This window comes from Vulpes lagopus, chromosome 8 (assembly GCF_018345385.1).
Source record: "Vulpes lagopus strain Blue_001 chromosome 8, ASM1834538v1, whole genome shotgun sequence".
NCBI lineage: Eukaryota > Metazoa > Chordata > Mammalia > Carnivora > Canidae > Vulpes > Vulpes lagopus.
The window spans coordinates 130,755,153-130,971,947 of NC_054831.1; the positions used below are offsets into that span (position 1 = coordinate 130,755,153).

The following is a 216,795-nucleotide window of genomic DNA, read 5'->3' on the forward strand; positions in this document are numbered from 1 at the left end:
CCCACCCCCTCCCTGGTCCCCCCCCGACCCCGCCCCTCCCCTCCTGCCCCCCCGAGCTGGGCTGACCCCACCCCCTCCCTGGTCCCCCCCCCCGACCCCGCCCCTCCCCTCCTGCCCCCCCGAGCTGGGCTGACCCCACCCCCTCCCTGGTCCCCCCCCGACCCCGCCCCTCCCCTCCTGCCCCCCCCGAGCTGGGCTGACCCCACCCCCCCGGTCCCCCCCCCGCTGACCCCGCCCCCGAGCCCGGGCTGCGGCCACAGGTGCGCGCGGCGGGCGGCGCCGGGGCCGGGGAAGGGGCGGGGCGGCTGCGCGCGGCTCGGGCTCCGGGGCTCGGGGCGAGCGCTCCCCCGGGCCCCCCCGCCCTCCGTGCTGCCCGCGGCTGGCAGGAGCGGGCGCAGCGCGGGAGGCGGCGGCGGCAGGGACGACGAGCGGAGCCCCAGCCCCGGCCCCGGCCCCAGCCCCGGCCCCAGCCCCGGCCCCGGCCCCGGCCCCTGCCCGCCCGCCCGCCCGCCGGCGCCGCGCGTGAGCCCCGCGGAGACATGAGCGCCCCGCGGCCCGACGCACCCGAGGCGCAGCGGCCCGGCCCCGCGGCCCCGTGATGGGCTCCTGCGTGTCGCGAGGTGAGGGGGCGCCGGCCGGCGGGGGCGGGGGCGGGGGCGGGGGGGGACCCGGACCCGGCCTGCCCCGCCCGCACCCCCCCAGCCCCAGGGGACACGGTGCCCCGGGAGGACGGGGGGCAGCGCAGAGGGAGGGCAGGGGGGAGGCGGGGCGGTCGCCGTCTCCAGGCCGGCCTGGAGCCACACCCAGGCAGGTGGCACGGAGCGGGGTCGCTTCCCACCGCCCGAGCGGTCCCACGCCCCCTGCCGCGTGCTCGGGAGAGGAAGGGGGAGGGGGAGGGAGGCTCCCGGTTGCTCCGCGCCTGGCTCCTCGGGAGGGCGGGTTGGCGGCACCGGGAGAGCCAGCCCACTGCCCTTCGCACTCCCCCCAGACCCAGGCCCGACCAGCTCAGCGCCCCCACTCCTGTCCCCCTTACCCCATGCCCTGTCTGCAGAGCCCCTGAACCTCATCGACAGGAGGGGGTTAAAGGAGATGAACAGGTTATAAAAAACGGTGTCCCTTCCCCCACCCTCATCCCTAACTCCTCACCCCACCCCCCCATCCTTGGTCAGGGGACAGGAAGGGATGGAGAAAGCTAATATCTAAGCAACCCCTGGGCCTTTCTTTCTTTCTGCTTCTGAGCTTTAAAAGCTGCCTTGCCCTGGCACCTCTGCTCTCTTCCTGCCCTTCCCAAGGTGGTACCCCAGGAGTTGGAGTGAGACGCCCTGGGGGACTGGCTCCTACTCAGAGCAGGGGGTGGTGCAGGTGACTGAGGCTTTGGCTCCAGCTCTGCAATCCCACCGACCCCATCCACAGGGCCTGGGGGCTGTCATCCCACCTGACACCCCCCAAAACTTAGTTGTAGAGGAATGAATAGACCTTGGGGAAGGGCTGCACAGGCCCTGGGGTGGAGGTGGGGGCTTGTGCTGGGGGATGCTGGGGAAGGAGCATAGCACCCTTCTCTCCATCCTCTGCCCTCTAAGGGGGCACATCAGTCCATGTGGGACATTCAGGTAAGCAGCTTGGGACGTCTCAGGAGGGTGTCAGGGCTGGAATTGTGGGTGGGAGTTAGTTCCTGGAAGGTTCATTCACTTATTCATTCATTAAGCTGATGTTAACACCTCACCTACTGTGTGCATGCTGGGCATCTAGTGAGGACAAGTCCAGCATAGCGTGTGCCCTTGTGAGGCCGACAGCTTGCCAAAGGGGAAAGGAGTTTTAAGAAGGAAGAGTATTTAGGGTTCTTCAGGACTGACAGGCTCTCAATGTGTCTGCAGAAACCCAAAGGCTAAAAAAAAAAAAAAAGAAACCCAAAGGCTCTGGGCAGGCTCTGGGTGTCAGGGATCTGGGATGGGGTGTTTCCTTGGTGACTGTGTCCCTTCCCCATCACTTGGCCATCCAGTGCAGGGGCCCCAGCCCTGTGAGCCGCAGACCCACTGAACAACAGTACAGGGGCCAGGGAGGAAGAGGGGCCTGCCAAGGTCAGGCTGGTCCTCAGGTCCTTGGACACCCCCTCCACGGGGCTGGCACCCTCCGCTGTGCCTGGTTGAGGTCATGCAGACTAAAGATGGACTTTCTTCGTCCGTCCTTCTGTGACTTGGCTGCCCGAGTGCCACCTCCAGATCTAGTTGTGTATTCTAACCTTGTCCCCCTCCTGAGGGGGTGGCACTTACAGTCACAACATGCAGCAGGCAAGTTAGGTAATGGGTAAAGAAGGGACGAGAGCATAGAGCAGAGGACAACCATGGTCTCAGGGACTGAGCCACTAAGTGGAGGTCACACCCCCCCTCTAATGGTCACTAATACTCCCAGAGCGCTTACCAGGTGCTGGTTGGAACATTTTAGGTACAACTAGCTAAATCGGGGTAGGTACTGTCGCGGTGCTCAAATTACAAGTGGGGAAGCAGAGGGGAAGCTGAGTGACCTGAAAAAAAGCTGAGCCTGTGCCCCTAGCCTCTGCACCGCGCCCCCAGCCCGTAGCCGGGCGCCTGACCCCCTCCTCTCCAGCTGCAGGCTTCTAGGCCCGCTCTCCACACCTGCACCCAGTGCTAACAACCCCCCCTTTCTGCAAACGCCCCCTTTTGCCTGGTACGCAGCCCTGAAGCCAAGCCAGGGATTGCGAGCCTCATGCTGATGCCCATACCGAGCCCAGAGCCTGCATGTAGCTGGGGCCGCCCTAGCCAGACCCCAAGCCCCAGCCACAGGCCACACCTGGGAGAGCCTCCCCGTGCCAGCATGGGGCGGCAGTTCGCTGCTCTGTGCCAGGCCTGAGAGGCTAGGGGTGCAGACTCTGGCTCCAGCCAGCCTAGGTTCCCCCCAACCCATTCACTCACTCTGACCTCAGCAAGTTGCTTAACCTTGAATGTATTACAGTGTTCTCATCTGTAAAATGGGACCAATACCGGTATAAATGCCCTAGGGTTGAGGGCAGGGATTAAATGACTTAATTCCTGTAAAGCACTCAGACCGGTACCTGGCACGTCGTAAGCACTCTTAAATGTTAGCTGTTTCTTTCATTTAAAATGTTTTGTTATCACCCTTCTGTGCAGACAGCTAAGCGAGGACTTCTTGGCTGGGAAAGGGGAGGCTCCAGAGGCTTCCAGCCCCATCCTGCCTCATGGGTGCCTCACGGCCCGCACTCGAGCTGCCGAGGGCTTGGGGGAAGTGATGGGACCAGAGTAAGGCAACACGTGCTGTTTCCAGGAGCTATTTTCTGTTCATCATTTACTTTTTTTAAAAAGAGATTTTATTTATTTGAGAGATGAGAGAGAGAGAGCAGGAGGAGGGGCAGAAGGGGAGGGAGAGGGCTCAGCAGGCTCGGTGCTGAGCGCAGAGCCAAGTGCGGGACTCAGTCTCCGGACCCTGAGATCATGACCTGAGTCACCATCAAGAGTCAGCCGCTCACCCGACTGAGCCACCCAGGTGCCCCATTCATCATCTACTTTTAAGCTACTGTTTGTGGGGCGCTTATCCTAAGCCAGGCTGAGCCTTTACTCTCCTGACCTAGTTCGTCCTCATTCAACCCTGGGATGTGGGGCCCAGAGACGCAAGAGTCTTACCTGAGGTCACACAGCCAGGACACAGAGAGGCAGGATTTGAATTCAGGCAAGTCCGTGTTAGCCCAGCGCCTGAGTGGGGAGCCCCTGCCCTTTGCTTTCTGATGTGCCCCGCGTGAGAGAGGCGCTGAGTGCGTGGCCATTGCTTAAAAAAAGCAACCCTCTGAAATAACTCCCGTGGTTGGTATCTGGTCGGGGCTTTGCCGCCACCGCTGGTGACGCTGGTGTACGGAACAAGGGAAGTTAATATCTACACCTGTCTCTCCAGCCCCCGGGGCTCCCGGGGTCCACCCCATGCCCTGGCACTGGAGCCTCTCCTGTGGCCCCCCCCAGACCCGCCTGTCCCAGCCTTGTCCTCCAGCCAACCCACTGGTCTTCTGGCCTCACTGAGGGAGTCTCAGTGCACTGGGCCTCAGGGCTTATGAGGGCAGAAATTGGGGACCAAGGTCTTTCTTCTGCAAGGTCAGATACCTCTTTGCTCTGGGAGAAGCTTCCAGCTCTGAAGGGTCTGGGCAGAGCCTCCCTGCCACCGCCCGATACCCAGGGCCTCTGACCCTGACCCCCTCCCACTCCCCCAGCACTGTCTCACCTTGGCCCCTGCAGAGCCAGTGAGTGACCTGACATGGGCACTAGGGGAGACCAAGGAAAGAGCAGATGGGGCCTTGCCCTCTGGGAGCTCACTGTCTGAGGAGAGAGACACAATCTTGCCCGAGTAGTCTAATGGGGGAGGCAGGACAGGGACGTGGACGCATGCACAGAAAAACAGCCTGAGGAGGTCAGCGCTGGTCAGTGGTTTGAGCACAAGCTTTGGAATTTCAGACTAGTTTAGGTTTGAACCCCATCTCTGCCACTTATTAGCTGGTGACCTTGGAGGAGTGGTTTGATGTCTCTGAGCCTCAGTTTCCCCATCTGTAAAATGGGCATAATGAGACCTACCTTGCAGGGTTTTGGTGAGGGTTAAACGAGAGAAAATGGATGAAAAGGCCTAGGACAGTGCCTGGCACGTAGTAGATATTCAATAAATAGTAGCAGCAGATCATTGCAGGCCAGACTTTGCTCATTCACATTGCTGGTAGCCTAGTACAGCTGAGGCCAATCCGGGCAGGCTGCCTGGAGGAGGTGAGGCGAAAGCAGGATGGGCTCGAGGATAGCTCATCACAGAGACGGAGCCACAGGATGGTGGAGGACATAGAAAGGAGCTGAGGTGTGTGGAAGGTCCTGGGGAAGGGCCCATTGTCTCCCTCTAACCTTGGTTGGGGATAGAAACGGGCCCCCTGGTGCTGCATCAACTCACTGATGAAGTTACCGCTGTGGCCCTGGTGGCCTATAAACAAACGTCCCGGGGACCCGGAGGGTACTTGAGGCTGGGCCTCTGCCCAGCTCAGAGGGACAGCCTGCTGTCATGGCAGTGACTCACCGGGCAGAGAAGCCAAGGGCTCACTCTTGGTGGCCTCCCTCTGCAGAGCCCCCACGGTGAGCTCTAGCCCCAGGGGCGGGACCAGAGGTCAGCAGGGGTGACCACGATCTGTCCCGGAGGTCTAGAAGGAGGAGCGGGTCTAGGGGCGGAGAGGGTCGGAGCAGCTGCGGTTTAGAGTGCCTGCTGTGGCAGGTGCTTCCTCCCGGGCAGCCCTTCCCATCTCCCAGGTGACAGCGCAGGGGCCACAGCGTGTGCCGGGGTCCTGGGTGGCAGTGAAAAGCTGGGATTAGACCCGGGGCAGGGGCTGCAGAGGGAGCACTGGGCCCGCTGTGTTCTCCCCGGAGGCAGGGCCGGGGCCTGGAGCTCTGCGGGCAGGCAGCAGCACACACCAGGGGAGCGGCTGGCTGGCTGGAGGAGGCGGCCAAGGGGTCCTGAGAAGCTTCGAGGGGAGGCCTGCGGCTGTCCAGGGAGGGGCAGGGCGAGGGGTTTGGGCCTGGGCTGCTGCTCTGTTACTCTGTGCCTTCAAGAGGGAGTGTACCCTCTCTGGGCTGCTGGGAAAGGACAGGGTTAACCCTGGGCCCTCTGCCCTCCTGGGGTGCAGAGCCCCGGGGGACACTCTGGGGGCAGACGGCAACCACAGTGACTAACGGGCTGGGACTTGGGCACCAAAGAACAGCTAGAGCCGCAGGCTCATCCTAGGAGCAAGCAGAGGAAACCAGGGTGGGAGCTTTGCAGCGAGAGGGCTGAGGTTAGAGCTCAGGAGGAACCGTCTGGGTGGTTGGACTCTAAGAAAGCAGATTGAGGAGCTGGTGTGAGAAGCAGGGAGCATCCTTGGTAGGCAGAAGAGAGCTCTGCTTGAAGGCAGAGGGACGAGGAGACGTCTGGAGGACGCTCCTCTCCTTGAAGGATCCCGACGGCCCCCTCCAAGTTGCCAGGGCAACCAGAGGCCTGTCACTGCTGTGGCCAGGGGAGGCGGGGGAGGGGGCAGGTCGGAGAAGGGGTCTCAGGCCTCCAGGTCGCTGGAGTAGCATGTGGACTGGGGAGGAAGGAGGCGCCCCAGTAGCAGTGGCCAGGGGTCCCCTCAGGCCGGCCCCAGCCCCCACCCCACATGAAACACTGTGTTTTTCCAGTTGCTGCTGGTGACGTGGCCGCCAGTCCCAGCTGGGCGAAGAGCAGCCTGTGATTTCACCCTGGGCTGCTCCATTACCTGACGTCTCCATGGCAACCAGCCTGTGACATCACGGGGCCCAAGTCCTCAGGGGGAGCAGGCGGCTTTGGCGGAGGCCCCTGCACCCCAACTGAGGCAGGGGGCAGGGCAGGAAAGGCAGAGGGGGGCTCAGAGCCAGGAGTCCCCCGAAGTCCACCTTGGCCAGTGACCTTGTTCAAGTCATGTCCGCTCTGGGCCTTGGCCTGTGACGCCGCCTCCGCGCTGAGCTCCCCTCGCTCCGCGGCCTGCGGGCCTCCGGGGACCCAGGGGCCCTAGAAATATTCCAGCACCTCTCAGGGTTCCTGGGGACAGCCTGTCGCCAGCAGCTCGGCCGGCCCCTGCGTACGCCCGCTGGAATCCGAGGAGGGGTGACTTTCAAACGTTTTTGACTCCAGCCTGTGAGGAATACACGTATTTCGCACCACGACCCAGCACACACTTAGGACACTTACCGCAGATGTGTGTGCACACCCCTGCCGGCACGTGCGTGCCTGCGCCGTCTAAACCTAAGTTTCCTGAAACAACACTTGACCTGACTCCTCTTTAGGTTCTGGTATTTTCTGTTCATTTCTATTGTGTTTTTCGACCATATGACCTCGTAAGTGGCTTGCATGAGCCACTGAAGGAGGCGCCCCCGACCTCAACACCGCCTCTGAGGGACCTGGAACATTCTGGTTTCAGACAGGCTCATCCAGACCTCCTGCACCTGCTGGGCTGTAAGTCTGCAGGCCAGTCTCAGAACTCTCCAGTCCCTTAGGGATCCTGAGTCCGGTCCGATGTGGATGGAGACTTCCACCTCACATCCTGCTGAGTGTTCCCTTCAGGCCTCCCACCAGGACTGGCCACAGTCGGCTTTTTCCCCTGCTGGCCTCCCTCCCCTCTGACATGTTGGGGTCTGGCATGAGGAGCTTGAGAAAAAGTGGCCAAGATTTTTTTTTAAGATTTTATTTGTTTATTTATTAGAGACAGCAAGCAGGTGAGCGTGAGCACAAGCAGGGGGAGAGGCAGAGGGAGAAGCAGGCTCCCCGCTGAGCAGGGAGCCTGATGTGGGGTTCAATCCCAGGACCCTGGGATCCTGACCTGAGCCACCCAGGGACCCCAGCCGAGATATGTTTATTTATCTGGAGCTCTGGTGGTCTCTCTTGGCTGCCATTGGCTCAGTGTTGAGGGAAAATTTAATGAGCGACATGCCAGGCCCCGTGGCAGGTGCTAGGGCTCTGGTGGCAAATAAAGCTGACAAGGACCAGCCCTCAGAGAGCTCATGGTCTAGTGAGAGATGGTGAACAAGGAAACGGACACATAACATGTGCTGACGGGCATTGTAAAGAAGGAATGACACGGCGCCTAGGTGGCTAAGTTGGTTAAGCATCTGCCTTGGGCTCGGGTCATGATCCTGGGGTCCTGGGATCAAGTCTCCTATTGTGCTCTCTGCTCAGTGGGTAGCCTGTTTCCCCTTTTTCCAGTCCTCCTACTTGTGCGCTCCCCCCCACCCTCTCTCTCTCTCTTTCTCTCTCTCTCTGTCAAATAAATAAAATCTTTTTTTTTTAAAGGGATGCAACAAAATCAGGGGGTAGGAAAAGCTGGGTACCATTAGACAAGGTGGCTGGAGGCCTCGAGAAGGTTCTGACATTTGAGCAAAGACCTGAATATGGTGAAGGAGTGAACCTGTGGCTTTGTGGGAGGAGAGAGTTGGAGCTAGAGGACAGTAACAACCAGTGCAAAGGCCCTGAGGCAGGAGTCTGCTGGGTGCATCTGAGTGATTCGTGTGGCTGGAGTGCAAGGCAGGGGGGCACAGGTGCCAGGTTAGTATGTGTGAGTTCTCCTAAGGGGCCATTTGGGGGGCCTGCCCATGGCCGAACCCCTGTCATGGGAGATCTGACCTGCTTCAACCTCTTCTCTCCCCTGCCCAACTCCCATGCCCCCTAAAGTTGCCCACCCTCCAGCCTCTAGCGGCTGGGGTCCCCTTGCCCTGCAGGCGGCCCTTGTAGGAAGCACCTTTCTCAGTGTCCAGTTGACCCTGGAGAAACTCACAGTCCTTGCCGTGCAGGGGGAGGGAGGGCAGGCTGCTCTCAGGGTTCGTGACATCCACCCGGGGCTGGGGGATGCTCGCCCCTCCTTTGCAGACATCCCAGATCTCTGCAGGGGAGTCTCCGAGAGCCCCTCACTTGGCTCATGGGGGACAATCGGTCGAGTCAGAGGGACGGTGGGAGGCTGGGGTAGCAGAGCCTGTGGCAGCCGTCTCTGGGAGGGAGTCTGCTCCCCCCCACCCTCGGCAGTGGGGTGCCCAGTGCCCCTTTTGTTCTGTTCAGGGCCCTGGGAGGCAGGCAGGACCTGGAGAACAAGTATAGGCCACTGCCCACTTCACAGATAAAGAAATGGAGGCTCGGAGCGGTCAGCCAAGGTCCCACAGGAAGTGAAGGGCAGTGGCGTCCGAACGGGGGACCTGGCACCAGAGCCTCCCCCCTTGTCTCGGGAGCAGACCCCGAATTGAGGGTTGGGGTACAACGGGGACGTGAGGGAGGGAACCAAGAGAGGAGCGGAGAGCAGGACAGACGAGGTGGCCTGAGTGGGTTCCAACCCCAAGCCAGGGGTCTGGGGTCCCCCCTCTGGTCTCCGCAGAGGGCAGCGTTCATTCAGCTCTGGCTCCCCTGGAAAGGGCCCCAGGTGCCGCCAGGTGGGAGCGAAGGACTGGGAGGGGGGGCTGTGGGTGCACAGGACACGACAGGGATCCGAGCGCATGGGGCTCAGCGGTGCCCCGTCCTCCCCTCCCGCTGACACCTCCGCAAGACCCCTCGCTGGCGCTTCAGCCCGGCACCCACGGCCCACCCACGAGCGCCCAGCCCTGCCTCGGGGGCTCCTGACACCTGGCCTCAGCCTACAGAGGCTCCCTGGCCTTGGCTTCCTCCTGGTCAGCTTCATCCTGGTCGTTGAAACCAAAGAAGGGTGTTGGGACTGGGACCGGGTCTTGCGGAGGCCTCGCCTCCCTGCTCCTCAGGCCTAGACTCCACGGTTCTGTGACACCCCTCTCCTGGCACCTCCCCCATCACTCCCCTGCCCACAACATCCCTCTCCTTCCCCCCCTCCCACTAGCTTCCCCCCATTAGCTCTCCTGTGCGCCCCAGGAGCCCCCACAGAACTCCTCAAAACTCCTTTTGTGCTTTGGAGGAGAGTGAGCCTCAGCACCAGAATAACTGGGCTCAGACCCTGACTTCCAGCTACTGGCCGTGTGCAGCTGGATGCCTCCAGCTGGTGAATCCCCGTCTGGGCCTCAGTTTCCCATCTAGAAAGCCGAGCCATGAATTCCTTCCTCTTTTTTTTTTAAGGATTTTATTCATTTATTTATGAGAGACACACAGAGAGAGAGAGGCAGAGACACAGGCAGAGGGAGAAGCAGGCTCCACGCAGGGAGCCTGACATGGGACTCGATCCCGGGACCCCAGGATCACGCCCTGGGCCGAAGGTGGCGCTGTGCCACCCGGCTGCCATGGTCTCCGTTCTCATGGCCTCACCTGCACCGTGTGAGGAGGGACTGGCCACGTCAGTACAAAACTGTCAGGGAGCGCTGGCTGCTGTAAAGGAGGCTTGTCGGTGATGGGGAGAGACTGGGGCAGGGAGGGCCTCTCCGAGGAGGGGACCTGGAGCTGAGACCTGAATGACACGGTTCAGGAAGATCTGGGGATGGAAAGGACAAAGAACAATTTGAGGAGCAGCAGGGAGGCCAGAGTGGCAGGCACAGCGGGCAGGCGGGCACAGCGGGCAGGCTGGCGTGCAGGCCCCTGAAGGCCCTGCCTCCAGTGCAATGGAAGGAAGCCAGTGGCAGGTTTTCAGCAAAGATGCAGTCAGACCTGTAGCATCCCTGTGCGGAGGGAGGGTGGAGAGTGGGCCAGGCGAGAGGGTGGTACCCCCACCCCGCCATGGGGAGCCGCGGAGGGGATGGAGAGGGCTGAGCTGGAATGGAGGTTGCGGACAGAGCCAGCAGGACTTTCTGGTGGGGGGAAAGGCAGCAGTGAGAGAAAACTGGATGTTTGGTTGGCGCAGCTGGGTGGGCTGTTGCATCATTTTCTAAAATCGGAGAAGTGGAGGAAGATGGGCCCGGGTTTCCTGGAGAGGCTCTCGGGCATCCTGGCAATTCAGTCAGGGCTGCGGGTATAAACGTGGGCATCGGCTGCACTTGGGTCAGGTGCCCTGGGAGGGACCCCGAGATAATAAGGGGCCAGGCTGGAGCAGAGAAGGGGTGGGGGAGCCCTGAGATGGGCAGGGGCTGGAGGGGGAAGAGCGGGGGAGGTGCAGTGTCCCAGGGATGCTGAGAAGCCAGTGAGGAGACCCGAGAAGTCACCCCTGGGCTTGACCACGTGAGCCAAGGCTGTCTCAGGAAAGGCTGCCCGGAGAGGGTGGAGGAGAAAGCAGAGGTCAGACACGAGTCTCCCTAAGTATAGCCTGGAAGCGGGCAGAGGAGCGGGCACGGACGGAGCTGGGGGTGGGGGGGGAAGCAGGGGCCGGGAGGTCTCTAAAGGATGGGAGATGCTGGGGCTGTTTGGGTGCCGGGCGCTGACCCAGTGGTGGGGGACTCGATGGTGGGTGTCGGGGGAGCAGGGATGCTGGCAAGAGCCCCGACTGGAGAAACACTGTGGCACCTGCCATGCTGGTGGCCAAGAGGGAGACACAGCAGACGGGCAAAGAGAGGAGAGAGAGTGCAGGGCAGTGGTGGGGGGAGGCAGGCCAGGCTGGGGGGCGCCCAGGGTGAGGGGGGGCTGGTCTTGGATGGAGTAGGGACAGTTCTTCCTTTGTCACAGGAGGGAAAGCAGATGGTCTGGGCAAAATGCGGCCAGGGCGATGACTTGAGGTGGGAAAGTGGGGCGAGGCCTGTGGAAGCTTCTGGATCTCAGTGAGGGAGGGAGAGCAGCCAGCAGCAGGTGCAGGCAGGGTGCTGCTCCCCGTCCCCCAGGGGTTAGAGAAGGAGAGCCGCGCGCGCGGGTAGGCAGCCTGGCGGGAAGCAAACAGCGGGGCCTGGAGCCGTCTAGAAGGATCCCCGACCATGTCCCATGTGAGGCCGGCGACATGCAGCCCAGGCTTGGGGCCGGCAGAGGGTGAGACCAGACGGGGCTGGGAGTCGAGGGCATCTGTGGAGGAGAGCTTGGAGGCTGTGCCAGGTGGTCGTGGCTGGCCCAGGGTGGGTGCTAGAATTAAAGAAAATGGAGAACAGGCCGAGGGGGAAGGACTCCCACTGAGGGCACCAGGCAGGGGCAGATCTGGCTGGACGCCTCACGTGCCGTGGGCTTGGGTCTCTTTTCTACACGACGACACCTGTTTCATCAGGTGACAACAAAGTAGGCCCATCCCTCGGGGCTGGCCTGAACAAGCTTCGTAAGGAGGAAAGTATGGGCTTTTTTTTTTTTCTAAGTTCCTCCTGTCGTTGTTTTTCCAGATCTGTTCACAAGTGCCCACAAGGACTGTCCCATGCCCCAGGGCACGGACCCCCTGAACCCGGACTTGCCCTCCGGGCACCACCCTACTATTGCTCCAGACCATGTCACTGGCAAGGTAACTGGTCCCTCTTGCTCCCCACCCTCACCCCTGCCTGGGCCCTGGTTCCTGGGATGTCCCCTACACTGTTCCACGGGGAGCCTAGACTCTTCCAGTTTTCCCTCGTGGGCTACTTGCTGTGGGATTAGAGTCCCTGATGTGTGGTATGCATGTGGATGAAGGTCTGAATCGGGCTGGGCATCCAGGGACTGGACCAGGCTTGTTCAGAAGAATCCTACCTTCGAGGTCTTTTCACCCATATTAACTCAGCTTTGCAGATAACAAGTTCCCTGACCAGCCCACCACCCCTTAGCAGCTTGCCCTGCCCTCTGGAGGGTAAAGGAGTGGCATTCTCTGTCTCTCTTTCTAATATTTATTTATTTTTATTTATTTATTTATTTGTTTGTTTGTTTGTTTGTTTATTTATTTATTTTTATATTTATTTATTTATTTATGAGAGACACAGAGGCAGAGACACAGGCAGAGGGAGAAGCAGGCTCCATGCAGGGAGCCCGATGCAGGACTCGATCCCAGGACTCCAGGATCACACCCTGAGCCAAAGGCAGACAGTCAACCACCGAGCCACCTAGGTGTCCTTTTTTTTTTTAAGTTTATTTATTTAAGTCATTTCTCCACCCAACGTGGGACTCAAACTCACAACCCTAAGATCAAGAGCCATGTGCTCTACCGACTGAGCCCGCCAGGCTCCCCAAGAGTGGCATTTCTTTTTCCAGATGTATCGGGAAGAGCTGGTGAGGGGCCTCATATCTTCCTGGGGTGTGTTGTTTCCACCCCCACCCCCAGAGGTTGTGGCTTGAACCTACTGGTTCATATAATTACTTTTTTTTTTTTTAAGCACATGCCACATGCGAGGTGTTATGCTAGACGCTTTGCCCACGTTATGTCATTTGCTTCACCACAACCCCTGAGATAAATGGGATTTATCATCGTTTTACGGAGGAAGAAATGGATGCTCAGAGCTGCTAAGGCACTAGTGTAAGAATACCCAGGTAGAAAGGGCAGAGTCAAAACTCGAACCCAGATCTAATCTACCCCCATCCCCCCTGCCTTCCTGGCAGAGGCGCCGCGGCCCATCCCCTGCCGCACGTCTTTGTCTGCATGAGAAGGGAGCGCCAGGGCAGGACCGGTGAGAAGACAGACCCGGGGCCTCAGGGAGTAGCAAAGGGCTGGCCCATGCCACCCCCCCGGGGCTCCAAGACGTGTGCCAGCTGCTGGCACTGGGTGCCGGGCCCTGCCTGACCCTCTTTCTCCTCTTGTTTTAGGACAAACAGATGGATTTCTGTTGGGATCCTTGGCAGGTCAGTGCATGTTGCCCACCCCCGTCTAGCCAGCCGCAGCTGACACCATCGCCCGTCGCTCTGCAGTGCCATGGCGGGGGCGGCCCTGGTGGCAGCAGCAGGGGCGGGGGTTGGGCCTGTGGAGTGGGCAGGCCCCCTGGGGAGGGGGCCTCCTGGGGATGGTAGTGGCGGGGAGGTGGCATCTGGCGGGTCTGCTCCACCCTCCTCACCCCTCCTCTCCTGCCCGCAGAGGTGCTTCCAGACCACCAACGGCTACCTGTCCGACTCCAGGTCCTGCTCCAGCAACTACAACGTGGCGGCTCTGGCCACCTCGTCCCTTGTGGGTAGGCTCCACTGCCCCCTCCCGCCTTGGCGTTAGCACGGCCCACCCTCGTCCCTCGCTGTGGGGGCGCAGAGCTGAACTGCAGCCGGAGGCGTGGAGGCTGGCGGCTGCGTGGCTGTCACCTGCCATCAGCTCTCCCGCCCCGCTCCCCCCCTGCCCTGGGCTCTCCAGTGAGGCCGCTCCCCGCAGCTAAGGGCAAGGCTCCGGAGAGGGCTGCAGGCCGGAGGCAGTGGCACCTGCTGGGAGGTGGGCACGCGGGCCAGCAGAGGGGACTCAGGGGCCACCATAGCCTCTGCCCCGGGTCACCCACAGCAACCCCTTCCAGGCCATTCTTGGCCGGCCGGCTCTGCTCACAACCCTGTTGCACGTAACTCAGGCTCACATCTCCCCGGGGAGAGACACTGAAGCATCCCTGACAGCCCTCTGGGTCCGCGTCCCCATCCAGGCGGCCTACCCCCGAGAGCCGCTCAGGCCTGCCTCCCCACTGCCCAGCCCCTGCCTCCTCTCTGGCTGGATCCCTCCAGGGGTGCCTGATGGAGCCCCATCTTCACCCTTGGCCCCATCCCCTCGTAGGATGCTCTTCCTCGACAACAGATCTAACCTGTCACACTCGTGCTCATTACCCTGCCGTGGCTCCCCATTGCTAGAAGGAAAGCTCTGGAGTCCTCAGCTTGGCTCTCTCAGCCCTAAGTGTCACCCCCGAGGGGCTCCCCGGCCTCTTCTGTCACCCCAGTCTTAGCGCCCCCACCCCACCCCACCCCCTGTCTCAGCCCTGGTGGTCCTGGAACCATGCCCGAATCCGCCATGCCTTCCTCCTCGTCTCATCTCTGAAATAGCCTCCAGTCTTGCCTCCATATCTCCAGTGCACCTATAAGCCTACCAACCTACCTGTAAGGCTTAACCCCAGTCCACCTCTTCCAGGAAGCCTTCCCAGTCTGCTGCATCCCGCACAGGTCTCCCCCTCAGGAGAGCTGGCACTGGCCTTGGCACAAGGGGTGCTTCCTCAGCACGTGTTAATTCATGGATAAAGGGAGAGGGCTGGGGGGATCTCGAGTGGATCCTTGAAGGGAACTTCTGGGACAGAAGGGTCTGAACATGGTCAAAGGGAATGAGGGGTGTGACAGGTCTGGGAAGAGGCACCAGGTGGAGAGGACCGTTGCCTGAGGGCAGGATGTTGGGAGGGCATGGGGCTTCCACAGGGGTAGGGAGCCCCTAAGTGAGGTGGGGCCTTGGGGCTCGGGGTGGGTCAAGCCCAAAGTGGGCCCGGGCATCGGTTGGGCAGGAGGACTTGCATAGAGTCAGGGCTCCATAGGTATGAGGCTGTGAGGACACGGGGCACTGGGTGAGTACGAGCGCTGAATGGTTGTGGGGTATAGGCCACGAGATGGGGCTGAGGTACCGGGGGGCCCGGGGCAGGGGAGGTGGGGCCCGAGGCTGGGTTTGGTGTCAGAGCGGTCACTCGCTGCCCTCCATGCTCGCAGGGGTGGTGCAGAGCATCAAGGACCACATCACAAAGCCCACGGCCATGGCGCGTGGCCGCGTGGCCCACCTCATCGAGTGGAAGGGCTGGCGTGCCCAGCGGTCAGGCTGGGAGCTGTCCCCCGCCGACGACGAGCATTACTGCTGCCTGCCGGATGAGCTGCGCGAGGCCCGTTTTGCCGCAGGTCCGCGGGTGGGGGCAGGGGAGCCTGGGGACGGGGACTGGCTGGGACTCTGGTCCTTAGGGGACCGAGGGTCGCCACACGGGCGTTGTCGAGGTAGAGCAAATCAGTGCCGTGGGGTGGCCGGGGCGCTGGGTGGGCCCGGATGGACTGCCCGGCTGAGCACGAGGTGGTCGCGGCCAGCCCGTGGAGGCGCTGAGGGTGCCCCCCGCCCCCTGCTGCATCCCCGCTGAGCTGGGTCTCGCTGTCCCCACCCACCCACCCCCAGGGGTTGCTGAGCAGTTTGCTATCACAGAAGCCACGCTGAGCGCCTGGTCCTCGCTGGACGACGAGGAGCTGCACCCCGAGAACAGCCCTCAGGACATCGTCCAGCTCCAGGGTACCGCCTGGGTGGGCGCCGGGGTGGGGTGGGTGGAACAGAGCAGGGGGCGGGGTGCCAGCAACCGGATGCACCGTGACCTCAGACAAGCCTCCCCCCCGCCCCCCCGCCCTTCAGCCTTGGTTTCTGCATCTGTGGGATGGGCCCGGGGAGCCTTGCCCTGCCCATTGCCCACGGGGCGCCGTAGGCATGATAACAGGTCAGGAACCAAGTGCTCACCATGTTACATGTTTTACACTTGCCGTTTCGCTTCATCCCCCCCACACCTCTAAGAAGTAGGCCCTGTTATGATCTCCATTTTTCAAAAATTTATTTATTCATGAGCAACACAGAGAAAGAGGCAGAGGCGTAGGCAGAGGGAGAAGCAGGTGCCCTGCGGGGACCCCGATTCAGGACTCGATCCCAGGACCCTGGGGTCACGACCTGAGCCAAAGGCAGACGCTCAACCACGGAGCCCCCCAGGCGCCCCTCAGAGCCAGGATCTGAACCTTCATACCAGGCACGACGGACCACCTTTCTGGAGCTCCAGGTTACTCCTGAGGGCTTCACCGGGCCCTCACTCCACCACCCCTGTAGCCCCCAGGGAGAAACAGGCTCAGAGAGGTTCAGCGACTTTTCTGAGGCCACACAGCTCGGCAGTGACACAGCAGGTCTGGGAGGCCTGTCTTCCGCCCCCCACTTTCTCTCACTCACCAGGAGAGGGTGAGGAGCAGGGCCTGGGGCTCCGTGCCTCACACCCCTCTACCCCTCCCTTGGCTTTTCCAGACCTGGAGAGCGTCTACCTTCAGGACAGTCTTCTGAGCGGCCCGTCGCAGGATGACAGTCTTCTGGCCTTCTCTTCCCCTGGCCTCTCCCCCGATGGCTGGCCCTCACCCGACGAGCCCCCCATCACACCAGCTGTGGGCGCCCAGCCCCCCAGCCCCGAACCGCAGCAAGGGCAGCAGCTGCCTCGAGGCCCGGGGCCTGAGGGTGGCGCCCGTCTGCAGGGCTCCCTCCCCTCGGTGGACAGCATCTCCCTCTCCGAGGAGGAGGACGAGGTGTTCTATAACTGAGGAGGGGGCTGTATGCCCCGGAGCCTCTTCATACTGTGACCCTGCCCGGTGGGCAGCCCAGGCGGATCAGGACATTGGGGTCCGGGCTCGGTGTTTCTTGGCCCCTCAGGGCAGGCAGAGGATGGGTGCGGTGGGGACGGGGGCCAGCACTCCTCGCGGACCATTCTGTGCCTCTGGGGACCTGCCCCGGCAGTGGGAGCCATAATCCCCCTTCTTTGTTCACCTGGCCCCAGTAAGCACCTTCCCTGCAGGGTTTCTGTCCTCCCTGAGCTCCAGGACCCTCAGCAGGCACAGGGCAAGCTGCCCGGGGGAGCCCGCAGCGGACAGCCAGCCACAGAAGGACCTGGGAGACCCACTTGGAGTGGGGCCCCGGGGACCCTGCCTTGAGCCCGGGGCCCTGTCCTCCCCTCCCTCCGTGTTTGTGTCTCCCATCAGAGGTGGGACCATCTCTCTGGTAGCTAAGTGTCTGCTCCTCAGCTCCCTTCACGAGGATCTCTGTCTTTGGAGTGTCTGTCCGTCCCTCACTCTCTGCACCTGCTCCCTGGTGCCCCTGCCCCCTTCCTCGCACCCCCCTCCCACCTCCCTGAAGGTTCTCTGCAGACATTAAAGTGGTGGATTCACCTGGATGAACTTGGCCTGGTCTCTGGGGAAAGGTGTGTCCTTGGGCCCCTGGGGTAAGGAGGTTCTAGAGGGACTTGGGGGAGGACCCCTACCCCCCAACACACATAGAGGTGGTCGACCTACTGCCACCCAGCTGGGAGAGTCCCCACAGAAGATGCCCAAGGTTCTGTGGAGCCCCCAGGAGACACCCAGGGATGCTGCTTTATCAGCCTGGCTCGGCCGTCAGGTGAGCTGTTGCTTGGGTGAAGGTCCTTCTTTTTTTTTTTTTTTTTTTTAAAGATTTTATTTATTCATTTTTGAGAGACAGACAGAGAGAGAGGCAGAGACACAGGCAGAGGGAGAAGCAGGCTCCATGCAGGGAGCCCAACAAGGGACTCGATCCCGGGTCTCCAGGATCAGGCCCTGGGCCAAAGGTGGCACTAAACTGCTGAGCCACTGGGGCCCAGAAGGTCCTTCCTATACGTGAGGACAAGCAGCGTAAGACCTGGTGGGGGGCCTGGTCTCCTACCCTGTCTCCCAGCCACGGAGGGGGCACAGGCCAGCCGTGGGAAGCCGGGTCCCAGGCCTGCGATGCCTACGTGGCCACCAGGGGGCCCCAAGAGCTCGCCCAGGGCCCGCACACATCGGTCCACACCCTCAGAGCTGAGAGAGGATCTACAGCTCCGGGAACCAGCTTTATTTTTCTCCGGAGCCTCTGGTTGGGAGTCCCACAGCCCTCACAGGGCATCTGTGCCCACCCTCGGTGACAGCCGTACACCAATGTCTTCACTGTGGACTTGGTGACTCTTCAATGAGCACCCAGTGTCCACTGGCTTTCTCCGGTCTCGCATCCTGCTCGGTCCAGGGTGGGATTTGTCCTTTGCGGGATGGAGCGCTTCGTGCCACCCAGGATGGAGCATGGTGAGCGCTGCCTGCTTCCCCGAGGAGGAGCTGAGCCGGGCTGGAGGGGAGGGGCTGTGGTGATGGGGGAGGAGGCGCAGGGTCCCTGCCCCATCTCCTTCACCAGGGCGGCCGGGCCACCCTGTTTCATCTTGCTGGGCTGGCTCACTTTGGGGCTGGCGGGTTTGTCAGGTTAGAAATTGCTTTCTTCAACTAGAACAGAGAAAGAGGGGTTTGGGCGAGGGAGGGTGTAGGGGAGGCTGAGAGTGGGGATTCCAGCATTGTCTGGCTGCCCTCAGGGTTGATTCGGGGGTAGATGTTAAAGCCAGGGCCTCCCCACTGCACAGATGGGATCATTTAGGCCCAGGGAATGGCGGGGCTGGCCAGGGGGCCACAAAACCACAGCCAGGCACTCTAGGCCAAAAAGTGGGGCTCGTCAGAATCCAAGGAGGCCTCTCTAAATTTGGATGGGAGGATACTGGTGTCCCCCCCAACACGGCCACCCCACCTGCTGAAGGATGGCTCCTCTGCCTGGCTCTGACCCTGGGGCCCTCGTACCTCCACCCAAGACACGGAGCCCACAGCTCTGCCCAGAGACGTCACAGGGAGGGACTGAAGGTTCAACAGCTCAAAGAGGTTGTGTGCCTGGAGGAGGAGTGGTCAGCAAACGTCAGAGGACGAGTGGTGCTCAGTCCACACCCCTGGTTTCAGTATCTCCCACGCCCAGGGCTGTGAGCCGAGGTGGAGGCTCCAGCCAGGGCTCTGTCCCCACGCCCCTGTCTTAGAGCCTGGGAAAGGGGCGGGGTGTAGTAACGGACCTGGGCCCGCAATGTCCTCTGCGGCCACCTGGGGTCTCCAGAGTCCACACGAGGGACCAATGGACAGGACCGGTTTCTTTAGGGAGATCATCGGGCTCCACAGAGGAGCTGAGGCCACCTGCACGGTCCTCAACCTGCTTGTGCCCCTCCCAACCCCATGTGCCAAAGCCCCTGTTGTGCAGGGTAGGGAGGGATCAGCATTCGGAGTGACCAGGTAATCTGCCCACATGGATCACACAGGGAGAATGTAGACCTGAAATTGAGACCCACATGGGCCCTCATATGCAAAAACATATTTTTAACTACTGTCTCTCTCCACCCAAGCTCTCCCTCCTCCCTAGTCTTTGCATCATCCCAAGATCCCTAGGAATGAGGGACAGAGAGGACAAGGACCACTCTGCTCATTCTACAGATGAGGATACAGACCCAGAGAGCCACAGGGTGCCAAGAAAGCTAGACCCTAAATCCCCCTCTTGGGCTCTTCCCCTTTATCCCACTGTCCTTGTCTGCCCGAACCCATTACCTGGTGCAGAGAGGTCTCCGGGGTCAGCTGCAGGGTCACTGGCTCCAGGGGACAGCCCCCTGCCAAGATGTCCTGGAGACACCGCTGGGGGTGGGGGAAGGATTATGGGGCCCTGGGCCAGCCTCTGCCTCCTCCAGGCTGTCCCTCTCAAACCACCCTTCCCCGAGGCGTCCCCCTCACTCCCCTGCTCACCACTCCCCATCCTGACACCCCACACGAGTATTCACCTGGTGTCCTGAAGCCCAGGAAGGTGACTCAGCCTGGAGTGCCTGCACCAAGTGGGCCCTTCCCACCGTGCCCACCAGGATCTGAGACTCTGCACAAGTGGAGAGGGAGAGAGCCACATTAGGAAGAAGACACATTTACTGGGCAGCGACTATGTGCCAAGAACCGTACCAGGCATTCCCATGTCCCTCAGGAACCTACAGCAGCCCTGTGGGTCGGGAGCTATTGCCGCGGATTTTACAGAAGAGGAAGCTGAGGCTCAGAGACACGGGGAGGTTAATCATCCTGCCCAAGGTCACTGAGCTTCTGGTGTGGAGGTGGGGTAATTGAGGGCGGCTGGGTAAGGCTGCCAGGGGGCCGAGAGGTCGCCTGCCCACCCTGATTCCCCATGCGGCAGAGTCTCAAGGCAGGAGCGGGTTTGGGACACTGCATGAAGACATCCATGCGTCAGGCCTGGGCTTTGCCCCTCATTTCCCACAAAAAAATTTCACATGCGTCTCAGCCCGGTGGAAGTGGCCCCGAAGGCCATCACGCTCTGAGGTCCTACTGTGGGCTGAGGGCTTGGCAAGCCTCACTCCGAGCTATCGCCGGAGTCGGCAGGTTTTGAGGGGGCAGCCTGGCATTTTTCCTTCTTGTCAGGTAAAATCAAAACCTCACAGCTAGACGTAGAGATGCTCTCCCGTTAAAAAACAACAACAACAATTTCTTGGTGAGCATCGGGGTCCCATAGCCTGGGCCTGTGCTGGTTGGGGAGCTCTTTGCTTCCTGTGGCTCTAAGGGTAGAAGCAGACTTTGTCTTAGAGGCCAATTTTGTCTTTGTTCCAGGAGGTCAAGCCTCTTGGAGGAGTCATCCATACGCAAATATTTCCAAAATGGCATATTTGGTGTATTCTGTGGGATAATGTTAACGGTATCCCAATCTGAGTGGGGAGAGGGCCTGGCATTTGGGATGAGAACCTCTGACAACTCCATGTTGGTCTCTATTTCCCAAGTGGGGAAACTGCGCTTCAGGGAGCTTACAGGGTTTGCCCACGGTTCTGCTGCTCATAAATGGCTTTATGGCCTCTTGAGGGGGAGGAGGTATGAGGGGTAACCCATACGGTTGGGCAGGTTGCTCACTGAACAAGGTAACTGCTCAAAGGATGAGTAGGACTCAAAATCCAGCTGTTCTATGCCTGCCAAGTGTGTACCTTGCACATGTGGGCTGACAGCGGCCCTGAGTGGACATGGCTGCCTCCCTCCACCCAAATCTTTCTTATTCTTACTGTACTTGTCCCAATGGAGAAATGAGGCTCTCGCTAGATAGTTCCCCGAGATTCAGCTTGTGTGTCCTTTCCACAAAAGCACCCATTCATTTTTCTTTAAAAAGACATTTTTCTCATGGCAACAGGGTTTCAGGAGATGTGAGTTAGCTGAGGAATGCTTGAAGGAGAGGCCCAGGTAAGGAGTCTTTCGACACCTCATGTTCCCATCATTTTACCCCCACTCCCAAGCACACCAGGCCTGGCTTCTAGAATTCCTAAAGCTACCCATGGAGTGCCTTACAAGCCTCCTCTCATCTCTTTTAAACACGTCGACCACCCCAAGTTAGGGAGGTCATTGTCTCCATTTTACCAGTGAGGAAACTGAGGCTCAGAAAGGTGAAATGACCTGCCCACAGGTGCACCGTTGCAGAGATAAGGTTCAGATGCAGGTGACTAGCAGGTCCAGTGCCCTGCTTCCCCCTTCCTGGACCTGACCCTCGAAGGCCAAAGACAAAGGTAGAGGGAATGTCCCCTCCCTACCCGTGCTCCCCCCTTCCTGCTGGGCACCTGTGCTCTCCACCAGGAAGAACTTGGCCATGTCTGTGGAGGTCACGATCCTGGCCACTTCCTCCAGCGGCGTGTCCTTGGCCAGCGTGGTGATGGTACGGTTCATGAAGTGCTCCACAATCACACGGTGGGAGCTGCAGGCAGACGGGTGCTCCCCTCAGGTCCTGGAGCGAGGGGATCTCCGGACCTCAGGATGAGGCAGGGGTACCTGGTGGGGCCAGTTCTTGGGTGTGGGCAGGCACTGAGAGAGTCCTAGGATGAGCAGCTCCTGGAACCCCAAGGTGGGGAGGAACTTGGGGACAGCTCACCCATGGCCTGGCTCTGGATTCCCAACCCCCGAACCCCTATCACCCCCAAGACCAGCTCCACTCCGGTCTGTTTTACTCAGCAGCCTTCCCTGGAGAGTTTTGTTTGAAGAAAAGTTTTATGGCAAAAGAGGAAAAGAAAGCTTTAAAGTTTGAAAATCACTGGATCCGCCACTCCCATTTTACAGATGGAGAAACTAAGGTGTGCACCAAGGTGACGGCTTGCACATGCTTGGAGCTGGGCCTGGGACCTGAGACTCTCAGAGCCTCTTAGTCCTGCTTCTCCTGGAGCAGGCGGCTCTCGTCCTGTCTGGCCAAGTGGGATTCCAGAGCCTGATTCCAGCCCCCAACGTCCCAGCAAGGACAGCAGAGCAGGAGTGGGAGAGAGGAGGGGACCTCCCAGATCTGGTGCTGACTCTGTGACGGGGGGCAAGGCGCGGCACCTCTCTGTGCCCCAGTGTCCAGCAAACAGGCAACAGCTGTCCTGTTGTGTAGACAGACTGATGACCAATGAGACACTGAGGCCCAGGGGGCCAAGCACTTGCCCAGGGGCATGCAGGGAGCTGGAGAGAGTGGAGACGACGTGGCTGTGTGCTGGCCCCTTCCAGGCCCCCCCCATGTCCAAGGTCCACCACAGTGCGGTTTTCTGCGGGGGGCAGGGAGGCCTTCACCCCCATCAGCCAGCACAACGTGGGCTCCTCTCACCTGATTTTTCGGCCTCGGATCCATGGAAGGTACGGCAGCTTCTTGACGATGATGGTGCCGTCGTAGAAGGAGGGCTGGCAGCTCTGGGCGATGGCGTTGGCCGCCAGCACGGCCATCAACACGGGCAGTGCGTGTACGATCTGGCCCGTCAGCTCGAAGGCCAGCAGCGCCGTGGAGATGGTGTGGGTCACGGCCCCCGAGAAGGCCGCAGCCCCTGCCAGGGGCAGAGCCAGGGTGGGTGGCTTAGGCCAGGGGCCAGCCTCACGCGGAGGGCAGGGGGCCTCACGCTGGGGGGACCTGTCCACTGCTGGAGGTGCCCTGGGGCCTGGGCTCGGGGAGGGGGCGCGTGTGAGGGACAGGATGGGAAACCAGGGACAAGACGGGAGCTGGAGGGAATAACGGGGGCTCAGGGGAGGGGGCTCGGGCAGGGGACTCATCGGGAGGCTCAGTGACCTCCCCGTGCTCTGCCCCTCAGCCCCCCAAAGTCTGCCCTCTCCGGGGGGCGGACCCAGCCCACTCACCTGCCAGGGCGTACCCCCCAGGCATGATGGGGTTGGTGACCCCTCCGGCCACGATGCCCTCGGGGAAGGCGAGAGCGAGGGCCTCCCCTATGAGGCGCCCGATGGCAGCTCCTGGCCACAGACAGGGGGAGGTGGGGGAGCCAGGCTGATGCGATCCCCACACCCCTCCGTTCCTGGGGACCAGCGTCAGTACCATCTGATGGGGTGGGGGGGAGGGAGAGAGCCAGGAGCCATGGCCCAGTAACCCTGATCATCGCAGACCCTGGGAACCCCAGACTCACCGAAGATGAATATGGGCATGAAGTACCCAGCGGGCATCGGGATGGTGGTGGCCAGAATCAGCATCCAGAACTGCGGGAGCGGCAGAGGTTAGAGGCAACTGGACGAGAGCGGCCGAGAGGGGGATGGCCAGGGGACGGGGCACTTGCCCAGGGAGGAGGCTGTCCAGGCCGGGCACTGACCCTGACAAAGAGCCTGCTGTGTGCCTGGCACCTCGCCAAGGGCTTTCCTTTCTTGCCTTTCAACCTTCCCTTTGAGGTAGGCACAGCGACTCTCCCATTTGAAAGATGAGGAAACCGAGGCTCGGAACCCCAGCCACTTGGCCCGGTCAGAGCTGGCCGGAGGCAGGTCAGGCAGCCTGGGTGGAAGGCCCGGGCGCCCACGCAATGGGAGGCACGGCTCCCCACCCCGTCCAAGGCCGGCCTCCACTCTGCACAACCCCGGGGGCCCCGGCACCCACCTTCATAACCAGAAAGAAGGCGAGGGTCCCAAAGATGGTGAAGCGCGGGTGGTACCATTCAAACCACAGGTTCTGGGGGTCAAGCTCCTGGGGCCAGGGCGGGGATGAGTTCCTGGTCATCAGCGCCCACGAGTGGTTGTCGAACAGTGAGTCCAGATGCTCTCTCATGGACAGCTGGTGCGGGGGACGGCCGGAACCCTGCAGCCTTCCTGCCACCCCGCACCCCGAGCCCGCCTCAAAGCCTCCTCTGCTACTTCCCTCCTTGGGAAGGGCTCTGACCCTCCGCCCCCTTCCCTCCTCCCCCCTGCCCGGGGCTGCAGTGTCCTCATCTGGAACGTGAGGATGCCCCACAGGCTTCGCCTTACAGATGAAGCGAGATGCCGGGCACAGTGTGGGTAACCGATGGGGGCTCCCCACTCCCGCCGCCCCAGCCCAGCGCCCCTTACCCGAGAGGCCAGGAATCGGCCCACGCCAGGGGGGTAGGTGATGGAGGCCAGAACCAAGGCCGCCAGGGCTGAATACAGAGGTTTGCTGTGGGGCGGGGGGTGGAGGGTAAGCTCCGGACCAGCCCTCTTCTTCCCCCACCCCATGGAGGGGGCACCGGGCAGGAGCAGGCCCCCCAACACCAAGGGCCTCACTGAGGCAGAAACCGGAGGGGGGGGGACACAGGCCAGCCCCCCTCCCTGCCCAGGGGAAGAAGCCTGTGGGGGGTCAGCCCGCCCCCCCCCCAACCCGGCTGATTGGAGAGTTGGGGACGGAGCCCCGGCAGGCCATGGGGAGCCATGCATGGCGGCCTGGGCAGATGCCAATGGCAGGGGGCAGGCAAAGTTTGGGGAGGAGCAGGGCTCGATTAGGGCTGCAGGGTGTGTGGGAGAGTAGGGCTTCGTGCAGGCTGCAAGCCTGCAACGGAGGACTCGGGGATTGGGGAGCACATGGAGGGGCTGGTAGCTCCACAAGCTGGGGGGCAGTGATTGTGGAGTGTTAGGGGGTGTAAGGGCTTCATGAGTGGGGTGTGGACTAGGAAGGCTCAGGGGGCTCCGCAGGAGGATGACAGTGCAGTCAGAGAGTGGGAGCTGTGGGCTCAGGAGGCTGGGGGGGTCGTCCTCCCTGAGAGGTCCCCAGTCCCTGCCCAGAGCCCACCTGGTAGCCAGCAGCTTGGAGGTGACCCGGTTGGTCTTGACAAAACCAAGGAATGTTCTCTGACAGAAGAGGTAAGCGCAGCTCAGGATACCACAGATGGCCCTGCGGAGGGAGGGTGAGTCCAGAGCCCGTCCGAGGAACCAGAGCGGCCCCCAGCTGGGCTTCCAAGGGGCCCAAGGCGCTCACTCACCCCAATGCCACAAAAAAGAAGATCTCTGGCAGGTCAAAGGGGACATCCACCCTGAAATTGGTCTTGTAGAGGGAGGTGATGGTCTCTGGGGAAGGAGGGCAATGGTCAGGGCCCGCGGCCCGACCCCGGCCAAACCCAAGTCCCAGACTTAACAAGCAGGAGTGTGGAGGGGGTGCTAAGTTCTGCCCCGAATACACTTACCTGGCATTCAAGGCCCCAACAACCAGCCCTTGTCGCCTTGTTCCCTTCTGCCCCCCTGTACTCTCGGGGCCCCTGCCCTTCCACGCCCAGTACGGGTCAGGTGGTCTGCGGGGGACGCACCCTGCTCACTGTTGAAGACGGCCAGGAGGCGGAACATGAAGGCCCCGCAGGTGGCAGCGAAGAAGCCCCTCCAGTAATCCCAGACGGAGAAGTGGGAAGACATGACCTCAATGCTGAACAGGACGCCTGAAGGCGATGCGGAGCTTAGACCGAGCCCCACTCCATCCATCCCTGCGCCCTCCCCTCCGGTCCTGTTCCCCTACAGCCCTGCACAGACGGGGCTACCCCCACCCCTTTTTGGGCCTGAGCGGAGTGAGGGAGGGCAGGCAGGAGCCCAGAGAGCACACCTGGATGTGCCCTCCTGGGCCATCTCAATCCCTCCAGCAGCCCCGTGGCGGGGGCCAATTATCCCCATTTCACAGACAAGGAGACGAGGCTCAGAGAGCTGAACTCACTGGGCCAGGGTGACACGGGGGAGCTGGACCTCAACCCCAAGTCTGCCTGATGTAACCCGGAGGCGTCCTGACACCCACCTCCACCCCACCCTGGGGTGGCTGTGCCCTCAAAGGACTTGCAGGAAGAACCGAGACCTGAATTAGCGCCCGCCCCTCCTCCAGGGCTCTCAGCTGGACAAAGGAATGAGTGGGGCGATCCGCAGGCCAGGGGGCAGGAGGGGCGTGGGGGCCCCGCGGTGCAAGGGAGGGGCGGGAGGCAGGGTCTCACCACTGAAGGGTGCTGCAAACACCGTGGCCACGCCCACCGCTGCCGCTGCCACCAGCATCTCGTTCTGCTTACTCTTGTTCTGGGGGGATCCCGAGTCTGGGGCTCAGAGTCAACCCCCACCCTTCCCTCCCTCTCGTTCCTCCAAGGGGGGGCCCTCTGTCCCCATTACCTCAGACTCCCCAATCGTCTTGATGTGCACACGGCCCAGGTAGGCAGCGATCATCACAGACAGGTGCACGAAGGGGCCCTGCCAGGGGAGGTGTGGGCACAGGGCACAGGACTCACCTCTGGTCGGGAGTCAGAGCCCGTGCTCCCCCCTTTGGGGCCCAGGGCTGGGGGGTGTGCAGAGGGATCCTCATCCAGACCTACACGGCTGCTCATGGCTCCCTTGCCCTCCGTCTCCCCAGCTCTCTCGTCACACTCTGGGGACCCAGCCTGCCTCGTCCCCAGGTCTGAACCCCTGAAGGCAGGCACTGGCCTGAGTCTTCCCCAGTGACTCAGCTTCTGTGGGGCCGGGGGAGAAGGCAGAGAGGGCAGGGCGGGGTGGGGGTGCTCTCGCCTCTGCCCATACCACTTTGCCCAGGAAGATGGTGCTGCCCGTGGCCAGGGTGCAGGTGAGGCCCGCCACCTTGGCCCCGAAATTCTTGATATCCAGGTAGTCCTCCAACACCACGCCTGACAGGATAGTCTTCAGCTCTGGGATTCCGGAACCTTGGCAGGGGATGCGCAGGGAGAAGAGCAGGGACAGTGCCTAGATTAAACTCTTAACATTTCACCCTGCCCAAAATGTTTCGCATCATGATCGTGTCAGGCCCTCCAAACCCTGAGTTAGGGTACGTGATCTCATTTGCACATGGGGCAGCTGAGGGTCAGAGAGGGGACAGGAGCTGCCTGTGTCATTCCAGCTGAGCCCATGGTATAGCTGGGGGGCTATGGCACAATGGGGGGAAGCCGGGGTAGGATCTCAGGCCACCCCTGGATGCACCCCTGGAGCTCCCCAGTGCTGGCCTGGAGCTGGAGGCAGAGCTGAGAGGCCTGGGGGAGCTGAGTGCCCCCGGGAACCCCTCCCTGGATAGCCTGTCACCAATGCTCCCTGTCGCGGCCCAGAGGCACCCTCGCAAAGGAAGTAGGGCCAGCAGTGACCCAAGAGTCAAGACCTGGCTTTCTCACGGTGTGACTCTGGGGCAAGCAGCGTGACTCTTCTGAGGCTGGCTTCTCTGACTGTGAAATGGGGTCACTGCTTCCTGCCTCCCCCCAGAAGCCCAGAGGGATATGAAAAGGCTCTGGCACCAGGCACCGCGGTTGGGCACCACGACAAATGGCTCACCTCCGGAGAAGGGTGTGATGCTCTGGGAGAAGCCGGAGGAGAAGGAGACCAGGGCCACAGGGTACACGGTCCAGGAGAGATACCGGAGCAGGTGGCTGTCCCCAATCTCCCGGTATAGCCACTTGTGTGCTGGGGACACCAGGGAGTCAGGGAGCCGTCATAGGCTCTGCGGCCCTCAGGTGTCCACTGACCAGGAAATGGAGGCTCAAAGAGGGGAGGCCCAGGGCCACCCCGCAAGTGGCAGATGCCCAGATGGAGGCAGGAATAGGACCCTGGATCCAGATCCTGCGGCTGCCACTACCTACTGGATGACTTTGCGCATGTGACTTAACCTCTATGAGCCTGTTTCCTCATCTGTCCAATAGGCTAGTGGTGGGACCTCCTCACAGGGTCTTTGTGAGAAAGCCCTCAAATGATGTCCGGGGCATGGTGCGCAGCAGGTCCTCCTGATGGCACCTGAGCAAGTCTACCGGGGGAGTGTTAGAACCTTCCTGCCCCGTGCCCCCCATTCCCGGGAGATCTCAGGGTGGAGAGAGCTCGCTGAAGCATGGGAAAAGGAAGTTCTGTGTCTGGGGGTCTAAGCAAGTGCCCTCCCCCCGAGTTACTGAGCTGAGAGCAAGGAGGGAGGCGGGAGAAGGAACAGGGGCAGCAGGAAGAGGTAGGCACAGAGCTCAGAGGAAGAAGGGCTCTTGGGAACATTCAGGTCTCTCTTGTTCATTGTGCTGATGAGGAAAGGTTCAGGTTCAGGCGCAGGAGCCTCTCCAGGACGACACAGCAAGCCAAGAGCAAAGCCTGGACCAGCCCCAGGCCTCCTCCCTACCCCGAGCCCTCCTCCACCCGCGATGCACCTGGCGGCCCATGTGGCATCCCGAGAGCGTGCGTGAGACTCTGTGTCCAGAGCAGGTGTGCGTGTCAGGGAGGGGTTACCTCGGACCACACGCCCGATAGCGAAGTTCATGGTGTAGCTGATCAGAGCCATGAGCACCCCGAGGGTCATCAGGAAGTACCAGTCCTCCCCAACTCGGAACAGCTTCTGCTTCAGCCACTCCAGGCCACCTGAGGGCAGGGACACTGGGTCACAGCCCAGGGCTGGGGACGGTGCATGGACAGCCCCTTCCCCGGAGGCCTGCTCAGGCCCCAGTGTGGGCCTATGGCCATGGGGTCAGGTCCAGGGCAGCTGAGAAGGGGCTCTGCGCAGGAGGGGCGAAGCAGGAGTCGTGGCAAGTGAAGGTGACTTCACTTCATAGGTTCAGGAACCTATGGGTCCTGCTAGGGGACCTTTGACCTGTGCACCCTCCCCACCCCACTCTGCACTGAAGGCTCATGGAAGATTGAACTGGCCGGCTGGGGAGGGGGAGGGTGTGCTGTGAGCTACAGCTTCCTCCAGCATCTCCGCAGGGCACAGCTTCGAGAACAGGAGTCTAGCAGGACCCCTCCTTGTCTCCAGACCTGTGGGCCTATCCTACAGGCCGTGCTGGTCAGGCCAGGCTGTACCCACTGGGCCCCTGAGCAAGGCCCCTAGCACAGCCATCAGGCTTTGGGGCTACTTTCCCCAAAGGCAGAGAGCAGACATCTAGACCCACAGGCCGATGGACAGGCAGACAGGTCCCTTCCCTCCCTGCCACCCGGAGATGGTGGGCACATGGAGGCAGGGCAGCTCTCGGGTTTCAAGGCGGGTGAGGGAGGTGGGGTCCGGGTAGGGGTGATGTCTTGAGGGGTCTTCCATGGGGAGAGGACCTAGCTCTCACCTCGAATGCTTCGGCGGACGCGGGGACACGGGCCCCATAGCTCCCGAAGACTCACGGGGCTCCCCGAGGAGCCCTCACGCAGCCCCACCAGCTCTTCCATGGGGTCCCTGAGCGGACAGACAGACAGACCCTTGGTAAGCTGCTCCAATGCCCTTAGTCTGCCACATGGCCCTCCCCACACTGCTACTTCCCACATAAACAGAGGTGTTTTCCTGAGTGCAGATGTGTGTGGAGTTATCAGGAGCGGACATAGGTCCGATGCGTCCTCATCACTAAGGGGGTGTCACTGAGTGTGCGCATATGTGTGTTAGGGTGCAGGGTGGGGGCCGGGGTTCCTGTGTCCTCTGTGTCCAGTAGCAGATCGATCAGGACAGGATCCCAAGCCTCAGAACTCACTTCCCCCTGCTGTGGACACCACTTCCTATCCTCCTGGCACACTTGGCTGCTTCCACTGCTCAGAGCAATCCCCTTGCCCCTCAGAGTCCCTCACACTGCAGGGTCCCCATGAACTGCTCTGACTCCCCATTTGCACCCCTGTGCCCCCTCTCCTCTGCTCAGGCCACAGAGGCAGGTGTACAGCAGACCCAGGAGAACAGCCCATGAGGGCTATAACGAGGTGCTGGCTCCCAGCCCCCCCAGCCTCCTGCCCCTGTCCTGCCTGCCCTGGTGCTGGCAGGTTCCACCCAAATCCAGGCCCGGCTCCACACCCGGCAGCCCCTCACCTCTGTCCGTCGGCCCTGCTGTGGCTCCAGCCGGCCCTCCTCTAACAGACGCCTCTGCCAGCAGCCCAGGTGCACCTGAATAGGTATGTGCTCCACCAATCAGCATCCCGGGGGGGCCCCCCTCCCCGCCCTGCCGGGGTTTACCCTGGCCATTAAGAATGTCCTTGACAAACCAACCAGAACTGCCCAGGCCGGTTGAGCCATGCAGGCCAGAACAGCCAAGGGGGACCAGGAGCCGGAGCTCCCCAGAACCCAGGGGAGCCCCGCAGAGGGTGGCACTCAACCACGCCGCAGGGTGGGGACATGGGAGGGAGAGGCTCCTGCACATGGCAGGGGTCATCCACGGGGGCTGAGTATCACGGCCCTGGATTCTCAGAGCTGGACATGGAAGGGGTCTGAAAAAGCAGAAAAGGGAGAGACACACAGAGAGAGGCAGAGACACAGGCAGAGGGAGAAGCAGGCTCCCTGGAGGGAGCCCGATTGGGCCTCGATCCCAGGACCCCGGGATCACGACCTGAACCAAAAGCAGACGCTCAACTACTGAGCTACCCAGGCGTCCCGTTATTATCCCATTTTAAAGAAACTAGAGTCCCCGAAGGGTTTGCCAGACTCCAGAGCCTGCGCACTGCTGCACTGCCCATCTTGCTCAGAGGTGGGGAGGGGACCGATGAGCTGGAGCAGGGGCAGTAATTTGGGGCCTGGGGAGGAACTTGATCTCAACCCTCATGGCCATCCCCCCAAGTCTCAGAGAACTACCTCTCAAACCAGGGCGCTTCTGAGTAAATGCCACAGACAGCCCGCCCCAGCAGAGGGTAGGAGTGAGGGCATGAGGGTGAGGGAGCACGCACAGGTTATGTGCCAGCCACACGCCAGGCCCTTTGTATCTGCAACACAGTTCACCCTCCCACCCCATCCTCCTTGTGAGTCAAGGGTAGGATCACCATTGGGCAGGTGACAGAGGGTCAGAGAGGTATATTGACTGACCTAAAGTCACACAGAAGAGGCTGGACCCATACCTAGACTGTCTGGCTATTCCCCTCCCCAGAGCTCCTACCGGCCCTGTGGCTTTAATCAGTCAGGACAAGGGTTTGGGCACAAAGCAGATGATTTGGGTCTGATGTCACTTTTGGAAAGATTTGGGATAACTGTGCTCTCTCCCTCCCCCCAGACAAAGCTCCTCTCTGAAAATCATGACGGCCCTTCAGTGGCTTGTTAAAATCCTGGGACCCCGAGCCACTCTCTGACCCTCGATGCCCAGCCAGGTCCATCCAAAATAGGCGCATGTGTGTATGCAGTAGGAGGCGGGGCGGGGCCCACTGTCGCCTTGCCACCCCAACCTGGTGACCGTGTACAGTAACAGGATAACTGTTGACATCCCAAACCCCAGCCTCTGGCTCCAGGCAGCTGTAGGCTACAGTCCCACAGCCAGCATCAGCTGGCCGGCTGCTGCTGGATGTCCACACCCTCACTCCCAGCCCTGGGAGCACCAGGGAGTCATGGCTCCTCATCGGTCATTCATCATGACTCCCCCAGAGCCTAGAACGGTGCCCCCCACATAGTAAGTGTTCAGTAAATATCTGCTGAATGATGGGCAGTTTCCAAACACGGGCCTGTGGGCCGGCTGTGTGGGGAGCTGAGGCAAACAGATACTTAGTCCCTTCCCAAGATCCCAAATCAGAATCTTGGGATGCAGAGGGATGAGTCTGCATTTGTTAAAAGATCCCCCAGGTGACTGGGATGCCCTGGCAGGTTTGAGATTCAAGGCAGTGGATCATCCCTGTGATCTGGAGGGAGAGCATGCCCAGAGACAGGGGGATGGCCCTGATGACCTTTGGAGGTCCTTCCTGGCCACTGAGGTCAGTAGATCCAGTACATTTATGGGCGATGCCTCAGGGATAGGAGGAAGGGGAGGAGGAACGGTGGGCGGGGGTGGGTAACGGGATCTGACGTCCAGGAGCAGTGACTCAGGCCCTCAGCACCATGACACTGTGTCTGCATTTAGCCACTGGCTCCTGTTTCCCTGGCGGGCGGGAGGCCTCATGGCCCCCCACCCCGCCCCTACCCTCTTTCCATCTTGCCTCATGCTGGTAACTTCCTGGCAGCCCTACTGGAACCCCTTGGCCAAGATGGGTGACACGGGCCCAGCAAGAACCTCCACCAGAATGACAGACCCCTCTTGCTCCGGTGACCACTCAGCTCCTGCCCCCACCCCACAGTCCACGGGCACCAGTAATTACCCCTAGATGGAGCCCACCCCCCGAGGGTGGTGTTCTGTGGGAGGCAGAGAAAAGAAAAACAGTCCCCACCTTCAGAAGCCTCTAATCTAATGGGGGGATGGGCGGACCCCTACACCAGGGGGAGTCACTCCAATCGGATGGGGGAGTGAGGACATGGCAGAGAAGTCACAGACCCAGGAAGACCATGTCACAGTGCCAGGTGCTGGGGTGGGCATACGGGCTGGAGCCCCTGTGTGGCTGCAGCAATCACGGAGGTCTCCGTGGTGGAAGAGGAATCAGCCGGTCTGGGCAGGAAAGGCAGGATTTGGAGAGAACAAAAACCCCACCGCCCATGGCACCCAGCCTCCGGGAGGGCTTTGAATCAGACCTACGGGGTCCCAATCCCAGCTCCCCCACTTACCCATGTGCAAGCCCCCCCCTCTCGGTGAGGCTCCACTTCCCTGCCTGTAAAATGGGAACAACACCTCTTTTCCCAGAGGTGTGTGGGGACGGGATGGGCCGGGCTGCAAAGCTCACAGCCAGGAGGCGCTCCGGAGGTCGGAGCTGGACTAGCGGCCCGGGGAGATCTCCTTTACCTCTCGCTGAATCCCGTGGCCACAGCCCCTGAGCACCTCCATTGGGCTGGAGGTCACACAGACAGTCCCCAGCAACGTAACCTTCTAGACTTTTAAGGACAATTATCAAATGATCTGCTGTCCTCCCCTGAGTCCTGACCCCACTCCCACCCTGGCCAAGGGCCGCCAGCATCCTCCTCTGGGGCCCCCAAATGTCCTGAGCGTGGGGTGAGGGCGAGCACGGAATCTGGGTCCCCGTGGGAGCGGGCAGGGGGACAGCTGCACATTCTACCCCCCCCCCAGGGTTGTCTCCGTCTTTCCTAAGAGATGGGGGTAAACATTATCTGCCCTGAGGGAAGGAGTCTCTCACCTCACGCAGGGGTCCAAGGGGTGGGGATCCTCCACCCTCCCCTACCTCCTGACCTTGGGTCTCCTGCTGTCCCCCGGGGCCAGGGGCTTGGACCCCCGCCAACCTGACTGCCCGCCACCTAGATTCCCTCTTACCAGGACTGGAACTTTGGGGGAGAGGGGACAGGAAACAGAAAACCCTATCCTCAAGAAGCTTGCAGTCTGATGGGGGAGGCACAGTCCTTAGAGAGCCCCAGGCTGATGGGGGAGGCAGAGGCACCACACACACACACACACACACACACACACACACACACACACACACACACGGGGTCCTGGGGCAGGCACGGGGTCTGAGTGCTGGGGGACAGGCTGCGGAGGCCCCGCGCTGGAGTTATCGGCCTGGAATGCTGGGCTGTGAGCTCAGCCGCCGCGTGTGCTGGACTGTCAGCAGGGCCGCCTCACCGGAGAGGATTTCCAGCCCCCTCCCGGCCCAGGCGAGGCCTAAATTTAGCTAGGAGACAAGGGGCTGGCCCCGAGCCCGGGACGTCGGGCCTTATAAAGCGCCGGCAATCGGGGCCCGGCACGCTCCCCGGAGCCTGCTGCCCACACCCTCTCCTGTCCCCCTGCCCCCTGGCCAGGGCCCGGCCGCCCGCCCGTGGATGAGCCACAGAACCTCCTCCACCTTCAGAGCGGAGAGAAGCTTCCACTCCTCCTCCTCCTCATCCTCGTCCTCATCCTCGTCCTCGTCCTCGTCCTCCTCCGCCTCCCGAGCCCTCCCTGCCCAGGACCCGCCCATGGAGAAAGCCCTGAGCATGTTTTCCGAGGATTTTGGCAGCTTCATGCGGCCCCACTCGGAGCCCCTGGCCTTCCCAGGCAAGTTGTCAGGGCTCTGAGGGGAGACGTACAGGTAGGGGACACCTGCTCCGGGGCCCCCCTGCACGTGGCTGCCCAGCTGCACGACCGTAGCCGTGTGCGGCCACCAGAACAGATGCGGCCACAGAGACAGATGTGGCCACAAGAACAGGCTGGCCTCCAGGGAACGGTTGTGACCCAGGGGGCCAGCTATGATGCCAAAGGCCACACAGGGGCCGTGGCCAGGTCCTCGCTGGAGCCCTGGAGGACTGGATGGGGAGGGAGGCACCCCACCCACCCCACCCCACCCCACCCCACCCCGCCTCCGGGCCTGCATCACTCATCTCACCTGTGCTGGGTCAGGCCCCATCCCTGTCCCCCGTCGCGGGAAAGGTGGGCTGCAGGAGGTGAGGTGAGGGCGAGGGCAGGGCCCCAGAGGAGCCTGAAACCCGGGCTCTAGATGCAGGTCTGCCCAGCGCTGAGCTCAGCCTTCCCCACAGCCCGTCCCGGGGGGCCGGGCAACATCAAGACCCTCGGGGACGCCTATGAGTTTGCAGTGGACGTGAGTGACTTCTCACCTGAAGACATCATTGTCACCACCTCCAACAACCACATCGAGGTGCGGGCTGAGAAGGTGAGCCTGCGCACCCTGCCTGGACCCGGTTCCACCCCGTACCCTCTGCCCACATCCCCACTCCTATGCACCATGCTGAGACCCCAGACCCTGACTCTTGCCCCCCCAACCTCCCAGGGCAATCTGGAGACCTTGCTCCTATTACAGAGGGACACTGTCCCCTTCTCCCTGCCCCACGGCACTGAGATCCTTTCTCCGGGAGCTAAGGGCAGCTGTGGGAGCCTCAGGGAAAGGGAAAGGGGTGGGGGGACGCAGGCAGAGAGCACCTGAGGAGGTGAGGTGAGGTGAGGGGCAGGCTGAGAGGATGGGGATGGAAGCTGAGTGGGGATAGCGTTCCTGGCAGGCATGTGGGTCCATGGGGCGCTCACCTGGAAAGCTGGGGAAAGAGCTCCCCCAAGTTACACCCTTCAAGCCCATCTTCCCTCCTCCACCCAGAGGTTCAGCCCCCATCGTGGGATCCTTGAACCCCACCCGAAGCCAGGCAGGGGCCCTGCGGGCCAAGATCAGACACAGTCCAGACCACACACTCCCTCCACTCACGGGTCTCAGGGTCACTGGGTCACTGGGGTCCCTGAGCACCGACTGCCAGGAGGCCTCTACTGGGGAGGCCTGGCCTGAACAGGGGTGCTGTCCCCAGAGGGCCACGGCCACAGCTGCCCGTCAGGGAGGGTCTGTCCAAGGCTCCCTCCAGACCCTCCCTGGCCTGGCTTTCTCTCCCGAACACGGGAGGCTGGATACCCCCGATACCTCTGCCAGGGAAGCCCAGGACTGTGGGCACCAGAACCAGTGGGCAGCACGTGCCAGCCCTGCAACCCCCGCCAGTGACTCAGCCACCAGGCTCCTCCGGACACCGTGTGCTGCCCAAGCCACAGGGGAGGGGCTGCCCGTCCAGCCCACGCGGTGGACATTGGATGTGCCTGGGCACTCAAGAGGGCACGGCCCTGCTCCATGCTGCCTTCTCTCTGTTGCTCCGGAGCTCCTGATTCTGCCAAGGAGCCCCTCCTTCTCTGAGCAGCCCCACCCAGCCCCCTGCCTACCCCTCAGAAGCACTGGAGCTCCCCCGGGCACTTCTATAGCTGTCCCGGCCGCGGCCACCCTGGCCAGCCCCTCTGCACCTGCACCTAGAACCCCCTGGCCCTGGCATGTAGGGGCCTGGCTGGGGTAAGATTAGGAAGAAAGGGCGGTGGCCTGACAGGAGCTGGACAGGGGTGGGGAGCATCATGCCTTGACCCGTCACCCCTTCCCCAGCTGGCAGCTGACGGCACAGTTATGAACACCTTCGCTCACAAGTGCCAGCTGCCCGAGGACGTGGACCCCACTTCGGTGACCTCTGCCCTGAGGGAGGATGGCAGCCTCACCATCCGGGCCCGGCGCCACCCGCACACGGAGCACGTCCAGCAGACCTTCAGGACAGAGATTAAAATCTGAGGGCCTCCCCCTCCCCGTCCCCTCCCACTCCCCCTAGACTCCCCCACTGGCGTGCCAGAGAAGTTTCCTCACCCTCATGACAGCTTGCAGGACATCTCAGCTCAAATTCCAGGCCCTGAGGTTGGTTATCCCCCTAAACTGAGGCCTCCTGCTCTCCAGGGCAGGCTGGGGATCCTTTTGCCTCACCTGTGGCCCCCAGATTCTAGATTCTCTTTCACTTAATCCTGAATAAAGGGATTGAGATAGGAAAGGGAGTTCCCGGAGAACCCACTTTGGGGAAAGGAACTGGGGCAAGGAAATAATCTGCAGGACAGACAGATGGACAAATCCTCTGTTTTCTGGAGTCTTTGCAGGGCAGGGGCAGAGGGGACAGGGACCTGGGACTCCCTTGGCCAAGGGGAGCAGGGGAGACAGAGGCAGATATTAGGCGCTGATCCAAGCGGGACAGAGAAGTCAGAGAGGACAGCCACGGTGGGAAGTGTCCCCTCTGCCACTCCCCGAGCCCCGGGCCAGCTGCCAGGCCACCTGCCTACCTGGTGCCCCCCCCACCAGCTGTGCCAGGGCAGGGCCACACAACGTCTGTATATAGATGGGGTTTTTCCAATAGAGCTGCTTTGTGATAAATGGTACAACACTCCTGCTCTCTGGTACGTGCTTGTGCCCTTAGGCTAGGCCCAGCCGGGGGTGGGGCCGGTGCCTCCTCACACCCAGACACCTGGGCTCCCGGGCTGCCCCCACTGCAGACAGGTCATCCAGCTGGGGTGGGAGAGACAGCACGGATGGGGCCTTGAGCCTTCAAGCTTGGACCCTAGCTTCTCCTCACCCTTCCCCTGCACCAGTCACCTCTCCCACCCTTCCCCCTCTTTAATCAATGAATCTATAGGCTGGGTGTGTGTATAGTACACAAATGTGCACATTGCCATGTCCTTCAAGTACTGAGGATTACTGTTAGTTGAGGCTGAATTCAGAGTACCCTAAAATTAGATTTTTTTTTTTATTACTGGGGAAACTGAGTCTCTGAGCTGTTGAATGCCAGGCTCACTCATTAAAGGTTGGATTTGAACCCAGGCCTTGAAAGCTGCTCTCAAACTGCCTCCACCCTTCCCAGCACTGGAGAGTAGTTCCCCTCATTCTGCCTCTCATGGCCTGTGCACCCTGCCCCACACCTTCCTGCTGGAGGGTGCCTGGATCATAGGGAGAGCCCCCGACCCAGTTCCCTCCTAGTCTCCAGCCCAGGGCAGGGACCTCAGGTCAGCCTTCATCTGGGGAAACCCCAGATACCCCCGGTGACACTGGCTCCATCTCCAACCTACAGAAGGAGGGGTGGGAGTAGGGGTGGTTCACAGTGGTTGAGGCCCCCTGGGGCAAGAAGCCGGGCCTGCTTCTTCCTTCTGCACCTTTTGGGTCGGTGTTCCATAGGGCGGCCTCTCACCCCTGCCATTCTGGGGCTCTTAGGGGATGGCTGGGGGGTGGAAGGGAACACGGGAGGACCATACCATTGTACGCTGCACACACAATAAACCACGGAATCACAGACCTCGGGAGATCACCTGTCTGAAGTTCTCAACCTTGGGATGGGGCTGGAGGCTGCCAGGGGAAGAAACCCCAGAATAAACTGACCCGCCTTCCTTGAGATCTGGGGCGAGGAGTGGCAGCTCAAGGACCTCACAGAAAGGCGGGTGTCCCCTGGCCTCCTCCTCGGAATCCCGGAGTTATTTCCCTGCAGGATTACTGCACTGGCGGGCCGGGGACAGCAAAGGGGACAGCAAAGGGGGGCCACCTGCACCGCAGCGTCGCCTTCCCTCCTGGAGCCCGCCTTGTGCCAGGTGGCCCCTGGGGACCAGACCGGCTGGGCGGCGGGACCCGGGGCCGGGGCAGGGCTGCTTGGGGGAGTCTGGGTGCTCCCTGGAGGCCCCGCCGCACCCCCCCAGGCGCCGCTGAAACCGGAGTGCCTGGCTCCCCGGTGCAGCTCGGGCCGCGGGGGAGGCGGGAGGAGAAGAGGGGGCGCGGTATTTCCAGCCTCCGTGACTCACTGATTCCACTGCGCTATTTGCAGCCCCGAAACTCCGCGGCCGGGGCTGGGGGTGGAGCCGCGCCTGCCTCCCGCTCCCCCGACCTCCACCCAGGGGCAGGCTCCCCGCGGCTTCACGACCCAGCGAGGCCCCCCCTGGGGCGCGAGGGGGGCTCCCCCGACGGGGCCAGTGACCCCGCTCCCCCCCCAGGCCCCCGCGGCCTCTCCCCAGACCCAGGTTTTGGGAGATGAAGATTCCGCAGGCACAGAGCAGAAGCCCGTCGGGGAGGTGGAGGGCCCTCCCCTCCCAGCAAGGTGACCCTGCGGCAGGGGGGGCGGGGGAGGGGGCCGGCAGCCCTCGGTCATCGGCTCCGCCCCGCCCCCCGGGCGCCTGGGCTGGCCTCCGCGCCTCGTCTCCCCCACCCCCACTCCCCGGCCCCCCACCCTTTCCAGGCTAAATATAGGCCTGGCTGCAGGCCCTGCGCCCCACCCCCACCCCAGGAATAATTTTAGCAGCCCCATTCATTGAGCGCCTAGCGTGTGCCGGGCCTACTGCTCAGCCCGCAGCAATCCGCCAGGTAGGCACCCAGGAGGTTCAGAGAGGTCAAGCAACTGGCCCAAGGTCACCCAGCTTGGAAGTGGCAATGGTTGGGATTTGAATCTTTGTCTATGGCTCTAGAAGTCCTCTGCTGGGTCTAGGAAGCCCAAATCAGTCCCCCCGCACCCCCCCCAACACGCACATGACACCACCCCAGGGTTAAGTCAGCTCCCCTGGCCCTATCCGGGCATCCTGTGCAGGGAAGGCAGACTTGTACATCTTATAGTTTTGGGAGTGGACCTGGTAGGAAGGCAGGAGAGGCTGAAAAGATGCAGCCTTCCAAGGCTGGAGACCTGTGACCTGTGAAAAAGTCCAGGTCGGGTGCTGCCAGAGACCCGGAAGGGCGCCAGGGACCTAGAAGGTTTCCTCACATTCAGGCCCAAACCACCTCCTCCAGAAAGCCTTCTAGACCTGCCAGCTCAGGGGCACAGACAAGTCCAAAGAAGCCTGGGCCCAAACTTGTGCTCAAAAGAAACTGAAGCTCAGATGAAAGGGGTGCTTGCCTGAGGTGAGCCACCCACTTGGTTGGCCAGCCTGTCCTCTTGGTGTGGTGGGGAAACCGAGGCCCAGGGAGGGCTAGGACCTTACCCAGGGTCACACAGAAGTCAGTGGCACAGGTGAGATGGAGACCCGGGCCTCTAGAAGCTCAGGCCGGGGCATTTCTTCCAGGCCAACCCCTTCATGCCCACTGCCACCTTTCCCTGGCCCGGAGGTAACTCCTACCTCCCACCCTGTAGCCCCCTCCCCACACCCCTCTCCCCAGTCTGCATTGGATCCTAGTTCTGCAAGGGCACAAGGTGCCTTATTTTGCCCTCTTGCTCCCAAGCCTGGCATGGAGCCATGCCATAAGTACAAACATAAGTACCTGGTTTTTTGGTTTGTTTTTGTTTTATTTTTTATAAATACATGTTTGTAAGATTTTTTTGAAAAGCTAAAAAGCCTCAGTAAATAGTGGAGGGTCAGCATGGACTCTGGAGCTACACTCCCTGGGTCTGAATCTTGGCTCTGCTGCTTCTGAGCTGTGTGATCCCCTATAAGTAACTTAATCCCTCTGTGCCTCAGTTGTCCTATCTGTAAGCGGTGCTAGTAGAATCCACTCGCTAGGGTTGTTACCCGTAACGCACGCAGTAGCTGACTGGAGCTCAGGTATGCCATGGCCTGGCAATGCCCAGTGGGGCTCAGCTACTGGGACTTCACTTAGATTTGGATCCCGACGTCTCACCCACGCTGCTGTGGCTCCATCGAGACCAAGACTCAGGCCAGAGCCGCAGAGGAGCCCCCCTGGTAGCTGCAGTCTCCTCTCCATGAAAAGCAGGTAAGGGCAGAGCTAAAAGGTCCCCTCGCCGTCTCAGAAGAGCCTGTCTGGGCTCTGGAGGTGGAGGTGGGGGTGGAAAGAAACCTCTGGAAGCTTTAGTTACCTCATCCCATAAACAAAGATCAGACCCCACACTCCCAGGTCTGCTATGAGGAGCCACAGAGAGATGGTGTTTTAGTACAAACTCAGTAAATGCTGAAGTCTCGTTAAAACCGTGCTTGTTTTCCGAACAAGGTTCCGGAGGGGCATGGTGACACGAGTCTGAGGGACTGGTGCCCAGGGCAGGAGCCTCGGGGCAGGGGAGGGAGTGTTATTTACAGTCAGCACAGCTGGGCCACCCCATACCTGGCCTGGGGCTCATGGTGACCAGCCAGCCGGGCCAGTCCCCAGCTCGGAGGCCCTCCAAGGCCCGGACCCGGGGACAATCTCTCATGGGAGTCTGGGGGCTACTAGACTGGGTGTGGGCCCCCTGGGCACAAGGCAGGGCGGCTGGCCCTAGAGAGCCCCGGAGGAGAGGGCAGGATGGCAAATCTGCGCCTTCCTTTCGTCTACCCTCCTCTCCCTCTCCTCTTTCTTCTTTTTTTAAATGTAACTTATTTTTTTTAAGATTTATTCAGGGGCACCTGCATGGCTCAGTCAGTTAAGCATCTGCCATCATCTCAGGTCATGATCCGGGGTCCTGGGATCAAGCCCCACATCAGGCTCCCTGCTCAGTGGTCAGCCTGCTTCTCCCTCTTCCTCTGCCTGCCTCTACCCCTGCTGTGCTCTCTTTCTCTATCTCTCCCTCGGTCAAATTAATAAATAAAAAAATTAAAAAAAATAGATTTATGTATATATCTTAGAGGGGGAGAAAGAATCCCAAGCAGACTCCTGGCTGAGTGCAGAGTCCAGCCCGGGGCTCCCTCCCTCGACCCTGAGATCATGACCTGAGCAGAAACCAAGAGCCAAGGGCTCAACCAACTGCGCCACCCAGTCGCCCATCTCCCCTCCTCGCGCAATTCTCAACCACCACCTATTACATAGAGTCACCTTAAGGTACCAGAGATACAGTCTTTGTTTTTTTAAAGATTTTATTTATCGGCAGCCCGGGTGGCTCAGCCGTTTAGCGTCCCCTTCAGCCCAGGATGTGATCCTGGAGACCCGGGATCGAGTATCTCTCTCTGTGTCTCTCATGGATAAATAAATATTTTTTTTAAAGATTTTTTGAATTTATTTATTCATGAGAGACAGAGAGAAAGAGAGAGAGGCAGAGACACAGGCAGAGGGAGAAGCAGGCTCCATGCAGGGATCCCGACGTGAGACTCGATCCCGGGTCTCCAGGATCAGGCCCTGGGCTGAAGGCAGGCGCCAAACCGCTGAGCCACCCGGGCTGCCCGTGGGGACACAGTCTTGACCAAGCAGGTTGCCAACCTGGAAACACCTTCACTCACTCACACGTTAACCCACTGGTTCAATAAAGTCCTTCACTTGTTTATGGATTCATTCCCTCAACAGAGTACAGTAGGGGTGGTAGGCAAAGCCCTGAGGTCAAACTACCTTCATTTCAACCCTGGCTCTGCCACTTGGAGCTATGTGACCCTGGGCCAGTTGCTTTCCCTACCTGAGCCTCAGTTTCCACATCTGTAAAATGGGATAGTCCCTCACAGGATTGTGGGTGGAGAGACTAACCGAGCTCTCTGTCCACCCCCCCCATCGCCCCCTGGTGTGTTCCATCTCAGTGAGGGCCCTGCTCACCTGTTGAGCCCCACACACCCTCTACATACTGCCAGGCCCTCGGCTGGGTCCTTGTAAAACCATTTGCTCATTGAACAAACGTGAACACAATGACGGCTGCAAAGCTCAGGGTCATGATGCTGTGGCTTACAGGTGTGTAGTCACACTACCTGGGGTTTGGCTTTGAGCTCTGCCTCCTTCCTTACCTGTAGAATGGCGATAAAAGTCATACCTACCTCTCTGGTCTGGTATGAGAGGAACAGAGGTGGTGTGTGGTGCATATAAAAATATACAGAGCCCTGGGTCACCTGGCTGGTTCTGTCAGAGAGCAGGTGACTCTCGACCTCAGGATTATGAGTTTGAGCCCCATGCTGGGTTTAGAGTACTAAAATATAAATAAACTTAAAAAAAATACACACACACACACACACACACACACACACACACATACTCATTATTGGGACAAAAGGGGGTGTTGGTTAGACTGCAGTTTGGCTTCTGGAAACATGGACCCCACTGGGTGGCTGGCCCAGGACTCTGGCCCCGCGCCCAGCCGTTGTCTACCTCCCTGGCCAGGCCAGGACACCGTGCCCTGCAGTCTGATGATAGGGTGACACCTGCTGTTACAAAACTGGACGTGCAGCCACAGGCCCACCCTCTTCCTGGAGAGCTTCTAACTCCCTTTGCAGCTGCGTCTTTGTGGGTTCTTCTAGTCCAGTGATTCTCAGCAGGGGAGGAGGGAGGAGGGACAGATGTCCTCCAGATTACTCTGTCACTGCCTCTCTAGCCCAAGTTGACACTCCGCTTTGCCTGGATTAGGCTCAGCCTCCTAAGCTCCCCCCGCTCCCAAACCCCAGCCCCCCCAACCCCTGCCTTCTGGTCCCAGCACAAGAGCTAGGGAAAGTTTGGGTTTTTTGCTTTTAAGTAAGCTCTACGCCCAACCTGGGGCTTGAACTCAAGACCCTAAGATCAAGAGTCACATGTTCATGGCGCCTGGCTGGCTCAGTGGGAAGAACAAGCAATTCTTGATCTCGGGGTCTTGAGTCCAAGCCCTGTGATGGGTTTAGAGATTACTTAAATAAATAAATAAAGTTTTAAAAAAAAAGTCACATGCTCTATCTCATCTTGGCCTGCAAGGCCTCACGTAGTGAGGTCCCTGCCATTTCTCTGGCCACTGCTGCGTGTACACATGCATGAGTTGTCTTCCCCCAACTAGAGAATAAGCTCCTTCAGGGTGAGGGCTTGTCTGTCTTATCACTGCTCCAGCTGAGGGTCCAGCCCAGAGCCTGGCACACAGTGGGTGCCCAATAAATACTTGGTGAGAGCGAATTAATACTCCAGCCAAACTGAATGACTCTGGTCCTTCTTCCTGGAACACCCCCCCACACACATTGTTCCCTCACCTTTGCATGGCTCACTCACTGGTCAAATCTTGGTCTAGACATCACTTCTTTCAGGAAGCCCTCCCTGAACACCTCTCCCAGAGAGGACTGGACACCCTCCTCCAGCCCCAGCCTTATTCTGTGTGCCCTTAACTTGCACTTACCCGCTTTGGCCATCTTCCTTTCTTGCCTCCGCCATCAGGCTGTGGACTCCCGGAAGACTGAGTCATGGCTGTCCTCTCTGGATCTCCTCTGCCTAGGAGAGATTCTGCTGGGATGAGAGGCCACCTGGGGCTGGGAGCAACATGAGCACCAGGCGTGCTGGGATCTAATTGGAACTGTACCAGTGTGTGGGACCTGAGTGCATCCCTCAGTTCCCTAATCTGTGCTTCCTCATCCTGTCACTGCAAGGATGTCCCTTCCCTGGCACAGGGCAAATGGCTAATACACCTTAGCTACTAGTGTTTGTAGGAAACTAGTAAAATAAGCATTGAATAAATCCGTGAACATTCAGCTTTTTTTTTTTTTAGAGAGGGAGGGGGAAGGGGCAAAGGGAGAAGGAGGGAATCTGAAGTAGACTCCCTGCTGAGCATGGGAGGTAGGGGGCTCAATCTCAGGACCCTGAGATCATGACCTGAGCAGAAATCAAGAGCCAGATGCTTAACCCACTGAGCCACCCAGGTACCCCCCCCGAACATCAGCAATTTTAACGAGAAAGCCTTGAGACATACTCCCTCAGAGGAGTTGATGTAGCATTCCACACAACACTGCATCTTAGGCCCACACACACCCTCACACCCACACCGGTGACCCCACTTCCTGTTGGGTAACCTGACTGCCCGGTGACACAGGAGCCACCCACCCTTGTGTCCCTAGGGATACATGAGCCTGGTACGTATGTAGTAGCTGCTCAGGAAATGGGCTCTTACATTTATCTCTGTTCAAACATGATTCTCTCTACCTTTCTGAGCACCTCCCGTGCCCTTCTAAGGAGTGTCCCTTATTTCCCATTTTGGATTGGCAGGTCCCACCTGGGTCCCTGGATTTCCCCACTTGGCGTCTATGCCTCCCAGTGACCCACACACTTGCCCGGGAGCCGGGATGGCTGCGGACAGCTCACTGCTCCTGCCCATCACACTGGGGCATCCTGGCCCTGGCTCAGGTTGGCCCTTGGATTCCCACAGTGCTGGCTCCTTCTCATCTTTTATTTATTTTTAAGATTTTATTTATCATTTGGCAGAGAGAGAGAGCACAAGTAGGCACAGCAGGAGAGAAGCAGATGCCCCACTGAGCAGGGAGCCCAACGGGGGGCCTCGATCCCAGGACCCTGGGATCATGACCTGAGTCGAAGGCAGATGCTTAACCGACTGAACCACCCAGGTGCCCCTTCTTCTCCTTTTAGACCATACTTTGTTACCCGCCCAGAAGCCTTTCCCACCCAGCTCTTTGGGCCCATCGCCTCCCATCCCGGCACCCCATTTCAGTTCCGACAAAGCACCCATTCCATCACTGTTCAAAATCATCCTTATTTATTTGGTTACTTAACTCTTTCCCTCACCCCACCCACCTCCCCGAGGACAAGCTCCAAGAAAGCTGTGATGTCTCCCCTGGTACTTTGCAGAGCCTGGCGGATAGAAGATGCTCCATTAGGATTTGCCGTATGAGAGAACTGGCTTCTTTCCATGTGCAGGTGCCTTAGCCTGCTCCTGCTGGAGGGTGAATGGAGACAGGGAGGAGGAAGCAGGAGACCCTTGAGTGTGTACTTGGTGGCTGGTTCAGATGTCCTTGATCGATCTAATGCTCTTCGTTGGGCCTGGTGCAAAGATTTCTTTCTGCTTGGCTGAAGAGGGGCTGGGCTCTGGGAACTGCAGCCCCAGCCCCCGAGCTCTGGAGCCTGCTGTGCCAACCCCCTTCTCCATGGCCAGGCTCTCCCAGTTAATCTGCCTGCCCACAGACACAGGAGGAGAGGGCTTTGAGCGAGCCTATGACCGTTCCCCAAGCTGAAGACCTGGAGGGCACAGACTTCAGGGGGCTCCCCTTGGCCTCAGGAGCCTCCTGAGGGACCTGTGGACTGACCGGGGCGGAAGCTGGGGTTATAGTCCCTCTGCAGGGCGGCAGGGTGCCCCTGGTGTGGGCAAGGTGTCCCCCACCCAGAGGGGCCTCCTGAGTCAAGTGGGGCTGGTTTTCTCCACAGAACAAGATGTAGGTCTTCATTGGAGGAGTGACAGGTCCTAGATTAGGACCAGGGGCTCGGGGTGGCACCGGGGGTGCTACTAGGGCGAGCGGTTTGCCACGAGCACAGTCGATAATGAAAGTCAGGTGAGCAGCGGGGATGGCCTTCTGATGGCAGGCCGGCTTCCCACCTGGAAGGAAGGAAAAGCCCAAGGCTTTACGTAGGCACAGGAGAGTGTGGTTTCATTCATTCCCTTCCTCCTTCCCTTCAGGAGAGTTTAACTGCCCAGTAGGGAAGGGGGCGGGTTTCTAAGGGCAGGGGTTTCAGCACCTGGGAGACCCGAGTTGAAATCCTGCTTTCCCCGAAAAGCATTGCCCCAGGCACCCGAGCTTCTGTACTGTGCACACGACCTGCAGGACGGCCTTGCGCAGACTCTGGTGCCTGGAGGAAGTTGGGGGGGGGGGCGCTGAGGTTCCAGATTTTTAATGAGCTCCCAGGGAATGCCAGTGCTGCTGGTCCTCGGACCACACTGTGTAAGTAATGGGGTCCTGGAGCGAGAGGAAGGTCCTGCCACCTTTTACAGACCAGGAAGCTGAGACTCAGCCTGTACAAATAGTGCTACCCACCCCCCCACCTCCACACAACCTTGTCCCCACACACGGTAGTGCCCGGGCTGTCTGTCTGTCCCGGGAATCCCCGCTCTTACTATCGTGCCCTCCCGACCCAGCTCAGGGACAAGCTGCGCACCAAGCTGTCGACTTGTCTGTCAACGAAGCAAGCGCCAGTGCAGCTCCCCGTGAATCCAAAGCCTGTACTCTTAAATGGCGATTTTTAAAAAAAGATTTTATTTATTCATGAGAGACCCACAAAGAGCGAGGCAGAGGCCCAGACAGAGGGAGAAGCAGGCTCCATGCAGGGAGCCCGACGTGGGACTCGATCCCGGGTCTCCAGGATCACGCCCTGGGCTGAAGGCGGCTCTAAACCGCTGCACCACCCGGGCTGCCCAATAGTGAACTTTTTTGAGTTACCCGAATAACAAATAAATCCACTCTTAACCGTGTGCTCTTCATCACAACACAGGCTCGGAAGGAAGCTCACGTTCTGGTAGGTTTGTGGGCACAGGGAATTCAACGAAGCCCATTTGTGGCTTGCAAACCCCTGCAGCTCCCGCGAGGGTGTCTGTCCTCCCCAGCACCCCCTTGGCTGGTGTTTCCGCGGTGCAGAGCACCCCCCGCCCCCTCTTACCTGAGCTGGTCTCCAGGTCTGTCTCAAGGCCCATGACTTTGGGGCTAGCTCTTTGGTCACTGGGGTCTCTTGAGGGCCTCACTTCTGCTGCCACCCCGGAGAACTTCTAGCTCTGGCAGGAGGACAACTTCTCAGCAGCCTCTTCCAGGATGTAGCTCCCCACCCAAGGACCAGACCTTTTATATTTACCGGATCCGGATCTGCTGAGTGAATTCCACCAAGAGCCACAGGAACTGGCCTGGGGCAGCTAGCGGATTGCTTTGATCAATGGGGTTATGTCAACAGGATTGTTGTCGGGTCACCGAGAGGCAGGCCTTCTACCAGACACTATTTCTTTCGACACCAGCAGCTTCCTACATGTCCTTTTGTCTTAGCCTGTCCAGACTTAGACAAGAAACATGTATTTCCCACGGTCCTGGATACTGGAAGTCCAAATCAGGAGGTCCACAGATTCCGAGTTTGGTGAGGACTCACTGATTCATGGATGGCTCTTTCCGGAAGGGTCTTCATGGGGCAGAATGAGCACAGACGCTCTCTGGAGTCTCTTTTATCAGGGCACTAATCTCATCATGAGGGCTCCACCCTCATGATCTAATCACCCCCAAAGGCTCCACCTTCACACCCCATCTCACTGGGGATTTGGTTTCAAAATATGAATTTGTGTAGGACATGGACAGTCTACAGCATCCTTTAAATCAACCGATTGTTTTTATTGAAAAAATGTATATACTCTATTATTATCTTTTTTTTTAAGATTTATTTATTCATGAGGGACAGAGAGAGAGAGAGAGAGAGAGAGAGAGGTAGAGACCCAGGCAGAGGAAGAAGCTGGCTCCTTGCAGGGAGCCCAATAGGGGGGACGTGGACCCAAGACCCCGGGATCATGACCTGAGCCAAAGGCAGACACTCAACCACTGAGCCACCTCAGGTGTCCCTATTATTATCATTTTTAAATGGAAGTATAATTGATATACAATATTATATTAGTTTCAGGTGTATGACATGGACATAATGATTTGACACTTATCCGTGTGAGGAAATGCTCACCATGGTGAGTGTAGTTACCATCTGTCACCACACAAAATTATTACAATAATATCAACTACTGTATCTTTCATCTTTGTGACTTACTCATTTTATTTTAAAATTATTATTATTATTGTAAGATTTTATTTGAGAGTGAGCAAGCATGAGTGGCAGCAGAGGAGCGGAGGGAGGGGGACACGGAGATTCCATGCTGAGCGCAGAGCCTGATTTGGGGCTTGATCCCATGACCCTGAGATCACAACCTTAGCCAAAATCAAGAGTCAGCCCCTCCATTGACTGAGCCACTGAGCCACCCAGGTGCCCCAACTTATCCGTCTTATAACTGCAAGTTTGTACCTCCATTTTTAAAAAAGATTTTATATATTTATTCACAAGAGACACACAGAGGCAGAGACACAGGCAGAGGGAGAAGCAGGCTCCACGCAGGGAGCCCAATGCGGGACTCGATCCCAGGATCCTGGGATCACGACCTGAGCTGAAGGCCGACTCAATCACTGAGCCACCCAGGGGCCCCAGAAATACACTTTAAAAGGAAAATTGGTATTGTTTCATTAACTGTAACAGTATCACTTCTGTACCAGTAACTCTGTGTGGTAAAAGAATAATGGTCCCCCAAAGATATCCATGCCCTGGTCTCCAGAACCTGTGAAAATGTTTCCTGACACAGCGAGGAGGACTTGGCTGTTGTGATGAAGGATATTCCACTTCGAACATCGATTCTGGTGTGTGTGCGTGTGCCTGTATTTCCCACACCAGCAAGCAATTAACTCAGTTCTGCTTGAGTGGCACACAGAAGTCAGAGAAACATTTTACTTGCAAGATGACCAGTTTATTATAAAAGGATACGGCTCGGGACAACCAGATGGAAGAAATGCACAGGGCAAGGGATGGAGAAAGGGGAGGAGCTCCTGCTACTCTCTGAGCTCGCCACTCTTCCTGAATCTTCTCCACCACCTTCACGATTGATTAAATCATTGACCATTAGTGACTGAAGGCAAACTCCCAGCCCCTCTTCCCTCCCTGACACCCGTGGGTGAGGCTGAAAGTTCCAACTCGAATCACTTTTTTGGTTCCTCTGGCCACCAGGCCCAACCGTAGGTGACCGAGGGTCCTTCTAAAAGTCACCTCGCAGAGCACCTGGGTGACTCAGTCGGTTGAGCTTCTGGCTCTTGGTTTTGGCTCAGGTCAGGATCTCCGGGTCCTAAGATTGGACCTGCGTTGGGGATCTGAGCACGGCTTGGAGTCTACTTGTCCCTCTCTCTCTGCTCATCTCCCACCCCACATACTCGCTTTCTCTCTCTCTCTCAAATAAATAAATAAATCTTTAAAAAAATTAAAAAATTAAAATCACTTCATTAGTATAACAAAAGACACCTTCCTTGCTCTCAACACTTGGGCAATTCCAAAGGGTGTTAGGAGCTCTGTGCCAGGAACTGGACAGAGACCAGATATAGATATTTCTTAATATAAATCACAACATCACTGGTATGGACTTTGAGAGGGGGAGATTATCCTAAATTATCCGAGTGAGGACAATTTAATCACACTAGTCCTTAAAATTGGAGAACATTTACCAGTGGAGTTAGAAGCAGATGTGTTGATGGAAAAAGGCCAGAGACAGGATGTGAGACTCACCTGTTATCGCTGGCTTCGAAGATGGTGTAAGGGGGCCATGGGTTGAGGAACCCGAGCGGCTTCTGTAAACTGGAAAAGGCAAGAAAAGGGGATTTTTTTTTCCCTCTAGGACCTGCATGAGGAATTTCCTTGCCAACATCTTAATTTCAGCTCAATGAAACCCGTGTTAGGCGTCTGACTGATAATAAACTTCTGTTGTTGCTTTAAGCTCCTAGATTGTGGTACTTTGTTACAGCAATAGAAAACTGATAGACTGTGCAAAAGTCAAAGAAAATAAAATTAAATTCTAGCTAGATATCGTTGCTTGTGTTCTTTGACAGGGTACATGTGAACACCCTGCACTCCTGAGAACCTGGGATGAGAAGGGCACGTCTCATCTGTGGTCTCCTTCCCCCAAGACACATAGTCCTGGTCTAACCATGAGAAAAAATACCGGGAAAATCTAAACTAAGGGACATTCTGCAAAATACCTGCCTGGTGCTCCTCAAACAGTCAAGATAATGAAAAAGAAGACAGAGAAACCATCACAGAAGGGAGGAGAATAGGAAGACACAGCAATGAAGTGCATTGTGGGATCCTTGATTGGATCCTGGAATCGAGAAAGGATATTAGCAGAAAAACCTGTGACATCCAAAAGAAGCCTGGAGGGCAGCCTCGATGGCACAGTGGTTTAGCACCGCCTGCAGCCCAGGGTGTGATCCTGGAGACCCGGGATTGAGTCCCACGTCAGGCTCCCTGCATGGAGCCTGCTTCTCCCTCTGCCTGTGTCTCTGCCTCTCTCTCTCACTCTGTATCTCTCATGAGTAAATAAAATAAAAATCTTAAAAAAAAAAAAAAAAGCCTGGAGTTTGGTTATTAGTACCGTACCAATGTTGTTTTCTTAGTTGTGACAAATATCCCATGCTTACCTACGAGTTAACAATGGGGGAGACTGGCTGTGGAGTGTACAGGGACTCCGTAATAATATCTTTGCAACTTTTCAATACATCTAAAATTACTCTGGAATTTTAAAATTAATTTACAAAAGGGAGTAAGGAGAACTCTCATTGGACATCAGTGGAAGCAACCAGAACATCTTCTTCTTATTCTGAAAATTGCAGATTAAAAGGAAATTAGGTGCAACTGGGTGGCTCAGTTGGAGGAGCCAGTGACGCTTGATCTCAGGGTCCTAAGTTCAAGCTCCGTGTGGGGATAGATATTACTTAAAAATCTTTAAAAAGGCGGGGGGAGGGGGCCTGGGTAGCACAGTTGGTTAAGTGTCTGCCTTCGATTCAGGTTATGATCCCAGAGTCCTGGGATCAAGTTCCATGTTGGGCTCCCTGCTCAGCGGGGAGCCTGCTTCTCCCTCTGCCTGTGTCTCTGCTTCTCTATGTATCTCATGAATGAATAACTAAAATCTTAAAAAAAAATAGCAAAGGTAAACATATATAGATTTATAATAGCAGAGGTGAAAACAACTCAAATGTGCATCAACTGATGAATGGATAAACCAGATGTGATATAGTCCTACAGTAGAATATTATTCAACAACAAAAGAGTGAAATGCTGACACATGCCATAGCACGGATGAAGCTTGAAAACAAAGTGAACGAAGCCAGTCAATTAAAGACCTCAGGTTGTGTGATTCCATTTCTATCAAATGTTTCAAGTAGGCAAAACCATAGACACAAAGTAGACTCCTTGTTACCAAGGAGTGGAGGGAGGTGGGGAGTGACTAATGTGGCTAATGGCTCTAAGGGTTTCTGTTTGGCACCATGGAAACGTTCTGAAATTAGACAGTAGTGATGGCTGCACGACTGTGAATATAGTAAAACCCACCAGAGTAGATACACACTTGCGAAGGGTGAATTGTATGGCCTGTGAATTATATCTCAATTAAAGCTGTTATTTTTTTTCAAAGGAAATTAGCTCTGTCCTACTTCTCTGAATGAACTGTATTTCCAGGTAACTATTGTCCTAATTGGAGTGCCTGGCTGACTGAGTCAGAAGAGCGAGCTACTCTGGATCTTGGGGTCCTGAGTTCGAGCCTAATGTTGGGGATAGAGGTTATTTAAATAAGCAAGAACTTAAAAGAAGTCCAGCTAATAAGTGTGGTAGGAATTATAGTATCAGAAATGCATCAATTGGGATCCCTGGGTGGCTCAGTGGTTTAGTGTCTGCCTTCAGCTCAGGGCATGATCCTGGAGTCCCGGGATCGAGTCCCACATCGGGCTCCCGGTATGAAGCCTGCTTCTCCCTCTGCCTGTGTCTCTGCCCCTCTCTCTCTCTCTGTGTGTGTCTATCATGAATAAATAAATAAATAAGATCTCTTAAGAAAAGAAAAAAAAAACTTAAAAAAAATAAAAAAAAGAAATGCATCAATTTACAAACTTTAATGAAATCATTGATTCAGGCAAGGATCTTCATTTTTTTTTAAGATTTTATTTATTTATTCATGAGAGACACACAGAGAGAGAGAGAGGCAGAGACACAGGCAGAGGGAGAAGCAGGCTCCACACAGGGAGCCCGATGCAGGACTCGATCCAGGGTCTCCAGGATCATGCCCTGGGCCAAAGGCAACACTAAACCGCTGAGCCACCCGGGCTGCCCTCTTTTTCTTTCTTTCTTTCTTCTTTCTTTCTTTCTTTTCTTTCTTTCCTTTCCAAAGGATTTTATTTATTTATTCATGAGAGAGACAGAGACAGAGGCAGAGGCAGGCTCCCTGTGGGGAGCCCAAGGTGGGACTCGATCCCAGAACCCCAGGATCATGACCTGAACGGAAGACAGACACTCATCACTGAGCCACCCAGGTGCTCCTTTCCTTTTTTATTTTTTTTTTAAGATTTTATTTATTTATTCATGAGAGACAGAGAGAAGCAGGCTCCATGCAGAGAGCCCAACGCGGGACTCGATCCTGGGACTCCAGGATCACACCCCGGGCCAAAGGCAGGCGCCAAACCCCTGAGTCACCCGGGCTGCCCTCCTTTTCTTTTTTAAAGTAAACTCTACACCCAGACTCAAACTCATGACCCTGAGATCAAGAGTCACTCCACTGACTAAGCCAGGCAGGAGCCCCTATTTTATCTAGTACTTTGTAACATTTTCAAAATGGGCTTGAATTTAAAAAGTGTAGGTCAAGGGGATCCCTGGGTGGCGCAGTGGTTTGGCACCTGCCTTTGGCCCAGGGCGCGATCCTGGAGACCCGGGATCGAATCCCACATCAGGCTCCCGGTGCATGGAGCCTGCTTCTCCCTCTGCCTGTGTCTCTGCTTCTCTCTCTCTATGTCTATCATGAATAAATAAATAAAATCTTAAAAAAAAAAAAAAGTGTAGGTCAAGGATGTGTGTGAAGAGTTAAGAAAACCATTTCCGGACAAGCAGAGAAAACATCGCTGCATTTATAATATACTGTTATGTAATTCATGACTTTCAACCTGTGTATAATCAAACTGATAAAAACCCAAATTGTGTAAACAGACATTTGTCAGTTTATCTACAGCTAAACTTTATCAAGTTTATAGCCATAAACTGGCCAACCATTGAAATTCTCTTCACTGGGAGAAGGCTCACGTGTACTTAATAATTGAGCTTCGGGAGGACTTTAGGGTAGAGGGTGGATAAGGTTTTGGCTGGAGACTCAGAGGTTGTGGGGGGGGGGCTGTGTGTCCCTCAGACAGCTAAGGGGTGAGGGCACCGGAGGGGACAAGCCTGGGGGAGGAGGGAGTCTATTAGGAATAGACGGGAGCAACACCCCCGAGTGAGAAGCCAGGCAAGTCTTGATCCTTCACTCATTCCAGCAGCAGAAGTACACTTCGCTCCTGCTCTCAGCCACCTGGCCTGAATTTGTAGATTCTCCTTCTGTCTTGTTCTAAGGAGTTTCTGGCATCTCAGCTTCAGTTAATGAGGACCACTGTTGGGTCTAAATTTTCAATCAACCCACTGCGCTGTTAGAACCATTCTCAGCGGGACACCTGGGTGGCTCAGCGGTTGAGCGGACGGTTGAGCATCTGCCTTCGGCTCAGGGCCTGATCCCAGGATCCAGGATCGAGTCCCACATCGGGCTCCCCGCAGGGAGCCTGCTTCTCCCTCTGCCTATGTCTCTGCTTCTCTCTGTGTGTCTCTCATGAATAAATAAATCTTTAAAAAATAAAAAAAAAACCATTCTCAGTTTGAGCTGGGACATGAAAGTCTCTGCAATGCCCATTTATATTTATAAATTTAGCCAAGCTTAATATTATGTTCCTTCCTCCCTGACTTAACATGTCTACATTACGGGTATATTCTCTAGGTTTCAGCTCATTTATTAGTTAAGGCTTGCTTTTTCTTTCCTTTTCCTTTTCTTTTTCTTTCTTTTGTAAATCACCTCTAAGGTCAGACCATGTGCTTGTTCCCTGGGGCACTCTGGGCTGGGACTCAGATCTAGAGACAAATAAAGGATGACGATCTCTGAGGGGAATCAGCATATCTTTGCAAATAACTTCCTCAGATAAGGTCATTACGTGCTTTCCAGGGAAAGCAGAGTCAGTCTCATTCAGTGGGAGGAGGGGGCTGCATCTATGGCAAGAGTTTCAGTTAATTTTAGATTTGGAGAGTCAGGGAACTTAGTCATCTGCATCCGCCCAAACACCCCTGTCTTGATTTCTAAGTGCCACTTGTTCCCATTCCGTGCACCTGGTCAGCCTGTGACTACAGCTTCTGTTGCAATTATATTACAGTTCAGCAACCCACAGGATCAGGTCGGAATTTTGGCTACATAAGCTCTGTAGCTACATGAGATGAGATTAAAAAAATTTTTTTTGAGATTTTATTTATTTATTCGTGAGGGACACATAGAGAGAAGCAGAGACTTAGGCAGAGGGAGAAGCAGGCTCCCTGCAGGGAGCCCCATCCGGGACTCGGGGACTCGATCCAGGATCCTGGGGTTACACCCTGAGCTGAAGACAGGCACTCAACCCATGAGCCACCCAGGTGTCCTGAGATAAATTTTTTAGAGTAGTCAGGAATGGACCTTGCTTCTCTGGTCCTTTCTTGAGCTGAAAATTTAAACCCTAAATATTTCTTTTTTGAAAGTGTTCAGTGCAGTTATAAATAGCCAGCCTACCTGACAGTCCTTATCGTCCTCATTCCTCCGTAATGGTCAGTTGTGGCAACTACTCCATCTATCAAAGCCTGTCTTTATGAGGCACTTTCCCCGAGGCAACAATACTTATTGTGATAAGTGACAACTTATGTAACTATTTTTTTCTCTGAGCAAAATAGGCTAGATCTGTATCACCTTTGAATCTAATGCCTTGACCCCTCGGGTTCATTTTCTTGCAGAAATAGAAACCTTGTTGGGCTTTCTTTTTAAACTTTTTATTTAAAAAAAAATGTAGGTTCACATGCAATTGTTTTTGTGTTGTTTTTTTTTCCTTAGAGGAAACGAGAGTCAGCGCCAGCGGGGGTGGGAGGCAGAGGGAGAGGGAGAGAATCTGAAGCCAATTCTGCGCCGAGTGCAGAGCCTATGACCCTGAGGTCATGACTCAAGCGGAAATCAAGAATGCTCACCAGACTGAACCACCTATGCGCCCCAGTTCACATGCAATTGTAAGAAATGATACAGAGCAATTCCACTGCCATCCTTCTTTACCCAGTTTTCGCCATGCTAACATCTTGCAAAACTATGGTACCACCGTATCCCATCCAGGATGTATACATCGATATGGTCAAGGTGCGGAACATGTCCATCCTACAAGGATCCCTCATGTTGTCTCCAAACTTCTTTTAAGCAGAAAGAGGTTTGTTTATTTACTTATTTATTTATTTATTTTAATTTTTATTTATTTATGATAGTCACAGGGAGATAGAGAGAGAGGCAGAGACACAGGCAGAGGGAGAAGCAGGCTCCATGCACCGGGAGCCCGATGTGGGATTCGATCCCGGGTCTCCAGGATCGCGCCCTGGGCCAAAGGCAGGCGCCAAACTGCTGCGCCACCCAGGGATCCCTACTTATTTATTTTTAAGATTTTATTTATTTATTAATGAGAAACACACAGAGAGAGAGAGAGAGAGAGGCAGAGACACAGGCAGAGGGAGAAGCAGTCTCCAAGCAGGGAGCCCGGCGCGGGACTTGATCCCAGGTCTCCAGGATCACGCCCAGGGTTGAGGGCGGCGCTAAACCGCTGAGCCACCTGGGCCGCACCCAGAAAGAGGTTTAATACAGAAAATTAAGCGTCTATAACATTATTGGAGGGGCTGAAAGAAGGGTCTCCAGACTGGTCCTCTAGTAATGGCTCCCAGAACACCATAGAACTCACCAACCAGAGGCTACTCTGACATAATCAGAAAGATGAGGAATCAAGGAGCCACCACCACTGAGATCATTGCATTCAACATATCACCAGCAGGAACCTATGGGTCTAGATTTGGGACTAGAAGCTGGTTCCCAGGCACTAGGACCATGGCTATTGCCTCACTTCCATCCAATCTTTCCCACTAGCAGAATCCATCTGTGTGTCTAGAATTCTAACTGCAACTGAATCTGGGAAATAGAATTTTAACTTTCTAGAATCCGGAAGGAATGGTAATGAGTCCCAGCCAACTACATCCAACACGGATGGACACAGAGGTAGATTTGTGTCCTTTGTATTGGGAGGACAAGGTCCTATCAGACTTGCTTTTATTTTCCTGTAAAAGACAGAGTGAAGTCAACTACTGGTAAGCTTTTTAGTTTCCCAAGTGATTGTGAAGGAGGAGTAGTGACTTGGCCAGACCAGCATTTGTTGAAGTTCCTCTTCTGGCTAGTGATCATGAATTTGTAGGGAACAGTCTATCTTTTGGAGTACTTTGTCCAGCTGTGCATGGTTGTTTGGATACAAGAAAAAAGAAGAGGAAGGTTGGATTTACCCAGGGTTGGAAAGCTCACCAAATCCATATGACAAGAGGATGAGGGAGCAAAGAAGTTCAGGGTGGTGGCAAGACTATTGTTAAAACTCATGGGAAACGGGGGTGCCTCAGTGGCTGACTCAGTTAAGTGTCTGCCTTGGGCTCAGGTGTTGATCCCATGGCCCCAGGATGGAGCTCAGGTCATGATCCCAGGGCCCCGGGATGGAGCTCAGGTCATGATCCCAGGGCCCCAGGATGGAGCTCAGGTCATGATCCCAGGGCCCCGGGATGGAGCTCAGGTCATGATCCCAGGGCCCCGGGATGGAGCTCAGGTCATGATCCTTGGGTCCCAGGTTGGAGATCAGGTCATGATCCCTAGGTCATGGAATTCAGCTGGAATCCATTGAGCTCCCTACTCAGCGGGAGCCTGCTTTTCCCTCTCTCTTTGCCCCTCCCTATCCCCCCCCGCCCCCCTTGCTCTAATAGATAAATAAAATCTTAAAATTTTTTAAAAAAGATTTTATTTACTCATTCATGAGACACACACACACAGAGGCAGAGATACAGGCAGAGGGCGAAGCAGCCTCCAGACAGGGAGCCGCCCAATGCGGGACTCGATCCCAGGACTCCAGGATCACACCCTGGAGACGCCCAACCGCAGAGCCACCCAGGTGTCCCAGATAAATAAAATCTTAAAAAAAAAAAATCTCATGGGATATAAACAGAATCAGAGGTGAAGAAAAGAGAAAGCCCGCGTCCTGTGAGGGCGTAGGGAAGTCAGGGGCGCGGAGGTGCTGAAAAGTTGGCAGAGGCCACAAGGGACTGCTCGCGTCTGCAGACACTTTTGCTTCCAGCATCCTCGTTCACACCCAGGCTAATCCTGGATCTGCCCTAAATAGCAAATGGGGCAATGGTTGGCTCGGAAGGGCAGAAAGACACGCGGGGATCTGCAGCCCCGGAGGTGCAACCAGGTCCTGTGCTCCTCCGCCTGGAAGACGTGACAACGGGCGGTTCATTGGCTCTTCCTGAGCCTCCTTTGCCTTCTTCCAAAGGGGAGAAGAGACTCTCCTCCGCTTAGCGAGATTTAATGAGCTCGTGCACGAGAGGTGCTCAGCACAGCGCCGGGCGCACAGGAAGCGCTGAACGCGGGGAAGCTGCGACTGTAATGGTTGGATCAGAAAACCAAGCGAGGGTTACGACGAGGACGATTCGAGGCGCCCAAGTGCCGTACTAGAGAACTCCGGGATGCGGAGGCGCATGCGCCGGGCCGCGGTTCTCCGGCAGCGCGGGCGCTGCGCATGCGCCGGGCCGCGGTTCCCGTCCAGCGCGGGCGCTGCGCATGCGCCGGAAGTTGCAGCCGGGAAGCCGGCGAGGTCGGTTCCGCCCGACTCTGACATGGCGGCGCCCTTTGTCTGCTCTGAAGTGCCGTCCCCGGCCCTCTCGCGGCCGTGATGCACCTCCCTCTACGGTGGGGTCCGGGACATGGCAGGTGAGGGTCAGCAAGCGCCCGGGGCTGGGCAAGTCCCGGGAGCCGGGCGGAGGCGGCGAGGGATGGGGCGCGGCGGGAGGCCGGGGACGGTTGTGTGGGGGAGGGGAGGGGACGGCGGGGACCCCGCGGGGCAGCTGCGGGGGGGCGGGGGGCGAGCGGGCCGGCAGTTCCTGCGGGGGAGCGCGAGTCGGCCCCCGGCTCGGGTGACGCCCCCGCCGCCCGGCTGTCAGCGCCCCTGCACCCCCGCCGCGGCGGGGGCGGCTGTGCGGCCGCAGGGCCGGGGCCGCGGGCCCGGGAGGTGCTGCCCCCTACAAGGTGACTTCATTCATTCATTCCTTCCGCAGACGGTGGCTCGGCACCCGATAGGTTGTGAGGATCGAGCCAGCGCTCGCGGTGCAGTGGTTCAAAGTATGACCCGTGGAGCCAGGCGGCCCTGTGCTCGCCAGCTGCGTCCTGGATGAAGCTCGGGAGGCTCTCGCTCTCTGCCTCAGTTTCCCCCTCCTTAAAGCAGAGACGATCCTACAGGCTGCCCCCTGGGGTTGTCAGGAGGAGCAAATAAGGCAATAGGTGCAGAGCGCGGAGATCCCTAAAGGGCTCTTCGGGGAGTGCAGGCGAGAAAAGCTTTGTATTCTCGGCTGAAGATGGGAGCTTGTGACAAAGCTTAGGAGCTAGTGTGATAGTTAGAGTCTGTGCCCGGAGGACGGAGCTGAAAGGTAAGACGAAAGGTGCCGGCTGCGGCCTGGTCCTCCGGGGCCCTGTGAACCTAGTTAAGGAGTTTTCAGTTTTAGGTTAATGGGAAGCCATCTGAGAACCAGATTCGTGGATGTGAAGGATGCATTAAAGGGAACAGGCCTGGAGGCCAATTAACAGGCCGCTAGAGTAATCCTATCTACAAAGGTTGCGTGGCCTCCAGTCCGGTTAGAGGGAGACGGTGGAGAGGGAGGTTTCGGAGCATTGACCGAACCTGGCGATGAGTTAGATGAGGAAGTTGGAGGTCAGAGACAGGTCAGAACTGACCTCCTAGTCTTGATGGGCAGGTGGCGATAGCATTCTTGATGGGCAGGTGGCGATAGCACTCAGTGTGATCGGGAGCAGGATGGGGAGCAGGTGTGAGGAGGGAAGGTGCATTTAGTTTTGAACACGTTAAAAGCAGGTGCCTGTAAAACATTAAGAGTGGAGCTGTCCAGTGGTGAGCTAGCAGTTGTCATCCACTAAAAAGTCCCTCAGGTTGTGGGAGGGGGTGTGCTCACCGAGGGCAAGGGTGTGAAATGAGAAGCAAGAGCATTTGAGACATCCCTGGGGAAGGCTAACGCTGTAGCATCGCAGGAACCCGGGCACAGTCTTGTGGCTCTTGCTTTACAACATTGTGTTCTAGGTCTTTTTGGTAAGCAGGAATTTCTAAGTGTAGGGAGTGGGAGCGGGGTTACTCATCTTTGTGTCCCAGGCGTCTGGCACAGTGTCTGACGTGCAGCCGGCCGAGGATGATCCAAAGAAACTTGTACCCAGCGTCTCCATTGTGCCAGGCTCCGTGCTCAGGGCTCTGGATTTACCTGTGTTTCTTGGACACGTAAAAGGGCAGCTCTTAGGGAGCTGGTGCCTTTCGGGTTCTCATCAGATTTTCCACTTGGGTGTCTTTGATTCAGGTAATGAGCTGGAGGAGGAGAGCCAAGCTGGAGTTTACGCAGACAAACTGTCAGAAAAGAGTAGCCTGGGCTACTTGGAAATCTGAGGTATGTCTGTAATGCTCAAGGATGAAACAGACCAGGAGGTCAGTTTGTTTGTCCTTCTCTAGGCTCAGCATGACTCCGATCACCCTTTCAAGATAGTTTTTTTTTTTTTCTTCTTTCAAGTTATAAAGTAATGACTACATCTGAGTTTGATTGGGGAATTGTGGCTGTCATTATGTTTGGTTTACCGACAAAGACCACACTGTGTTAGTCACTGGGCAAATGCTCACAACTTTGTTTTAATCACACACAACCTAACATGCGCTAGCAAAGCAATCCTAAAGTACAATGGCTGAAACAAACTCAAAGTATATTCCTCTCCTCTTAAAAACCTGGAAGTAGGCAGTCCAAGAACTGGTAGGTCATCTTGCTCTGTTCCATGAGGTATCTGGGAACAGGGTTCTAGTGACCATGTGGCTCTCCTTGCTCAAAACCAGGCTTCCATCTCACGGTTGAAGCTGGCTGCTGCAGCTCCTGCCATTGTGTATGTACTCCAGCTGGCAGAAGGGGAAAGACAGAGTGGGGAGCACATGTTCATTCCTTTTAAGATTCTAATGTTTAAAGATACATATTTTTGTACAACATGTCCCCAAACATAAGCATCTGGTATACAAACCAAAGAACGAATCATGATTGTTCCAGTGCTGGAGGGAAAGCTGGCTGAGAGAGGCTGCTCCGTCCCTCGGGTGACTGGATTGCTGTCTCTGGGGCTTGGGCTCAGCCTGAGGGGAAGCCCACTGCACTGGTGCAGGAAGGCTGGACATTCTTCCTATGCCTCTGTCTCCCCACGACAGGCTGCTCTGGCTTTGAGTAGGTTGATGTTGCTTGCGCCTGGAGAGTCCAGGCTTATTAATGCATTCAGCATTTTCTGTGCCCAGCACATATGACACTGCGCTAGATGCTGGGGATGTAAGACTGGATCCTGGGAGCAAGGAGCTCTTAGCCATGTGGATGATCACGATACAATGCGAGGAGCACCACGGGGGAGGCGCGCGGGAGAAGGATGACTGATTTCGGAAGGCTCTGCTGAAGTGGGGGAGATTAAGAGTGAACAGCATGTTTGGATTTACATCTGTAGAGGTCTCCTCAGATAGAGACAGCAAGGACCCTGGTGTTGGTTTTGCATCCCTGCTTCCCTGCTTGGTGGCTCTGTGTCTTGAGGGCCAGGTACTTTACCCCTGCGCCTCCCGTTTCCTCATCTGTCATAGAGGAATAATAGTATCAAGCTCACAGAATTGTTTAGAGAATTATGAGAGATCAAGGGTGTACATCACAGGATTGGCCACATAAAGGTGAATTACCTCCTGCTGCGAGGTGAGGGGTGCTTCAAAGCCAGAGAGCCAGTGAGGATTGCAGTAAAGCAGACCCGAATCCATAATGATGCTGGGGTGCATCCTCCCTCAAGGCAGGAATTATCCAGATTGTGCAGAGGGGATCAGCAACTACTCTGAGTTCTACCAAGCTCTCTATTTAAAGGTGTCCATCTGTGGATTCTCAGAGACCGTACTCTGAAAGGTCTGGTGAGGGGTCCTTTGGGAAGAAAAGGATTGCCTCTGCCTGTTTAATTCCTGCAAGCTCAGATGCTTCTGGGAAGCCTTCTCCGGTCCTGCCCAGCCACCCACCCCAGCTAAGTTTGGAGCTCCTCCTCCGTTGATTTCTTAGCATCCTGCACTGATCTCTTGATGCGAGTCATATCTCACATTATAATCGTAGGTTTCTATGTCTCCCTGTTAGCCCACCAGCATCTTGCAGGCAGGGACAGGGGATCGTTTCTCCTGGTAGTCCCACTGCATAGCTCATTTCCTGGCACATAGCCGGTGCTCAGTAACTGTTGTTGGATGGACAGATGGTCAGCCTTGATTAGCTGAAGAGGAACTGGCAGTTAGGCTGGTCAGAACTCCAGTGTGACATGGGGTTGGTGTGCTATTGTTTGAGAGGAGAACCTGATGGTTTATTTGGTATCTGTGCGGTGTATGGATGTAACCATGGTGAACTCCAAGACCTGAACTATGAGAGTTTAGGTCAGAAGGTAGTTTCTCTGTCTGTCTTTTTCCAGTAGAGCCTGGTTTCTCAGCCCGGATGTTCTTGACATTTGGGGCTACATAAACCTTTGTCTTGGGCTGAGCTGTGTACTTTAGGATGGTGATGGCATCCCTGGCTTCCACCCATAGATGACTGTAATTCCCACCCACCTCCAGCTGTGGTAGTGGGGTATGTCTCCAGACATTGCCAAACATCTCCTGGGACCAGATCGTCCACATCTAGAACCCTGCAGTAGAGAGTACAGGTTAGAAACATGAACTTCGGGGCACCTGGGTAGGTCAGTCAGTTAAGTGTCTGCCTTTGGCTCCGGTCATGATCCTGGGGTCAAGCCCCTTTGTCTGCTTCTCTTTCTCTGCCCCTCTCTGTGTCATTCTCTCTCTTTCTCAAATAAGTAAAAATTAAAAAAAAATGTGAATTTATAAATTAGACATACCTGGGCTCATGCTATTCTTATACTTACTAGATGTGTGCCTTTGGGCAAAATACTTGGCCTCTCCAAGCCTCAGTTTTCTCAGTTGTAAAGTGGGGATACTGATGACCTCGCATATAACTTTATTGGCCAGAATTATTGATGAGGTAATGCATATAAAATGCTTTCTCGAGTCCCTGATTCCATCATTGGTAACTGGTGTTATTATATGTTAGGAGAAGAGGACCCTTGAAAGGGTCAAGAAAAAGTGTGCAGAGGAAGAAAAAAAATGTTTGGTAGAGGAATATGCCCAAAGTACACAAATCAGAAGGTTCTAAAGAATGCACCGTGGAGAGGCGCCTCGGTGGCTCCATGGTTGAGTGTCTGTCTGCCTTTGGCTCAGGATGTGACCCCAGGGTCCTGGGATCGAGTCCTGCCTCGGGCTCCTTGAGGGGAGCCTGCTTCTCCCTCTGCTTATGTCTCTGCCTGTCTCTCTCTCTCTCTTTCTCTCTCTCTCTCTGTGTCTCTCATGAATAAATAAATAAAATCTTAAAAAAAAAAAAAAAGCACTATGGAGAGGTGCCTGAGGGATGCAGTTGGTTGAGCATCTGACTCTTGGTTTCAGCTCAGATCGTGATCTCAGTCGTCAGATTGAGTCCTGTGTCAGGTTCCAGGCTCAGTAGACAGAGTCTGCTTGACATTCAGTCTCCCTCTGGCCCTTCCTGCCCCTCCCACTCATACTATCTCTCTTTAAAGTAAATAAATAAATCTTAAAAAACAAAAAGTGGCACCATGGAGTCTTCCGAGCCTGACCCAGTTCCCCTCTCAGATAACTGTTAATAGTATCTGTAGAACTATTCCGTGTGTGTGTGTGTGTGTGTGTGTGTGTGTGTGTGTATGTATCTGTGTGTCTAGGGAGGACCATTTTTCAAGAGTCAAATGATTTGACTTGGTTGCGGGACGTGAGGCCTGTGAGTAGGAGGGCAGCCTCTATGGGCGGAGCTTCCGGGTTTTACTAGTTTGTCACGTAAAAGACCAAGTGGCTCCTTCTTTCCTGGAATTCTTCGAAGGGTGGTGGCTGAGTGGGTGGTGAGGAGGTACCCAGACTCGGTGTCTCGGCAGGGTGGCACCACGAAAAGAAGGGACCCAGCCTGAGAGAAAACGAAGAACTAAGTACATTGTGTGCCCAAAGCATGTTGTCCTGGAGACCATTATCTCCTCCTTTTGCTGGCCACAGTTTCTAGATGATTGAAGTAGTAAAGGTCAAAGAGTAACCATTTCAGCCCTGAGGGATTTCTGCATCGCAGACGTGTGTGTGCTTGCGTGCGTGCGTGCGTGTGTGTGTGTGTGTGTGTGTGTGTGTGGAGGGTCGGTCAGCATGGGGCCCTGGCCCTTGCAGAGGTCCTCACGCTAGCAGTAGCTTGACCACCCAAAGGCCAGTTAAAGTAGACCTCCGTGATGTCCTCGCTGCAGATTCTGCAGGCAACCAGGGCTTGGGCTCGGGGAGTCAAGCCTGTTTGATGGGAATTAGACGAAGCAGGGGGCCTGGTTAGAGTTGAGAGTTGCTCACTCCTGTCTACACAGCGGCAGGCAGAGGCTCACAGGAGGCGGTTCCAGCTGAGGACCGGGTTGGCTGGAAAGCGGGTGTGGTGGGTTAATAGTAACATCAGAAACCTGCTGGACAACTTGCCGACTACAGCTGACACTGTTCTGTGACATCTAGGGGGTTGAGAGAGTAAATCCTTCGAGTCCTCATCACAAGGAAAAAATTGTTTTCCTTTCCTTTCTTGTGTGTCTGTGAGAAGATGAATGTTAGCCAAACCTATTGCGGTCATCATTTCACAACACATGGAAATTCAAACCATCTGCTGTACACCTTAAACTTACACAGTGATGTATGTCAGTTGTTTCTCAGTAAAACTGAAAAAAAAAAAAAAAAAAAGGAAAAAGAAAATGCCAAGCTTCTTAAGAGCTCTGGCAGTAGAACCTGTTGGCCCCACCCCTCCCACACCACTTCCTATGCTGGAACATTTCATCTAAGCAGCCACTTTCCTGTCCCGAATGGGAGGCACTGCCGCCCAGCGGGAAGCTGTGTCTCCAGTGGCTCCGCAGCCTGGTGGGTGAAGCACCTCTCATTTCAGTAGTCTCAGGACTCAGGGGCCCTGTCAGGGACTTTCTTGGTTTACTGTAACTCAGATGCCGGAGTTCATGCTTCCAAACATTGTTTAAAGTCAGAAAGAACATTGTTTAATTTTGTAAGTTGTTTTTGTTAAATATTGAGTAGATACAAAGGAGTATGTACAGTATAAAGACTGGAGATACAAGGAAACCATGTGCCCATCGCTCAGTTTACAAAGAAGAATGTTACCGGTGGGTTTGGAGCGCCCCTCCCTGATCCTGGCCCACCCCACCCCAGCTCATCGGTTTTGCTTTTTAGCATCTTGCTTTTCTATAAAGTTTCACCACGTGTGTTGTATGCTAAACATTGTGTTGTCTCATTCGGCATGCTTTTGAACTTGATAGAATCATGTTTTTTTCGGTGTCTTAAACTGTTGGTTTAAGGTGTGTTCTGGAGAGAAATCCAGTGTTGGCCCATAGTTATACTTCACTGTCTCAGGTGGATATGTTCTATTACAAGAGAATTTATTTATCCTTTGTCTTGCTGACAGACATTTGGGTTGTCTTTGGTATTTTGCTGAGACAGTGCTGCTGTGCACATTTCTGGACACGTGCAAATGTCTGCAGGGTAGAGCCCCAGGAGTGGGGCTGAATCACAGGGTGTGTGAGCTTCAGCTCAACCCAGTAGTACCTGATTGTTTCCAGAACGCTACCCCCCGTTTACAGTTCAACTGACAATTCTGTTTGTTTCACATCCTCCCAACTCTGGTTTTACTAGACTTTAAAATTTTTTAGTAATCTGATGGGAGTTTTTATCATGTGGTTTTGATTTGCATTTTCATGATTATTAGTGAGTTAAGCATCTTTTCATATACTTATTGGTCATTCAGGTTTCAGCTTCTGTGAAACAGCTACTTTAATCTTTTGCTCATTTTTCTATTTATCTCTTTGTTGTATGTAGACTTCTTGCTTGTTACTGGTTTTTATTTTGTATACTAATCCTTTGTCAGATATATGTGTTGTAACTATCCACTTCAGTTTGTGGCTTGTCTTTTAACTAGGTTTTTTTGTTGTTGTTGTTTAAACAAATTCTTAATGTTCATTTTTTTCTTTTACAGTTGGCACTTTTCCTTTTTAAGAATTCCTCCCTACTTAAAGTTTATAAAGATATTCCTCTATATATTGTCTTCCAAACATTTTATGATAAGGCCTTTTATGTTAAGGTCTTCAGCCCATTTAAAATCATTTTTCTGTGTACTGTGAGGTAAGGAGCTGATTTTTTTTTTTTTTAAGTGTACCAAATTATCCTAAGAACTATTTATTGAAAAAATACATCCCTTTTACATGGATCTGTAAATGACACCAGTGGCCATTATAATATGTCAAGTGTCTACAAATGTGTGGATCTGATCCTGAGTGCTTTACTATTTATTCTTTCTCTGTGCCAATATCACGCTGATTTAATGACTAAATTTTTATGTAACAGTTCTTGGTAAGGTCTTGGCCCTTTGCTCTTCCATCTTCATTTTAGATTGTGCTTGTTGAGTTCCATACAAATTGCTGGGATCTTTTATTAGAATTACTTTGAACTTATCAATTTGGATAGAAATGACTTTTTTATGATATTGAGCCTTCCATGAACATGGTTTATCTCTCAGTTTACATAACTTACCAAAGTCTAACTTTAGTCACTGTCTTACACCCTACTCTTGAACAGTTAAGGACCTTAGCACACTTTGATTCCCATCACACCCTCCTTTTATTCTATAGGTGGGTATTTCAGTTCTTTTTTAAATTTTAGAAGACCTCATTCAGTATTGTTTAGATTTGCTCATTTATTATTAACTAGTTGGTCTTCATTCCTTCTTGCATTTAATACTTTAATTCTGGGATCACTTTTTATCTACCGAAGTACATCTTTTACGAATTTGGGCTAATATCTTTTGGGGGGCCCTCTAAGGGTTGCCAGTTCTCTGGGGATTTTACCCTCCTTTTGATGCCAAGATTTGATAGAGGCAGTTTTCTGTACAGTCTTTTTTTCACTGACTTGTAACTCTGTGTGGCCCCAGCTTTATTCTGGCAGGGCCCTCCTGTGAGACCTCCATCCTTGGGAGGGAGTGGGAACTTGAGCTTGCTCAGTTCTACAGATGCCTTTAAAAAAAAAAAAAACTTATTTATTTAAAGATTTTATTTTTTTTTTAATTTTTATTTATTTATTATAGTCACAGAGAGAGAGAGAGAGGCAGAGACATAGGCAGAGGGAGAGAAGCAGGCTCCATGCACCGGGAGCCTGACGTGGGATTCGATCCCGGGTCTCCAGGATCGCGCCCTGGGCCAAAGGCAGGCACCAAACCGCTGCGCCACCCAGGGATCCCTAAAGATTTTATTTAGTTATTCATGAGAGACATGGAGAGAGGCAGAGACACAGGCAGAGGGAGAAGCAGGCTCCATGCAGGGAGCCCGACGTGGGACTCGATCCCGGGTCTCCAGGATTAGGCCCTGGGCTGAAGGCAGCGCTAAACCACTGAGCCACCCGGGCTGCCCTACAGATGTCTTTTTAATACCTACTCTCAAAGCTCCACTTGCTCTCTCTATTCTAGCCTTTGCTTAATTTCATTTGACCTCTCGGTGTCCCTTACCAATTTGCCAGTTTTTTGATGTATTTTAAAAGAGATTTCACAATTTCTCTTCATTTGCAGCTGTTTGTTATGAGAGTTGGCCTGGATACCTGGTGTGCCAGGCTTCCAGAAATCAAGATGTTTCTGAGTCTTTGTGTTTCACCTGGCAGCAGCAAACACCAAAGATTACAATGAAGACTTAGTCATGTTCACTTATGGCTTTTACAAGATGTTTTGTGACCCTCGTTAGTCATTAGGAAAGGGAGTTGGTAAGTGCCAATTAACAACAGAGAATTTGCCTTTTGGGGACAAACTGAGGGTCTGTAGAGCCTAGTATTCCATGTCTATCCATCTGTGGAAGTTTTGTCTTTTTCTGAGGTGGAAAGGTCAATTCTTTTTTTTTTTTTTTAAAGATTTATTTATTTATTTTATTTATGAATGATAGACATAGAGAGAGGCAGAGACACAGGAGGAGGGAGAAGCAGGCTCCATGCCGGGAGCCCGACGTGGGACTGGATCCCGGGACTCCAGGATCATACCTTGTGCCAAAGGCAGGCGCTAAACCTCTGAGCCACCCAGGGATCCCAAGGTCAATTCTTTTAAAGTATGATGGACATGGCCTTGAGTCTGGGTGTGTCAGTGAGACCTGGATCAGCTGACAGCCTCTCTAAGGCTTGATTTGCTTATTTGCAGGATGGGAACAATCATATTAACACCCTTCTTGCAGGATTACTGTGGGGATCGATGAAATAGCATGTATTATGAAGTTCCTTGCAAGCAGGCAGCTACAGCAGCCTTTCCAGTTATTCCCTTTGGTGGCATTCTCTCCATGTGCTGCTGCCCTTTGGAAACAATGAGCCTATGATTTCTGTAACCTCCCAGTTGCTTCACATGGTGGTCCTTATTATATATTAGCAAAGCTGTGTTTTCTCTGTGGGCCACACAGTCCCACCCACAGTCCTTTACCAGGACTCACAATTTTGTTCCAGTTGGGTGAAATCCCCATCAGATTGGGAAAGCATAGCATCTGCACCGTGGGCTCTCTGATCGGTTACTCACCCAAGCATTAGTTTTTACCCGACCAATGAATGCATTAAACATTTACATCCATGTCAACAGGCTGATCCTGCTCTCTGGAACACACCTTGGCCCGCAGTGGAAATTGTCAGTCTCTTAGGTTTTTGCCAGTCTGCTCCTGAAAGTGGATTTTACTTTTCTTTATTTTTATTAGTGAGGCTGAACATCTTTTATTTTCTGTATAGTATTTTTGTGAATTGCCTCTTCATTTCTTTTTCTTTTCTTTTCTTTTTTTTTTAAGTTATTTATTCCTGGAGACACACACACACACACACACACACACACACACACACACACACACACAGGCAGAAAGAGAAGCAGGCTCCTCATGGGGAGCTTGATGTAGGACTTGATCCCAGGGCCCCAGGATCATGCCCTGAGCCCACCCAGATGTCCCAGGAGATTTCTTTTCTTGTTGATTAGTTTTTTGTAACGGTTTTATTGAGGTATTCATGTAGCATCTGATACAGCCATTTAAAACGTACAATTAAATGGCCTGCATTGTATTCTCAGAGTTGTGTGACTATCAGCACTATTTTCAGAACATTGTCATTATCTTGGAAAGAAACCCACCACCCAGTAGTAGTCACTCCCCACTTCCCTGTCCCCATCAGCCCTAGACAGTGTGCTGGTTTGTATCCTTATGGATTTGCCTGTTCCGGGCATTTCATGTAAACGGAATCATGTAACATATGGTCTCTTGGCTAGCTTGATTTAGCATAAAGTTTTCAAGGTTCATTCTTGTACCATTTGTCATTACATTTTCTATTGTCCAATATGCTATTGCATGGACAGACAGACCACATTTTATTTACTCATTCATCAGTTGATGGACATTTAGGTTGTTTCCACCTTTTGACTGTTATGAGTAATGCTGTCATGAACATTTGTGAACAAGGTTTTTTTTTTCTTTTTTAAGGTTTTATTTTTTTAAGTAATCCCAATCCCCAATTTGGGGCTCAGACTCACAACCCCAAGATCAAGGGTTGCATGCTCTACTGAGCCAGCCAGGTGCCCCTGTGAACAAGCTTTTATGAGGACCTACGTTTTCATTGTTGCTTGTATGAGGAGCATTTTGTATAGCAAGACTGTAACCCTTATTTACCATATAGGCTGCAAATATTCACCCCTAATTTACACTTAGGGGTAGGAAGGTGGGAAGAGTAGGGTAATATGAATGAAACAGAACATATAGGGGCACCTGCCTGGCTCAGTCAGTGGAACATGTGACTCTTGATCTTGGGGTTGTGAGTTTGAGCCCCATGTTGGGTATAGAGATAACTTAAAAAAAAGTCTTAAAAAATACAAAGAAACAGAACGTTTAAATTTCTGACCAATCTTTCATACTCCTAAGCATTAAGTTTATGCCATGCCTTCCACAGTAAGTGGGCCCTTGGGGCTGGTCTGCATGCCTTATAGGGCATTGGTGCTATTGCAAACACTCTTTCTGTATCTGTCTGTGTCTGTGTCCATTTGTCTGTCTCTGTCTCTCAGGCTACCTGCATTAGGACTGGGAAATGGGAACCAGGCAGCAGTTGGGGGTACTTTCCGACTTTGTCTCAGAAGCTCACACTTCAGAGTGACTGGCTGAAGAACCACCAGGGTTGCAAGTCATCCGTTAAAAGGCTTCCAGCAGCTTTGCTGATTCACCGCTGTTGCAGGTGGAGGGGATCTGAGGGGCTGGAGGTCAGCCAGCACTGTTTGTTCAAGGGCAAGTGCTGGGGCCCTGAGCTTCCTTAATCCTCCCAGGGCTTGAGTCCAGAGACTGTTCTAGAGCAGCAGTTCAGCGGCTGGAATTGAGGAGCCCAGCAGGTTTAAAAAAATCCTTGGAGATTGAGACGTTGAGTTCTTGACCGCTTTTTATCCAGGCCTAACATGAATTTCTGCACTTCCCCCAAATACTCTTCCAAAACATCTTGGCACTCATTTAATTTTTCTCGGTCAAGTCTCACAAAATATTTTAGTTTAATCCTATTGGGAGTAGTAAGTATACAATTTTTTTTTTTAAGATTTTATTTATTCGAGAGAGAGAGAGGCGCAGAGACACAGGCAGAGGGAGAAGCAGGCTCCATGCAGGGAGCCCAATGTGGGACTCGATCCTGGGACTCCAGGATCATGACCTGGGCCAAAGGCAGGCGCTAAACCGCTGAGCCACCCAGGGATCCCCAGTATACAATTTCATGTTGGCTTCTGTGTCCGTATAGATACAGCCTGTGTAGTTCCTGTTCCTCTCAAGATTTCCAATATAGGGAAGGTTTTATTTTTATTTTTTATTTTTTTTAATTTTTTAAATTTTTATTTATTTTATGATAGAGAGAGAGAGAGAGAGAGAGAGAGAGGCAGGCAGAGACATAGGCAGAGGGAGAAGCAGGCTCCATGCACCAGGAGCCCGACGTGGGATTCGATCCGGGAGAGGAGAGAGAAGAGCAGGAAGGCAGAGACATAGGCAGAGGGAGAGAAGAGCAGGCTCCATGCACAGGAGCCCGACGTGGCGGATTCGATCCGGGTCTCCTCTGATCGAGCCCTGGGCCAAAGGCGGCGCTAAACCGCTGCGCCACCCAGGGATCCCCCTAGGGAAGGTTTTTAAAAGAGGATCTGTTGAACGCTAGGTGAATGTGTCATTTTTTAATGGTCATTGCAGACGGTACTGTTATACTTTAAATGCATGCGTTTGTAATCTGGCAGTCACGTTAAGTGAAATCATTTATTCAACATTTACTTTATCTCCTCACTGGAAGGGACCTCAGCAGTCACCAATCCTAGTGAGGAGAACAAACCTAGACAAAGTCAGCCACGTGAAACTAATGGGCTGCACGAAGTCCAGATACATCCACCTCCAAAACAATTGGTACCCAGCCTCCTGTTTGCTTTTGGCTTGGATCCTTGATCTTAACTAGTTTCATGGAAAAAGCAGTCCTTCCTTGGAATGGTCATGTTCTGTTTGCTCTCTCAATGAAAGCCTCACTATTTCTCTACAATCATCATGCTCTTTGTAGAAAGCAGGTGGCTTTTGCCCTCAAGGATGAGCGCCTCTCTTCTGTTCTGGTTACTGTTGAGCTAGCATTGCCATTTGCAGGGCCTTTACCCAGTCTTACTTCATGTTAACATTTTCTTTGTCATGGGGGCCTGATGAGATTTCACCTCCCATTTTTAGAAGATGGGGCAGGGGGTTCCAACACTCGGTTCCCCTTTTTATATGGTTCACCAGTATCACTAGTGTGGTTTTCTGTGTGACAGCAGGAATGATAGGGGCCAGTGTGGCTGCTTTATGCAGTGGGAACTTGTATCATTGTCTCCATTTACAGGAGGGAAATTGTGCAGAGGGCTGAGTATTTTTGTCCAAGGTGCTCGGCTAGCTTTGGTTTGATGCCAAGGCAGGAGTGGTAACTGGGTCCAGGAGTCCATCAGCAACCTTGGAGCTGCACGCAGAACCATGTGTGAGAGAGAGAGAGAGAGAGAGGGAGGAAGAAAGAGGGAGAAGGCCTCGGCCTCATTCATTATGGTATCAGAGCAGCAAGGCTGGGTCTGGCAAAGCCTTCCATCTGCTCTTCTGGGGATTTTCAGTTTTGTCTCCGTAAGGAATTTCTGCTCATAAAGATTTCTCGGGTGACACATCCTTTGTGCAAATTACCATAATTTTCCGTTTCCCTTCTGAGAAATTTCTTCCTGTTGAGAAGTTTTGAGTCACCAGGTCTTGTAGAAAATGTTGTAAAGTTTTTCTAATAAATAGAGATGAAGCAACTGCAACTTTGTGGATAGTTTCTTTCTTCCTTTTTCTGCTTTTTAAATAGATAACATTTATAAGTGGCAAAAGAAAATGCAGAAATGACATACAGTGAAAAATAGAGACCCTTCCTGCCCTTGCCCTGCTCCTCTGAGGAGCTCCCTTATGCATTTCTTGTATGTCCAGCGATTCGCACTTTTTTTTTTTTTTTGGTTTAATATATGAGCTTAGGATTTCACAGCCTGGTTTTATGGTTTTGGACAAACCACACAGTCCAGCTTCCCCTAGTAAGGGTCAGGTACTCTGTGTTGTTAAGGGACTTAGAACCACTCCAAGAAGAGGTACTTAAGTTTTCAAAGGATATTATAATATCTAGTGGAGAGGCCATTTGCACAGGGTGCTCTGAAAGATCCTCGTGAGCATGTGTTAGATTTGGGAGCCATGAGCTAAAGCCTTCTGGTGCCAGCTGGGGGTGACATTGTCCCATTTTTCACATCCCAGGGGCCCAGCAGTGTGGGACTTTCTAACTTATTTTTCTGCTTCTCACCCTCCCCTTTTCCCACTGTTCTCCATACTGATGCAGCCAGAGTGACTTTTCTGAAATGTAAGCCTAACCGTGGCCCTCTCTTAAAACCCTTGGCCAGACTCCCAACTGTCAGCCAGGGTGAGCACTAGGGCCTGGTGTGGTGGGCGTGGCCCTGCATGTCTGACTCTAGCCTGTCCCTCCCGCTGCGTGTCTCACCACGTTTTCCACTCGTTTCTCTTGTGATGCTGAGGTGTGCTGTCCTGGCCCACATGCCTGCGCACTTTTCTCTCATGCACCCCTCCCCCCATGGCTTCTGCAGTCCTCAATCTGAATCTCCTTCGTGCCTTTATTCACGTGTCTTGTTAGATGTGGCAAGGTACCGTATCCTCCCAGGGGTGGCACCCCTTCAGAACTCCTCCAAAGGTGGTGGCAGAGTCTGGGACTTGCTCCCTGGTGGAAGGCCCTTGAGGGTGGGCCCTTAGACAGGCCTGGCCTTGCTACCTGTGGAGCTGTCCGTTCCCTGCAGGCACCTGCACCAGGCAGTGCTCCGCAGTTGATGTGAAGTATGGGCCTGCTACCCTGTTCCCTAGCCCCCCCAGTGCAAAGATTAGCCCCCCGAATCTATCCATACTTAGCTTGAACGGGCACCTCTCCCAGGCTTTCTGCCCCCGAGTGATTTTATTTTTTTTTTTAATTTTTATTTATTTATTATAGTCACAGAGAGAGAGAGAGAGGCAGAGACATAGGCAGAGGGAGAGAAGCAGGCTCCATGCACCGGGAGCCTGACGTGGGATTCGATCCCGGGTCTCCAGGATCGCGCCCTGGGCCAAAGGCAGGCACCAAACCGCTGCGCCACCCAGGGATCCCTAAAGATTTTATTTAGTTATTCATGAGAGACATGGAGAGAGGCAGAGACACAGGCAGAGGGAGAAGCAGGCTCCATGCAGGGAGCCCGACGTGGGACTCGATCCCGGGTCTCCAGGATTAGGCCCTGGGCTGAAGGCAGCGCTAAACCACTGAGCCACCCGGGCTGCCCTACAGATGTCTTTTTAATACCTACTCTCAAAGCTCCACTTGCTCTCTCTATTCTAGCCTTTGCTTAATTTCATTTGACCTCTCGGTGTCCCTTACCAATTTGCCAGTTTTTTGATGTATTTTAAAAGAGATTTCACAATTTCTCTTCATTTGCAGCTGTTTGTTATGAGAGTTGGCCTGGATACCTGGTGTGCCAGGCTTCCAGAAATCAAGATGTTTCTGAGTCTTTGTGTTTCACCTGGCAGCAGCAAACACCAAAGATTACAATGAAGACTTAGTCATGTTCACTTATGGCTTTTACAAGATGTTTTGTGACCCTCATTAGTCATTAGGAAAGGGAGTTGGTAAGTGCCAATTAACAACAGAGAATTTGCCTTTTGGGGACAAACTGAGGGTCTGTAGAGCCTAGTATTCCATGTCTATCCATCTGTGGAAGTTTTGTCTTTTTCTGAGGTGGAAAGGTCAATTCTTTTTTTTTTTTTTTTAAAGATTTATTTATTTATTTTATTTATGAATGATAGACATAGAGAGAGGCAGAGACACAGGAGGAGGGAGAAGCAGGCTCCATGCCGGGAGCCCGACGTGGGACTGGATCCCGGGACTCCAGGATCATACCTTGTGCCAAAGGCAGGCGCTAAACCTCTGAGCCACCCAGGGATCCCAAGGTCAATTCTTTTAAAGTATGATGGACATGGCCTTGAGTCTGGGTGTGTCAGTGAGACCTGGATCAGCTGACAGCCTCTCTAAGGCTTGATTTGCTTATTTGCAGGATGGGAACAATCATATTAACACCCTTCTTGCAGGATTACTGTGGGGATCGATGAAATAGCATGTATTATGAAGTTCCTTGCAAGCAGGCAGCTACAGCAGCCTTTCCAGTTATTCCCTTTGGTGGCATTCTCTCCATGTGCTGCTGCCCTTTGGAAACAATGAGCCTATGATTTCTGTAACCTCCCAGTTGCTTCACATGGTGGTCCTTATTATATATTAGCAAAGCTGTGTTTTCTCTGTGGGCCACACAGTCCCACCCACAGTCCTTTACCAGGACTCACAATTTTGTTCCAGTTGGGTGAAATCCCCATCAGATTGGGAAAGCATAGCATCTGCACCGTGGGCTCTCTGATCGGTTACTCACCCAAGCATTAGTTTTTACCCGACCAATGAATGCATTAAACATTTACATCCATGTCAACAGGCTGATCCTGCTCTCTGGAACACACCTTGGCCCGCAGTGGAAATTGTCAGTCTCTTAGGTTTTTGCCAGTCTGCTCCTGAAAGTGGATTTTACTTTTCTTTATTTTTATTAGTGAGGCTGAACATCTTTTATTTTCTGTATAGTATTTTTGTGAATTGCCTCTTCATTTCTTTTTCTTTTCTTTTCTTTTTTTTTTTTTTTTTTTAAGTTATTTATTCCTGGAGACACACACACACACACACACACACACACACACACACACACACAGGCAGAAAGAGAAGCAGGCTCCTCATGGGGAGCTTGATGTAGGACTTGATCCCAGGGCCCCAGGATCATGCCCTGAGCCCACCCAGATGTCCCAGGAGATTTCTTTTCTTGTTGATTAGTTTTTTGTAACGGTTTTATTGAGGTATTCATGTAGCATCTGATACAGCCATTTAAAACGTACAATTAAATGGCCTGCATTGTATTCTCAGAGTTGTGTGACTATCAGCACTATTTTCAGAACATTGTCATTATCTTGGAAAGAAACCCACCACCCAGTAGTAGTCACTCCCCACTTCCCTGTCCCCATCAGCCCTAGACAGTGTGCTGGTTTGTATCCTTATGGATTTGCCTGTTCCGGGCATTTCATGTAAACGGAATCATGTAACATATGGTCTCTTGGCTAGCTTGATTTAGCATAAAGTTTTCAAGGTTCATTCTTGTACCATTTGTCATTACATTTTCTATTGTCCAATATGCTATTGCATGGACAGACAGACCACATTTTATTTACTCATTCATCAGTTGATGGACATTTAGGTTGTTTCCACCTTTTGACTGTTATGAGTAATGCTGTCATGAACATTTGTGAACAAGGTTTTTTTTTTCTTTTTTAAGGTTTTATTTTTTTAAGTAATCCCAATCCCCAATTTGGGGCTCAGACTCACAACCCCAAGATCAAGGGTTGCATGCTCTACTGAGCCAGCCAGGTGCCCCTGTGAACAAGCTTTTATGAGGACCTACGTTTTCATTGTTGCTTGTATGAGGAGCATTTTGTATAGCAAGACTGTAACCCTTATTTACCATATAGGCTGCAAATATTCACCCCTAATTTACACTTAGGGGTAGGAAGGTGGGAAGAGTAGGGTAATATGAATGAAACAGAACATATAGGGGCACCTGCCTGGCTCAGTCAGTGGAACATGTGACTCTTGATCTTGGGGTTGTGAGTTTGAGCCCCATGTTGGGTATAGAGATAACTTAAAAAAAAGTCTTAAAAAATACAAAGAAACAGAACGTTTAAATTTCTGACCAATCTTTCATACTCCTAAGCATTAAGTTTATGCCATGCCTTCCACAGTAAGTGGGCCCTTGGGGCTGGTCTGCATGCCTTATAGGGCATTGGTGCTATTGCAAACACTCTTTCTGTATCTGTCTGTGTCTGTGTCCATTTGTCTGTCTCTGTCTCTCAGGCTACCTGCATTAGGACTGGGAAATGGGAACCAGGCAGCAGTTGGGGGTACTTTCCGACTTTGTCTCAGAAGCTCACACTTCAGAGTGACTGGCTGAAGAACCACCAGGGTTGCAAGTCATCCGTTAAAAGGCTTCCAGCAGCTTTGCTGATTCACCGCTGTTGCAGGTGGAGGGGATCTGAGGGGCTGGAGGTCAGCCAGCACTGTTTGTTCAAGGGCAAGTGCTGGGGCCCTGAGCTTCCTTAATCCTCCCAGGGCTTGAGTCCAGAGACTGTTCTAGAGCAGCAGTTCAGCGGCTGGAATTGAGGAGCCCAGCAGGTTTAAAAAAATCCTTGGAGATTGAGACGTTGAGTTCTTGACCGCTTTTTATCCAGGCCTAACATGAATTTCTGCACTTCCCCCAAATACTCTTCCAAAACATCTTGGCACTCATTTAATTTTTCTCGGTCAAGTCTCACAAAATATTTTAGTTTAATCCTATTGGGAGTAGTAAGTATACAATTTTTTTTTTTAAGATTTTATTTATTCGAGAGAGAGAGAGGCGCAGAGACACAGGCAGAGGGAGAAGCAGGCTCCATGCAGGGAGCCCAATGTGGGACTCGATCCTGGGACTCCAGGATCATGACCTGGGCCAAAGGCAGGCGCTAAACCGCTGAGCCACCCAGGGATCCCCAGTATACAATTTCATGTTGGCTTCTGTGTCCGTATAGATACAGCCTGTGTAGTTCCTGTTCCTCTCAAGATTTCCAATATAGGGAAGGTTTTATTTTTATTTTTTATTTTTTTTTAATTTTTTAAATTTTTATTTATTTTATGATAGAGAGAGAGAGAGAGAGAGAGAGAGAGGCAGGCAGAGACATAGGCAGAGGGAGAAGCAGGCTCCATGCACCAGGAGCCCGACGTGGGATTCGATCCGGGTCTCCAGGATCGCGCCCTGGGCCAAAGGCGGCGCTAAACCGCTGCGCCACCCAGGGATCCCCCTAGGGAAGGTTTTAAAAGAGGATCTGTTGAACGCTAGGTGAATGTGTCATTTTTTAATGGTCATGCAGACGGTACCTGTTATACTTTAAATGCATGCGTTTGTAATCTGGCAGTCACGTTAATGAAATCATTTATTCAACATTTACTTTATCTCCTCACTGGAAGGGACCTCAGCAGTCACCAATCCTAGTGAGGAAACAAACCTAGACAAAGTCAGCCACGTGAAACTAATGGGCTGCACGGAAGTCCAGATACATCCACCTCCAAACAATTGGTACCCAGCCTCCTGTTTGCTTTTGGCTTGGATCCTTGATCTTAACTAGTTTCATGGAAAAAGCAGTCCTTCCTTGGAATGGTCATGTTCTGTTTGCTCTCTCAATGAAAGCCTCACTATTTCTCTACAATCATCATGCTCTTTGTAGAAAGCAGGTGGCTTTTGCCCTCAAGGATGAGCGCCTCTCTTCTGTTCTGGTTACTGTTGAGCTAGCATTGCCATTTGCAGGGCCTTTACCCAGTCTTACTTCATGTTAACATTTTCTTTGTCATGGGGGCCTGATGAGATTTCACCTCCCATTTTTAGAAGATGGGGCAGGGGTTCCAACACTCGGTTCCCCTTTTTATATGGTTCACCAGTATCACTAGTGTGGTTTTCTGTGTGACAGCAGGAATGATAGGGGCCAGTGTGGCTGCTTTATGCAGTGGGAACTTGTATCATTGTCTCCATTTACAGGAGGGAAATTGTGCAGAGGGCTGAGTATTTTTGTCCAAGGTGCTCGGCTAGCTTTGGTTTGATGCCAAGGCAGGAGTGGTAACTGGGTCCAGGAGTCCATCAGCAACCTTGGAGCTGCACGCAGAACCATGTGAGAGAGAGAGAGAGAGAGAGAGAGAGAGAGAGAGAGGGAGGAAGAGGGAGAAGGCCTCGGCCTCATTCATTATGGTATCAGAGCAGCAAGGCTGGGTCTGGCAAAGCCTTCCATCTGCTCTTCTGGGGATTTTCAGTTTTGTCTCCGTAAGGAATTTCTGCTCATAAAGATTTCTCGGGTGACACATCCTTTGTGCAAATTACCATAATTTTCCGTTTCCCTTCTGAGAAATTTCTTCCTGTTGAGAAGTTTTGAGTCACCAGGTCTTGTAGAAAATGTTGTAAAGTTTTTCTAATAAATAGAGATGAAGCAACTGCAACTTTGGATAGTTTCTTTCTTCCTTTTTCTGCTTTTTAAATAGATAACATTTATAAGTGGCAAAATAAAATGCAGAAATGACATACAGTGAAAAATAGAGACCCTTCCTGCCCTTGCCCTGCTCCTCTGAGGAGCTCCCTTATGCATTTCTTGTATGTCCAGCGATTCGCACTTTTTTTTTTTTTTTTTTTGGTTTAATATATGAGCTTAGGATTTCACAGCCTGGTTTTATGGTTTTGGACAAACCACACAGTCCAGCTTCCCCTAGTAAGGGTCAGGTACTCTGTGTTGTTAAGGGACTTAGAACCACTCCAAGAAGAGGTACTTAAGTTTTCAAAGGATATTATAATATCTAGTGGAGAGGCCATTTGCACAGGGTGCTCTGAAAGATCCTCGTGAGCATGTGTTAGATTTGGAGCCATGAGCTAAAGCCTTCTGGTGCCAGCTGGGGGTGACATTGTCCCATTTTTCACATCCCAGGGGCCCAGCAGTGTGGGACTTTCTAACTTATTTTTCTGCTTCTCACCCTCCCCTTTTCCCACTGTTCTCCATACTGATGCAGCCAGAGTGACTTTTCTGAAATGTAAGCCTAACCGTGGCCCTCTCTTAAAACCCTTGGCCAGACTCCCAACTGTCAGCCAGGGTGAGCACTAGGGCCTGGTGTGGTGGGCGTGGCCCTGCATGTCTGACTCTAGCCTGTCCCTCCCGCTGCGTGTCTCACCACGTTTTCCACTCGTTTCTCTTGTGATGCTGAGGTGTGCTGTCCTGGCCCACATGCCTGCGCACTTTTCTCTCATGCACCCCTCCCCCCATGGCTTCTGCAGTCCTCAATCTGAATCTCCTTCGTGCCTTTATTCACGTGTCTTGTTAGATGTGGCAAGGTACCGTATCCTCCCAGAGGTGGCACCCCTTCAGAACTCCTCCAAAGGTGGTGGCAGAGTCTGGGACTTGCTCCCTGGTGGAAGGCCCTTGAGGGTGGGCCCTTAGACAGGCCTGGCCTTGCTACCTGTGGAGCTGTCCGTTCCCTGCAGGCACCTGCACCAGGCAGTGCTCCGCAGTTGATGTGAAGTATGGGCCTGCTACCCTGTTCCCTAGCCCCCCCAGTGCAAAGATTAGCCCCCCGAATCTATCCATACTTAGCTTGAACAGGCACCTCTCCCCCAGGCTTTCTGCCCCCGAGTGACACAGTAACAAAGGCCTCACAGTAGAAGTTTGAAGCCAGGTGGGAACAAAGTCCGAGTGCTCTTTTGTCACATTGGACCAGGCCACGGCTCCCTCCTTTTTCTCCACCTGCTGTGGAGAGGAGCCGTGCGCTTCACTGGTAAAGGGGGTTCACTTGGGATAACCTGGTTTGTCTTGATTCGTTTTTTCCCTTTTTGTTCAACTGCTTATCAGTCACAGACTTCTGTTAGAGAATACCTGATTCCACTTTTGCCAGGATTTGTGTGGTACTTCCTGTTATTTTTTTAGTCCTCACAATTATCATGTACATGGCGGTTTTCCTGTTCAATGGGTGAACAGTCTAGAACTCAGAGAAGCTTGCCTGAGGCCACCCTGGTATGACTGGGGCTAGGATTCACATGCATGTCCTTTGATCTGAGTCTGTTGGTGTTCCTCTTTTTTATTTTAGAGAGAATGGAGAGGGGCAGGGGTGGGGGGTGGGAGAGAATCCTAGCAGGCTCCACGCTCAGCACAGAATCTAGCTCAAGGCTCCATCTCTTTTTTTTTTTTTTTTTTTAATTAATTTATTTATTTATGATAGTCACAGAGAGAGAGAGAGGCAGAGACACAGGCAGAGGGAGAAGCAGGCTCCATGCACCGGGAGCCCGACGTGGGATTCGATCCCGGGTCTCCAGGATCGCACCCTGGGCCAAAGGCAGGCGCCAAACCGCTGCGCCACCCAGGGATCCCGAGGCTCCATCTCTTGACCCTGAGATCATGACTGGAGCTGAAATCAAGAGTTGGACACTTAACCGAGCCACCGAGAGCCCCTGTTTCCTTTTCTTTGTCCAGTATTTGCTCCCATAGGGACCCCAGTCCATCCTGTGGCTTATCCACCATCCCTCCCGGAGACCTCTCTGTGTTGTGTTGGCCCAACAGAACTCCTGCTGGGCCTGCCCTCCCTCTGCCTGCTGTCACTCCTCACCTGGGCCAGTGGCACCTGCTCTCGGCCAGTTTCTCAGGTGACCAGTTTCGTGTGGTCCGTGACTCCTCTTTTCACTGCGCACATTTGCCTGATCAGCTAGCTGACTCTTGGTTCTCCGGAACAGCTTCCCAGTCTGGGTCTGACTGCTTCCACTTCTCCACGCAGGGCCTCCATCTCTTGCTCTTCCCCTGTGTTCCTCTGCTCTCTTTGCCCCCTTGTGGTCACTCCTCTGCACCCAGTCTTCTGGGGGACCCCAGCGTACTTAGAAGAAACTCCAGAGCCAGACTTGCCTCTAAGACCCTGGGTGATCTCAGCCTCTGCTGTGCGGGCGTGGGCTTGTCTCATTCTCTCAGGTTCCTCCTCTCCAGGCATGCCAGCCCCTCTGTCAGAGTCCCACCTACCTCAGGGCCTTTGCATTTGCTCTCTGTGTGCCTGTAACAGTTCCTGGGCTTAGGGTGGCATGGCTGGTTCTTGTACTTCATTCGGGTCTTTGCTTTAGTGTCACCTCCTCAGAGAGGTCTTCCTTGACTGTTTTCTTAAATAGCCTCCGCCTCTTGTCTCCACATCTTGTTTCGCTTTTTTCACAGCATCTAGTATGTGAGCTTATCTGTTATACTTATTACCTGTCCTCCCCACAATGCTCATAACTCTAAATAGACCTACAACCAGCACAGGGGAGGCGCTCATCTAGCACTGGTGAAGTGCTTTTGTCTTTTCTGTGTGTCTGTTCCCTGATTTAGAGGCTGCGGTCCCTGAGAGGGGAAGGTGATCATTAGGAGTCGCTGCTCAGCTTAGTCACCCCCATAGACTTTCTGTATATTGAAGGACATTTCTTCTTACTGCTTCTCAAATATGTATAGATGCTGTTGTGATTAGTGGAATGGAAATTCTTTTTTCATAGTGGTTTTTTCCCATTATTTTCTCGGTTAAAAAGTGCCCAAAGTACAACTATTATTTCCTGAGGGTCTGCCGAATATTTGACCTTGAGTTAGTCGTACTCAAAAAAGCCAGGAATCTGGCTTTTTGGACAGGCCTGTTCCTTGACTGGATTTATAACCATGTGGGAGCAAGGTCCTGGGGTAGGTGCTGTCAGCAGCTGTGAGTAAGCAGTCCCACCTGGCAGGGAGCTTATTAAACCTGATAGGGGAGGCAGAGCAACACGTCGGCCTCCTTTCAGGCTGTGTCTGTGTACTGCTGCCCAGGGAGCACTGGGGTGGAGGGCAGGATGTTGGGAGAATGATCGGATGCCACCAAGTCCCCATATTCTGATTTCATCTTTCTGGAAGCAGAGCCCTTAATTTACCCTTTGTCAAGCTTTAAGAGTCCCCAGAGCAAGTACTAGCATGCTGGAGTCCAGACTAGTGTGGGTGCCCCGGGATCCAGGACAGCACTTTCCTCAGGGCCGGCCAGCCTTCCCACTCAGCCATATTCCTGGAGCGTGGGGTCCATTGGGGGTATGTGTGGGGGTCTCATTCCCTCTTCAGAAGTGTGGAATATTAGAGATCACGGAAGCTGTATAATTGGAGAAGCAAAGGCAGCGTTACAACTTAATTTTATATTTAGATATGGTTTTTAGGTCTTTAAAAATCAGTATTTTTTTTGTAATACAAACTTCACAGAAACTACTACTGAGCCTTGGCTGGTAGGATTATGTAGAAAGTAACTGATTTTCAGAGTGAGGCCGTTATCCAGTAGAAGATAAAGTATCAGAATCTGTGGCTGTTGGGAAGGGCTGAGTCAGTGTGTTCATTTACCTAAGGGGAGAATTGATTTTAAAAGTTTGAGAAGCAGGGGCGCCGGGTGGCTCAGTGGTCGAGCAGATATCTGCCTTTGGCTCAGGGCGTGATCCCGGGGTCCTGGGATCGAGTCCCGCATCGGGCTCCCCGCAGGGAGCCTGCTTCTCCGTCTGCTATGTCTCTGCCTCTCTCTCTCTCTCTCTCTCTGTCTCTCTCTCTCATGAATAAATAAATAAAATCTTTAAAAAATTTTGAGAAGCACAAGCTTAGTATGTAAGAGCTGTACCTGCTGGGCCAAGAGGAAAGAGCCAGAAGGGCTGGTTTTGTTGGTATTTGCCTCTCTGGCATGTTGCCCTGAAAAGGGATAGTGTCGCGGGGAGGATGGTGGGTCGGGCAGGTGGGTTTCCCGGCTGCAAGGCTGGCCTGCCGTGAACGTCACTTCCCTGGCCTGAGTTGGTGCGTGCTAAGCTGTAGACGGGAACCACCTGTGTTGCTAGAAAATCCGGAATGCCGAGCAGCTGGAAGGCGAATGGGGCTCCCTCTCACCTGCCCCTGGACGTAAGATGGCTGTGTCATGTCCAGACCCGCAGCCGGGCACAGCGTGTTCTGGGAGCCGGGGCTTGTCGTTTGTCAAAGTCAGCGTCTCGTTGTGTTGGGCTTAATGGCTTCCCTCTGTGTGGCAGTTTGGAAGTCCTGCCTGCAGTGTAGTGCTTGCTAATCACCTGGGTAATATTTCACGTTTGACAGGTGCCCCTTTGACTCGGAGATGGAGCGGTGCTCTGCGGACCCACTTAGAGCTCTGGGCAGGCGCTCCAGCCTTCACCCAGGAGCACCCTCGGGCTTTAACAGAACAGTTGTTCAATATAAAGTGCTTCCCTGACAGAGAAAATTGCTCTGAATGGTTCTTGCCCAGTGCCCCTCCTTTCCCTCTCTCCCTCTCTTCATGTTAATTGGACTCTGGGATTTTTCCAGATTGCTTTTAGAAAGAATAATGGGTTATGATTACAACGTCTTAACAAGGTCAAGTCACTAAATAGTTACCCCAGGTACCCAGCATAAAAGAATATGTAGAAACCATCTGATGCGGTCTTCGGCCTAAAAATAAAACTATGATTTGCATCTGTGCTTCCTGGTAACATTAGCTTGGCGAGTTTACCGTGTGTCGGGCGCTGTTCGGGCTCTCTGCTTACAGGATCTACCTGAAGTCTGTAACACACGTGGGGAGCGGTCCCACTGGCCCCATTTTGCCAAAGGAGGAGCTTTGCTGGAGATGCACCACTGGTGGGGCAGGTGGCCGAACAGGGATCCGGGTCCTACCTGGCCTGACCCCAGAGGCTCTGCTGCCTCTGTACTCAGTGTGGAACTCGACACCCAGGATAGCCATGTTCATAGTATTTAGGTGGTCAGGTGGTGCCACGCGTGCACCGTGTTTCCTGGCATGTTGAAGAGACTCCATCAATACCATTTCGTTGTTCCTGGGGGGAGGGGGTCATGGAGTCTGGGATCCCCCCGAATCTTAAGGATTTCAGCACCCCTGGGGAACTCTTCCTTATGTTATCATCTGCCTGTGGATGTTTTGGAGCTGAAACATGAATGAGATGCATTGTGTTTTCTGTGGCCAAGCCCCCTGCACCGTGCTCGGCTCCTGGGAAACCTGAGACCTGGGTCTTAGCACAGCCCCTGCGAGAGCGGCCACAAGCATAGTTGGAAATAACCCTGTCACTGCTAGATTGAGTGTGGCACCTGTACCTCACGTTCTTCTTACTAAAGTTTTTGTGGACTTTTGAAAAATGTTGCCATACAAAAGTATATGAAATGTATGTTTAACTTAAATAATCTAGGTGTGTCCAAGTAAAGTAATGGAGCACTCCCAGTGTGTCAGAAGACCCCTGCTTGTCCCTCCTCCCATCCAGACAGAACTGTCATCCTGGACGTTTTGTTACTTGTTGCCTTTTCTTTCTTTTTTTCTTTTTTTTTTTTTTTTAAGATTTTTTATTTATTCATGAGAGACACAGAGAGGCAGAGATACAGGCAGAGGGAGAAGCACGCCCCCAGCAGGGAGCCCGATGCGGCACTCGATCCTGGGACCTGGGGCCCTGGGAGCATGACCTGAGCCAAAGGCAGACATTCAACCAGTGAGCCACCCAGGTGTCCCCATTGCCTTTTCTTGATGGTTTTACCGTCCTATCCATTCTCTTGCTGTGAGCAACCACTTCAAAACTTAGTGACCTAAACCATCAGCAGTTTATTACTTCTCCCAATTTTGTGGGTTGACTGGACAGTTTCTTTTGTTCCACGAGTTGTTGGGGTCAGCATTCATGTGACAGCATTCAGCTAGTAGCTGGGCTGGAGGGTCCAGGAAAGCATCTCTCGTACGGCTGTCTGCCGTTCTTCATGTGGGCTGTGCACGCAGCATCTACTCCGGGGCCGCTCTGTGCCTCGTCCCTCTCCAGCAGGAGAGCCTGGACATCCCTGCGATGGGGTGGCTGGATTGCAGGAGAGCCACGTGGAATCCGCAGACCTCTTAAGGGCCAGGCCTGGAACTGGCACAGAGTTACTACATCTTGGTGGTCAGAGCCACCCAAGTCTGGGTGGAATCTCCCAGCAGATGTGGTGGGATGGGGGGATGGTGGCAGCCATCTGTGTCCATGTCGCTTAGTTGGGCCTGTTTAGAATCCCACCGCAGGTCTCCTCTAGGTCCTTCAAGTTTTCATTCCCAAACAAATTCCTTGTGAGGCAGGCCAGGGGTGAGTGTCCAGCTGGGTGGATGGCCATCTGAAGAGCATCCCACTTCTGACACCAGAAGTCAGCCCCATTTATCAGGGACAACCACTGAGCAGCTGGCGGTGGCACAGGGAAGGTACCCGAGTGCAGTGAGGAGTTTCTAGAAGGTCATGCCAGTTTCTTGAGGGGACAAATATGTGCCGGTTTGAGGCTTCATTTTCTGTATCTGACGTGAGAACTTTGGGCTTGGTGGGCTCTGTGGTCTTGTTCTGTTTACATTTTCTTTAGTTCTCACTTTTAGGGTCTTAGAGTAGCTTTAAGGCCCACATTTATCACCCTTAAAGCAAGACAAAGTAAGGCAGAAGGGACCCCCCACACTTGCGCTTGAGTGAAGGCACTGTGTAGCAGGGGTGAGGCTTGGGGAGCCACACTTGATCCCCGGCCTTGGTGATGAGAGGCAGCGGGGCTGTTGATCATACGGTTGTTTCGGATCTCCTTGGATGGCGACGCCTCGGTGCATGTGCCTGGCTGGGGTGGGCAGCTCCCCATGCCCGCGGGACCCACACGTCCAGCTGTGTGGCCCAGGCAGCCCGCTCACCTCTTTCCTGACCCCTCTAAGCTTGGCCCAGTCGTGGTGGGTTCCTGTCACTGTGGAGCATGAAAGGAAACAGGAGACAGTGGGAGGATTGCCGTGATCTTCTAGAGCATTTCACGGAGCTCTGGATGCAGGGTTCTCGCTCAGCCCCCAAGGGGCGGATCAGGCCAGCTGGGCCCTCACCTGCTTACCACCTTGCCTTAGGGAGAAAGGGGCTGGTGGAGCTTTCTAGCAGGCTGTGGGCTGGGGGAGGTGGGTGCTGGAGGCAGCTGGGGGCCTCTGGGATCCACCTGGTGAGGGTTATAACCTGCCTGGAGGGGGGCGGGAGCATTGGGGAGCCCCCGCAGACCACTGGCTCTCCCCCGGGCTGATGGCAGAACCAGCCCCTGATGGCAGAACCAGCCCCGGGAGCCAGTGTTTAGGCGACTCTTCAGCACGTGGCCTCGGCCTTTCTCCACCTTTCTGGTCCTTCCTTCCTCAGGCTCTGCTTCCTCTCTTCCTGGTCTCCCGCGGCTTCCTCTGCTGCTTCCTCTCACCATCTCCCCTTTTCTTGCTTCCTTTTTAGTCTTTGGATTTGTCAAAACAGGCACCCTTTGGGAGTGTTTCTCTGTTGGAACAGCTCTGGGGGACCCTGGGTTGTGCCCCCCACACCCGCATCTGGCGAGGAGCATGGTCAGCATTGGGTGGAAGACCTCCTCCTGGAGGGGTGGGCGCAGGGAGGTGCCCGGCCACCAGCCACCTTCCCCCACCTTTACTCCCCCGAAGCCTCTGAAATGAGAGCCGGGCCTGTGCCCTTTCCCTGGAAGCTGTGGCGGGGTCGCAGCACGAAGGCTCTTGAGGGCTCCTGGCAGGCATGGGCCCCTGGCCTGCCCTGCTGAGCAGCTGCCCTTGGGGCCAGTGTGGTACCCCCACCCCCACCCCGGGGGTGGGCCCAGGAGTCTCTTCTCATGTTTACAGCAAGTCAGGTGGCCTTGCGGCTGGGGTGGGGTCAGCTGCTGCTCCCGGTTGTTTCCAAACTTGGGACACTCCCTCCCTTCCTCCCTGGTCTGTTATGGGTATTGTTGGGTCAGCTGCCGCCAGACGAAGGTGAAGGAGCCAGGCCCCCCCGGGGGGGGGGCTTCTGTACCCGGCTTCTAAGGACATAGGCAGTGGCTAGGGACCGGGACTTGGCTGCCCGCCGCACCCGCCTTCGCCCCCTGCCCGCCCCGTCGGGGGTGCGGTGCCTTCACATCCCAGGCCTGAGTGTCCACGGCCCGGGCTTTTAACCCGGCACCGGACATGGGTCCTTTCCAATGGAGCCCCGCCTTGGTGACATCCTCCAGCTCCCGGACACGTAGCCCTGCCTTTGAAAACCTCCCAGACGCCACTGGGTGGGTGGGCTTCACAGCATTCAAAGCTGATGGGGGGACTGAGCCCCTCTTGGGGGGTGGGGGTGGGCGTGGCTTTCCTTGCGGCTCATTGTGGCCAGACCACCATACATGGTCACGGCTCCTGCGGTGACTCACATGGGGGTGAGGGGGGGTGGCGCTGATGTCCCTGAACCGTGGGAGCCCGTGAGGGGCTGCTGGAACCTGGGGGCTAGGAGCCGCAAAGTGTCCTTCACACCTGCCCAGAAACAGCCTGGGGCAGCTCCGAGAAGACCCAGGCGTCCGATGCCGGGCCAGGGCATGACAGCCTGGCCCTGGTGGGTCTGTGCCAGGGCCTGTGCCAGGGTTGGTGGCCTGTGATCCCAGGAGTGGGGTGCTGACTTTCATTTCGAAATTGGATCTTTCTTGGACCTAGGTGCCTGCTATTTTTCCTATAAAATGCTCATCTGAGATGCACTCTGGTGTGGCGCTGCTGCGGAGGCCCGAGCTGTTTTAGATACTTATTTAGTCCTGGCTTGTGGTAGTTGGTGATTATTCGGCACCAGGCCATGGAATTTTTCTGAGCATATTCACTTGAGACGGTTGTGGGATTTCCAGGCATTAACGAGGTCTTTGACAGAGAAACTGCGGCCAGACCAGCAGCTCTTGGGGCTAGGACCAAGGCTCATTCTTCCGCCAGGGACCGCCCGGAGAGGTTTCTGGAGGCAGAGGACTCCCCAACTTTATGTAGTTCCCTGAGCCTATGAATCAGAGAGAGAGAGAGAGAGAGAGAGAGATCCCTGCCCCCAAGGGCAGGACTTGGGAGGGTCTGCAGGAGAGGGTCCACTCCTGAGATGCTGGCAGATGGAACATCTGTCTTCCTAGACGCACGTCTCACCTGTATATGACAGAATGGGGGAAAAAAACGAAATAAAAAGGTTTTCATAAAGCCAAATGTATCTAGTTGAAAGATCTGTCCTTTCTTCTAAGATTATGTCCTGCATCTTTTTTTTTTTTAAAGATTTTATTTATTCATGAGAGACGCAGAGAGAGAGAGAGGCAGAGACACAGGGAGAGGGAGAAGCAGGCTCCCTGCAGGGAGCCCGATGTGGGACTCGATCCTGGGTCTCCAGGATCAGGCCCTGGGCTGAAGGTGGCGCCAAACCGCTGAGCCACTGGGGCTGCCCAATGTCTTTTTTTAATGCTCTCAGTAATCAGTGTTTCATGTTTGTTTTTTGACTTTTTAATGTCGTTACCTGGCAAGACACAGAGGTGGCTGTTTTGTGTTGGTCCCTCAAAGCTTTTGGTTTTGGGAACTTTGCTAACCAGTAAACCCAGGGATCTAGGAGCCACTGGTCAGCCTTGGCTTGCACAGGGAATCTGGAGCGATTTACCCTTTGTGGATGTAGTTCCCCCCCTCTGCCCCACATTCCTCACCTGGGAGGGTTGGGGTGGACTGGTCAGGCCGGCCGGCGTCCTTCCTCTGTGCTCACGCGAAGGCCCTGTGGCTTCCCAGCCATGGATTTTCCCCAGCACAGCCAGCAGGTCCTGGAGCAGCTGAACCAGCAGCGGCAGCTGGGACTTCTGTGCGACTGCACTTTCGTGGTGGACGGCGTTGACTTCAAGGCCCATAAAGCAGTTCTGGCAGCCTGCAGCGAGTACTTCAAGATGCTCTTCGTGGACCAGAAGGATGTGGTGCACCTGGACATCAGTAACGCGGCAGGTACCCCGTTGGGTCCAGGGCCGAGCTTGTGGCGGGTCAGAGCTGTGGTGGCCCTGTGCTGCGCAAGGCCCTCCTGGGGGCGGCCCTTCAGGCCCTGGGGTGGGCCAGGCCTCCCACGCAGGACTTAGGCCACGAGCATGTGGGCACCTAGTTGCTGCTATGTTTGTGGGGCCTGTTTTGACTGGGAGAGAACTGACAGGAAGGGCTCATGATAAGCTCATCATAGGGAACATAGGCTAGGCTTGTCAGGAGGGACAGAGAACAGGTGGGCTCTGAGCCCCCGACCCCTTCCCTTGGCTGAGTCTGTCCCGAACCCCTATCACAGGGCTGGCCCTGATGGGGATGACCACAGCTGGGGCTGGGAGGGGGTCGGGAAGACCTGGCATTGAGGAGGGAACTGGTCATGGATTTGGCTCCTGACCCAGGATGGCGTGACCTGCCACGAGAAGGTCAGGGCAAAGTGGTGTCCCCCCAGTTTACAGATATGGAAGCTGAGATCCAGAGCGGGCAGGTGACTGGCCTGGAGGTCACCTACTTTGTGGCAGAGCCCTGATGAAGGCCAGTGCTGACACACTCTTGGTGGCGTGTCCTCCAGTGGTGGAGTGTGGTGACTGGGAGAGTACACGGGGGCGGGGGGGGGGGTGTTCACACTGCTGTCCCCTGTGCAGGGTAGGAGTTCACCTGGCCTTTGTGCAGGGTGCTGTTTATACTCAGTCCTCTGTTCACACCCTCTACTGCGCAGAGCAGGTGCTTACACCCCTGTCCTCCATGTAGGGTGGCCGTCACCCCCTCCGCCCTTTAGGGGCCTATTTCATTTCAGAGGCTGTGGTCTGGGCTGAGGGTCCTCGGGTTGCCCACCTGCCCGCCAGTACGGGCCGGGGAGATGGTGGCCTGCCATCCCGCTACCGAGTCGGGCAGCTGAGGAGGCTGCTGGTGCTGGGCCTGGAGGCGGGTCCGTGATGGCTGTGTCCTTGGCAGGCTTGGGGCAGGTGCTGGAGTTCATGTACACGGCCAAGCTGAGCCTGAGCTCTGAGAACGTGGACGATGTGCTGGCCGTAGCCAGCTTCCTGCAGATGCAGGACATCATCACGGCCTGCCATGCCCTCAAGTCACTCGCTGAGCCGGCCGCCAGCCCTGGGGAGAATACGGTGGCCTCGGCCGTGGAAGGTAAGACACTTGGCGGGCTGTTCTGAGCAGGTGGCTTTGGAGGCAGTGCTGCCTCGGACTCTCTGCTTCTCTCTGAGCCCCAGTTTCTTATTTGGCCTTGCCTGCACCGTGGGGTGCTGGTAAGGAGTAAAGCCTCAGGAAGGGTCTCACAGGGGCCCGTCTGCCTACCCCTTCCCCCATTAGCTGCTTTGTGCTCTGCTCCCTTAGGCCTCTGCACTTGGGGGTCGCTACTCCTGCAGCTCTGCTGTCCGGCCCCTGGTGCCGGGTGTGGGCCAGACGCTCATGGTACCCTTTGCAGAGAACCCCGTTCCCCTCCCAAGCACTGACCTCTGACTGGTGGTATTGTCTTGCTTGTGAGGTGTGCTCCCCGACCAGTGTGGGAGCCCCACGGAAGCAGCGGCCGGGACTGCTTATCCCAGGCCCAGGCACAGCCTGGCGTGGAGGAGCTGCCCTGGGAACAGACTGCTAGAAAGTCCTGGTCCACCTCACCCCTCCAGGTGGTGGGCACGTGATGGGAAACGGCAGGTCTGTCCTGTTCCATGTCTAGGAGGAGACAAGAGAGCCAAAGAGGAGAAGGCAGCTGCTACCATGCTGAGTGAGCTGGACCCAGCCGGCAGCAATCCCCCCCCAGGCCCGGGCAGGGAGCCCAAAGAGGAGCGGGGCGGCCAGGCCGAGAGCACAGCCAGCGGTGAGTCGTGGCACCGAGGACCCGGCCGTCCGTCCCATCACCTCCCCAGGGCCCAGAGGTAGGGTGGCACAGGCTATTGTACCCTTTGAGTTCTCGTTCCCCAGAATGACCTGCTGTTGGCTTGGGGGCGCCTGTCCAGCCAGAGCAGAGGCACAAGCAGCTTGAGTTTGGATGTGCTGGGCCCCTGCTCCAGGCCACCGCCGCTACCGGGGACCTGGTCTAGGAGAGCCATCAGGCCCCTGGATGGAGGGTCCTAATCCAGCCTCTGGTGTTTGCACACCACACCCAGGCGCAGAGCAGACGGAGAAGGCCGACGCCCCTCGGGAGCCGCCCCCCGTGGAGCCCAAGCCAGACCCCACGAGCAGCATGGCTGCTGCTGAGGCCGAGGGCGCCTTGTCAGAGAGCTCAGAGCAAGGTACCCAGGGGCCACGTGGAGCCGGCCCGCACCCCCAGGTCCCCCGGGGTCCCTCCCCCTGCCCCACCTCCAGCTGATGCCACTGTGAGTCATGCCTTAGCTTTGGGCCCAAGTCATCTTTCCATTCTGGAAATCTGACCTTTGTTGGTTGCACACCCAGCCTTGCTTCTGTTGGCACAGATGTGTTGCTGGTGCAGCGCCCGCACTTCTGCTGCTTCCCGGTGCTGCGCACCATCGGGGAGCCCGGCCGCCCCCAGCACCCGCTGTGTTAGCGTCCTGGGGAACGAGGCCACCGCCCCTCCCAGCCCCTCCCAGCGGCAGCGGCCCTGCCTGCTTGTCTGGGGAGGCCGCCTCCTTTGCTGGCTGTGAGGTGGCGACCTTTGGAGGCCCCTTCTTGCCCTCCCAGGCATCTCAGTGCCTGCCCTTCTCCCCGCAGAGATGGAGGTGGAGCCAGCCAGGAAAGGGGAAGTGCGAGAGGATGAGGGCGCAGGGGCCGCCGAGGTCAAGGAAGAGGGGCCGCCGCTGGAGAAGGGGGAGGCCCCTGAGGAGAGCGAGGAGTCGGCCAGCACCGACTCGGGCCAGGAGCTGGGCGCTGAGGCCCGGGGCCTGCGCTCGGGCACCTACGGCGACCGCACGGAGTCCAAGGCCTACGGCTCCGTCATCCACAAGTGCGAGGTGCGGCCCTCCCTGCGGCCCCTGCCCGCGGCCCCCGCCCCCCACCCCGCGTCCCTGACGCCTGCTCCCCCGCTGCACCCCGCAGGACTGCGGCAAAGAGTTCACGCACACGGGCAACTTCAAGCGGCACATCCGCATCCACACGGGCGAGAAGCCCTTCTCGTGCCGGGAGTGCAGCAAGGCCTTCTCGGACCCGGCCGCGTGCAAGGCCCACGAGAAGACCCACAGGTAGCCCGCGCGCAGCCGCCCCCCGCCCCCGCCGCGGCCTCTGGGTGCCCCGAGAGCCTCACCCCTCTGTCGCCCTGTGACCACCAGCCCGCTGAAGCCGTACGGCTGCGAGGAGTGCGGCAAGAGCTACCGGCTCATCAGCCTGCTGAACCTGCACAAGAAGCGGCACTCGGGCGAGGCGCGCTACCGCTGCGAGGACTGCGGCAAGCTCTTCACCACGTCGGGCAACCTGAAGCGCCACCAGCTGGTGCACAGCGGCGAGAAGCCCTACCAGTGCGACTACTGTGGCCGCTCCTTCTCCGACCCCACGTCCAAGATGCGCCACCTGGAGACCCACGACACGGACAAGGAGCACAAGTGCCCTCACTGCGACAAGAAGTTCAACCAGGTGTGCCCGCGGGAGGCCTCGCGGGAGGCGAGGGCGAGGACCCGGCAGCCTGTGGGTGGAGGCGGCGGCTGAGGAGGGAGGGCCGCCCGGCTGCCGGGGAAGCTGGGAGGACGGCTCGAGGCTGGGTGCGCTGGGGCCCCGAAGAACTAGGGTGAGCTGGTTTTCCCTTTTTCACCTCTGGGACCTGGAATATTCCACTGGCCTCGAGGAAAGATGGAGCGCTCCAGGGGCCCCCAGGGAGGACTGAGAATCCCTTGTCCCCTGGTGGGAGGGGCCTCCCACACCGTGTTCCGTGGGGTGGCCCTTCTGACCCCTTCCCCGGGTGCAGGTGGGGAATCTGAAGGCCCATCTGAAGATCCACATCGCCGACGGGCCCCTCAAGTGCCGAGAGTGTGGGAAGCAGTTCACCACCTCAGGTAGGGCTGGGGCCGCCCGCTGCCGCCCCCAGCCGCCCGCTGCCCTCACGCCCCTGCACCCCACAGCTGCCTGCTGCCCTCACGCCCCTGCACCCCACAGCTGCCTGCTGCCCTCACGCCCCTGCACCCCCCAGCCGCCCGCTGCCCCTCACACCCCTGCACCCCACAGCCGCCCGCTGCCCCTCACACCCCTGCACCCCACAGCCGCCCGCTGCCCTCACACCCCTGCACCCCACAGCCGCCCGCTGCCCCTCACACCCCTGCACCCCACAGCCGCCCGCTGCCCCTCACGCCCCTGCACCCCGCAGCAGCCCGCTGCCCTCAACGCCCCTGCACCCTGCAGCCGCCCGCTGCCCCTCACGCAGGCGCCCCTTGCGTCTCGCCACAGGGAACCTCAAACGGCACCTTCGGATCCACAGTGGGGAGAAGCCCTACGTGTGCATCCACTGCCAGCGGCAGTTTGCAGACCCCGGTGCCCTGCAGCGGCACGTCCGCATCCACACAGGTGGGCGAGTGGGCCCGGCGCTGCCGGGGGGCGGGGGAGGGGGGCAGCTGGGAGGTGGAGGTGCCCACACTTTCTCCTGCCCCGTCCCCAGGCGAGAAGCCGTGCCAGTGTGTGATGTGCGGCAAGGCCTTTACCCAGGCCAGCTCCCTCATCGCGCACGTGCGCCAGCACACAGGGGAGAAGCCCTACGTCTGCGAGCGCTGCGGCAAGAGGTCCTGCCCTGCCCATCCCTCCCCTGCCCCGGGCCCTGCAGGGGTCCCCGGCAGCCTGCGCGGTGTAGGGGGTCAGGATGCCAACCTAGGGCTCAGTTGGGAACCAGGCCAACCGCTGCTCCAGTCCAGGCGTAGGTCCCCGGGGTCGGCTCCGATCTAGAGGTGGCGGCAGGAGGCCCCAGCTCAGCTCAGCTAACCCAAACCAGGCTCGGGCAGTTGGGTGCCAGCCCATCCCTGTGCGGCCCTGCAGGTTCGTCCAGTCCAGCCAGTTGGCCAATCACATTCGTCACCATGACAACATTCGCCCTCACAAGTGCAGCGTGTGCAGCAAGGCCTTCGTGAACGTGGGGGACCTGTCCAAGCACATCATCATCCACACTGGTGAGCCTGGGCCCACCGCTCACCTGTCCCTGGTTCTTCGCGGGGTGGCGGGCAGGGAGGTCCCTCCAGATCGTGGCCTGGGGTGCTGACCCTAGCTGCAGGTGGCCTTGAAGGAGGCTCAGTTCAAACGGCTTCAGTTCAGAAGCCCCCTCTTCCTAGTTTCCAGAAGGCACAGTGGCCACTGGAGGCTACCCCAGGGCACTTGCTGCTGGAAGAGACAGGGCTTTGGGGCAGCTGGAGGCCACTGAGGTCCTCCCCCCTCCCCCCAGCGGCAGGCGAGAACCTTGCCTTCCCCCCCAGGAGAGAAGCCTTACCTGTGTGACAAGTGTGGCCGTGGCTTCAACCGGGTGGATAACCTGCGTTCCCATGTGAAGACCGTGCACCAGGGCAAGGCGGGCATCAAAATACTGGAGCCCGAGGAGGGTGGCGAGGTCAGCGTGGTCACTGTTGATGACATGGTCACGCTGGCGACCGAGGCACTGGCGGCAACAGCCGTCACTCAGCTCACAGGTGCGGGCTGTGGGCAGCCGGGGGTGGTCGTGGGCAGCTTGCCTCTGGGGTGGCCGCGAAGGGGCAGGGCCCTTTGGCCTCAGGCCCTGCGGACTTGGCCCTTCACCCGCAGTGGTCCCGGTGGGCGCCGCGGTGACCGCCGATGAGACGGAAGTACTCAAGGCTGAGATCAGCAAAGCAGTGAAGCAAGTACAGGAGGAAGGTGAGGGGGTGCCCGGGGGGTGGGGAAGGGTGGTGGAGGCCCGGGCCCTCCCCGCTCTGACCACGGCCCTGCCTCCCACAGACCCCAACACCCACATCCTCTATGCCTGTGACTCCTGTGGGGACAAGTTCCTGGACGCCAACAGCCTTGCCCAGCACGTGCGGATCCACACGGCGCAGGCGCTGGTCATGTTCCAGACGGACGCGGACTTCTACCAGCAGTACGGGCCAGGCAGTGCGTGGCCGGCCGGGCAGGTGCTGCAGGCTGGGGAGCTGGTCTTCCGCCCTCGGGATGGGGCCGACGGCCCGCCCGCTCTGGCAGAGACGCCCCCCACGGCCCCAGAGTGTCCACCGCCCGCTGAGTGACGGGCGGCCCTCCTGTGACTGCTATTTAAGGATGGACGGCGCCCTAGAGGAGAGGGTGGCCCCATTCCCTAGAGAGAATAAATTGGATTATTTTCTAACGCTGCCTATAGCTCCCTGTGGGGGGGGGCGGGAGCTGGCACAGCCGTGGCCGGTGCCCCGGGAGGCCGCTCTAGGGAAAGGCTGGCTTCCTCGCCCTGAGTCGGGGTGCGGGCGGCACGCTCGGGGCCAGAGACCGGGGCTCCCCGCAGCCCGTCCCTCATCCGGTCTCCTCCTCGGGCTTCTCACCTGTTCAGCTTCAGGACCTGAGCTCCCCTCCCCGCCGTGGAGCACAGCCGTGAGCCCGCTCCCCTCTGCCCAGGCGGGTTGGCTTCCCCGGATCCAGGCCGCCCAGAGCGCCCAGCTCAGAAGCCCACTCAGCCCGAGCAGCAAGGTAGGCAGAGAGCCAGGCCCCCAGGCCCCGGGCCGTCTGTCTGGCGTGGGGAAGCCCGAGGCCTCCGCCCTCCCTCGCAGGATCCAGGCCGGGCCAGGGCCAGCTCTGGGGAACGTTCGGTTGCCCTGAGCCGATGGAGTCTATGACCAAGCCGAGGGTCAGAGAGGAGTGGCCGGGAGCTTCGATGGGGGAGGTGGGGACACGGCAAGCAGGGCCACGGAGCCCCCTCGGCAGGGAGCCCTGTTGCTGTCCCTGCCCCTTCCCAGGTTTGCTCCCAGCAGCTGTCCTCCCTCATCAGAGGGCACCACGTCCTCGTTCCGCAGGTGTAGGTTGGGAGGAGCCCTGTGATCATCCCAAGGGAGCCCCTCAACTCTGTGCCCCTCTAGCTTGTTAGGGAGTGGGTCCAGCTGCAGGGCTGCCCCCACCCCAGGCCAGGCTGTGCCGCTGCCGCTGCAGGGCCGCCGCTCCAGACCCGGAGGAGGAAGGGGGGCGAGACACGAGACGCCAAAGCTTGCTTATTATTACGAGGTTTCTGAGTCGGCCCGTGGGTGGGGTTTTTTTCTGTATCCAACTTTGAAGTGCCTTCCACGTTACCCAGGAACACACAAGTTCAGTCTGTGGCAGAAACCTCTTTTGTACAAGACGTGACGCTTGGGAGGGTCAAGTGGCAGGGAAGCAGCTGGTCCCACAGGCAGATGTGGGGAGGGAAGCAGAAGCGGGACGAGGGAAGCCAGGGTCCTCCCACCCGAGTGACAATCACATCCACGCTTGACGTGTTTTGTATTTTTTAATAAAGTTTGTAATCCAATGGACACACAAAACAAAACTGCGCTGAGAAAACCAGTTTCATAAATTAATAAGTGTTAGGAAGTTGGGGGGAGAGGTCAAGGTAACAGGAAGAGGGGAAGCCAGTCTTTTTTGTACAGTCTGTGTGTGTGTGTATGTGACACTTCCAAATCGCGGGGGCAGGGCCCGTGCTATAACGAAGCGCACTTATACAAATGAGTGACAATACAAAGTCTGAGTATGAAAATAAGATTTTTCTCTGAAAACACATTTTTGGCACAGATTAAAAAAAATGTATGTCAGGGGAATTTGATTTTTTTAAGTCAGTATTATATATATTTATATATATTATATATTTATATATACACACATCCCAAGTTCTGCATATCCCACCAGGAAAGAAAATCCTTCTGTTTGCTCTTTTTCGATTGTAAACTGTACATCCGGGTAAATCAGAGATGGTGGTGGCAGGAGAATTAAGAAAGGTGACACATCCAAATGAGCAAGGGGAAGGGCAGGGTGGGGACCAAACAACCCAATGAAATGTTCCTTGACCCCAATGTTTCAGCAGAAGCCTGAAGTCCTGCGCTAGAGTCCTCGATGCGTGTTCAGGTACACCAAGACATCCAGAGTGTCACAGCCTGTCTTCACTGTGCAAAAGTCCAAGTCACTAATTTAGTGCAAAGGCAGTTCTGTTTTGTTTCTTAAAAACAAAAACAACAAAAAATTAATTCCACTGCCCAGTTCCTTTTCTCCAGAGGAGAGAGAAACCCAGCCCTAAGGTGTGTGCAGAGTCCATTGGTTGGTGGTCTGTCCTCGGGCTAAATATCATGTAAACACACAGGTAGCAGCACCACTGCCCAGAGGGGTCGGCCCCCCTGAGCCGGGTGGGCGGGCTCGAGGGCGAGGCTGGCGTCTGGCAGTGGAGCAGATCCCCTTCGGCAGCTGCCTCCTCCACCTGACTGGGTTGTCCTGGGTTAACTTTTTGCTGCAGAGCCTCGGGGAGATACACCGAGTGGTGACCGTTCAGTGGCTCACACGGAGGCAATGACAATCATGAGGTGGGGAGAAATGTTGGAGATGCTGGCAAGGAGGTCGGGAGCCAGACGGGACAGGTGGCTCTCTGAGAACTCGCAGGGCGGGAAGATCTGTAGCACGTAGGCGGGCTGGAGAGGGGGACGAGAGAGAAATGGGATCCCTGGTCTCCACATCAGCCACCCCACCCCACTACCATTTCCAACTGGGGGCTAGGACCTGTGCCCAGCAGGAGGGGCCTACATGTCAGAAAACCAACCGAACTATCCTGGGAGTTGCCTCCGCAGCAGGAAGTAAAAACCCCGCTGTCTCAGCTGACCCTGGGTTAGCTCCAGGGTGGGCAATGGTGGCCTTGTCTATGTCCTCTATCCAAAACACCCTTTTGCCCACATCTGAGCCCCCTCTGGACGACCCTAACGTGGCCCTGGGAGCCCCTGCCGGCAGACTGGACAGCCTGCCCGCCTAGACCAGCCCCCACGTACGTGTCCCAAGGAGGACACCGAGCTGACCTGATTGGAGCCGGGGTTGGGAACGTTGATGATCCCTGCCGCCTGCTTGGCCTGCAGGTAGGTGATGAAGGCCGCCTTGAGGGACTCGGTCTGGCTCACGACGTCCTCTTGGTCACGGCCACAGGGCAGAGCCAGCAGCAGACAGTAATCTGTCTCCACCTGTGACAGAAGCCATCGTCCGATCAGGGGACTCTCGGCCAGACCACAGCCCCATGCCTGTCCAACCCCGGGTTCGGCTCCTAAGTCCACAAAGCCCCACCCCCCCCCCATGCTGAGGTGACCTCAAGAGTCCACCCAACTTGATTAAGGAAAACCCTGTTTCTGAGCCTAGAGGGGTCTTGCACCCCACCGTAGACAGAACAGGCCAGGCGTGCCACTCCCACACCCCAAGGGCAAGCCCGGTCCTCCCTCGTGGGCAGGGCAGCCGCCCGCCTGGGGCCCAAGACTTACCGTCATCCTCCGGGCAACCCCTTCCAGCTGCGAGGCCTCCAGCCGCATCCTCTGGGCAATCCTCAGTGGGGGGCCTCCCTCCGAGAGGGGCAGAGACCGATGCGCCAGGACATTGTTGCCGGAGACGAAGTGGAGCTGCACGGCAGCCGTGTCATTCTTGAGGGCCAGCAGGCCCTGCCACACGATGGGGTACTTCTGCTCTCAGGGAGACAGACAGGAAGTGAGCTCGCAGCTGGAGACCAGAGCCATCCACGCTGGACATGGCTCCAGGCAACAGCTTACTGGCCTAAGTGGGGACCTTAGGACATTTCACCCGGTGCAAAGGTTGGAGGGGAGCGGGGGGGGGCCCTGCCCAGGCTTACCTTCAGAAGCTGGACCATATCCACAGGCCTCTGGGAAGTCAGGTGTGGAGAAGAATCTGGTTTGGGAGCAGGCTGGGCTTCTGTGTGCGTCAGAGCCAGTCCTGGAGGGGTGCTGGGGCTTGAGGTTGTGGGGACAAACAACGGCTGCTTTGGGGCGGCCTGAGCAGGGAGAGGGGCCGGGAGGTCAGGCTTCAGGGAGACAGACACGGGGGAGGGGTAGGAGGTCTGGCTCGTCTCTGCCTGCGCCCTCTGAACCTGCACATGAGGCTCGGCTGGCCGGCTTGCGGGCACGGCGGGGAGGCGCGGCTGCTCTACTCCTGTCTGCGTCCCCTTCGCCTCCTGGGAGACCTGAGGCAGCTTGCCGCTTGGTGGCTGGCCCGGCTGGCTGAGCTGGGAGGGCTGGCAGGGCTGCGTGGGCTGGGCAGGCTGTGTGGACTGCACGGGTTGGGCGGGCTGTGTAGACTGTGCAGGCTGAGCGGGCTGCAAGGGCTCGCCTTCAGGAGCCGGGCCCTGGAGTTCGGCGGGGGAGAGGGACGGAGAGTTACACACAGCACCCTGCCCTCACCCCTTGTCCCCCGCCCCCTTCCACCCAGCCACGGGCTCCGGGGCAGGGTCAGCTGCGGACATCCCCTGGAAGTGAGGCCCAGGGCAGTGATCCTGTGGGCACGCGGGCCTGAGGGTCCCGGGAAGAGGTCACCAGCTCGCTCCCACCACCCGCCCCTGCCTGATCTCCCAGAGAGCTCCTTCCACGTCTCAGCCCTCTGCACGCTGATCGGATTCCCTCTTTAAAACCACGGACAGGGAGACCCATCCCAGGGTCCGTGCCGGCACGCGACCCGCCACAGGGAGGGAGGCTGCCGTGTGGCCCTCACCTGAGCGGGAGCCTTGGTCCGAGGAGGTAGGCCGATGGAGGCGGCAGCAGGAAACTGAGTGTGTGTGAGCTGAGCAGGACCGTGGTAGGTGCGGATGTCTCCGTATCTGTACTCCTGAAACAGCTCCCCACTGGAGTGCACGATCTGCACGCCGTGCGTCACCACCACGGGCGGGGTCAGAGGCAGCCCCTGGAGCTGGTTGCTGGGGGTGACGGTGAGGATGCGGGCCTCACCGTGGGGGGCGGGGGCCGGGGTGGCCTTGGCTTCCGCAGTCTTGGCCACATCTTTCCCGGGCTGCTGAGGGACCTTGCTGGCCGGTGGCACCTTCACCACCCCGTCTGCCGCCCGGGGCTGTTCGCTGACCGCTGTCACATGCGGATGCACCATGATCCTCACGTCCCGGGGCACGGTGTACGGGTGTAGCCGGTACTCCGACTGCATGACCAGCACCTCTGACTGCACAGGGGCGGCAGCTCGAGCAACGGGCAGGTGATAATGCACTTCCTCCTCTGGGGGATGCTGGGGGGCCAGGGCTGGCACCCCCGCTGCGGCTGGCTGGGGCGTGCCCTGCCCGCTGTGGGGCCCTGACCTCTATTTGCTGGGGCTGCAGAGGGGCCCTTGGTGAGTGAAGGGTCTCTGGCCGGATGCTGTAGGTGATGCTGGGCAGCGTGGGCGTGTTCATTCTCACCTCGCCCTGCGACAGGTGGCTGAGGGACACCGTCTGGGTGATGCTGTGGGGCGGCATGATGACAGACTGCTCCGGATGTATGCTAGAGATGAACTGAGGCACAGGAATGCCTGCAGCCAGCATGACCGTGGCATTAGTGGAGAGCGCGGTGGACGTGGTGCTGCTGGGGTGGCACGCTCTCGGGAATGGGGACGGAGCGGGCCCACTGGGTCGAGGAGAATGTGCATCTGGCTTTGTGGCTGCCAGATGGGACACTGTTCGATCTGTCGGGGTGCTGGGCCCCGAGGCGACGTGGTTCACTTCTGCAGGCAGCTTGCTGGGCAGAGCAGGAGGGTGGTGGGGGTTGAGAGCCGACCCCAGATTAGCTGGCTGGAGGACCTTGGTCTCTATTTTGAGGGTGACAGGGTCAGCAAGCTTTTTATTCGTGGTGACTATGCTGGGGGTGAGGACCAGCTGGTTGTGAACCAGCACCGGGGGAGTGTTTATGCCCTGGGTGAGAACCTTCACTGTGCCACCCTGGGTGACAGGTGTGGACACAGAGAGGTGAATGGGCTCGGGCTTCTCCAGGGACGGACGGTCAGCCTTCACAGATGAAATCACAGGAGACGCGTTATACGTCTGGGCCGTCAGTACCAGGGTGGAATGGGTGGCCACGTTCGCATAGCCCGAAGGAGCCTGGGGGCCTTTGGGCGAAGGCTGTGATGGGGCGACAGAGTCGGGCTTGACCTGGGACTTGGCCACTGACTGCTGGAATTCGATGTCCATGGCGCTGGCCGGGGGGATCTGGCTGATTTTGGCACTGATCCGCTGCGGCCCTTCAGTCTTCTGCCCCGAGTAGCTCAAGAGCACCACCCCTTCGGAGGTGTTCACGCGCAGCCCGGCGCCGGCACCCGCGTCTGCTGGACGGTCATCGATCACGGACATAGACCCTGGGTGGAACCGGCTGTTCTCATTTGTGCTCGGTCTGGGTTTGCACTTCGCCGATGGCGTGATCACGGCACCGGCGACAGTCACTGCACCTGTTGTAGTGGCGGTCACGCTGCCGGATGCAGCAGTCACCGCACCTGCCGTGACAGTCACTGCACCCGCATTCATGGCACCCGTGGTGGCGTTCACCGTGCCCACGGTGGCGTTTACGGCGCCCGCGGCAGCGTTCACTGTGCCCACGGCGGCGTTCACTGGAGTGGTGAGAACATTCACTGGCCCCGTCAGGACGTTCACTGGGCCCTTGAGGACGTTCACGGGGCCAGCAGGAGTGTTCACCAGACCTTTCAGGGTGGTCACTGAGCCCTTCACGGGGCCCTTCAGGGCGTTGACCGGGCCAGTCAGGGCGTTCACTGGGACCAACGAGACGTTCACCAGGCCCGTCAGAGCACTCACCAGGCCGGTCAGGGTCTGAGGAGCTGGTTTTGCCAGGGTTATCTTTTGCGAATTCTCCAAATCAATGCTCACAGGCATCCGGCTAATCACAGAAGTAATTTTGGGAGCAATGACGGGAGCCACCTTTTCCTTTTCAGCGGCTGCTGGAACCTCTGGGGCCGGTGTGTCAGAAGTGTTGGGTACCGGAGCTGCTGGTTTATCTTCTAAAAGAGACTTCTTAGGCTCCACCGGAGGGGGGGCTGGTGCCTCGTGCAGGCAAGGGGCAGCACTGACAGGCTCTGCGATGGCAGTTGTCACACTCGTGGAGGTGATGCCAGTGGCAGATACGTATTTGGGGTCCATGAGGATCTTCCTCAGTGTACTGGAGCTGGTGTCGATGTCAGAAGCTTTTGTGTCTGGGGGAAGAGCTGGAGACGGGGTGGACTGAGCCCGAGGCTCCTCCTGCCTCGTGATCCACTCTGTGACCTTAGCAGGGGGACTCTGGTGTGGGACGCCCCCCGAGGTGACAGGGGGTGGGAGCTTTGCTGCAGTCACAGAGGGGATTGTGGGGGTGGGGGTGCTGGAGTCACTGGGTGGGGTCACGGGGTCACTTTCAATGATGGAATGCACCTTGAATCTGGCTTGAGGCTCGTCCTCCACCGGCGCTGGCTGGGAGGGAACAGGGAGGTCTGGGAGTGCGGACGCTCTGGCGGGAGTCTTCTCCTCAATGCTGCTTTCTTGGGACAAATTCTCCACAGATGGAGTCTTGCTTGGGTCCAAAGCGCAGGATTCAGGCGGAGTGGCCTGGGGCTTTTCCCTCTGCTGCTCTTCCTGTGGAGTCTCCGGGGGTGGCACTGCTGTCCCCTCGTCTGTAGTAGGACTCTTGCTTTGAACTGGGTCAGGTTCCGGGACGTGGGTCTCTGCAGTGGCCCCCGTTTTCTTATTTGTATTCCGTTTGCGGCGCGATCGACTTGTCTTCTGGCGCCCTTTCTCTTTCCGAGTAAGAGTGACTTCTGCTTCTTTTGATCCTTTGGCTTCTGGCACTGGGTGGGAGGTTTCGCTGCCGCTCCCCCCAGCGTCCTTAGTATCTGCTGGGCCTGCTGAGGGATCAGTGGCACTGGCTGGTGGCCCAGAAGATTCTGCAGCAGCTGCGGTCTCCAAGATGCCAGACACGGCCTCGTCGGTCTCGGGCTCCATTCCTTCCCCGGGGGGCTGCGGGGCTTGAGAGCGGGGCTGCAGGTCGGTCTGGGCTTCGGCGGGGTAAGGTGCAGCTGCGGGGAAGTTTTCTGCCTCCCCAGAAATGTCATTGATGATGGAGCCGATGGCTGCAGCCAGTTCCGTTTCACTTGCTTGGTGCGCCGGCTTGTCCCCGTCCGTGGTGGAGCCCTCGGGCGCATCTGTGGCCGCCGCTGCCTTGAAGGCCGCAGCCGCCGTCTCAGTGAGCTTTGCAATGTTCTCCACGGCCTGCTCCAGCTCCATCTGCTTGGCTAGCTGATTTGCTTCTGGGGACGGCGTCGAGGCAGACACGTCTTCCTTCTCTTCCGTGTCCTTATCGGCAGGGGCCGGATCGCTGCTCACCTCGGCTGAGAAACCCCCTTCCTTCGGGGGATTCTCGCTCTTCTCGGCGGGCCCGGCCACCACCTCGGCCTCCTTCTCCACTGGCGGTCCCGCGGCGCCCACCGCCACACCGGGACTGACACTGGTGTCCACATTTTTCAGATTTGCAGATTTGTCCACTGCTGACCTAGCGTTTCGGGATCTTCCTCTCTTTGACTTGGAGTTCTTTTCAGGGGCTGTTTTTTTCTCCACCACTTCAACTGCAGGGGCCTCTGGTGCATTTTTGTCTGTGCTAATTTCTTTTCTGTCACGTTTTTGTTCACTTCCTGCTTCTTCTTTATCAGCCTTGGATTTTGTGTTATTTTCCTTCACGTTTAGTTGGGGACTCACCTCAGTGGCCACTTCCTGACGTTCGGCATCAACTTTTGGCTCATTTTTCCCCCTTTTTCCTTGCGGGCCACCAGCTGCTCCTGATTTTTGGGCTCGTGGGGACCTCCATCCTTCAGCTGGTTTGAGTGTCTCAACTGGTTCTTTCGCCTCAGTCTCCTCATCTTCTTCGGCCCGACGGCGTGTTTTGGGAGGCCTCCCCCTCCTTGGGGTCGTGGGGACTGCCGCGGCCTCCTGCAGCTCTCGCTCCAGTCTCTTCCTGGTCACTCGTGGCTGCTCCACGGGCTCCTTGACGGGAGAACGGCTCTCGTGGTCACCCATGGTTGCATAGACACTCCTCACGTTCCGGCGCCTTGTTCGGCTGAGGGGCAGACTTGGTTCAGGGTGTTCCGGGTCTGCTGCTGCGTTTTTAGAGCCAGTCCGTGTAATCTTCTCTGCCTCCAACTTCAACTCTAAAAGCTTCTGGGCTTCTCCCCGAGGAGAATTGGACCGCTTGAGTTTCTCCCGGTCTATGCGCTCGCTCTTCCTCGTGACCGGCTTCTCCACGGTACTTGCTGTGGCAGCCTGAACAGGGGTCTTGGAACGCTTGCTTTTGTTTGTCTTTTTATCTTTCGTGGCAACGGGGGGATCGACCTCAGTGTCTTCAGAAGCTTGAGGCTGAACGTCAGGTACAACTTCAGCTTTCTGATCTGCAGTAGGCTCAACATGAGCAGCTGAGTTTGGCTTTTCCACTTTGGGCTCATCAGCTTCCTCAGGCTTCGGGGTCGGTTTCGGGAGTGCTGGGGTACTATCAGGCTCTGGATCTACAGTGGCCTCTGCCTGGGAAAACGAGGCGCCGGGGGTCGGAGGCTTGGTGTCCATATAAGGCAGCTGATCAGCTGATGAGTTCTCTTCCACAACCAGTGGAGCCCCGGCAGCATCTTTACTGGTGTCCACTCCTGAGGGCAGGTCGACCTGTTCGGTTTGCTGCACAGCCGTGGCAGCCTGCTCCGACACAGGCTTTGCTTCTTCTGAGGCAGAGGCTGGCTCCCTGGGCTTTTCTTCTGTCACCAGAGGCACCTCCCCAGCTTTTTCGCTGGCTGTTGTCTTCTCCAGTGACGATGATGCTGACTCTGGAGCCACAGCTGTCACAGCAGGAGGCCCAGTCGGAGGGGGAGTCTTCAGGTCTGACTCCTTACTCTCTGAAGCAGGTTCCGGGGTCTCAGGATGATCCTCAGTATCCTCCTGCTTCTCAACCTCTTTGGGTTTTTGGTCTTTTTCCTTTTCTTTCTGTTGCATTCGTGTGAGTTCCATAAATCTGCTATGGAAAAGAACTACAGGCTCTTGAATCAAATCAGCTGTGCTGTTTGCTCCATCAGATGTCTGCCGCCCATACAACCTCCCAGAAATGAAGTCTGATTCTTCATCTTTTCTCTCTAGATGCTGCAATCGCTTGGAATCTTGTTCAAAAATTGAGCTGTGTAAAAAACGAGATGCAAATAACTCTTGTCTTTCCTGTTCTTCTTCTTTATGATCATCTTTTTTATCATCCATTTTTCCTTCTGAATCAGTCCGAATTTTCTTCTTTTTCATGTACCAGGATGGAATAGGTCTTGGAGCAGAATCAACCTTTTCTTTATCTTTGTTGTTTCGAAAATTAGCGAAACGGGAGTCCCAATCAAGAAAAGACCAATTTTCTTCTCGAGATGAAGACAGCGATTTAGCTCTTTCAAGCAAAGCCTTAGTGTCTGGTGTGATTGTCTTATCCAATGCAAAAGAATAAAATTTGTTCCTTTCTAAAGAACTGGAGAGTCTTTCATCTCGCTCACGTAATTTGTCTTCTCTGTCCCTCAATAAAAAAGACAGCCGAGAACTCTCATATAAAGCAGAGGCTCTGGGTGAGTGGGACTTGTGTTCACCATCTTCATCAGAATCAGAAGGTACCTCACCAGGTTCCAAGTCACGTACAGACCTCTTTCGAAGGCTGTCTCTCTTAATTATGCTGTTTGGGAAACTCACGTCAAATCTGCTGGCATCTTGTTTCATTTGAGAATCCCACCGATTTAGTTCCTCTTCAGAATTCAAGACAGAGAGCTTTATTTTGGCCATGTCTGCCATCTGTTCTCTCCTGCTAGAATCATACGGATTAAATTTTAAGGACTCTTCTCTGACTGTTATGTTAGAATAGGGGAGACCTTTTTCATCCACTTTAGGAGATCCTTTTACTGATATGAGCCTAGGGGAGCCTACAGGGTCGTCTTCCTCATGGAAGGAACTGTGCCGGATACTGGGAGAGCCGCCAGTCCTTTCGGAGTCTTCACTGATTTGGCGTGAACTTCTGTAATTCCTCTCTCTCTTGGTGCAGATATCAAAATCAACATGGTCCATTCTTTTCTTTTTGCTTGGAGGAGAGTCATCAGTAACGTCTTGGGGGGGTTTGCCTACCTCGTGAACCAGACTCCGTCTTTCATATTCATCTACATCTTTTTTAGGACTGCCAAACTTCTCAGACTTGGCGATTTCCATCTCCATCTGCTGTTTTCTACGACTCTGTTCCATTTGTTTTCGGTAACTCTGCGTGTGATCGATATCAATGCCAATTTTTTCTTCAGTATTTACCGAATGTGGTTTCTCTTGGCTTGATTTACATTCAAGTGTCTCATCACGAAGACTGCAATAGTTTTTCCTAATATCTTCTCTCTCTGGTCCCTGATCATCTAATAACGGCAGCTGTTTGATTTGTGGTTTTGAGGGAATGGGCTTTTTTGACTGGATTTCTTGATTTTCCACAGATTCGCATACTGGTTCTCCCAGCCTTGCTTGCAGGTCTGAGTTGGGCCTTGAGCCAGTCCCAACAGAAACACTGGCAAGCTCCTGACAGTCTTTAGGGCTGGGAACAGCATTAAGTCTGTCTAGTTTGATTTTTTTAGATTCTCGTTTAAGAATTTCTTTCCTCACAGGTTTTCTTTCCGACTCTCCTTCCCTCAGCAGAATGACATCTCTAGATGATAGGTCAGGCTGCTTTTTTAAAAGTACCCGAGCCTCCTCCATCTCTGGACTACTTTTCTTGACTTCTGATTTTTGCCTTTCTGCTTTCAGATTAGAATCTGCAAAACGCCTCTTCCTTGCTTCCAGCTTCTCCAGATCTGCTGCACTGACCCCGTCAGCAGTCTGCTCTGGTTTTAGGTGCTTCCTGGGCTTAGGCCTACCTTCCTTATCAACCACTTCTATGTGGCTTGACAGTCCCTTTTCCTTTGGCACTTTCATTCGAATAGATTCCAGTTTAGACAAGTCAGATTTTGCAGGTTCCGTTTGACAGACCTGAAGTTTCTGATCTAGGACAGAAGACTTGGCAGTGTCATTATCAAGCTTGGCTTTCAGCTTTTCCAAAGGAGTGTGGTCAATAACTTTCCCCTCTTTCTCTTTCACTCGAGTCAAAACCACACAGGGCATGAGCTCTAGACGGTTTTTTGCTATTCCTTCTTTGTCAGCTTTCTCTCTGCTCAGTTTATTAGAACTCCGTGATTTTTCAGGGCTCTGTTCTCGCTCATTTTCTTGGTCTGTCTCTGAAGACTGAGAACTAGGGGAATGAACTTTTCCTTTTCGTTTCTGCTTTTCAGTTTTATCCTTTTCCACTTTTTCCTTCCTTATTAAGCGTCTTTCTCTTTCCACTCTCTCAGGATCAAAAGTCCTTTCTTTATCTGTCTTTTCATTTTTTGTATAGCGTTCCAAACGAGATTTGTCAAGTTTATCATATCTTGGAGGAGAAAGTGAGCTACAGCTCCCACTCCGGTCCGAAGACCGGCTATAAATCCTCCTCTCAGAATCACTTGGCAACCGCTCAGACTGTGAGGGAGATGCTCCAGGACTCTGTGGGCGTCGCAAGTGCACTGGGCTCTGACTGCGCTCAATTGGCCTCCTCTCATGGTCTCTGTCCCGATCAGACTCAAACCTTTCACGTTCTCTCTCTCGTTCCCTTTGCCTGTAACTGTACTCCCGAATATCTTGTTCATAAGGATCGTTTCTGTAATCCCTATATTCCCGAGGATCGTCATAGTATCGTGATTCATAGTAGTCTCCTTGGTAAGTTTCCCATTCTGAATAAAATTCTCTCCCTCGGGCTGGATAGTCCCGTCTGGAGTCCTCAGGATATGTGCCTGGAGTACGAACATTCTCATAATATGTACGATCTTGGCTATAGTCATAAGATCCCCTTCGTTCCTCTCTATCAAATATGAAAAAGAATGTATTAGTTGTTTTGTTTCCTTGTCACTGACACATTAAACCACACACATGAGATTAACGAAGTCCTGCTTCTAAAAATCTTGGGTGTCTGAGTGGCTCGGTCGGTTAAGCATCTGCCTTGGGCTCAGGTCATGATCTCAGGGTCCTGGGACCGAGCAGGGAGCCTACTTCTCCCTCTACCTCTGCCCCTCCCCTGTTCATGCTCTCTGTGTTCCTATGAAATAAATAAATAAAATCTTTAAAAATAAAAGTAAAATAAAACTCTTTGCCATTGTTTACTCATTAGTTAGATGTGGACTGTCCAATACTATCCATAGCCATAACCCACATGTGGCTATTGAGAACTTGAAATTTGAGATGTGAATACAGAATACACACTGGACTTGGTAGATTTAATTTTAAAAAAAGAAATACTTAAATATATTTAGATTGGTTATATGCTGAAATAACATTTTAGACATACTGAGTTAAATAAAATTAATTTTACCTTTTCACTTTTTTACTGTGTCTACTAGGATATTGACTTATTTATTTATTCATTTTTTTTATAATTTATTCATTCGTTCATTCAGAGAGAGAAAGAGACAGAGACACAGGCAGAGGGAGAAGCAGGCTCCATGCAGGGGGCCCGACATGGGACTCGATCCTGGGTCTCCAGGATCATACCCTGGGCTGCAGGCGGCGCTAAACCGCTATGCTACCGGGGCTGCCCTAGGACATTTAAAACCACAAATTTAGTTTGCATTATGTTTCTACTGGACAGCACTTCAGCCCTTCTTTATTCTTTAGGTTGAAGTATCATGACTTATAATGAGCACTAGTATTAAATGGTATCATATCCCCACATTCATGTCTTTCATAATTACTTTTCTGCCAAAAGATTTTTTTACCACAACTTGGGAAACAAATGTATTATTGGGAAAGAGAATAATCTAACTGAAATCCTCCTACCTACATGACCCATATAACATTGGTAACACCTCTATCTCAATTCACAATTAAAAAAAAAAAATGTTGGAAGTCAGTCTCCCTCAGCTGTCTCACTTGTAAAATGGTGGTAAACTTTCCTCATAAGGCTCTTAAGAAGATTAAATAAGGTAACAGTTTTAAGAACTTTCCTGACAAAATGCAAGGCACATACTTGGCCTTTAGTAATGTTACTTTTCCCCAACCACCAACTGAACACAGGCTTTGTGTGAGATTCCTCAATTGTAAAGGAATTCAGCATGGTTTTCTTTGATAGTGACCTATTCAGGGCATTCAAGATAGGATTAAATTTACACACAAGAACATGTATGAGGGGGGATTCCTGGGTGGCTCAGTGGTTTAGCACCTGCCTTTGGCCCAGGGCGTGATCCTGGAGTCCCAGGATGAAGTCCCACATCAGGCTCCCTGCATGGAACCTGCTTCTCCCTCTGCCTGTGTCTCTGCCTCTCTCATTAATAAATAAAAAATATTAAAAAAAAAAAAAACATGTATGAGGGATAAAATGAAATTTACCCGTAACAAAGGCCAATTCTTTCACTCTCATTCATTGTCCATTTTTGTTCCCTCAAGCAGGTCATACATTCTACACAGTACTGCCTTTTTTATTTTTATTTTATTTTTATTGGAGTTCAATTTGCCAAACAGTACTACCTTTAGTGGCTTACTAAAACATAAACAAATCTAGAACTTAAGCCCCTAAAGGAATGAGGTGGTTTGTTGTTTTGTTTTGTTTTGGTCTTCTTGTAACGGTCTCAGAGGAGGCACTCAAGTACCCGTTGAAAGAATGAATCTTAGGAAAATATGTCAGGGGCGCCTGGTGGCTCAGTTAAGTCTCTGCATTCAGGTTAGGTCATGATCTCAGGGTCCTGGGATTCAGCCCCGCATCGGGCTCCATGCTCAGTAGGGAGCTCCTTCTTCCTCTCCCTCTGTCTCCCCCCTGCTCATGCTCTGTCTCTCTCTCTCTCTCTCTCAAATAAATAAATGACAGATTCCTAACTCTGGGAAACGAACAAGGGGTGGTGGAAGGGGAAGTGGGCAGAGGGATGGGTGACTGGGTGACGGGCACTGAGTGGGGCACTTGATGGGATGAGCACTGGGTGTTAAGCTATATGTTGGCAAATCAAACTCCAATAAAAAATATACCAAAAAATTTAATAAATAAATAAGGAAAAGAAAAAGGAAGGAAGGAAGGAAGGAAGAGAAAGAAAGAAAGAAAGAAAGAAAGAAAGAAAGAAGAAGAAAGAAAGAAAGAAAGAAAGAAGAAAGAAAGAAAGAAAGAAAGAAAGAAAGAAAGAAAGAAAGAAAGAGAAGAAAAAGGGAAAGGGAAGGAAAGGAAGAAAAATATGTCAAAGCTACTACTGGGTGATGTTCTAACTCCCTCTCTATAGCAAATGAAGCATCTAAGGTTTCAAACATTCAACACTGGAAGCATCAATAACACACTGTTATATGTATTTATACAGAATTTCTCAGTCTAGAGAGAATATTTTATGAGAGTATCTATATTATTTTGTTTAATTGGATTCAAGATGATCTTTCTAGAGTTCCACAGGAATCAGATTCTTTGCCTAAATAATGGCCAGCCACCTTAAAATAAATGTTTCAAAGCATGGAACTTGGCTAATTCATTGCCACCATAAATACAAATTCCAAGGAAGCAACTTTTCATACATAAAGGTAAACATACTGTATGCTTTCCAATATAAATTAAGACATCTAGAATGGTCACCAGTTCACTTCCCACATTGAAAGCAGGCTTGGGGCAACTGGGTGGCTCAGTTGGTTAAACATCTGCCCTCAGCTCAGGTCATAATCCCAGGATCCTGGGATCGAGTTCCGCATGGGGATGGATCCCTGCTCAGTGGGGAGCCTGCTTCTCCCTCTCCCTTTGCCTGCTGCTCCCTGCTTGTGCTGTCAAATAAATAAAATCTTAAAAAAAAAAATATATATATATATATATATATATTTAACAGTAAGCTTAAAGTCATACTGTAAAAACAGTCAAGGTTATGTTTTAGATTAATCAAACTAAAACTATACCCCAAATATGAAAAAGTTACATAAATCAAAGGTATATGCATAAACATTAGTGCTAGAGCTCTGTTCAGCTTAATAAATATTGATTCTGCACATATTTTGGTGGGCCCTCTGACTACCAAAAGAAATGAGTGCTCCTGTTCCCAAAGAATGCAACTCAAGCAGGATAGACAGTACAACTGCACACTGGTACCATGGACAAAAGGGTCTCCAAAGAACCTAGAAAGGACAAGTTTTGAGATAACTCTATTCACATGACTGCACAATACCTCAACTCCTTGGGACACCTGAGTGGCTCAGCAGTTGAGCTTCAGCCTTCAGCTCAGGGCGTGATCCCAGGATCCAGGATCAAGTCCTGCATTAGGGGCACCTAGGTGGCTCAGCGATTTGGTGCCTTTGGCCCAGAGCATGATCCTGGAGTCCCAGGATCAAGTCCCACATCAAGCTCCCTGCATGGAGCCTGCTTCTCCCTCTGCCTGTGTCTCTGCCTCTCTCTGTGTCTCTCATGAAAAATAAAATCTTTAAAAAAAAAAAAAGTCCTGCATTAGGCTCTCTACAGGGAGCCTGTTTCTCCCTGTGTCTCTTCCCTCTCTATGTCTCTCATGAATTAATGAATAAAATCTTTAAAAACAAAAATCCCACTTCCCCTAAGTAGTTGGGAAATTCATCTAAAGCAGAATGGAATCTTGCAAATTCATCTTGATATCATTTTGGTAGTGTAAACCTCAATGCACTAGCAGGTAGCACTGGGTTTATCTCCTGCCCAACATCTTAACCTGTGACCTTATAGCGAAGTCATCTGATCTTCAGTTCCCACCAAAAGTAACACAAGAGAGTCATGGCCCTACCTCTCTGACACAGTATTTGAGGGAATAAATGAAATGCTACTTTAAAAATGCAGTGCCCTATGCAAATCAGTCACTATTTGCATTTCTGAGCTAAGCTATCATTAAAGCATTTTTTTCATTCATGCATTAACTATTCCTTCCATTCTATGGAAAGGGCAAATATCCTACAGTTCTGCTGCAAGGAATGCATTCCATAAGAACTGCCCTCTGAAACCAAAGGGGGCAACACTGAGTCACCGTTAAGTCCCACATCATCCCACTTCCTACATCAGGAGATAAAAGCCATTCAACAGGGATAAATAACCATGGATAAGAGCCAAAGAACAAAGCCAGAGCTAGATCATCAGTAAAATGAGTGAACTTAAGTGGTAATATACAAAAAGTAACACCCACACAATACTATCCAACCCTCACAAGATAGTATTCTTTGAAAAATATTTAATGGGGATCCCTGGGTGGCGCAGCAGTTTGGCGCCTGCCTTTGGCCCAGGGCGCGATCCTGGAGACCCGGGATCGAATCCCACATCGGGCTTCCGGTGCATGGAGCCTGCTTCTCCCTCTGCCTGTGTCTCTGCCTCTCTCTCTCTCTCCCTGTGTGACTATCATAAATAAATAAAAATTAAAAAAAAAAAAAAAGAAAAATATTTAATGTATGCAGAGAGGATTTTAATGGATGTTTTATGTCTTAGGTGTCACTAGGCCATCAACATACTTTCCACCAGCTTACCGGTAAGAATTCCTATAAGCGCTTAAAATGTTAACAATGATTTCAAACTGCTACTTGGGGAGTCAGGCTGGAGAACGTTTTTCTCTCTCCATAGACACATTAATTCTCCATATGCACATGCACATGCTTTCTCACACATACACGAACTGACACAGGAAAGCCTTGTACTGAAACTGATTTTCTGGCTAGAGGGCTGTGGGTTCCAATCTATTAGTGAAAAACAATCAAATCCTTAGAAGTTCAAGTTTTTGGGGATTTGGCTGTGGGGTACATTTTTTACTTAAAAAAGCTCCCCAGGACCAGCCACGTGGCTGGCTCAGTTGGTAGAGCATGTGACTCTTAATCTGGGGGTTAAAAGTTCAAGCCTACATTTGGGTGTAGACATTGCTTAAAATCTTTAAAAATAAATACATAGGGATCCCTGGGTGGCGCAGCGGTTTGGCGCCTGCCCTTGGCCCAGGGCGCGATCCTGGAGACCCGGGATCGAATCCCACGTCGGGCTCCCGGTGCATGGAGCCTGCTTCTCCCTCTGCCTATGTCTCTGCCTCTCTCTCTCTCTCTCTGTATGACTACATAAAAAAAAAAAAAAAAAAAAAAAAAAAAATTAAAAAAAAAATAAATAAATACATAAATAATAAAAATTAAAAACTTTCCCAGTATTCAATGATTCCTGTACAATGTTCCAAAGAAATGACTCAAAAACAAACAAAAAAACATACCTTCTATGACTTAAAAATAAAGTTGCAAGAACAGGCAGTAAGAAGGGAATGTATTCCCAGGCAGCACAATCAGGATTTGACTCATACTTGTTGAACTAGAGTAACTAAAGGCATTTTCACACACAGCCTTTTGTTTAACACATATGTACAGGGGTGGAGATCCAGTGGTGACATTCCAGGATACTTAATCATAGAGGCATGTCTGGACAAACAGCTTGACCATATGGATGATAGTTTCTACTTTCAAATGTGATTGGGTACTGAAGCACTTGGTGACACGATGTAGATGTTTTAGTATATTCAGTCTAAAAAACTCAATTATCATTTGGGGGACCATTTTAAGCTACAGAGATAGCCTGGTTCAAACTATGAGACTTAAAAATGATTCTGGAACTGCAAGGTTTCCTACAAGCAGCAGAAAAGAATATCAAATACATTACCATGACCAAAAAAAATAACAAGTGGAAATAAGTTTTATTTTTTATATTGCTAAAGTTACCTTACTGATTCACAAATACTTATTTAGAATATTCAAATTTAAAGCAAAAAGAAGGCTCTTGATAACCTTTTCAATTAAAAAAAAAATTTTTTTTTTTAAAGTAGACTCCATACCCAGTGTGGAGCCCAGTGCAGAGCCCAAACTGCTGACCCCGACTAAGATCAAGAGTCAAACATTCAACTTACTAAGCCACCCAGGGGCCCCTCAATTTTTAAAAAATTAATTGTATGAGCACATGCACATTAATAATATGGATGTTGTAATTACTAAATATACAGGCACTTAACAGTTTCCAGTGCCTTTCAACATGTTATGTTTATTTTTTTTAAAAGATTTTATTTATTTATTCATGAGAGACACAGAGAGAGAGGCAGAGACACAGGCAGAGGGAGAAGCAGGCTCCATGCAGAGAGCCCAACGTGGGACTCAATCCCGGGTCTCCAGGATCAGGCCCTGGGCTGAAGGCAACACTAAACCGCTAAGCCACCTGGGCTGCCCCATATTTAATTTAAAACTGTTAGGCAGGATGATTTGTACATAGTTATTATCTAACAAAACAGTAACTCTTTCAAATTATAATACAAGCACTCAGTGAGAAACATATTTAGCTTAACTAAATCCCACGAGCCACATGAAAACTGGATTCATAAAAATAAACCTATGTTTCTATATGAGGGGATAAAAAGGAAAGAAGTTTTTCTGGGATGAGTGTAGAAAGAAGGGGTGAAAAATAAAATTTAATACCATCTAAATTTGATGTATTTAAAAAAAACAAACAAATAAATTTGATGTATTAGAAATTTTAAATTCAAACTATGCTGACAGTTTAAAATGCATACCTTCTTGCTTGGAAAAAAAATACATACCTTCTTTCTGCTAACATTTCATAAAAGTCTCTAATATCTTGACCAGATTTTTCCATACAGTGATAAAATGCCAGCTGACTTTCCCGATTTGCAAAATCCACCTTAAAAAGAAAGAATAGCAGGTGTTTGATTCAAGTTTCAGCAGTTCAAGATGGAAAGCGTTATCAAATTTGAAAACCCTTCCCAACACAGCCCTCTGAATAAATTTCAAGTAAGAGCAATCTGTCTCAAGTAAATCAAACAGTCCTCATAACTGAAACTGTATTTTGTTAACCTAAAATCTCTCTCAAATTCAACACACATCTTTTTTTTTTTTTTTTTTAATTTATTTATGATAGGCACACAGTGAGAGAGAGAGAGGCAGAGACACAGGCAGAGGGAGAAGCAGGCTCCATGCACCGGGAGCCCGACGTGGGATTCGATCCCGGGTCTCCAGGATCGCGCCCTGGGCCAAAGGCAGGCGCTAAACTGCTGCGCCATCCAGGGATCCCTCAACACACATCTTGATGAAGAACTATAATTTAAGGTTCTGGAACAATACTGAGGAGTGGAAAAGGCAAAATGGAAAACTGAAACAATACCTATTGGGATTCTAAGTTGCCAAATAATCAGATCAACTAAACCCAGCAATTTGTGCTGCATGTGAATTTGCTGGAACCACAGTAGAACATAAAATATGGAAGAACAATTAAACTTCACTCACAGCTTGGCCTCAGAGTCATTTAGACCTATGATACCCATCATCTATCAAGATCTTGTTTCGAAACACTTGTTTCCATCTAACCATCACAGGTACTAAGTGCATAAATTCCTTCAAGTCATCATGTTTTTAAACAAAAGATTTTTTTTAAAGATTTTATTTATTTATTCATGAGAGACACACACACACACACAGAGAGAGAGAGGGGGGGGGCAGAGACAAAGGCAGAGGGAGAAGCAGGGAACCCGACATGGGACTTGACCCGGGGTCTCAAGGATCACGCCCTGGGCCTAAGGCGGCGCTAAACTGCTGAGCCACCCAGGCTGCCCTAAACAAAAGTTTTTAAACAAAAACAGCAGATAATAGATAGACTGTTCAGTGGTTACCCACTCTCTAGGAGAGGAGGAAAGAAGAGGAAAAGAGGATCATTCAGGAAGCTAGAATGACTGACCCTTCGAGCTCCTGGGTGTGCAGATGCCCACAGGTGAACCTGGGCCAGAGTGTACTTAGGGTTTGCACTGTAAGCATCATGTGCCTTGGGTGTAAAGCAGCACATTCCCTTGAATGACATGATTTTTAGGGAAGGCTCTGTGGCTAATGACCCTGTGGCCTCAAGTAGCCAAGTATTCAAAAAGTATACAATCCTCTTAAAAACAGGACATATAGTGCATATCCTGCAAACCACTCCCCTTGCTGGCCACCTACAAAATGTGTTACTAAGAGGGTGGGATCTCAATATGATTTTGTTTCACTTCTGTTTAAAGTCATTCTGCACACCTTAATTTTATTCCCACCGATTTTCCTCCCCTTGGTCTCTTTTACAGCTGCTTGTGCATATTCAATTTCATTGTAGAGAACCAGGGCCATGCCTTTTAAGCGGTCAAACACCACCTATAAAAAAGCAAAAACACAAAACAAAAAACAAATAAGAGCCTCAATAGTGGGTATCATGGCTTGAAGTAGATCATGCCTTTATTTTGTTTTTATGTATTTTACTTTATTTTCCATGTTGAGGGAGTCCTATACTATACTCGAGTAAGCATTCTTGTAGTTTTGGCTCAAAAACAACAACAAAAAAACCACCAACACCCTTGAAAGAGAGAAAGCAACGTAGAGCACTGAATCAACAATAAATTTCAGTTAATTTTGGTTATAAGTACTATTATCTTAAAGCTCCTGGATTTTTAATTTACATCAGCAGTCTTTATGACGTGTGTTTCTTCCAACAATCAAAGCTACACTGAAAGAAATGCTGACATTATGTGCCACACCCATCACAGTGGGAATCTGCTCTCAAGGAGTTCAAAGCTCTACTTTCACATAATGGCACGGGGTCCAGAGAACCTCCTACTGCTGTGTGTGTGTACATTGCCAACACGGGTTAGATGTGTATTCTGTTGTATGACTGTCCCTTTAAAGTCATCTTCTTTGTTGTTGTTATTGTATTTTTTTAAAATGAAGTCTAATTACATATTAGTGTGAATGTGAATAACTAGATAAATAGGCTGATTTTAATGAGATAAAATTATAAAAACTCCTAAGAAACATTCTATTTAACAGTATTATGCAAATTAGTTTCAAAATTCATCATCTTGGCTAGTTCAGAATAGTTTTACAAAATACTTCTGCATACCATAAGCTAACAGATGCTGATGCCTTTCTATGACAAATTAGGAGTTATTAAAGAGGAAAACAATACTAAACTTGGGGCTGAAAGGACAGAATACCAAGAACAGAGTCAGAAGCAACCGGACACCAACACCAAAACCTCCCACCTACCTTTACCACAGGCCCGTATCGGCAGAAATGTCGTGTTAAATACTGATCTGACACATTTGAAGAAAGGCCATCTAACCACACGCAGTTTGTAGGCATGCTTTTTCCAAAACCCAGCTAGACAGGAGAAGCAAATTTTCTATTAGTAAAGTCACCAATTATTCAATTACAGAATTCTGAAAAAAAACTATCTTCTGTAGGAATCTTATCAAGCATCATCCCAAGGGGCAACCATCTGGTATAAAATCAAATAGAAATTTACACAAAACTAATTCTGCTAGGGTGAGTATTAATTCATCAGATTTTAGTTTATGGACTCCGGGCACTTAGCCATTTTTTTCCCAGGCAGATTTTCTTTTTTTTAAAGATTTATTTATTTCAGTGGGGGAAGGAAAGAGGGAGAAAGAGTCTCAAGCAGACTTCCGCACCCAGCACAGAACCCAACACAGGGCCCGATCTCACAACCTGAGTCAAAACCAAGTGTCAGACACTTGATTGTGTCCTAAAATCTTTTACATAATCTCTACAACTCATCGTGGGACTCAAACTTACAACCCTGAGATCAAGAGTTGCATGCTCTACAGACTGAGCCAGCCAGGAGCCCCAGCAAGTATTAATTCAGTTTGTAATATAGGAGGATGAGGATGGAAAGAATTATATCACCAATACGATTATCTAACTGTACTGCCATTTTAAACAATCAGATACACACAAAAAAAACTTCTAAATTATAATATCATAATAACTTATGCAAAGTCCTTTACCTTGAGGCGATTATTTCCAAGGTACTCTCCATCCATCTTCTTAATAGCTTTACAAACACTGGCAATATCACAGTATTGCAAGAATGCATACTGAGGGACTCCATTTACTTTCTTAATATCAATATCCTGAAAAAGCCAATGAGTATCACTTAGTGACATGCCAACAGGAAAATAAATCAGAATAAACCAAACCCAAATGAAGTGCATATTTCTCAAAACAGTCATAATTTCCAAAAATCATTTTCTTAGTTAAAATTGTTTATTGTAATGCTGTAAATAGTCTGAAAGACTACACAATACAGCATTTGAAGTCACAACCATGCAAACCTTCCTATGTGAAGCTCTTTGCAGGAAAGAAATTACAACCTCAAAATTTTAAATCCATAATACCTGTATTAAGAGAAATTTATGAATAAAAAAAGGCTGTGCTTGACTCAGTAGTGCATATACTAAAACTGGAACAATACAGAGAAGATTAATAAAGAAAAGGGAGCCTATTTAACAAAAACCTATGAAGTACAGTTGACCTTGAGCAACAATGTGGTGGCAGTGAGAGAGTTAGGGCACCAATCCCCAAGGCAGTTGAAAATCTACATATAACTTCTAACTCACCAAAACTTAACTATTCACAGCCTACTGTTGACCAGAAGCCTTGCAGATAATAGTCCATTAATACATACTTTGTATATATTATTATTACTATACTCTTAAGGTAAGCCGGAGGAAAGAAAATGTTATTAAGAAAATCATAAAGAAAATTGTCCACATATAAGTGGATCCATGCTGTTAAAACCCATGCTGTTCAAGGGTCAACTGTAATTCCCTTCTGCAAAAATTTAAAATCCTTATTAGGGGCAGGCCATTTAAAATGTAATATATGAGAAAAGCACGAATGGTAAAGAAATCAAGTTTTCAAAAAGTTACTTAAAATATGAGATCCTAAATTAGAAGACTCATTCTATCAGTATATCTAATGGAACCAAGCCTGGTGACTGGTATATATGGTAATAATCTCTCATATCCAGAATGAAGAAATATATACTCAACTACTTTGTGAAGATGTATCAGAACACCATCCCTAGATTAAAGAAATACTCTAGGGATCCCTGGGTGGCGCAGCGGTTTGGCGCCGGCCTTTGGCCCAGGGCGCGATCCTGGAGACCCGGGATCGAATCCCACATCGGGTTCCCGGTGCATGGGGCCTGCCTTCTCCCTCTGCCTGTGTCTCTGCCTCTCTCTCTCTCTCTGTGACTATCATAAATAAATAAAATAAAAAAATAAAAAAAAATAAAGAAATACTCTATAAAGTCACAGCCCTATCTCTTTATTTCTTTGTTAAGTTTACTTATTTATTTTTAAGTAGTCTTTACACTCAACATGGATCTTAAACTCACAACCCTGAGATCAAGAGTCACATGGTTTTCCAACTGAGCCAGTCAGACACCCCTAACCCCATCTCTTCAGAATGCTTGAAATCTGTACTCACATCTGACACTCTGGTCCTGCCTGTTTAGACAAGGTGGTGTAAAAATCTTACTTACTTACATATGAAAACGGTCCGGAGAAACCAGACACCAGAATACCAAAACTTCAATAATGACCCATATTGTGATTATCTAAAATATTCTGTGAATCACAATATCTAAAGTATTGTGATGACCTAAGCCTCATTAAGGGTCAGGAGTCAATAAGCAAAAGCTGAAACAGAGCAAAATGAATAATGCATTTAAAGAGCTGTTTAGTGAGACCTTTAAAAAAAGCAGTAATTTATATTCAAAATAGTTCTACTTAAGTAATGGTAAATAGGGGCTGATTTTCACCATAATGTAGAAAGTAACAACTGAGGATAACATTTAAGAGAAATGGTCTCCAGATTCACCACATAGGTTCTTTTAGCTATAGCGTAATTTGTTATCAATAAGCAGCAGACCATTTCCCCAAAGTTTGTGTGTCATTAAAAGTCACCCTCATAACAATTGGAAATGTGATGAAGTGAGGTTTTCAAACAGAATGCTAAGAAGCATTGCTCTTAAAACTCAGTAATCACTCCATTTTCAGCAACTCTCTTCATGAAAATGTATCCATGTGTCCAAATGTAACTTCTTATACTCCCTCAAAATTCAAAGTAGTAGCCATACTCAAATGAAAGTATGTCTGGGGGTACCTGGGTGGCTCAGTTAGTTAAGTGCCTTCAGTTCAGGTCATGATCCCAGGATCCTGGGATCGAGCCCCACATGGGGTTCCCTGCTCAGCAGGTAGTCTGCTTCACCCTCTCACTCTGTCCCTTCCCTCTGCTTGTGCTCTCTCTCTCTCAAATAAATAAAATCTTAAAAAAATATATGCCTGAAAGTTATATTAATTCATAGACTCATAAATGCCAATGAGCAAATTAAATATTAGGTAACTGTAAAAAGAAAAAAAGCTGAAGCCCACATAGGCAAGTGAACTCCAGGTCACTCATCTAAGCAGGCAGCATAGCTGGAATTAGAGGATATGATAAAAGAACTTAAATTAAAATAACTGAAAAAGAAAATGTATGTTTTGCTGTTTCTCTAAATATGTATCTTATTTTTTTCTTAACTTTCTACCAACCACTTCTCTCACCTCTACTCCCTATGAGGTTTAGATCAGCTACAAGCCCAAATGTTTTTTTTTATATATATATAAATTTTTATTTATTTATGATAGTCACACACACACACAGAGAGGCAGAGACACAGGCAGAGGGAGAAGCAGGCTCCATGCACCGGGAGCCCGACGTGGGATTCGATCCTGGGTGTCCAGGATCGCGCCCTGGGCCAAAGGCAGGCGCCAAACCGCTGTGCCACCCAGGGATCTCAAGCCCAAATGTTTTATTCTCTAGATTATGTCATTAAAAAAATAAGGATTTTTGCTTACATCACTGTAAATAAGGATAGCTGGATGTGTGCACAAGTGTGCACACACATCCCTGAAAGATTAACAATTATTATTCCTACCCAGAACATTTTTTTACTCTCCAAAGTTCAAATTTATATAGCAATTTCTTTGCTGTTATTAGAGAGACAGAAATAATTTTCCTACTTTTTCAAATATAAAACAAAGTAGTATATATATCCCAAGGGTACAAAGCTTAACCAAACTATTTTTATTAGAAAGGGACTCCAGTTTTGAGTCATAAGAACAACAACAACAACAACAAAAAAAACCTCCAAATTCCTAAATTTAACAATGACTTGAATATAAAAAGTGATTCTAATTAAAATTTCAAAATAGAGGGATCCCTGGGTGGCGCAGCGGTTTGGCGCCTGCCTTTGGCCCAGGGCGCGATCCTGGAGATCCGGGATCGAATCCCGCATCAGGCTCCCGGTGCATGGAGCCTGCTTCTTCCTCCGCCTGTGTCTCTGCCTCTCTCTCTCTCACTGTGTTCCTATCATAAATAAATTAAAAAAAAAAAATTCAAAATAGAACTGAGCTTCCAGCATGACAGCCACATTCCAGTAATCCCCAAGGTAGTCTGAAGTGCACTATGAGAACACAATATTCATATACTAAAGCTGCAGCTTCTTTCTTACAAACATATTTTCTTCTCTTTATTTCCCTTCCAACTCACAAGACTAGAGACAGCATGGACAAAGAAAAATAAGAAAAATGGATTGAAAGGGATGCGTGATCCTGGAATCCCGGGATCCCTGCATAGAGCCTGCTTCTCTCTCTGCCTGTATTTCTCCGCATGTCTCTCTCTCTCTCTCTCTCTCTCTCTCTCTCTCTCTCTCTCATTCTCCTGAATAAATAAATAAAATCTTGATGCAGCAGCAGTTTAGTACTGTCTTCGGCCCAGGGCCTGATCCTGGAGACCTGAGATTGAGTCACACATAGGGCTCCCTGCATGGAGCCTGCTTCTCCCTCTGCCTGTGTCTCCCCCTCTCTCTCTCTGTGGGTCTCTCATGGATAAATAAATAAATCTTAAAAAAAATAGATAGATAGATAGATAGATAGATAGACAGACAAAATAGAGACCAATACCTATTATATAGTTTCACATACACACATAAAACAGTTCTCCAATGAGTTTTCCTGCATCATCTTTTTAGCTGGAGTTAAAAACACACAGGGCAAAGTATTTATTACACCATGTAAATAACACCTTTCCAAATATAATCTGTACTATGCTTTATGTTTTACAACAAAGATCTAAAACTGTTTTTAGGGGATGCCTGGGTGGCTCCGTGGTTGAGCGTCTGCCTTCCGCCCAGGGCGTGATCCTGGAGAGCCGGGATCGAGTCCCACATCGGGCTCCCTGCGTGGAGCCTGCTTCTCTGTCTGTGTCTGTCTCTCTCTCTCTCCCTGTGTCTCTCATAAATAAATAAATAAAATCTTAAAAAAAATAAAAATAAAAATAAAAATAAAACTGTTTTTACTGTTAAAAAAAAAAAACAACAACATACCACAATTTCTCCAAAGCGCTGGAAGATGTTGCGAAGGTCATGGTAAGTAGTGGTTTTTTCAAGGTTGCCAATAAAGAGAGTTCTTGTTGCTTTGGGGTGAAATTCATCTATCCTTTCATCCAAAGGACGAAATTCATTTTCACTCTCCGTTTCTGTTAAGTGGGATGGGGGCAGGGTAAAAAAGAAAAGAGGTGGTTTTTTTTGTTTTTTTTTTTTTTAAGTAATCTCTACACACCCAATGAGGGGCTGCGAATTCATAATCAAAAGATCAAGAGTTGCATGTTCTACTAACTGAACACCAGCCAGGTGCCCCAAACAAAAGTGTATTTTAATGTGTATTTATATATCATGGGAAAATCTACACTTAAGCTAAGTCTCTAAAATATTGGGCTTGAATATCATACAATCTAAAAAATTAAATATACATTTTCAGAAACAGCTGCCTTTTGCTAACTCCAAAGGCTAAACAAACTTGTCAACAAAACTTAGGGGGAAGGAACACATTCTTTGATCTTTAAAACAGAAAAGTGGACTGAATTTCAGTCTGTAAATTGATTTGTTTTAAAAATAATCACTGACACAGAAATAGATTTTAAACCCCAGCAAAAATAGTAATTACCTTAAGTCTAATCTTAGGTTCCAGAAATTATGCAGCAGGCTCTCAATGGGAAGTATAAAACTACAATCTGAAACACATATAAAACTCAACTGAAAATAGCTACATTACTTAATTCACTTTATAACATTTTAGAAAATAGCATTTTACATTTGTCATGCTAATTAACACAGCTCAAGTGTCTGAATGTAGCAACTGTTAGATACAAGAATAATAACTGTTTGAAAATTGACTGAAGTAGCACTTACAAACTTGCTACTGCAAGGTCCCCAATGACGAACAAGAGGAGACTCAAGGACTCCTATGTTTTCTGTTTCTTATGATCAAAAGCCCTGGTTCAGTGTCTAATTCAACCATGTCTTTTCTCTGAAACTCCATTTCTAAATGTTCATCTCTCATGAACAATTTCTAAGCCTGGTCCACAGCAGATCATTCAATGTTTTGTCAATAAGAACTATATAACACAGCCTATATGTTCTCTCTCTTTTAATGTAAAACAAAGCCATACAAAAAAGTTAGTATTTAATCGACTTGACTGAAACAAAGTGTTTAGGTCCATGCACTGCATATTACTGATGTCAACAACAAAGATATTAAAAAGATTCAACTTCTGAGCTGCTGAGTGAATTCACACAGAACACACCTCACTCCTGATTCCAGTTTCATAGCTCTAATGGTAGCTCAGCTTAATCTTTCTAGCCTCATCAAGGAATATGTACTTCAAAAAAAAAAAAAAAAAAAAGGAATATGTACTTTCATGGAGTCAGGTGGACCCAGAAAACCACCAGGGCTCATGTGCTTGACTCTATCCTGTATTTTCATTGTATTTTTCGGGGAGAGATCTTATTTCAAGATCAGCTAGGTAGGTCTTCTTGAAACTACCTAACAGAGGGCACATATTTAGGAATACTTCATTTAAAAGGGGAGAAAAATAAAAGAAAAAATAACTCAGAAATATCTTTAGCTTTTTATTCCAAAAGGCAGAAAATGCAACCATTCAAATGTATACCTGTTTTATTTACACCATATAGCTCAGTAAACATTTCAAAACCAGAAATTCAGTTTAGCAAAGATTTTTATAAAGTGTATTTTCCACATGTAATCTATTTAATCTTCATGATCAGTTTAAGTCTTAATGCCTATGTATCACTGAAAAAACTCTACTATCCCCAAATTTTCATGTTTACTGGATTGCAATGCTCCACACAGGATTAAGAAAGCATAATCTTAGAAGCCACCAGGGGTCTATCTGCAAAGATGGGCTTCTTATATTTAGATCTTTTTTTTTTTTTTTTAATTCCAAGAGGTCCTTGACCTAAGGAAACAATCACCTCCATACATTTCAATACAAAACATTTATGACTTAACCATCCAACAACATAATTCCAACCATGTCTCCATACTCACATTCCATTGCTTTCAAATATCCCATTCAATAAATGTCTCATGCTGTCCCACTGGGAAAAATACCTTCAAGCTTTCCCAATGTCTGAACCAACCAATCTTCTCAAAATCTTCCATGGTGGGTGTGGTTAAAGCCTAACTTACATCCTGGGTGCTAGTAACTAATTAGGTAAAAAAATTTTTACAGTAAAAATGTCAAGCTAGCCTTATCACTTGGAGATCTGAGGGTCATCTATTAATAATGCCCCAAATTAGATTCCCAGCTACTTAATAACTAACTATACATGGCTCTAAAAACTATATGGATTATACATTCTAAATATTATTCTTCAGGCCAATTGTGACTTGTTCTAAATGTGATAAATAAGAACTCCTGAGTTGCACTCAGTTCAGTATAACTTAGGCCAGTATGTCTCAAACTTGACAGAGGAGAGAATGCAAGGGCATAACCAATAATCCCTTTAAATTCCTGTGTTTATCATAAAATTATGTACATTTTGCAGTCTTCCCTCTAAAAACTCTGTGCCTATTTTAATATATACAAATATCATTTATACATTTTCATCAGGGAAATTCAATTTTTTCCCTTTTATTGTCAAATAAACTAATATTCCAAGAGAATGGGCTATGTTTACCCTATAAATTCCACTCAAGGTTTTAGTCTTTTGTTTGTAAGCTCTACACCCAACATGAGGCTTGAACTCACAACCCTGAAATCAAGGTCTCTATGCTCCACGGATTAAGCCTGCCAGATGCCCCTCAAAGTCTTAATCTTAAAGTCTGTCTCAGCTACATAATGTGACTGCATAATTTAAACATTTGTTTATTCCTCCACAAATTTACTTGTAAGTTGTTATAAATCAGGAGTTCCCCAACTTGAGTATGTGAATTCTGAAAATTATGCTGAGACAGGGTCAAGGAGTCTGCATTTCAAACAAGCACTATAGGTGGTTCTGAAACAGGAGAAACACTGACCCAAACCATGCTTCAGAAGACTTTCTGCCTTACAATAGGTCTTACAGGCAGGTTCAAACTAAAAAAACGGTCCCCTTGAAATTCTCAGTGGGTCACACTCCTCAGACTTAATCCTGATTTTCTTTGTTACTATCTTTCAAGGTCATAGAAACTAGAACAACAGATCCCATTTGTGCTGGGCACAACAGAAGTAAAACTGGTCTAACTAGCCCCTCAAATAAGCGTAACAAGTAGTCTGTTTTCTAATTCAAGGTAATTCTGATGTCATTCTCCAAAGAACTATATCCTTATCTCAATTAGTTCATTCTTTAGGGAAGGCAGGGCTCAACAAGGGCTAAAAACTACACTTTCCAGACTCTTCGATGTCAGCATTTTTCCCTTACAGGATCTTCACCCTCCCTAACCAAAATATAATTTCATTAATTTGACCAAATGTACTCAGTCTTTAAAATAGAAGACTTCGGAAATATGTCAATAAATAAAGCTGGAAGAACACCAAGATTCAGAAGAGGCTGCCTTTTCATAAGTGGAAATACAAATTATACTAAAAATTAGCCTCCTTTTTCTTACCTGGTCCTATCCATGCTGTTACTTCAATCTGCATGCCAAAGAAAAGTTTTCCTTTTGATGCAGTCAGTGCTTTTTCTTGGTCCTCTTGCTGCCGAAAGAACACCAGACCATACCTCTCTTCTGAAGTTCCATGGATCTGCACTGAAGTCACCTTTCCAAATTTCTTAAATTCATGGAAAAGGCCATCTTTAAGGCTTGTATCTAAATCCCCCCCAAAAAACAAGGTGTTTATTTTTCTTTAATTTAGTTACAACTTAATAAGCTACAAAATCTTTAGCTTGATTTTTTTTTAAAGATTTTATTTATTTATTCATTCATGAGAGACACAGAGGGAGAGGGAGAAAGAGGGGGGCGGGCAGAGACACAGGCAGAGGGAGAAGCAGGGTCCATGCAGGGAGCCTGATGTGAGACTCAATCCCGGGACTCCAGGATCATGCCCTGGGCCAAAGGCAGCGCTAAACCGCTGAGCCACCCAGGGATTCCCTAGCTTTATTTTTATTTTTTTTAAAGATTTTATTTATTTATTCGTGAGAGACACAGGGAGAGAGACACAGAGAGAGGCAGAGACACAGGCAGAGGGAGAAGCAGAGGCTCCATGCGGAGAGCCCAACATAGGACTCGATCCCGGGTTCCCCAGGATCATGCCCTGGGCCGAAGGCGGCGCTAAACCGCTGAGCCACCCGGGCTGCCCCCTAGCTTGATTTTTGACTTAAGTTTTGTTAGCATTAAAACATTTCTCTTTCACATAAGGTAACTCTAAAATGGCATGTTAGAGACCTCTGTACAATTCTGAAAATAAACAGAGTATTGGAAAATTATCACACTGGGTATTTGATAAGAATGATATTATGGCTATGAGAAAAAATGCCCTCCTATTTTACAGACAACTACAAAAGTATGTATCTTTAAGTCGGTATGAAACGATAGAACATCAAGGATTCACTTATAAAGAGAAAAGAACAGGAAAGAGATTAAAGCAAGTCTGACAAAATTGATAATTTTTAAATCTGGGGTATGGAGTAAGGGCAGGAAAGAAGGAAAATGGAAAGATTAAAGCAAGTCTGACAAAACTGATAATTTTTAAATCTGGGGTATGGAGTAAGGGGTGTTCATTTTGCTACTACTACTTTTGGTCTTTTGGTTAAGTTTAAAACTTCCATGATAAAAATTTTATATACACATATACATATATACATCTATAAAATTTATTTTTTTATTTTTTATTTATTTATTTATATATTTTTAAGATTTTATTTATTTATTCATAGAGACAGAGAGAGAGGCAGAGACACAGGCAGAGGGAGAAGCAGGCTCCATGCAAGGAGCCTGACGTGGGACTTGATCCAGGGTCTCCAGGATCACACCCTGGGCTGCAGGCGGTGCTAAACCGCTGCGCCACCGGGGCTGCCCCACATCTATAAAATTTTTAAAGACGTGAGAAAGCAAGCTGTATTTCTAGCTTTCCAAGCATCATGTCAATGATAAAATTGTGTGGGAAGCAGCATGTAACATGCTAATAACTTTAAGGTCTTCTACAGATGAATCATACCATCTAGGGAGTCTTGTGTTAATTTGCTTCATTATAAAAATTAAAATTGTAAAGAAAGACAAGCTAATTTTACCCTCATCCACTCCTAAACAACTAAATAATCTAAATCAAAAGCTCATCAATATTTGTCCCTCAGTATCTCCATTCACAAACCTGGTATGTAGGTTTTTAGTGGCTGTTTTAATAAATAATTTAAGTGGGATGCTTGGGTGGCTCAGTGGTTGAGCGTCTGCCTTTGGTTCAGTGTGATCTCAGGGTCCTGGGATCGAGTCCTCTGCCTACATCTCTGCCTCTCTCTCTGCATCTCTCATGAACAATTAAATAAAATCTTATAAATAGGGACATCTGGGTGGCTCAGCAGTTGAGCATCTGCCTTTGGCTCAGGGAGTCAGTGATCCCGGAGTCCCAAGATCAAGTCCCACATCAGGCTTCCTGCATGGAGCCTGCTTCTCCCTCTGCCTGTTTCTCTGCTCTCTGTCTCTCATGAATAAACAACAACAAAAAAAATTTTTTAATCTTATAATTAATTAATTAATCACTGAAATGAGCTTATCTTAGAAATACTAAGTTTGGTATTTGTTAGTTTGACCATCTACTAACAGTTATTTACATGCTCAATATGCCTAATGTAGAAATAACAGTATAGCATGGTCCGTTGTCAAAAATATCAGGAGTAAAGACTTCAGTATAGTTTTATGCTAAACTTTACCATTATTCATTATTTTCCTCATTTAAAATGTTACTATTTTGTTTTGTTTTCAAAGATTTTATTTATTCTTGAGAGACACAGAGACATAGGGAGAGGGAGAGGGAGAGGGAGAGGGAGAGGGAGAGGGAGAGGGAGAGGGAGAGGGAGAGGGAGAGGGGAGAGGGAGAGGGAGAGGGAGAGGGAGAGGGAGAGGCAGGCTCTCTGTGAGGAGCCTGATGTGGGACTCAATCCCAGGACCCCTCAATCACGACCCAAGCAAAGGGCAAGACACTCAACCACTGAACCACTGAGGCCCCTAAAATGTTAGTATTTTGAAGTGGGTTTCCTATCATAATTTTATGTTCAAAGTTTTTTCACAGAACACAGGACTCCAGGATGATATAACAAATTCAACTGAAAATAGTATTTCTGTAATTTCATATCAAATTTCCCTGTATAGGGATTCCTGGGTGGCACAGCGGTTTAGCGCCTGCCTTTGGCCCAGGGCGCGATCCTGGAGACCCGGGATCGAGTCCCATGTCGGGCTCCCAGTGCATGGAGCCTGCTTCTCCCTCTGCCTATGTCTCTGCCTCTCTTTCCCTCTCTGTGTGACTATCATAAATAAATAAATAAATAAATAAATAAATAAATAAATAATAAATAAATAAATAAATAAATAAATAAATAGAAAAATTTCCCTGTATCAAAATACCTAACTCAGAAAGCATATTTAAAGTATAAAAAAATAAAAGTGCTTTCTTTATATAACACACACCAGTCTTTGTGTATGTATGTACATACAATGTGCACAATATATACATACATATGTATGCATATATAGTAAATTCAAGTAACATGCAATTTTCATATACATAGAGTTATAATCATCACTTGCTTTTTCTTACATGGAATTAAGTATTAATGAACCACAAGAAGAAAGCTTGTTGTCACCATAAAGCACAGAATTTAAGTTGCTCAGTCTCACATTCCTCCCAATAGCAGCAGAGAGGAAAGTACACCAACAGAAACTTTTACCTGTAGAGCGTACTGGAAGATTCTGAACCTTGATCCCAAAACTTTTACGTGGCTCATCTTTTTCCAGGGATGAAAGCAACTGGGAAGTAGGTGCTGGGACGGCTGCTGACTGAACAGATCGGGCGGGAGAGTCGTCGCTAGAACTACTGCTGGAATCAGTGCTGCAGAAGGGCAAAAACATAAACAAAAACAGAATGAGTAGCACGTAAAACTTCTTAAAATCAACAGGTAGAAATAATTAAAAGCAACCATATACATTTCTGGTCTGGGATTCTGGCCACCCTCCCCTCTCCACATCTACTTCATACTCCCACCTTGGAAGGCACAACAGAGCAAACACCAGCCTGAAACATGGAAGCAAAAGTAACGATATTTTACTACCACATGCCCTCCTAAAGACAAATGTTTCATTCTGTGCAAAATGTGAACAACTTTTTCTGAATGAAGTAAGACTAATAAATATAATAAAATAATAAAAGAATAGTGAATATGTGGTTTTGGATTCAGAGACCTCAATTCAAATCTCAGATATAAAGCATGTATCCTTGGACAAGAAATTTAACCTCCTGCTAAGCCTCAGTTTCTACATCTATAAAATGGAAATTAAAAAAATAAATAAAATGGAAATAATAAAGTACCTATCTTGCAGGGTTACAAATTAAATAAAATAACCCACAGGTTTACAGGGTTTGGAATATGACACCATCAATAAATGAAGTGGCACTGCTCTGTTACTATTATTACTGCTGCCGCCACCACCACCACCACCACCACCATTTTAGGGGTGTATTAATTTTGAGGAAAACAAAAGTATTCTAAATAAATTCCTAGGTAATTTAAAAGTATTTGAGGGATTAATGAAGAAATATTATGTAAGTTACTTGAGTCTTGTTGGTTTAGGCTCTTTCCCTCTGAGTAATGTGGGAAATGAGTCAATGAAATTGAGAATTTATTATTCTTCAGTTTGATATAATCCTCAAAGGGGCAAACAGTTGAAAGACAAGGAGAAAATATTACCTACACATTCAGATTAAGAGAGAGATATATTTAAACAAGTTTATTATACCTAAGAACTACATGAATAAATAGGAAAGTCTCTTTTCAGTACTGGATGTGCAAAAGACTGCTATGGTTTTCTTTTGTTACAGCATTCTCAAATATATTAATAAAAAGCTATTTACAGGATCTGCTATTTATTTACAGGCTTCTAAAATTTTGCTCTACACTTTCCCCTCCCTATCATGGAAGACTTCTCTTTTAAGCAAATAACTCCAGGGGAGGGGGGGGGGTTAATTCACCTCAAGTATACCCACTAGAGGAAAGACCTGATAGTTTTTATCATCTGGGCTAAAACCACAGCTCTCATTGTCAAGACAATCTCTAAACCAGCCAGATAAATAAATCCAACTCAACGAACTAAGGCAAATTTGCCATTGCTTTTTAAGAAATAAACAAATATTATAAGAAAAAGGGTATTCTAAGAATTTACACAGCATTTTTGTTTAGCTCTCAGATGCTAAGGCAAAAGATGAAAACATCACAAGGTTATCAGAGATCCCTGAAGTTTGAAACACAGAAAAAAACCTATGCTAGTAAGATCTAAAAGGACATAACTGAGTTACAAAATACAAACTACTTGGGATAGAAGGCTCAAGATAGGACTGCAGATTGTCACTGTGAGGTTAGGCTTCAGTTTTCTCCATAAAAAGATTTTTTTTTTAAGATCATTCAGTAAAGGTAGTGTTACTAACAATAAGTAAACAGGTTACTACATTTTCATTCAAATTAAGGATTAATAAAATTGTCTTTTAGCACAAAAATCCTTGTTATATGTATTAAGTCCTACAAGTAATAAAGAGTATTGGGGAAGCCACCATATGATTACAGTATAGGATATGTTATATAGGATTACCAGCTTAATTCCAATGACTCATTAACAAAAAAAAAAATTAAGAAAAACACTTTAATTACAATAATGCCACTATTTAAACACCAAAATTCCTTAGCAACAGGGGGTAAAATAAATATGGGCAAGAGCAGATTTCTGCTATTGAAACAATCAGTGAGGCAACAAACACCAAGTTCTATATAAGCCTCTATCATAAAAATGCAGGTGAGGGGTGCCTGGGTGTTTCAGTCAGTTAAGCATCTGCCTCCACATGGAGGGGGGGGGTCCCTGCTCAGTGGGGAGTCTGCTTTGCCTTCTCCCTCTGCTCCTCCCCTCACACCCCCACCTTCACCTGTGCACACTCAAATAAATTAGCCACCCAGATGTGCCAAAGAGGGAAAGTTTTTAAAATGAAGTACAAAATGATAAAATGACTTCGCTTCTGGGTTCATATTTCAATATGCTAATCTAAACTGCAATATGCATTTCCAGTGTAGTTTAACTAAACATACTATAGATTTTAAGATCATAAATCAAAATGGGAAAAAAAAAAACCCAAAAAATAAAAATAAAAAAATAAAAAATAAACCAAAATGGGGGCACAAATTTAGACCCCCAAATACTTTCCTGTCCTATTAAACTGACAGAAACCCCAAGTGCCCAGAAGAGCCCTACCATTTTTAATTTTAACAAATTCCAAATAAAAAAATAAATAAAATGAAAAATGAAAAATTCCTGTTTTTATAATTTTGTTAAAACTAAAGAATCACAACAGTTCATCAAAGCATATGATATAAAGGTGCCCAGGTGGCTCAGTAGGTTAAACATCTAACTCTTATTTACTTTCAGCTCAGGTCATAATCTTGGGGCCATGGAACTAAGCCCTGTGTCCAGCTCCGCACTGGGCATGGAGACTGCTTAAGATTCTATTCTCTCAGGCAGCCTGGGTGGCTCAGCAGTTTAGCACCGCCTTCGGCCCAGGGTGTGATCCTGGGGACCCGGGATCGAGTCCCACGTCGGGCTCCCTGCATGGAGCCTGCTTCTCCCTCTGCCTCTCTCTCTCTGTGTGTGTGTGTGTGTGTGTGTGTGTGTGTCTCTCATGCATAAATGAATAAAATCTTAAAAAAAAAAAAAGATTCTATTCTCTCTTTCTTTCTTTCTTTCTTTCTTTCTTTCTTTCTTCTTTCCTTTCTTTCTTTCTTTCTTTCTTTCTTCTTTCCTTTCTTTCTTTCTTCTTTTCTTTCTTCTTTTCTTTCTTTCTTTCTTCTTTCTTTCTTTCTTTCTTTCTTTCTTTCTTTCTTTCTTTCTTTCTTTCTTTCTTTCTTTCTTTCTTTCTTTCTTTCTTTCTTTCTTTCTTTCTTTCTTTCTTTCTTTCTTTCTTTCTTTCTTTCTTTCTTTCTTTCTTTCTTTCTTTCTTTCTTTCTTTCTTTCTTTTTATATAGTTGTTTCTTGAAGGCCAACAGTAATGAATCAAAATCTGTTCCAATCTAATGGGGCACCTGGGTGGCTGAGTCCTTAAGCATCTGCCTTAGGCTCAGGTCCTGATCTCAGGGTGCTGGGATAAAGCCCCACATCAGTCTCCCTGCTCAGCAGGAAGTCTGCTTCTCCCTTTCCCTTTGTTCCTCCCCCTTGCTCATACTCTCTCTCCTGCAAGTAGTTATGATGGTATATCAATAGTTTTAAGACGCTAAACTTTAAATTTACCTGGTCACATCATATTACATTTCAACATCAATTAAAGTTCTAAATGGAAAAGAACTTGAAAAAACAAAAAAACACAAAAAAATGTTTTTAAAGATTTTGAGATAGAGTGAATGTGGGGGGCAGGGGGGACAAGTAGACTCCACACTGGGTGGGCAGCCCCGACCCAGGGGCTCAATCCCAGGACCCTTAAATCATGACCTGAGCCAAAATCAAGAGTCTGCTGTTTAACCAAATAAACTACCCAGGCACCCTGACAAAAACAATTTAAAAGAAATCTAGGCAATGGGGTGTCTGGGTGGCTCAATCAATTGAGCATCCTGACTCTGATCTCAGCTCAGGTTTTGATCTCACAGTTGTGATTTCAAGCCCCACAATGCGTTCTGTGCTGGGTGTAGCACCTACTTAAAAAAAAAAAAAAATCTAGTAACACTTTTCCTAAGCCCATAAGACAACTAGGATGAATTACTTCTTATATATGCTTATAGTTTTTAATTAAGATTACTAAGAAAACTGGGGCACCTGGGTGGCTCAGTTAAACAGCTACTTTTGGCTCAGGTCATGATCCCAGGGTTCTGGGATCAAAGCCCTGAGCTGAGCTCCCCTCACAGTCTCTCTCTCTCTCAAATAAATAAAATCTTTTTTTTTTAAAGATAGATTACTAAGAAAACTAAGAAGTAGATCTGATAGAAATTTCCATAATAGAAAAATATAATAAGCAACTAGTTACTTAACAATTTTTTTAAAAAGATTTTATTTACTTATGAGGGACGAGAGAGGAGGCAGAGACTTAAGGAGAGAGAGAAGCAGGCTCTATGCAGGAAGCCTGATGTGGGACTCGATCCCAGGTCTCCAGGATCATGCCCTGGGCTGAAGGCAGGCACTCAACTGCTGAGCCACCCAGGCATCCCAATTCTTTTTTTTTTTTTTTTTTTAATGGCAAATAGCTTTATTTTATAGGAACATTTTACCAATAAAAGGGAAAATAAAATATAGAAATTACAAATGGCGATTTATTCAGAAGCAGATAAAAAAGAATAAACATAGGGGTGCCTAGGTGGCTCAGTCAGTTAAGCATCTGACTATTGATTTTAGCTCAGGTCATGATTTCATGGTCATGAGATGGTGCCCTATATGGGGCTCCATGGGTAGTCTGCTTGAAGATTCTCTTCATCTACCTACGCACACGCTGTCTCTAAAATAAATAATTTTCTAAAAAAAAGGAATAAACATAAGCGGTACTAAAGTGTACATGAGTTGGCAGTGCAGTTGTATGAGCAATTAGTGCATGAAACCAGGTGGCCTCCCAACAAAATCATATGGAGGATGTTGGTCAGTGCCCAGTTATAACCTGTGGCAAAGGCTCCCTTGTCTTCCACACAGCAGCTACAGTTTGGGGAGAAGCCCACATTCCTGAGCCCCACTGGAACCCTGCTGCCCCCACCACAGCTGGACCAGCTCCATTCCAATGCAGGTGTCTGCATCAGTAAGCCATTACCCTGGCTGCAGGGAGAGAGGCATCTGCAGCTCTAGAATCCCCTTGTAACTCTAAAATCCCCATCTGGCAGATCTGCCCTTGCCACAGTCTATAGGGCCCAGGCTGCCAGGGAAGGGACAAGGCCCTCTGGCAATGGGTGGTAACCTCTACATAATTATTAATAAGAGAACAGAAATCAGGATGCTAGGATTCTCTTACCTCAAATTATAGTGTCATATAATCAACTATCAAAAAAAAATATAATCAACTATCCCTGCTCCTACACCCATTTTATACACAGAACTACAATGAGCATTTGACTCTTCACACTGAAAATGTCAATGCACTGGGATACTATTTATAAGATGACTCAAGGCTAAATTTGTTCATCAAGGGCAGACATTAACATCTGGATCCTTGTATTTGTAAACATTTGATTATGGTAAACATTTATCTGTTAGTTTTTTAAAGCTGAAAGATTGAAAAGCATTTAACCAAATTAAGTTGAGAAACAAAAATCTGGCATAAAAGGAAAAAGGAACAATTAAAGCAACTAGAAAACTTTGCAATTAAAAGCTAAGAGGGACCATTTGTTAAAAGCAGGTATAATATCAATTTTCCAACAACCTCTCTTCTATCAGGCAGCTAATAATTTTCTCTCTACATAATATATAAACTTGAATAAAGAGGGGGAAAAAGATGTAAAATGCAGATTTTTCCATCAGGCTTTGGCAATTCAAAACACTGTCTTCATGCTTCCATCAAATGAGAAGGAAAAATCATGTAATTTCTTTAATGGGATGTATCACCATACCAGGTAATAATTCTTCTACATCCAATTTCTTACAGGTCAAAATTTTCAAGATAATCCTATGTTTTTCATGCAGGAGTTCTCTAAATGTGGCTGCAGGGACCTGGGGGTCCCCAAAGTCCTTCAGGAGGCCTGTGAGGTCTTCCTTATTTCAATTACATATCTGTGTGACGCCAGATCTTCTTCTACCTCACACAAAAATTATAGTAACAGTTTGAATACAGGAGTAGTTAGGAGAACCTAGCTATCTGATTTGACCAGACTTTAAAGAGATTAGCAAAAAAATAAAACGATGCCACTTGTCTCACTATTTTTGGTTTTAAAAAATAGTTATATTACACTAGGTGAAGATCTAAACTTAGCTAGGGAGGTCTCTCTCCAGAAGCAAACACAATCTTGAGGTGAACAGCTCCTCCAAAATCAGGAATGAAGATCTTCATCTCCACTATGAAATCTTTATTTCTTTTGGCCTTTTCTTGCTGTTTGCTTTTCTTTTGCCCCTACTTGTTTTGTTTTTTTCTCTCTCTTTTAAGGCACAGGAAAACAATGTTCCTTAACCCTGGTAATTGTCACTAAATCTATCACTGAGGCCACAGATGCGCAACAAACGTTCCTAGAATTTCTTACTAGGGTGGTTTTATTTTTATTTTTATTTTTTTTAATTTATTTATTCATGAAGGACACAGAGAGAGGCAGAGACACAGGCAGAGGGAGAAGCAGGCTCCATGCATGGAGCCTGATGTGGGACTCGATCCCAGGACTCCAGGATCACACTCTGAGCCAAAGACAGATGCTCAACCGCTGAGCCATCCAGGCGTCCCCCAGGGTGGTTTTAGATAACAGAATTGCCCACCCCGCCCCCCGCGCGCCTTTTTAAAGATTTTATTTATTTGAGAGCAAGAGAGATAGCAAGCGAGTGAGCAAGCACAAGCCAAGGGGAGAGAGGGAGGGAGAAGCAGACTCCCCACTGAATATGGAGCCCAGTGTGGGATCATGACCTGAGCTGAAGGCAGACACTTAACTGACTGAGCCACCCAGGTGCCCTCAGAATTGCTTTAGATTACTTATTGGCTGAACAGTGTATCACAGCAAATACTTCCTGCTGTATACGTAGATCACACCTCTGATGTTATAGCACATACAAGAAATTAGCCAACAGGCCACCTGGCTAAAACAGGCTGATGCCCCTTCAGGTACATGTTTGGTTCACAGGGCCTTAAGGAGAATACTTCAGTCTCTTAGCATTATGCAACTGACAGTCATCATTGCTGTCTCCCTGGTGGGCTATATTCTCAGGGGTCTTAAATTTGTGTTTGTAGCCATCAGCAGAACCTCAGACAGTCTCACTTGGAGAAACAAACAAAATGAACAGCAAAAACAATTCTTTCAGACCTGACATTACAACCCATGAGTTTTTGCGATAGTGCACTAATACTAAATTTTTGGTTACTTTCTTGTGTGTGAGAGGATGACCAAAGGAGGAGGGGTTGGAAGAGAGTTGTTAATTAAGCAAAGAGGCCATGAGACTGAGGTGGTTCCAATACCTTAGCAGGTTATGTAAATAAACCAAAACTTAACCCTATAGATGCTTCAAGTTAAGAAAGCAAACCCAGGGGCGCCTGGGTGGCTCAGTCAGTTGAGTTCGACTCTTGATTTTGGCTCAGTTTATGATCTTACAGTTGTGGGATCAAGCCCCTGTACTCAGTTCTGTAATCGGCATGGAGTTAGCTTGGGATTCTCTCTCCCTCTGCCCGTCCCCTCAGCTCATGCTCTCTCAAATAAATAAATAACATCTTTAAAAACTAAAAATAAATAAATAAGAAAAAAAAGCAAACCTAAGGACAATCACAGTGAATGATGCTTTTCCAAGTGAGGCAAATGCCTACACTGTAACTGATCAAATGACTCGCTTGTTTTGCTTCCACCTTATCTCTAAAAAAGCCTTTCCCCTAGCTCCTATTGGTGCAACACTCCAAACTACTTCTGGTTGGGCACTGCCCAATTAAAATTTCTTTTTAATTTTTAAATCTTTTTTTAATTTAAAAAATATTTTATTTATTCATGAAAGACACACACACACACAGAGAAAGGGGCAGAGACACAGGCAGAGACAGAAACAGGCTCCATGCAGGACCCAATGCGGGACTTGATCCCTGGACTCCGGGATCACGCCCTGAGCCAAAGGCAGACACTCAACCGCTGAGCCATCCAGACATCCCAATTTTTTTTTTTTTAAAGTAGGCTTGGGGATCCCTGGGTGGCTCAGCGGTTTAGCGCCTGCCTTTGGCCCAGGGCATGGTCTTGGAGTCCCGGGATCGAGTTCTGCGTTGGGCTCCTGGTATGGAGCCTGCTTCTCCTTCTGCCTGTGTCTCTGCCTCTCTCTCTCTATATATATATATGTCTATCATGAATGAATGAATGAATGAATGAATGAATGAATGGATTTGAAAAAAATAAAGTAGGCTCTACGCTGGGCCTGAACTCACAACCATGAGATTGAGACCTGAGCTGAGATCAAGAGTCTGACTGACACCTAACTGACTGAGCCAGCCAGGTGTCCCAAATATATTTCCTTCTAATTGATTTTTGCTCGGGGCATGTAGGTGGCTCAATGAAACGTCTGACTCTCGGTTTCCACTAAATTCATCATTTCAGGGCTGTGAGATTGAACCCCACATCTAGCTCTGTGCACTCAGCACAGAATCCCTTTAAGATTCTCTGCCTTGGGACACCTGGGTGGTTCAGTGGTTGAGTGTGCGTCTGCTTTTGGCTCAGGTAGTAACCCCGGGGTCTGGGATTGAGTTCCACATCAGGCTCCTTGTGGGGAGCCTACTTCTCCTCTGCCTGTGCCTCTGCCTCTCTCTGTGTCTCTCATGAATAAATAAATAAAATCTTAAAAAAAAAAAAAAAAAAGATTCTCTCCAGTCCCCTCTGCCCCTCCCCCACTGGCACATGTGCCCTCTCAGAAATAATCTTTTTTTTTAAAAGATTTTATTTATTATTTATTCATGATATATATAGAGAGAGACAGGGAGGCAGAAGGAGAAGCAGGCTCCATGCAGGGAGCCCGACGCGGGACTCGATCCCGGGACTCCAGGACTGCGCCCTGGGCCAAAGGCAGGTGCCAAACCACTGAGCCACCCAGGGATCCCCAGAAATAATCTTTTTAAAAATGAAATGATTTCTACTCAAATTACTGAGTCATATCAAATTACTTAATAAACAAAAATTTCAAATTAAAAGTCTTAATTTCTGATATGGCAAATGTCAATAGATATTACTTATAACAAACTAAAGCTCATAATTTGATATAAAAGGATCTTGAGGGCAGCCCCAGTGGCGCAGCGGTTTGGTGCCGCCTGCAGCCTGGGGTGTGATCCTGGAGACCTGGGATCGAGTCCCACATCGGGCTCCCTGCATGGAGCCTGCTTCTCTCCCTCTGCCGGTGTCTCTGCCTCTCTCTGTGTGTCTATGAATAAATAAATAAAATCTTAAAAAAGAAGAGAAGAGAAGAGAAGAGAAGAGAAGAGAAGAGAAGAGAAGAGAAGAGAAGAGAAGAGAAGAGAAGAGAAGAGAAGAGAAGAGAAGAGAAAGAAAGGATCCTGAGCCCAGAAAGTAAAAAGCAAAAAGTCACTACTTTAATAGACAATCTGACAGTGAACCCACTTCTATTTTCAACACTTCCACTTCTGATTTAACCTGAATTAGCCTCTGTATTATACCTGCTTTTTATAAGAAAATAAGGAAGGAAATACTCATCTCTATGGTCTAGAGTAAGACACCTCATTTTGTCTCTCTCAACTTTAATTTCTCTAGTGAATTAACCAGACCTCATGACCTTTAAAGGTCCTGCTCACTCTAGGTAGGGATCTATGACTCTCCACCTACTTCTGACCACTCATCTCTGATAGCTCCCAAATATCTGCCGGGAAAAGTCCACATTCTTCAAGAGAGGACCCTTTACAACTTGACCCCAAACTAATTTTCTACCTGCTCCTTCTCATTCCCTTGTCTCGACCCTCTTGTCCCACCAGTATCTATCCAAGTAAGAGCAATATACTGGAGTGCCTGCCTAGCTCATTCAGTAAAAACTGTGACTCTTGATCTTGGAGTTGTGAGTTTGAGCCTCATGTTGGGTGTAGAGATTGCTTAAAAATAACTTTTTTTAAGAGCAATATATCAATTTCTAGTCAGAGGCATCTTTTTTTTTTAAGGTTTTATTTATTTATTCATGAGAGACACACAGAGAGGCAGAGACACAGACAGAGGGAGAAGCAGGAGCTTGACATGAGACTCAATTCCAGGATCCTGGGATCACCACCTGAGCCAAAGGCAAATGCCCAACCACTGAGCCACCCAGGAAACCCAATTTTTTTTTTAATTAGACATAACTCTTTGGTTAAATTACTTCTTCTCTACTCCTTAGTTTTCTTGTAAATGTGAGGGATGTGACAAGGATTGATTATAAAATGATCAAGCACCTCGCCTAGCATATAGCAAGCACATAAAGAGCTCTTACCCATACCCATTTCTATAGAAGACGCCTTTCTGCCCCTCCCTGCCTGCCCTGTCTTTGAAAAGTAACTCCAAAAAAAAAAAAAAAAAAGAAAAGTAACTCCAATAAAATGAAGGCATTAAATAACTCGGTCTCTAAGAATAAAATGCAAACTTCTGATATTACTTTAGTGCAAACTGCCAAGGTTCGTTCTCTCTTCTTTGATGTTTCATTAATTACATAAGAATGCTAATGGCCGTTCTAAGGTTCCAGAACTTTAACACTAATAACCTGAGTTAAAAATCATGGATACGGGGCAGCCCCGGTGGCGCAGTGGTTTGGTGCCGCCTGCAGCCCAGAGTGTGATCCTGTAGACCCTGGATTGAGTCCCACCTCGGGCTCTTTGTATGATGCCTACTTCTCCCTCTGCCTGTGTCTCTGCCTCTCTCTGTGTGTCTATCATGAATAAATAAATAAAATCTTAAAAAAAAAAAAATCATGGATACGGGCAGCCCCGGTGGCGCAGTGGTTTAGCGCCTGCCTGCAGCCTGGGGTGTGATCCTGGAGACCCAGGATCAAGTCCCACATCGGGCTCCTTGCTTGGAGCCTGCTTCTCCCTCTGCCTGTGTCTCTGCCTCTCTCCCTCCCTCCCTCCTCTCTCTCTCTCTCTCTCTCATGAATAAATAAATGAAATCTTAAAAATAAATAAATAAATAAACAAACAAATAAATAAAAATCATGGATACCTGTAAAAACAAAAACAAGTCTTGCATTTCATGCATCCTGTTATCGGTGCCCTCCACCATAGGACATTTCTGGTTGTCATAACTGAGGGTGGAGGTGAGGCTTACTTCTACCTAATGAACAGAGGCCAGGGATGCTGTGAAACATACTCCAGCACACAGGACAGGAGAGCCCCACAGAAAAGGATGATCTGTGAACAGTGAATAGTGCCAAGGCTAAAAAACCTTGCTTACATTATCTGTCTTCCCTTCTTTTGAAAAGCAATATGCTAATTTTAAGCTCCAAATCAAATGTGGAATCCTTTAAAGTGACTGTTCTTATTACTAATATATTACTTTATAAAAATGTTTGAACAACTCTGAAACTTACAGAAAAAAATGTGGGAAAAAAATGTAGATTTCTGAAAATCTGACTCAAGAGGAAGCTAGTATCACTTGATTTTGGAAAACATGATAAAAAGGGAAACTCCTAACAGCTTTTTACAATACGTGCTTTGCCATGTCAATAGCAGAGTCACAATATTATAGACAAAACTGTTCTCTTCAAGTAAGTAATTGATAAAATATACAACACTGCCTCCCATACTCTAGTAAGGTTTACATCAGTGGAAACTATTCCATCCATATTTAAATGGTTTCTGGGTTCGGTAGCTTTATCCTCAACCTAGGGATTCAGGGTGGTAGTTTAGTATCACAATTAGATTTTTCATCACCAAAGTACCATGTTCAGAAGAATTAGTAAAACTTCTATTTGCATATAGAGCATGATGGGGGTATTTTGTTGCACAAACATTTAGACATTTTAAATTTGCCTTTAAAAATGACAATATAAAAAAATAAAAATAAAAATGACAATATAACAACAGCAAAAAAACAAAACAAAAAAACAACCCACCCAGATGCAAAAATAGGCACCTCTGATTTTAAACAGACATTTCTCCAAAGAAGATTTACAAATGGGCAAAAAGCACATGAAATGATGCTCAGTATGACTAATCAATAGGGAAATTCATTTGAATCAAAACCACAATGTGATGCTATTTCACACTTATCAGGATGGCTATTATAAAAAACAAAGTATAATGAGTGTTGACAAGGATGAAAAGAAGCTAGAACCCTTATGCACTGCTGATAGGAAAATAAAATTATATAGGCATTATAAAAAAACAGTACAGCAGTTCCTCAAAAAACTGGAATTACCACAGAATTCAGCAATTCTACTTCTGGGTATTAAACCAAAGGAACTGAAAACAGGCAGCAAGCTTACTGCAGCAGTGACAATGGGATCTGTAACACTCTCTGCCACACTCGTAGAGGAAAAGTGACGAGACTTTTCAATATTAGAAACAATTAAGGAATAGTAATTTTAGATCATTTGCCAAAATAGCAATCAATGTGCTTCCTATAATTTGACTTCTGAGGCCGTGAAGTAAAGAAATTGGGTCCCGGGGATCCCTGGGTGGCTCAGCAGTTTGGGGACTACCTCGGCCTAGGGTGTGGTCCTGGGGTCCCGGGATCGAGCCCCACCCACATCAGGCCCCCTGAATGGAACCTGCTTCTCCCTCTGCCTGTGTCTTTCTCTCTCTTTCTAATGAATAAATAAATAAAATCTTTAAAAAAAAAAAAGAAAGAAAGAAAGAAAAGAAAAGAAATTGGGTCCCAAAGAGTACACCAGGCAATTTCTGAAGCCTGTCCATATTCAGGTAGAGATCAGAGAAGCCCAACTGAAAGAACTATGGAATGACAGGGACAACTGTGGACTGAACAAAAGTTCTTTTTAAAAGGGCTATTTTTGGGGCACCTGGCTGGCTCAGTCAATAAACATGTGACTGTGATCTTGGGGTTGTGAGTTTAAGCTCCACATGGGGGTACTGAGGCTACCTAAAAAGGAAAGAAGGAAGGAAGGAAGGAAGGAAGGAAGGAAGGAAGGAAGGAAGGAAGGAAGGAAGGAAGAGGCGGGCTAACTTGAAGATTATGATTTTCTGACTTTGGAGGAACAAGGTGATTACCAGTGGAAGGAATTCCATGTAAAATTCCTCAAATATTTACTGGCTTAAAAAAAAAAAGAGAATAGAAACCAGGGATTCCAATAGCTATTTGTACATCCACATTCACAGCATGTTTAAAAGCCAAAAGATGGAAGCAACCCAAGAGTCTATGGACAAACAACTAGATTTTAAAAAAAAGTATAGTATCAAAATAAAATTGAGTATTATTCAACCGTTAAAAGGAAGGAAACTGGGCAGCCTGGGTGGCTCAGCAGTTTAGCGCTGCCTTCAGCCCAGGGCGTAACCCTGGAGACCCGGGATCGAGTCCCACGTCAGGCTCCCTGCATGGAGCCTGCTTCTACTTCTGCCTGTGTCTCTGCCTCTTTTTCTCTCTGTGTCTCTCATGGATAAATAAATAAAATCTAAATAAATAAATAAACAAACAAACAAATAAATAAATGGAAACTCTGACATAAATTACAACTTGAATGAACCTTGAGGACATTATGCTAAATGAAATAAGCCAGTCACAAAAGGACATACACTTCATGATTCCACTGACATAATATATTGAGCATAGTCAAATCCACAGAGATAGTAAGTAGAATGGTGGTTGCCAGGGGCTGGGGGTGGGAGAATGAGAAATTGTTGGATACAGAATTCCAGTTTGGAAAAATAAAAAAGTTATGGAAGTGGATGGTGGTAATGGTTGCCTAACAATATAAATGTACTTCAATTTTTTTTTTTTTTTTTATTCATGAGACACACAGAGAAAGAAGCAGAGACATGGGCAGAAGGAGAAACAGGCTCCCTGCCGGGGAGCCTGATGCAGGACTGATTCCCAGGATCACAACCTGAGCCAAAGGCAGACATTCAAACCCTTGAACCACCCAGGTGCCCCAATGTAAATGTACTTAGAGCTACTGAGCTATATATATTTAAAAATGGCTAAAATGGGGGGCGCCTGGCTGGCTCAGTCAGTAGAGCACACAAGTCTTGATCTGGGGGTCCCAGTTCAAGCTCCATATTGGGTGTAGAGATTACTTTTTTTTAAAAAAAGGTTAAATGATAAATTTTATGTTATTTTGACACACACACACACACACACACACAGGACCTATAAAGTAAAATACAAAGTGAGCTACTATTCTCTTTGCACCTTAGAAAAAGATGAGAGATTCCAAAACAGTCAATGAAACAGGATTCGCTGCTTTTTGTCAATAAGATTCTGCTACATCAAAGGGTCTCAAAAAAAAAAAAAAAAGGGTCTCACTACCTGGTTTATCCAGATAAAGTTCCTCAAAATTATTTCAGAGAAAGGAGTTAACTAACTGGTGATTCTACAACTATCTATTCCAAAATATATGGGGAAAGCAAAGGTAATGGAAAAGTCGTCTAAATTCTTTCAATTTGGGCTACTTATTGAGAGAAACTATTGATATATTAAAGAATGGGATTGTATTTTTTATTATGGAACCATTATTTTAATTCTAATTTTATTTTGGTCCACAGATTTCTCCTTCATTAGAAACAACAAAGACCTGGGCTCAGGTTAGGATCTCAGAGTCCTGGGATTAAGTCCCACATAGGGCTCCCTGCTCAGTGGGGAATCTGCTACACCCTCTGCTCCTCACTCCACTCGTGCTCTCTCTCTCTCTCTCTCTCTCTCTCTCTCTCTCTCTCGCAAACAAAGTCTTAGAAAATAAAAGAAACAACAAAGACTTGTAGTGGGGAAAGATCTGATTAAAAAAAAAGATTAAGAGTGAAAAAGACAAAAAGGAAACCTTTCTTATTAGACAAAGATAGAAAAGAACCATATTCTACTAGCAGTAATTTCTCTTTTTACTACAATCAGCTTTTATTGCTGACATAAAAAAAATTAGTAATTTATTCCCTAAGGACTTATAAGTTTAGTAGAAAGTATACACCTCAGAAGTTAACTTTTCTTGAATTCTAGTTCTCATCTAGTCTTTATGAGCATTTACAAATATCAAGCATGTATAAAGGTTAAATAAGTAATGGGTTCACTTTTTTAAAAAGATTTATTTATTGAGACGCTTGGGTGGCTCAGTGGTTGAGCATCTGCCTTCAGCTCAGGGCGTGATCCTAAGATCCGGGATGGAGTCCCACATTGGGCTCCCTGCACAAAGGCTGCTTCTCCTTCTGCCTGTGTCTCTGCCTCTCTCTGTGTATCTCTCATGAATAAATAAATGAATAAATCTTTTAAAAAAGATTTATTTATTTTAGAAAAAGACAAAGTGTGCATGTACAAGCAAGTGGGGTGAGGGGCAAAGGGAGAGGGAGAGAGAGAGATTCTCTGGTAAACTCTGTGCTGATAGTGGAGCCTAATGCAGGGCTCAATCCCAGGACCCTGAGATCATTACCCAAGTCAAAATCAAGAGTTGATACATGCGGTGCCTGGGTGGCTTGGTTGGTTAGACATCTGCCTTTGGCTCAGGTCATGATCCTGGGGTCCTCAGATCAAGCCCCACATTGGGCTCCCAGCTTGGCAAGGAGTCTGATTCTCCCTCTCCCTGCCGCTCAACCTCCTTGTGCTCTCTCACATGCACTCTGTCAAATGAATAAATAAAATCTTAAAAAAAAGAGAGAGAGAGAGAGAGAGAGAGAGAGAGAGAGAATTGATAGTTAACCAACTGAGCCACCAAGGTACCCCCCTGGGTCCATTTTACAGGTAAGGAAGATTAATACTAAATAAGTATAGTGATCATGGTCACTAAAGTGGTAGCAAACTCAACCACAATAATTGAAATAATTGGTTTATCTTCCTCTTCTGAAATCCAAGAGTTTACATAAATGAGGGAAAAACAAAATCATTAAAGACTACTTTAAAAGGTTGGCAGAGGTACGCGTGGGTGGCTCAGTGGTTAAGTGTTCGCCTTCGGTTTAGGGCATGATCCTGGAGTTCCGGGATCGAGTCCCACATAGGGCTCCCTACATGGAGCCTGCTTCTCTCTCTTCCTATGTCTCTGCCTCTCTCTCTCTCTCTCTCTCTCTGTCTGTCATGCATAAATAAATAAAATATTTTTAAAAAAAGAGAGTTTGGCAGAAAATACTGCTTAAAATTGAGCATAAATATCCTGTATGTGGTTAGCTGCCTCACAAAAGATTAAGTAAAAGAAACTCTTTGGGATGCAATTACAGCTGCAGCTAATGTTTTTCAGTTTATTATTTACTGTCTTTGGGTGGGGCTAAGTAAAGGAACATGGAAATAGTTATTCTATAGGATGAGGGCTGGATAATTAAAGTTTACCCCCAAAAAACCCTAAAGGAATATTATTCAGCCTTAAAAAGGAAGAAAATTCTGTCATTTGCTACATGGATGAATCTGTGAAACATGTTAAATGAAATATAAGCCAGATGCAAAAGGACTATATTGTATGATTTCATTTATATGAGGTACCTAGAGTAGTCGATTCTGTAGAGGTAAAACAATAAAGCAGTGATTACCAGGCAACTGGGGGAAATTTTGTTTGTTTTGTTCTGTTTTTAAGTAAACTCCACACTGGGAGTGAAACCCAATGTGGGGCTTAAACTCACCACTCAGGCGTGCCCCTATGGTTTAACTCAGGTTTCAGTCTGAGAAGAAAAAGCTCTAGAGATGTTTGGTGGTGATGACTGCACAATGTAAATGTACTTAATGCCATTGAACTGTATACTTTAAAATGGTTAGAATGGCAACTTTTATGCTATGTATATTTTGCCCCAATTTTTTAAAAAATGAAGCCTTACAAGTTTTGGAATTAAAAAATATAATTTGAGGGACGCCTGGGTGGCTCAGGGGTTGGGAGTCTGCCTTCTGTTCAGGGTGTGATCCTGGAGTCCCAGGATGGAGACCCAGGATGGAGTCCTGCTTCCGGCTCTCTGCGTGGAGCCTGCTTCTCCCTCTGCCTGTGTCTCTGCCTCTCTCTCTCTCTCATGAATAAATAAATAAAATCTTTAAAAAACTGTATATATATATACACACACATATAACTTGAGGGGCACCTGGGTAGCTCAATCTGCTTTTGGCTCAGGTCATGGTCTTGAGGTCCTGGGACTGAACCCCTTGACAGGAAGTCCCTCTGCCCCTCCCCACCACTCATGCTCTTTCTATCTCAAATAAAGAAATACATAAATATTTTTTTTAAAAAGGAATTTTGGGATCCCTGGGTGGCTCAGAGGTTTAGCACCTGCCTTTGGCCCAAGGCGTGATGCTGGAGTCCCAGGATCGAGTCCCACATCAGGCTCCCTGCATGGAGCCTGCTTCTCCCTCTGCCTGTGTCTCTGCCTCTCTCTCTCTTTCTCTATCATGAATAAATAAATAAAATATTTAAAAATAAATAAATAAAAATAAATTTAAAAAGGAATTTTAAGATGACCAACCAGCAGATACCTACTTACAAAGTGCTAATTACCATTATACACTCAGGTTTTAGGGGATGGAGGAGTGGAGCCCATGTTTTAGATTCTGCAACAGACAGATTCTGCTAAGTACAAAATTCATAGTAGGTAAAGTAAAAAGCTTATCTTTCTATGTATTGTCATTGTCCCCAAAACACCTTGCCTTAGAATTACTTTTGGCTTAAATTCCAAAGAGCTTGGGCTCACGGAGTCATTATATTCTTGGCCAACCCTTGGCCAAGCAGAAAACCTGCTACTCAAGTAACTCAAAGCCAAAAGCATCAAACATGCATTATCCCCAAAGGTTATAAGCAGATATAACACGTCTGCCCAAGGAACAAGAAATCCTGTAGGGCAGTTCTAAATCCTTTAGAACTTCCATGAGATATCTTATTCAAGGAACAAAAAGGAAATCTAAACCATCAGTTATAACACGGTGGATTTTCTCATTCCCTTAACCACATGCAATATATAAAATCAGATGTATTTGTCTGAACAACCAAAATGTTTCAAAACACATGAACCAAAAAAGCATACGGATCAAGTGAAACCATAGTATTTTTTATTCCAAATGGTTATGTATATAACTGATGTAACTTTTACCAGACCCACAAGTAAATTTTAACTTTGATTTTTGCCTTTTTCCAACTGAACTTTGGTGGTAATTATGTCTCCTTCTTAACCAGAATAAAAAAGAAGTTTGCTATTTCCCACTTCTGAACTCTCAAGGCAGTTCCAGACTCCAGAGGTTAGAAGGGCACCTAGTTCCCCAGCAGGAAGCCTAAAGTCATCTGCTATTTGGTGTACCCGTTTATTTATTTGTAAATGACTTCAAATTACTCACTAACCTCCAGCCTAAAGTCCTTCTGCTTAACCAACTCCTGCAGTTTCTTCCAGTGGAAACAAAACTCAAAGCTACAGTCCAAATGGCTCCAACCACCATGACAAAGCACATTCAGTCAGCTAGTTTGCTATTCCCTCCATCACCAAAAATAAGGTTCAAAGAATCACAAAACTCAGAATTGAATTCTACTCGATACCAACATTGCACTGCATGTTAGCTAACTAAAATTTAAAGTCAAACAAAACAAAACAAAAAACAAACACAACAACCAGTTTTGGTAATATAAATCCTGTCTAGAAGCAACATGGTATCCACTAAATAGTCTTATCCTAGTTCCAACATCAGAATTCCACTGTATGTTAATAGACACATTTTAAACCTCTTTCAAGGGCAACCAGGGTAGCTCAGCGGTTTGGTGCCGCCTTCGGCCTAGGGTGTGATCCTGGAGACCCAGGATTGAGTCCCATGTTGGGCTCCCTGCACGGAGCCTGCTTTCTCCCTCTGCCTCTCATGAATAAATAAAATCTTTAAGAAAAATTATTTAAAAAAATCAATCTCTTTCAAAAGTATTAAGCATCACTTAAAACTTATTTTCCACTTAAGGTTTTTTTTTTTCATTATTAAAAGAATTGCTCTGGTTAAAATGATTTAATCTTCTTCTTGGAATAAACCATTTTAAGTTACACAATCATCATGAGAATACAACTTTAGTACATTTGCATCACCCCAAAAAGAAATCTCATACCTATTAGTCACTCCCCATTGTTTTTTTTCTTTTTTAAGATTTTATTTATTCTTGAGAGAGAGAGAGAGAGAGAGAGAGAGAGAGAGGCAGAGACACAGGCAGAGGGAGAAGCAGGCTCCATGCAGGGAGCCCAACGACGTGGGACTGGGACTCGATCCTGGGTCTCCAGGATCACACCCTGGGCAGCGCTAAACTGCTGAGCCACCCAGGCTGCCCTCACTCTCCATTCTTTTCCATCCCCAGTCCTAGGCAATCACTAATCTACTTTGTATCTATATAAATGAATTCACCTTATCTGGATATTTCACATAAATAGAATCATATAGTACATAGCCTTTTGTACTGGCTTCTTTCACTTAGCATGTTTTTGAAGTTCATCCATGTTATAGCACAGATCAGTATTGGTGCAAAGACTAGCCAAATTATCAAGTGCTCCGCAGCCACAGGTGGCCAGTGGACAGTACTGGGCAACCTAGTTCTAGAACCAAAAAGCTCCTCAATAAACAAACATGTCACCTGTTAAATAAGAGATCATGTTAAAGCCATGAGAATCCTTAAAGAGAAATGCCATTTATGACCAATAACACTTTAGAAGTTTTGTAGGGGTTTTTGTTGTTTTTAAGGATTTACTTATTTGAGAAAGAACGAAGGAACTGGAGGGGCAGGGAGAGACGGAGAATCTCAAGTAGATGCCACGCTGAGTGCAGAGCCCTACACGGGGCTCCATCTCAGAACCCTGAGATCATGACTTGAGCTGAAACTAAGAATTGACACTTAACCCACTGAGCCACACAGGCTCCTGACACTTTAGAGGTCTAACTTTATTTTTTTTTAAGACGTATTTATTTTATTTGAGAGAGAGAAAGAGCACACAAAAGGAGAAGCAGATTCCCTGCTGAGAAGGGAGCCCAGTGTGGGGCTCAATCTCAGGACCCTGGGATCATGACCTTAGCTAAAGGCACACCCTTAACCAACTAAGCCACCCAGGAGCCCCTAGAGGCTTAATTTAATTTTATTTTTTTTTTAAGAATGTATTTATTTATTCATGAGAGACAGAGAGAGGCACAGACACAGGCAGAGGGAGAAGCAAGCTCCATGTAGGGAGCCTGATGTGGAACTCGATCCCGGGACTCTAGGATCACACCCTGGGCCAGAGGCAAGCGCTAAACTGCTGAGCCACCCAGGGATGCCCCGAGGTTTAATTTTAAAATAACTGTTATAGTATATATAAAAACCAACATGAAAAATTAATGCCAGCGTGTTATCTTGATAAAGCCACAAATATTTCTCATTATAATTCAAGACAGCTCCAAAAGGTGAGCAAAATGATTCTTAAAGGCATAAATTTCCACTTTAGAAGTACAGAATTAACAGAAAAGGTTGATCTTAGTTCCAGGGTACCTACCACTTTATACTTCAAAAACTATCTTTGTTGGGGATCCCTGGGTGGCTCAGCGCTTTAGCGTCTGCCATTGGCCCAGGGCATGATCCTGGAGTCCGATCCTGTAGTCCCAGAATCGAGTCCCACATCAGGCTCCCGGCATGGAGCCTGCTTCTCCCTCCTCCTGTATCTCTGCCTCTATGTCTATCAAAAATAAATAAATCTTAAAAAAAAACCAAAAACAAACCTATCTTTGTTGATGATTTAAAACAAACAAAAGGGGCAGCCCCAGTGGCACAGCAGTTTAGCACCGCCTGCAGCCCAGGGCATGATCCTGGAGTCCCAGGATCGAGTCCCACGTCAGGCTCTCTGCACGGAGCCTGCTTCTCCCTCTGCCTGTGTCTCTGCCTCTCTCTCTCTCTCTCTCTGCATCTCTATGAATAAATAAATAAAATCTTAAAAAAAAATTTTTTTAAATTTAAAAAATATAAATAAATAAATAAATAAAATAAAACAAACAAAAAATACCTACCCACCCCTTGATCAGGATTATACCAACAATTCACTCAAGTTTTATTTTAAAAGTTTTAAATTTAATGCCATTAAGAAAAACTCAATTGTTATTAGCTAAGCCAAATTCTAAAAATGTCCAACCCTGTTTTATTGAGCTATATATAATGTCTCCCCACCTGATTCTCTGTATATATATTTTACTACTTGCATGGTAGGATATAGTTCTAATCTCTTCTATACCGTGAAAAATTTTTAGAGTAGGACTCAGATTCTTAGGAGAAATTAACTCTATTTTGCAAGCTAATCTTAAAATTTATTTCATTTAGGGGCGCTTGGATGGCTCAGCTAGTTGGGTGTCCAACTCTTGGTTTCAGCTCAGGTCATGGTCCCAGGGTCATAACATCAAGTTCATGACTGACTCCAAGCTCAGCTCGGAGTCCAAAGGAGTCTCTCTTTCCTCCTCTGCCCCACCCTCTGCTCACATGTGTGTGTGCGCTCTCTCAAATAAATAAAATCTTTTAAAAATATATATATGTTTTACTTAATATTCTGTCTATCTGGAAAGAGGAAATTCATTTATTAAATAAAGTGATTTAGGAAGATGTTCTATAGAAGTCACTTTATACAATTTCTAGCAACAGTAAACTCTAGTAGCATATAATTTAATGAATGACCATATGATTTAAGTAAATAAATTAACAGGGGGCGCTCTATTTTCTCATAAGAGCAGTCATAAAACTACCCTTTATAAATAAAGGCAATCACTCAGTTTATACTCTAAGACATAGATTTTTTTTAAAAAATTAGGGACGCCTGGGTAGCTCAGCGGTTGAGTGTCTGCCTTTGGCTCAGGTCGTGATCCTGGAGTCCTGAGATCGAGTCTCACGTCGCTCTGCAGAGAGCCTGCTTCTCCCTCTGGCTATGTCTCTGCCTCTCACTATGTGTCTCTCATGAATAAATAAATAAAATCTAAAAAAAAAAAAAAATTACAGGAAGGTACCTGTAGTAAAATCTTGGCCAAGTCCAAGCTTCAGAAAATGGCAATGTTTCATTTACTTTTTCTTTTTTTTAAAGATTTTATTTATTTATTCACTCATGAGAGACACAGAGAGAAAGAGAGAGGCAGAGACACAGGCAGAGGGAGAAGCAGGCTCCATGCAAGGAGCCTGATGAGGGACTCGATCCTGGGTCTCCAGGATCACACCCTGGGCTGCAGGCGGCACTAAACCGCTGCACCACTGGGGCTGCCCCTGTTTCACTTACTTTAAAATAAGATTGCTACATTTTCCTTTATATCTATAATAGATGATCCCTTATTCAGGGCCAGGTGAAATTATACCAGGGTTTCTGAGAATGACCTCCAAATGCAAACAATTCAAAAAAAAGATAAAAGAGAACACCAAAACTGCTCTATCTGAATAAACTTTTACTGTAAGTAAAAGAGACTAATGGGGGTTTCTTTTTTTTTTTTTTTAAGATTTTATTTATTCATGAGAGAGAGAGAGAGAGAGAGAGAGAGAGAGAAGCAGAGAGAGAAGCAGGCTCCACGCAGGGAGCCCGATGTGGGACTCGATCCTGGGTCTCCAGGATCACGCCCTGGGCGGAAGGCAGGCACTCAACCGCTAAGCCACCCAGGTGTCCCCTAATGGGGGTTTCAATCTCATTCCAAAAGTCTGAAACATAAGCAAGGTTATGGAAATTTCCATTTTTTATATACACCCCTGGCATGCAGAAAGACAAAAATAAATGTACTCTTTTTTTTTTTTTAATGTACTCTTTTATTTGAGGCTTTAATTTATGGCTTAGTGACTTCTGGGTGTTCTCTGATCAAGAATTAGGCCATGTTTAATCACTTAATTCCCTTATTTCTCAAAAAGGAAAGCTAAGAGGTTCTTTGTATGCAGAAAGTAGCCATGACACTAACAATTTGCAATTTAAGCATATTTTTAATTATTTATTTTAGCATAATATTTTTTTAAAGTGTCAAAATTCAACACAGTACTTTCAATTTTTAAATTTATTGTTTAGGATTTGAATTTGAATTACTTTTTGTTAATTTGAAAGCAACATTTAAAAATTTCATTTAACAGTTTAAAAAGTTTTACTTCAGGGCACCTGGGTGGTTCAGTTAGTCTCTGGTTCAGGTCATGACACCAGACTCCTGGCTGGGGGAGGGGGGGGGGCAAGAGAGTCTGCTTCTCCCTCTCCCTCTAATAAGCAAAATCTTTTAAAAAGTTTTACTTCAAAATTAAAACTCACAAGATACGGAGTCAAAGTTTATCCCCAAGTCTATGTTCACTTCTTCCATCTAACAATCAAACCAAAAAAAAAAAAAAAACACACACACACACACAAAAAAAAACAGTACAACCCAAATGGAAAGAATGAGGGTAAGGGACGGACAGTTCATCACTTCAGACCAAATTCACTAAAAGCAAAATTCCTGGGGAACTTTAGAAATTAGTTAAATAGGGGATCCCTGGGTGGCGCAGCGGTTTGGCGCCTGCCTTTGGCCCAGGGCGCGATCCTGGAGACCCAGGATCGAATCCCACATCAGGCTCCCGGTGCATGGAGCCTGCTTCTCCCTCTGCCTATGTCTCTGCCTCTCTCTCTCTCTCTGTGACTATCGTAAATAAATAAAAATTAAAAAAAAAAAAAGAAATTAGTTAAATAAATTTTTGGTAATAGATTTTCTTTTAAAGATTTTATTTGTTCGTGGGATCCCTGGGTGGCGCAGCGGTTTGGCGCCTGCCTTTGGCCCAGGGCGCGATCCTGGAGAACCGGGATCGAATCCCACGTCAGGCTCCCGGTGCATGGAGCCAGCTTCTCCCTCCGCCTGTGTCTCTGCCTCTCTCTCTCTCTCTCTGTGACTATCATAAATAAAAAAAAAAAAAAAAAAAAAAAAAAAAAAAAAAAAAAAAAGATTTTATTTGTTCGTTTGTTTGTTTGGGGAAGGAGGGAGAGCACAAGCAGAGGGGAAGGGCAGACAGAGAGGGAGAGAGAGAATCTCCAGCTGAGGGCAGAGCCTGACACTGGGCTGGATCTCACGACCCCAAGATCAGGACCTGAGGAGAAATCAAGAGTCTGAGACAAAATGGACTGGGCCACCCAGGCACTCCCAATTTTTGGTAATAAAACTCTTTATCACCAAGTGCAAACCATGTTATTATGTACCCAAGCAGTGGCAGACAGTTTTTCAAGCCTTGGCTTTTAAAGGGCAGAAAACAAGTAAGTTATAGGGAGGGCAAGGGAGTAATAAAGTAAAGATGCACTGGAAATATCAGAGTTCATACCAGCTTCTAGTTTTAAACTCCTTACTATATCTGAAATGCCACCCCCTAGGAAGGAACCGGGTTAACTGGCAGCCACTTCACAGCCTGCTCCTCCCCATTGCCTGCCCAGTCCCAGATCAGATGCCTGCCTGGTCCCCCGCCACACCCCCTGGTTGAGGGCTGGGCAGAAACTCTGGCAAAATAAGGAAGCCTCTGGGAGGTGGCAAGCGGCCAACTCAAACTGGATGATTCCAGTTTAGGCTGGTTTGACTCACAAACAAGCAGTTCTTAGCTTTCCCCACAATATTCAGACACACTGGCTGCCCAGGCAGTACACAATGAACTCTCCTCATTTGCTCTCAGCATTAAGTCTACCTTGTTCTCATTTCCCTAGCAGCAGGGGATCTTAAGTGAAAGCTAGATTCTCAGTACAGAGCAAATATGGATCAGCCTAATACTCGTTTCCAAAACTGCCTATTCCATACATAACCATGACACCACCTATTACCTATGGAAAGCCTTACTGAAATGCTTGTACTTGACACTAACAAAAAGAGGAAAACCAGAAAGGAAATCGATCTATTTATAGATCTGTACAATGGAAGTTAAGCCCATCAAAACAATCAGAAAGCAAACACCTCCATTTTCCATATTTAGCATTAAAAAGGCTTGGCTAGGGCAGCCCGGGTGGCTCAGCAGTTTAGTGCCGCCTTCAGCCCAGGGCCTGATCCTGGAAACCCAGAACTGAGTCCCACGTCAGGCCCCCTGCGTGGAACCTGCTTCTCCATCTGCCTGGGTCTCTGCACCCCACCCCTCTCTGTGTCTCTCATGAATAAATAAATAAAATCTTAAAAAAAAAAAGAGAGAAAATAGAAAGAACTCTGATACCTGACAATTGTATCCATAAAAATTTAAAAAAAAATTTTTTTTTAAATTCTTTTTATTTATTTATGATAGTCACACAGAGAGAGAGAGAGGCAGAGACACAGGCAGAGGGAGAAGCAGGCTCCATGCATCGGGAGCCCGACGTGGGACTCGATCCCGGGTCTCCAAGATCGCGCCCTGGGCCAAAGGCAGGTGCCAAACCGCTGCGCCACCCAGGGATCCCAAAAAAAATTTTTCTATGAAAAAAAAAACGGAACTTAAGATACCAATATTTCAAGTCATAGAGTCAATGAAACCATTAGATGGCTTCTATTCAATTTCATCACAAGAGTTGCAAATTTCAAGATAAAAACTTTTTTTAATAATTGGAAAAAGAGCAATGACTACATTTTATTTACAATACTGATTTTCAGCAAGATAGTCTTCCTACTGAAATCTAAGATAATTTCAGCTACCTAAAAAAGTAAAAATGAGGGCAGCCTGCGTGGCTCAGTGGTTTAGTGCCACCTTCGGCCTAGGGTGTGATCCTGGAGACCCGGGATCAAGTTCCATGTTGGCTCCCTGAATGAAGCCTGCTTTCTCCCTCTGCCTGTGTTCTCTGCCTCTCTCTGTGTATCTCTCATGAATAAATAAATAAAATCTTAAAAATGAAAAAAGTAAAAATGAGGCAGAAGTGCAAAATAATAAACGAGGCTAATCAGCTATGTAAAATTAAAAAAGGGCACCTGGGTGACTCAGTTAAGCAACTGCCTTCAGCTCAGGGCTCAGTTCATGATCCCAGGGTCTTGGGTTTGAGCCCCATCAGGCTCCCTGCTTAGCAGGGGGTCTGCTTTTCCCTCTTCCTCTGCCCCTCATGCTCCCTCTCAAATAAAATCTTTAAGAATATATAAAATTTTTAAATGCATTAAAATGGTATTTTACTTAAGCTTAAAATAAGCGTGCAAATATTTTCATTTTACATGGAAGGGACAAAAAAATAAAGAAACATCCCTTCTAAGAATATTTATTTTCCTTGACTTTAGCTTCTTAAAGGCTTAGATAAACCTTTACTGTTCCTCCTTGAAAGTCCTCTGGATGCTCCCAAAACATATACTTCGTTATCCCCAAATCAATAAACATCTATGGTTTATTTTCACACTTTAGTTAGCATAGTTTGTTTCAATCGTTTCTGTGCAAGGGCATCTTCTCAATTGAGGATGCCGTGGACATCCTTTGAGGACACACTCAAAGAACAAAAAAAAAAAATCTCTTCAATTTAAGGGATTCATCTCAAACTGACAGATATAAACAGCAGCAAAGAGGAAAAAGTTGGTATTATGCAATAAAACCAACTTAATTTCTACTCTCACTTCAATCCTATGCAGCTACAAACAGAAGAGCTGGGAAAAGAAATCGTGGTTTCTAAACATCAATTTCCCAAATACAGTTTTATTTGTTGTATCATTTTTTCCTGAAATTTAAAGGCATTACTTTTAGTGATAGTGACTTTCTTCGTTTAAAAAAAGGAATACAGGGGATCCTTGAGTGGCTCAGCAGTTTAACACCTGCCTTTGGCCCAGGGCATGATCCTGGAGACCCGGGATTGAGTCCCACATCAGGCTCCCTCTATGGAGCCTGCTTCTCCCTCTGCCTGTGTCTCTGCCCCCCTGCCCCATGTCTCTCATGAATGAATAAATAAAATCTTTTAAAAAAATTAATACAAACTATTTTTGTGCCTCTAAATATATCTAAGAATAATCACAGTGCAACAAAACCAAATTTTATCTCTAAATCCAGAAATTATCTCCCTATTTCTTATTATAGATAATAGATCATGTTTGATGATTAAAAACTCAGACAATTGTGTTTTTATGATTAAACGTTACAATAATCACCAACAAACTGCTAATTATTAATTCCCTTATGCTTAAAAAAACTGACTTTTGGAGAACCTGGCTCCTTCAGTGGAGCATGTGACTCTTGATCCTCAGGGTCATGAGTTTGAGCCCCATGTTGGGTGTAGAGGTTACTTAAAAATAAAATCTTTAAAAAAAAAAATAAAAATAAAATAAAATCTTTAAAAAAGAAGAAACAACTGACTTTTACTTCAAATATTTATTAAAACTACTTCCATATCTGATAGCTTCCAGCACATTATATATAAGCATAGAAAACTGTATAGTCAGGTAATAAAATGAGTGTTCCCCAAATCAACATTCTCAATAAGCATTACTTGTAAAATAAGAGAAATGGAAGGTACACTGTCATTATGATACATAAAATGCCACCAATCTCAATGTACTCCCTTCTCACCTTATCCATTTCATTCATAATCTTTCACAAGCCTGCAAGACGACAGCAATTTTGGAAATTCCTACATGAACCTGAAAGAAAGTTCCCCTTAAAGTCTCCTTACTTAAATAAGTAATTGCAAACCTCCTCATGAAATCATAGACAAAAAAGGTATGTGAATAAAAATCCCCCTCTAGGGATCCCTGGGTGGCGCAGTGGTTTAGCGCCTGCCTTTGGCCCAGGGCGCGATCCTGGAGACCTGGGATCGAATCCCACATCGGGCTCCCAGTGCATGGAGCCTGCTTCTCCCTCTGCCTATGTCTCTGCCTCTCTCTCTCTCTGTGTGACTATCATAAATAAATTTAAAAAAAAATTTTTTTTTAAATCCCCCTCTAGAAAACTATATAACATCTTGACTGTTCACAAAACAACTAGGAGAACTGGTCTTTATAGGAAAAAAAAAAAAACTCATTAGATTCCTTTATATCTGTTGTAAAAATCCAGAATTTTTTCAATATGCTAATTACTTTTTAAGTACAATTCAGCTAAAATCATCTTTTTTTTTTCAGCTAAAATCATCTTAAATGGTCTATCAGGAAAAAATTAGTAAGGTTACAGACAACTTTGAGTAAATTTACTCAAAAGATATAAAAGAAATATAGAAACAAGTTCTACAAATAATACTAGCAATAGTAGTATTTTTCAGGACGTCTGGGTGGCTTAACAGTTAGGCCTTCGGCTCAGGGCGTGATCCTGGAGTCCCGGGATCAAGTCCCACATTGGGCTCCCTGCATGGAGCCTGCTTCTCCCTCTGCCTATGTTTCTACCTCTCTCTCTGTCTCTCATGAATAAATAAATAAACTCTTTTTTAAAAAAAAGTATTTTTCATTTTCCTTTCAAGAAGTAAATTATTCCTATTGCAAAGCTAAAACATTAAAAAGAGAGGGGTTTTAGCATAAATCACACTATATCTGGCACCTGGGTGGCTTGGTCAGTTGAGCATCTGCCTTTGGCTCAGGTTATGATCCTAGGGTCCTGGGACCGAGTCCCACCTGCAGAGCAGGGAGGAGCCTGCTTCTTTCTGCCCTTCTGCCTCTTCCTGCCACTCCCCCTGCTTGTACATGTGCTCTCTCTCAAATAAGTAAATAAACAAACAAATAAATAAATAAAATCCTTAATTAAAAAAATCACATATCTTAATACAGCATCAGTGTTGAAAAGCCTGATGGCTTGAAGTTCCATATGCATTTCTTGTTACTTTAAATAAATAACACAAAGTCTATTTCAAACATCAGTTTTCCTGCCCTGGAAGTAAGAAAAAAGAGTGCCTGTCTACTGTCTCTCTGTCCCCAAGCTTCTTCCTTAAATCTTCCAACTATGAGGGCGCCTGTCTGGCTCAGTTGGTACAGCATGTGACTCTTGATCTCAGGGTCATGAGTTCAAGTTTCACATTGGGCAGAGCCTACTTTAAAAATATCTTCCGGGATCCCTGGGTGGCGCAGCGGTTTAGCGCCTGCCTTTGGCCCAGGGCACGATCCTGGAGACCCGGGATCAAATCCCACATCGGGCTCCCGGTGCATGGAGCCTGCTTCTCCCTCTGCCTTTGTGTCTCTGCCTCTCTCTCTGTCTCTCTGTGACTATAATACATAAATAAATAAAAATTAAAAAAAAAAATCTTCCAACTATGACAATATAAAAGAAATCCTAGTAATATAATAACTATAACAAAAAAATGTGAAAATTTCATCAAATGTTTCCTAAATCACTTTATTCTAATTTTAAAAATCTATGTAAAAAGTTTGCTCTAAACTCTGATTTAATCAGGGTGCCTGGGTGGCTCAGTTAGTTGAGTCCAACTCTTGATTTTGGATCAGGTCATGATCTAATGGTTGTGAGATCCAGACCTGCATTGGGCTCCATGCTTAGTGGAGAGTCCACTTGAGATTCTCTCTCCTTCTCCTTCAGCCCCTCTCCCCACTTGCATATGCGCTCTCTCTCAAAAAAAAAAAAAAAAATGTAATTTATTCAAAACAAGTAACTAAGCCTGATTTAATACCACATGACTTACCAAAAGTCACAAGGATACAATGTCACTCACTTCAGTTATTTTCATGTAGTTATCTTCGCTTATTACTACATTCACTTTGCTTCCACCTAATGACCTATTTTTGTGATTAGAAAGAATAAAACTCTGTAGTTACCTGACATATTAAGACAGACAAACTAACAGGGTTCAGAAAAATAAAAAGGAAAAGGCTGTCCATAGCCCAAAAAACTTTTAAGGGAGGAGATGGGGCTGTTTTTGGAAAGCTGGAAAGATGCACTAAAAAAATAAAAATAAAAATAAAATAAAGATGCATTAGCCATAGACACTCAAGGTTAATATAATTGCATTAGCTTTTAATTAGACATATGCAGTTTTGTTTTGACTTAGCCATTGTAAATGTTTAAACTAGTTCTATTCTTGGGGCACCTGGCTGACTCAGCCAGAGGAACATATGACTTTTGATCTCCATGTCAGAGTTCAAGCCCCACATTGGATGTAGAGATTACTAATAAGTAATAATAAACTTAAAAAATATAATAAAAATAAATAAATAAAATAAACTAGTTCTTTTCTTGGGCTCCATACAACCTATCTTATTCCATACATTTGGTGCACACAAAAAAAGAGTACTACTTGGATGGCTGGGGGGACACCTGGGTGGCTCAATGATTGAGCGAGTACCTTTGGCTCAGGGCATGATCCCAGGGTCCTAGGATTGAGTTCCACATCGGGTTCCCCATGGAGAGCCTACTTTGCCCTCTGCCTATGTCTCCACCTCTCTCTGTGTCTCTCATGAATAGATAAAATCTTTTTTAAAAAATAATGGAAAAAAATAGATGGCTGAATGTAAACTCAAAAGTTAACTTTAGGCTAAAAAGAGATTCAGAGGAATAACCTATTGAATAGGAGGGTAGAGGATAAGGACAGATTTAGGTTTATCCAAATCTCAATTCCCTCTCTTTATTTTTTCATCCATTTTTTCCCAGTCAGTAACCTCTGTAGGGTATAGAATAAGAACTAACTGCCAGGATACCTTTGCAGCAATCTGGTGAAGTCTATGCACCACTTTTCAGAATAAGGTTTCTAAATGCATAAGGTAAAATAAATAGGAATAAAAGGGAAAACAATGATATTGAGTTATTAAAATATTTAAATTTTTGTGATATAGTAGTGTTTTCATTAATATTAAAGTACAATACTTAACACTGAGTTTAATAATTACTTCCCAGTAATGAGGGCTAGAAGCCCCAGTTTGAGATATCTACAACTATAATAAATTACCTGTGGATTTATTTTTTTTTTTTTAAGATTTTATTTATTTATTCATGAGAGACAGAGACAGAGACAGAGACAGAGACAGAGAGATCCTGGGTCTCCAGGATCAGGCCCTGGGCTGAAGGCAGCGCTAAACCGCTGAGCCGCCCAGGCTGCCCTACCTGTGGATTTAAATTGTTAACAAAGTAATTCATACAGTTAATACTACTGTTTTTTGTTGCCTCCTTTCAAAATGGGAGGCAAGGGACACCTGGGCCGCTCAGTGGTTGAGCGCCTGCCCTTCCGCCCAGGGCATGATCTTGGAGTCCTGGGATCGAGTTCCACATCGAGCTCCCTGCATGGAGCCTGCTTCTCTCTCTGCCTGTGTCTCTGCCTCTCTCTGTGTGTCTCTCATGAATAAATAAAGAAAATCTTAAAAAACAAAAAAAAGGGAGAAAATACTTAATCTCAGTTACAGGTTACTAGCGAAAAGATATGATTTTCCCCGTCCAACTTCAGGGGGCCTATCAGGGACCCAGACAGCCCAATCATCTTTGGTTGTGATCAAAGTAAACAACAGAGAAACAAAGCACAGTCAAAAAAAACTAAGATATGAGTAAAGTTAATGTTAAATTTAATAAATTCCTCAATTTCTTTAACCTATATTACAGAAAATTCATTAACATGACAGGAAAAAGAAACCCAATGATAGGAAACTACAGACATAAAGTATGTTCAACTTCAATCAGGACTTGTGAAATAAATACATTTGTGGAATTCATGTATCTAAAAATTTTCTGTTGAAAGGAAAGAGCAACCTATAGCACCACAGAGCTGCACACAGGAAAGTTTATACCATTAAGTCTCAGTACTCACTAGTTAAATACTGAGAACAGTTACCCAGAAACTGTAGGTGTGTCATTTATAAAGAGTTCACAACCAGACTGCTATCAATCCCATGTTTACTCATTGGAAATGTACTACTAGGAATCTATTCACCAAAGCTCCAACAATTAAGGGGGGTGGAGGGTGATTAACTTCCCAGTCAGTCATGCAGACAGAATACAAGCTTGTTTCTATAGCTAGAACCAAGCTGTATTTTATCTACTATAAGATGTTAATTTGAAATACTTTTAAAGAACTTGGAAGGTCATAGTTTCACAGTCATAAAGTTTTAAAGATTACAAAAAAAAAAAAAAAAGAACTTATTTGCTCCAAAAGGAAATTAAACATTCAGAATCTACATAACATCTCAAAATATTACACTCTGAAGTCAACAAAATAGTAAAGGAAAAGAGGACATCTGATAAAAGGAAGGCTGAACCTAGGGATAAAGATATGCTCTGCACACCATGAGATTTTATTTCCCGTACTTGCTTCCGTCACATATAATGACCAAATCTTTTAGCTATTTACATGAATTTTGCTTTATCCACTGTGTTAAGAATCTAAGTATTTCAACTATTTATTGAACATGTACTTTGAGAAAGACAATATGCTAGGCTCTATGGTGTGCACAAAGGAAGACCTGGTCCTATTCTTACAGAATAGCATTGAAAGGCCCATCACTCAGTCCCATCTCCAGAAAGTTCATTGCTTCACACAAATCAACATAATCTGATTATTAACATAATGTCTCTCCCACGTGTCCCAAGTTAGGCTTTCTCAGAGTCTAAGACCTCCTTCTCCAAGCTACTGAAATAGCCTCCTCACCACAATCTGTCTTTCCTAGTCTAAATCACCAGCTGCCTTTCTGAAGTAGAAGATCTCAAACTATCTCCCTTCTCAAAATCTTTCAACCAGTCATCTCTGCATAAAGAACCAAACTCAAAATTATCATGGTGAAGTCATTCTAAATTATGTGCTGTTCGCAAAACATTCTTCCATTTGTATGTCTTCAGGTTGTTCCTTCAGCCCACAATGTTCCCTGCCTAGCTAAAAACTTAGATCTTCTTGTTATAGTCCTACATAACAGCCTTCATAATCCTAAATCACAAAAACTTCCAGTCCTAAATATGAATCAGGTAGCTGACAGAAGAGGAAACATCTTCAAAAACTGCAATTTAGTCCCCATGTACATTTTCAAAGCTATCCTATCTTTGTGGCAGTTATTTTTCTGACTGTAAATATTCAGAAGCATACAGCTGTTCCTTTAGATTACATAAACAGGGATTAGCTCCATCAAATTCATCAGATGGCCTCTGGGTTCCAGCTTTTGAGCCTACAATGCTAATGTTTCTCCAACTCCAACATTTCCACAATTGGTTGCCTTTTCGATAAAATATTTGACACAATGGAATGCTATTGCATCCTATTATTAGTGAGATAGGTTTAGGAAAAAGGACTAAAACTTGAGTATCTTAATTCTATGTAGGAGAAAGTAGGACATGACAAGATGTTATATTTAACTTACAGAGTTCAAACGAATCTTGTCAATCATTTATCTCAACAACATACCAAATAAAATCACAAGAAGTTAAGGGTTTTCATCCATGTCACAGAAATGCCACACTGGAGCCAGAACTTAATTTTCCCCAACTACATGATCATTTACTTTTCTTACATTAATTCTAAGCAGGCAATACTAAAGAAAAATAATTAATCTGGGTATTTTAACCAGGTCAAAAATTTATATCCTGTAAATTTATTTATTCATGAAAGACAGAGAGAGCGGCAGAGACATAGGCAGAGGGAGAAGCAGACTCCTCGCAGGAAGCCTGACGTGGGACTCAATCCCGGACCGGGATCACTCCCTGAGCCAAAGGCAGACACTCAACTGCTGAGCCACTCAGGGGTCCCTATATCCTGTCAATTTAAAATACATACCACCTAAATATAAAACTAGGATATCTAGGATAAATAGACTGAATAACAATAACTGGAAATGAGGAATGGTTAAAGACTATCAACAACTGAAGCAGTAATAATACAGCTAGCATTATTAAAGGCAGCATTTATTTTATATAGGTATCAAGCTAAGCACTTAAAATACATTTTTTCATTTTAATTTTCACAATAACTTTAAAGCATGATTTTTACAAAAGATGAGAAAGCTGAGGCATAGACAGCTTAAGTAACTTGTCCAAGATTATAAAATGAGTAAGCTATATGGTCTACCTAGATTTGTGATAAACTTCTAAGCTGTTTCCTTTTAAAATTATCTTCAGGTTATTATTTTCATCTTTAGAATAACAATCCTTTGTAAAAAAAAAAATTCCCAACTAATGAAATTGGCTCACTCAGCCTTAGTGAACAGCTAAGTTACAACTTGCATTTAAAGAAAGCTTTTCAAAAAAAAAGAAAGAAAGAAAAAAAAAGAAAGAAAGAAAGAGAGAAAGCTTTTCTACTTGAGTTTATAAATTGGCTATCACCTTGATGCTAAAATCAGTTAAAATGTATCCATAAGTTGATTTAGTCATTGATAGTAAATCTCAACATATTTCACCAATACATCTTTAACCCAATAGCTTTTATGAATTTTCAAACAAAATAATAGAAATAAATTAGCATTACACACCCAAGAAATTAAAAACTTTAAAGAAATACCACATTTTCAGCGGCACAAGATTTACTTCATTCAACTGAAGTTACTGTTTTTCTGCCTCTTTGGCCATTTTAATAATGAGCATCTGGAGCACAAAACAGTATTTGCAAATTGCTTAGCTTTAGGTACTTGACAGAATGGTGAATTCCATGGCCACCAGCTAATCAAAGCTTTTTCACTCATTATATACATGACGCAAGATTACTTTAAAAAATATTACTATGCTATAAATCGTTATCACTGATCGTTGAAAATTTGTGACAATTTATTCAACAGCTCATCTGTTATAACAAAAGGCTGTTAACCTACCTGTCACTGCTGGTACTACTGCTGCTGCTGATTGAATCACTACTGGAGGATCTACTCCTAGAGCCGCTGCCGCTAGGGGACCTTGTGGGTCTAGACGCTTGGCTAGCCAGCCTCTGAGGAGACTGATTTCTAGATTGGGATGAATGTGGTGACCGACTCCTGCTGTGCTGGTAATTCCGCTCTGGCCTTCTGCCTCGTACCTCCCGGGTAATATCATCCCTGTAGATATCCCTGTGTACCACACTGGGCAGTGTAAACTGCTCCCGAGCCCTAGGTTCGTATCGGGGGTCATGAGCATCAAAACGGTTTGGACTTCGACTCCGAGAAGTATAATAGAGCCCATGTTGTAAAGTCCGCTCGCGAGGATCTCTATAGTAATCCTGATCGTAATGTCTTGTCCGATCAAATCCTCCCGTCCCCCGTTCATGGTGTCCATAGGCACTATGTTCATAAGCACGCTCCCTGTTATCTGAAGCCCTGCATTTAGGAGGGGGGGAAAAATATTTAATCAATCAGAAAAGGGCAAGCAAAACTAAAAGCAAGTCATGCAAACATTCATTTCAGCATTGTCTGTCTTTGCAACTGGTCATTTTCTAAACAGCATTAACCTACTTAGTAAGCAAACACTACCAAGCTTAACATTTTACTTAACTCCAAAGATTATTTTCATAGCTGAGCAATCATTGTGTATATTGGGCTTTCATGACTAGTGTTCTGAAGTCAGATGATCTTTTTATTAGGGATTTTCTGGCTTATACACAGAAACACACATATACCATCTCCTTTTCATTTGTAGTTTATGAAACAAGAAGGGACTGTCATTTTAATATCAAAGTTTTCTATACTTACATCTGATTAAAATATGCACCAGATTTTTACTTAACACATTTATCTTAGGCAAAATTTCCATGACACATTTTAACACAGACATGAAAGCCCTATTGCAATGTATGCCCCAGCAGTAAGAGGGCATTTTCAAAGAAGCCCAGAAAAAAATTTTAAGTTTAACTGTTTCTCATTAACTTTCGACTTCTTAGGTAATTATAAAAACTATCAGATTATGTAAACTGCTGTGCCCAAACAATCATATTTAATAATAGAAATGGAATCTTAAAAGAAAAACAAAGAAAACCACTTAGGTTATCAAAATACTGGGTTGACACATGCTATTCTATGGTAAATTTAATTAAAGAATAAAGATTATTTTATTTCCTGGTACTATCAAATTCCACATAGTTTTTAAAAGGCCTATTTCATGATTCCACTTATTAATGTTTATACTTAATATTCACAGAAAATATGTTCTCTTAGATTTTAGCTAAACTCAAATTGCCTCTGATGAAATTAGCCAACTTTGGGAACTGTAAGATGTTCGAAGGCTGTTACTAGTAATGCTTAATCTAAAAACACATTTCTGTAGGATGTAAATATCTGCCAACCTACAGTTACAAAAAAATTGTTGCATGTTCAATTATAGACATGCATTTATGTGTTAATATTTAAAAAACAATTCTACTCCCATAAGAAATCTTATTTTCTACTCTTATAGGATACCAGAACTCATTTCCTGAGTTCCTAAAAGATCATTTCATCACTTGAATCTCAATTTGAGATTGAGTTTCTTCTCAATCTTTTCTTTAGATCCAATCTTCTATCAAAAGATTAGGAAATTGTCAAAGATACAGAAGAATTAGAATCTCTCCAGTGAAGAATATGTGGCAAAAAATTTTACAACTAAGATGTATGTCCCCAATACATACACAGATCCAAGTCCCTCCACTAATCTTCATTTTTACCTACCATTTCACTTAGTAGCAACCATACCTTCCTAGGATGTTTTTGCTTTTTGTTGCTGTGATGTAAGGCAACTGGCATGGCAAAAAAGTCAGTAATCTCTTTCCTACTTAAATTGTATTAAATAACATTCTCCTTTCTAAATTTGCTACATTTCTGGTATTTGGATAGATATTTCAATTTCTAACAAACAACAGGGTTTCCTTTGAGATTTAAGAGAAAATTTCACAAATAATTCAATTAGCACCCTATCAAATGTTAATTGGTAAAAAGCTGCTATTAATAACAAGCAACAGGCAATAGTTCTAGGAGAATTACTGCTATAGCTGATATTTTATAAATATGCAAAGTTCTTATCCATTAGGAAGATACAGAAGGCAGGCACAAGAGCTAGCAGAGCTGAAATCTAATAGCTATTCTTTGATTCATCTATTAGTACTAAATACTTCTAGAGTTAGTGGGGGGAAAAAAGAGTTTGACTTGGGTTAGGAGAGGGGCTAATATACACAGGTCAGGACATACCAACCTTTTCCAAGTGTGGAAACACGACCTATAATCCCAATTAAATCTAGGGAGAGAATTGTGAACATAACTTCCCCAATTTTGGCCCCTCTTACGGGGGTAATCCACCTTCTTAATGGGCAAGGGTGTCAAATGATATTTAGATGAACCACAAGGAAAAAAAAAATCTTAGTGACCAGATAAAATAATTCCACTGGAAGCAAGTAGTCCCAGACAAACTGTAACTCTCAAACCCCCAGACTTCTTTCTTGAAATAGTAGACAATTATAAATTCATCCACATTCATAAAAATTTCCAGCCCTAAGTAGGAATCAGGCAGCTGACAGAAGAGGAAATATCCTCTACAATTCCACCAAATGAGGAAGGAACAGTTGCTCCCCATTAGTTCACCTTTGTAGCCATCCAGCACAGTCAGTTTTGATTGCTGTATCCACAACTGATCGTCACCATGTGTTCAAGGCTAAAGTATCTTTAACTGGACAGCAACTTGCTTAAGAAACAAAATAGTAATCCTCTTCCCCTGGGCTAATGGAATCTTGACTGCATGACATCCCATACATTCCAGCAATTAGAAAAGAATGGCTATATTCCAGGATTTAGAAACATTCATCATCTCAATTTTCCCCCATTCCATCAAGGAGTATAATTCCAACATGGAAACTGTGTAGATCCAAAATGGAAAAAATCAAACATTGCCTTCACTCTTCTTCATCCAAGAACAGATTTCCAGATTAAAGTATTGTTTGTAGAATCCAAGCGGTTGAATCATTATGGTCTGCTAGGTTTTTTGTGACAATCCAATTTGTTTGTATGCTTCATGTAGTGAAAATTGAGAAGCAGATATCAACTTCTAAAAGAATCTGTAGGCTATATTCCAGAAATATTCCATATAGTACAACCACAAAATCTGTAGCCAAATAGCTCCATCAGATAGCAGAGATATATCCAAGGAAGGCCTTCACATTATCCAAGAGAAGGAATAATTAATTCTAGAAGACAGGTAACTCCAAAAATGATACTGCCATACAAAATCTTCCACCATTTTACATCTCAGGAGTAGATATCCAACCAGCTGCAGGAAATATCCTCTACGATTCCACAAGATACCAGCCACTGGGATAGAAATCACTTCCGTTTCCAACCCAAAATAGGAAACATTGAGAATGCCCAAAACTTTAAATCCATCTGGGGCCCCTAAATATGAGTTTCTGTTTCTCACCATATCAAATACAAAATACCTGCCTACAGAAACCTTGGAACTTACCCATCAAGTCTCCGCTCATAACGTCCTTCTCGTGCATGAAGTGATGGGGGGGGGCCATAAGCAGGCCCTCCACCACCTCCTCTGAACCCAGAAACCTCTCTACTACGAGATGCTATGGAAACTGTATCATCCAATCCCCGAGCAGCACTCGGAATGGTGCCTGGTTCATTATAATCCGTGCGTAGGTCTCTATCTCCCATTTTGTTGACTGAGTTGTGAGCTTTCTGTGCACTTTTGATGTCCACAAAATCCACAAAAGCAGCCACTCCTCCTTCAGATCCCCGCTTGGGGAGAATTTTGACACTTTCCACACGTCCATATCTGGAAAAAATAAAACAAACATTATTATCGCATAACAATTATTCTTCAGTTTTTGAAAATTTGTTTCTTAGACACTTTACATAATCTATGTATGTGGGAGGAGTTGCAAAGTGACTTTTTAAAAAAAATTATTTATTCATAAGAGACACAGAGAAGGAGAGAGGCAGAGACACAGGCAGAGAGAAAAGCAGGCTCCATGCAAGGAGCCCGATGTGGGACTCCATCTAGTGACTCTAGGATCATATCCTGGGCCAAAGGCAGCACTCAACCGCTGAGTCACCCAGATATCCAGACTTTTTTTTTTTTCTTTAAGATTTTATTTATCCATGAGAGATACAGAAAGAGAGGCAGAGACATAGGGAGAGGGAGAAGCAGGTTCCCTGATCCAGGACTCAATCTCAGGACCCAGGGATCAAGATCTGAGCCAAAGGCAGGTGCTCAACCACTGAACCACCCAGGTGCCTGACAAAGTGACACTTAAAATGGCTTTTACCCTCACATTTTTCTTTCATGGGGCAAAAATTAACTTTTTTTTTTTTTTTAATAAACTCTACACCCAATGCGAGGCTTGACCTCATAAGCCCTGAGAGAGTCACATGTTCTACTGACTAAGTCAGCCAGGGCCCCAAAAATTTACAAAGATTTTAACCATTTTACTGCTCTCATTTCTTAAATATATAATAAATTACCTTTTAAGAACACTTAGCTGAAATGAATCAGAAGTCTTAGAAATTATTATATATATTTAAAGATTTTATTTACTTATTTATGAGAGATGCAGAGTGAGAGGTCGAGACAGGAGAAGCAGGCTCCATGCAAGGAGCTTGATATGGGACTCAATCCTGGGACCCTGGGATCACTCCCTGACCGAAGACAGAGACACTCAACCCCTGAGCCATCCAGGTGCCCCGAAATTATTACATTCTAAAACAGGATACTAAACCTAAGATTGCTCAATGTTACTTAGAAATCTTTAGTGTCAAAAAAATTTTTTTAAAGAAATATTTAATGTCTATTAAAGTAAAAATTGTAACTAAAACAAGCTACTTTACAGATTTTAACTCATTAGTAAACATGATCCTACTGAAAAAGTGAGATGATCCCACACTCTTGACTTGAAGGTAAAATAAATCCAATTATTTTGTGTATCTGTTTGAAGTGACAATCTTTTTTTGTTTTTTAAGATTTTATTTATTTACTTGAGAGAGAAAGCAGAGCCAGGGGAGGAGCAGAGGGAGGAGACTCCCTCGAGTGCAAGCCTGCCATGGGGCTGTGGCTCCATCCCAGGACCCTGAAATCATGACCTGAGCCAAGTCAGAAGTCAGACACTTAACCAACTGGGCACCCAGGTGCCCCTGAAGTGACAGTCTAATTTTTTAATGCAGTTTTCTGCTATTTAAATTTTTCAGGAGGTTACAACTACTAAAACTTATAATTTAGGTATATTTAAGATTGTTTTTCATATAAATTAATAAATTTGAACAAATCTTTTGACAGAACATATGGTCCCACTTTTATTCCAAAGGAAGAAAAATGCTTACTATGTCTGCAAAAGAAAAATTTTAGGGCACCTTTTATATTTGGAAGATACATGTGAGAAATATAATGATTTGGAATTTTGTAAGTCATAAAAATTCTACAAATTTCATTAGGAGTTAACTATACTTTATGTACTTGTAATCTGGCATTTTAGAAAGGCAGGCACAGCACTTTTAAATATAGCATTCTTATTTGCTGACAACCCCAAATCATAATTTTACACTTCTCCTGAAGCTGACATTATCAGAAAGCAGAACTTTTTTCTTTACATCCTCCAGTATGATTTAAGTTATTACCTCTTACAAAGGAAACATAATCCTAAAACTTAGTTTCATCAGGCAACTGAACTAGAAATAACAACATTACTTGTTATTAAAGTAATGAACAGATCTTCTTTTTTTTTAAGATTTTATTTATTTATTCATGACAGACAGAGAGAGAGAGGCAAAGACACAGGCAGAGGGAGAGGGAGAGAAGCAGGCTCCATACAGGGAGCCTGACGTGGGACTGGATCCCAGGTCTCCAGGATCACACCCTGGGCCGAAGGTGACGCCAAACTGTTGGGCCACCGGGGCTGCCCTGAACGGATCTTCTTAATTTGGAAAAAAATTTGTTAGAGGGGCACCCTGGGTGGCTCAGTTGGTTAAGCATCTGCCTCAGGTTCAGGTCAGGATCCCAGAATCCTGGGATCAGGTCCTGCATCAGACTCCCTGCTCAACAGGAGTCTGCTTTTCCCTCTGCCCTACGGCCTTGCTTGGGCTCTCTCTCTCACACTCTCTCAAATAAATAAATAAATAAATAAATAAATAAACAAACAAATAAATAAATAAATAAATAATCTTTGGAAAAAAAAGAAAAACATTTGTTAGAAATTGGAATAGTTCTTTTCTTTCCATACAAACATTGAACAATATCATCCAGTGTATCTGACAAAGGACTTGTATCTAGAATACAAGAAATCTTATAATTCAACCCATTTTTTTAATAACCAAAACACTTCAACAAAGAAGATACACAGGTGGCAGATAAACAAGAATATGCTCAAAATTAGTAGTCATTTGGGAAATACAAATCAAAACCACAATGAGATACCACTTCATACCCACCAGGCTATTTAAGGGGGAAAGAAAAAGCAAGAAAAGAACTAGTGTTGACAAGAATGCAGAAAAATTTGAAATCTAGTACAAGCTTGGGGAACTGTAAAATCATGCAGCCACTGTAGAAAAGTTTGGCATTTTCTCAAGAAGTTAAAGCATAGAATTACCATATGACCCAGCAACATCACTCCTTAAAGTGAAAACTGGGCCTCAAATAGATACGTGTACACCAATGTTCACCGCAGCATTATTCACAACAGCCTACAGATAGAAACCCAAGGAATGATTAAACAAAATGTGAAATATACATACAATGGAATGGTATATTAAGACATAAAAAGAAACGAAGTCCTGATACATGCTACAACATGGATAAAAATCTAAGACATCATATTAAATGAAATAAGCCAGACACAAATGGCTTATGATTATGTTTTTTTTTTATGATTACGTTTTTAAAGAGTATGTATGTATGTATGTATGTATTTAAGAGAGAACAGAGAGTACAAGTAGGGAGTGAAGGGGGAAAAAGAGCAGAGGAAGAGGGAGAAGCAGACTCCCTGCTGAGTAGGGAGCCCAATGCAGGGCTCAAACCCAGGACCCTGAGATCATGACCTGAGCCCAGGGCAGACACTTAACTGACACTGAGCCCTCTAGGTGCCCCTATGATTCCACTTATAGGAGTTACCTAGAACAGGTGAATTCATAGTGATAGAAAGTAGAACAGAGGTTATGAGGAGCAGGGAGAAGAGGGATATAGGGTTACTGCTTAATGGGTACAGAATTTCTGTATGGGATGAAAAAATTCTAGAAATAGTAGTGATGGTTATATATATATCACTGAATGTACTTGATGACACTGAATCATAAACCTAAGAGTAGTTAAAATAAATGTTATATTACACATATTTACCACACTCACAAAATTTATCACTAAATGGAAGGTTGCAGGATGCCTGGGTGGCTCAGCAGTTGAGCCTCTGCCTTTGACTCAGGGCATGGTCCCGGGGTCCAGGATGGAGTCCCACATCAGGCTCCCTGCATGGAGCCTGCTTCCCCCTCTGCCTGTGTCTCTGCCTCTCTCTCTGTGTCTCTTATGAATAAATAAAATCTTAAATAGTCACATAGGTTTTTCTATTAAAAAAGGGATGGGGGGGCCACCAGAATGGCTCAGTCAGTTAAGCATCTGACTCTTGATTTCGGCTCAGATCATGATTTCGGCTCCACCCATCAGCAAGGAGACTTGAGATTCTCTCCCTCTGCCCCTTTCCATGCTTGTTTCCATTTGTGCTCTCTTTATCTCAAATAAATTAAAAAGAGATGTCTGGCTGGCTCAGTGGTTGAGCATCTGCCTGTGTCTCAGGGCATGATCCCAGGGTCCTGGGATTGAGTTCCACAGCCAGCTCCCTGAGAGGAGCCTGCTTCGCCCTCTGCCTGTGTCTCGGCATCTCTCTATCTCTCGTATATAAATAAAATCTTTAAAAAATAATAATAAAGGGACGCCTGGGTGGCTCAGTGGTTGGGCGCCTGCCTTCAATTCAGGTTGTGATCCTGGGATTCGGGATCAAGTTCTGCATCAGGCTCCCTGCGAGGAGCCTGCTTCTCCCTCTGCCTGTGTCTCTGCCCCTCTCTCTCTGTGTCTCCCATGAATAAATAAATAAAATCTTAAAAAAAAAAAAGTTAGCCAAAGAATACAGGGAAGCAAATTTTTTAAGCTCATGTACTGAAAATCAAAGAGTTAATTACAATACTGAAAGAGGGACCAAATAATCAATGTATAGATTACAAATAGAGAATGAAGCAAATCATGCTTCTTCCTCCAAAGCGTGGGCTCACCAGCTTTATCATTTTTATTTAAGGGTAGCACACTTTGAAAACAAGACACAAATTTATCTTCCAGTTCAACAAAGGAGAACTCAATCAGGTGTTATAACTACATTACTCTCCTATACTGAGAAGGCTAGAAAACCCCAAATGAAAGAAAGAAAGAAGAAAGAAAGAAGAAAGAAGAAAGAAAAGAAAAGAAAAGAAAAGAAAAGAAAAGAAAAGAAAAGAAAAGAAAAGAAAAGAAAAGAAGAAAGAAAGAAAGAAAGAAAGAAAGAAAGAAAGAAAGAAAGAAAGCCGGCCTGCGTGGCTCAGTGGTTTAGCACTGCCTTTAGCCCAGTGTGTGATCCTGGGGACCTGGGATCAGGTCCCACGTCAGGCTCCTTGTATGACGCCTGCTTCTCCCTCTGCCTGTGTCTCTGCCTGCCTCTCTCTCACTCTCTGTGTCTCCATGAATAAATAAATAAAATCTTTTAAAATAATAATAATAATAATAATAGGGACACCTGGGTGGCTCAGCAGTTGGGCTCACGAATAAATAAAAATCTTTAAAAAAAATAAAATAAATGAGACCATAAAGAAATTAGGTTAAAGGGAAAGAAACTGTGTTTGCTACAAGCTGCAGTACGTAACTATTTAATAGGTTTGTCTTCAAAAACAGTCAAAAAACAATACAAGTTTCTGTTTGGTCAAAAAGGTTCAACATTTAAAAATATTAAATTGTTCAACATACACTGTATTCTGAGCTTTTTGTGTTTTGTTGTTGTTGTTTTTAAAGATTTTATTTATTCATGAGAGACACAGAGGCAGAGACATAGGCAGAGGTAGAAACTGGCTCCCAATAGGGAGCCCAACGCGGAACTCGATCCCAGGACCCCGGGATCATGACCCAAGCCAAAGCCAAACGTTCAACCACTGGGCCACCCAAGTGCCCCTCTTCTAAGTTTTTAAGAGTCAATTTAAAAATTATCCAAAATACCCTGGGTGGCGCAACGGTTTGGCGCCTGCCTTTGGCCCAGGGCGCGATCCTGGAGACCCGGGATCGAATCCCACATCAGGCTCCCGGTGCATGGAGCCTGCTTCTTCCTCAGCCTGTGTCTCTGCCTCTCTCTCTCTCTCTGTGACTATCATAAAAAAAATAAATAAATAAAAAAATAAAAAAATAAAAATAAAAATAAAAATTATCCAAAATAGGGGTGTCTGGCTGCTGGTTTAGTCAGTACAGCATGCGACTCTTAATCTCAGGGTCGTAAGTAAGTTCGAGCCTCACACTAGCTGTGGAGCTTACTTAAAATAAAAAATTTTGGTATTTATTTATTTATTTATTTATTTAATTTTTTTTTAATAAAAAAATTTGAAATCCCTGGGTGGCTCAGCAGTTGAGCAGCTGCCTTTGGCCCAGGGCGTGATCCTGGAGTCCTAGGATGGGGTCTGCTTCTCCCTCCTCCTATGTCTCTGCCTCCCTCTCTCTGTGTCTCTCATGAATTTAAAAAAAAAAAAAAAAAAACTAAAATAAATAAATAAATAAATAATAAGCTTTTTATTTTATATATTTTTTTAATTGGAGTTCAATTTGCCAACATAGACACCCAGTGCTCATCCCATCAAGTGCTCCCTCAGTGCCCGTCACCCAGTCACCCTATACCCGCCCACCTCCCCTTCCACTACCCCTTCCTTGTTCGTTTCCCAGAGAGTTGGGAGTCTCTCATATTTTGTCACTCTCTCTAATTATTTTTAAATCAATATAGTCCTTTAAAAAAAATTATTTATTCATGGAGACACGGGGGGAGGGGGGCAGAGACACAGGCAGAAGGAGAAGTAGGCCCCATGCAGGGAGCCCAACGTGGGACTCGATCCCTGGTCTCCAGGATCACACCCCAGGCCGAAGTCGGTGCTAAACCGCTGAGCCACGCCTCTCAAGAGGCTGCCCCTCCTTTTAATCTTGCTATCTTTTGCCTAAGTACAAATAATAAAGATAGCAAAAGACAAAGAATCCCTAAAGCCAGCAAAAGACAGTCACCCCACAGCCCTAATATCACTGCAGAAAAAGCTAGTACCCTGAGAGATGTTTCTCTACTTGGAGAGACAGGGAGAAGAGTGGAAAAAGATGAGAGGAGGAATGATTGTAATAGTGTGCCAATTTGCATTATCTCTCTGCCAAATAATAGTAATAATAATAATTTGTTATATAATCTTGGGTCTAGGAAAGACTGCACATGAGGTAAAATCTCTATATCATAAAGAAAAAGACCACATAAATTCTATTTGTTGTCTTCTGGAATGTACATGTATACATGTACCTACTAAGTGCGATGTGACTTTTTAAATGCATTACTCTAGAATGCTTCCACAAATTCAATAGTTAGGGATCCCTGGGTGGCGCAGCGGTTTGGCGCCTGCCTTTGGCCCAGGGCACGATCCTGGAGACCCGGGATCGAATCCCACGTCAGGCTCCCGGTGCATGGAGCCTGCTTCTCCCTCTGCCTGTGTCTCTGCCTCTCTCTCTCTCTCTCTGTGACTATCATAAATAAATAAAAAAAAAAATTAAAAAAAAAAAATTAAAAAAAAAAAAAAAAAAACAAATTCAATAGTTATAATTTGAACAGCTTTGTGTGGTCTCCAGGAAAAGAAAAAAAAAAACAAAACAAAAAACAAAACACACACAGAAACCAAATAAATATTACAGTTCCTTGAATAGCAAAATATAGCCAAAAGATAATTGGGCCAAAATACTTGTAATACATGACAAATAAATGTTTTCCTAAATATAAAACAGTTCTGACAAATCAGGGAAGACAAGCCCCCCCCCAAAAAAAACAGGCAAAATACCTGAATATGAAGTTCTTTTGAAATATGCATATACTGAGGCACCTAGGTGGCTCAGTCAGTTAAGTGGCTGACTTTGGCTCAGATCAGGATCTCAAGGTTCTGGTATCCAGTCACGCATTAGGCTCCCTGCTCAGTGGGGAGTCTGCTTCTCCCTCTTCCTCTGCTACTCCTCCCACTTGTGTTCTTGCTCTCTCAAAAAAAGAAAATCTTTTCAGGACTCCTGGGTGGCTCAGTAGTTGAGCATATGCCTTCGACTTAGGGCGTGATCCCGGGGTCCTGGGATTGAGTCCCACATTGGGCTCTCCGTGGGGAGCCTGCTTCTCCCTCTGCCTACTGTCTGCCCCCCCCCTCTCTGGGTGTGTCTCATGAATAAACATATAAAAAATATTTTTTAAAAATCTTTTCTAGGGCAGGCTGGGTGGCTTAGTGGTTTAGTGCCTCCTTCAGTCCAGGACATGATCCTGGAGCCCCCGGATCGAGTCCCACGTCAGGCTCCCTGCATGGAGCATGCTTCTCCCTCTGCCTGTGTCTCTGCCTCTCTCTCTCTCTCTCTCTCTCTCTCTCTCTCTCTCTCTTCCCGTGTGTGTTTCTCATGAATAAATAAAATCTTAAAAAAAAAATCTTAAGTAAATAAATATAAAAAATATGTACGTACACACAGGGGGCACTAGTTAGCTCAGTTGATGGAGCATGTTACTCTTGATCTCAGGGGTGTAGGTTCAGGCCCAACCTTGGGTACAGAGATTACTTAAAAATAAAATCTTAGGGGCACCTGAGTGGTTCAGTTGGTTAAAAGTCTGTCTTCAGCCCAGATCATAATCGCAGGGTCCTGGCAGCGAGTCCCACATGATTCTCACATCCTCCCTGCTCAGCAGGAAGTCTGCTTCTCCCTCTACCTCTACCCATCCCCCACTGCCTGTGCTCTTTCTCTTGCTCTCTCTCAAATAAATAAAATCTTTTGAAAAGAAAAATTAAAAATAAATAAAATGTGTACATATACAGATAGTAAACAAAAGAAATACACTCAAAAAAGCTGCTTAATTTTACTCAAAATTTTGAAAATCAAAAGTTTGAAAAGGCAACATAATACAAAACCCTAAATTTTCATAATACCTAGGTACTAGTCTAAATAATAGGCACTTTCATAACACTGTAGGAATGTAAGTCAGAAAAACCTCTTAGTAAGACAATTTCATAGTACTGATTAAGAACTAAGTACACATCCCTAGAAATTCCATTCACAAAGATTGATCATGCATGTGTAATTGCAGGTGTCTGCAAACTATACAAGATTGCTTACTGCAACACTGCTTACAACTGTAAAGAAAAACCACCATTCCACTTTCTGTCTATATGAATTTGACTGCTCTAGGTACTTCCTGTAACTAGAATAATATAATACTTGACCTTTTGGGATTTATTTCACCTAATGAAATTTTATCTATATAGTTAGTTTTTGCTTTTAAAGCAGACTCCTGGGATCCCTGGGTGGTGCAGCGGTTTAGCGCCTGCCTTTGGCCCAGGGTGCGATCCTGGAGACCCGGGATTGAGTCCCACGTCGGGCTCCCGGTGCATGGAGCCTGCTTCTCCCTCTGCCTCTCTCTCTCTCTCCCTCTGTGTGACTATCATAAATAAATTAAAAAATAAATAAATGAATAAATAAATAAAGCAGACTCCTCACTCAGTGTGGAGCCCAATGCAGGGCTTGAACCCAAGACCCTGAGATCAAGACCTGAACTGAGATCAAGAGTCAGACACTTGGACAGCCTGGGTGGCTTAGCGGTTTAGCGCCTGCCTTCAGCCCAGGGCCTGATCCTGGAGACCCAGGATCGAGTCCCACATCCGGCTCCCTGCATGGAGCCTGCTTCTCCTTCTGCCTGTGTCTCTGCCTCTCTCTCTCTCCCTGTGTCTCTCATGAATAAATAAATAAAACCTTAAAAAAAAAAAATCAGACACTTAACCAAATGAGCCACCAGGTGCCCCACCATATTTTTTTTAAAACAGAAGAAAATCAAATTTAATAGGCATACACATGAGGAATCCACATAAATGTAAAATTCCCTCACTCAGCATAATTTCTTCAAGGTTTGACGATGTTGTATCATGAGTCAGAATTTCCTTCCTTCTAAGGCTGAGTAATATTCCATTGTATGTATTCTATTTATCACAAATTTAATATTTGTTTATTCTGTTTATCCATTCATGGATCATCAACATTATGGCTTCTTCTAACTTTTGGCTATTGTGAATAAGGCTGCTATGAACACAATAGATTACTTTTTTCATATGAAAAACTATTTACTGGTTCTAATTCAGAGGATTTAAGAAAACTTGAAAGACCAATGACAAGCTTAATTCAACCAACAAAACTATACTCATCTGTTTACTGAATCCATGGTGAGTGCCTAGAATCCTGTATGTGAAAATTTGATGACTAACTCTTGAGAAAAGCAATGTTTTCAGCAAAGCCTTGAATTCTTCAGAACTATTACAGGTATCATTACCTCGGTGAAAAAAATACACATATACACATATGCATTATTTTACACCAATCTAGTGGGAACCTATTTACTAAGTAAAATTAATTTTGGATATGCCTGGCTGGCTCAGTCAGTAGAGCATGACTCTTGATCTCAGGATCCTGAGTTCAAGCCCCACGTTGGTCACTGAGTTTACTTTAAAAAATTATTTTAAGTCAATTTTTAATAAAAGGATAAAATTGCTCAACTGATACATAAACCTCTGACAGATTATTCAATTAGGGGGAGAAAAAAATTCCTAAGATTCTATAATCTTTAGATCCTACTGGTGAGATCAAATAGGAAGAGTGGATCTTAGAAATACTTCATGAAGTACTTCTCTCTAGAGCACAGGAGAGACGAGTCTATCCTACATGAACCAAAACACAATACAGGAACATGATGACCACTAAGTTAAAATATGGACTTTTGTGCTCACAATACTTCATGAATAACCTCATAAATGTGTCTGATTTACACAGTACTTTTCTGGGAAAAGTTCAAGTATAACTAAATAGAATGCAAATGATCATAATTAATGATTTCATAATAACAGTAAATTAAGCAGATGAAGAAAAAAGTAGCAAAGCAAGCTGATCAACAAAAGGGAAGACTAGAGAGAACAAAGCTGAAGAAGCAGAAGCCAAGAGAATAAATAATAGCAAAAATCCACATCAAGAGTAGCTAGCACGAATACATTTGAAAACATGCTTCCTACATAGCTAACCAGGACTATTACAACTGCTGAGAAGAAATTCACTTTTAACCTTATAACTTGCGGGCAGCCCCGGTGGCACAGCAGTCTGGCGCCGCCTGCAGCCTGGGGTGTGATCCTGGAGACCCGGGATCGAGTCCCACACTGGGCTCCCTGCGTGGAGCCTGCTTCTCCCTCTGCCTGTGTCTCTGACTCTCTCTCTCTCTCTCTCTCTCTCTCTCTCTGTGTGTCTATGAATAAATAAATAAAATATTTTTAAAAAATAACCTTATAACTTGCTTCTTGGTAAAACAGTAAGTTAAACATTGATTCTGAGAAACTTTTGAATACTTCTAACACTTCACTTGACCAGTGACTTTTATCCTTATTTCATATAATATAGTTGCTAAAATAAAACAGAAGACAAAAACATGACCCCACTTTTTTTTTTCCTAAAGATTTTATTTATTCATGAGAGATACACAGAGAGAAGCAGAGACACAGGCAGAGGGTGAAGCAGGCTCCTCGCAGGGAGCCTGATGCGGGACTCGATTCCAGGACCGGGATCATGTCCTGAGCTAAAGGTAAACATTCAACCACTGAGCCACTCAGGCACCCCGACCCCACCTTTTTGTAGTTACATAAATCCCATATTCTTTACTCCACTGTGAGTATCTTTGTAAAATCTTTGAAGACTACTTCTACTCCTAGATTTGGGAAATGAGTTCTTTATCACTCCTTAATCCTAAAAGGTCTTTGGATTTCTTTAATTCCAATGTTTTTTTTTTAAACTTTCGCTTCCCAATAAAGAACCATGGCAAGGAATTAACCCAATCCATATAAAAAATGAGTCACGGGGCACCTGGGTCGCTTAGTCAATTAAGCCTGTGACTCTTGATTTCAGCTCAGGTCCTGATCTCAGGGTCACGGGATCAAGTCCTGTGTGGGGCTCCATGCTTATCTCGGAGTCTGATTGTCCCTCTGTTCCTCCCCCTGTTCATGCTTGCTCTCTTTAAAATAAAAAAATAAACAGAATCTTTAAAAAAGTCATTAGCTGGGACACCTGCATGGCTCAGTGGTTGAGCATCTGCCCTCAGCTCAGGTCCTGATCCAGGGGTCCTGGGATCGAGTCCCAGATCAGGCTCCCTGCAAGGAAGCCTGCATCACCCTCTGCCTATGTCTCTGTCTCTCGTGAATAAATAAATAAAAATTTTTTTTAAAAAGTCACAGCCTGAAAAAAAAAAAAAGTCACAGCCTGTATGTCAATCATTTTATTAAATACGCAAACTTTCCCAGTCCACATTTTAATCTGATTAGTTATAATCTCTAGAAATAAAAAGTTTTTTTCTACAAACAAAAAATCTTTTAGGAATAACAAAACATTCAGGAAAAAAAAAAAAACAGAAAGACACTGTTACAACAAAATTTTCAATATGATCAACACAAGGAAAATCAAATATCGTAACTCCGTGAGACCCTAAACTGTGATGATAAGTTCCTTTTATACATCTACTTTTAGAATGACAAGGCAAATATATGCTGAAAGGATGATCTATGTCAAAAACCACTGTGGACAGGGTTACTTTACGAGAAAAATAGATGTGAGTGATGAGAAAAACTAGAGTATATCCTTATACGCTTTACATATACACTATTTAAAAAAAATATTAACTGCAACATAATTTAAAACTTTACAAATACCGGGATCCCTGCGTGGCTCAGCGGTTTAGTGCCAGCCTTCCGCTCAGGGAGTGATCCTGGAGTCCCAGGATCAAGTCCCACATCGGGCTCCCTGCGAGAAACCTGCTTCTCCTTCTGCCTCTGTCTCTGCCTCTCAATCTGTGTCTCTCGTGAATAAATAAATACAGTCTTTAAAAAAAAAATCAGAGAACAAAGGGTGAGATATTAACATATACCTCAAAAAGTGTTTTTGTTGGTTTGTTTTGTTTTTGAGGGGGGTGGGGCAGGGGGAGAGAGAAAATCCCAAGCAGGCCCCACACCACGCAGAGCCCAACTAGGGACTGGATCCCATAACCCCAAGGCTCAGAACCTGAGCCAAAAGTCAAACTGACTGAGCCACCCAGGCACCCCATGGACAAGAATGTAATCAGCAAAATTCACACAGTCAGAAACTATAATCAACCTGGTGTGCAACAAATTAAGTTGTAAAGAGAGAGTAAGATTAAAACCTATATATTAAAAGACTTCAATAGGCAAGATATTCATCAAGAAGTAAATAAACTGGGGGATCCCTGGGTGGCTCAGTGGTTTGGCGCCTGCCTTTGGCCCAGGGCATGATCCCAGAGTCCCAGGATCAAGTCCCACATCGGGCTCCCGGCATGGAGCCTGTTTCTCTCTCTGCCACCGTCTCTGCCTGCCTTTCTCTCTCTCTCTCTCTGTCATGAATAAATACATAATCTTAAATAAAAACAAAAAACTGTGATATCTTGACTAAGGTGGTAGTGGTAGTTACAACAATGCCTACATTTCTCAAAATTCAACAAACTTTACACTTAAAGTAAGTACACTTTAAGTAATCTATATGCAGATTAAACCTCAAAAAATTTTTTTTAATTTATTGGAGCTTAAACACACAACCCCAAGGCCAAGAGTCTCATGCTCTACCAACTGAGCCACCCAGGTGCCCCCCAACTTTAAGTTGTTTCAACAAAATTTTTAAAGAATTACATACCACCAATTACAATTGGTATGCCCTTAATAGAGTCTGAGTTCAGGGATCCCTGGGTGGCGCAACGGTTTGGCGCCTGCCTTTGGCCCAGGGCGCGATCCTGGAGACCCGGGATCGAATCCCACATCGGGCTCCCGGTGCATGGAGCCTGCTTCTCCCTCTGCCTGTGTCTCTGCCTCTCTCTCTGTCTGTGACTATCATAAATAAAATTAAAAAAAAAAAAAATAGAGTCTGAGTTCAGAAAAAGATTTTTGACTACACAAAAAAATTTTTTAAAAACCAATCCATTACAAACTTTAATAGTGGCTAGATATTTGAAATAGGAATATATCTCTTTAAACAATCTTTACCTTGTAGGCATAAATACTGAAATATTTATGGATAAAAGTAAGATATCCAGAATCTACTTCAAAATAACATTCCAGGGCTTGTGCCAAAGAATAAGGGTCTTAACTCATTGAGGAATCCCTTGGAAGGGACCAAGAGTATTTCCGAAGAGAGGGAAAAAATGTTGAGTACAGCCACTTTGGAAAACAATAGGAGGTTCCTCAAAACATTAAAAATAGAACTACCATATGATCCAACAATTCACTTCTGGGTATTTATCCAGAGAAAATGAAAACACTAACTTGAAAAAAAAATACGTGGATCCCCATATTCACTGCAGCATAATTTACAACAGCTAAGACACAGAAACAATCTAAGTGTTCATGGACTGAAGAATGGGTAAAGAAAATGTAGTATATATATATACATAATGGAGTACTAAACAGTCATAAAAAAGAAGGAAGTCTTGCTATTTGAGACAAGGTGGATGAACCTTGAGGGCTTTATACTAAATGAATCAGAGAAAGACAAATACCAAATGATCTCATTTCTGCGTAGCATGTTAAAAACAAGAAAACTCACAAGCTCACAGATACAGAGAACAGACTGGGAGCAGAAGGGTGAAATGAGTAAAAGAAAGGGGGGTCAAGGAGATCCCTGGGTGGCTCAACGGTTTTTTAAAAATCTTTAAAAAAGAAAGGGGGTCAAAAGGTACAAACTTCTAGTTCTAAAATAGTCACAGGAAGAGATGCCTTGGTGGCTCAGTGGTTGAGCATCTGCCTTCTGCTCAGGGCATTATCCTGGGATCGAGTCCCGAGTCCCACTTCAGGCTTTCTGCAGAGAGCCTGCTTCTCCCTGACTAGGTCTCTGCCCCTCTCTGTGTCCCTCATGAATAAATAAAATCTTAACATAAAATAGTCACAGGGATATAATATGCCACATAGTAACTACAGTTAACAATATTGTATTACTTATTTGAAAGTTGCTAAGAAAGTAAATCTTAAAAGTCCTCATCACAGGGATCCCTGGGTGGCTCAGCGGTTTGGCGCCTGCCTTTGGCCCAGGGCGCGATCCTGGAGACTCGGGATCGAGTCCCACATCGGGCTCCCGGCATGGAGCCTGTTTCTCCCTCTGCCTGTGTCTCTGCCACCCCCCCCCCCCCCCCCCGCCATGAACAAATAAATAAAATCTTAAAAAAAAAAAAAAAGTCCTCATCACAGGAAAAACAGGAAAAAAAGGGGGGGGGCACCTAGGTGGCTCATTTGGTTAAGAATCTGACTGTGGCTCAGGTCATGGTTCCAGGGTCCTGGGATCAAGCCCTGAGTCAGGATCCCTGCTCAGCAGGGAGTCTGCTTCTCCCTCTCTCTCTGCTCTCCACCCCCCTGCTCATTCTCTCTCTCTCTCTCTCTCTCTCAATCTTTCTCTTTCTCACAAACAGGTAAGTAAAATCTATTTTAAATCTATTTCTATTGGGGATCCCTGGGTGGCTCAATGGTTTAGCACCTGCCTTTGCCCCGGGGTATGATCCTGGAGTCCCAGGATCAAGTCCCCCATCAGGCTCCCTGCATGGAGCCTGCTTCTCCCTCTGCCTGTGTCTCTGCCTCTCTCTCTCTCTCTCTCTTTGTGTGTCTCTCATGAATAAATAAATAAAATCTTTTTTAAAAATATGTTTATTTAAAAAAAAAACAAATTTAAAAAACAAGAAAAAAATTTATGTATGGTGACAGGTATTAACTAGACTTATCTAGTAGACATTGAAATATATACAAGTATCAAATTATGTTATATAACATTAGTTTTTAGTATCAATTATAACTCAATTTTTTAAAAAAAAAGTTAAGGTCAGTGAGGTTTATGAGAAGGTAGGGCATGGGCAAAATTTTGCTGAGATACCATAGAAAGTGAGTGATTGACAACCAAATAAATAAATGAAGCAATGATGATTCCTAATATTATTTTCTAAGAAACAAACTCCTTTCTCTTCTGTGTGACTCTCCCCTCTTCTACGTGACTCAGCACATAATAAAGCTCAGACTGATCTAGTGATTAAGCTCATGTCACTAAGTCAATGGTGGAATTAGAACCAAAACTACTATTTTAAGAGTCAGGTAGCTTTAGATCTGCTTTAAACCAGAGAAAGATGAATGTATTGATCCACAAATTGTCTCCTAGGAAAGAAAAAATTGGGGGCAAAAACATGCAAGTCATTTCAAGTCCTACCTTCCTTTCCTTTCCTTGTTCCTCACCCTCAAATGTTGGTTTCCAAAGAAATTAGTTGAGAGAGGGGGGGATGTGAAACAGAGGCAGCAGGGGTGATGTGCCCAGAGTTGGGGGGAGCCGGGGGGGGGGGGGGGAATGGAGCAGGAAGGCAACAGAATGGTCTATTAGCTACACTGAGAACAGAACTGGTTGAGTAAATAACACTAAGAGTAACAGCAGTCAGGTTTTTCATCGTCTACGAAAAAATTTACAAGTATGTAATGGAGAAGTTAGAAAGAATCCTCATGTATTGGAACATGTGAAGTACAGATAATGTGCATATATGAAAATCAAATACAAAGGGTAAATAGTAAAGACATTAACTTGACCAAGTGAGCAAAGTTAAACTAATATCCCCAGTGGTAGGATGGATCCACACTATTTGCCTCCTTATATATTACTCTGAGATGGGCACAGAATCGTTTCTGTGGTATTCTTGCCAAGAATGCATGCCCTCATCTGGTCATGAGGTAACCCCGGACAAGCTCAAGTGGAGGCCATCCTGCAGAATGACAGGCCTAGGTTTTGTTTTGTTTTTATATATTTTATTTATTTATTCATGAGAGACAGAGAGAGAGAGAGGGAGGCAAAGACACAGGCAGAGGGAGAAGCAGGCTCCATACAGGGAGCCCGACATGGGACTTGATCCTGGGACTCCAGGATCACGCCCTGGGCCAAAGGCAGACACCAAACCACTGAGCCACCCAGGGATTCCCAGGCCTAGGTTTTATAAGACTATCAGGCACATGAGAATTAGGGTAAGACTGAGAAAACTGTTCCAGAATGATGAGATGCAACCATAAACAGCAATACATGGATCAAAAAAGAAAAAGGAATATTGTTGGGATGGCTGGCATCATTTCAATGGGGTCTATGGACTGGGCAGTAATAACTGTGCCAATATTGGTTTCCTGACTGGGAAGACTATGAAATGCAATGGAAGAGTGTCCTTGTTTGGGTAAAGTATGTACTAGAGAGAGACTTTAACGGTAACAGGATAGCATGCCACAAAAAGACAAGAGACAGTAATGGAGCAAATGTTGCAAACTGGTAACAACTGAGGATTTTATTTTTTTCCAGAGATTTTATTTACTTATTCATGAGAGACAGAAAGAGGCAGAGAGGCATAAGCAGGCTCCCTGTCGAGAGCCCAATGCAGGACTAGATCCCAAGTCCCCGTAACCATTCCCTGAGCTGAAGGCAGATGCTCGACCACTGAGCCACCCGGGCATCCCACAACTAAGGAATTTAGAGAAAGGAGATGTGGGAATTCTTTGTACCATATCATGAACTGTATTTCAAAACATTTTAAATAAGAAAATAACACCACTAAGAAAGAAGTGGATCTAAATCTGGACAGGCCTTCATTCTGGTGTATCAAATACCATCTTTTCAAGGAGGCTGTACTTATTCCCCCCATCCTCATGACTCTCTATCCCCTCCTCTGCTTCATTTCTCTTCATAAGGCAGGATAGGCCACAATTGATGGTTGTTTGGGCTGAATGCCGAGTACATGGGATTCATCTACTATTCTTCTTTTTTTGTATATACTCAAAATTCTCCAAAGCAGAATTTTTAAACTACAAAATAGAGGTATCTATGCATCTTTATTAATACACTAAAGTATCTAGCAGCATGTCTAATAGCTACTTTACTTTCCAAGTTGTGATGAGCATAAATGATTTGCAAACATGGAAATGAAGTCACAAAGAATCTTCTGCAGGGTACCTGGGTGGCTCAGTGTTAAGCATCTGATTTTGGCTGCTGCCGTGATCTTGGGATCCCGGGATCCTGGGATCCTGGGATCCTGTGACCCAGCCGGCAATGAGCCATTCCACGGGCTCCAAGCTCAGCGGGGACACTCTCCTTGTCCCTCAACTCTCTTCTTCTGTCCCTCCCCCGCAGCTCATGCACACAGATGTGCGTGCATTCTCTCAAATAAATAAAACCTTAAAGAAAATTAAAAAAAAAAAAAACAAAACAAAGTGATTTTTAAGGAATCTTAAATGGAAAAAGTGCCTTTACTGTAGACAGTGTACTAGTATAATTTTTAAAAATGCCTGAGACAGGGATCCTTGGGTGGCGCAGCGGTTTGGCGCCTGCCTTTGGCCCAGGGCACGATCCTGGAGACCCGGGATCAAATCCCACATCAGGCTCCCGGTGCATGGAGCCTGCTTCTCCCTCTGCCTGTGTCTCTGCCTCATTCTCTCTCTCTCTCTCTCTCTCTCTGAATATCATAAATAAATAAAAATTTTAAAAAATTTTTAAAAATAAAAAAATTAAAATGCCTGAGACAAAAAAAATTACCACCTACCAATTTCATGATTTATAAAAGACACAAGTCACTGTATGCCAAATGTCATTTTGTAAAACATAATTTTTTAAAGATATATTTATTAGATAGCTCAAGCATGGGCAGGGACAGGAGCAGAGGGAAAGTACCTCAACCAGACTCTGCATTGAGGGGGAAGCTGCACGCAGGGGCTTGATCCCGGGACCTTGAGATCATGACCTTAGCCAAAATGAAGAGTCTGACACCTAACCGACTGAGCTACTCAGGCGCCCCTAAAATACAAGATGTTTTTTAAAAGAGTACAAATGTCCTAGTTTTCAAATCAAAGGAATAAAATGGAGTGAAGGTTTAAATAAATCGGCCAATTTTAAGAATCAAAAAACTATAAATGTATTGCACAAAAAAGTACATACATTCCTATCACGTTTACACACAGTGTAACAATCAAAGTCAATACAAGCTATAATCAGAAAATCTTCATTCCATTTGTCAAAACTCTCAAGTTACCCAAACTCTGCATTTAACACGCAAAGAGATATACATAACTCTAGAGGTTAAGGCTGGACTAAAAACCTAGCACCAAAACAAGCAATAGGAAAAATAATAGTGTTTCCCATTTGAATTTTCCCACAAATACTCCTTAACTTTAAGAACTGGAACTGCTCCTTCTACAATAAAAATCTCTATGCTAAACTTCAATTTATCTCTATATTCAAAATGAACTCCCAAATAATTAAAGCCAAGAATTCACTAAACTTAAGTGAGGATTTTATAGAGATATTCTTTTGTGGGTTCTTTTTAGATGTTTACAATTTTCAGGTTGGCAGATGCAGACACATGTAGGGGGAAAAATCTGAATATTCTAATATTGTAAAATTATACCGAGAACATCTTTTCATGGCAAAGTAGATTTCCACGCAGTGAAAACCAGTTAGGTAGCACACAAAAATTAAACAGTTTGTAATAAAATGATTAAACATTCTAACTGGTTTCCACAAGAGTATACTACCTTCACTCAAAATTGAGTAGCTCTAAGGCAAATAATAAAAAAAAATAATAAAGTATCAAGGTTAGAAAGTTAACTATAGAAAATTACTTTGTCTCCTTGTTCAGCAGGCTAAGATATGTCTGTTTCAAGAGCGTAAACATTTATTACAAAGCATCCAATAAGGAAATTCAGGAGCCCAATTTTAATAAATATACATACTCAAGTATTTGCAGGCCACAAAATGCTTACTCTAAATACTGTGGACTAGTTAACTACAGCTCCAACACCACAGATGCTTGTAACTAAAAACAAATATATCTGGACGCCCGGGTGGCTCAGCGGTTAAGCGCATCTGCCTTTGGCTCAGGGTGTGATCCTGGGGTCCCAGGATCGAGTCTCACATCGGGCTCCCTGCATGGAGCCTACTTCTCCCTCTGCCTTTGTATCTGCATCTCTCTCTCTCTCTCTCATGAATAAATAAAACCTTTTAAAATATATATATATATATATATATATATACATACACACACATATATCATCTCCAATTGCATATATCAGTTTTCACGAGCTGTTTCAAACATTTTTTTTTAATTTAAGCAAAATTTCAAAGTAAGGAGAAAGTGAGACTTAAGACCATTTGGAAAAACTTTCCCATTACCACTATCTTTATAACTTCTGTATAAATCTTCCCAAAGCATGAGTGCTCTACAGGATTAGAAATGTCTCATAAATCAAGCCCGCAATCTCTTCATAAGCATTCCAAACAATACAATGCCTGAGCAATCAAGAATCTACAAGAAAGGTAGTTGAAAAACATGTCCCCCACAAGTCAAACACTACCATTCGTCCTGGCACCGAGCCCTGTTTTCCTCCAATCTGCCAGAGGCATTCTACTCAGGAAATAAAATACAACATTTCAAGCATTCTGTATTAATTTTTTAGTGCTATTTCTCAGGATAATTTTTTTTTTATTTTTAAAATGTACAAAAGCCCATCTGAAAATAATTAACGAAATTGTAACATTCAAAGCCAGAGCTGTTTCTACATAGAAACAGGCTGGGCTCTAAAAAAGAAACGATGTAGCAATGATGTAAGGCTAGAGTGAGTCAAATTTGTTTTAAGTCTAAAAATACCTCTAGTTATAGAATACTGAAGACAAGGAAATTCTTCCACTATATTTTTACTGTGTCCCCAAAGTAAAGAGATCCAAATACATGAACATATAACATGTATTCCAGCTATTTAAACTCAGAAAACCATTGTAATAAGACATTTAAAATTAGCAAAGCCAAAATACATTTTCAAATAGTTCTCATTCTTTTGACAACATTTTTACATAAGCGGCTACCTTGCTCTACCTCTGCATGATTTTTAACATATTCTACAAAACTGGGAATGGATGGGAAGACCCTGAATACGTGATTTACTCAAAATGGGCAAATAAGACATAGAGAATTTTATATTCTTTAAAGGGCTCTATTCGTTCGCTCATTCTAATTCAAGGAATCATCTCTGCACACACCTCTCTCTCTTACAACTAAAAGACAGCAACCAATTGTTGTGTAACTCCTCCCTTCCCCCCTTCAACCCAGCTAACATACAAAGGAAAGGACTTTCTCTATTGTGCAAATTCAGTCCCTGCAACAGATCTTTGTTAACTAAAATCTGATTCAGAAATAGTCCTCATTTATTTTTTTTCCCACTGGAATACAAAAACTAAAGAATAAAAACACAACAAATGTTATTCTTATTTCAAGAAGATAAAGTCAAATTTTGAAAATGCTCTGATTACATTTTATAGATTTGGTCTTTCTTTGGTACGGAAAGAAAAAAGCCAAATCAGCATCCTTCCCTCAATCTATTTTCCACCAAAAACACTGATCAAAATATAAATAATACAAAAAAGGTTTGGGTTTGACCCCTCCCCCCAACACACACAAAAGTGCCTCTAAGCTGCCCTGCTCCCAAAACTGTCTGGTTTAATCTTTAAAAAAAAAAAAAAAAAAAATCCAAATACTTAACTACAAAAGCCTAATCAGTGTTACAAGAATAATCATTTTGAAAACGTTTTAAGTAATGTATTCCCAATATACACCTCTTAATCCTGTAAAACAGTTATTAGTTAATGTTGTAATTAGCTAGGGAAAAGTGTAAAAGCTGGTAAAAGGTATTATAGGGTTTATCTCATTCTGATTTCTAGAAAACACTACAAGTGAGTATCCTTACATTTCCTTCCAGAGCTATCATTCTAGTACAATTACCTTTTTACCCTTTCACTTAAATTACTCAAATTTCGTTTTCCTCCCAGTAACAATCACATTTTACAAAACGTTTTCTACAATAGGGATAAAAGGCTTTGAATTCCTCCAAACGGGGTCCATTTAGCTCCACAGCTGGAAAGGCAAAAAAAAAAAAAAAAAAACCATTTCTTGTACATATCTAAGAATAAACAAGCAGCCATAAATAGAGATTACCTGTCTTGGGGATCGGGTGGGAAGTGGGGGATGGGAACTAGGAATCCCGATGTCAGGGGTGAAGGGGAGATTTTTCTTTGTAAACCCTTTACATTCTTTAAACCCTTAAGAATGCACTGCCTTTTCAAAGAGCTAAGGACATTTGTTTAAACAAAATTTTAAGTTTCTTTTAAAATAAAGGACTTTGGTGGATACACGGTCTGCTTAGTTTTAAGATAATCTTCTTTTATCAGTAGCATCTGCTTGTGCTCTGCAATAGGTGAGATACCCCTTTAAACGCAGTCAGTGAGCAATGTGCCCGCTAAGCCCTCTTTAACGCGGTAACGTTCCTCCAGACCTCCGCTTTCGAAGGCAGCTCGCATCCTCCGCCCCCTCCTCCCTCTGTGCATTCTGAGATCTGCTCTGCTGATTCCCACATAAAGTGGGTCCTGGCCGCCATTTTAGAAAGTCATTCACACAAGCCGGACCGCAGCACCATCCACTTCAAAACCTCCCCCCCCCCCCAACTCCCTCGGACGATTTCCTCCCTGCTTTCCCTAACCCCTCATCTTGTGAGGAGCCAAACTCCCAGCAGCAGGCATGCAACGTCTCTGGAATGTGCATAATGCGAAATGACACGTCTGGCCAGAACACTGAGGAGCAAAGCGAATGCTGCAATGCACGTGTCTGCACGTCGATACCGACGGATTTCCCAGGCAGAGAGAGACCTACAGAGAGAAGTCCACGAGGAGTTAGAAGCGAGCACACCTACGGGGCTCCGCCACTCCGACAACCTGCTCCTACGTGGCTTTCCCCACCGAAGCACGGAGGGCACCGGGGCTGTGGGTGGGGGTCAAGGGTGGAGCAGCGCCAGGGAGGGAAAGTTCCCATCTGCTTCCCGGCCGAGCCCCGGGGCTCGGCCCCTTTCTCGCGGGGGAGAGAGGCGAGTTTCTGCTCCCCGCCCGGCCTCGCCTGGTTTCTCAGCACCGCGTAGTAAACACCGGGAGAGTCCCTGGAAGCGCGCCTCCCCCGGCCCTGCCGAGGACCGCCCGAGCAGGTTATGAATGGCCTCACTACCGCCGGCTCCTTTTCACACGCGGACACGCGCAGACGCGCGCTCCAGCGGCGAAGATTTAATACCCCAGGAACCGCGACCGCCGGCGGCATCGGCGATCCTCCATTTAAACGACACGGTGGGGCTCCGCCGCCTCCGCTTCCATTGCCCCGTCCGGGCCGCTCAGGGGCAGGCGCCGCGGTCTATTTCTCCCGTGGTGACTCACTAACGAGGGCGCTCCAGCATCTCCTCCGCTCACTAGAGAGGAAGAGGAATCTGGAGTGGCCCAAACTCAAAGACCTCTCAGGGCCTCGACTGCCGGGACCAACCGCGGCTTCTCGAGGACGAGCCCAGACGGGCGACGGTGCCCGTCCACCCGCGGCGCCGGCGTTCGCGCCGAGGACTCTCCGCCACGGCAGCGGCCGCTCCACCAGGAGGGCGAGCGCCTACGTGCCGCTGCGGAGGACGCATCGAAAGCGCTCGTGTCCGCCTCCCGCCGCGACTCACGCTCCGGGAAGTTTACGAGAGCAGCTCCCGGTCCTGCTCGCAGGGGACCGGCATTCTCCCGACCACCGCTCCGAGGGCTCCGGGGGCGGGAATCCCCGTCCCTGCAGGGGCGGCCCCGGCGGAGGGGCACGGCCGAGGCCCTCGGGCGCAGCGCTCCCCGCAGCCCGCGGGCCCCTCAGGGCTTGACGGCGGCCGCGGAGGCGAAGGAGCCCAAACAGGCGCACAACTTCTCCTCAGGCACCGTCCCCGCCAGCCCGCCGCGCACGCACCCGCACACGCGCACACGCACACCTTCCTTTAAATTTTTTTTTTCTTTTGATATATAAAAAGGAGACACCGTGGGCTCGCCGTGTCCCTGGAGTCCCGGGGTCACCAGCCGCTCGAGAGCGGCGCCCAGAAGCTCGCAGCGTGTCCCCGGCTCCGGCTGCTCCCGCACCGCCCGCCGCGGCTGGCGTCCGGGTGGGACCGCTCCTGTCGCACAAGCCCGGCTCGAGGTCACACACCTCCGGGGGGAGCTGCGGCGGGAGCCCGGTCGGCCGCGCCGGGGCGCCAGGACGCGACCCCACCGCCGCCCCGCCGGCCGCCGGCCCCCCTCGCAGCGCCGGTCCGCGGACGCCGCGCCGCTCCGCCGAGGCCGAGGCGAGGCCCACCCCGCCGCGCGCCGCCTGCACCCGTCCGTGGGTCCGGCCCGGTCCCCTCAGCAGTTCCGCGCACGGGGAGGGGCCGGCAACGGGCCGGGCGGCAGCAGCGCCCGCGGAGAGCGCGGCCCAGCGCCGCGTGTCACTCACCGTTTGAAATGCTCGATGATCTTCTCTTCCCGCACATTCTCCGGTAAGTTGCCCACCCAGAGGTGCCTGGTTTCCCGGACCATGCTGGGCGGTGTGCCGGCGGCCGCTGGTGCGGGTTCTCCGTCGCCGGCTTCGTACGAGCCCGTCAGCGCCGGGAGGCGGGCGCCGAGGCGGCGGCGGCGGCGGCTGCGGCGGTGGCGTCGGCAGCGGCGGCGGCTCCTCCGGCTCCCCCCCGTGCAGAGACCATCCCTCTCCCCCAGGTTCTGACTCTCGGGCCTCGCAGCTCCGCTCTGCCGCCACCACACACCCGAAGCCGACCCTCGCGCTCCGGCGGCGCATGCGCCCGGGCGGCGGCGGGCGGGGGAGCGGGGAGGAGGGGCGAGCGGGACCCGGGCGGCCGCGGCTACGGCGGAGCTGGCGCTGTGGCAGCCGGACGCTTCCCACCGGCGCGCGCGGCCCGCCTCCCTCGCCGCGGGCACGCGCGCGTCCGCCCGCCCGCCCGCCCGCCGCGGCCGAGACGCCGAGTTCCTCCCAGCCGGCGCGCAGGCGCGCGGGGGAGGGAGGAACGCGGGGCCGGGAAGGAACGCTCGCGCGCCCGGGCCTGAGGCGCACGCGCGCTGCCGCGCAGGGAGCCGGCGGCGGGGCGGGCGCGCGGTCAACCTGCGGCGCTGCGCGGGCGGGGGCGGGGGCGGGGGCGGCCTCCCGCCGCTCGGGCTGGGGTCCCCGGAGCCGCCGGCCTGCGGGAGGAAAGGAGGAAGGCGGCTGGTCCTGAGGGGGCTGCGCGTCAGAGCGGCGGCCGGGCCCGTCGGGGGGAAGCCGGGTCTCCTGCCCCTTGTCGGCTCTGCCCGCCTCCGGGCGCTTGGATCCCCGCCCGCTTGGGAAAGTGTCAGCTCGGCCGCCCTCCCCGCCGCCCCGCGGAGCAGCGGCGGCCTGCGAAGCCCGGCCCCCTCAGGATCATCAGCCTGTAACGTTAAGCAACTGTACTTTATAGAGGACCTTGCGAAATGTTTTTGCAAGATATCCTAGCTGATCCTTATGGTACGCCGGGAATACGAGTGAACTGCGACGGCCACACGTGGGACATTGTAAAAAAAAAAAACAAAAAAAAAAAGGATTTACACGGAGATTTACTATGATTTAATATTTAAGCATAGGAACGGATCAGACCTCTCTGGCCTTCCCAGGCCTGAGGACCTTTAAAGACCACACCTGAGCTTTTGTATAAAGGCCAGTTCGGGGCGCCTGGGTGGCTCGGTTGGCTGAGCATCCGCCTTCCGCTCAGGCCAGGATCCCGGGCGTGGTATTCGGCCCCGCGGGGGGCTCCCTGCGCTGCGGGAGGGGGGGGGCTGCTTTCTCTCTCCCTCTGCCTCCGCCCCCCCCCCGCTTGTCTGTGCTCCTCTCTCTCTGTCAAATAAATTATTTAATAAAATACCCATTAACAGAACCCCAGAGAAAACCCACAAAATTAAGACAATTGAGTCCAGGAAAACGGAATCGTTTAGAATAGTCAGCCACTCAATTTTCTTTTCCATTCTTTATTAAGTACAGAAAATATCAAAAGTGCGGTGCTTCATGTACACACCACATTTTAAATATGTGGTCTCATTCACGGTCTCCTTATCACCAAACTATGCTATTTTGAAGTGGAAATGTGGTCATCCGGATGCGCCTGGGTGGCTCAGCGGTTTAGCGCCTGCTCAGGGCGTGATCCTGGAATCCCAGAATTGAGTCCCGCATCGGGTTCCCTGCGTGGAGCCTGTTTCTCCCTCTGCCCGTGTCTCTGACCCTCTCTCTGTGTCTCATGAATGAATAAATAAAATCTTTAAAAAAAATAAAGGAAATCTGGTCATCATAATCAATGGCACTAGTACCTGGGGTCACCGGTGCATAATTAGTTTCTTAGGTTCCACAGACAGTAATGCTCCAAGTCGGTTTTTTTGTTGTTTTTTCACCACATAGTCCTAACGTGACTTTCTTAATGATGGTGTCAGGCTGAGAGTCACATCAACTTTTCTTGTATTTGGTTTAATAGCCCATACCAAATAAACTTGATCAGTTGAGATAATCTCTCCTCCCTCCTCTCAGGACATTGAGGAAGCTAAGCAAGCCCCTGCCTTACACAGTTGCAACAATTACAGTACAAGATTAGCTAGCTGAGGTGCTAACCTTACCACCCATTTGAAATGATTTTTGGAATTTTGACAAATTACTTCTAAAACTTCTAGATTCTGAGCCAGGTAATTTAACTGGCTTAACTTCAGTAAGAGAAACAGAAAGAGGTGGTCAAGAATAGCTAGAAACTGAAAAGCCCCACTACAATACTGGCACTCATTGATAATTTAGTTAAGGTATTTAGTGCCACCCCAGAGGTTAATCTTGTCTTCATTGCAAGTCAGTCATTAAGTGAAATGGAGATTTGTGTTCTTGAAAATATTATGGAATTGACTCCTCAGTAAAGAAAATAATAATAATTATTATTAATTAAATTAAAAATCCCACATTCAGATGTAGGATTGGCCATTTGCATTTGGCCATTTTTTTGTCACAACTATCACGTAAGGAGTGTCAAGAGCACACTATTAACCTAAACTCATGAACTATATAGTTCTGCCTATACCACCGCAGTTGGTGTTGAAATGACATGCATTTTTCCATGAACCATGCATTTCAATGTAAGCAACCACAATTTGAAACACATTTTAAAATAGGATGTAAATTACTCATTTAAAATTTCATAGGCTCCGAATAAGCTGAAATCTCTTGGGAAAGACCAAAGTGCAATCATGAAGAAGAAGAGATTCAGCTCAGTTGCATTAAGAGGGGCAACTGACAAAGAGGATGATTCACAATAGCACCTTGCAATTACAGAAGGAAAGGGCATATCTCACCTCCCATGCCGACTTCAGTCAAAATCATGTTGAAGACAAATCAAAGGGCTGAAAAAAAAGGGGGGGAGGAGCCTTTTAGAAGCAAAATCATTACATTAGTTAATTATTGAATACGGTATTTTGCATCCATCTAGGACTCCCACAGAACAACAAAAGAATAAACTAGAACAAAATAAGAAGCAATTAAGATATTTTTTCTAAGGCGTTCTTCATGGCACAAGAATGACGGGACATTAAGTAAAAGTTAAAGCAACATGTTTACCACCTAAAAATTTTTTTGAACTAGTTCTCTTAGGTTAGCCTAAAGATCTTGTAACAACAGTGCTGATTTTCCATGTAAAAAGCAGAGTAGATACTTAATTTCTGTAAGTTAATTTGAAATGGGCAGTCATTTACGAATACTTTACAAATACCTTCAAGTCCCCCCACCTTTGGGAAGTAGTGGAGGAGAAAGCTGGGGGAAAATTACTAACACACACATCGTTAAGCAGTTGAGTCAAAGTTCTCCCAAAGAACCTTTAGAGATCATAGAGTGTCAAAAGATTAGAAGCAAATGTCAACTTAACAGTATCATTTCTCATCTTGCCAGAGATTCACCAAACATCCAAGAAACGGTCTCTCTAACTATATAAAGGCTAGCAAAATCCCACCAAAAATCATTTGATAGCATCTTATACTCAGATTCTCTTGAAGTGTTAGTCAAAATAACTGGCACCAAAACTAGCAACCAAAGCAATCATTTTAGTTTCTCGGGTTTTTAAAATGTCAACAGACATCAGCCTAAATGGGTAATTCAATAGTAAAACAACATTTTAATTTTTATCTGCTTAAATTCTTAATGTGCTCCTATGATGCCAAAAGAAAAAAATATGACACGAATTTCAATTGAACAGATTCATTTCAAGGAAAAATAGCTCACATTTAGATGATAGGTTCAAACGAGTGATCCAAGTAGGAATTTTATCTTTATTAAACTTAATAGTGGCAGGTTTTGAAAGTACTGTCCATGTTCCTTACTGATTCTTTCAGCATAACAAACGCTACATGACCATGAGCTTCATATTATGCTAGAAAAACACAACACTGATGATACAATGAGAGACATTATATATAACAGAAATAGTCCTGGGTTAAGAATCAAAAATTCCAATTCCAATTTTGTCACTGTCTATAATGAACTAGCCATATCAATTAAATCCTGAAAGTCTCAATATCCCTATATGCAAAATGAAATAATCTGCTTTCTCTACCAAAAAAGGTTGCTAGAAGGATCAGAAAAGATGATGTATGTGAAAGGAGTTGGAAGTAACACACCACAAATATCATGAATACTATTAAGTTGACCACTAATTTCATATTAATATCAAAACTAAACATCAGTTGAAATTAAGAACATATCATTATCAATTTTCAGAGTTTTTTTTTTTTAAAGATTGTATTTATTTATAATGAGAGACAGAGAGAGGCAGAGACACAGGCAGAGGGAGAAGCAGGCTCCATGCAGGGAGCCCGACGTAGGACTCGATCCCAGGACTCCAGGATCATGCCCTGGGTGGAAGGGAGGCGCTCAACCACCGAACCATCCAGGCGTCCCGATTTTCAGGATTAAAGCCTATATAGGTCCTATAGTCAAATCAAAATGCAGTGATCGCATATTAAATACATAGTTCTTTGTTCATTTTTGCTTTTTCTATTCCAAAGTTCTTAATAACAACAAAACTGGTAAGTACATGCCCATTGCACAGTCCCAAATCAAGTGTCTGATTTTTTCAGTGCCTTTCATTTTTATTGGCAATGTATCAGGAAACACTGGGAAAGCTTTTCTCTACTTCTGTCTTTGGTACAAATATTTACAAAGGCAGAATTTCTTCATCAGCATTTATCTTTGTATGTTTTCAACAGCAAGGCAACCCACTCTGTTATTCTGATTTTTAAATTTATTTTAACAATTAATAATTGATGCTCATTGAAAAAGATCAAAAGTAGGGTGTGATCTCTGCTTTCATCTATGATAAATGGATGGTGAAGTGAATTTCCTCATTTGAGTATTAATGATAATTCAGAAAGATAACATTAAAAGCAGAGCCATTTGCAACGAGGAATTAAACTAGATGTGTTTTTAATCAGGTCTTATTTTCACACTGTGAGGAGCTCCTGTATTTAGCATGCTAGACGTGCTCAAAGAGTTCAGTCATGCGTAATGGAAGCCCAGTTGGGGAAAGCATCTGAGCCTCAAACTCAGGCTTTGAATGCTAACCTAGCCAATAGAGCAGATAAATTAATATCAACATTTAAACAGGAGGACAGAATCATTACCAGGAATTTAACAATAATTTGGTTACAAATTTAGTCCTAAGCTATTAAAATTAAGCTATTTCATGACAAAACATATACTTAAAATATAAGCATTTGTTCCTAAAGGCATCAAATAAAAATAAATTAACTAGCTCTAAAATGATCAAAGCCTACTTGACAACTTGACAATACAAATTCCTTCTATTATTAGAATCAGTTTTTCTCAAAACAGTAGAAAATAAAACTGACAACACAGCTATATTATCCTCAAAGAGTGTTTGAAATATTGTAGTTTTGAGGGTCAACTGGTGAAAGAGAGACCAGTCCATTAACAGATTTATTTTGATATAGCAGACCCAGTCTGGTGGAATTACATATACATAAATTATCAGAACGTCAATCAATTGAACGTTAGCCAGCTAGTCCTCTAAATCATACTTTCAGTAAGCTAACATCTCATAATCTCTTTTACTGTTCAAACTCTAAGTAAGCTAAATAATTTATCCCACATTGTTTTTAGTATTCCAGAAATGAACGTAATGGCTGACATTTTCTTAAAAAAAAAAAAAAAATCCATTCTTATGTTTTTACCATTTCCTTGGAAAGTTGCTTAACTTTTTTCCCCCTCTATGAGGAAACACTGCTAATGTACCTAATATTCAGAATTATGAATATAATTTATTAATGTTTATGGAATTGGGAAAAAATGGACTGGAAGGATATTTGCAAATACATTAATCATAGCTGTGACTATGTGGTAGAATTTAATTTTTTTCTTTCCTCTTTTAAATTTTAATTCTAATAAAGTTAACGTGCCGTGTTTCAGTTTCAGGTGTACAATATAGTGATTCAGCAATGCTATACATTACTGAGCACTCATCATAAGTGTCCTCTTAATCCCCTTCACCTATTTTACCTATTGCCCCCACCTACCTCACCTGAGATTTAAAATTTTTTTTAAAGTTTTTATTCAGGGCAGCCCGGGTGGCTCAGTGGTTTTGTGCCCCCTTCAGCCCAGGGCGTGATCCTGGAGTCCCGGGATCGAGTCCCACATCTGGCTCCCTTCAAGGAGCCTGCTTCTCCCTCTGCCTGTGTCTCTCATGAATAAAGAAGTAAAATCCTTTAAAAAAAAATAAGTTTTTAAGGAAATATAGATGAATAAAAATTTTTTAAGATAAAATCTTAGATGAATAAAAACTTTATATTTTTTAAAATATTTTATTTATTTATTCATGAGAGAGAGAGAGAGGCAGAGGGAGAGACACAGGCAGAAGGAAAAAGCAGGCTCCATTGCAGGGAAACTGATTTGGGAATATGATCCTGGAACTCCAGGATCACGCCCTGAGCCAAAGGCAGGTGCTAAACCACTGAGCCCCCCAGGGCGTCCCCCTAAAAAACTTTTCAATTATAATTTCCTTTGATTAACATATGTTGCATTTATAATTAGAAAAAGATAACAAAAACACTTTTGGAAGTCAGTCTCTGGGTTACTTTAAGTTCTCTCTGAAATGTTGATGTTGGACTATACTAAATCAACATATTTATGTTAAGGGATCCCAGGTGAACAAAATGTTATTATTCACTATATTAATTTGGAGATTTCACTCAATCTTTTAAACCTCTATTGTTGATCCTCATGTGAGAAAAAATTTAACCTCTTCACTAGCAGTGATATACATTAACCAAAACACCCTATGCATAGGAGATTGGAACTTTTAAACACCAGGAAATAAGCAGAATGGAAATAAATAAGGCTATTGATTAATTCAGAGAAGATAAAGCATACTTGATGGAATCTCAAAAATAATACCACCAAATAAAATGCATTTAGTAACTTGTTACATATGTATTGAAATTTTCAGCATACTTAGGGTTTTAAGCTCCCCTGCTCTAGTTTGAAGTAGAAAAAAATTTAAAAACTTATTTATGGGGACGACTGGGTGGCTCAGCGGCTGAGCATCTGCCTTAGGCTGAGGGCGTGATCACAGAGTCCCAGGATCAAGTCCCACATTGGGCTTCCTGCATGGAGCCTGCTTCTCTCTATGTCTCAGTCTCTCTCTCTCATTAATAAATAAAATCTTTAAAAAAAACTTATTAAGGTACTCCTTTGAAATGTTTTTAAAACTATGTCCATTTTGGGATCCCTGGGTGGCGCAGCGGTTTGGCACCTACCTTTGGCCCAGGGTGCGATCCTGGAGACCCGGGATCGAGTCCCACGTCAGGCTCCCGGTGCGTGGAGCCTGCTTCTCCCTCTGCCTATCATAAATAAATAAAAAATTTAAAAATAAATAAATAAAACTATGTCCATTTTAATTCAATTATTGTTATTTAATAGTAATACCTCTTTAAATCACATCACTACCTCAGTAATCTTCAAGATGGTTATGATTGCTAATTTTATATAATATTCCACAATTAAGACACCTAAAACTTTGTGGCTTAAAATAAAACCATACTATTTGAAGACTATATAAGACATGATTCCTTTCTGAATTAAATTATGGAATTATTTTTAAGGCTTTAAAAAGTTAAATTTCAGTATTTTGACAGAGGAGCTCATTGAACTTTTTCAGGCTATATACTACAAAAGTCATGAGAAACACTGCTTATACTTTTATTTGGAAGATACTTTGGGAAAAAAAAAAGAATTCCTCAGGCTCTCTTGGAGGATGGTAGATTAACTTAAAATGACTTTTCTAAGAAAACAGAACCATTAAGAGTCATAACCAATGATTTCACCGTATACTGTTAGCTGGTGAAGGGGCATAGTGGGATGAACTAATAAAAGGGGTCTGTGTTTCCAGATAATTGAAGCACACACAAGCATAAACCTTTCACTTAAAACACTCAGAAAAGTGGCTTCAAATCGGGTTACTCTTGTCTTTCACAATTTTCAACTTAAATATATTGTACCATCAAGATCAGTTTCCAGAGACTCTAATTATTAGACTCCATCTAAGAACTTTGTTTTTATGCCTATTTAAAATTATGAAACATACAAATAAATGAACAGGTTCAAAAAAAAATAATATGTGGCGGGGGATCCCTGGGTGGCTGAGCGGTTTAGTGCCTGCCTTGGGCCCAGGGCGTGATCCCTGGCGGGTCCCACATGGGGCTCCCTGCATGGAACCTGCTTCTCCCTCTGCCTGTGTTGTCTCTCTGCCTCTCTCTCTCTGTCTCTCATGAATAAAATCTTTTAAAAATAATAAATAATTTAAAAACATGTGGCATGCCTGGCTGGCTAAGTGGGTAGTGTATGAGACCCTTTTTTTTTTAATTTATTTTTTATTGGTGTTCAATTTATCAACATACAGAATAACCCCCAGTGCCCGACACCCATTCACTCCCATCCCTCACCCTCCTCCCCTTCTACCACCCCTTTTTCTTCTCCCAGAGTTAGGAGTCTTTATGTTCTGTCTCCCTTTCTGATATTTCCCACACATTTCTTCTCCCTTCCCTTATATTCCCTTTCACTATTATTTATATTCCCCAAATGAATGAGAACATACAATGTTTGTCCTTCTCCGATTGACTTACTTCACTCAGCATAATACCCTCCAGTTCCATCCACGTTGAAGCTGTATGAGACCCTTGATCTTGGAGTTGTGAGTTGGAGCCCTACTCTGGATGTAGAATTTCCTTTAAAAAAAATTTTTTTTTAAATTATAAAACGTAACAAAATTTTCTTCCCCTTACTTAGTGCTGCTATCCTTACTTTATGGACTCTGACTTTATTTGTTTTATTTTGGGGGGGGGGGGGGACTCTGACTTCTGACTTTAAAGACTCATTAACCCTAATTTGTTAGGACAGAACGTCTAACCAGAATCCTGCCCATTCAAGGGACAGCTGATCTGGTCGTTTCCAAGCTTCAAATTATCGTCTCGCTGGCAGGAGGAGAACTCTATTACTTGCTAGCGCTTCAACAGCCTGTTCAACAGCTTTTTATATACTACGAGTTCCTGTTAGGAATCTGGCACCACCTCAAAATTCCCACCGGGAAGAAAGCTCTCCCTTCCTTAGGGCCCACTGCGTGGCTCCGCCCAGAGCCTTGACCCGCCCTGACCTCGGCCTCTGCGCGGTCACTGGTGCGCCCGCACCTGCGGGGCAGCGGGACACGCCGCCCAACGACTTCAGAGCCAAGAAGTGCGGCTCGCGACCCTAAGATGTCAAGTTGCAAGTGCCACGTCCGTCTTTGGGGGCCCCCGAGGAGCCTTGCCCGCGGACCTGCTCCCTCTTTTCAACCTTCCGTCTGCAAGGCTCTGAAGCCGCATTACACGCTGAACCAATGCAGGAAGGCAGTGCCTCCCCCCGCCCCGCCCCGGGAAACGAAGGTCCTTCAAAAGGAAGGGGGGCGGGGGGGGGCGGCAAGGAGACAAAGCTGGGGCTGGAGACGTGGCCGACCTCCGCGACCCGCCGAGGGAACCCTCCTTAACCTCAACCTGCTGGATTTCAGAAACGGGCTTGCACGGAAGTGGATCCCACGGCCAGATAAAAAGAGGTGGGGGGTGGGGAGGCGGTGGCTCTTTTTTTTTATTTTTTTAAAAGAACCCACAACCCCGGCCGTCATCTCCCCCACGCTCCTAAGGGAAGAGGAAAAGGAAAATAAAACCAAAGGCACCTTGAGAAAGAGCAAAGGCCGTTGCTATGGTTACCACTCCGCGCAGCCCGGGACAGGGAGCTGCCGCGCCGGGCCCTTTGTTTGTCCGCGGCCGCGCACCCAGGGCAGCCCGCCTCGGCGACCCGGGGCAGCGTTCCAAAGAAACGACACCTTTATTATTCTCGCTTGGCGAGCACGACGCGCAGCCCGGCCACCTCCCCTCCCCCTCCCCCGCCCCCCGCCGTCGGAGAAAGCGCCGCCGCCGCGCCGCGGGCGCCCGACCCAACATGGCGCACGCGGGGCTGGAAGGAGGCCAACCGGGCACGGCGCGACCTCAGCCCTTGGGCACGGGGCGGGGGGGGAGGCCGGGGTCGAGGACACCCCTCCAGGGGCTGCGGCGGCGCACGAGGGGGAGCTGAGGAAACCGGGAGGAAGGAGGGCGCGCCCGAGATGCCCAGACGCGCTTTGCCGCCAGCCGCGGGCGGAACACACTTCGGCGGAGACGCCCTAGTGCGCAGGCGCGCGGAGCCACGGGGCGACCGCCTCGGCCCTGCCCCTCCCCCGCCGAGGCCCCAACGCGCCTGCGCAGCCACGGGGCGTGGGGGGAGGGGAGGAAACCCCGCTCCCTCCTCGTGAGAGCGCCGCGCCCCGCCCCGCCCCGCCCCGCCGCGCGCGCACGCCCCCCTCTCACACTTGCACACGCGCGCGCCGGACTCGCCGCCCAATCCGGCGCGCACGCTCCGGGAGGGAGGCGGGGCGGGGGCTGAGCCCGCGACCCCCCCTTTTCTTTTTTTTTTTTTTTTTTTTGTGGGTAAGCTGTTTCCCTGAGAAGTTTCTGGAAAGACGGAGCCCGAGGGAAGCTGGGGGATGGGGCGCGCCGAGAAGCGAGCGCTCTCTGAGAGAAAGAAAGCGCAACGTCCGGAGCGGAGCCCAGGAGCGCCGGGACCTCACGGGGACCGCAGCCGCCGCGCCCTCCGAGGCCCGGAAGACCTGCCCGGCTCACGGAGGCCTGCGTGGAGGGAGAGCCGACCCCGCCCGGCGCCGCCCGCGCCTCCTCCGGCTCCAGCGCTCCGCCCGGGATCCCGCGCGCCCGCCGACCTGGGCTCCCGGCCCCGTGTCCTTTGACCCTCCCCGTCCCTCCTCACGCTGGTGGCCACGAACTAACGCTGCGGGCGTGGACGCTCCCTCCCCGCGCCGCTCGGCTCCGTCGGCCTTTGCCCCCTGAAGTCGGCCTCCGCCCGCGGGGCACCGCCCCATCTGCGGGCTCGAGAAGCGGCGAGGGAAGGCCGGGGCGGCGGGTGGAGGGTCGCCGGAGCTGGGGCGGCGGCGGGGGGAGGGGAAGGGCGCACGGCGCCTTTTATTGGGCGCCTTTTATTGCTCCGCTCGTGGCCTGGCGCGGCCGCCATTTTATAACGCGGCCGCCATTTCGCGGGGCGTTGGGGGAGGGGCGCGCGCCGCCGAGGTCGGCGGGGGCGGGGCTGGCGGCGACTCCAGGGGTGACCACGCCCATTGCCCCGCCCCCTTCGTCGCCCCGCCCCCTCGCCCCAGCCGCGAAGGCGAGCGCGTCCCCTTTGTTCTTCGCCTCTGGGCTCGGGCGCCGCCGCCCCGGAGCCGCGCGTGCGCGGCGTGTGACCGCGAGCGGCCGCAGGGGAGGGGCGTGGGGGGTTCCCGGTCCCGATTCCCTGCTGCCCCGGGCCCTTCCGACGCGGGGCCCCTCACCATCACCCCCACCCCCCGCGGGGGTAAAGGCGCTCCCTGGAGCCCTGCGCGCCGAGGGGAGCCGAGCCTCGGCAGCGGGGGGGGAGCGGGGGGGCCCACGGGGCGTGCCTCCTGCACCCGCGCAGCCGAGAGGTCGGGCTCGGGAAAAGAGAACAAAAAAAAAAATTTTTTTTTTTTTTCTTTTTAAAATTGCCTTTGAAGTGCTGTCGCCAGTAGGAGAACCGAGGCGTTGCCGCTCATTGGCTGGCCGCGAGGCACGCACTGCGCAACTGGTCTCTGATAGGTTTTACGGCCCATTATTTCCATCCGAGCCATAAACTGGAACAATAGACGGGGACGTATTATTTCTGTCTGCCGAGAACCTCTTCCATTTAACTCTTCTAAAGCTCCCCCCTGAGTATGTAAATAGAAAATCGACTCCCTAAAACGTGCCTTCTCCCAGTGTCCTCTTGGAAACTTGAAAGAGCCTTTGTCTTCCGAGATTTCAAGGGAATATTCAACGCGAGTGTTGGCATTTTAATGTTCACTTTTGCGGCTTGAGTCAACAAAGCCAGGAAATTCGAGAGTGAGGCTGCCCTCTTTGTCCTCCAGCCTTGCTGCTTTTTTTTTTTTTTTTTTTTTTTTTTTGGTGCAAGGTATTTTTGTTGAATGGTGGTGGTGGTGGTGGTTTTAAGTTTTGTTTTTCTTCGCGGCAGCAGGAGTTCCTAACCGAGCCAACTCTTCTCTGGCTCTAGTCTTTGGGTGTTGCAGCTACAGTAGGGTTTCACGCCCGCCACCCCGTACTGTGTAGGAATTACAGGGGGTTGGTTATTTGTTTCAGTGATAGGGAGTTAAGCTCATAATGACAGGATGAAAACTTTAAAAAAAAAAATATGGGATTTTCAAGGGAACAGATCAGGATTTGATGGCTTCCAGATGAAAGAAACATCTGAGGAGTGGCTGTTAGATCCCAAATTTTGTCTTCGTTTCAGTAGGAGCAAAGGCACTCCGTGGAATTTTAAATTTTCATGCTCCCATCTCAATATGAAGCACAATATTGTACATTTTTTTGACATTGAGATCTTAGGAAAATCATTGTTTTTGAAATGCTATTACATTTTTTGCCTTCACGGCCAAGATTAAGCACTATGAAGCTATTCATTTTATTGGGAATTAGGACAGATTATTCTAATAACACAGACAACACGTTATGCCTTTACGAGCCAGGCGGTTGAAATTTAGAAAATGATTGCACTATTCACTTTGTACAGATGTAGGTGTTCCACCTAATTCTAATTCCTAGAATTTGTTTTTTTATTTACAAAGCATGTTCTTATTTCACACCTTTAACTGTTACACTTAATACTAAGCTAAAAGCACATCCCTTTTTTTTTTTTTTTTTGCACAAAATATTTTCAGTTTGTATTTTCTTTAGAGTGGGTGGTATTTTGGGCTGTTCACCTCTCCCTTAGGACCAATGGCATGGGTTCGCAAAAACAGTTGAACAGAAATTCAGGAAACTCCTCTCCCATCTTTATGTTAGCCTCAAAACATTTTCCAGTTTGCTAAGCCAGAAAGCCCGAACAGTTTTAAACAGGTAGACTTTAAACGTGCAGAGAGCCATATTCAAATAAACAGATTCTGAATTACAACAATCTTATGATCTGTCCTTGGAATAAATATGCTTTGTATGGAGTCTAGGACTGGTTTCATTTTGTCAAATCCTGCAGGACGAGAGAATTCCACCATCGCCAATCCATTGTTGCCGTAGTTTTTCAACTGTGCTGCTGAATTCATTTGTACCACTTTGTGTTCCTGGAGAGAGATTGGATGTTAACTAGACCCTTTAATTATACAAAGATCCTTAGCCAGGGCAGAGTCTAAGCGGTACGTGCTAGGCCCCTTGGGCTTATTTTTTTGGCATTTGGTGAAGATTGTGTGCAGCTTTTCTAAGCAATGTAGAAATGCTGAAGATCTCTAGCCATTGTTCCAGGAAAGGACAGCTTTTTCATGCCAAATTCTAGCATAGGAGGGAATTTAAAACAATAACAGTAATAACCTTTTCCTGGTAAGGATAAATGAGCTCTTTTAGAGACTTTAGTAATATGGGAAGTTCTTCAAAATATTTTTGGCAGCAATGAAGCACTCCCACATGCTGTAATAGTCTTCCCTTTTGAGGCAAAACTCAGAAATTCAGCACTTCAGAAGTATTGGAGTTCAAAGAACAAATCTTTGCAGCCAATAGTATGTTTCTTAAAAAAAAAATAGAAACACGTCTATGAAAATAAGACTCCTGGAACAACCCAACATTTGTCTTGCCAGAGTACAAATGGTCATTCCTATAACTAGATTCTATCCTGATAATTGTGCAGATTATAGGAACCTATTGATTTCTCATTTTGGCATCATGGTTTAAACGGCTTATATAGGGCAGCCTGGGTGGCTTAGCGGTTTAGCCCAGCCTTCGGCCCAGGGCGTGATCCTGGAGACCCAGGATCCAATCCCATGTGGGGCTCCCTGCATGGAGCCTGCTTCTCCCTCTCCCTGTGTCTCTGCCTCTCTGTCTCTCATGAATAAATAAAATCTTTAAAATAAATAAGTACACAAATGGCTTATATAGACAAACACATCAAGAAGTCTTCTAAAAAGTCAGGATCTTTATTATTTTATTTAATAATCAACTTTGTGCCAAGTACTTAGGGTATGCCACTGAAGAAAACAGATTGCTGTTCTCATGAAACTTAACTGGTTTGGGGACAGAGGTACAGGGGTGTGGTGGGAGAGAGAGAAGAGACAAGGATAGAAGCAGGAGCCCATGAGGCTGAGTAGCCCAAAAGAAAGATGGGGGGTGGCTTCACTGCCTAAGGGATCCTGGATATATATATATATATATTTTTTTTAAGATTTTATTTATTCATGAGAAACAGAGAGGCAGAGACACAGGCAGGGGGAGAAGCAGGCTCCACTGGCTGAGCCACTGGCGCTGCCCATGGATCTATTTTGAAGGTTAATCCAGAAGGCCTTGCTGATGTATTGATCATAGAGTTGATAAGAGAAATCAAAGATAAACCTGAGTTTTTTTTTACCTAAGCACCTAAAAAGGTTGAGTTGTAATCAACTGAAATAGACTGAAATCAACACTGGCTAGAACAGGTTTTTTTTGGGGGGGGGGTTGGGGGGAGGCTTATTTTTTTAATATATTTGCCAGAGGTGTGGAGGGAGAGAGCCCAAGCAGGGGGAGCTGCAGGCAGAGGAAGAAGCAGGCTCCCCACTGGGCAGGGGAGCCTGACTCGGGGCTCAATCCCAGGACCCCTGGGATCCTGACCTGAGCCACCCAGGCACCCCTAGAACAGTTTTATAAAGGAATATTTAGAGCTCAGTTTTAAGTATGTTCAGTTTGAGGTATTAGGTATTCAGATGGAGACATTAGGTAGGCTGCTGGATGTGAATCTCGAGTTCAGAAAGAAGTTCTGAAGATCTATACTTTTATGTATTATTTATGAGATCCATCGTATATATGTGTGTGTGTCTGTATGACTGTGTGTGAAAGAGAGACAGCCAGTGAGACAAGACTGGGAAGGAGAGTTTGGGAGTTATCAGCATATGAATGGAATTTAAAGTCTGAAACTGGATGACATCACCAAGAGAATAATCAGGAAAAGGAACCAGGAAAGCCCCGGGGCACTCTGACACTTAAGAGGTCTCAGAAGTCAGGAACTTGCAAAGCCTCTGAGAAGGAACAAACCAGTTAGGGAGGAGGAAATCCCAGAGAGAGCAGTGTCCTGGAAGTGAGAGGAAGAAACTGAAGGAGGAGGGAGTGATCAATGTGATCGCCTGTGGAATGCTGCCAAGAGGTGAAGGGGAGGCAGGAGGATGGCTGTCGGTGACCTTGACAAGAGAAGTTTTGGTGGAGCAGTGGGGCAAGAGCTCGATTGGACTAGATTAAAGAAAAACATCAGTGGAGATCCCTGGGTGGCTCAGTGGTTTAGCGCCTGCCTTCGGCCCAGGGCGTGATCCTGGAGTCCTGGGATCGAGTCCCACGTCGGGCTCCCTGCGTGGAGCCTGCTTCTCCCTCTGCCTGTGTCTCTGCCCCTCTCTCTCTGTGTCTCTCATGAATTAATAAATAAAATCTTAAAAAAAAAAAAATCAGTGAATCTGGAGTGCCTCTGAGAAAAGTAATGCAGTAGACTTGGAGGGGAAGATGCCAGGGACGGTGACGGTAGAAAGTACATTCCATCTCACAAAGTTCCTGGGTCAGTGAGAGACTCAGGAACTCAAAACTTGTAGGCTCCTGGGAGAAGGATTACACCCTCAGGATATGGTCTGCTTCTAGCCCGGTAGCTGTTCCATAATGACATGAATAATATACAATTTCTTTGGAAAAGAATACTACCTTCCTACAGACTCTGCAAATTCTGAACTTGGAATTTGGTCGGTACCTGGAAGAATTTGGTCAGTAGGCCAAAGACTCTAGCAGAGAGCTTTTCCTGGAATTTATGTAACCACCAGTGCTCACCGGCAGTCTGAGGTGATTCAGCCAGTCGTGCAGTGCTTGCTTAGAGACGCAACAAAGCAGACCTTGCCCTCGTTTCTCAAGCCTGTACCTCAATAATCCCTGATGACTCTGCAGCATTTGTTGGACTTCCTGTAAAAAGCCTAGACCAATGATGGCAAATTGACTCTGTCACAAGAATAGTAATGCCTTAAGATCGAAGTGCCCCATCGTTTCCTTTCAATAGGTTTCCTGCACCTGTCCCACGGGAGCCTGCTCCGGCAACAGCAATCCCTAGTGAACGACAATTAACTGGATTGGCTGTGTGCTTTATTTGAAAACGTGTTTATCATCCTGAGTTTGAGCTCCACTGTTAGAATCCTCTGTACTGATAAATATAGATCAGTTAAAATTTTTTTTTTAATTTTTACAAAGATTTTATTTATTGATTCGTGAGAGACACACACAGAGAGGCAGAGACACAGGCAGAGGGAGAAGCAGGTTCCATGCAGGGAGCCCGATGTGGGACTCGATCCCAGGACCCCAGGATCATGCCCTCTGCCAAAGGCAGGCACCCAACTGCTGAGCCACCCAGGCATCCCGATCAGTTAAAATCTTTATTTTGAATTGTATTACCTTACCATTTCTTAGAGGAGCATGTGATAAAATATGGATTTAAAGTATTTATGGGCATTTTATCCTGAAACACCTATGCTGAATAGTCATTGAAACCATCTCTATTTGGAAGTATTTATCAGTTTGGATGCAGCCTAGAATGTGGTTAAGATTATATTTCCTAATACTCATGAACTGCTGCACTGGCTAGCCTATGTAGTCTTAAACTGGTTTTCCCTTGTCCCAGCACATGCTATGCTTCTATCAGTTACCCTGATTTGTCAGGGTTCTTTTGAGGGCTGAGGAAGACTGTCTCCCTACAATGAAAAATCAGAATCCTAGGGCATTCTGATACATCTGTTTTGTGGGACTTTCTCACACCTCCTGAAAATCACTGATGTAGAACTCAAGGATTTTATTTATTTATTAGAGAGAGAGCATATAGGAGGAGCAGCAGAGGAGCAGAGGCAGAGGGAGAAGCAGGATTTCTACTGAGTGGGGAGCCCGATGTGAGGCTCGACCCCAGGACCCTGGTATTATGACCTGAGTCAAAGGCAGACACTTAACTGACTGAGCCACCCACATGTCCCTGATGTAGAACTTAAATATAGCTGAGCAACCCAGAGGCCATTTTCTTCACAAACTGGTTAGTTGACTTGAGGTTTATTTCCAATGATATGAGTGCATCAGTTGCTGGCACGCAGGACATATCATGAATATTTGACTTCCTTGAAAGGTCTAAGAGTACTACATTTTTAAAAAGACATATCTCCTTTCTTCTTATTTATTTTTTAGTAGGCTCTATGACCCACGTGGGGCTTGAACTTCGGAGCCCAAGATCAAGAGTCACGTGCTCAACCAAGAGACCCAGCCAAGGCACCCGCATAGCTCCTTTCTTATTTTGAAAAAATATAACATTTAGGGCAACCCGGGTGGCTCAGCGGTTTTAGCGCGCCTGCCTTTGGCCTGGGGCCTGATCCTGGAGACCTGAGATCTAGTCCCACATCGGGCTCCCTGCATGGAGCCTGCTTCTCCCTCTGCCTGTGTCTCTGCCTCTCTCTCTCTCTCTCTCTCTCTCTCTCTGTGTCTCTCATGAATAAATAAATAAAATCTTTAAAAATATATATATATAACATTTATTATATTGGAGAAATTGAAAATATTTGTACAAATATCATGCTGGATGTTTCTAGCCATTGGTTATCGTTTTGCCTTTTGAAAAAAAAAAAAAACAGAACAAGATTTGGGTTTTTTGTTTTTCTTGACAAACCCTCTGAATATTTGAACTTATCTCTATGTGAAACATCTTGAGTTCATTTATTTTGCATTTGTTTAATAAATGCTTAATTGACTTTTAAATAGAGAATGGAAAGAGTTGGCTGCACAACGAAAGCAGAAAAATGGAGAGGTAGCTGGTAAAAGAGTAGCTGGGGAATATGGCATCTAGAGAAGTTGGCTTGTTTTGAGGTGGAAGAAATTATAAAAATTTTTTTTAAGATTTTTTATTTATTTGAGAGAGAGAGACCAAGAGAGTGGAGGGAGGGGCAGGGACAAACAGACACTGTGCTCAGTGAAGAGCCGCACACACAGGGCTTGATTTCACAACTCTGAGATCATGACCTGAGCCGAAACCAAGAGTCGGACACTTAACCAACTGAGCCACCCAGGCACCCCTACAATACTTTTTTATAACCCTGCTTATATAATAGATAATCAATGTGGGCAGGAGAGTTTGACTGGATCCATGTTCTTAAGTAGGGGAGAAGGACTGCATACAGGATAGAATTGGCTTTGGGAAGGAGTATAAAATGGTTCATCTATCTGCCAGCCAATTAAGCCAAATGTTCTGTTTGGGGCACACCCCTGGGGGCTGGCATGCAATGGCTGCAAACAGTACCCTCCTTGGTAGTGTATGCAGCTTGTTGCTTGAAGGGGTTGCCTTCAGGGACCTTGGAGACAGTGGACGTTCATGTCTGACCTCGTGCTGTCCCCAATCTAGGCTCCAGATAGGTATACAGGTGCCTTTAGAAAACCTCAGGGCACAGTGACCAGAGCCCACATTGGCCAGGTCACTATGTCCACCGGTACCAAGCTGCAGAACATGTGATTGAGCTACCAAGGAACATGTGATTGAGGCTCTAAGCAGGGCCAAGTTCAAAATCCCTTGCAGGAAGATCCATATCTTCAAGAAGTGGGGTTTTACTGGGTTTAATGTGAACAGAATTAAAGACATGGTGGCTGAAAAGCATATGCCTGGTGACCATGGGGTCAAATACATCACTAATGGTGACCCTCTGAACAAATGTCATGCCCTGCACTCATGAGAACTTTGATACTGCTCTCTCCTTATTCATACCCATCAATAAATCCTACTTTCTGTCCAAAAATAATAAATAGAGGGGCAGCCCAGGTGGCTCAGTGGTTTAGTGCCTGCCTTCGACCCAGCGCCTAATCCTGGAGACCAGGGATCGAGTCCCACATTGGGTTCCCTGCATGGAGCCTGCTTCTCCCTCTGCCTGCATCTCTGTCTCTGTCTCTGTCTCTGTCTCTCTCTCTCTCTGTGTCTCTCATGAATAAATAAATAAAATCTTAAAAAATAATAATAAATAGATAGATGATAAATAGAAATTGTTCCAACTTAATAAGAGAATGATGACACCATACAGCAGTCAAGAGGTTTTGATTTACTTCCTATGTTCTTGGGCATGTCTCTTAAACTTTTTTGGCAGGATCTCTGTGTGGTATATTTGCTACCAAATGATCATTTTCTAAAATAGTGCCTGGCAAACAGTAGTTGTTCAATAAATATTCACTGAATTAATTTTAGGAACTATCTATTAAACCTCTATACTACATATGCCACATCTATCCCATGGGGTTGTTTCAAAGATCCAATAAAACGAGAGAATGGAGTAAAAGTGCTTTATCATCCAAGAAATGCTATTCAAATCGAAGGTGTTTGTGTTTAGAAGAGTTAGAATAAAGTCCACTGAATTTTTTTACTCCTTTTTTTTTTTTTATTTTTTTGACTCCTTAAATGAGAAATATATAAATGTGAAAACATGGTCATTGTTGCTTAGACTTTTTTTTTTTTTTCTTTCCTCAGAGGGATCTATCAAAACTTAAAGAGTTTATCAGCTGGCTTGAAATTCAAGGTGGACTACAACGTTACACAAAATGGGGTTTGGCATTTAACTCACGTAACATCACAGAACTGACAAAGTATAAAAAGGCTAACAAACCAAAACCATCTAAGTCAGCTAGCTTTATGTGAATAGCATAAATAAATGTTTCAAGTTACATCCTTTTAAGTTTGTTGTCCAGGATCACTACATCTCACATGAGGCTCAAACTCACAACCCGGAGTTCAAGAGTTGTGTGCTCTTCTGACTGAACCAGCCAGGCACCCATCAAGTTACTTTTGTAATTCTGAGCACATAAGTATTATATATCCTTTTCTTTCTCTCTTTGTTTAGCTTTGTTTTTTGGTAGATTGTAATTTCCAGAGCAAATACTGTATTGGAGATGTGGATTTACTTTTCTGGGTAACAATAAAGCTTTAAGCATATTGATGTTTCTGCTGAGAATTTTTTTTTTAAGATCCCATTTATTTATTTGAGACAGAGCATGAGCGGCGGGGGTGGGGGGGTGGGGGGAAGAGGGTGAGAAGCAGACTCCCCATTGAGCAGGGAGCTCAATATGGGACTCAATCCCAGGACCTTGAGGTCATGACCTGAACTGAAGGCAAACAGGCTTAACTGACTGAGTGACCCAGGCTCCCTGTGAGAATTTCTTTTCTTTAAGATTTTATTTATTTATTTGAGAGAGAGAGAGAGCATGAGTGCACTGGCAGGGGGTGGGGCAGAGGGAGAGGGAGAGAATCTCACAGACTTGCACTGAGCATGGGGCCTGATGCAGGGCTCAATCTCATGCCCCTAAGATCATGTGTAACCTGAGCTGAAATTGAGAGTCAGACACTTGACACACTATTTATTTTCATGATAAATCTGTATGATTTTCCTATGTATTATAGGACTGATCTAGACCAAAGTTCTGATAAGAATAAGAAAAAAAATTCCCATTCAGTGCGTTTCCATTTTCTTACCATTCCAGGGACTAAAGTAAGTAATATACTTAATTGCTGGAGTTTGAAAGCAACTTCCTATATGCTAAGGTGTTTTTTTTCTCAAGTAAACTCTACCCCCAACGTGGGGCTCAAACTCTGACCCCGAGATCAAGGGCCACATGCTCTATTGACTGAGCCAGCCAGGTGCCCCATGCTAAGGTTTTATTCCCTAATCTTTGGTTCTGATGGAATATCTGCAAGGAGAAGTAAATCAACTCATGCCATCATTTTCAATTTTTCATTATCACTGGTGATTAGATATTACATAATTAGCCAAGGTCATACGAGAGGATTCGGTGGAGCAATTTAGGATTAAATCTAGGAATTAAACATTAGGAACTCACTGGGATTCCCATAAGTGTTTTTAAGTGTTGTAATACGGGGATGCTTAATTAGACTTCCAGCTTAGTTCCTGCTGTTACCCAGCACCAGGCCTTTTAGTATTACCTAGAAAAAATAGTCAGTTCTCAGAACATCTCAGAAGTCAAGCTCAAGCTGAGGAAAGATGTGTGCTGAGTAATGCAACTCAGCCCACTTCCTTGTAAAGCTGGAAGTGCCATATGTGTTTTTCTAATTAGCCCCAATGGATTCCTTCTAGGCATGATTAGGTGTCATGAAGCCAACCATTCTGCCTCTGGGATTTGTGCATTCTCTGTGAAATTGCTCTATACCATCTGATGTGATAGTTTCCCTATACACGTTTCCTGTTCTGGGTCACGTCGAAGGATTGTGCCACATGGTCTTAACCTACTTTTGTCCCCTACTGCCTTGGTAAACAACAACAGTGGTGACACCCACAGAATGTACCTGCCCTTGAAGTAACACCCATCCATCTTGCACCTTGCACGGGGCACCTTTTAATCTGGAGGATCCCCAAACCCGCTGCAAACATTAATTATACTTCATAAATACCTCAGTGATACTAGGCTGCCAGCCCCATAGCCCCATTCCTTCCCCAAATGAAGAGATGGAGCCTCTTCTTCAGCCCACTCAGAACAAGGACAAATCTGGGTCATGAGCACAGCTCCAGTCACATACTTAAAACTGTCCCTAGGGCTGTAAGGGGAACTAATTTCTTCTCCATGTTCCCCCAATAGAAAGGGGTGTGTGTGTTTAATGTGTGTTTCTTTCTGAAATACCTGTCTTTTGCTGCTGATTTGGCTTCTGTGTCTTCTTTTCTAGCTAGATGTGGGGATGTTTTTTTGTGTGTACTTGAATTCGCCTTGGGCAATTGGTTTAAAATAAAATGAATGTCTTACATTTACACTCATATGTATGCATATCATCATCAAAACCAATTCAGGCCCTTCTGATCCACTTCATTCTCTTTCTTTCTTTCTTTCTTTCTTTTCTTTCTTTTCTTTCTTTTCTTTCTTTTCTTTCTTTTCTTTCTTTCTTTCTTTCTTTCTTTCTTCTTTCTTCTCTCTCTCTCTCTCTCTCTCTCTTTCTTCTTTTTTTTGGGGGGGGGGTGGACAGGACCATATATTGATTTGATTTTGGTTCTCTTGGATAAGACAGTGCACTTTGGAGACACCTTAGCTAGGGCTGCCCTCTTGAGGTTACAGAGGCAGCCGGCTCATTCTAATGCCCAGATCAGGCCTGAGTGTGGGAAAGAGCTGAGAGAAAACAGACAAAAGGACCAAGGACCAATTGGTCATTGTCATGATAAATCGAGATGCTTCTGATGTGCTGATGTGGTAGTGTGGTGAAAAGAGCCCTAACAGGGAAGCCAGGGTGCTCATTTGGCCATTGGCAGACTGTGTGATCTCCGGCTAGTCATTTTCTCTCCGTGCCTCAATTCCTCAACAACAGAATGGGAGCTGCTGGGGCACCTGGGTGGTTCAGTCAGTTAAGTGTCTGCCTTTGGCTCAAGTCATGAATTCCACATCAGGCTCCCCAGGAGCCTGCCACTCCTCCTGCTTGTTCTTTGTCAAATAAATAAATAAAATCATAAAAAGAAAATAAAAAAGAACGGGAGCTGCTGATCTAGTCCAGGGCTCAACCAACTTCTGTAAAAGGTCAAACCGTGGGCAGCCCGGGTGGCTCAGCGGTTTAGCGCCACCTTCAATCCAGGGTGTGATCCTGGAGACCCAGGATTGAGTCCCACGTCGGGCTCCCTGCATGGAGCCTGCTTCTCTCTCTGCCTGTGTCTCTTCCTCTCTCTGTGTATCTCTCATGAATGAATAAATAAAATCTTAAAAAAAAAAAAAGTCCAGACCGTTACAATGTTGGGCTTGATGGGCCATATTGTCTCTGTGGTGGCTACTCCACTCTGCCATTGTACTCAAAAACAGCCACAGACAAAATGTAAGCAAATGAGTGTGAAGATGTTCCAATTAAACTTTATTATGGACACTGAATTTTGAATTTCATGTAGTATTCCCATGTCGGGAAGCATTATTCTTCCTTCAATTACTTTTTAACCATTAAATATGTAAAAGCCATTGTAGAATACCCCAGGCTGTAGAATAAAACAAGCAGGGAGCCAGATATGGTCCAAGGACTGAAGTTTGCTGACCTCTGGACCAGAGAATCTCAGAGAGCCCTTCTAGTTTAATCTTCCACAGCTTTGAAAGTCAAGTTAACTATAGTTCCTTTTCATTTCTATTTCTTGGGGGGATACATGCTCTTCTAGTGACAGGAGGGACCTTAGAAGACACATTGCCCCCCCCCCCCAAAAAAAAGATGCCTGCTGGGGCACCTGGGTGGTTCAGTCCGTTGAGTGTAGGACTCTTGATTTTGGCTCAGGTCATGATCTCAGGGTCGTGAGATGGAGCACCGCATCAGGATCCTCACTCAGCACAGAGCCTGCTTAAGATTCTCCTCTCCCTCTGCCCCTCCCCTACATTGAGAGCTCTCATTCTAAAGAGAAGAAAAAAGATGTCTGCCAAATTCATACTGGCCAGCTTCAGACACTAGCAGTTCTGTTTTTTTTTTTTTTAAAGTAATCTCTACACCCAATGTGGGGGCTTGAACCTACAACCCCAAGATCAAGAGTCTCGTGCTCCACTGCCTGAGCCATCCAGGCACCTCTGAACACTAGCAATTCTACTCTGAGAGCTGCAGTGTCTGGTACAGTAGCCACTAGCCACAGGTGGTATTGCCCATTTGGAATATGGCTAGTCCAGACTAAAATGTACTGCCAGTATAAAATGCTCACCAGGTTTTGAAGACTTAATAGTAGAAAAAAATAATTTAAGCTATCTCCTTAATATTTTATATTAATTATGTTTTTTTTTTTTAAATTTTATTTATTTATGATAGGCACACAGTGAGAGAGAGAGAGAGAGAGGCAGAGACACAGGCAGAGGGAGAAGCAGGCTCCATGCACCGGGAGCCCGACGTGGGATTCGATCCCAGGTCTCCAGGATCGCGCCCTGGGCCAAAGGCAGGCACTAAACCGCTGCGCCACCCAGGGATCCCTTAATTATGTTTTAGTATATGTGCTGCAGGTGAGCACTATATTGTTTTAAACAATATTTTTATATACTAAATTAAATATATTAAAATTAACCCTGCCCCCCCCTTTTTAAAAAGATTTTATTTATTCATGAGAGACACATAGAGAGACAGAGAGAGGCAGAGACACAGGCAGAGGGAGAAGCAGGCCCCATGTAGGGAGCCTGATGTGGGACTTGATCCCGGGACTCCAGGATCACACCCTGGGCCAAAGGCAGGCGCAAAACCACTGAGCCACCCAGAGATCTCCAGTCCCCTTAAAAAAAAAAAAAGATTTATTTATTTTGAGAGAGAGAGCGAGTGTGTGTGCTCTGATATGGGAGAGGGGCAGAGGGAGAGAATCTCAAGCAGATTCTGTGCTGAGCGCAGAGCTGGATGCTGTGTTCAATCTCATGACTCTGAGGTCATGACCAGAGCCAAAGCAAGAGTCAGATGCTTAACCAACTGAGCTAACCAGGTGCCCCAACCCTGTCCCGTTTTGTTTTGAATGTGACTACTAGAGGATTTTAAATTACATGTATGGCTCACATATTTCTATTGGACGCTGCTGCTCCCCAAAATTGCTTGTGTCATTGATTTAAGATTTATCCCTTTTGCAAATGCAATATTCTTCCATTCGAAATAATACATTTACCTTATCAGTAAATATTAATGAGGATGTGATAGAAAGTTGAACATGGATTTGGAGAGGAATAGAGGCTCCAGAAATTGTGTCTGGAAATGGAAAGTGACATATTTATAATTAAAGATGCAAAGACGGGCTGAGAAAAGGAAGGATTGGGCATCTCCCCACTCGTCAGCCTTTCAGAGTTCCTTTTTTTTTTTTAAGAAGATTTTATTTATTTAGTCATGAGAGACCCAGAGTGAGAGGCAGAGACATAGGCAGAGGGAGAAGTAGGCTCCCTGTAGGGAGCCCACTGTGGGACTTGATCCTAGGACCCTGGGATCAAGCCCTGAGCCTAAGGCAGACGCTCAACCAGTGAGCCACCCAGGCATCCCGTCCCTTCAGAGTTCTCAGGGTCCATGTGGCAGTCTTAAGGAACGAGTGCTCCATCAGTGGTCAGGAAGACTGGGTCTCGGCCTAGCTTGTAGCTTACAGTGTCACAGGCAGGTTATTTTACTTCCACTTCTTAGTCTCCAATATGAGGATGAAGATGCCCCTGCATGCTTTGCAGAGCTGAGAATGTGTGTGAGTGCTCAGGAGCTCTACAAGGCTGCAGCAACATCCAGCACGTAAGGAGAATTTGCCCAGTTGGATTAGCCACCTCACTGACTAGCAAGCTGTACTCCTCCCTCCCCTCAGCTGCAATGCTGCTGCCCTAACATCTGTGCACACTGATTGTCAGTTACAGGTCAAGGACCCACCCTTTAGTGACAGCTGGCCCAAGCCTTCCAACTTGGGTTGTCCCAAGTCATGGAGGCTGATTTATTAAGCCATGCCTATCCTATAGCCAGCTCCAAGGGAGTGCCTTGCTGGGTTAAACTCACATGTTTCATCCAGTTAAAAAAAAAAAAAGGCCACCAATCCTTGCAATGGTCATTCAGATACGCAATGCTTTTTCCTGGCTCCAGACTTTATCTCTGCTGTTTCCTCTGCCTCTATTGCTTTTTCTTGAGATCTGCACGTGGAAGTCTCTCCACATCAGGTAGATCTCAAGTAGCACTTCCTTAGGCCTTTTTTGTTGTTGTTGTTGTCTATTTATTCATGAGAGACACAGAGAGAAGCAGAGACACAGGCAGAGGGAGAAGCAGGCTGTATGCAGGGAGCCCGATGGGGGACTTGATCCCAGGACTCCAGGATCATGCCCCGAGCCAAAGGCAGAGGCCCAACCACCGGGCCACCCAGGTGCCCCTCCTTAGGCCTTTTTGACCATCAAGAACACCTTTCTCTTCCTTTCTCTTTCTTCCTTATACTTATTTCAATCTGCAACCTTTAAAATTTTTTTTTATTATTATATTTTAAGATTTTATTTATCCATTCATTCATGAGAGGCACAGGGAGAGGGGCAGAGACATAGACAAAGGGAGAAGCAGGCTCCCCACAGGGAGCTCAATGCGGGTCTCCATTCCGGGACCGGGATCACGCCCTGAGCCAAAGGCAGACACTCAATTGCTGAGCCCCCCAGTTCGGGGGGGCTTGAACTCTCCACTCTGAGATCAGGCGTTGCATGCTCTACCAAGTCTGCCAGGTGCCCCAAAATGGAAGTGGCTATCACGTGGGTAATGGATTGCAAAAGCGTTGATGGAGGAGCAAATGCAAGAATGAGTCCAGAAGCCTGCTCTCATCAGGATGCTAATGGGCCATCCTTGGGTCAGGTTTCCACCTTATCCCAGTGGATGGCTGCCCCAAACAAAGAACCACCTACCCTGTTGCCACAGAACCAACAGGTTTCAGCTTGAAGAAGTCATGTGACTGACACTAAGAGGTATTTCAGAATTTCTTCGGGACTAAAATTCCTGTTTCTTTGTATCTGCCTCGGAGATGTACTTGGTTTGTATGTGGTTGTTGGATTGGATTCCAGTCTTCGCTAATATTGTCCGCTGCCTCTTCCCACACTTGTCTTTTCTCCTCCCTTTCTCCCTTCCCAGCCCTAGCCTGTGAGTCAAGATTCACCTCCAGGAATGCATCCCTCCCCA

The 216,795-nt window shown here is 48.1% G+C and overlaps 6 protein-coding genes and 1 pseudogene across 9 annotated transcripts; 4 read left to right on the plus strand and 3 right to left on the minus strand.

Moving 5' to 3' along the window:
• The first annotated feature begins 316 nt into the window (after nucleotides 1–316).
• FAM131C (family with sequence similarity 131 member C) lies at nucleotides 317–17,159 on the plus strand. Of its 2 annotated transcripts, none has more exons than XM_041767118.1 (7): nucleotides 317–620; nucleotides 11,703–11,818; nucleotides 13,084–13,119; nucleotides 13,349–13,442; nucleotides 14,923–15,105; nucleotides 15,371–15,481; nucleotides 16,247–17,159. In XM_041767118.1, the coding sequence occupies exons 1-7, from the start codon at nucleotides 599–601 to the stop codon at nucleotides 16,531–16,533; spliced, it is 849 nt and encodes a 282-aa protein (XP_041623052.1). In that variant the 5' UTR covers nucleotides 317–598; the 3' UTR covers nucleotides 16,534–17,159. The 2 variants fall into 2 exon arrangements, with proteins under 2 accessions (XP_041623052.1, XP_041623053.1); XM_041767119.1 differs by lacking the exon at nucleotides 317–620 and adding an exon at nucleotides 10,606–10,686.
• Nucleotides 17,160–17,797: 638 nt separating this feature from the next.
• On the minus strand, nucleotides 17,798–29,866 carry CLCNKA (chloride voltage-gated channel Ka). The gene is made up of 20 exons (XM_041767659.1): nucleotides 29,792–29,866; nucleotides 29,070–29,176; nucleotides 28,249–28,377; nucleotides 27,322–27,450; nucleotides 26,566–26,705; nucleotides 26,164–26,241; nucleotides 25,995–26,073; nucleotides 25,332–25,457; nucleotides 25,011–25,095; nucleotides 24,821–24,922; nucleotides 24,127–24,211; nucleotides 23,681–23,854; nucleotides 23,223–23,292; nucleotides 22,942–23,052; nucleotides 22,421–22,634; nucleotides 21,411–21,544; nucleotides 19,602–19,690; nucleotides 19,375–19,458; nucleotides 18,592–18,678; nucleotides 17,798–18,246 (listed from the first exon to the last, which is right to left on the minus strand). Exons 2-20 carry the CDS (start codon nucleotides 29,167–29,169, stop codon nucleotides 18,199–18,201), a joined length of 2,064 nt encoding a protein of 687 aa, XP_041623593.1. The 5' UTR covers nucleotides 29,170–29,176; nucleotides 29,792–29,866; the 3' UTR covers nucleotides 17,798–18,198.
• A 3,642-nt stretch (nucleotides 29,867–33,508) lies between these two features.
• Nucleotides 33,509–37,383, plus strand: HSPB7 (heat shock protein family B (small) member 7). The gene is made up of 3 exons (XM_041767660.1): nucleotides 33,509–33,806; nucleotides 34,286–34,419; nucleotides 35,668–37,383. The coding sequence occupies exons 1-3, from the start codon at nucleotides 33,593–33,595 to the stop codon at nucleotides 35,845–35,847; spliced, it is 528 nt and encodes a 175-aa protein (XP_041623594.1). The 5' UTR covers nucleotides 33,509–33,592; the 3' UTR covers nucleotides 35,848–37,383.
• Nucleotides 37,384–44,372: 6,989 nt separating this feature from the next.
• On the minus strand, nucleotides 44,373–46,425 carry LOC121497916 (steroid receptor associated and regulated protein). Its single transcript, XM_041767721.1, has 2 exons — nucleotides 46,285–46,425; nucleotides 44,373–45,229 (listed from the first exon to the last, which is right to left on the minus strand). Exons 1-2 carry the CDS (start codon nucleotides 46,316–46,318, stop codon nucleotides 44,802–44,804), a joined length of 462 nt encoding a protein of 153 aa, XP_041623655.1. The 5' UTR covers nucleotides 46,319–46,425; the 3' UTR covers nucleotides 44,373–44,801.
• A 10,730-nt stretch (nucleotides 46,426–57,155) lies between these two features.
• Nucleotides 57,156–95,053, plus strand: ZBTB17 (zinc finger and BTB domain containing 17). Of its 3 annotated transcripts, none has more exons than XM_041767656.1 (17): nucleotides 57,156–57,298; nucleotides 58,942–59,028; nucleotides 87,453–87,659; nucleotides 88,638–88,826; nucleotides 89,374–89,514; nucleotides 89,804–89,929; nucleotides 90,366–90,604; nucleotides 90,690–90,832; nucleotides 90,920–91,220; nucleotides 91,549–91,636; nucleotides 92,025–92,141; nucleotides 92,233–92,353; nucleotides 92,604–92,734; nucleotides 93,035–93,244; nucleotides 93,357–93,446; nucleotides 93,528–93,700; nucleotides 94,105–95,053. In XM_041767656.1, exons 3-17 carry the CDS (start codon nucleotides 87,455–87,457, stop codon nucleotides 94,147–94,149), a joined length of 2,319 nt encoding a protein of 772 aa, XP_041623590.1. In that variant the 5' UTR covers nucleotides 57,156–57,298; nucleotides 58,942–59,028; nucleotides 87,453–87,454; the 3' UTR covers nucleotides 94,150–95,053. The 3 variants fall into 3 exon arrangements, with proteins under 3 accessions (XP_041623590.1, XP_041623588.1, XP_041623589.1); XM_041767655.1 differs by lacking the exon at nucleotides 94,105–95,053 and adding an exon at nucleotides 57,643–58,011 and having other exon boundaries at nucleotides 57,161–57,298; nucleotides 93,528–93,909; XM_041767654.1 differs by lacking the exon at nucleotides 94,105–95,053 and having other exon boundaries at nucleotides 57,157–57,298; nucleotides 93,528–93,909.
• On the minus strand, nucleotides 95,010–190,332 carry SPEN (spen family transcriptional repressor). Its single transcript, XM_041767653.1, is given in 16 exon segments — nucleotides 95,010–96,193; nucleotides 96,572–96,730; nucleotides 97,022–97,216; nucleotides 97,384–97,893; nucleotides 98,256–98,822; nucleotides 98,824–106,450; nucleotides 113,154–113,254; nucleotides 114,631–114,744; nucleotides 115,633–115,746; nucleotides 116,394–116,519; nucleotides 120,821–120,972; nucleotides 124,386–124,586; nucleotides 127,658–127,818; nucleotides 162,227–162,703; nucleotides 165,807–166,127; nucleotides 189,988–190,332. Coding segments are annotated over 16 exon segments (11,040 nt in total). The 5' UTR covers nucleotides 190,071–190,332; the 3' UTR covers nucleotides 95,010–96,061.
• An 18,062-nt stretch (nucleotides 190,333–208,394) lies between these two features.
• Nucleotides 208,395–208,535, plus strand: LOC121498354 (annotated as a pseudogene).
• The last annotated feature ends 8,260 nt before the right edge of the window (nucleotides 208,536–216,795 follow it).

Excerpts from the sequence above, each read along its gene's own strand:
- FAM131C (XM_041767118.1), top strand. The coding sequence starts at position 599 with ATGGGCTCCTGCGTGTCGCGAG. Across the intron at positions 13,443-14,922 it reads GGCCACCTCGTCCCTTGTGG|GGGTGGTGCAGAGCATCAAG; the intron begins GTAGGCTCCACT and ends CCATGCTCGCAG. Across the intron at positions 15,106-15,370 it reads CGAGGCCCGTTTTGCCGCAG|GGGTTGCTGAGCAGTTTGCT; the intron begins GTCCGCGGGTGG and ends ACCCACCCCCAG.
- CLCNKA (XM_041767659.1), bottom strand. The coding sequence starts at position 29,169 with ATGGAAGAGCTGGTGGGGCTGCGTGAGGGCTCCTCGGGGAGCCCCGTG. Across the intron at positions 26,242-26,565 it reads CCATCTTCCTGGGCAAAGTG|GGCCCCTTCGTGCACCTGTC; the intron begins GTATGGGCAGAG and ends CTCCCCTGGCAG. Across the intron at positions 25,458-25,994 it reads GTTTGCAGCACCCTTCAGTG|GCGTCCTGTTCAGCATTGAG; the intron begins GTGAGACCCTGC and ends CATCGCCTTCAG.
- HSPB7 (XM_041767660.1), top strand. The coding sequence starts at position 33,593 with ATGAGCCACAGAACCTCCTCCACCTTCAGAGCGGAGAGAAGCTTCCAC. Across the intron at positions 33,807-34,285 it reads GGAGCCCCTGGCCTTCCCAG|CCCGTCCCGGGGGGCCGGGC; the intron begins GCAAGTTGTCAG and ends CCTTCCCCACAG. Across the intron at positions 34,420-35,667 it reads TCGAGGTGCGGGCTGAGAAG|CTGGCAGCTGACGGCACAGT; the intron begins GTGAGCCTGCGC and ends CCCCTTCCCCAG.
- LOC121497916 (XM_041767721.1), bottom strand. The coding sequence starts at position 46,318 with ATGGGCCTTGAGACAGACCTGGAGACCAGCTCAG. Across the intron at positions 45,230-46,284 it reads AGACCTGGAGACCAGCTCAG|GTGGGAAGCCGGCCTGCCAT; the intron begins GTAAGAGGGGGC and ends CCTTCCTTCCAG.
- ZBTB17 (XM_041767654.1), top strand. The coding sequence starts at position 87,455 with ATGGATTTTCCCCAGCACAGCCAGCAGGTCCTGGAGCAGCTGAACCAG. Across the intron at positions 90,605-90,689 it reads CCGTCATCCACAAGTGCGAG|GACTGCGGCAAAGAGTTCAC; the intron begins GTGCGGCCCTCC and ends TGCACCCCGCAG. Across the intron at positions 91,221-91,548 it reads GCGACAAGAAGTTCAACCAG|GTGGGGAATCTGAAGGCCCA; the intron begins GTGTGCCCGCGG and ends CCCCGGGTGCAG.